Source organism: Chaetodon trifascialis, chromosome 1 (assembly GCF_039877785.1).
Source record: "Chaetodon trifascialis isolate fChaTrf1 chromosome 1, fChaTrf1.hap1, whole genome shotgun sequence".
Lineage (NCBI taxonomy): Eukaryota > Metazoa > Chordata > Actinopteri > Chaetodontiformes > Chaetodontidae > Chaetodon > Chaetodon trifascialis.
Genome location: NC_092056.1, coordinates 29,982,356 through 30,242,491, shown reverse-complemented (window position 1 = coordinate 30,242,491; position 260,136 = coordinate 29,982,356). Strand labels below are relative to the sequence as shown.

Genomic DNA, 260,136 nt, shown 5'->3' with positions numbered 1-260,136 from the left:
GTCTGCCCCAAATGCTAATTATAGCACCAAATACAGATTTACTCACCACTGAAAATAGGAACTATTTGTCACTCAAATGGGGGTAAATATTACCCCCATTTGAGTGACATTTGCTGAAAACTACAGATGTCTTAGGAAATTACTGAGTCTTCAAAAAATAACTGCATATTTGAGCTGTTTTTAAAATTTAACACCATCAGTCAAAACCAAAGGGCTTGGGACTGAGAGCAACAGACATGGCTGGGGAGAAAGTCACAAAGTCCTGAGAGGCACACTAACTTGGTTTTTGAACTTTTTCTAGAATTTGTTGACTTTTTGGAAAGACAGTGAATACCTGCCTTAAGACCAAAAGTTCGGGTTACTAGAGCAGTGTTTGTCAGCCTCTGTCTGCTGAAACAGAAGAGGATCGTAAAAACCATGAATTGAATAAGCATTCAAATTGGATTCTTACAAAAGAAAAACAACACAATCCACTATGTCTTCACTGAATTAAACTATGCTGGATGTTATTTACGACTCTGTCATTCACACATTTCTTGAGACAGATATCAAACGCAGCACGGTGATTCTATGAAAAAATCAGAGGGTGTCACTGACAGCTGTCTTAGGGCTTTGCCATGCTGAAATATTAAACATCCTTAGTTGAGCTTAAACAACTTTATTTTTACTTTACTTTGACTACTTGTAATACCATGAAACAGGAGTAGGTCCCCAGTTTCAGTCTTCATGTGCTTCATGCCAATGGTTTACACACTATTTCACTGATGGCTAAAAAAATGTGCCAACGCAGTAGTGAAGGAGACAACTGCTAGCCAGTAAATATGGACGTTAACAATGCAAGTTTCAAACTTTTAAGAAAAATCTGCTTTGTAGATGTTTAATAGGAAAGAAATGCATTCACCATGTTCGATAGACCTCAGGAATACACATAATGTCAACAGTAACGATGTCTGTGTACAGCACAGCTCCACAGGGCACCTGCAAACTATCACCATCTGTCACACACTGAACCAGAGGGCCCTGGGGATCTGGGACCCCGGTGCAGTTCCACACTTTGCGAGGTTGGTAATGGTGCCCTGGTGTGTATTGTGACTGACAGGTCTTGTTTAGATGTTGTTGTAAATTTGGGGAAATCGTGTTCAAGTAAAGAGGAGTAGAAAGCCACACCCAGCATGTTGCATCTTCAAACATTTTTCAGGTGCTTGCAATTCCCAGTTGGACAAACACATACTCCCAGTGACCAGGTCTTTATTGCATAAAAATGTGTGTATAGACATACCCTCCTTACATTCTGACAGATCAAAATTGTTTGCAACTATATAATCAGAGTATACCATTTCCAGTAATTGACCACACGTCCACCAGCTACAGCTGCTGTAGTAATGTCGACTCTAAAGCTATGGTGGTACACACTGATGAACATGAAAGAACATATCAGGAAAAAAAACAACACACTGACTGTGAATTCATCGGCCAAATCTACTGGTTATGTACCATTTACAGAAATGGCTTCATTACAAGCTTCCAATGCCAAAACATATTTAGCCCCTAACAGAATGACTCATGATAACCACATTATCTTTGATGCTTAACTGGGCAGCAGCACAGAGCGATTAAAGAGTGAATAGTGGAGAAAATCAAACAGGATAGCAGGTATATACTATTAATGACGCTAACACCCATTTGAAATACAGTGCAAGTTAAAAAACAAAACTGTAATGAAGAATGGCCTTGGTGACATTGTCAGCTTGGTTCAGTCAGTCAGTGTGCACATCAGAATGTCAGAGGTCAAAGGTCATCAGACCAATGTCTCTAACGTTTTTTAACCTCATCCACCAGATGACGGCCCTCTCCTGCCGGGTCTCCAGGAGCAGGAGCCCCCTCCCTGTCCAGTCAGGGGATTGTAGTCTGAAACACACACACAGAGTTGCTCTTCTATCAAAACCTCCTCACTGATCCAACTGGCAGAAGAATTACACAGAAGGAATGTATATGTGCCCCGTGGAAATTAGGCTAAGGGTAAAAGAGTTAGAAATGCAGAGAGGCTAACAAAGATTAGCTTTAATCTAACTGTGGTAGAACACATCATGGGGTGATATTTATGACTGATCCCGTACAGGATCCGTTCCAATTAAAATAAAATACAAATTCCAGGTACATTGTGTAGATGAAAGGACATGTCACTTTATTAAAAATGAGAAAAAAGAACTCAGAAACTGAACCTCCTGCTCTGCTGAGCTGTGTCAGTGTGTGCAGGCTGGTTCAGCTCCTGTGAAGTACACACCTGCACTGCGGAGAGGCTTCTTGTCCGTCTTTGGCTTCAGCACTGTCGTTGATGAGCTGGCCTCTTCAGTCGTCTGCAGTGATACACATTAATCAGATACGACAGGGACTATGACCATACCAATGTGTGTGAATGTGGTTAGCCTTGTTAACAGACCTTACAATCAAATCATTACTTTATTTTCAAGTATTTCTCTGATAGCAGAAACAGAGACGTATGTCAGAGACAACAGTGATCAACTGAACAATGCCACATTCAAGTGATCACAGAGAGTCGGGAGACCAACCAGCTGACAGCAAACAGAGCAATGTTAGGGCCACATCAGTCGAGTTTACATTAAAGGCACTGAATTAGCAAAGCATGGGCTGCTTTTACTGTTCCAGCAGATCATTTTTAAATATTTTAAGAGTACTGGAAAAGTCAGCAGCAGCCACAGGAGCAGCTGAAGAGCTGCAGGCAACCAGCTGCACATCTCCAACTGTTCAGCAGGCTAACCAGGTCTGTTCACTGTGTCCCGCTGTGTGGAAAACTACCAGTGCTGTGTGCAGCAAGAATCCACATCAGGAATATAACTATTCACAACTGACTTCTTCATTAAAATGTGGCTTTGTTTTACCACCTGTAAACAGATGCACCAGCTGCTCCTCTGCACTTGCAGTTACCACCAGTAACCACAGGTGTCACCAAATCATCCATCCATCCATCCATTATCTATACCGCCTATCCCTTTCGGGGTTGCGGGGGGCTGGAGCCTATCCCAGCTACAATGGGCGAGAGGCGGGGTACACCCTGAACCGGTCGCCAGCCGATTGCAGGGCCACATGCAAAGACAGACAAACATTCACACTCACACTCACACCTACGGACAATTTTTTAGAGTCATCAATTAACCTAATGAGCATGTTTTTGGTCTGTGGGAGGAAGCCGGAGTACCCGGAGAGAACCCACGCATGCACGGGAAGAACATGCAAACTTCACACAGAAAGGCCCCGCCTGACCCGGGGATCGAACCGGCAACCTTCTTGCTGTGAGGCACGCGCACTACCTGCTGCGCCACCGTGCAGCCCGTCACCAAATCAACAGGAGTGAAATCTTAAGGATGATGACATTAAGATTTCATTTTACATTAAACGCTATGGATAGAGACACTGAAAACACAGTCACTGTACATCTTATCTCAGGAACAAGTCAGGAATTTGAGTGACATGAGTGTCTTGTTAAAAGTATTATGAATGTACTGAACTATCATCGCTGAGATACAGTAAGTGTATCACTGCATCAGTGTAAGTGACGTACAGTTTTGCTGTTTGCCAACTGACAGACTGGCAAACAGAAGGAATGGGTCTGATTATTAAAGTAACCGTGAGAAAAGACAAACTTCCCGATGACATAACTTGAAACTCACTTGAGAAAGTTTTGCAGCTCCTTTGAAACTCTTTCCTTGTTGCATACTCTCCCACATTTCTACTTTCAGCCTCCTCTTCTCTTCTTCTTGCTGTTCACAAAAACACATGACAGATTCAGTTCAGGTTTCACATCCTGGACAGTCCATCACCAAACCGTTTCCACCAAACCGTTGCACTTGTGCACCTGTGTCTGTTTCTCTCTGAACAGGACTGCTTTGGCATCAAGCTCCTCCTGCATCCTTCTCCGAGCTGCTTCCATGGCCTCTTGTTTTTTCACCAGGAGTGCAACATCTTAATAAAGAAAAACAAAGACATTTAGCCTTCACTAATAAGCACCAAATTGCAATGAGCGAACTCTGAGCTTGTAGCTAATCACCAGAAATGTAATTGACATTTTGATTGCTGTGAGATCACAGGAGGGACATATTGGAATTAATGCACCACATAAAAAAAGAGTGCTGCATGTCGTGTAAAGGCAAGTATCAGCTGGACTGATGTGAGCAGACAGACAGAATGACAGAATGGACACTGAGTCAATCAGCCCCACACTGTGGTTACAATGGGCCTCCACAGTCCTGAACTGTTGGATTCCACATTTCATTGTTTCATTGTCATTTGTTTGTCTTGTCTCAGGTATATAAACAGGCACAGGTGAGCGCTGGTGCTGACCTTCCGGTGTTGGTGGGGGCGAGCTGTGGTGGCTCTGACTGGATCTCCTCTTGCTTAGATACTGGATGAGCAGATAGACCAGCACAGTCACAACCAGCAGGTGCCACCCATACTGGGCCAGAAGCTCTCCTGCTGTGGGAGCAAACAAGTTTCTCCTTTTAAAGCCATCCTTGTTTAACATATGCAAGGCAGAAATAGGTTTACAATTAAGGGGTTAATATCACAAATCACAATAGTTATGAGAAACTGGGATGACAGAAACATTTTGGTTAGAAGCGCAGATAAAATAAGATTTCCAGCTCTTCAGACACTTAGCAGAAGTGACGCCGACGGCCCGGAAACTCACGTTAACGAGCGACTACGTGAAGTGCGATGATATCTGGAGGCAAACAGTGCTACATATCCGACAAGCATACCATGGTTTAAAGACACAAAGACAAGCCGTGTTTGGTCAGAAGTAATCCAACATTAAATAAGTTGATCTTGTTATCACGCCAAGTTACCAGTCAGGCTCAGTGAACTTAGATCCCGGTTTTTGAGGGGCGCCTTCTCCGCCTGATAAGGCAAGTCACCGTCATCGACATCTGTAATCTCCACATCATCCATTTCAGGCAAAAATAAACTCCGTCTATTTAGGACCGAAAACCTATATCTGCTCCGCGAGTATCAAACGTTATCGCCGAATAAATTACTCGTCGTGGTATAGACTTCTCTCTCTGTCACCCATCTTTGCTACAGATGGCTAACGTTAGCTAAACACGCAGAGCGACGTTTAGTATGACGTGTTCGTCTTGTGCTGCGTTTCCGTACGGTGGGAAAACACAAACTCTTAAAGCGACAGCCTGAGACCCATTTTAGAGGGATGTTGATTTAAATTTATGATCGTTTTGGAGAATGTGGTTTGTGGTGCTGTTGAACTGCATCATACAGAGAGATGTTCTATTATTCAACCTACCCTCACTGATAGAAATGGGGTGGATAAAGTAATAGAAACGATCTGTATTAGTGATACATTTCCACAGCACCACGAGCTGCAGCCTCCAAAACAACCCTAAAGTTGAATGAATAACTCTCTCACACAGTTTCAACAAAAACTGAACATTCAGATACAGGTGCAGACTGTGGGTAGTCCCACATCCATCAATTTAGCAGCTCGTCTGGTGGAGATTATAGTATTGAAGACTGAAGTCCATATGTATATCATATCATATATTATATCTATGTTCCATTAAATGTGTCCAAGCATTCCTTGGTTCTTGGTTCCAACAGAAACATCGAGACTGTTTCCCTCCAAAATCTGCACAAAGTCTAACTTAAGTGTGAGAAATCCTATTTCTGTAATGAATCGCATAATTTCATACACTGGAATATTTTGTGCATGTTGATATCACTGAGGTTTGGTATTTAATGAAACTCTGAAACATATTACAGCTTATTACTTCCACTCTGCCAGACATGTCACGTCTGATGTCATTTAACAGCATAAATATTTGAGTTTGGGCAAACTACTCTCATATGTATATTCGGAACAACGTACAGGACATTTCCATATTTGCGTATGGGAGCATCTGTCAGAGTGGCAGCTGACTCAGTCAGTGATTTTCAGCACTCCTGATTCTTCGTGTATTTAGATCTTTTTCTCCCCTTCAGTATGTGCTACAGCAATGACTGGAATACACTCCTAAATATCAGCTGCTTCCTCTCAAGCTTTGTTGAGCCCATCCAAGGATGTCCATGACTGCACTCCCTGTGAGAGGCTGGAGAACCTGCCATCCCAGCTCCCTCATCCTCTGACCACCCAGGCACGAGCACCCAGCTCACCCCTGCCTTTTGATGACTATGTTTTGTCTTCATACTTTTCATGTTTCAATGTCAGACCTCATTGGACTTAAGTGAAGTAATCACTGAACATTCTAAGACAACCACACGAGACAAATATTGTTATCAATGGAAATTCTAAACACTTGCTGTTTGTAATGAGAAATAATTATAAGTGATACTGTATGATCTCTAGATACGTTGGGCAGTTATGATGGACATGGTATTAGATCGTATGTGGTCATTCATGAAATGACGGTAACTCCTGTGGTAACAAAGTGTGAATGTCTTGTCGGGCCTGCACATTTGGTATACTGTAGTTTATAATTTAAATAACCAGTTTGCCTGAACATTGTCATCATATTCTCAGTGAGAGCTACTCGAAACGAGTTACATTTCTTGTGTAAATACACTTGGCCAGTGAAGCTGATTCCTAAGTATTTCTTAGGGTTTCTAAGGAGGGACCTCAATCAAATTGAAGTTACAATCATACCTATTATGGACTCAGTTTATTAGTCATGGTTTGACATGTAACACAGTATGTCAGCACCAGACAAGGATGACAATTTCCTGTGACAAAACACAGATTTTACACATCACATTGTGGTTATTAATATTTAGCTTGCCAAAATCAAAGTACACCATCTACTGTTGCTCTGTTACTTTGAAAATAACCCTGATGATGTTGTTGCCAGCACGATCTTCTCAGGCCCGGCTTAGCAGGTGCATTCCAGTGTTCTATGGACCCATACGAGTGACTTAAAGTCAGGATATCCTGGCCTTGATTGTGCTGATTTCAACCATTCATTTCAAAACAAAAGGCATTTACAGGTGAACCGCATTCAGCTGGAAATGTCAGCTGGCTGACTCAAGAAACTTATGCCATACATAGCAACATAAGAAATCAGTTTTTATTGTGTCATTTTACAAAACAAAGCAAAACCACCCTGGAAAATGTATGTCCAAAACAAATGTACATGAAAAAAACAAAACAGAACAAAAAAATCTTTCAGGGTACTCAGGAGCCATTCACATGTGGCTCCACATCCATGTCTTCATCATCCTCCTCTTGATCTCCCTCATTCATCTCCTCTCCAGTACCTCCATCAGCATGTGCCTCCATCTGTGCACCCACTTCTTCTTCTTCCTCCTCCTCCTCCTCCTCCTCCACCATCCCAGCTGGACCTGATTTTACAAACATATACATTCATGCATCCAGGCATCTATCAAAATACAATGAGGTTATAATAGAACAAACAAATTGAGGAGAATTGAACAGGGTAGGGCTGGCGTCATCCTCTGTTTGACTGTGTTTCTTCCCACCCTGTCTGTGGCTCTCTGCCTCCAGCTCACTGGCCCCTACTGGAGACATTAAGTCTTTAAAACAGCTCACAAATACTGCTGGATTTTTCCAAACCAGCTGTACTCTAGTTCTTCATTTGTTTGGGACATTTTCAGCAGCCAACAGTGTATGTGGGACTGACACAGAATAAACAGTGTGTTCTTGGTCACGAAGGAACATGTCACAGAGTGCAACTGTGGCTCACTGATGTGTTTGTTAAGGAAATGGAATATAATATTCAGAGGTATGTTTCCATTCGCGTACAGTCACCTGAAAATAAGAATCATTTGTTCATTATGTCAGAATGAGATCTTACTACCTACAGAGGGAGCGGGTCCTCTTGCACAGTGTCTGCCATGTTTCTACAGCAGCCCAGACAGACAAATCAAACACTGACTCTTACGGAGGGCCTGTCACATTTTTTGAGATTTGAGAGGCCACCATAGGTTCTTTGTCACGCTTGGAAAGAGAAAGTTGCTTTCAATATGCAACCTGAACACCAGACGCCACTAAATCCTACACAGCGGGCCTTGAATAGTTTGTGGACAACAACTGGATCTCTATGGCACAAAGGACTGAGATACTGGGCTTTGAATTCAAAGTAGGATCAATTTATTGTATGTTTGGTCCCTTTATTATAAAGAGATGGTTAAAAATTTGACAACTGTTACCATTCTGAACCTACTACTGTGACTGGATGGCAAGACTGTTAGGTATTTTTGTCACAACTCCAGAATAACACAATGTGAGGAACTCTGGCCAAATGTGCTTAAAGAAAACAAAAGGCCACATCAGCCTCAGGTTACACAGTCATGCTCTGGAACAGACTTTGATTAGCTCTCACCTTGTCTGAGATCTCTGCCAGGGATCTGACCAGCCTGCAGCATTCCCTTCAACCTCTCCACCTCTGCCAGCGATGAAGCATTAGCGATGGCATTCTGAAACACAAACACACTCATGTAAAACTCAGCGAATATGGTCTGACAAATTCTATTGTCAGAGATTACTTCAGAGATCTAGAGAGCTGAATCTCCATCCAGGGTAGTTTCGTACATCAGTGGTGCCTCATCACCACACTGATTGTATGACCATTATTCAATTAATCTGATTATATCACATGTTGGTCGGAACATGTTCAAAGCTACATTGTTTTTTATTGTTTTCAAGTCAATAAGTGAACCTTGATTGCTTCCACGTCAGCTTGAGACGGCCCTGTCTTCTTCTTCTCAAGCTGTGCTGCCACTCCAGGAGTGAATCTGAAAGGAACACGCATCATTTAAACAACATGGACACACATGAGCTTCTCTGACCTCTCAACCAGTGTAGTCAATCTCATGTGTAGTATCTTTTCTTGAGTCAAATAAACTGATACATCGTCCACAGACAGCAGTCCTGAGCAACACTTTGGTGGGCGTTTCTGGCCAATGAATCATTTGAAATATGTTTTGTCAAACATGTCAAAAAGCTATAAGAATTACATCTGACAGATATATCACTTTGTGTATTCTGAAGTACACAGATATACTGCATATGACTGATGAGGACAGTGTTTATTTTGGCCATTATTAAACCCCTTCCATCAGCCAGGATCCAGTGATTCTGAGGAGCTGCTGTCTAACGTGGACTTTCATCTTACGTTTTCGTTCGCCTGGCAATATCCTTTGCAAGCTGAGCACCTCGTTTGCCCTTGAACATTTTCTCCGCCTCCTGCCGTTCCTATGACAATATCACACAGTTAAAGTGAAAACCCTCATTAATTACATAATGAGCTGTCAATTGGGGCAAAGCCAGAGAGGAAAATGCACAATTCACCCGAGCTCCTTTGGATGCTGAGGTGAACCTTAACTCCTGGATGAAAGCGTTGAACACATCCTTAATCACCACTGCAATGCTTAAAGGTAAACCCACCACTACAAAGTCCACACCACTGCTTTAGCTTCCATCTCCAAAACACATGACAGGCCTGAAATACTATCCAGGTTCACTGAATACTGGTCAGCAGCCATGTATCTGGCATGATTCATATTTAAAAAACTGCCCCAGTATACCTGCGTTTGCACTTACCTTGAGCTTCACTTTCTGGAAGTCAAGCACACGGATCTGTGGGATTTTGTTGATGACATAGAGCCTGTAATGCTTCTTGTTTGTCACTGGATTCCTTAACAGGCTGGAAAGTCAGTGATAACAAACACGTATAATCAGATTTCAGTGATGAACAAGACCGCCCAATACCCGATTTATCTATGAGTACTGATGATTCATACCTGAGAAGGGTCAGTGTCTTCACTGTGGCCAGTGGATCCAAGTCACCCTACACACGAAGAGAACAATGGTTCAGAAAAACACACAATGGTGAACACAGAGGTAAAGCTTCGCAGGAGTCTGACGGCATATTAACACCTAGCAAGTAGTGAGTAGATGAGTGAAATTAACATGACAAAGTAACCCAGTGAAATACCAGAGAAATAGACACCTGAGATCTAATCCAATACTACATCCCTAAAATAAATGCCATTATGTAGCTGATCCTATTCATTTTTTAGTGTGCAGTCAACTCTACAGTCCGTTTGGAGGTTGCAGTTTGTTGTGCTCTAAAGGTGTTAAGAAAATTTCATCCAGCATGGACAAAAGAAAGAGAAAAATCATAACAATCTCCACAGAGGTAAGAATTATGGAGCATATCAAGATGTAACAATCTGTGAGCCAGACGGTTCTGTTGCACTGACTGTTGCTGGAGTGCACTCACCAGCTCCTGAATGTTGTTGCTTGTCAGAACCAGTTCTGTCAAACTCGGCAGAGACTGCTCCAGATTCTCACCTATGCGACTAGAGAGACATTTCATAAGGTCACAAGCATGCAGCCATGTATTTGTCCATATATAACAACAACAATCATCATCATCGTTATCTAGCAAGTTAGGCTACATCACACCAGATGATGGCAATGTGTCTTTATGAAGTTATGTGTGTTATCTGTCACAGCTGTATGCATTTGTCAGATCCCTGCAGTGTTTCTCATACACATCAGTGCATCACCACCACACACATACGGCAAAGTTGGGAAACAGCCGATGTGGTTGATGGAAGAGAAGTTTGACAAGACAGAAAGATAAAGTTTCCCATGAGTTCAATGGTACATTAGCACCTATGGAGCCACATTAACCCCACTTTGATGGGATTCACTAATAAAGGAAATTAATCCCAGATGACTGATATTAAAAATGAAAACAAAAAATATACTTCATTTATTTAATCCAGTGCAAAGTCACACCAGGAGGTTTGTTATGGTCAACACATTCTGAAGCCTATTATACATCAAATCAGGTATATGAAGGCAGACAACTGTGTGGACTGAAGTCTTTACTTACAGCAATCCACCAACACATAGAGCAGGTTTCCAAATAGGACAATGTGTGTGTCACAAGATTAGCAAGAAAACCTTTATTTTTACAGTCCAAAGGCAACAGCACATAGCTGACAAAATTCAATAAGAGCTAATTATGTTAAATAATTATTTTAAAATTGAACTCAATATTCAGACGTGGTGTCTGTGAGGGACTTCAAACTGGAGTGCAATATCAAAGCCCATAAGCAACAGTGCTGAGTTGCTCCTTGGTCAATTTGAGTATACAACATCATCAATGTGACTTTCTTTCTTCACTGGAACATCATTTTGTATTTTTTTACACACAGGGCATTGGAGGGTGTTGCAGCTATAACTTACCAAATCCTGTTGTTGTTCATTAGTAATGTTTTCAGTCTTTTGAGCAGAGGGAAGCCATCCAGTTTCCTGACTTCATTATCAGAGAAGTCAATAGTATCAAACTGGTCCAGAGTAGCTCCAAGGTTTTCAAGGACTGGGATTTTATAACCTGTGAGATGAAATGCAAGAATGTTGTGAAGGAACTTTTTTCTTTCTCTTGCTCCTAAAAATCACTGCATTTTGCCTCCAGAAATCAGTATGACATGGATGGAAAGATTTAGTGACTGACATCTGCACAGTGATGGGTACAGCTGTGGGTCAAAAAACCTGCTTTGTTTTTCAGCTGTTATGGACAATACCTTGAATTTTGTCATTTTTTTCCCCACTGTGCACTCAAAACCGGGTTAGAGTCATACCATAATAACTCTAACAATGAGTGAGTCAGGTTTTCAGAGTGCTAGGAGTTTCAGGACAACATTAACACAAACATACTGCAATTGAAAAACTGTTGGAAGCAATAGTGAGTAAACAAATCTGGCATTAGATGTAGGATCATAACTTACTCGTGTTTGTCAACATGTAGAAGAGGACATTCTACTGGCAAGGCTATGGCTCTTGTGGATACGACTGACCAGCGGCTGGGACAGATGGACCAGGGTAATATAGCTGGAGTTTTTTTCACTGAATCTATTGCCACATTTGATCTGTCTGATTATGATATATTGGCAGACAGAGTTTTGATTTCTAAGAAAGTGCACTAAACTTGGGGAAATCTTACCTAACATTCATTAACGGGTCATTTTTCTTTTCACATCTTGTGAAGTGTAGTGCATCACCAGGCAGCCTCCTCATACTCATCACTTAATTTATACAAATGACTCTCCAGCACTACAGTTTCTGCTGATCACACTACTGTTTATACAGCTTCAGCGGTACAAATAGGAGGTGGTCCAAATGGACTTACTCAATATTCATCACTGAGTCTGTAGCAACAAACTTGTCCTAAATACCAGTAAAACCAAAATGATGGCACTTGGATTAGAAAAGGGGGCTTGAACAGATTCAGTTTTCTGAGGGAGAACACACTGAACAGGTTTCACTTCATAACCTTTTAGGTATTTATTTAGACATTCGTTTATTATGGGCTACAGTCACTAGCACAGTGTGTATGATTAGATGGACAACTGCTCATATCATACCTGTCAAAACCAGGATTTGAGAATAAGGAAAATTTTCCACCACCCTTACCACTGTCCACACCCCCCTTACATTAAGACAAGGGGACACAGTCAATCCTAAAATCACCACCAGGCAACCACTTGATTTAAAACATCAGAGCAACAAGGATTTTGTTAACTAGTTCCTACATTAAGTGACTACAGTCAGGTGGTCAGAATCAGATACCTGGATGAGAGTCAGATGCTGTGAACAATCCTGCATTACGTCAATGAAACACTAAAGGACATAAATTCAGCTCTTAGTTTAAATGAATTACCTGAAGGATATGTACACATCCCTTACATGTTATGCCTCAGTTGTGATTTTAAGAGATGCCACTGGCAAGAGACCATTGGTAGGAGAGGGTGATTATGAAAATGGATGTAGAGACAGTATCAATACAGTCAAGCTTAGCAGGTTTGTCGCTTTTCTGTGCATATGATCCACTAAAACCCATGTGGCATATTTTACAAAAAGCAAGACTTTTACTGAGGTCACTCTGTACCTTAAGTACAGGTAAGGCTCCTCCCTTTTGATGAGATACTTGCACTTTCAAACTTTCAGCAGAAACTGCATTTTTCTTTTTCTTCTATTGGCGGGTGCCATTTGAGTGAATGACTTCTCATCACTGGATGTTACAGCCAACGTTCTGCATACTGACACCTGCTGTACCAGAGGAGAATGTAGTAAAAACATGATATAGGCAGTCATGCCTCCTGACCACTTTTAAAAACACAGGAGGAAAAACGTGAGAGTTGACAGGTCTCAGTTATTTACCTATGGCAGTATTGAAACGGTCAATTAAAGCCTTAACTGGCAGTTAGATCAGTGATTACTTATTACATGTGTCAGCTACAATTGTCTTGAGGTGTGTGTATTGGACATTAGGCAGATTAGTCACAGGGCACAAGACAACTGGCAGAAAAGGCCAGGTGTCCATTTTATCACAGCAGAGACTGCTTCATTCATAATGACAATGCATTATTTTCTGATGATCACATTCATAGATTAAGTTTATGATGTCTTATGATGTACTTATAGCCTGCCAATGGAAAAATAATAATCAGAGGAGATTTGGGAAGATTTCATTTGAGTAAGTGATATTCCAATAAAATTAGCTATTTCAGCCACATGAATCATCATAAAGCTGCCACGAGATCAAAATAAAAAGGAGAGAAGGAATGAAGGAGGACAGACTTGGTAACGGTATATGTTTATTCTAAACTCAATATTTTCAACGGACACATGCAACCTTTGTTTCCTTCGAGCCATGGTGAGCATTTTCATTGACTCACCATGAGCCCTGTAAAATTTGTCTATCGTCTGTGCATCAGTCCGTATTCTCTGGAGCGTGTTCTTTCAGAAACTAGAGGCATTTCTTCATTAAAGGTCACACAACATACACTCGTTGGGATTTAGTGTGCTTCTGCATGCATCTCCCATAGGCTTCAATAGAAGTGGGCCAAGCAGAGCATCCGAACTGTGGTATTATGATGTACTGATACTTCCTTCTTTTATAGTTGCCTTGGTTTTAGCATTCATTCGTTTGGGAGGATTCTGTTTGAACGACCGCCGCAGAGACGCGTCGCACAAACCGGATGTGACATCTACTGTCTGTACCTATTCCATATCTATATGACTTTTAAAGACGTTTAACGCATGCATAACTACCACCCTATATCACCCTTACATAATGTCGAGTTTTCCTTGTGCTCCACAACAAAAGCTTGTTCACACACTATGGTCAGTTTGAATTCACTTACGTTGAAGGAGTTTCCTTTCATTCCCTCCATTTCTCCAGAAGCCATGTTGGCAAGCTAACGTTACGCTAATGCTGGCTAGCACTCTGCTCTCATGTAGCTAGCTGGGAGAAACCTCACACTGACTCCTTCATACTAAACTACCGGTGTTTCCCCTAAATTCACTAAAATGGGTAATCCACAGCAGCACTCACCTGTGGATGCGTTTGTCTTTCTATTACTTTTATCATGAGTAGCAAAGCTGCTGAGTGTACTAACGTTATTTAAACACTGACTTAAGCAGTTGGGGCACTTCCATACGTTATGTTGTCGCTAACAGCCCGCTATATAGGTGGAAAACACATGCAACTACATGAGACCTTTTACTGTTTACATTAGTACAAACACCAATTTGTCACGTTTTCGGCTTTCGGCCTCAGTAGAGCCTGAGCAAGCTAACTTTACATTTCCAATATGCGGTCGAGAAGGAAGTTGAACTAACCTCGTAAATCCAACTCTCTGTCTCTCACGGGGTTGGTATACTGAGCAGCCTGCTCAATCAGTTCCGCAGATAACTTCACCATATCGATGCCAATAACAGACGTTACCAAGTTATTGTTTTTGCAACAAAACGTGCCGGGGAGTCCAACTTAGCCAACACGCCGTTGCCCGGAACAAAAGCGTCGATCATGTTGTGTCGATAAAACCAGTATTATACTAGCGCCCACTAGCGGAGGGAGGACGCCAATTTCTCTGTCGTTGGCTGCAAAAGCTGACACAAAAGTCTTCTTCTCCTGCCACCATGTGAGGAAGTAAAGAGCCAGTTGAATTTCATGGAAATGTCCCCACAGCAACAGCTTGGTAACTCTTAGATTAACATCATATGAGTGCGTTCATTGTTTTAGTTTGGCCTGTTTTCAGGAGCCAGTACAAAACAAGAGTTGCTTCTAAACTGAAACTCATTGGATCAATACTTCAAAGTTTGAATGTTTTTGCCATTTTTATGTTGCTTTACATAACAATGTTGCATTATAGTAGCAGTAGTAGTAGTTTAGATGTGGGGAAACAGGTTTTTTCACGTGGTTTTTCACGTTTGGAAGTGCAATATATCTTACTTTTGCAATAATGTGATATAATACTATCACCCTACAAAACTTCAGCCAAAAAAATATACCATCATATAAATTTTAGGTCATATTGCTCACTCCTACTGAGTACTAAAGGTACTGGCTTGTGGTGGTGAAGCTGCACTGACTTAGGTATTATCAACCCTTTGTACTCCCTGCAAATGACCTAGGTTGTTCATTATGATACCCTAAATTGGTACTCTCAGCCCCTGCACTTGCAGACTCACTTGCCTCTGATACTCCTCTGTCCTTCCCTGCCTCTCCCACCTTGGGGACTTTGCAGATCCCTGGTCCCCCAAAGCTGTGGAGCAGCAGTGGCTGGGGTTTTGGACAATGGACTAAGTGGAGGCTTATTGGGGCCTTGGCCTGGTGCTGTCCAGCAGGGGACAGGTGATGTGGCTGCCTTTGCACTTTCAAGATTTGGTAATGTTTTGAGCTTCCTGGTGTGTTTTTTCTCATGGAGAGGACTCTTTGTTTTGTGTTGTGTGGGTGTGGAACATCAGTAATGTTTTGGTGCTAACTAAACTGTATCCAGCATCCAAACATGTCACGTATCACATGTCTGATCAGATGTATTCTCTAGTTTTCTTATTCTCTGGTCAGATAATTCCTGATTTGAAAATTAAAAATATATAAATCAGCTGTTCATTTCAGCTTGTTGTTTTTTGCATTTTGCTAACCCTCTGCCATACAGAAGCTACATATCACGTAGCACTTTCTGAAACAATGTACACACCCAACACACCAACACTCATGGTCTCAGCCATGCACACTGTGCAAACAGGGTCAGCTGAAGTTGGATTCAGTTTTCATATTACAGTTTTTCATTTGTATTTCATTTCTTCTTATTTTTAACTATATAAATGAATTAATTTAAACTAAATAGTAACTGATGCTGCCATATAAATGAAGTGAAGTACAAAGTACACTGATGTGCCATTGTACTTTGATGCATTGGTGACTGCATAGTATGTGTCATGTTAACTGTCTATCCACTTCCTATGAAAGATTGCTAGGAGGGTATTTTCAAATTAATAATTCAAGTAAATTGAGGTGACCTATCTTCTAATAATGAATACACAGTGTAAAAGTAATGGAGGAAGTGGGCCTTAACTTGACCCGTTTTCTACTTAATTTGGCTTGTAGTAAAGATTGTGTAATGAGGGTGCCAACTATCTTGGCTCAGCACAACTTACACTAAAAGTGAGACCTAGGTGAGGCCCATATGAGTGAGTGGACATAGACTTAAAGTCTTATGTCCTGTGTGAGTGCAAATGAGGGATGAGTCCAACAGCGATAGCTTAGACCACCATGCCTATATTCCTAGAATCTGGTGTTGAAGTAGGTAACCAAGGCTCATGCTGGTTCCTCGCTTTGCTGTGGTCCAGCCAAAAAGTGACTTTAGGATTTGGTCCATCTGATTTGGGAAGTTACTTTTGTACATAACAAATCAATGACATAATAAATCAATAACCTACTTCCGTAGCAGATAAGCTACTGTCACACACAAAATACAGCACCGATGTTGAATGATTCTATGCTCAATGATAACATTTTTCAGCATTCTCAACCAATGTTTTTCAACTGATTACTCTTGCAAAACCAGGGTGTACTGTATACTGCACTATGGTGATGGTCAACTTTTGGTAACTAGAACAATTTTAGGTAGAATTGTTGCCATGACTAGATATTACAGAGAGCCACGTTAACTGTTAATATGACACTGGAAGCCAACTGCTAGCCTCTGTTAAAAATGGATTCCACTGTATTATAAGAGTGCTACACCATTTCAGGTAAGATTTCCTTTTGGCTTCTTATTCCTCTGGTTTCTCCATGTCCAGCACCACTCCTGCTAGACAAACAACAGCACCCAGCATCACCCAGAGCTATCAGTCTAACCTGATGCACACTGATAGCAGCTCTGTCGCATGCCAAATTCAACCAAGCCTGTCGCTTCTGCGTGCTGTGGACAGATAATCCTCAGTTTGGGTTTCATCAGTTTCAAAAAGTTGGGCTGGTGGGATGAATTACAGACTGGTTTTCTTTTTATGGTTTATGTGTTTCAGAACAAGCATTCTGCCTTGTAGTGAAAGATAAAATGCAATTTTATCTGACGCAAACCAGTAATTGATTTGAAACTGTTCAGCACATAGTTGTGTTGCAGCAACATGTCACACCTCTTTGGCAACTAAATTTATGTGTCCTGTATTTTATCTCAGATGGAATCTGTTACTCATACAGCAACTGCATCATGGAGCAAAGGGACAACTCCCACCTGTGTGGTAGAACCAAATGGTTATATCCAGTGGTGGAAAGTAACGAAGTACATTTACTCAAGTATTGTACTTCACTTGACTGTTACCATGACATGTCATTTTGTACTTCTTGTGTCAATTGAGACAAACACCATTTACTTTTTGATGCATGGAATCTGTTGCCTATTTAATTCCAGTATTATCAAGGCCAGTTCGACTGCCTAGCGTAACTTAAACTCCTTAATTGTTGTTTGGGGGCATTAGATACAAAAGTTTAGATTTTCTCATGTTTGATTTAGGCTGAACACGAACTGTCAACAAGAACTGGTGAGTGAAGTGTAACTAAACATATGCAGCAAGTAGTTAGCATCTCTGCTTACACCAAAATGCTCACATTAACCTATGTGAGGCTCTGCTAATGTAGCATGATGCTAGCTGTTAGACATTTATTAGTTTCAACAGTCCTGTAACTAAAGCAAGGAGATGTAAAGCAGTTCTGGAATGAAGCTTTATTCCTGCAGGCCTTGGGGAACACTTGGGTGTTTGCTAAAGTCTGTTTGTGTCTGAATAATGTCTGTGTTTCTTAGTCCATCTCTCCTGGTGTGGTTTGACTATACTGGTGTGCCCACCAACACCCATGATAAATCTAGTAAGAGAATTTTGTTATTGGCAAAGGCGAAATCCAATGTAACAAACGTCTGCCCTAAGTGGCTAATTCAGTTAGTCAGGAGCTACTGATTAAAGAAATGTTGATAAAACAAAAAATGGAGATGTTTATGAACTTATCATTATGTAATGATTCACTAATATAGTATCTCCAGTCAATCTATTCTTTATGAGCTCATCATTACCTATGGTATAATTCTCAACTCAGAGTTATTTATAAGATTCATTAATTGTCAGATCGTTCCTCATTCGTTCCTTAGAAACTACACACAAGGCATGCAGCACAGGTTTGAACCCAGGCCACTGCAGTAAGGACACAGCCTTAGTACATGGGGCACATACCTTACCAGGTGAGTTTTCGGGTTGCCCCAAAACACTATTTTCATATGGAACAGTAACCAAAAGCTCCCGTTACTTGGTGTTATTGATAAGTGTGGTGATGTACTAATATTCAGATTATCCTTCTATTCTTTGAGTTAAAGCGGAACATTAGCTTCTCACAGCTCACATTTACATTTACATCTTTTTTTGTAGTCTGATACACTGAACTGCATACACAAAGATACACAAAATCCATCTGTGAGAAACAAAATATGTATCTGGTCTAAGACCGAATTTCGCTTGGGTAAAAAAATTAAAAATAATTAATCGCTGTGCATTTCCCAATGGTAAGTCAGTGTGTCAGGCAGTTATCATTCATTAATCACTGACTTATTGTGCACAGCCACGATACTTAAGACGTCACTGCTGCTGTAACTTTGCCAATGTTGACAAGTTACCATGTGTTGCCAACACACAGCTGCCAGCACTGAACAATAGGGGAATCAGGTTTACTGCAATTAAAGCTACTTTCACATCGGAGGCAGAATGGGCACTTTCAGGAGTGTCTGACCCTGAGTTCTACTAAGAGGGGGAGGAGCAGGGCCCGTTAACTTTCTGATGGGAAGGAGAAACAGGCTGGAGGTGGTTATGAGGGGTTTAATAATATTGACCTTCTGCAGTGGGGCGGGCATGGTGGGGCAGCAGGTAGTGCATGTGCCCCACAGCAAGAGGTCGCCGGTTCAATCCCCGGGCGGGGCCTTTCTGTTTGAAGTTTGCACGTTCTTCCCGTGCATGCCTGGGTCCCCCCCCCCCCCTTTTTTTTTACCCCTTTTCTCCGGGTACTCCGGCTTCCTCCCACAGACCGAAAACATGCTCATTAGGTTAATTGGTGACTCTAAAAGTGCCCCTAGGTGTGAGTGTGAGCATGAATGGTTGTCTCTCTCTGTATGTTGCCCTGCAATCGACTGGCGACCGGTCCAGGGTCGCCAGCCAGGCCTCTCACCCATTGTCAGCTGGGATAGGCTCCAGCCCCCCGCAACCCCGAAAGGGATAGTCGGTATAGAAAATGGATGGATGGATGCACCTTCTGCAGCAGATGCCATTGTGACAGGCGAAAGATAAACCGCTTTCAATCCTGCTGGCATAAAGATGTATTACACTAATACTGACTGCTGTATAAGTTAGTTTCATTACATAACTTTTCTATTAACCCATATATGTAATGTGTAAAGAATAGAAGAGGTACCAGTCCCAAAGTTAAATTTCATTCTTTTATAAACATCCCTGGAATTCATGGGTGTAACAAATCAGTGGACCCCACTTGGAGCTCACTGAGTTCACAGGACTTAGCACTGATCACTCAGCAATTTCAGCCTTTGGATTTATGAAAGAAAGGATTATACAATGTGTCAGGAAACAGCAGTTATTCATAAAGCTGCTGAATGAAATCAGTTATAATCAGTTAAGCTTTATTGCACACAAGATGGTCAGTAACGTTAACCAATTGCTGTCAGAGCCTGAACAGAACAGTTTGGTAAAAAAATAAATTAATTGATGCTTTAGTTACATATGATACATATAAAAATATGGTAAAATATGTCAGAGTACATTTTAGTAAAACTACCTCATCAGATATGTTAATTGAACTCCAGACAACAGAGTCACTGCACATCTTCACAGCTTTCAACTCTAAAAACATCAGTTACTTGGACTCCACAGCTTAGCCACCCTTTCCAGACCAATACAGAGTGATAAATTTTGTTGTTGTTGTTGTTGTTTCAGGTCAACATGTACATGTTACCTTCCCTGGCTTCATGACTCTGCCCCCTGACCAGGACTGGATGTGGGTCTGAGACTGCTCTGCTTCAATATGAAACGATGAGCATGTTCATTTATAATCACACACGATCAAAATCTGTTAGCAGAGATGCTGGTATTGTCTTGTGTGAGCTTGGTGACTTGATTCAGTATTACTGCTGTTCAGAGGACACGTTCATATTTTAAATGGTCATTTTCTGTGTGATCTTAGTGTTCCATAAGTTATCATGTCTCACATCAGAATTTAATTCAGACAAATCAGTTGGATTATATTCTGTTACTTCACATTGTGTTTGGTAAATGGTTCGATCTCTTCACAGTCCATAATAATGGAAAATATCTGTCAAGAATATGTGTCATGAGCTACTGTAGCTCATGGCACATTTGCAATGAGCTTCTAAAACATTGTGTGCTCCTCATAAATGAAAATTCTAGCCTACATGTTTGGCAACTATTCTTACATTGTCCAAGACTAAACCAAGACTAGTGATATTCAATTTACTCTGGATGACATACCTGTAAATGGGAGTTTCCACTGAACTTTTTATATATGTGCACATGATTTAGGAACGCCAGCTTTATTTTAATCTTATGAAATATTTGCTGTGTAAACTTGCTTTGATTAAAAAAAAAATACATTCAGATTTTTCTGGAATAGTCCAGGTCAAACCTCATGTGCAGATTTATTGTGATCAGGCCTAAACCACCAATGCCTCAGCCAAGTTATCACTGTTGGTTAAAGGAGGTGAACCCTATCCAAACACACTTTGACCCAATGCTGTTACATTTCAAGCTGACTCAGAAATTATCAATATTGTGCAACATTTTCATATTCAAGTCAGAGCCAAAGCTACCACAGAAGACACTAAGGTTATGTTCTCTTGACTTTTTTCAGTTTTTTCTATCTACACAGTATATAGTATACATAGTAAAAACAAAATAAATATGTCAATAGGCTAGGCTAAAAAGATAGATCAACAGTGAAAATGTCTTAAAACTACATTATGTGTCTTCTCAATACTCACAATTAACTCTGTTTTTAAATATCTTATTCTCATTCTCCTCTCCTTTCAGACCGTGGCATTTCTCTCCAGGCCAGCAGCAGTCCTCACTCATTCCTGCCATTCTCCAGTCACCTGTCCACATACCTGCACCTCATCGTGTAACCAGCTCCCTAGAATACATATCCACTTACTCATCCTCATACAATGTATAGATAATCATGTTAAAACAGGATTGGAATTTCAGTCATCGAAAACCTGAAATTTGGGGGCAAACTGAAAGATAAGGGTAAAAATCCTTCTCTTGGATCAAACGTTCATGTAGGAGACCATCACAGACCAGCAAATGATGCTTTTGTATTAACCATAATCACATTTTTCCAAACCTTCCTTCCTTTCTTTATCCCTTAAACAATGTTTAAAACTTTTATCTTTCCCCAACCATAACCGCAGCATGTGGTCATGCATAGATATTGTTGAAAGAGATGATTCTTAAATCACTGGCATAGAGGGGGGCTCCAATGAACAAGCAATGGAATAAGTAGGGTGCAGTGGGGCTTCATAAAACTTTCGATCACAAATAACATGTGAGAGACAATAAGATCATGGATACAAGCAACCAGTTTCCCTGTGTGTCTGAGCTCACTGTAAGGGACAGAGTGGAGAGCTTGGACATTTGTAAGGACCTCTGAATACAACCACTGCCCCTCCTCCTGCAACAAAAGGAGCCACCAGGATGCCTGAAGGTAGACAGACACACTCAACTGAGACGAGTTCCCACACACACCCACAGCTTTGGTTTCCACTGCAGTGATTTCCAACCACTCTCTCTTCAGGGTCCACATTTCTCCTTAGTCATTGGGTCACTGAAATTAATTAAAATCATTGAATGTCAAAGCAAAATGTCATTCTCCAGTGAATCTCATGTGATGATTTTTGAGTTTTCAGATATGCAGTGTTACCAGACTGGTTGACTTTCTGATCAAATGAGCAACTTTTATTTAATTGTGTAGGTTGTGATAATTTAGGCTATTTTGTGCTAATGTACATATTAATCTCACTGTATAGGCACTAAAGCTATAGTACGTGAACTAGTGCTTCCATTTGTGTTATATTTCTGTTCTAGCAGGTATGGTTGCTAACTCTAACACCACCTTTTCACTGTTGTCACTGCCAGCTTTGAATGTACTATTGTGAAGCTACAGAGCTACAGTCTGTAGCCATTAGACATTATATTTCACATACTGTACTTCAAATTAAAGTTGGCCTTTGTAAAACATTTTTATTTCAGAAAGAATTGATAAATCAGCTGTCACCGTGAAACACGCACATATGTTTACCTGAAAACAACATTTCCTCCCATTCCTTTTAACAGTATTTTTATGGTTGTGGCACTATTGTTACCCACTGTTGTAGCTGTGATTGACAGAACTTCCTAAGAAAAGAAGAGGATTCAAACTGCATGACTGAAAACAATTGCTGATTAGTGCTGCTACGTAGGCAGCTACACCCATGGCTCTGCAGCATACAGTAGACCCACTTCTGCTAGCCATATGATCTCATTTGGGTGGAGGGTGAAACAATACTAATGGGTCTCTAATAAACCGAGGTGAATTTAAGTAAACTCTGCTTTCCATTCATGTTGAGTCACTATTGAGTCTTGCTATTGTTGAAGATGATTGCTGGTGATAAGAAAACAAAAGACAAAAGTGTTAATCACTCATAGATCTGAACACACCTTGAACTGAAGTTTAAGCTTTTATCGCGTGAGACAAAACATGATAAAACAAAGTAAATAAATACATTCTGGAGAATGTTTAATGAAGACTTTATTTATCTAAAGCCTTATATCAACACATAATTGGTCATAATGGTGGTCTATTATTCCCACATGTATAACTCCGATTTGGCTTTTGTGGGTGGTTCCTCCTTGAACCTTGAATAATGACAAAGCTGTATCCTGAAGCTCTGAGCCTGAGAGACATAGGCTTTGCTGTCTTTGTCCCTGGTCATTGCCACAGGTAGAAACTAACGTAATACATCTCCTCAATTACAGGATATAAGTTTGGATGGACTTGCAGTTTTAAACAACCATTATCCCCAATCTCACAAGTTTTCCAGAGCTTCCAACTACATCTCATGGTCTTGTTGGTTGGTTGGTTCAGTTGTCAAGTTAGGTCATGTGACCCAAGTGTGAAACTTCAGTCACATAACAACAGGTGGTTGTATATGGGGTGAGAGGGTAGCCTATTTCCCTGTCCTTGATCTCTCTCCAGTAGTTCACTGGCTCCTGTTGATGAGCTTCATCATCAGTCTTCATCATTGGTCTAGGGGTGTCCAGTTAGTTCTGCTAAAGATGTTGAGGTGTTGAATGATTTGTGGTAAGTGCTGACCCCTTGTAATATGCAGATTCTGGTTAGATGATTTGATAGTTGAGCCATCTAACCCACAAGGATGATTCTGATAGTCCCTGTTTAGTCAGCAGTATCCATTCCAGGCTGAAGTTGTGGGATTTTCATCATCCACTTCTTGTAGCTGTCAGTCCTGAGTGATCCCAGGCCTGCTGCAACTCCCCTCTATGTCCTCCTCCTCCTCACTGACGAGATGTGCTCTCTGTAGAATGGTCCTCTCCACTTGTCTTTTATGTTGCTAAGCATTATTGAGAATTCAAATTAAGTTATTGGTCTGTGTGAGTGGGTTTCCTGTACACTGTGGTAATTATGGAGGAGTTATTCTTTTCTCTTTTTTTTTTCAATTTGGTGCAACTTAATTAAAGGAAACTAATGTAAATATAGAAAACATATAACAAAATTAAATGGTAGCACTTTCAGGTCCACTGTGATATCTGAAAAGAACTCATAACAGAATACAATACAGCAATCAGAAATGCTAGACGATCGTATTTCTTTGAACATATAAATAAAAATGGTAACAATCCAAGAATTATTTTTTCAACTGTTGATAGTCTCATGAATTCAGCCCATAACTACTATTCAGGTCACTTGAGCACTACAAAATGCAATGAATTTTCTGCCCATTTAGATATAAGATCATGGCCAAAATTCAAATGCACTATGACACAGTTCTCGAATGGTTCAGGTCTTATCTAACGGGTTGATAGTTCTATGAGGCCATGAATGATCACTCCTGACATGTGGCATTCCACTGGGCTCTATCGTAGGTCCAGTTCTTTTCTGTCTCTATGTGTTACCATTTAGCAATATTATGAGAAATTGTAACATCCTCCATAATTATGCAGACAATACCAGCTATGTATGTCTGAAAGCTCAAATGACTACAGTTCTATCAACAGATTAACTGCATGTATCTCAGACATCAGCTTGTGGATGAACTTTGTATACCTAAATCAAGACAAAACTGAGATCCATTGACTCAGACCTAAACAGGCGGAGGAGGTGGGGAGAGGAGGATGACAGGCAAGCTGTCCTCCATGACAGACAATGACTCCCACCCCCTCCAACACACACTCACTGCACTGAGGAGCTCCATCAGTGATAAGATGCTACATCCAAAGTGTGTGAAGGAGCGGTATCGCAGGTCATTCCTTCCTGCAACCGTCAGACTGCACAACAAAAACTGCTCAAAGTAATCTGATAATTAAATGGAAATCATCTGTAAATTACCATGCAATAATCTGGGAAATAATTGGTCCAATAATCTATGTAATCCATCCTGTACATAACAGTCTGCAAATACAATTTATAATTTAAGATAATGTTTATTTTTATTACACTTTTGTACATACTTGTTGTTTTTTTAACTAATCTATCTTTCACTGGTGCTGTTGTAAAGTGGAATTTCCCCTTGTGGGACTAATAAAGGTATACTGAATTGAATTGAATACATTTTGAACCCTGTCTTATCTGTCTGACATGGTTAAGACATAGGTGCCTGCAAGGTCGCTTCGATCCCTCACAGTATAAGCTTCAGTGTGCTCTACAAAAAAAAGCCTCTTGGACCATAAAAGTCCGCACTAAGATACACATTCCTATTATAGATGAACTTCTTGCAAACTAAAAACATTTGCAAGGCCCGGGGTATAGCAGGAGAACTTATTAACAATTTGTCCAATGGAATTTGTCCATCCTAAACCTTCAAGTCATGACTGGGAATATGTACCTAAAAACCCAGTGAAATGAATTTCACCAATTAAAGTGTACATACCTTAGAGATTGACCATATCTGAAGTGCCTGATGATTGGTGCAAATGGACGTGTGTTATCACATATTTGCTCACCATTGTGAAGCATGAAAGCTGCTTGCTGCTGCTGTGCTGCTAATTTTGGCCCATTGTGCTACTTCCTTATTTTGAGCCGCAAAGGTCTTGAACCCAGAATTGCCACTATATGTTTATTTTCAGTTTTATTATGTAGTGAAGTCAAAATAAGTGGTAATGTTTTAGATTATGTCCTGCAACATACAGCGTAATTCTTCCAAATTTGCAGTGTCATTTTTTTGTACTGATGGTGTACTGCTACAGTAAACAAGATATGAAATGAAGGAATAAAGGAATAACAATGTGAAAACTTACAGGGAATTAACATTGTTGGTGTTTTTTTTACAGTATAACCCACTGAGCAACAACCTGGCAAACTGAGACCATCTTCCATGGAGAAAATCAGAGATTAGAGAATTGTACTGCTGAATTATTCTACTGCATTAAAGTATGTTATATAGATATAGACTATTCTCAATTTTTCTCTAATCCAAGAACATATCAGATGAACCAAGCAAGCACACCAACACTATGTTGGGTTGGCCATCACTGTGGACATGGATTCCACATCTGTGTAGGCCAGGCATGTCCAAACTATTCCACAAAGGGCCGTGTGGCTGCAGGTTTTTCCTCCAACCAATCAAGAGCATGCAGTCTGACCAATCAGCTGTCTGAAGACTGAGATCAGCTGATGAAATGAGTCAAGTCTGATGTGCTGCTGCTTCGTCAGAAAGAAAGCCTTCAGCCACTCTGCCCTTTGTTTCCCTCACAGATGTAAGGTGAACATCTGTTTGCATGCTCTGTAACCTCGCCCTTCATATCAGGTATGTGAAGGGGATCAGGAAATAAATGGGCCGGGCAGGAGCAGCAGTCATGAATCACTATGAAGCTATGAGAATGCCACTCCTCACCTGCCACAGTAAGACCTTGGCCCCTGGTATAAAGAGCTGAGTCTCCCTCCCATCTTCCACAGAGTTCCAGTGGAGAAACAAATGGCTATGGCTAATGAGTGGCTGCTATGTCTCACTCTGTCTGCCATTGTAGCTGCCTGGCACAGCGGTACATACATTATACATTATATTATATTTACCCATGTGCTACAGCAAAGCTCAGCCTTATTATTTTGTAATGTTTTTTGAGATTTGATTATTGATACTTAAATAACTCTTCTTTCAACAGAGGCAAAATCTGCTTTGGACACGTTCTCCTCCATTTCCCAGATTCCTGAAAAAATAACAGGTGAGCTTGTAGGTTGTTGGTAGCAATTATAAATTGTTTGCCTTATATGCCTTATATGAACGAATGCTCTCAGCATTCGTTCATATAGGTAAAGACCTGTGTAAAATATGGCTGTTGTTGTGGTATCACATCCTGATCTGTCTGCCTGTAGGTGTGAGTCCAATCCACAATGGCCAGATTTGCAGTACATGGGGCAACTTCCACTTCAAGACCTTTGATGGAGATATTTTCCAGTTGCACTCCACCTGCAACTATGTGCTGACCTCTTCATGCAGGGGCAGTTACACGGATTTCAACATCCAGATAAGAAGACAGGATGCTGGCGGCCAACCCACCATCAAAAACATCATCATGAAACTGGAGGGTTCAGTGGTGGAGCTCTCCAAGGGCTCAGTGATCATTGATGGCAAATTGTAAGTTTACACTAAAAACCCTAAACCCTTTTCAATATGCCTGCATAATTTAGTTAGGTGAATTTCTGTTGGAAACATTTTTTTAGAAGACAACCTGGTTAAATTTGATGGCTCCGTTTACAATCTCCCCTCGACTCCAAGAACAAAAGTTAGAAAAAACATTATGGCCAAAATAACCTGACTTTTTTTTTCATTTTTGCAGAGCCATCCTACCACTCAATCAAGCAGGAGTGCTCATTGAGAAAACTCCCACATACATCAAAATCAAAGCAAAGATGGGATTATTTGCTATCTGGAATGAGGAGGACTCTTTTCTGGTAGGATTATGGCTGAACAGAAAAGCCTGTTATTACCATTATTGCTTAATGTTCAAAACTTTAGATTAAAGTATACAGTAAGGTTAAACTGCATACTAAACACATGATATATGATATCCATATTTTGTAATGTAACAAGTCCAGTAGTGAGTCGGAGTGAGGGTTGATGGTTTTGTTGTCACAGGTGGAGCTAGACCTGAAATACAAGAACCAAACCTGTGGCCTTTGTGGAGACTTTAATGGGGTCCAGCTCTACGATGAGTTCTACAGCCACGGTATACTTTGACCAATGTTAACAAGTCAGTCAGTGTACACATGGCCACCCAACTGAGCTGTGTTTCTTTGATATTATGCAAACAGGTGTGAAATTATCCACCAAGGATTTTGCTAACTTCTGGAAAATGGACGGTCCAACTGAAAGCTGCTCTGACTACACACCAGAATTAACACAAAGCTGCAACGACATGGTGAGACTTTACCCAGTTTAATGAAAATCAAAATGGAAAAAAATCATTCTTCTCAATAATATACCATGACTAGTATCCAGGGATGGAAAGGGTACTAGAATATTGAATTTAAGTAAAAGTTAGGAGCTTGGCTCCCCTTAATGAAACATAAGCTCCCCTGAAAACATGATTTGTGATTTTTTTTTTTTTTTTTTTGAGGGGGACGGGCTCTAAAATATTGGCAATATGCTATTTTTGCCATGCATTTCTATCTTTCTGTATCGTCATTGGTCATGTGTGAGGTTGATTCACTCTAATAAAGATAATTGCATGCATGCTGGGGCTGCACGGTGGCGCAGCAGGTAGTGCGCCTGCCTCACAGCAAGAAGGTCGCAGGTTCGATTCCCAGGTCGGGCCTTTCTGTGTGAAGTTTGCATGAAAATTGCATGCATGCTGGGGCTGCATGGTGGCGCAGCAGGTAGTGCGCCTGCCTCACAGCAAGAAGGTCGCAGGTTCAATTCCCAGGTCGGGCCTTTCTGTGTGAAGTTTGCATGTTCTTCCCGTGCATGCGTGGGTTCTCTCCGGGCACTCCGGCTTCCTCCCACAGACCAAAAACATGCTCATTAGGCTGATTGGTGACTCTAAATTGCCCCTAGGTGTGAGTGTGAGTGTGAGTGTGAGTGTGAGTGTGAATGGTTGTGTGTATGTGCCCTGCGATTGGCTGGCGACCGGTCCAGGGTGTACCCTGCCTCTCGCCCGTTGACAGCCGAGATAGGCTCCGGCCCCCCCGCGACCCCCCAAAGGGATAAGTGGCATAGAAAATGGATGGATGCATGCATGCATGCTATTCTTGCAATCACCATCGAAGTGTGGTGGCGCAATAGCAAATTTCATTTGCATTCTGCTGGACAGACTTGAGCACTGCATTTGCATTGAAAGATGTTGATAAGTGACCCTCGCATCGATGTATTTGTACAGAGAAATGATTGTGCTCATCTGTGGTAACTTAAACTGCTGTTGACGAGGACTTGATGCCTTGTAGGAGGTTTGATGCGGTTATTAACTAATTATATATTAGATGCAGAATCGCAGTAAGTCCTCTTACAGCAGCGCAGTCTGGGGTCTGTTGGTCAGGAACTCTAGGTTACAGTTGCAGAGAGAGGTGCTTATGCCGAGGTCACTAAGTTTGTTGACCAGCTTGGAGGGGATGACTGTGTTGAATGCTGATCTGATGTCTGAACAGCATCCTCGCATAGGTGTTGTTGTTGTTGTCCAGGTGTGTCAGGGTGGAGTGCAGTGGTGTGGAGATGGCATCCTCTGTTGACCTGTTTGGTCGGTAGGCAAACTGATGGGTCCAGTGTGGGGAGAAGACATCGTTTGAGGTGCGCCAAGACCAGCCTCTCGAAGCACTTGGTGATGATGGGGGTCAGTGTGACGGGGCGGAAGTCATTATATTGTGGAGTTCCTCCTATGGCCGCCTGAGGCTGGCTCCAAAAGTACGTCAGTCCCCATAGACCCCCACATTTAAAATACCAACTTAACAGCAGAAATAAACACATTTACTAGCCTTGTCCAAAAAATGGTTTTGGTCTCAATGCATCAAATGCACTTTTGTAATGTCAGCTACAGAGGCAATAATTTTTTTTTTTTTTTGGCTTCCTGTAGAATGTCCATGTCTGTTACAGAAGACATCCTGTAATTTTGTGACAGTTAAAATGTCATCTGCATCGATGAAATGAACTGCCAAGGACCACAGCGCATATTTTATTCCCTAATTTCCATTGTAATGTTAATCCCATCTGAATGGTCAGCGTCAAAAGAATGGGGAAATGTAGAAGTGTAGGTGTAGCGTAAGTTCTGCAGCTGCAGGTCCAAGCCACAGAGTTGAAACATGCAAACGAAGTGTGTATACCATTGAGCAGGCAGCCATTTTGATGGCTTTAGAGTGGATTGAACAAATCAAAGCAAGAAATCTGTCAAATATACTGCATTACTTTACACTGAAACTGCAGTGGAGGTTAGTCTGAGAGTACATGGCATCATTAGTTCCTGCCTCTTAAACATTACTGGCAAACTGACTACATGTCGTCCTTGCAGGCATTAGACTTGCGGTACACGAATTAACTATTGGTTGTTGTATTTGTCTGGTGATCAGTAACCAGTTTCTGGCATCAGAAATGAATTAAGGTAGAAGTGGCACACTGTATATGTAATTGTGTTGCCTTCAACGAATGTACACTGTAAAAGATTTTAGACTTTAAATATAATTATACTCCTTATACTGAAGTTAATAATAAACCTATGTTAAACCATTTCTGCAGCAGGTTTCATTTAAACCTAAGATACAGTGAGATGAGATACCTGAGTTTAGGTGATTTCTAAAGGACACAGCAAGTGAGCTCAGATGAAACTAGTGATGCAGTTTAAACAGCAGTTTCTAAGGACTCAGCAGAGTAGTTTAAGTAATCATGTGACTGATCCAGACAGCACAGGTTTGAACCCGTTCTAAATCTTAAACCACAGGTAGGGTAGTGACAGAGCAACAGCTCCCTATAGAGTCAAAGTTTAGCGCACCAAACCAGGTGACAGCATTGCTAGTGTGTCAGCAGAAGGTCTCAGTGCCTGTGGCCACACAAAGTGAAAAAAGCCATCGCCAATGGGTCATACATTAGTTTTCAGCAGTGGTGGAAAAGTATTCAGATACACTGTTGAAATACTTCACTACAAATAAAAGTCCTGCATTCAAAACCTGACTAAAGTAAAAGTATGTAAGTAACATCAGCAACAAAACATGTGATGTTTTAAGATTAATATTACTGCTGCATTAATGTGTATTAATGCTGTATTGCAAAGTCTATTAATTGTAACTAATCTATGTACTGTTAAATAGTTTAATCTACAGCAATGCATTATATTATATTATATCTATATATAAGACAATCATATGTTTGTAGCTGTCCTGTGAGAATCACATATCAGTCAGCTTTTCATGAGGTCAAAACAGCTCTCTTTTCAGCTTTGTGACAATGCATTTTACAGCCAGTCCAAGAGGCTTTTAACTAGTTTGTCTGAAGAAGGAGAAATTCAAATTCACCAATTTGGAGTGGACAGGAAGAGCATGGAAAATTGGTGTTGGAAAAGTAACTAGTAAGTAAAGCTGTAACACCAGTGTGGTGGGAAAAAAAGGACAATATTTGCCTGTCAGATGTAGTGACATCTATATGAATATGCATGAAATGGAAATACTCAAGTAAAACACCTCAAATTTGCATTTAACTACAGTGCTTGAGTAAATGTACTTTGTTAGATTCCACTATTGGTTTTCAGTAACACATATCCCAGTGTTTAATATATGTTTAATATGTTGCATTTCCTCTGTCTGTCTGTCTGTCTGTCTGTCTGTCTGTCTGTCTGTCTGTCTGTCTGTCTGTCTGTCTGTCTGTCTGTCTGTCCATCCATCCTGTAGAAACCTCTGTGTGAGCAGATTCTTACAGGGCCGGTTTTCAGCAGCTGTCACAGCCTGCTGGATGTTGCCTCCTTTACTTCTGCCTGTGTTGCAGACCTCTGCCACTGTGGAAAAGGCATAGATGAACAGGCAGATCCCTTCTGCCTCTGCAACACTGTGTCTGAGTTCTCTAGGCAGTGTGTCCATGCTGGTGGCAAGCCCCTCAACTGGCGAACCAAAGAGCTCTGCTGTGAGTACACTCATTAGACACTGCTAATTAAATATTCCCTGGGCAGGAGGGGGCTTTTGCCCACTGACTGAAAACATGCAGACACACTATAATTGAAAGAAGAGTGTGTGTACACTAAGCAAAGCAAGCTAATCATCAATGTTGATTAGTATAAAGAGGAGAGAGAATGTTGCACCCCTGAAAAATGTGGGGTCTTGGGTTTGAATATTTCAGTCGCACAAGTGTTTCAACAAGCAGATGCAGAATATTAGATTAGATTAGATTCACCTTTAATGTCAGTGCACAGAGTACAAGTACTGTGACAATGAAATGCAGTGTAGTATCTAACCTGAAGTGCAAAAAGTATAAAGCAGATTGAATAAACAGTCCTAACCTTATGAACAGTGTGAAATGAATACTCTAAATTATCTACAGCATGAACATGTGAAACAGTTAGGCAACATATATAATGCAATAATGCCAAAAGTGAGATATATAAACGCACATTATATATTACACAAAACATTTCAAGACTCCTAACTTGCTGAGTTAGAAGCGAACTAATAGCCGTGTCTGCTGTAACTTTAAGACTGCAATAGGACTACAGGAAAAATCTATTGAATTATTCTTGCTCTCTTGTATATTCATATATTTTATTTCATATTCACTAACACAGACCAGTCCCTCACTAACCAAACACTGTGATCGCAGTGAGTAAGCCGATTTCATAAAACGAGATGTATCCATAGCACAAGGCCACCTCTTCTTAAAGGTTAGGAGTTCTAGGGGAGGAGAGGACACGTTTGAACTGTGAGCAGGTCATTCAGGGGCTGGAACCAAGCTACAACGGTAACGTTTGTGTAAATTAATGTTAGAGAGGAAGTTCAAAACATCTGATGTATTCACAGGGAAGTCATGTCCCCACAAAATGGAGTACAATGAGTGTGGGAGTCCCTGTGCTGATACCTGCTCCAACCCAGAGGCCAGCCACACCTGTGACAATCACTGTATCGATGGATGCTTCTGCCCTGCAGGTACAGCAGAGTGACAAACAACAAACATACATACATATAATTGTGCGCACGCGCACACACACACACACACACACACACACACACACACACACACACACACACACACACACACACACACACACACACACACACACAAAATGCGTTCAGATACAGTATATTTTGATCATTTTCAGGCATGGTGCTGGATGATCTAAATGGCAATGGATGTGTCGCACTGAGCGAGTGCTCCTGCAGCTACAATGGCAAGATCTATGGACCAGGAGAGTCCTACTCCAGCAACTGCAAAAAATGGTATGATCTATAATATGTCAGAGCATGTCAAAGGAACATCCATACTGGAAAATGGGTTTATTTGCGAGAAAAACTGAGACTACAGTCAAATGAAGCAATCAGTCTCTGATTTGTCAGTATGTATCCAGTCCAGAGAAATAGTAAATCCCAGAATATTGTTTATTCTAGCTTGTCAATCAAACAGATAACTAATAACTAAGATTCAACTGTGTGCACTGACAGTGTGTGTGAGAGTGGCCAGTGGAGGTGTACAGAGGAGAACTGTCCAGGAACCTGCTCTGTAGAGGGAGGAGCTCACATCAACACCTTCGATGGAAAAATCTACACCTTCCATGGAGACTGCTCATATGTTCTGGCTAAGGTAGCACACATCATCATCTCTGCTGTTATACACATACACACACCTCGGCTATGGTGATGGGACATGCACAACACTGCGACACAAGTCTAAAGACCTCAAACTCAAATCTGTTAAAGCTCGTACTGATAAAAGGTTGCAATAAATTTTGGAGATGAAACAAAGTAGAGGTATGCACATCATCTCTGTACCATTCCATGTAATAAAGGCACCCATATAGTAATGCATGCAATGTGTCCACACACACACACACACACACACACACACACATACACACACACACACACACACACACACACAAAATTACAATACATACAAAACAATACTACTACTATTACTACTACTACTACTACTACTACTACTAATAATAATAATAATAATAATAATAATAATAATAATAATAATAATACATTATCCTTACATAGAGCTTTTCAGGGTACTTCACAAATGTTTCACAAAAATACAAAACAATACAGAGTAAATCACCATTACAACAGATTACAATGCATATAAACAAATAGCGGTACAATATGGTCTCGATGTTCTCTCAGACTGAACACAGACTGAATTCCCTCTTGGTTGTTGCAAACAGTGAATATGTGAATATATAATACAAAGTAGTGTATTAAAAAAAGAAGTTAATGTTTTCTGATGCTGTCAGTGTCTTATTAGCAATAGTCAATTAGTTAAGATAATTATGGATTGAGAGCTGCATGGTGGCGCAGCAGGTAGTGCGCGTGCCTCACAGCAAGAAGGTTGCCGGTTCGATCCCCGGGTCAGGCGAGGCCTTTCTGTGTGAAGTTTGCATGTTCTTCCCGTGCATGCGTGGGTTCTCTCCGGGTACTCCGGCTTCCTCCCACAGACCAAAAACATGCTCATTAGATTGATTGGTGACTCTAAATTGTCCGTAGGTGTGAGTGTGAGTGTGAATGTTTGTTTGTCCTTGCATGTGGCCCTGCAATCGGCTGGCGACCGGTTCAGGGTGTACCCCGCCTCTCGCCCATTGTAGCTGGGATAGGCTCCAGCCCCCCGCAACCCCAAAAGGGATAGGGGTTGCGGGGGATGGATGGATGGATGGATGGAATTATGGATTGAACCTTTAGTTTCCACTATTTTTGAAAATATTGTTCTCATTGAGGAATACAGAGGCAGCACACAATCTTGATACTTCATAGTTTCTACCATCTCTGCTGCTCTTGCTAAAACTGCTACTACTACTTCAACCATTGATACAACTGTTGGTAGTAGAACTATTAGTGCTGCTTGTATAAATACAGCTGATACATCCATTGTGATTTTTTCTACTGATATTTTGTACCATGTACACTGTTATCAGCAGGTCTGCCGCTTCAGTTCAGCAGTAGTTGAATAGTTATGTGTTTGCATGTTTAGGACTGCAGTGGAGCCCAGTTTGTGATACAGGGAGAACTGGTGCAGTGTGGAATGACAGAGAGTGAAACCTGCCTCAAGTCCATTACCTTTGGTTTGTCTGGCGGAGCTAATGTGAGTATGATATGCACACAGAGACACTCTCACACACTACACTATTGATTTTACTATTTTACCAGAAAAAAATCTGAATTTATATCATCATAAATTTCCTAAGATATCCCATTAACAGCTAATGTTTTATGGATGATTTTGGATCTAAATACAATATAAAATGTTTCCCTTCCTAATCTGCTCAGCATTATGTGTATTACTATAGGAAGGAAAGGAGCAAAGCATTACAATAGGACTTTGAATTTGCTTATTTTCACATACCAAACCTGGTACCCATGTAGAGTTTGAGATTGTTCGGCATGTTCTTTTTGCATTTTAGCCCACTGTTAGTTTTTATGTTTCTTCCAGTGCAGTGAAAATAATCTTGGAACTAGACCAAGTTAAGTCCATCATAGTAAATATTATGTCCACTTTTACGCTGTATTGAAGTTGCTTGCATCTTTGTATGATTAGTGCAGTACAAGCAGGATTTTTTTTAACACACATCCAACATGTAATGATTTCAAAAATAACATCCTGTCTCCTCTCATATAAAGGTGATCACCATCCAGCCCAATGGCAAGGTTTTTGTGAATGGCCTTCACGCTCAGTTACCCTTTTCTGCTGGTAGGAGACTCCTCTGTACAGTGTTCACCTCTGACTTTCTGACATGCAGGAAAAGATACACTACATGGCCACATTACAGTACATTTTTTAATGTAACATATATCACAAACAGTTGAGCTGAATGACTGAGGAGTGAACAAACACTTCATTACAGTTGCTGCAAGGCTTCTCAGTTCACAGGAAATGTGTGGTTCAGTTCCTGGCAGCAGTACCTCAGACTTTGATCATAAATTCCAGTGAACATAATTACTGCTGTGGGTGGGAAGCAAGTGAGAATCAATGTCCCTGTCAGTGCAACATCTACTGGTCAGCTGAGGCAGCTGCATAGAGATGACTGGATGTGGGGAGATATTGTTACTGTCTGTCCTGTTTATTAAACTCGTCTGCTGAATGTCATTGCTGGCAAATGAAAATGAGTGACTGGCAACAGCATGTCCATGTGGGGTCACTATCTCACCTCCACAGCTCAACAGTAAAGTCCACAGTGACAAGGGATGCCGTATATCTGGAAAACAATAAAAAAAATAAATAAAATAAAATCAATTAAAAATGAAAAGCATAAATGACTGAATGAATGAACATGTTAATATTTTCACACAAATCAAGCTGATTTCAGTAAACATCCAGTGGCCATTGCTTACTGTAGCATCAGGAGGGAAGTTAAGAAAAAAAAGCAAAAAAGCAGAACATGTTAGTTAATAGTATTCTTATGCTAAAAAAAAATGTCATAATTATTGAATAGTGAACACACAATTAAAAGAGGTTTGATTTCTTTGTTCTGTTCTTGTCTGTCAACAGTTTGTTGAAAAGTTCATTATTCAGTGGGAATTTAATACAGTGTTGAAAACATGTTCGTTAATGTTCTTATGCTAAACAAATGTAATAATTATTGAATAGTGAATAAAAGTAAGAAAATCATTCTAAAAGTTGATGTTTCTTTACATATTTTGTAACATTGTCGGTGGGTTTGCAAAGGGGGTCCCCGGCTAGAAGCTAATGCTGTTTGGGGGGCCATGGCATGGAAAAGTTTGGGAACCCCTGCTATATAGTATTTCATTCTGTCTCCTCCCTTTCCCCTTTTAACAACTAACTTCCTTTCTCCTAACCACCAGCTGGGATCTCTGCCTTCAGAGCATCCTCTTTCTACCTGCTAGTCCAGACGTCTGTTGGTGTTCTATTGGAGGTGCAGCTCCAGCCAGTCATGCAGCTCTACATCACAGTGACCACTGACTACCAGGCCAAGACCTGTGGTATGTACACTGTATGTACAATGATCTGCATGTGCTCTCAGACTGAAAAGACTCACCTCAAATGATGACATGGTTATTAATCCCCATTTGTTGCTGCAAACAGTGAATATGTGAACAGAAAGTGACAAAGTAGGGGTAAAATAGTACCAAACATATTCATTAGAGTGAGAAAGTAGAAATACTGAGACTGAAAAAGTCAAATATTTTGATCTACGGAAGTACTGGAATTTTGATCAAATTTAAACAGGCTATACAAAATGTTGATGGGTTTTATGGTTTTTAAAGATCTTATTGATGGACTTCATGTTTTGTACTATGCTGTGATGAATAAAAGAATGTCCTTACCGTGCTAAAGCCTAGCATGTGCAGCTAGTTTCTTTTATTGAGACAATAGTTGCTGTAGTTTGGAACCAGATTAGATTGCTAATTTTCATGTATGATTTTTTTATTAGTCAATTTTAGCATGAAAGAAGAAGACTGACATATAGAAAGACAGAAACATGATAAAGCCATAGTGACTTCAAAAAAGATTTGTGTAGACGTGATTCTTCGACCCTGTGGGGAAAGAGTACCCACACAATCGATCCATTTTGCCTCTACAATAAAGTCTTAGGCATTGTCATTAACATGATGGTGTCTGCCTGCAGGTCTGTGTGGGAACTTCAACAATAACCAAGCTGACGACTTTCTAAAGCTCAGTGGTGTTCCAGATGCCACCGCAGCTGGTTTTGTCAACAGCTGGAAGACACATGCCGGTTGTCCCAATGTTAAAAGCACCTTTGAGAACCCTTGCAGTCTTAGTCTGGATAACGGTATGCCTGATTTGTTTAGATTCTTTGTTATCATTGTGTGTTCTTCAGAATGAGTGACGTTGGTAATTTTGTGTTGATGACAGAGAAGTACGCCCAGCACTGGTGCTCCATGCTGAGTGACCCTCAGGGTGTGTTCGCCTCCTGTCACTCAGAGATCAGCCCTGACTCTTACAAAGAGGTAAGTCTCATATCTACAGCATTCAGATATTTCAGTGGGCTGTTCCTGGACCAGTCTCCAGACCTCTCATTTAACTCAAGTATTTTTCATTTTGTCTTGTCACAGAACTGCATGTATGACAGCTGTAACTGTGAAAAAAGTGAGGACTGCATGTGTGCTGCAGTCTCCTCCTATGTCCATGCATGTGCAGCTGCAGGAATCCAGATCAGCGGCTGGAGGAAGACTATCTGTGGTGAGTAGTGAAGAGCTGTGAAACAGCACATGACTTGGAGGACTTGACATCATTACGTTGTCCAAATCCTAAAAACCCATATATTTCCATGTCCTCACATCAGATGTCAGTTTCATCAAGCATTAGATAAATCCTTCACAGAGAAAGCTTTGTGTGAAACCACATCAACCTGTGTTTTTTCTAGGACCCCCTAGTACTGACCTAGTGATGGGGATACACAGCTTTTTAAAGCACTGACTCACTATGAAACAGTTATTTTGAAAATGGTTCACTGTTTCAATGTATTTGATAAAAGTATTTGAAAAATTATGTTTACTGGCCAAACCCTTGATGTTGCATTTGTATGGATGGATTAAATCTGAGACCACGATGAAACAGACAGAATGTAACAGATTTCATTTTTTTCATTATAATTTGTTCAAAAAAAGCTTGTACTATAAAAACACAACTCGGTTTTTAAATGCTTAGGCTGGCTGACAAGAACTTCATGTAGGCCTATTCAAAACACCTCTGTGAGACAAGTGTGATGAAGTGAGGCCTTGTATGGGGTGGTTACGTAATTTGTGACGTGGTCTCCGTCAAAGCATCACATTGGCATACATCTGCTTTGAAAGGTCAATGCTGTGCTGGGTCGTCCAAGTGTAACGTCACTATTTTAGAGTTGCTGACAGGGAAACTCAGTATTGCTCTAATATTGATACAAATGGGCTAAATGCTGCAAAAACATTGGTGCATTAGTCCTGTAAACATATTCATGTAGCGTGAATACAGTGCAACAGTCTTACAGCTTTTCACTGATTCTGTGATCTGGCCTCCTCAGGGAAATATGCCAACTCCTGCCCCAGCAACATGGTCTACACCTACAACATCACATCCAGCAGTCGCACCTGCCACTGCATCGGCACCACGGATCTCATCTGTCACTTCTCCTTCCCGCCCGTTGACGGCTGTATCTGTGCAGAGGGAACCTACCTGGATGACTCCGGGAAGTGTGTCCCACCCGAAGCTTGTCCCTGTTTTTACAAAGGCTCAGCAGTGTCTCCTGGACAGGTCGTAAACAAGGAAGGGGTCATGTGGTATGAAAATCACTCACACACATGTTCAGACACACACACACACACATGTATAAATGTATATTAATGTGTGTGTGTGTTTTTTTTTCCCCACTAGCACCTGTATGGAGGGTAAACTCAGCTGCTTTGGAGAGTTTGTTATACAGCCATGTAAGTTGTGTATTGCAGAACCACCTGATAAGTCTCAGCCTTAAAGTTATTGTTACAATACTTCCTGACCATGCAGTTCAAATGACAATGAATGCTTTTAGGGTGTTCACTAGCTCTACTGTAAAATAGTCAGATGGAGTAGGCCTTAATAGATCTGAGCTGCATGCCAGCTGTCACAGACTTACAATGATCTCTACTTGTCTGTCAGATTCAGAGATTTGCACCATTGTTGGCTGCCTGCATAGCTAAAATACTGTAGTTGACTTCATTATTTATTTACTGATTTTAGATTTGAAAAATACTATAATCTTGGATTTTGTCTGCGTTCTTTAGTATTTTTGGAAGGACATTTGTTCATTTTGTTTCTCTGAGAGTAACATGTTTAGATTGATGCCAATCTAATGCATGTGTGTTAAGTCAGGACATTCTTAAAGACTGGAAGCCAGGGGAGAAGCTAGCTTGGCTCTGTTCAAAAATATACCTGTCAACACCTCTAAAGCTCATTACTTAAATTTGTACAAGCTAAGTAAAAACAACATTTGTGGTTTTAGATGGAGTTATTCTGTAACTAAGTTAACTAAGTTACGTAATGTTTGTTCTGCATGTGTAACTATAACTCTTGAGAAAGTCTTAATAATATAAAGAAATCTGTTTTCTGGGATCCATTGCAGCATGAAATGCACAGTCTCGAATGCTGCATTACATCAGGACAACTGGTGTAGAATAAGTGACCAAGATTCATTTTAGAAATACAGTAAAGTAATTTTACACATCTTTTCTCAGCATCCTGTGCTCCCCCCATGGTTTTCTTCAACTGCTCTGCTAATGGTCCAGCTGCAAAAGGAACTGAGTGTGAGAAGAGCTGCAACACATTAGACATGGCCTGTGTGAGTCACCTCTTCTCCAGTCTAAAGGAAAATTTACATGCAAATACAGATTATTAATTTAAAATGGCAGAAAAAGCTGAGAGAGACAAACTGTCTGAACACTTAAATCTACTAGCACTTAACACCAAGGAACAGGTCAGGAACTTTGGTGTTATCATTGACTCCAACCTAAATTTTGAACATCACATTAGAAACATGACTTAAGTGTCATTCTATCATTTATATATTATGTATTGCCAGAGTCAGACCATTTCTATCCCAGGCAGAAAAGTTCAGACATGCTTTTATCTCTAAATTGCAAATTTTCATCTTTTCTCCAGATGACCACAGGGTGTGTCTCCGGATGTGTATGTCCATCTGGGATGATATCTGACGGTAACGGAGGCTGTATTGAGCCAGCGGCCTGTTCCTGTGTTCACAACGGCGTCTCCTACCAGCCTGGAGAGACAACCAAGGTGGACTGCAACACCTGGTAGGTGACTCATAAGTGGAATTAATTGTTGTAAAGAATATGCTAGTTACTAGGTAAGCCTGATGCAATCTAGTATGTACCTGTTTTCAGCACTTGTAAAGACAGGAAGTGGCAGTGCACCACCAACCAGTGTGATGGAATGTGCTCTGTCTATGGGGATGGACACTACATGACTTTTGATCAGAAGCGCTTCACCTTTAATGGCGACTGTGAATATATTCTCACTCAGGTATGAATGCTCACAAAAACAATTGGTGAACAGAGTAATGGAACTGATGTGTATTGTCAGATTTTGAACAGAGAAGTGCACGTGTTAATAACTCAACATGCATTGTGACACTCTCAGGAATGAGCCATCACTGACAATATCCATGGCAGACCCAAAACAATAAAACTTAAATTTCCACCTCTAATCCTGTCCTACAGGTTTTGGCATGATGCACAAAATCAAGCAGACCCACTAATATTGATTATTTTCTTGTGTGTATGTGTGGGTGTGCATGTGTGTGTATCCTTCCTCAGGACTACTGTGGCAGCGCTCAGACTAATGGAACCTTCAGAGTGATCACTGAGAATGTTCCATGTGGAACCACAGGAACTACCTGCTCCAAGACCATCAAGATCTTCCTCGGGGTAGACAGTCAATATAAAACCTTTTCAAAAACCAACTCAATGTGAACTGCTGACAAAAAGCTGGAAAGCAAGACTGAGTCACTCAAACTGAAGTGCTCTAGAAGTGCTTAGACAAAGTCAATTGGGCTTGTTTTAGATTCTTGGCAAAAAAAAATGTCAATATATACACTCAAATCACTTGATTTTAAATGTTGCCGTTGATGGAATACAACAGACATGGAGGAGCTTCTCACAGCTACAACAAAGTTGAGCAATTGAGGACAATTGTAACAGCTTCAGTGACATTTTCTGGGATGTTGAGAAAAGTGAAATTGGCAGTACAAGTTGTAGATATTAAAAGCTGACCAACAATTAATTTTGGACCAACATTCAGTTCCTGTCTTTTTGTTTAGACTGCAGAACTAATTCTAACAGAGGGAAACTACCAGCTGCTGTCAGGTGGAAATGAAGATACAGTTCCATTCAATTACAGCACTATGGGCATCTACCTGGTAATTCAAGCCAACAATGGACTCATTCTCATGTGGGACAGGAAGACCAGCTTGTACATTATGCTTAGCCCAAAATATAAGGTAACCCTGTAAAATGTGAATGAAAGCTTTTTGTTTTACTGTGACAATGGATTTATTACAGCAAGTTTTATTTTAATATTTAAGTTGAACTGCATGATTTATGGGGCTCTACTTTTTCAGGGTCATGTGTGTGGGCTGTGTGGCAACTATGACGACAATGCAAATAATGACTTCACAACAAGATGCCACGCTGTAGTGGTCAACCCACTGTTGTTTGGGAACAGCTGGAAGGATTTGCCAAGCTGCCCAGATGCTCAGGCTATCACCAGTCCCTGCACAGCCAACCCCTACAGACAGTCATGGGCCCAGAAACAGTGCAGCATTATACAGAGTGATGTCTTCTCTGCCTGCCACTCCACTGTAGGTTGTTGTTGAAGTCAAATTTGTTGTTGAACCTTTTCTTTATGTTTTTACTCTTCAAGCAGCAGGGCCTAATGACGATGATGTTGGTCAGGTTTTGCCTGTCCCTTCAATACATATTGAAGCAAATGAATCCCAGTATTTTAGTGAACTCCTGAATGTTCCTGGAGTGACACCAGTTCATGTTTCTCACTTTTAGAAAAGATGCATCAAAATCTTTTTGGGAGTATCATCTCCTTTCAAATTCAGATCCTTTAATTAAGTAAATGTAACAATGTCACACTATATAATACTATCTGAAAAAAAAAAGTTCTGCATTCAAAACCTCACTTGTGTAAAAATGCAGAGGAATTATCTACAAAATATAATATGAAGAAAGTATAGTATAGTAGTCATTATGCAGCAGATTTGTCCCCTTTCATAGTGTTGAATTATGATACATCAGGGTGTATTATTTGATCATTATTGCCAATGCTTTTAACAATTATGCAGCATTTTAATGTTGTAGATATTTGAGGTGTTGAAGGTTTTTAAACTTTTTTATATACTTCATATTTATATGTTCTGTACTAAAATCTTATTTTTAAAAAAGTAATTTGTAACTGTAGCTGTCAGATAATTGCAGTGGAGTAAAAAGTACAATATTTGCCTATTAGATATAGAGAACTAGAAGCACAGCAGTATTTATACCTCAAACAGCATTTTGTAACTCATTAGTGTATCATCATACATTTGTCTGTAGGTGGATCCCTCTCCATACTATGAAGCATGCGTATTTGACTCATGTGCTTGTGACACTGGTGGAGACTGCACGTGTTTCTGCAGTGCTGTGGCCGCTTATGCTGAATCCTGTAACCAAGCTGGCATTTGTATACGATGGAGAACCCCGAAGATCTGCCGTGAGTAACCAGGATAAACTAGTCATTTTTGGCTTTCACAAATGTGTTAAGTATATAAAATATTTCAAATTTAAAAGTACATAATAAATGCACAACTGAAATGATGATGCTTAAACCCAGCACAAACATATTTTTACATAATTCTAATAGTTTTGGAAATATATCAGACATATATAGTGGTTTCGCTTGCAGATTGGCTATCAGAAGAGTGGACTATTGGCCTTGGCAGTGGTCTGCGCTCTCTGAATGCCCATCGAGTTCTCTATGCTTCCTGCTGCCCAAACTTGCCTCTGTCTGGACTGACTATCTGTCTCAGGCCTTGGTCATGTCATGCCATATGGTAGAGATACTGACCTAATGCTGGATGATCTATCGCTACTATCCTCATCGAAGTCCTGTACCTCACCTTAGATTCAACAACTTTTGGTGCCTCTTGGGCTCTCCAAATCCTCTCCATTCAAACGTCCATTCTGGGGTTGATGGAGTCCCACAGACATCCAGCAACCTGTGCAGCTGGTGATGTTCCTCTCCATCAATTTCACAATTGTTTAGGGTACCTTGTTAACCAGCAGAGGCATAGGACACAATAGAGGGTGCCATGTTGGTATATCCAAGCTCTGAATTCACCAGGGAAGTCTGACTTCTCCAGACCAGCAAGCAGGGTGCTGAGGTCCTGGATGGTTGATTGAACAGCTGTATCTCAAAGACTGAGATTGAAGATCTTGTCAAGGCTCTTGGTTGTTTTCTCCAAGATGGATACCAGAGACCTAGTATTTCACTGTCTTGAAGCTCATCTTGGTGATGCATTTTCTTAAGCCCATCTACCACCCGGAACTGATGTTTTTGTTATCATACTGTCATCCATCAAAGCCCAGATGGGGGCTGTTATGCTCTTGCACTGCTATTGGAAATAGGTTTTTCCTACTCTTGCTGCCTTGAGAAACATGTTCACCACAAGGAAAACTATGGCTACAGAGTTTGTTCAACCAGTTATTATCTCCCTCTAAGGGCAATGTCGGTCTGAAAGCACTTTCTCGGAAGTGATTATCAGGCTAAAGTTATTACAGTAGTTTATGATTAGATCTTTCCATCTTTCCAGATCACTCCATTATCTATCATAACATCCTGTGGCAATGCTGCAATGTGCAATGCAATACAATGCAATGTCTGCTCAGTATAATGGTGAAAATAAGGCTATGTACAACCACATCATCAAAGTCATGAGTATGCTGTCCTGAATAGTCTTGAATCTTGAACATGCCCATCCTGAATAAGCATTATTATCTTTTCCAGCTCTCTTCTGTGATTACTACAATCCCCCTGGTGAATGTGAATGGCACTACATGCCATGTGGATCTCCTTGTATGAAAACCTGCAGGAGCCCCTTAGGCAACTGCTCTTCGCAGTTACCACCTCTAGAAGGTACAAGATAAACTTTAAGATAAACATATCATTTATCTTTTTAACACTGGATATATTTTGTATACTATAACAATTGCTTATCACTCCTTCAATCACAATGCCATGAGAAAAAAATAAAAATATACCACTTTCAACTGATGGTACTAATTGTTTTGATAATGAAAATAAATATTGAAGAATCAATTTCCTACACTTTAAGAACAACTGTTTGTTTTTTTAATTAGGTTGCTATCCAAACTGTCCTCCTGCTCAGCCGTACTTTGATGAGGATACAATGACATGTGTTTTAAAAGAACAATGTGGCTGCTATGATAAAGAGGGGAGACACTATAATAATGGTGATGAAGTGCCAACAACCGAAAACTGTCAAGCATGGTAGGTCTCATATACATTACACATGCCAGTCAATGTTATATAACTTTGTGGCAAGTTCAGATTGACTGACAACAAATCAAAACTGTAATAATATATTGCATTTTCTTTCTCTTGAAGTACTTGCAGTTCAATGACTATTCAATGCCATTATGATGCCCAAGGTATGCAAAGATTTGGAGAGATTGTGGGTTGAAAAAATACATACTTATTTTAGGCTAATTGTAAATAATACCTTCTCTATCTTTACAGCCTGTACTTGTACATATCAGGGAAACAAATATCCCCTTGGAAAAACCATATATAATACAACAGATGGACATGGTAACTGCATCACAGCAGTGTGTGAGAAGAATGGTACCATTGACAAGAGGTCATACCCATGTTCAGCACCTACATCAACACACGTGCCCACTGCAGACACTACTACACCCAGCCAGTCTCCAACCACCTTTGTTTTTACATCAACCACGCCAGGTAGGAGAAGCTATTCATTTTGCAAACTGAATATTTTCTGTGGATTTACAATATAACCAACACCTATATGATGTGTGTCCACAGAGCCAGTCACAGTCACGTGTAATCCTTGTACATGGTCACCATGGTATGATACCAACTTCCCCACTCTGGGAACGCCAGGAGGAGACAATGAAACTTATGGAAAGATTAGAGAAGCAGGACACGTGATTTGTGACAAACCAAGCCAGATCCAGTGTAGAGCTGAGAAATTCCCAAATGTCAACATTGCCAATGTGGGACAAGTGGTGCAATGTAATCTGACTAAGGGGCTGACATGCAGAAATGAAGACCAGACAGGACCACTGGCCTTATGCTTTAACTACCAAGTCAGAGTTCTGTGTTGTGACTATAGCGCATGCCCAACAAAGTCAACACCTTCTACCATTCCTTCAAGATCAACGACAAAATCCCCAATAACACCCAAAACACAACATGTTACTGAAACACCTTGTGTGGAAACATTATGCTACTGGTCACAGTGGATAAGTTCAGACTACCCTGAATATGGTCCTGAAGGTGGGGACAATGAAACCATCAAACACATCATCCAGAAAGGATATAACATTTGTGTGAATCCAGTGGCAGTGGAGTGCCAGGCTGTGTACTACCCAGGGGTGCCCCTAAATCAACTGGGACAAGATGTAACATGCAATAACCAAGGACTCCTGTGTGAGAACAGCTTACAGTATCCCCCCATATGTTTAGATTATGAAATAAAGGTAAAGTGTTGCAAGGCAGTGCAATGCAGCACAACACCAAAATTTACAACCATTACTTTCACAAACACGCCAACTACACCACCTCCTTCTTCAACCTCAACACACTCTACCATAATTAAAATAACCACACCTGAGCCACCAACAACAACAGCTGAATCTTCAACTAAAATTCCAGGCACAACACCTTTAATCACTACAACCACAACACCTACCGCAACTGAAACAATTACAACTCAGCCACCAACAACTAGTACTACAAACACTGCACCTTCAACCACAACTGAAAGGACGACAATGCTGCCACCTACAAGTACTAGAACAACCATTATGCCTTCTACCTCAAGTGCTACTACAATGGCAACTCAACCACCAAGTACTTCTACTTTGACAACCACAACAGCTTCTACCACAACTGAAATAGTTACAACTCATTCAACAACACCAACCACTACAAAAACAATTACACCTTCGACAACAACTGGAACAACTACAATTCAGCCACAAAGAACTACTACTACAACAACCACAATTGAAACAGCTACAACTCAACCATCAACTGCTATGACAAAAACCACTACATCTTCGACCACATCTGAAACAACAACTACAACACAACTACCAATGTCTACTACGACTACGAGAACCACCACACCATTGACCACTCCTTCAAGCTCAATTACAACCCTCTCAATAACACCTACATCAGAACATGTTACTGAAACACCTTGTGTGGAAACACTGTGCTACTGGTCACAGTGGATAAGTTCAGACTTCCCTGAATATGATCCTGAAGGTGGGGACAATGAAACCATCAAACACATCATCCAGAAAGGATATAACATCTGTGTGAATCCAGTGGCAGTGGAGTGCCAGGCTGTGTACTACCCAGGGGTGCCCCTAAATCAACTGGGACAAGATGTAACATGCAATAACCAAGGACTCCTGTGTGAGAACAGCTTACAGTATCCCCCCATATGTTTAGATTATGAAATAAAGGTAAAGTGTTGCAAAGCAGTGCAATGCAGCACAACACCAAAATTTACAACCATCACTTTCACAAACACGCCAACTACACCACCTCCTTCTTCAACCTCAACACACTCTACCATAATTAAAACAACCACACCAGAGCCACCAACAACAATAGCTGAATCTTCAACTAAAATTCCGAGTACAACACCTTCAATCACTGTAACCACAACACCTTCAACCACAACTAAAAGAACTACAACTCAGCCACCAACAACTAGTACTACAAACACCACACCTTCAATCACAACTGAAAGGACGACAATGCTGCCACCTACAAGTACGAGAACAACAACCATGCCATCTACCACAACTGCTACGACAACGGCAACTCAACCACCAAGTACTTCTGCTTCGACAGCCACAACAGCTTCGTCTACAATTGAACTACCAACAATTCATTCAACAACACCAACCACTACAAAAGCCATGACCCCTTTGACCAAACCTGACACAACTACAAATCACCCACCGGCAACTACCAGTACTACAACTACTACACACACAACTACCATAACTGAAACAAGAACTAAGTCTCAGCCACCTACAAACACTAAACCTTTTACCAGAACTGAAAAAACAACTCTGCGACCAACAACCACTGCATCTTCTACCACAGCTGAAATAACTACAACTCAGTCATCAACAACGACGACCACCAAAACAACCACTATATCATCTACCACAACTGAAAGAACCACTGCAACTTTGACGACAACTGAAATTACTACAACACAACCAACAAGAACAACTACAACAACCACAACACCTTTGACCACACCTGAAACAACTATGTCTCAACAACCTGCAACTGCAACTTATACCACAGTTGAAACAACTACAACTCAGTCACCAACAGCCACTACTATGACAACCACTACACCTTCAACCACAATTGAAGCAACTACAGTTCAGCCACCAACAACAACACTTTGCCCTGGTGGACATGATGTGACATGTGGTTGGTCAGAATGGATCAATCTGGGACAACCCACACCAGGACCTGATGGTGGAGAAGATGAATCCATTCAGAGGATAATCTCTGCTGGTTATCCTGTTTGCTCAGCTCCAGAAGAAGTCCAGTGTCGAGCCGCCCTCTACCCAGGTCTGTCCATGTCACAGGTGGGACAAGTCGTGACTTGCAGTAAAGATTTCGGTCTCGTATGCATCAACAAGCAGCAAGGGTTTCAGCAAGAGTGTTTTGATTATGAGATTAAATTCAAATGCTGTGGGTGTCCAACGCCTTCAACTGCAATTCCAATGACAACACCTTCAACTACTGCAAGCACAGCGTTTCCTACCACAACAGAAACAACTTCAACCCAGCACCCAACAACAAGCACAACTGCAACTTCAACTACAACTGAGATTACAACAACACATCCAACAACAACAACTACTACAACCACTGCACCTTCGATCACTACTGAAAAAACATCTCAGACACTGTCATCCACTGCAACTTCTACGACAAATGAAACAACACATCCAACAACTACGACTGAAACCACTGCACTTCCGACCACAACAGAAACAACAACTGCAACGCAGCCTCCAACAGCTACTACTTCTGGAATCACAACTTCACCTTCTTCCACAACTGAAATTAGAACAAAACATCCAACAATAGCTAGTACAACAACCACTACACCTTTGACCACCACTGAAAAAACAACTACATATCAGCAACCTACAACCACTGCAACTTCTACGACAACTGAATTAACAACAATACATCCAACAACAACTACTACTACAACCACTGCACCTTCAACCACTACTGAAACAACATCTCAGCCACTATCATCAACTGCAACTTCTACGACAACTGAAATAATAACAACACATTTAACAACTACGACTGAAACCACAGCACTTCCTACCACAACAGAAACAACAACTGCAACTCAGCCTCCAACAACTACTACTTCTGGAACCACAACTTCAACTTCTTCTACAACTGCAATTACAACAAAACATCCAACAACAAGTCGTACATCAACCACTACACCTTTGACCACCACTGAAAAAACAACTACATATCAGCAACCTACAACCACTGCAACTTCTACCACAACTGGATTAACAATAATACATCCAACAACAACGACTACTACAACCAGTGCACCTTCAACCATAACTGAAACAACTACATTTCAGCCACCGTCAACAACTTCGTCTACCACAATTGAAACAACTACAGTTCAGCCACAAACAACTGCACTTTGCCCTGGTGGAAATTATTTGACATGTGGTTGGTCAGAATGGATCAATGTGGGACAACCCACACCAGGACCTGATGGTGGCGACGATGAATCCATTCAGAGGATAATCTCTGCTGGTTATCCGGTTTGCTCAGCTCCAGAAGAAGTCCAGTGTCGAGCTGCCCTCTACCCAGGTCTGTCCATGTCACAGGTGGGACAAGCTGTGACTTGCAATAAAGATTTCGGTCTCATATGCAATAACAAGGAGCAAGGGTTTCAGCAAGAGTGTTTTGATTATGAAATTAAATTCAATTGCTGTGTGTGCCCAATGTCATCAACTGCAATTACGACAACACCCTCAACTACTGCAAGCACAGCACTTCTGACCACAACAGAAACAACAACTTCAACGCAGCCACCAACAACTGGTACTGCTGCAACCACTGCAACTTCAACCACAATTGAGATTACAACACATCCAACAACAACTACTACTACAACCACTGCACCTTCGACCACTACTGAAACAACAATATCTCAGCCACCAACAACTTCTACTTCTACCACAACGGAAATAACAACAACACATCCAACAACAACAACTACTACAACCACTGGACCTTCGACCACTACTGAAACTACAACATCTGAGCCACCGTCATCAACTGCAACTTCTACGTCAACTGAAATAACAACACATCCAACAACTACGACTGAAACCACAGGACTTCCTAGCACAACAGAAACAACAACTTCAACACAGCCACCAACAACTAGTACTACTGCAACCACTGCAACTTCAACCACAAGTGAAATTACAACAACACATCCAACAACAACTAGGACAACAACCACTACACCTTTGACCACCACTGAAAAAACAATGACATATCAGCAACCTACAACCAAAGCAACTTCTACCATAACTGAAACAACTACAGTTCAGCCACAAACAACTGCACTTTGCCCTGGTGGAAATTATTTGACATGTGGTTGGTCAGAATGGATCAATGTGGGACAACCCACACCAGGACCTGATGGTGGCGACGATGAATCCATTCAGAGGATAATCTCTGCTGGTTATCCGGTTTGCTCAGCTCCAGAAGAAGTCCAGTGTCGAGCTGCCCTCTACCCAGGTCTGTCCATGTCACAGGTGGGACAAGCTGTGACTTGCAATAAAGATTTCGGTCTCATATGCAATAACAAGGAGCAAGGGTTTCAGCAAGAGTGTTTTGATTATGAAATTAAATTCAATTGCTGTGTGTGCCCAATGTCATCAACTGCAATTACGACAACACCCTCAACTACTGCAAGCACAGCACTTCTGACCACAACAGAAACAACAACTTCAACGCAGCCACCAACAACTGGTACTGCTGCAACCACTGCAACTTCAACCACAATTGAGATTACAACACATCCAACAACAACTACTACTACAACCACTGCACCTTCGACCACTACTGAAACAACAATATCTCAGCCACCAACAACTTCTACTTCTACCACAACGGAAATAACAACAACACATCCAACAACAACAACTACTACAACCACTGGACCTTCGACCACTACTGAAACTACAACATCTGAGCCACCGTCATCAACTGCAACTTCTACGTCAACTGAAATAACAACACATCCAACAACTACGACTGAAACCACAGGACTTCCTAGCACAACAGAAACAACAACTTCAACACAGCCACCAACAACTAGTACTACTGCAACCACTGCAACTTCAACCACAAGTGAAATTACAACAACACATCCAACAACAACTAGGACAACAACCACTACACCTTTGACCACCACTGAAAAAACAATGACATATCAGCAACCTACAACCAAAGCAACTTCTACCATAACTGAAACAACTACAGTTCAGCCACAAACAACTGCACTTTGCCCTGGTGGAAATTATTTGACATGTGGTTGGTCAGAATGGATCAATGTGGGACAACCCACACCAGGACCTGATGGTGGCGACGATGAATCCATTCAGAGGATAATCTCTGCTGGTTATCCGGTTTGCTCAGCTCCAGAAGAAGTCCAGTGTCGAGCTGCCCTATACCCAGGTCTGTCCATGTCACAGGTGGGACAAGCTGTGACTTGCAATAAAGATTTTGGTCTCATATGCAATAACAAGGAGCAAGGGTTTCAGCAAGAGTGTTTTGATTATGAAATTAAATTCAATTGCTGTGTGTGCCCAATGTCATCAACTGCAATTACGACAACACCCTCAACTACTGCAAGCACAGCACTTCTGACCACAACAGAAACAACAATTTCAACACAGCCACCAACAACTGGTACTGCTGCAACCACTGCAACTTCAACCACAATTGAGATTACAACACATCCAACAACAACTACTACTACAACCACTGCACCTTCGACCACTACTGAAACAACAATATCTCAGCCACCAACAACTTCTACTTCTACCACAACGGAAATAACAACAACACATCCAACAACAACAACTACTACAACCACTGGACCTTCGACCACTACTGAAACTACAACATCTGAGCCACCATCATCAACTGCAACTTCTACGTCAACTGAAATAACAACACATCCAACAACTACGACTGAAACCACAGGACTTCCTAGCACAACAGAAACAACAACTTCAACACAGCCACCAACAACTAGTACTATTGCAACCACTGCAACTTCAGCCACAAGTGCAATTGCAACAACACATCCAACAACAACTAGTACATCAACCACTACACCTTTGACCACCACTGAAAAAACAACTACATATCAGCAACCTACAACCACTGCAACTTCTACCAAAACTGAAACAACTACAGTTCAGCCACCAACAACAACACTTTGCCCTGGAGGACATGATGTGACATGCGGTTGGTCAGAATGGATCAATCTGGGAAAGCCCACACCAGGACCTGATGGTGGAGAAGATGAATCCATTCAGAGGATAATCTCTGCTGGTTATCCTGTTTGCTCAGCTCCAGAAGAAGTCCAGTGTCGAGCTGCCCTCTACCCAGGTCTGTCCATGTCACAGGTAGGACAAGTCGTGACTTGCAGTAAAGATTTTGGTCTCGTATGCATCAACAAGCAGCAAGGGTTTCAGCAAGAGTGTTTTGATTATGAGATTAAATTCAAATGCTGTGGGTGTCCAACACCTTCAACTACTGCAAGCAAAGCGCTTCTGACCACAACAGAAACAACATCTTCTACACAGCCACCCACAACTAGTACTACTGCAACCACTGCAACTTCAACCATAATTGAGATTACAACAACACATCCAACAACAACTACTACTACAACCACTGCACCTTCGACCACTACTGGAACAACAACATCTCAGCCACCGTCATCAACTGCAATTTCTACGTCAACTGAAATAAAAACACATCCAACAACTACAACTGAAACCACAGGACTTCCAAGCACAACAGAAACAACAACTTCAACACAGCCACCAACAATTAGTACTACTGCAACCACTGCAACTTCAACCACAATTGAGATTATAACAACAACTACTACTACAACCACTGCACCTTCGACCACCACTGAAACAACATCTCAGCCACCAACAACTTCTACTTCTACCACAACGGAAATAACAACAACACATCCAACAACAACAACAACTACTACAACCACTGGACCTTCGACCACTACTGAAACAACAACATCTGAGCCACCGTCATCAACTGCAACTTCTACGTCAACTGAAATAACAACACATCCAACAACTACGACTGAAACCACAGGACTTCCTAGCACAACAGAAACAACAACTTCAACACAGCCACCAACAACTAGTAGTACTGCAACCACTGCAACTTCAACCACAAGTGAAATTACAACAACACATCCAACAACAACTAGGACAACAACCACTACACCTTTGACCACGACTGGAACAACAACATCTCAGCCACCAATAACTTCTACTTCTACCACAACGGAAATAACAACAACACATCCAACAACAACAACAACAACTACTACTACAACCACTGGACCTTCGACCACTACTGAAACAACAACATCTGAGCCACTGTCATCAACTGCAACTTCTACGTCAACTGAAATAACAACACATCCGACAACTACGACTGAAACCACAGGACTTCCAACCACAACAGAAACAACAACTTCAACACAGCCACCAACAACCAGTACTACTGCAACCACTGCAACTTCAACCACAGGTGAAATTACAACAACACATCCAACAACAACTACTACTACAACCACTGGACCTTCGACCACTACTGAAACAACAACATCTGAGCCACCGTCATCAACTGCAACTTCTACGTCAACTGAAATAACAACACATCCAACAACTACGACTGAAACCACAGGACTTCCTAGCACAACAGAAACAACAACTTCAACACAGCCACCAACAACTAGTACTATTGCAACCACTGCAACTTCAACCACAAGTGAAATTACAACAACACATCCAACAACAACAACTAGGACAACAACCACTACACCTTTGACCACCACTGAAAAAACAACTACATATCAGCAACCTACAACCACTGCAACTTCTACCATAACTGAAACAACTACAGTTCAGCCACAAACAACTGCACTTTGTCCTGGTGGAAATTATTTGACATGTGGTTGGTCAGAATGGATCAATGTGGGACAACCCACACCAGGACCTGATGGTGGCGACGATGAATCCATTCAGAGGATAATCTCTGCTGGTTATCCTGTTTGCTCAGCTCCAGAAGAAGTCCAGTGTCGAGCTGCCCTCTACCCAGGTCTGTCCATGTCACAGGTGGGACAAGCTGTGACTTGCAATAAAGATTTTGGTCTCATATGCAACAACAAGGAGCAAGGGTTTCAGCAAGAGTGTTTTGATTATGAAATTAAATTCAATTGCTGTGTGTGCCCAATGTCATCAACTGCAATTACGACAACACCTTCAACTACTGCAAGCACAGTTCTTCTGACCACAACAGAAACAACAACTTCAACGCAGCCACCAACAACTAGTACTGCTGCTACCACTGCAACTTCAGCCACAAATGAAATTGCAACAACACATACAACAACAACTAGTACATCAACCACTACACCTTTGACCACCACTGAAAAAACAACAACATATCAGCAATTTACAACCACTGCACCTTCCCCCATAACTGAAACAACTACATCTCAGCCACTGTCAGCAACTTCAATTTCTACCACAACTGAAACAACTACAGTTCAGCCACCAACAACAACACTTTGTCCTGGTGGACATGATGTGACATGTGGTTGGTCAGAATGGATCAATCTGGGAAAGCCCACACCAGGACCTGATGGTGGAGAAGATGAATCCATTCAGAGGATAATCTCTGCTGGTTATCCTGTTTGCTCAGCTCCAGAAGAAGTCCAGTGTCGAGCTGCCCTCTACCCAGGTCTGTCCATGTCACAGGTGGGACAAGTCGTGTCTTGTAGTAAAGAATTCGGTCTCGTATGCATCAACAAGCAGCAAGGGTTTCAGCAAGAGTGTTTTGATTATGAGATTAAATTCAAATGCTGTGGGTGTCCAACACCTTCAACTGCAATTACAACAACAACACCTTCAACTACGGCAAGCACAGCTCTTCCAACCACAACAGAAACAACAACTTCCACACAGCCACCAACACCCAGTACTACTGCAACCACTGCAACTTCAACCACAAGTGAAATTACAACAACACATCCAACAACAATTAGGACAACAACCACTACACCTTTGACCACCACTGAAAAAACAACTACATATCAGCAACCTACAACCACTGCAACTTCTACCACAACTGAAACAACTACAGTTCAGCCACCAACAACAACACTTTGCCCTGGTGGACATGATGTGACATGTGGTTGGTCAGAATGGATCAATCTGGGAAAGCCCACACCAGGACCTGATGGTGGAGAAGATGAATCCATTCAGAGGACAATCTCTGCTGGTTATCCTGTTTGCTCAGCTCCAGAAGAAGTCCAGTGTCGAGCTGCCCTCTACCCAGGTCTGTCCATGTCACAGGTGGGACAAGTCGTGACTTGTAGTAAAGAATTCGGTCTCGTATGCATCAACAAGCAGCAAGGGTTTCAGCAAGAGTGTTTTGATTATGAGATTAAATTCAAATGCTGTGGGTGTCCAACGCCTTCAACTGCAATTACAACGACAACACCTTCAACTACTGCAAGCACAGCGCTTCCAACCACAACAGAAACAACAACTTCAACGCAGCCACCAACACCTAGTACTACTGCAACCACTGCAACTTCAACCACAAGTGAAATTACAACAACACATCCAACAATAACAACTAGGACAACAACCACTACACCTTTGACCATCACTGAAAAAACAACGACATATCAGCAACCTACAACCACTGCAACTTCTACCATAACTGAAACAACTACATCTCAGCCACTGTCAACAACTTCGATTTCTACCACAACTGAAACAACTACAGTTCAGCCACCAACAACAACACTTTGCCCTGGTGGACATGATGTGACATGCGGTTGGTCAGAATGGATCAATCTGGGAAAGCCCACACCAGGACCTGATGGTGGAGAAGATGAATCCATTCAGAGGATAATCTCTGCTGGTTATCCTGTTTGCTCAGCTCCAGAAGAAGTCCAGTGTCGAGCTGCCCTCTACCCAGGTCTGTCCATGTCACAGGTGGGACAAGTTGTGACTTGCAATAAAGATTTCGGTCTCGTATGCATCAACAAGCAACAAGGGTTTCAGCAAGAGTGTTTTGATTATGAGATTAAATTCAAATGCTGTGGGTGTCCAACGCCTTCAACTGCAATTACAACGACAACACCTTCAACTACTGCAAGCACAGCGCTTCCAACCACAACAGAAACAACAACTTCAACGCAGCCACCAACACCTAGTACTACTGCAACCACTGCAACTTCAACCACAAGTGAAATTACAACAACACATCCAACAATAACAACTAGGACAACAACCACTACACCTTTGACCACCACTGAAAAAACAACGACATATCAGCAACCTACAACCACTGCAACTTCTACCATAACTGAAACAACTACATCTCAGCCACTGTCAACAACTTCGATTTCTACCACAACTGAAACAACTACAGTTCAGCCACCAACAACAACACTTTGCCCTGGTGGACATGATGTGACATGCGGTTGGTCAGAATGGATCAATCTGGGAAAGCCCACACCAGGACCTGATGGTGGAGAAGATGAATCCATTCAGAGGATAATCTCTGCTGGTTATCCTGTTTGCTCAGCTCCAGAAGAAGTCCAGTGTCGAGCTGCCCTCTACCCAGGTCTGTCCATGTCACAGGTGGGACAAGTTGTGACTTGCAATAAAGATTTCGGTCTCGTATGCATCAACAAGCAACAAGGGTTTCAGCAAGAGTGTTTTGATTATGAGATTAAATTCAAATGCTGTGGGTGTCCAACGCCTTCAACTGCAATTACAACGATAACACCTTCAACTACTGCAAGCACAGCACTTCCGACCACAACAGAAACAACAACTTCAACGCAGCCACCAACAACTAGTACTACTGCAACCACTGCAACTTCAACCACAAGTGAAATTACAACAACACATCCAACAACCACAACTAGGACAACAACCACTACACCTTTGACCACCACTGAAAAAACAACGACATATCAGCAACCTACAGCTACTGCAACTTCTACCATAACTGAAACAACTACAGTTCAGCCACAAACAACTGCACTTTGCCCTGGTGGAAATTATTTGACATGTGGTTGGTCAGAATGGATCAATGTGGGACAACCCACACCAGGACCTGATGGTGGCGACGATGAATCCATTCAGAGGATAATCTCTGCTGGTTATCCTGTTTGCTCAGCTCCAGAAGAAGTCCAGTGTCGAGCTGCCCTCTACCCAGGTCTGTCCATGTCACAGGTGGGACAAGCTGTGACTTGCAATAAAGATTTTGGTCTCATATGCAACAACAAGGAGCAAGGGTTTCAGCAAGAGTGTTTTGATTATGAAATTAAATTCAATTGCTGTGTGTGCCCAATGTCATCAACTGCAATTACGACAACACCTTCAACTACTGCAAGCACAGTTCTTCTGACCACAACAGAAACAACAACTTCAACGCAGCCACCAACAACTAGTACTGCTGCTACCACTGCAACTTCAGCCACAAATGAAATTGCAACAACACATACAACAACAACTAGTACATCAACCACTACACCTTTGACCACCACTGAAAAAACAACAACATATCAGCAATTTACAACCACTGCACCTTCCCCCATAACTGAAACAACTACATCTCAGCCACTGTCAACAACTTCAATTTCTACCACAACTGAAACAACTACAGTTCAGCCACCAACAACAACACTTTGTCCTGGTGGACATGATGTGACATGTGGTTGGTCAGAATGGATCAATCTGGGAAAGCCCACACCAGGACCTGATGGTGGAGAAGATGAATCCATTCAGAGGATAATCTCTGCTGGTTATCCTGTTTGCTCAGCTCCAGAAGAAGTCCAGTGTCGAGCTGCCCTCTACCCAGGTCTGTCCATGTCACAGGTGGGACAAGTTGTGACTTGTAGTAAAGAATTCGGTCTCGTATGCATCAACAAGCAGCAAGGGTTTCAGCAAGAGTGTTTTGATTATGAGATTAAATTCAAATGCTGTGGGTGTCCAACACCTTCAACTGCAATTACAACAACAACACCTTCAACTACGGCAAGCACAGCGCTTCCAACCACAACAGAAACAACAACTTCAACACAGCCACCAACACCCAGTACTACTGCAACCACTGAAACTTCAACCACAAGTGAAATTACAACAACACATCCAACAACAATTAGCACAACAACCACTACACCTTTGACCACCACTGAAAAAACAACTACATATCAGCAACCTACAACCACTGCAACTTCTACCACAACTGAAACAACTACAGTTCAGCCACCAACAACAACACTTTGCCCTGGTGGACATGATGTGACATGTGGTTGGTCAGAATGGATCAATCTGGGAAAGCCCACACCAGGACCTGATGGTGGAGAAGATGAATCCATTCAGAGGATAATCTCTGCTGGTTACCCTGTTTGCTCAGCTCCAGAAGAAGTCCAGTGTCGAGCTGCCCTCTACCCAGGTCTGTCCATGTCACAGGTGGGACAAGTCGTGACTTGTAGTAAAGAATTCGGTCTTGTATGCATCAACAAGCAGCAAGGGTTTCAGCAAGAGTGTTTTGATTATGAGATTAAATTCAAATGCTGTGGGTGTCCAACGCCTTCAACTGCAATTACAATGACAACACCTTCAACTACTGCAAGCACAGCGCTTCCAACCACAACAGAAACAACAACTTCAACGCAGCCACCAACACCTAGTACTACTGCAACCACTGCAACTTCAACCACAAGTGAAATTACAACAACACATCCAACAATAACAACTAGGACAACAACCACTACACCTTTGACCACCACTGAAAAAACAACTACATATCAGCAACCTACAACCACTGCAACTTCTACCATAACTGAAACAACTACATCTCAGCCACTGTCAACAACTTCGATTTCTACCACAACTGAAACAACTACAGTTCAGCCACCAACAACAACACTTTGCCCTGGTGGACATGATGTGACATGCGGTTGGTCAGAATGGATCAGTCTGGGAAAGCCCACACCAGGACCTGATGGTGGAGAAGATGAATCCATTCAGAGGATAATCTCTGCTGGTTATTCTGTTTGCTCAGCTCCAGAAGAAGTCCAGTGTCGAGCTGCCCTCTACCCAGGTCTGTCCATGTCACAGGTGGGACAAGTTGTGACTTGCAATAAAGATTTCGGTCTCGTATGCATCAACAAGCAGCAAGGGTTTCAGCAAGAGTGTTTTGATTATGAGATTAAATTCAAATGCTGTGGGTGTCCAACGTCTTCAACTGCAATTACAACGACAACACCTTCAACTACTGCAAGCACAGCGCTTCCGACCACAACAGAAACAACAACTTCAACCCAGCCACCAACAACTAGTACTACTGCAACCACTGAAACTTCAACCACAAGTGAAATTACAACAACACGTCCAATAACAACAACTAGGACAACAACCACTACAACTTTGACCACCACTGAAAAAACAACTACATATCAGCAACCTACAACCACTGCATCTTCTACCACAACTGAAACAACTACAGTTCAGCCACCAACAACAACACTTTGTCCTGGTGGACATGATGTGACATGTGGTTGGTCAGAATGGATCAATCTGGGAAAGCCCACACCAGGACCTGATGGTGGAGAAGATGAATCCATTCAGAGGATAATCTCTGCTGGTTATCCTGTTTGCTCAGCTCCAGAAGAAGTCCAGTGTCGAGCTGCCCTCTACCCAGGTCTGTCCATGTCACAGGTGGGACAAGTCGTGACTTGTAGTAAAGAATTCGGTCTCGTATGCATCAACAAGCAGCAAGGGTTTCAGCAAGAGTGTTTTGATTATGAGATTAAATTCAAATGCTGTGGGTGTCCAACGCCTTCAACTGCAATTACAACGACAACACCTTCAACTACTGCAAGCACAGCGCTTCCGACCACAACAGAAACAATAACTTCAACGCAGCCACCACCACCTAGTACTACTGCAACCACTGCAACTTCAACCACAAGTGAAATTACAACAACACATCCAACAACAACAACTAGGACAACAACCACTACACCTTTGACCACCACTGAAAAAACAACTACATATCAGCAACCTACAACCACTGCATCTTCTACCACAACTGAAACAACTACAGTTCAGCCACCAACAACAACACTTTGCCCTGGTGGACATGATGTGACATGTGGTTGGTCAGAATGGATCAATCTGGGAAAGCCCACACCAGGACCTGATGGTGGAGAAGATGAATCCATTCAGAGGATAATCTCTGCTGGTTATCCTGTTTGCTCATCTCCAGAAGAAGTCCAGTGTCGAGCTGCCCTCTACCCAGGTCTGTCCATGTCACAGGTGGGACAAGTCATGACTTGTAGTAAAGAATTCGGTCTCGTATGCATCAACAAGCAGCAAGGGTTTCAGCAAGAGTGTTTTGATTATGAGATTAAATTCAAATGCTGTGGGTGTCCAACACCTTCAACTGCAATTACAACAACAACACCTTCAACTACGGCAAGCACAGCGCTTCCATCCACAACAGAAACAACAACTTCAACACAGCCACCAACACCCAGTACTACTGCAACCACTGAAACTTCAACCACAAGTGAAATTACAACAACACATCCAACAACAATTAGCACAACAACCACTACACCTTTGACCACCACTGAAAAAACAACTACATATCAGCAACCTACAACCACTGCAACTTCTACCACAACTGAAACAACTACAGTTCAGCCACCAACAACAACACTTTGCCCTGGTGGACAAGATGTGACATGTGGTTGGTCAGAATGGATCAATCTGGGAAAGCCCACACCAGGACCTGATGGTGGAGAAGATGAATCCATTCAGAGGATAATCTCTGCTGGTTATCCTGTTTGCTCAGCTCCAGAAGAAGTCCAGTGTCGAGCTGCCCTCTACCCAGGTCTGTCCATGTCACAGGTGGGACAAGTCGTGACTTGTAGTAAAGAATTCGGTCTCGTATGCATCAATAAGCAGCAAGGGTTTCAGCAAGAGTGTTTTGATTATGAGATTAAATTCAAATGCTGTGGGTGTCCAACACCTTCAACTGCAATTACAACGACAACACCTTCAACTACTGCAAGCGCAGTGCTTCCAACCACAACAGAAACAACAACTTCAACACAGCCACCAACACCTAGTACTACTGCAACCACTGCAACTTCAACCACAAGTGAAATTACAACAACACATCCAACAACAACAACTAGGACAACAACCACTACACCTTTGACCACCACTGAAAAAACAACGACATATCAGCAACCTACAACCACTGCATCTTCTACCACAACTGAAACAACTACAGCTCAGCCACCAACAACAACACTTTGCCCTGGTGGACATGATGTGACATGCGGTTGGTCAGAATGGATCAATCTGGGAAAGCCCACACCAGGACCTGATGGTGGAGAAGATGAATCCATTCAGAGGATAATCTCTGCTGGTTATCCTGTTTGCTCATCTCCAGAAGAAGTCCAGTGTCGAGCTGCCCTCTACCCAGGTCTGTCCATGTCACAGGTGGGACAAGTCGTGACTTGTAGTAAAGATTTTGGTCTCGTATGCATCAACAAGCAGCAAGGACTTCAGCAAGAGTGTTTTGATTATGAGATTAAATTCAAATGCTGTGGGTGTCCAACGCCTTCAACTGCAATTACAATGACAACACCTTCAACTACTGCAAGCACAGCGCTTCCGACCACAACAGAAACAACAACTTCAACGCAGCCACCAACAACTACTACTACTACTACTACTACAACCACTGCACCTTCAACCATAACTGAAACAACTACATCTCAGCCACTGCCAACAACTTCAACTTCTACTAGAATTGAAACAACTACAGTTCAGCCACCACCAACAACACTTTGTCCTGGTGGACATGATGTGACATGTGGTTGGTCAGAATGGATCAATCTGGGAAAGCCCACACCAGGACCTGACGGTGGCGAAGATGAATCCATTCAGGGGATAATCTCTGCTGGTTATCCGGTTTGCTCAGCTCCAGAAGAAGTCCAGTGTCGAGCTGCCCTCTACCCAGGTCTGTCCATGTCACAGTTGGGACAAGCTGTGACTTGCAATAAAGATTTTGGTCTCGTATGCATCAACAAGCAGCAGGGGCTTCAACAAGAGTGTTTTGATTATGAGATTAAGCTCAAATGCTGTGGGTGTCCAACGCCTTCAACTGCAATTACAACAACAACACCTTCAACAACTACTCTAAGAACCACTACTCCTTCTGCAACAACCAAAACAACTCATCTCCCTACTGCTATTTACAAAACTACTGCACCTACAACTGAGTTCATTGTAGTGACCGGGGTGACCACTCAACCAGCTTCTCAGCCACAGATTTGCCATTGCCTTCATAATGGTACCCGTTTCCCTCCTGGTAAGTTCTCATTAATAAAGACAAACTTTACCCTGCAGCAAGTCCCATTTATGGAACACCATTGTAATTGTCAATTTCAAAATTTTGTTTTCTCCTTCTCAGCAATGACAGCTAAGTAGGTACAGTTGCAAGGAATTTGTCGCTTAACTAACGTAAACCTGTACCAAGTTTGTGCTCCGATGTAGTAACAAGTATCCGTACTTGTAAAATAAATAATGGAATGTCACAGCACAAAATATACACTCTGCCTGCATATGCAAAAAACTTCTCTGCACTTTCATTCGGAAATATTAGTCTAACAAAATTTTGTTGAGCACATAAATAAGTATAAATAGTGCATAAATAAATAAGTTGGCCAGATACTTACTTTCAAATGAGACCAACAGAATTTTATTGAGAAATTCATGTCATCAATGAAGGAAACGTGTTTATAGTTTTGAGGTTTATTGATATTGCTCTTATGAGGCCCATTGACATTGGTACAAGAAATTCAAGGCAGGAAACACGTGCAGTCAGACAATTACAAAGGGTGGATGGACACCTCAGCTTTGCTATACTTGTACAGAAATATAGCTAGCTTGGTCACAAACAGGACAAAATGTTTACACAGGTTTTTAAGACATATTTGTACCACCAAATCCTGTCGATGCATGTAATATCTGCAGACCATATCCTGTATCTTTTGTGAGGTATATACACCAACAGGTGGGGGTTAAATAAATATAGGTTATGAAGCACAGTTAAGAGACTATGACAGCTTCCTCAGTTTTGGACTCTTAGACTGGTTCTCCCTGGCTCCCACAAAAGTCATTGTTGTCAATCTGCTCAAAGGCACAGATCAATATGTTACTGTCACATTTCGTCACAGCTGGTCATTTACAAGCTGAGTGGCAGAAGAATCAGCATCTTCATAATAATAATAATAGTAACAACAACAACAACAACAATAAAAATAATAATAATAATAATGATATTCTTGCAAAGAGAGTGAACAGCTGCTCGTTCATCTGTCAAAGAAAAACTTAGTAGGTGACAACTAAACTAAATGTATAAAACAACTTGCCAATATTAATTTTTGTAAAGCAATATGTAAGAGTACACAGGTCTACATATATCTGTGGCATATGCAGTGTATAATGCATGCATCTTTGTGATATCTAATACTCTCTCTAATATATGATATCACATTTTTGATTTGTGACTAACTTTTTTTTTTCAACTATCTTCTTGTACCTCATCTTCAGGCTCAATAGTCTACAATGAGACAGACCATGATGGCTACTGTTACATAGGCTACTGCAATGACAGCTGTCAAGTGGTACCCAAACACTACCAGTGTCCAACACATGGAAAAGAGTGTGTTAATGTAAATCCTCCAAGACAGGTACTTCTTTATTTCTGATTATATCAGCTGTTATTAAATTTGCTGTGGATTTTGCATGACAAATTCCTATGATATTCTATGACAATCCTAACTCTTTTTTTTTTTTTTCTTTAATTCCAATTTATGATTCTCTCCACAGGATGGTGAAAGTTGGAAAGTAAATAACTGTATCACAGGAACCTGTAATAATGGCAACGTGACCTATAACCAGACACACTGTCCAACTCAGAAGCCTGTGGTCTGTGCAAATAACTTCCCTGCTATTGAAGTGCCTGATGATGATGGATGCTGCACTCACTATGAATGCCAATGTAAGTCTGACCCACTGAAATGATGCTTAATTGCAAAATCCTGAGGTTAAACATGCAAAAGCTCAACAGTAGCAATGTTTTTGTGTGTTTTTACTTTTGTTTTACTTATATTATCTGGGCTTAACAAAGGATGGACCAGATGACTTGAAATGTAATTTTAAAAATGTAATGTCTGCATTGTATGAAGGTATCTGCTATGGTTGGGGAGACCCCCATTATGTCACCTTCGATGGAACCTACTATGGTTTTCAAGGCAACTGTTCCTACTGGCTGGTGAAAGAGATAGTGCCCATACACAACTTCAGTGTTATAATTGATAACTTCTACTGTGGTGCACCTGATGGCCTGTCCTGTCCACAGTCCATCACTGTCTTCTACAAAAACTACAAGATCTTTATTACGCAGAAGGATATCAATGGCACTTTCACAAACCAGGTAATTAAATGGTACTATTTACTTTCTCCAACACAAGTTGAATTTAGCTCAAGTCATTAACCTAGCAGCAACTCCCCCTTTTTGCCTTCAGTACAAATGCAAACACTGGTTTTGACTTATATACATTTTAGTGATATACATGTAAAACTCTCATTCCTACAAATAATATTTACAGGGTTGTTTGTGACATTTATATCTAAATGCTTTTTGTTTTAGATTTCTGTGAATGACAAGCCTGTAAGTCCTGCATACCAGAATGGTGACTTCCGCATCACTACCACTGGTATTGATACAGTGCTCATCATCCCAGCAATCCAGGCCAAGATTACCTTCTCCGGGCTCATATTCAGTATCTACCTTCCCTACAGTGAATTTGCCAACAACACAGAGGGACAGTGTGGTGAGTTCTGCAGTAGAAATGAATAGCACCTTATTATATGCTTGAGTTTGGAGATCATTTAATAAATGGAATGCCTATCTACAGTCAACCGTTTAGAGTAAAATGACTTCTACATAATTGTAGTGATTCAGTAGGAAACCATCAGTGCAGTTCTGACTTCCGTTGTGTCATGGTTTTACTAATGATGAAGGTTTCTTCTCTAGGCACATGCAACAACAACCGGACAGAAGACTGCAGGCTGCCCAGTGGCACAATTGATCCTTCATGTTCTAACATGGCACACCAGTGGAATACTAACAACAGCCACTGTGAATATCCAATTCAACCCTTACCAACACCTGCGCCTAATAACTGCAGTGTAACCATCTGTGATATCATCAAAAGCAGGTACTGTATGAGGAAACAGGAAAAACAAGTCAGATATGTTACCAGCCATCTCTAACATTGGCTTCAAATATTGGTCTTAGTCATGAATTTTGAGAATTTACAAATTCTTAAATTCACATTTTGTTATTTATTTTGTTAATATTTATTTTACCAGTAGTCTTTATAGATTATGGGGACACTGGACATTAGCTTGACCATTTTTCAACTGCAAGCTCTTTTCAGAATAATACAGGGTCCACCCTGCAGGTTCCCTATTCACTCACAGTTCATTATTCAGTAAAGCCACTTTCAGATATGCTTCTGTTTAAACTTCCAATATAGCTCAAGCGTGAGCGCAAAGAGCTGAGATTAAATACAGATCTTGTTTTACCTTCTTTAGGTCAGTGTAATACATTTGTCATTATCTAAAAACAAAGTTAGTTTAATAACAAGGAAACATTGTGAATTAGCCCGGCTGTGCGGGGCAAAAGAGATAAAAAAAAAAAAAAAGATCATTTATCCCTATTTAGACAGACATTCCTATACACAGCAGAATTCTGTAGTAAATAGTGTAACATTATTATTACTATAATACAATAATAATAATATTATTATACAATTATAATAATTATATATTATAATTGTAATTGTAATAATTAGTATAACACAATAATAATAATAATTATTATTATATATTAATATATCATGTATTATATAATTATGCTATAATACAACAACAACAACAACAACAACAACAACAATAATAATAATAATGAATTTGAATAAGATTAAGATTTAATCTTAATCTTATTCAAATACACAGCAGAATTCTGTAGTAAATGATGAAACAAGTGAGAAAATGTCCTACCATTAGTCACACTTATGGTCATTAATCAACTGCAAAATAAGTTTTAAAATCAGGGAAGCAGTCTGTAATAGACTGGAAAACACCCTTCCTTGATATCTGTGTTTTCTACCTCACTTCCAAATATCATGTCATGTCCAAATAAAGTCATAACAAACATTTAAATAGATGAAGCTAGCACTGGTACAGATTCCACCTCTGCAACGGCCTGGTTAGATAAATTACATTCTAGTTTTAAAACGCACCTGGCAAGCAACACGTTAGTGGTTTATTCACTTGTCTCATCTTGATAATGTGTGATGATGCATTTAGTTTGTGTTCAGTGTCCATAGTGACTATAAACTCCATCTTCCACAGCGTGTTTGAAGATTGCCACAACATCATTGACTACGATCAATTTGTTGTGGCATGTCAGTTTGATGTTTGCCACTTGGACATTCATCATATTGGCTGCACCAGCATAGAAGCCTACGCTGATGCCTGTGCTGAGGCTGGAGTGTGTATTGACTGGAGGAATGCCAGCAACGGAATCTGTGGTATGTGATCAAAATGTATAATGTCAATGTCAAGTCTTATTCCACACTCAAAATTTCACAACTCATCAACAACATCACAGTAATGACCTATGCTAAAAACATGTTTATTCTCTCTTCATCTCTTAATAGAATATGAATGTAAAAGTCCCAAAGTCTATCAGTCCTGTGGCCCTCTGGTGGAACCTACCTGTGATTCCTGGTACAGCGATTCACCAAGCCATTGTTGTTGTTCATCGCAATCAGTTTTTCCATTGATTTATGCTTTGACTCACATACAGCAACAAGCTTCTTTCTATGCTGCTATATCTGCAGGTACAATGAAAAATTCATCTATTCCGTCAATGAGTTCAGTGCCATGACAAATGGGGAGCTGGAGGGTTGCTATTGCCCATCTGGCACCGTCCTCCTCTCTTCCAGCTCAAGTGAATGTGTGCCCACCTGTGGTAAGAGCAGATAGCACAACTGTATGGTAACAATTCTATTGCATTTAAGAATATCCTGCCTGCACTTTTTGATGGTCTTTTGTGACCAGGTCAAAATCAGTGACTGTGAAGATTCTCATTCATCCAGGTCATGGTACTTCTAAGTGCTTCCAAAGGCAGCTGGACTTGCTTGTGGTTCTAGAAGATGGTTTTCTTCTCATCTAAAAGTCTTTTATCCTCTTTCGGGATCATAGCGTACTCCCATCATGTGACTCATCAGGGTCTCACCAGGACTCATGTGACACTCAGGTGGGTCAACGACCCACCCATTCTCACCCATTGACACCCAATGACCCATCAACACCATGACTCATGAGACCCTAATGACTCACATGATGACTGGGCGGCACTATTATCCTGAAAGACAATAAATGCCTGGGACTTTCCACCAGACAGTTAAAACTGATGAATGATGGGTGAGAGGCAAAACATCTTCTAGAACCTCAAGCAAGTCCAGTTGCCTTTGGGAGCACTTAGAAGTTTGGAAACTGAAATGAATTGGTGTGTAACACATTCAACTTTCATGCCATTAACTCAGGCCTAGACCAATAACTGATGTTAAATTTTTTTACCATTGCGACAATCTATTCCTAACAAAGCTTACCACAACTTTGCCATACTGTAGCTGGCATGTGGGAATATCACTGAAATAATTAAAGAAACATTCAAAAGTGTCATTATTTTATCAAGTGTTTTGCAGAACTGCCACCATCCATTGCTATGATTCACAGCCTGCACGCATATACAGGATTCTGCCTCAGCTTTTAGGCTATTTTAGTCTATTTATGTACACAGAACATATTTAACTTTAAATTGAGTTAGACTAGCAGTAATTTAGGAAAGCTGAGACTCAAACCATCAAATATGCAGCAGGAGAATGAGTCTGTTGGCAGACTGAGGCAATTAACATGCCTATGCCTACATGCCCATAAGAGGGAACATGCAAACAATCTCCAGCTGAGCAGCTACAGTGGCCATACACAATGATATGCATAATTAATGGGTTAAGAATTATTAATGTTGTTTCAATGGCAAACCAATGTGTTAGAACATAAAGTGGGGAATATAAAGCAATTCTTTAAAAAAAAAAAATGATATAAATCATTTTGATTTCAGAGAGAGATACAGTCAGCATTTATAAAACTCTGCTCCTGAGTCAGCCAAACCAAAGCCCTCCTTACTGTATAAAAATGACTCAATGCTTTATTATTTTTCCTTATAGAAATTTGTCGGCTGCCAAATGGAAAATGGACAAAGGTAAATTATTTATCCATAACACGAGTCCCTTTCTGCATAACCTTTTGACAGGCCAGTAATAGCTGACATTGCCTGATATGCCTGCTGCTGTATTTCTATGATAAATATTGTTTCCTTAGGCCAACACAACATGGACAGAAGGCTGTGAGGAGTGTATATGTGAGGAGGACACACTGCAGGTCACCTGCCATCACGTGTCCTGTCCAACACAGCCACCCCTCAGCTGTGACCAAGAAGGTCAGGTCAAGATCACTGACACTGTTGGCTGCTGTCAACAAGAGAAGTGTGGTAAGTGAGCAACTCCTGGAGTCAATACACTTTATTTATAAGTATATACTGTATTTAGATATTGTATTGTATTCTAATGCCTTTGATGTAATATTAAGAGGACAATTGCAGTTTTTAATCAGATTACTACATAGCTCACCAGTTGTGATTTGCTGGTGTGAGCATTCCCTCCTTCATTCATCAACCTGTCTTTGAACAGAGTGTGATGTGAAGCAGTGCTCTGGTTTGGTGCCGTCCTGTCCTGTTGGTTTTACTCTGAACACCACTATGGGAGTCTGCTGTTTGAAATATGGCTGTGGTGAGTGTGCTCATGTGTACGTTAATGTACCTGCATAGCCAGGTTTCATTTTTGTCACTGTGATTGTTGTTGCACATTTAAAATGCATTCATTGATTTGTCCTTCACAGTGCCTAAAAGTGATGTGTGCGTTTTCAACAACCATGAATATCAGGTGAGATCTCACATCTTCCTGTTTAAAGAAGCATACAAACAAACCAAAACAAAACCAAAAAAAATTGTTAATATGTCCATGTGGTGTTTTGCTATGCTGCTAGACATTTCAAGAGTGAAATAAGCAGTCAACAACATGGCTGAGCATTTCTACTATGGAACTGCAGTGGACCAATGACAGCCTCACAAACACACATTCAGACAGCCAGAGCTTCATACATCACATAATTAAGGAACCAATCCTGTCAACTTACAGGGTGGGTCTTTGTCATAATAATGTAGTCAAGCTGAAGACTAATGCTATCATTTACCAATATCCTTCTACTGTTGTGGAGAGCAATGAATAAATTACATTACCATTCAGATATATGGACCTGTTGGCAACTCTGTAAAATTTGCTCTCTTTTTTTCTTCTTCTTCTTTGGAATCAATTTCCAGTATCACTTGCCACTGTGAAGCATAGAGTTGCTATCAAAACAGAAAACAAACAGAGAATTGTATGTTTGATGAGAAGAGTTGAAGATGAGCAGGTATACTCGAGCTGCAGTTATAGCATGATTTTTAGAGATTAGCTAAAGCTTGTTTAGGAATAATATGCTTTGTTCAGGAAGACTATTTGGCCGCAGCTCATTAGCACTCAGTTATGACCATTTCATTTTGATATTTTGCCACCTATAGCCCAAATGCCATAAGATGTTGCAGGATTCCTTAATACTAATAGGACTTGATAAGTGTTACTTACATTTGTAAATAACAATATAATCAATAATTTCTACACTTGCTATACAACAGTCCTCACATTTGGTAGCTACTTCCATGAAATGACCATATGTAACAGCAAATGAGTCACGGCTGTGAATGTTATGGACCACACTTAAAGACTGTATGGGATTTGTAGATCGTGGAAAAAGTCAAAATTATAAAATAATAACAACAACAACAGTAATATTAACCTCCTAAGACTCAAACTCTTACAAACAAAGAGTTATCTTTTTACATGACGTAGTTCCTGAGAAAAATTAAATTGTCCTATGAGGACATTCGTTTTAAATTTATCGAGCAAAATTTAGTATTGTGGTCTAGACAACCCAACATGTGATGTCCACATATGTGGACCCCAGGTCCTAGAAGGATAATAATAAACGCATTAAAAATGGTGACATATCTAGGTGGAAAAGGGTGTGTTCTATAATGGTAGATCTATCAGTAAGTCCACTAAAAAAAAAATATTAAGATATAAGCAATTTTACTATATTGTGAGCAATTCTGCTTTCAGTTAAAGTGAGATGATGTAACTTCTGACAGAATAACGCAGTATCCCTTTTACAAAAGGAAAGGTAATTCAAAAGTCATAAAAAATTCCAGGCGGAGCTGATTTGTATTTAAGTCCCCTTTTTGACCTTACATAGGTTTATTACGAACATACACTTCGTGACCACTTTGCTAGTTTCACCTGTAATCCAATGCAGAAGTCAGCCATAAATCCCCCCTTTACAAAGATGACAATGTCCAGTTTCTGACTAACACTGTCAGAGGTATTATTGTGACAAGTTTATTATTGAGGTTTTAGTTTACAGTGGTGTTGTACCAGATTGCATTCCATTGAGAGGTGTTTCTAATGTTTTGCTAATGTTAATAACTCTACTGACCCTCTCACCCTATCCAGGTTGGAGACCTTGTACCCATGAAATCATGTGCCAAGTGCAGTTGTAGTAACCAGACAGATACTGGCAGCCATCTGCACACAGTAGAATGTCACCCTATACCATGCGACATTCACTGCCCTCTGGTAAGACTAGTCTCTCTCTTTCCCTTTATCTCTCACTTACTTACTTGTGCACATTCATTCCCTCCCAAACATGAAAGGCCAATCACTGCCATAATTTTCATTTTTCTAGCTGCCATTAATGCCTATAGAACCCACCTCGAACAGAATTGCCATGCTCTTTCTCCTTCCTATTTTTTTTGCCTGTTCAATAACAAGTTTCCCAACCTTGTTTGGTATTTGCTGTCAGAATTAAGTAAAATACATGGACAACACAACACTAGAGTTTTCCATTTCACATGTATGAAACACATCAATTGAGCAAAACTATTGGGTTCAAAAGAGCACGAAACAAATTTAAACAGGGTCAGTGTGTCTGTGGAGTGGTTATGTCATCAGATCTGGGTTAGCAGCATTGTCACCTTTTTAATCATTCTTGCTTTTATAAGTCATGTGTAAATATAACATCAAAAAGAGAGCAGACCAAAGTTCTCAAAGCATCATCCTATAAGGTGCCACATTCTACATAATATTAAGATACTCTAACTGTGAAAAAGTTGTGACTTTCAGTAGCAGGTAAGGCAGTGTGCTGCTGCAGCCTGTTGGCCAGCACCTTCTCACATTCTCCAGAGCTGAGCCTCTGACACCTATAGGAAAAAGTGAGGGCAGGTTCAAGTTGAACATGTACCATCAGACCCTCAAATCCTTACCTGCAGAATGTTTAAAGCTTGAATCTGGATTGTGCTCACCCAGTATTATGCAGACAGTTTTTTGAGCATTAGTGTTTGGATACAAATTTGTCTTTCAACCACACACAGTATTAATCAATGAAACATTTTATGTTCTGTATTTGTCTCAGCTTTATTTTTGCCTATTTACTGCCACTGGAAATAACTAACAGAAGTAATGAAGACATGTGAATACACCCTTCTCATTTATAGTTACCAATTTGATTAAGCCATACTTAAAACACACTAGAATATTTACGTCAACCCTAAATGGAAATCCAGACATTAAATAGCTTCCACCACACCTGATCTTGTGCTGGTTTTCTTATTTGTTCATACCATATGCTGGGTTTTTGTTTGTGTTTCTGTTCAGGGTTACGAGTACCAGAATATTTCTAACCAATGCTGTGGGAAGTGTGTCCAAACAAGCTGCATTGTCACACTGTCAAACAACTCCACATACACCTTAAAGGTTGGTATATGTGTGTGTGCATGCAGTGTGTGTGTGTTTGCAGAGAGAGAATGAGAAGTATATATCTATGATATGACTAAGGTCATTAATGTGTCTGTCTTTTAAACACAATAATGATGCTACCGGATCAATTTGTACAGGTCATCTATTTTTGTGCTGTTTCAGCATTATGTAACATATGTCACACAAATGATGGCATATCAAAATAACTGTTATAATAAATAATTATTTGTTATGTGTCGAAAATTGACTAAAATATACAAAACCTATATATCGGTATATATGTCCCTTTAAGTTTCTTCATGTTTAACTTGCCATGTCACTAGAATCAGCACAAATCAAGGGAGTGAAGTGCATGTTTATTTCCTATCTGACAAGGAAATATGCAAAAATGGCTCACAGTCAAAGGATTTAAAAGCCAGCACAAGAAATCCACATATGTTGTTATGGAGATGACAGTGACTCTGATGCAGCCCTGTCTGGGAAACTGTGTTCCAAAATCCTGTTATCCTATTCTTTAGCCTGGTGCCATTTGGACTCCTGCTGGGAACACCTGTGTGAAGTTTGAGTGTGTGCAGGTTGAGAATCAGTTCATCACCATTGAGGCCAAGACCATCTGTCCTCCCTACGACCCTAATCAATGCATACCGGTACACACGCACACACACACACACACACACACACACTTACCAAAAATTATTGCAGCTTCTTATTCTTGGATATGAGTCCTTCGTGATAGATTATAAAACACACACAGTCGATGATGACATGATGCTCATGTTTCAGGAAAAGAGGTAGCGAGACACGGTGGCAGTGATCATGTGATCACACTGCTACCAAGAGTCCAATGTGAATTGCTACTGAATGAAACGCGACCTAACAAAATATTGACGTGAATGTGTGTGTCTCCTGCAGGGAACAGAGACCATCGCTCCAGACGGATGCTGCAATGTCTGTACGTACTGCTCGATGAGTTTTTCATACCTGTATATTACTTATGCTCCACACTTTCCTCTCTGGTTATATGAAGCCCCTTGATGTCATCAGAGCTTCTAACCTTTCATGCAGAACAAGCAGAACCACAGTGATCAGTTCTGATCTGATATGGCCTTATTTTTTAGATAGATAGATAGATAGATAGATAGATAGATAGATAGATAGATAGATAGATAGATAGATAGATAGATAGATAGATAGATAGATAGATAGATAGATAGATAGAACATATCATGATGCCTTATGAGTGCTCATATAAGACACAGTAATGCATTATTATTATTAAGGTTTCTAACAGTTGTTGTAATCCATTATGAAGGTGTCATACATTAGTTTATATTATGGTTCACTAAATGAGACAAACCCTGCATTCAAGGCATCATTGACATAGTTGGGCCCCTTCATATACAGGGTTCATTCATTTGTTCATGTGTTCTCAGCCACTTTATCTGTATTTGTACTTGTTAACTGAGAGCAAAGAGCTGAGTTACTGTTTGATTAAATTGTGGTTGGATTTGTTTTACTTCTCAAAACAAACAAACATATGCAAAAAGGACAACCTTTCCATCATGGTTTGCACATAAGACAACCAAGTGTAGTTGTGCTTGCACCATTGTCTTTATTTTTTGAAGAGTCCACAGATGCTATCACCAGTAAATCAGGTCAAATGAGATGTTTGTCCCTCTCAACATGCTTCTCCTGCCTGCCTCAGGTATTCTGAAGGGTCAACCATGCAATGTGTCCACCACTACTATGTACCTGGAGAGCCAGGGCTGCCAATCCAAAGACAAGATCAATGTCACATCCTGTAGTGGAGCATGTGGTACCTTCACCTAGTAAGTCCCTCTCATGTCATTTTTCATCATCAGTGTCAGGAAAAATGTGGGATGTAGATATAAGTCTGGGGATTATAAGAGGCAGTTTTAGAATGTAATGGTCAAAAATCTGCGGCTGCACGGTGGTACAGCAGGTAGTGCGCGTGCCTCACAGCAAGAAGGTCGCCGGTTCGATTCCCGGGTCGGGCCTTTCTGTGTGAAGTTTGCATGTTCTTCCCGTGCATGCGTGGGTTCTCCCCGGGTACTCCGGCTTCCTCCCACAGACCAAAAACATGCTCATTAGGTTGTTTGGTGACTCTAAATTGCCCCTGGGTGTGAGTGTGGTGTGAGTGTGAGTGTGGATGGTTGTGTGCTTGTGCCCTGCGATCTGCTGGCGACCGGTCCAGGGTGTACCCCGCCTCCCACCCGTTGACAGCTGAGATAGGCTCCGGCCCCCCAGCCCCCCGCCCACCCCAAAATGGATAAGCGGCATAGAAAATGGATGGTCAAAATCTGTGCTGCAAAGGCCTCAAATATTTTCACTTTTAGTTATAATACTGTCCAAATTTGAGAAATAACAGATCCTAGACTGCCTATACCTAAAATGCAACTCCATACAGTCTATTTATTACAACCCTAATGATGTCATCATAAATTGATGACATCACTCTAGTATCATCAGGGTTATTGTCTCAGACTTTACAAAGCTCCCCCAGAACCACAGATGCTGGGTTGCAACATGTCCCTTATAATACATGATCATAATGTATTTTCATACGTACACCACAAAAATGCAAACACAAACAAGTGACATGGAGTGACATGAGAAAAAATAAAACCAAAGGACTTTCACGAAACATAGCAGAGAAGTATTAAATCAGAATTTGCAAAGACAATGACACAGTGGCAGGCAAGTTGTATATCACTCAGTGTCATCGTTGCCCTGGTCACGGAGACAATGAGATGCACGTTTTCAAAAAAGTTTGGCTTAAGTCTGCCCCTAAAAAGAAAGAAGCTGTCAGAAAGTCAGACGATGGGGGGCATCAGCCCTGTCAGTGGGGAATGAGTATTTTCAGTGCGCATGGTGGACAGTGGATTCTGACAGATCAAACATTTTATCCATGTCTATGATCAGACTAATCTTTTATATAATTGATGCAACTGAGCTTTACTCTAATCGACTTTTTATTTCCTTTACATCCATGTTGAGAGTAGCAGAATTGATGCACAAAAAGCACAAATGGAGGCATAAATTCCCCATAATGCAGAAAATGAAGTATCTGATACTCAAAATCTAATGGGGGAGGACTATGACCATGACTTCGATTTATTTTTCCACATTGAGGGTGGCAACCCTAGCCACAGACGACATTATACAACTGTTTTCACAGGCTCAGGAGTACTAATCATGAGTATGAGTATGAGAATATTTAAACCTTACCTCTGTAGCCTTAAAATTTTAATTTTGATTTCTTTCCTTGTTGCCTTCTTTCTTCCCCACCTCACTCTTTCCTCTTTCTTCATGCTATCCTCTCTCTCTCCTCTCAGCTATTCTAACAAAATGAGATCCCTGCAGCACACCTGCTCTTGCTGCCAGGAGTTGGCCACATCTGAGCGGCAGATCCAGCTCTCCTGCCCTGACAACACTGAGATCACCTACACCTACACCCACATTGATGATTGCGGATGTCTCAAGACAGAGTGCTCTGCACTTGGTCACAGTGAAATGGTGACCACTCCCTCCAGGGTCAAGTCACGTCGACGCAGGAGATTAGGCAAAGACCTGGACTCATATATGCATTGGCCACTTGAGTAATGAGCATGAATTTGTAAGACCATAACTGAACAGTCATAACTGAATCAGTGTCAACTTCATCTGCATACATAATTCCTCTATTTATGTCTAATGTATTAGTGTACTTAGTTTAAGCTTAAAAAATTTGTAAACACATAAAGATGTCATTAATAAAGATCATACTGTAGCTGCAGGCTGAGCATGTCTGTTTATGTCCTGTTCTTACCGCATGCACAGGATGTGTGAGTGTGTGCGTCCGAGTGTGTGCAACTAATCATCACTCTTTTCTTCTAATAACAATCTACTTTACAGCCAATTAAAATCAAACCTCTAAATGTTTAAGAGGTCAGTTTTATTACATTCAGAATACATTAATGACTGAAGGACTCTATGTCAGTTAGTGAGGTAGAGATTACTCCCAAACTGTGTGACACACTGGGTCCATCTTAAATGACCAATGTAATTTTGCACTAATTACATGGAAAGTATAGACACAGAGACACTGAAAGTCATTTGAGTTAGTTAGTGATGTTGAGTTCAAAAGCATTTTATCATAAATTTATGACCAGAACCTACTTCTTAATGTATGTTGAATTATGTTTCATGTTATGTCATTATATCGTAATATTATTATTAACTGACTTGATGTGTACTGACTGAAAGACCACTTTGGTTAAACAGTAAAACAGAATGCAGTATCGTTTTTTTACAGGCAGTTGTTCAACTCTGTGCTTACGTTGGAGCCATTTGTGATGTTGTGAAGTATATTGTCTCAGTGCTCTGTAGGGATGTTGTAGGGAAACTATGAACACAATAGATGGAAGACGTTTCTGGACAAAGTGACTGTAGCAGGAACATTGTGGTAGTTATTCAAAACCCACATCCACCTTGACCTGTGGTAACACTCCACATTCAGCTGTAGCCCATCAATCAAGCAGCTGCGTGAAAAGCCTATTACCTTCATCCATACAAGCTGTGGCCACATCCTGCTTCCAGTTTACTTCCCAACCCTGAGTATTTGCCCAGCACATGTGAGATAAAAGTCTCACAGAGAGATCACGCAAAGCTGGGATGACAGAGCAGAGGAACAGAGAGTTACACACACAGTCACAAAAACTCCCAGTGTGACATAGTGCCTTTGGACAAGGCAGTTCCCCACAGCACACGTAGGTTGCAGGCTAATGGGTGGAGAGAACAGGTATTCATAGGAGTCTTGGTAAACAAGGATGTTTATCGTATTCACCACTTATCTAACTCGATACGTCAGTGAAAGCAAATTATTATGACTTGTCTCAACACCACAATGATTTGAAGACACAAGCAATTACAATGCAGAAGTAACAGTGAAAGACATAAAAAGGTACACATATCAAAATGTTATGTTAAAAAAAAAAGCTATGTTAACTGTACAGGTGTCAGATATGCAATTTATGATAGGGAAATTATTATACATTAAAGACCTGTTGACTTAGAGATACACAGTTAAGCATGTGAATGTCAAGGAGGAACAACTCTGATAAATCACAAAGTTATTAGTATAGTTAGTTAGTATCTTTAGTATCTTTTATCTGTTGTGTATGTATGTATGTATGTATGTATGTTTTTGTGGTGCAGAGTATAACGCACTGTGCGACAAACAAATTCCACTCATTCCACTTGGTCATGTGGCTAATAAACAGTCTCTCTGTTTATCTACTACATTTTGGGTCACCCAGGAACAGCAATGATAAGCAATGATAAATGTCTTGGGTCACCACCTGCCAAATCCTGGTCCTCCAACACTTCCACTCTGGTCTGCTCTTTCTTTGAGGCCTAATTGAAGTCATGTCACATCTGAATCAACATGCACAGGTGTGGAAACAACTTGACCTGTTTGACGGAAAACATTGTTTCCTGACACAAATCTCAATAGCAAGGCCTTGCCCACACATGTATGGATATTTTCTAATGAGATTTTTCCCTCTCTTTTTTAAAAAAACATTTGTCCACTGCAAAATGCAAAAACTATTTTCAAAGCTGTTTTTCAAAAAACAAAATGTGTCTGTGTATGTGTGTGGACATCTAAAATGCAACATTTGGTGAATAAATGATAGCATAAACTCCATCTGGGCATACCCTTTCTTTCTTTCTTTTTTTTTTTTTTGAATAAGCATGCACCTGAAACAACAACAACAAAGCGTATTGGTTTATTTGCATTTGGTTAGTGCTGCTAGTTGTTTCCAAGTTTACTACTTAACTTAGTGGTGTTCTATGGTTTTGGATTATTCCATTTAAATAGAATAAATGGAATTTATTGCATGGTCAGAATGTTCTTCGCTAGTTTTTTAATGTTTTTTAACGTATCATTGATATTGACTTTATTGACACTTACTGGCCTGGTATGTTTGAGCATTTGTGTGGACTGAATTTTTTCTTTCAAAGGGGGGAAATGCCAGTTTAGATAAACATCCATACGCATGTGTACAAAGAGAGAGCAGAAACACAGGAACTCCTTCACATATTGTGCCAGTCATCTTCCACATGGTACAGTATCATGGCAAGTAAAACACTGCCCTGTCCCTCCCCAGCACAGAGAAAAGTGGAGGAAGTGAAGGGAGTGGTAATACTAGCTAGTGCTAAAACTAGATTACTAGAGGCTAGCAAAGGCCTGCTGCAGGCCGCGCTAGCTGACAACCTAATGATGCAGCCTGAACGACACTAGCAAACCTAGCAGTTGGTGGAAATGTGCACAGTAAGTCACTGAAGAGGCAGTGGGAAAGCAGGAACTTCTTCACAGATGAGGTCATCTTCCCGTTTGTAGCCAGAGCCGCGTCGCCTCCCAGTGCCAGGTAGAGTGGAGGGAGCAGGCAGGCTGAAATGGGTAAAATGAGAAGACTTCACAGTGCCAAGTCACAAAGAGGATCCTCTCAGGAGGAGACCAAATGGTGACCAAGTTAATGTTTTGCTGAGTGCAGAGTCTTCTTTTAAGGTGTCTGAGTGAAAAAGGGAGATGAGCAATGCATGCAATGGGGTTTTATAGTGAGAGGGTGCTACCTTCTGATTGGGCAGTAAGTGCAAAATTCTTTCTCAGGTGCTAAGGTGGAGCCTCATACTGATAGACCAATAACGAAGTCCATTACAGGGCAGAGCAAGATAGAACAAGATAGATAGAACATGGCCCAGCATCCTGTGGTCTGTTATCCACTGACTGCTCATAGCTCAGTGTTGGGTTCTATTCATGTACATTCATAAAAATAGGAAAGGAGTCTTTATTGACACAACACAAACACTCTAGTTAGTAAAACAGAACAGTTTTTATTAAAGATGCACCACAGGATGCATATCCTGGATGGAAGGAGTTGAGTCACTGAGGATTATTTACGTAGGCCTCCAATATTAACACAAGCCCAACAATCCATCACCTCCTTAGAGCAACACACGATATGTTTACACCTGAACAATGTAGCATATTGTGTTTCCATAGCTGACTAAGTGATGGGTGGGGACTACTGCATCTTGAGAAGTCCTACCCACTGAATAAGCCATTGATTATAAATTAAAGTTAAACATTTTTGGATTTGTTATACATTTTTTCTTCAAGATGTTTTTATTCAGATTGCTTGGTAGCTCTAAGGTATAATAGTGATTTAAAGCACAGCAGAGTCAATTATGTGATGTGTGAATAAATATTGTATCTTTATAGTCTCTCATGGTCACATATACAGTGCATATGGAAATTTTCAGACCCACATTTTGTCATCTTAAAATGGATTCAATTTATATTTTTTCTCATTTATCTACAAAGCACCTTTGGCAGCAATTAGAGTCTCAAATCTTGATGATCCTGATCCTGTAAGCTTGACACACCTTTTGAAAGTTTCTTCCATTCTTCTTGGCAGAATCATTCAAGCTCAACCAGGGGGGTGGGGAGTGTCGGTGCACAGCCATTTTCAGAGGTTAAAGGGTGCAAAGATGCAGAGTCTCTTTCAATATGGGCAGACTCTGAGGATGGGCCCTTGGAGACAAAGGCCCCCTTTCCAACCCAGTACATCCATCAACTCACATGCAACTCGTGTAGGTGTTATGATAGCTTCTTTTCTATACATCACTGAACATGGTTTTGTGCCCTTTGATTCACCAACAAGGAAATGTTGAATCACAAAGGCTCTGGCTGACCCCATGCCCAGTCAGACAGTTTGGAATCCATCCATGTTGTCCAGCTGCAGTGATTTTCTTTGAAACTTAAATAGAAAGATAAATGTTAATAAAAAAGAGTGCGAACCTCTGCCACACTATCCTACAGATTATCTTAATGATAGAAAGTGGTTAGAGAGCATCAAAACACACCATGGTCAACACGACATCATGATGTCAGGCTGTTGGCGATGGATCTGAAACCGACTCCAGATCAGGATGTCAGTCAGTAGTGATGCTGTACCTGACACTAGTGCATGAAGCAGTGGTGTTCAAGTCACTGCATCTCAGCTTCAAAATGGGAAAATGCCATTTAGCTGGTGACATTTCAAACAGTTTGGTCTGGAAGTTGTTGTCTATCAACCAAACTGCATCAGGCCTAAAGCTCCAAGTGTACTGTCTAACTCTGGTACATGCACGATTCTGGCAAGATCCAAAGACCCCCAGGGGGTGTTCACAGCATTTTTTCATGTAAGGGCTACAGTTTTTGATGTCGAAGGGAGCAAGTATGAACAGGACCTGGTATCAGCGGCAGTGAACACATATTGTAAGGCCAGAGGAGGAGACTCAGTCACCACCAGTATTGCTTAAAGCAAGCTAAACGTTGTCACACAGTGCTCACTGTGTCACTCTGTAACATTATTTGAGGTTGCAATGCTTCCATATTGGCAACATAAAAGCCCAGAAGGTGAGAGGCATTGTGTTGTCAGACTTGAGTGTGAGCACATTTCTGTTTCCTGGAATCATTTGTCTGTTATCTGTTGTACATGTGTTTTACAAGGAGATGTTAATGTGCACTAACTCTCAGTTGAAGGTTTTAGTTATGAACCTATTCCTGACGCTGTGAGTCAGGAATCCTGAATGCTTCAGAAAGTTTAATATTGACATCACTATGAGCCAGCAGCTCTGAAAGGCTTGAGGCACCAATAAGAACATAAACACCAAAACTTGGCCCAAACTAGTTTTGGTTGTTTTTTCTACAATTATTTTCAATTTTAATATGCATAGTATAACAGAACTGACATACTGACACAAAGGACAAGTAAGACCTAATGGCTGAAACAATAAATTACCGACTGTACAATGACTTGACAACATAATATTCTTATTAGGGCTCAAAAGAAAGCAAATTTTAAATACAATCCCATTGCTTCATCCCTCCCTCCGACAGTCCAGATTGCCAGCACCTGATGGAGGATGGGTCACTCGTGTTTTCATGTTCATGAGACCATCCTCAACCAGGAAGTGGGTCTGAGAGAAAACCGTGATTAGAAAACACAGTAAACAAGAAACCAAAGAATCATGCACTTGAATGAAAACTAGACTGCCAGATTGGCAGTGGTGGACAGACAGTATAGACTGTCAGACAACTGGAGGTCATCACACATGTAAGCATGCAAGGAGAGACAGTAGGGTCAGAGCAGTAGGTTGTGTGCAAACGTAAGAAAACCTGGAAACCACAAGGCAAGCTAAAGCACAAAAAGTGAGGAGGAAATGTGGCAAATGTGGAAAAAAAACACAGGAAAGACCTGCAGGGGTCAGTGTGTAATGCAAACAGGACCAGTGAACAGTGGACTGAGCATCATCAGCATCAGCATCATCTCAGAGGATACATTCCACACTAAGCCCAGAGAGAACATTGGAAACTGCAAGGAGCAAAGAACACTAAAAACTGAACCTGTCAAAATACTGTTGAAGAACAATGCTCACTCATATTCTGTGCACACTCCCATTCTGCAGAAAGTCAAGGAGGAACTACAGAGAACGGAGAACAACAGTGTTTTTGAGCAGGTGTCACAGCCTGATGAATGGTGTGCACCAATGGTGCCTATTCTGAAGAAGGACACCAGCAAAGCCAAGATGTGGACCTGAAAAACCTGAATGAATCAGTGAAAAGAGAGACTTAAATCCTCCCTACTTCAGACAAGGTAACTGCGAAGCTAAGAGGAAGATGATGAAAATGTTGCAGGGGTTGAAAAGTGTGGAGGCATTTATGGACAACATTCTTGTCTATGGAGATTTAAGGGAGGTACATGATGCCTGGCTGAAGAAGGTACTTCAGGAATCAGCTGATGTTAAACTCAACAAGGAGAAATGCTCCCTCAGACGGAAGCAGCTCTTGTTCCTGGGTCAGCCTCAGGGACCCTTAATCTAATTAACAAATACCAGTTCTTACAGTTTCACTCAGGACCCCATTCATGAGCTCCCTGAGACTGGGGATGATATGCAGATGAAACTGCGTGTCACACATAACATCTTGAAAAACTCCTTGCAGAAATTTGGTTCCCTGGTCATGCTGTACTTGCTTTGGCAACCCAAACGGAGAAAAGAAACCTACTAGTGACTCTCTGATGGCTCTAGCCTTAATGTTTCTTTCAGGCATAACCTACGGTGGCCGACAAGGGCAAACGCACCACAAATGGCAAAACGCTACTTCTTTGCGCCTGCCAAACAGCACTGAGTGGAGCGGGTGACCGGTCCAAGATGACGGCCCCACAGCTCGTCAGCACCTTTATATCTCTATGGACTGGTCCTACAGGACCAGTCCATCCCTCTGGTCGAGTCCCCCTATGGCCTGTTGCACTTCCATTTTGTGAATTTGCAGCGTTTGTCTCTTGCAGTTGTTTTGGGGTTGTGTGTGTCTTCATATTTGCAGAATTTTTCTTTCGCATTTGTTTTGTGTGTTTGTAAGTTTTTGCTTCTGCTTTGTTTCTGTGATTGCAGCATTTTTCTCTTGCAGCGTTTTTCTGTTGCATTTGTTTTATGTGTTGTGTGTTTTTGGCTTTGCATCATTCCTGTGTTTGCAGCATTTTGCCATTTGCAGCATGTTTGCCCTTGTCGGCCACCATAATAACCTCAGTGAAATGAGACGTAACATCCATTGTGGTCAACAAAACACATCACCTATCTCAGTTTTAGGCAAAGGGCAAACACAATCTATGACCACTTAGGAAAGGGCTCTTCCACCACGGACACAGGCCTCAATGGAGCTACCGGGTTTGATTAGGTTACCCTACCAACTGACAAGAGTGACAGGAATAAGGATACAGGATAGGACAGGATAAAAAGCTACTACATCTTGACAGGCAGTAGAAGTTTCTCATGACCTTAGAGTCTTCCAAATGCCTACATGACCAAGTAACAGACCAAAATGACAATATTCCAGTCAATGACAAACTGCTCAGCACAGTGATGGAAGTGATGGCAAATAATTACTGCTCTCTCTCTCTCTCTCTCTCTCTCTCTCTCTCTCTCTCTCTCTCTCTCTCTCTCTCTCTTACCTGAAAGAAGTGTTGTGGCTCCACCTTGACTGGTAGGTTATAAAGGGATTTGTCCTCCAGGTGATTCCTCTCATAGTGGGTCAGTCCTGAGGAGCAACATGGGGACCACAGGACTCCAATCAACATTATGGGTCATCTGTCTGATGCTGCTGGTTGGCTCACTCACTCAGACTGGTGAGTGATGACCTGAAAACTGCTTACAGCTTCACACTCACTGGATACACTCATATGATTGGCTCAGGTTGTAGAGTGGACCACTGGATGTTGTTCTTTAAGCAGAGGTTAATTTTGGTGTATTGTGTTGGAAAGAAAACACTCTCAAATAATTTGAATTTAGATGTTTTATCGTGTCTTGATAATCTCTTTGACCTCTAAACTTTAATTCGAAGCTTGAGAAGTATAGCTGATTAAAAAAGGTCAATCATCTTTGCCATTACAGTCTACACAAAGTCATATGATTCTGCCAAGTATTGTTTGAACATTTGGAGGACATTTTCAAAGATGCTGAATATGTATGAGTTTTGATTTTTTTGTATGAGCTTACAATATTTACAATAGTTCCATATTATCAAATAGTATATAGCATCTTAGGTTTAATGTCATTCAGTGTGTGACTGTTGGAACAAGCTAATACAGAATATCTGACATACTGGACATACTGTGAAAACAATTTTTCCAAAATAAAAAAATATATATATTTCTTCTCTGTACAATTAACTGAGGTTTTATTCTGAAACACTGATGTTTTAATATGTTAATGTTGTAGCTAATGCATCTCACATCAGCCGAGTGTGCATGACTTGGGGAAACAGTCACTGGAAGACCTTTGATGGAGATTTATTCCAGCTGCCTTCCACCTGTAACCATGTCATGGTCAAGAACTGTAAGAACTCCTTGGATACTTTCAACATAAACGTGAGGCGGAAGATGGTCAACAACACCACCACCATCAGCAACATCATCATAGTTGTGCAAGGTTTTCAGGTGGAGCTCTCTGACACTTCAGTAACTGTCAATGGCAAAGCGTAAGTTCAGTCCAGACCAGTCAACTGCATGTATCCCTGAGACACTGTGTCTAATGTGCTCTGTAAAGACTGAGACTGCGCTTTTGATGTTGTTTTAATCAATTATTTCCATGCAGTGCAGCAGTATTGCAGGATGAGTTGAGTTTGACAGTTTGTTCGGGACGCTTTGTAGGGGATGCTCAACAGTCATGAAGATAGCTATCTCTATCTCCTACCCACATCCGTCGACTCCATTTGCTGAGGAAGAGTGAGACATACAGCTAAAAGCTTAAAAATCTAGTAGGACGACAATGAGCTCAGATTCTTTAGCCTCTTCATTACAACCAACCATTCGTGAAGGCATTCTTCAGCTTTTAGATTCTTGAATTTTTTAGCGAGCAGACAGTGTTTTAGATCCTTTAACTACAATTTAAACTCTTAGAGCCAAATTTACTTAAGATGAATGTGTAGACTTTTTTGTAGAAAAATGTTAAAATCCCAGTGGAAAGCACCAGTTACATTTTTGATAGCACTGGGAGTCACCAAACACAGACGTTCCAACTGACATTCAGCTTCAGTCTTTTTTTTTTTTCTCCAATCTCATCCTGTTGTTTTTTGTTTGTTTGTTTTACTTATTGATTAAAGCTTTAGTTTCTTACATAAAAGTTAAAATAGTTAGATTAGTGATTCCCAGCTAAGCGTGTCTCTGCACTTTGCCACAGGGTCCAGATGTAAAGATTGTGGAATAGTCAAGGTAATATTAAGAAAAAGAAACAACTTGGTAAAAAAGACAAAAAAGATCTACATGTTAGTGTATAAGAGGAAAATACACACAGAAATAATATTGCAAATTGGAAGTATGTAAGTAGTAAACTACAGTATGTGGTGTTTACAGTATGATATGCCTCAGTTTTCCACTAACCAAAATCGGTGCTTCAACTGAGAGTGAATGAAATCTTATTGGTTATAAATCACTGAAATACTTAGTATTTCATCAAAACAAGGGATGATGTTTTGTTAGAGTTTCATCTCTCTTTGAAAGATGCTTTACTCTGATGCAGACTGTTTCTCTGCTGGACATTCCTTTCTTTGTCTTTGGTGTTTGCTACAACAGAAGAGCAGATATTGCAGCAGACAGAAAGGTTCAATTTAAATGCAATAACACACAAATGACACAGAAAGCCATCTTTTATAATGACGAAGCCTCATCAATATTTTAGAGGAGATTAGAATTAGCTGCCACTTGCTTATTTATTTGTCAATTAAATCATTCAATCTTAAATCAATTAAATCAACCTTAAATCAATTTAAAAAATCCTCCTGCCGATAAAAGTACTATTACCAATACTCGTATGAGAAACACTAATAATGTCGTATGTTGTATTGCACTTTAACATCATAGGAGAGGAGACGGAAATCTAACTTCCCCTTGATGGTCTTAAATGAGACTCAGAAAAACCAAAATATGCCGAAATATGATAATATTTAATGCCTGAAGGACTGTCAAAGCTTAAAATGCAGAGTAAGAAGGAATATTACAGTTATTTCATGCAGCTCATTAATGAGACTGTCAGTGCTACATTTCAAAGTGTGACTCATCTTGTCTATATTCAGCTTCACCTCAAAGGTCTAAACATTAAAACTTATTGATAAGGTTTGGAAATGGATGATTTTAGTGCCCCCAGTGGCAGCACCAAAAAATGGACACAATGGCAGACTGGAAGTTTCAAGCTGCAAGTTCATCTTTAGACTGTGGTGAGGTGAAATGCAAACAAAGGCTGTGTGGATGATGGGAAAGTAAAGTCAGACTGTGTACTTTGAGAAGTTGTCTTACTGTAAACAAACTGCTCAGAACCTCAGTCGTTCTTTGTGTATTGTCATAATCCATCCATCCATTTTCTATGCCGCTTATCCCTTTCGGGGTCGCGGGGGGGGGCGGCTGGAGCCTATCTCAGCTGTCACTGGGCGAGAGGCGGGGTACACCCTGAACCGGTCGGCAGCCGATCGCAGGGCTGTATTGTCATAATTTAAACCAGAATTCAAAATCAAAATGTTCGATGTCTATGAACACTGACTAAACATCAGTCATAGCACTGAGGTCATAAATGCCCACCTCTGCCAAGCTTTTTAGCTGTTTTTTGTTGTTTGTTCATTTTACATTAACTAATTACCATCATTACCACCTTGAGGCACTTTCTGCAACAGCAAGTGGCAAATGACAAAGTTATCTAGAGTTTCTACATTTCTGTCTGACCTCCAGTATCATTGAGGAAAGGCTGGGGGCTAACATGATTACAGCCTTTAGCCACTTCCCTCAGCTGCTCTCTTCCCATTTTCCAGGTGAAGCTGAATTCCTTACAAACGTGCCTTATGACTTACTGTTATTTTATCATTTTTGACTGTCATTCAAAGAGGATATAGTTATTACCCACATTGGAAGAATCATGTGTAAGCTGTTGCTTTCTGTCTCATTTTCACAATAACTGCAGGGAGTCTCTGCCATACATCACATTCGAGATGACTATCAAGGGGACCAACTATAGTATCACTGTCGAAGCTAAACTGGGATTTAGGGCTACCTGGAACCTAGATGACGCCCTGGATGTATGAAGCACACCCTCACATATACACACACATCTATCCTCAGTTTTGTGTTCAGGTGTACTTTCACACAGTCAGTGTAGTTTAGTCAGCTCATAAAGTAGTAACCTCATAATTGTTTGTATACGGAATAGGTTAGATTAAGATTGGTGGTGAGCAGGAGTCTATGCTTTTTTAATACATTTTTTTAATAGAACAGTATGACAAAGGCAGGAATAATTACCACTGATAACTACCACCTTTAAAGTAAAGAGCTGGAGCTGTGTTTAGGGCGGATGTATCCACTCCCCCTGGTGCAGTGCAGTCAAACATTCCTCTTCACTTCATTTTATTTTCAATTAATGCAGTAAATTTGCTTTTAGTTAATAAGTTAGAACCTTCAGTAGTTAGCAGCACTGTGGCACTGTAATACGCTGTCTGTCTGATGGATAACTTTAATGAGATGCTATGAACTGTGAGCTATGAGTATTTAAATTTTTATATTTGTGTTTAAATGTTTAATATTTGTTTATGTTGCTGTACTGCATGTTGTCTAAATTTGTGTCCTCCAGATTTATGGCAATTCACATAAAAAAACAGACTTACAGGATTAAAAGAAACGTTTGTACACGTCACAGTCTTAAAACATATCAATCAATATCAATATTAATGGCACTATTAACTCCAAAATCAGTTTTTCCTTGGCGCCTGGCCCAACTTCAAATGTCCCTGAGATCTGATTTGAGGCAGTAAAACCAGGCTAAAAAGAAATAAGCTCTGCAGCTGACAAATATTGATCAAAGCTCTCTCCACAACAGCAGTGAGTCACTGGATGAGTTTGTAGGATATGTCCTGGAAAGATAAGCAAACAATATAAATAAGGCAGGCCTGAAAAACACAATGCAAATGTTGCTTCTGTAAATACGTGGCTGAGTGCATTACTCTCTGAGGATGTTGAGGGATTTCCTCATGAGAGTCATAGAATTAGAATTACAATTAGAATTTCAAGATTTTAAAAATATGCAAATAGATTTACATTTGTTGATGTTTCGTGGGAGCCATTTTCCATAGCTTAATAGCTCCTAATATTACACTGGGCTGGCTACCATAAGGCAGTAGTCACAGTATTGGATCTTAGAGTTGATACTTGACATTACAAATATCTTTGCTTTTTGCTGACTAAACTTTACTGACTCTCCTGCAATGACTACTCAAACCAAACACAGCTAAAGCCAAAAGATTACCCATTTCAGAGCTCCCACACAGCACGTTGCACACTGAGGTTCTCCACAGGATTTAACTCTTTCTGGAAAATGAGCCTTTGTTCAGCTTTTGAAATTCTAGTCACTGCAGAAAGAGCACAGACTGATGTGAATCTGAGTAGGATCTGCTCAAATTCCCAAATGGATTACATACAAAGAAATGACAAATGTCAAACTTTTATTAATAATGTGCTGAAATCTTAAAAACCTGCTTTATTAAATAATTACTAAGTAATTACTAAGTTATGATTTTGCTAGTAACTACCATATGTTTGGGGTGTGTTTACAGGTTGAAATATCAGACAAATATCAGAACCACTTATGTGGACTCTGTGGAAACTTCGATGGTGTATCTGAGTTCATAAAAGACGGTAAGAACCTTTTCAGCATCAGAAATTAAAAATGTACTGTAGATTGTAGTTGTGTTTCTATTTGACACTGAAAGGAAACTGGTATACAGCCTACAAGGACTGATTTTACATTGACACCATTCAGTGAGGAGCAGAAGGCTACTGTGTGTCTCCATGATATTAGCCATGCTGTGACTAATGGCAGTGACCCAAATATGTCCTCTGTCTCCTTGAATTTTTCACGAATTGCAGTGGATTTAATTGGATCTTTTTAAACACTGATTAATAAAATCAATACTTTTGATATCAAAGTAAAAATGTACCTAGTTTATTGGGTTAAATTATTAATTGACGTATGAATCCCAAAATAATTGCATGTATAAGCACTCATGTCATGTCAGTCAGGTCTGGATTTACTCTATAAGCGTGACCTTTGGCAGCAGCTCCAGCCTGGTGTCAGTGTGGATTCATCTGTGTCTTTTTCCTTTGATACTGCCTCAATGTCACATGAGTGTTTTTTGTGTATTCAAAGTGTCAGACATGAAAATCTTCAGTGTCAACGGGCTTGTTGCTGGCCTGCCTCACTTCTTAGTAGACATGTTAAAAATGATCCAACCTCTGCATTACTGGAGAGAGTTTACAACCAAATATACTGTAGGTTCACTCTGCATACTCAGCAAACCCCTTCTAACTGTTTCCTGAACTGAACCACCCTGGCCTAATATATATAATTGTCCCTTTGATGTATGCAGCTTGGTGGGAGCTCTACAATTAGAGAAAAACTGCCTGAGTTTAGACCTTGGGCAAAAAAAAAAACCAAACAAGATTCGAAGTTCCTGGTGCTAGTGGCTATTGCAAGAAGTTTTGGTTGCAATATTACTCAAAAAGGATGCATTACAAGTTTTTACTGAACTGCAAGACACTTGGATTAATAATCACACCATTACCATTGCTGTGTGATTGACTGTACTGTTCCATAGGAGTGGCGCAGTCTGTGAGAGACTACGCTGAGACCTACAAGGCAAACAGGCCGACAGAGAGCTGCGAGGACCCTGTGTTCAAACCAGTCCTTGACTGTGGGAATGAGGTAACGCTTCACTCTTTATCATACCCCAAACACATTTCCATTTTGAGGTGATGTGTGTGACTGATCAGATGCCTTATTTTATGTGTACCAAGGCTGAAAAATGTGAGTTTAGAAGTACTAATACCATGTTGTAAAAGTACTCTGCTACAAGTAGACTACATGAAAAATATATTATTTATAACTGAGCATTAGCTATCAAAGACGTTAACAAGAATTTCTTTCCAAAAACGGAATAATTTCTAAAATCACTAGAATATTTTGGAATATTCAAGTAGTAACTCTAATAAGTAATACAGTTTCTTTATCACTCAATATTGTTTAGTAGCTAGCTAATTTTCCTGGCTTTTAATTATCCAGAGGCTTGAGTGCTGAACACTGTAGGTGGAATATTTGTTACATTCAGTGCAGCGGTGGGGGCTGGCATAAAAATGAGAGTCCATTCAGATCAGAGTGAGAACATAATCAGGAATAATAGTGCAACATTAAGTAAGGGATAATGCCCGAAGGTGTCCATTATCAGAAATGAATGACACATGATAATGGACACCTCGAAGGGCATTATCCCACTTATATCATGGTCACTTACGAAAGAAATAAATGTTAAATCAATTATTAATTCTTTAATGTTGTTTGTTTTTTTGTTTGTTTTTTTTCGTTAAAATCGTAAGTTTTTCACAAGAAGCGGCTGAGTGGACTATTTAATATCTCTCGTTGTGACGCGTTGCCAAGGTAACCGGCTCTGGCCACAGAACCTGCAGCTCGGTCGGCCGCAGCTGTTATATTAGGCCTAATCAGTGGAGGGAAGTGAGATGATTGCTTGATGTTATGTTACGTGATACAAAGTATCATTTCAGAGGGCAAGTGCACCTCTTACCGCTTCTGTGTGTCCTCTACTGTCTTGCCGTTGTGATAAATAAACTGGGAAACAACGTATGTTCTGAGTTTCTGTTGCCTCGGTTACCAACTAGCGTTTGAGCCAGCGCAAATGTTCTCGTCGTTCACTTTGGAATATTTCCACACAGCAGACATAGTAGCAGCATGGACGCGCCACAGCTTCCAAACAAACTGCTGCGTGCTGCCGCGTTCCGCGCATGCGCTGTTCACTGGCGTCGGTCACAGACACAGACCCGGCCTGTAAACGTTGGTAGTTAATAAATACTATTTTACTCTCATTTATTTTTAATGACTAGCCAATATATTGTAAATGTGATTAAAAATAACAATAAATATACATATGTATATATATTATTTATCCGATAGCTGATCGGGACATAACGTCCGATCCGATCGAGTCTGCAGTCACGTGATGGGTCCCGATTTCCGATCACGTGATCGGATCGGGACAGCCCTAGTGTAAACAACTTAGCAAAATCCTTTGTTGAAATTTCAGCTCGGACTTTGGATATTTGCACAGAAACATCTAATTTTGCTCAGGAGTAAGCAGATAATTGTTTTGGATTAGGGTGATGTTGTTGGCAATAGACACACATCCACCTCCACTCTTGTTATCTTTTATTACTCTGCACAAAGATGAATTACTGGTGACAGTTATTCGACTCATTGCATCTTGTATGAAGGTTGGGTGGGCATCTCTAACAGTAAGACGTGACAGGCATTGGTTTCTGTTTATTTATAAAGCCCTTAATGGCAAGATGCCATCATACATCACTTCCAAAGTGGCCCCATAGTCAGTGATTTTTTTAACATTTTAAAATAAAGGTTGAATTTCCCACCAAGCTCACACTTTCCTGCACTTAACTATGTTGTTAGAAATAGTGTGTGAGCAAAAGAAATCATGTATTCATCTGGAGATTGTTACGACTACAAACTGGATTTGTTTGTTGTTTTTTTTTGTTTTTCAGCAAGTCTGTGACCAGATCTTCACCAGCGCTCAATTCAGCAGTTGCCAAACAGTTCTGGATGTAGAACCATTCAGGAAAGCCTGTATTTATGATATGTGCAACTCTAAGAACAACAATGACTCCATCCTCTGCCAGACCATCTCAGCATTCTCCAGACAGTGTGTCCAAGCAGGTCGCACACTTCCACAATGGAGGAATGCAACTTTTTGCTGTAAGGGTTCACTTGAATGTTATGGCCCTGAATCACAGGCATAAGCTGCAGTATTGTCTGCCTCATGTTTTGCAGAATCGTTTGACTGTAACTGGTACAGCGCCATTAAGATGTTTGTCTCCACAGACAAGAAATGTCCACACAACATGGAATACTCAGAGTGTAGCAGTGCGTGTCCTAACAGCTGCTCCAACCTTTATGCCAGCCAGACATGTGACAGCCCCTGCCATGATGGCTGCAGCTGCCCCAACGGTATCCACACACATTTTACACTGCAGTCATGAGACTGCGAGCACACACAATCTCATTCACTTCCAGTGGCGTTGCTCGAGTCTCTTGGGGCTCCATGCAAGAAATCCCTGGGGCCCCCAACCCACCTGTGCATGCTGCAAAAATTTGGTTTTTGCACGCATAAATGCACAATTTCCGGGACATTTGAGATGAATACTGAAAAAAGTAGTGGTTCTCAAAATGAGGTCCAGGGACCAACAGAGGTCCCTGAAAGCCCGGGATTATCAGTAATCGTTGTTGTAAATAAGTCGCCGGGGGGCCCCCTCGTGGCCGGGGGCTCCAAGCCACTGCCTAGCTTGCCTGTCCGCACGCCCCACCCCTGTTCACGTCTCATGTACAGACATGGAGTATGACAGTAATAATTATGATCTCTCCTTCCTTTCTGCCTCAGGACTGGTCTTTGATGATATTAGTGGAACTGGCTGTATTACAATGGATCAGTGTCCTTGTCAGCACAACAAGACATTCTACAAATCAGGAGACTCCTACTCTTCCAACTGTGGATCCTGGTAAGATGAGAACTTCATCTTAATAAATAAAAGTAACCGCTGATATTCATCAATAAGCATTCTTTTTATCTGATGTTTTTTACTTTAATGTGTTATTCATTCATTTTATTTGGTCAAATTCTCTAATTAGCGTTCATATCTTTCCAGTTTATATCATCTTTTATGATGTGTGAAAAAACGTCATAGTTTTACCTACTTTCACAAGTAAAGTGAATGTTTATTGGGGAGATAAACTTGTCTTAATTTAATTACAGCAAACTAAATGTGAATCCATCCTTGATATTAGTCACTTTAATAGCGAAAAGGGAAAACTGTTATGTTTGGTAGTTCAAAAGCAGCCAAATTCAAAACAGGTTGAAGAAACAAAAGATGAGCTTTAATAATTAAAGCTGATTCCAGTAAATGAAACAGGCAGGTAGCAAAAACTGGGGGAGCAGGCCTGGGCAAAATCCAAGAATAAGGGAAAATACAATTAAGCAATCTAATAACAATGTGGTATGGCACAAGGAGCACAGGCAGAAATACAGACAAGGAACACTAGTAACAAACGGAGGACAAGGGACCAAATGTAGATGACCTGACAACTGAAAGAGGGAAAACACCCTGATTATACACGAGAGCAAAGACTAATGAGAGACAGGTGAAGCTAATCTACAATAACAGGGGTGAGACAGAGACAACGGCAGGAAGTAAATCGAAACACACACATTGAAACTCCAAAACAGGGGTGGGCAAACTGTTCCACAAAGGGCCGCTGTGGCTGCAGGTTTTCTTTCCAACCAATCAAGAGCTCACAGTTTGATCAATCAGCTGTCTGAAGAGTGAGATCAGTTGATTGAATGAATCAAGTCTGGTGTGCTGCTGCTTGGTTGGAAAGAAGACCTGCAGCCACAGCAGCCCTTTGTGGAACAGTTTGCCCACCCCTGCTCCAAAACATAAAACAGGAGAAAACTCAACTCAAATCCAGAACCATAACAGGAACATATGCTAACATAATGCTTTAGAACATTTAGAGTTAGGATGTTTCTTCAAACCATTTAGTATATTGCAGTTAAATGTGTTTCTCTTGAATTCACAGAATTAGAATAATCAGTTGTGGCTGAAGTGAAGTCTGCTGTCGTTTGGTCTAGGTCTGGACCTGACTGAAACCACTACTTAAAGACCAGTACTGCTAAAATAAGTTATACAGTACACCAGGATTCCTGTCTCCTCTGGTGTGCAGCAGTGTCGGCGGAAGTGTTCAGATCGTGAAGTAAAAGTACCAGTACTACTCTATAAAAACTACTAAGTAAAAGTACAAAAGTATTAGCATCAAAATATATTTAAAGTACCAAAAGTAAAAGTGCTGATTTTACCCATTTCAGAATAATACTTATTACAGAACTATAATTACTTCTTGTTACTAAAGTTATCACATAAATGTAGTGCAGTAAAAACTACATTTCCCTCCAAGATGTAGTGGAGTAGAAGTATAAAGTGGCAGAAAATGGAAATACTCAAGTACTAGCACCTTTAAATTATACTTACATACAGTACTTGAGTAAATACACTGAGACATATGTCAGCATCTTCATTCCCCATGTTTTGTTACCATTGAAAAACTGATATTAGCTTGTACGGCAGGGAGTGAAATAGTCTGACCAGTGTTCTTCTGCCATTAGTTTGAAGTCTGAATGAAACATACTTCAGTCATTCAATCAACCAAATCTGCCTATTTCACTCCAGTGTACACATGTTCTGGCAGCGAACGATGTAATGAGCAAAGGCAAAATCTCTTTCCTTTGTTCAGGCACAGCCTTTAAATGTTTTACTGGACTCAATAATGCAGACTGATAGGCAGAAATAAAAGAACAAAGAAATATATTTTAACAAGAAACAAAAAATATTTTCAGAAAACAAACTCTAACAGAGCAGAAAATGTAGCAAAACTGAATAGCTGAGGCAGAGCGAGACTTTGGACGTGGCTGGATGGCACTGAAAAAGAGAACACATTTAAGTGGAAGTCCAAAAGCACAGAAAACAAAAATCCAACACAAGCACAGTCTTACAGTAGCAATGACTGGGAGAGAATTCTGAGTTGAAAGTTTCTTTCAACGATATTCACACGGAGAATTAATGAACGACTGAGGAGAGATCAGAACGAACTGGCAACCAGTGATGCAGAGAGCCAACCTTATGTGCTGCCGGTCTGATGAGCCTGTTGTGCAGCAGGTGCGCAGGTGATTAGGTGGGAGCCAGCAGAGAGTGGAGGTCTCAGACAGACAGGGGAGCAGACAGAAAGACAAATAACAGTAAGGGAAAAGGGGAAAAGGAAAACACTAGGGCCGACAGAATAGCAGATTCTAACACCCTTTACAGATTTTGCAAGTTAAATTCAAAGCATTATAGCATAATTCATGTAGTATTTTATTTTCACTAGATCAATTATCATGAAAAAGTGACATACTTTGAACACTGGTTACAGAGCTGCAAAAAATTGTGTGTGTGTGTGTGTGTGTGTGTGTGTGTGTGTGTGTGTGTGTGTGTGTGTGTGTGTGTGTGCTGACAGTGTGTGTGAGAGTGGTCAGTGGAGGTGTACAGAGGAGAACTGTCCAGGAACCTGCTCTGTGGAGGGAGGAGCTCACATCACCACCTTCGATGGAAAAATCTACACCTTCCATGGAGACTGCTCCTACTTTCTGGCTAAGGTAGCACACATCATAATCTGCAACACCGCTGGTATATCACCATGTAGGAACCAGGGTTACACCATTACAAACTAGGAACATGGATTGATAAATCATCTGCATGAAGAATTAATTATGCATGATATGATATGATTTGATGAGGCTTGCAGCACGGTGGCGCAGCAGGTAGTGCGCGTGCCTCACAGCAAGAAGGTTGCCGGTTCAATCCCCGGGTCGGGCAGGGCCTTTCTGTGCGAAGTTTGCATGTTCTTCCTGTGCATGCGTGGGTTCTCTCCGGGTACTCCGGCTTCCTCACACAGACCAAAAACATGCTCATTAGGTTAATTGGTGACTCTAAATTGTCCTTAGGTGTTGTGGTTGTTTGTCATGTGTGTTGCCCTGCGATTGACTGGCAACCGGTCCAGGGTGTACCCCGCCTCTCGCCTGTTGACAGCTGGGATAGGCTCCAGCCCCCCTGCAATCCCCCAGGGATAGGCGGTATAGAAAATGGATGGATGGATGATTTGATGAATGTGCTTCATGATGAAAAGAAGCGCAGAGATATTTTAAGTGTTTCCTAAACAGGTCAGTTTGTGGCGTGGTGACATGAGTGTAATGTCTCTATTTCTTTCTACTGTGAACAGTTTTTGATCTTTCATACATTCAGTTCATGTGTTGTCCCAATGTCTGTTGCAGGATAGTAATAACTCCTTATACTATGTACTGGTGGACCTGGTCACCAGTAGTCAGGATGACATGAGGACCTATCTCAAAGGTGTAACTCTGTCCTTATACAACAGATCTGTGGTAAGCTCCAGACACAGACAAACACGCAAAACACACACGCACGCACGCACGCACGCACGCACGCACGCACGCACGCACGCACGCACGCACGCACGCACGCACACAGAGTTGTGCAATCCTCACACCACACCTCACAATGCATGTTTAAAAGTTTAACAAAATCAAAGAGTTCTGTTGTACTACTGTTTCATATAATCTTAAAAGCATTTTTCCACAAACTGACAGGTTGTTGAAATTATGGATTCTGGGGAAGTCTTTGTGCAAAACATCAAACGTGATCTTCCACTGTTAACATGTGAGTTACTTGAAATTACATTATAGAAGACATGCAGAATGTTAAAAAAAACAGCTGAAAAATGCTGACCCTGAGTCAGTTCTGTCATTAGTTAAAAAATAAACATGTTTAAATAATTTTGAATTTATATTGATGACGTAGATGCACATAAATGAACAAGATCCACATAAAGGGGATTAGATGAACATGAGAATGGCCATAATCTGACAGTAATGTGTATATTTCCATGACTGAACAAGTTGCTACACACTGTGTTTTTTAATCTCTTCTGACACTGCAGCGGACCTGAGTGTCTTCAGCCCATCATCCTTCTACATCCTCATAAGCACTAAGGTGGGCATAACAGTGATGGTCCAGCTGTCGCCTGTGATGCAGGTCTTCATCTCAGCTGACACTACACTCAAAGGAACCACCTCTGGTATGCCTCCTTATTGTTACAGTGTCTGGAAAATGCATCCTGCACATTTTTATATGTAGCTTAATCTTGCATTTGACAGTATTTACAAATTAACCAGTTATATTTAGAAGTGCTGGAAAAGTGTTTTGGCTTGTAATACTTGACAGTGTTAAATGTAGCTGTGCAAATACGTATCACCTTATCCAACAGGTTTGTGTGGGAACTTCAACCAAAGAATGTGTGATGACTTCAAGGTGATTAGTGGGCTGGTGGAGGGAACGGCTGCAGCATTCGGCAACACATGGAAAACCAGAGCCAACTGCCCTGACATCAAGGCATCCTATGGAGACCCCTGTAGCCAGGACATCAGCAAGGGTACAACAATCATTTGAAAGCATACCATATGAATGAAACTATACAATACTATACCACATTTTAGAGTTACCCATGCCATTTTCAGGTCATGTGAGGTTTTGTAACCATTTCATTTCTTTGTGTTACTGTGTCTCAGAGACATATGCCCAGTTCTGGTGCTCCAAACTATCCGATCCCAACGGAGTGTTTGCTTCTTGCCACTCTGTCATTGACCCCCACATATACAAAGCTGTAAGTCCATACACACAAACCTCTAATGACAAATTAACCTACTGAGTGTACTTGCTTAATGTGTCCATGTCAACTGTATCTCTTCACAGAACTGCATGTATGACAGCTGTAGCTGTGAGAAAAGTGAGGACTGCATGTGTGCTGCAGTCTCCTCATATGTCTATGCCTGTTCGGCAGCAGGAGTCCAACTCAGTGGCTGGAGGGACACAATCTGTGGTGGGTAAAACACCAAAGACCATTTTGTTTTCAATAATAAGCCTGGTTATTAATGTGAAACAAAATACCTAAAATAGCAATATTATAACAGTTGCATCAGCACCACGGACACTAAGTTACACAATAAACTTGCAAGACTGTACATGTAGCTCAAGGGTCATTTTAGTCTCTCTCACATATCTATGACTCACACTGGCAAACATATTCTGAAACTGACCCAATATTTTTAACCACCTGAAAGCTCGCAGGCAATTCAAGAAAACAACTCACACCAAAAGCATGAGAGTTATATGATTGTGGGCTTCTTGCTATACTTCAGTGGCTCAGGCTGAGCCTATAAGCTGTAGCCAGTGTTGCACAGATAAATGGACTCTCCTCTATAAACTATTCACTCTGTCTTGCATTACTTGGTCAGGTCCCTCTCAAAATGAGGTTGGAACAACAAATTTTCCTTTTACTTTAGACATTAAATCAGACTTTGTTGACAGTGGGGCCCAAAGTAGCTTGCTGACTTATACAGGCATAAAGTGTGTGCACATGCACACTCACACATATCAGAATAGCATTTCTCACATCTACTTTAATTCCTAACATTACGGTTACCTTCAGTTTCTACAATTTCTTACATTCCAGTTTTTCAATTATTTTATGTAAAAGATAAATAGTCCCACACACTGCCTTCATACAACTATAAAGCTGCTGTGCATAATTTTATGATATGATATAGATATGACTTTAATATAAATGTGATTAATATACATTTTAATATACTGAAAATGTAAATTGAAAAAATATTATCTCTAAAGCTAGTCAGATGCTGGCTGAAAAGAAGATCAGAGTGACCACTGACAAAAACACACAAAACTCTTAGGTTGATATCACTCACATTGTGCAATATAGGAAACTATTCACTATCAGTACTCCAGTCAGGAGTACACCAAAGACCATTTCATTCAATGTGAAATGTCAGTACTGATGGTTCATATTCATATCAATGTGCAATATCAGTATTGTTTGTTCATATTTCATTATTCCTTGTTTATCAAATCAAATCAAATCAAACTTTATTTATATGGCACTTTTCATACTTAAAAGCAACACAAAGTGCCTCACAGAGGCTAAAAACAGCAAAAAAGAAAAAGAAAACCCAGCCCTCCCACCCCAATAAATACATAGAGACATATATAGACATATAGAGAGTCACAGACACGCACGTACGCACCCACACACACACCCACGCACCCATATGGACAAGGCAAGGAATAAGCCACCTTAGGGGGCCATCGACACTGAGAGGGCCCCCAGCCCATTTCATAGTGGACTGTTAGTTTTGATTTTCTCCATTTCCTCTCAGCACTCCTGCAGTTTCTTTTCAGTTGCTTAATTTCTTCATTTCTCCACAGAGGTGTAGGTTTTTTCTTAAATGTTTTTGTTAAAAGAGGAGCCACTGAGTCCAGTGTTGACTTCAGATTACTATTAAAATTGTCAACGATAAATTCACAGGGGGCTGGTAAAATCTCTGCAGGAGTGCTCTGTAAAATCTGGATAAAATTTGCAGCCTCTTCAGGAGTTAGGTAGCGCTTCCTCACTGTTCTCACTGGTGCCTCCCGCTGATTAAAACTGGCAATGTTAAAAAACACACAGAAGTGATCGGACACAGCCAGATCCACGACAGAGGACACACCCACGGACAGGCCATAAGTTATGATCAGGTCCAGGGTGTGCCCCCTGCTGTGGGTCGGCTGCGTAACGTGCTGTTTAAAATCCAGACAGTTTAAGAGGTTTAAAAATTCTCTGGATACTGGGTCCGAGTTGTTGTCAATGTGTAGATTAAAATCACCAACTATTAAAATCCTATTGTAGGTGGTATGAATGATTGATAAGAATTCAGAGAATTCGCTGATAAAAGAGGGTGAATATTGGGGTGGTCTGTAGACCGTTATGCAAAGAATAGGAAGACTGCTAAGAACAATGCTAAATTATTGTCTTTTACTGGTGTCTGTTTTTAATTTTCCTTTAATTGTATTTTATTTTAATTTTTTTGTTTTCTTCTAATCAAAATGTATGATTTTTATGCTTCTGTAAAGCACTTTGAATTGCCTAGTGTGTGTTGCACACAACTCAAAATCAATCTAGTCGATCACCAGCAATCTGTTGTTTGACCATATTATCAGACACAGCCACCTCTTTCACATTTTCATCCCACATTAAGAGCATGCTAGTTAATATACCAATGTTGCAATATAGTGAATACAAAAGAAACATTTGCATAAAACACATATATATCCACTAACAACAATAATAATGCTAATAAGTCACAAAAAAAAGAACTATAATAATGCTTCTGGTAACTACTAATCAAATGCCTGGTCTGGCTATCTGAAACAACAAACAATTAACCTACATAAAAAAAATCTGATTCTACAGATAACGTCTCATTCTACCATTCAACTTTTATCTCTCCCACTAGGCACATTCAGTGCATGTTCACCAGGCCTGGTGTATGACTACAACATGACCTGCTGCGGCCGTACCTGCCGCTCCCTCAGCCAGGCTGACTTCTCTTGTCAGACCAGGTTCACCACAGTGGATGGCTGTGGCTGTGCCGAAGGAACCTACATGAACGAGGAGAAGCAGTGTGTGCCCAGTGAGAGCTGTCCCTGCTATATTAGAGACACCATTGTTCCTGCTGGAGGGCGTCTGAACAAAGATGGCACCACATGGTAAATAGAGAGTGCAGTACAGTGACATCATCAGTTAGTTTACTTTATAGTGAGCTATAAATTGAGATTATGGATAAGACATTGTTGTTCCACTTTAGTGTATTACAGAGCATACATTTTACACTTTGAATTCAGACACTAAACAAGATGGGGAAACGGTGAATGTTAGGTATACAGTTATCTCTGGAAGAGCCATTGTAATGGAGACACGCCTCTACAGCCCCACTAGTAGCTCTGTGCAAGCATTTTGAGATGAGGAGATAATGTTCGCATGGCAGCAAAACCAATCAGTCAATCACTTGCAGTTATCTAAATATATTGTATCCTAGCACTTGTCCAGTTTAGCTGATTAAAAAGGTGCTATATGCAGTTTGCTTGTGTCTGTTGTCACTTGTCACAAATGTGTAATATGATAAAAAAAAAACTAAAAAAAAACTCAGCATATATTTTCATTTATCTGGTATGACTACAAAGAGAGCATTGAGAGTAACCAGATTTTAATGTGTGAACACTCCCAAGTTGGAAAAAATTTACTTTTTTTTTTTTCGTTCTACTAATTCTGCCATGATGTGAAAGCACCAGTACAACTAGCATTTTGTCACAAAGGAAAAATTGGTCAAAAAACAACAAGGAGACAGTCCAAAGGCAAGCTAGAACACTTTGTAGCCAGTCTACAACATCACAGTATGTTATTAAGAGGGATGATGGAAAAAGAATGATGTCAGGATGCCAGCTGATCACATCCCCTCGTATCTGTTCTTACAGCTCCTGCAATAATGGAGTTCTCAGCTGTGCAGGGGGGATGCAAATACAATGTAGGTATTAACATATGGACATACTTAAATCCCCATAATTCTGTAATGTAAACCATATGTGGTTTGAATACTATCATGCTGAACTTCTGAATTTATAGTCATTCATTGTTAAACCCATTAAAGTGTGATAATTGTGGAAGGAATTATGCATATGACTTTGGGAAATTTGACATGATCATAACATGATTTGTCATGAATTTGTTATTTATAATTCAGCCTCAACACAATGCGTTCCCCCCATGGTTTTCCACAACTGCCTCAGTTTGCTGTCTGAGACCAATGGGATTGAGTGTCAGAGGAGCTGCAGTAATCTGAAGGAAAATTGTGTAAGTACAGCATAGCATTCACACACTCACACTCCCATCACACAAGACATACACATGACAAGTAAGCACAGTCCGTGTTTTGTTGACATCCTCTTTTCACCCTCTACTTTGTCTGGATACAGATAAGTAACGGCTGTGTATCAGGCTGCATGTGCCCTGATGGCATGGTGTTAGATGAAGCAGGAGGCTGTATCAACGAGACCAAATGTCCTTGTGTGCACAATGGAGAGACCTACCAGTCTGGACAGACGCTGACTGTAGACTGCAACACTTGGTTTGTACAGTGCTTAAGATACACACTAGTACAGTATGTACCTACATGGATATGCACACGCTAAACATTTCTCTCACAGAGGTTGCCCTACAAACAAACTGCCCTCAGAAATCCTTTAATATATGGCGAAACTAAAACATATTACTAAGAGGAATGTTTTTTTTTTATCACATCCTCTCCAATAACTTCACAATTCACTAATAAATTATATTCAGCTTGAACAATCTGTGATAAAATAGCACATCTGGATTTTCCATGCATATTCCCTGCTGAAAATGTATGCTGTAGTTGTGTGTTTGGAAATGGCATACATTGGTATTAAAAAAAATCCTTTTTAATGATTTTTCCTATTTAATGATTTTTTTTACACAGATTCGCATGAATACAAGTTTGTGTCTGGTCTGTCTCTCCACAGCTACTGCAGTGCAGGGAAGTTCACATGCACTGAATATGAGTGCGATGCAACTTGTCAGCTCTATGGCGATGGTCACTACACCACATTTGATGATAGGAGGTTTGTCTTCAATGGACAGTGTGAATACACACTCTTAGAGGTAAAGTGACAGGTGGACAGATGTACAGTGATTAAACCAAAAAAATATTATCTGATTTCATGCTACACACACTGAGAGTAGTTTTGCACACAAGATGATAAATGGACTGTATTGATGACCACTCAGAGCGCTTTTACAACACAAGTCTGCATTCACCCTGTCACACACATTCATACATTGACTAGGCCACCTGCTTATTGCAACCTTTTAACTTTTCACACACACTCACACACCGATGGCAGGGAGTTGACAGATCGAGTCGATGACATCTTGAGCCACAGTCGCCCACAAAGCAAGACATAGTAAAATTGGTTTCCTCGCTGAGGAGTTAGCAGTGAGCAGCATGCAGCCTGTTGTCTGCAGATCTTATATACTATATATGTTGAAAAAAAAATCCCCCTCTCACCCCCCTCCAGGGGTGGTGTGTGTCTTTTTCCTGAAGCTCAGGTCCTCTGTTAGAGGCCTGGCAGTTTGTGGGTCCTGCGTAGTATCTTAGCTGTTCCAAGGACTGCGCTTCTGCACAGAGACCTCAAATGCTGTTCCTGGAATCTGCTGAAGCCACTGTTTCGGTTTGTGGGTCACAGCCGCAGTGCTCTGATTACCACTGGTATCACTGTTGCCTTTGATCCCCACTTCTTCTTGGCTCGGTCATTCTCCACCACTTTAGGAGGTGTCTCCCATTTTAACCTTGGGGCTCCCAACGGATACTCAGTACAGATGTTTCTGTACACTATGCCTGCCACTTGGTGATGGGGTTCCATGTGCGCTTTTCCTGCCAGCATCTTACACCCTGCTTCTATGTGCTGAACTGTCTCAGGGGCACCTTTGCACAGCCTGCACCTGGGGACTTGTCTGGTGTGGTAGACCTGTGCTTCGCTTCGCTTCAATTCAATTCAATTCAGTTCAATTCAGTTCAATTCAATTCAATTCAATTCAATTCAATTCAATTCAATTCAATTCAATTCAATTTTCCTTTATTAGTCCCACGAGGGGAAATTCCAATATACAGCAGCATCAATAAAGTGGATAGAGTATTGAACAAGTGCAATGCAAATTCAAAACAACAAGTATATATACAAAAGAGTGGGATAAAAGAATAACGTCATCCTAAGAAGTTGTAAATAGTATTTACAGATTGTTATGCACTGTTGCGTTCACTTAGCAGCTCATCTTTGGGGGCCATCTCTGATGCTCATCAGTCCACGGCCTCCCTCAGTGCGCCTAGCATACACTCTCAATGTAAATCCAGCATGTGAATAAACTGAATGACTATTGCAGAAAACATTATTTTATAAATAACTTGAACAATGGTGTCCAGTAATTGCATAATATGTCTGTGCCTTATTCAGGACTACTGTGGCACTGGTCAGAACAGTGGCAGCTTCAGAGTTATCACTGAGAATGTTCCTTGCGGAAACAAGGGATTCACTTGTTCCAGGAGCATCAAGATCTTCCTGGGGGTAAATACTACAAATTTACACTGTCCCCATGTTCTGCCACAAACACTAATCAGAATATCAAATTTGATGTTAAAACATTAAAGTGTTAGGCTAAGATTCTAACTCAAAATGAGAATCTCTGAGACTTATTATTGATATATGATTGATAAGCCTTATGATGCCTTTGAGAAGTTACCACAATAAAATGATTTGGAACAAGCAATATATAGTACAAATAGTATACAGATTTATGTCACCACATAGAATAGAATAGAATAGAATAGAATAGAATAGAATAGAATAGAATAGAATAGAATAGAATAGAATATATAATACTAATGGAATAATAGAATTTCATCCCCTGGTCATGCAATGATGCCAGTGACAATATAGAAAATATTTTCAGGTTATGTGCAGCCTGTGTGAACACTTACACTAAATTGCAGTGCTAGTAAAATGAGAACTTGATATTGCCATGCAGTAAATTTGTATCTGTTCCTTTGTGAGGAAAAAGGCCATTTATTTCCAGGAAACAAAAGTTCCTCCTCACAATATTGCATAAATAAATACCATGTAGCTAACATTTCAGGTGAAAAAGTTAAAAAAAAGTAGAAATTATTTATTGAGCAACTGGTTACTTGTTCATCATCACTTAAATTGTGCACTAATAAAATGCATATTTAATGTTGACATCCACAGGATAGCGAATTCCAATTAAAAGATGAGACCTTCAGTATAATAAAGGGTGGCAGCCAGGGTGTTCAGGAACAGAAGATGGGTATTTTCTTGATGATAAATTTCAAGCCAGGGATATTGCTCATGTGGGACCAGAAGACCAGTATCTCCATTAAACTCAGCGCAAAGTTCCAGGTAAAAAATCAAGTCTGCATGTTTTGATTCAGTCTGGCTTATTGTTACAACATGAGAATCTTCACATAAAGACATTTTGCTCCACAAACGACATCAATATTTTTGATTAATATGTTAACATTTATCATGACTATACACAATGTAAAAGGGGTTGCTCATAGTGCTGAAATCACCCAACTCAGCAACTCTACTGAGCTTTGCACGCACATTTACATTATAGTATGGTTAGTGATTAGCATGTGAACACTGCATCTATCTTAAGAACAGAATATTTTCCCCAGGGTTGGCATTCTTATGCTGCCCGCTTACACACTGGCCATAACTGTCACAACTATGATGGTGGTTGTTTTGATGTTTTCCTGGCCCCTCGAGAAAATTGATCAATTCAGCTTTAAATTGGTTCAAGTTACATGTCTCATAATTTTGGTTTAAAACTTTTTTTATGCTATGCTACGATACTCAGGTATTTTGTAGTCAGCAAATCATGTGCCACTTTCAAAGAGAAGACCAAGTTAAATTTGACATAGTACACAAATGGCATGGGTTTGGTAAATATTACAACAGTGTCAGTACTTTATTTACTGTACAGTAAAGGCATTAAATGAACATGCCAAATTTATGCCTGCGGGGTTAAGGATTATTCACTGATAACAATCACTGGGTTCTTTCTTCTCAGGGTCAAGTGTGTGGTCTGTGTGGAAACTATGATGGCAACAGTAAAAATGACTTCACCACACGCTCCCAGGAGATTGTGGCAGACGTTCAAGAATTTGGCAACAGCTGGAAGATGTCAAATTGCCCATTTCCCCAGGAAACCACTGATCCCTGTAAATCCAACCCCTTCCGGGCAGCATGGGCCCAGGCACAGTGTAATGTCATCTACAGTGACACCTTCAAGAGCTGTCATTTGCAGGTAACAATGGTGATAGCAAACATACTTGCATGGATACACACGTAAACAAATACACTAAAATATCACTTTAACAGCCATGGTATTCAGGAAATTACAGAAATGCTACTGTCTCTCCATCTTTGGCACTAAGTGCTCGTTACTACATCTGTTGGGTGGTCTGTCTATACATCTGTTCGATCAAAATATTGTCCCACCATGACTGTACGGACTGTTTTGCTATCGGTATTGCTATCAAAGCCACTCCTGTTACTACTACTACTACTACTACTACCAACAGAGGACATTTTTGTTACCGTTGACCATTATTATTCTGCTAAACTGTACATATTTTTTGTTCAAGGTTGATCCTGTTCCATACTTTGACTCTTGTAAAAAAGATTCTTGTGCTTGTGACTTTGGTGGGGATTGTGAGTGTCTCTGCACTGCACTGGCTGCCTATGCCAAAGCCTGTAATGAAGTTGGGTCCTGCATTAGATGGAGAACTCCAAAGCTGTGCCGTAAGTTTGGCTACAGGATTTTGGGCACTCTTGGATGCTAAAACAAAAGCAATCAACTGTATCTTTCGCAAATTTAAATATATTTTGTCATATTAAGGAACACCCTGACTTTTTAACGAGCAAAGAAGAACTTGTTTTGTCCCTTGCAGCTATTTTCTGTGACTACTATAACTACCCTGGTGGCTGTGAGTGGCACTACAAGCCTTGTGGAGCTGGCTGCATGAAGACGTGTAAGAACCCATCAGCAAACTGTTCCAACATCATCACTACCCTGGAAGGTATGTTAGACAGATCTTTTGCAATGTAACTTCTTGACTACTGGAATCTGTGTTTTAAGGCCAGGCTTTGAGTGCAAATTAGGCAACTAACTGGGTGATCTTTCCTCTGTTCAAATATACTGTAAAAGTGAATGTCTACCAGATGTGCTTTTAATTCAGTATTTAGACATGTGTTTTAGAGCCACCATACTCAGTATTGCTGTTTTCACCACTGGGCATGGAGAGAAAGCTAATGGCATTTTCTGGTGGTCTCTTCTGTTTCACGTATTTCTGATATGAATATGCTTGCAAGCCTTTTTCTGATTCAAATCAACAATTTGAAGGAGAGATCATGACTGAAGCAAAACTCCCAATCTCCCAGTCTGCATACAAATGTGCTTGGTTTTGGAATCCAACAAATGGGTACATTATATTTAATGGGGTGGCGGTGGGTTAGGAGGTAAATAGGGTTGTCCACAGGGCACAGGGTTGGTGGGTTAATACCCAGCAATTCCTGTCCACATATCAAAATGTCTTTGGGCTAAACCCCAAATCTCAAGGGTAAGACCTGCACCTCACATGGTACCTCGCTGCCATCAGTGTGTGTCAATCTGTGTGTAAATGGATGATGGATCAGCAAATTGTACCCATATAGCACTTTGGAAAGAAGCACAGTTTGAGCGCAACAGTTTAACATTTTGCCATACTTGTATTTCTACTGAGGTTAATCAGAATGTTTTAATGTTGCAGGCTGCTATCCACAGTGTCCCCCAGCCCAGCCCTTCTTTAATGAAGACACTATGAAATGTGTCTCCTGGGACCAATGTGGCTGCTATGATGACAATGGCTCCCATCACAGCATAGGAAACACGGTTCCATCGAACAACTGTTTCACTTGGTATGTCTCATACAGAGGATTTATCTTCATTCCAAGGGCGTAGCACACAGTAGGCATTGATGCACATACCACATTTGGACATGCACACTATTGATGTAATATATTGTAACTGAGTAGAAACTATACCATTTTTAGAGTAATTATATCCCCACTTTGACCAATCAGTGTAGGGTGTCAGTGTTGACAGACCAATAAAATATCCACTGACCACTGAATCATTGACAGTATGCAATGTATGGATGGATACCTTAATACATGATCCACAAGTACAATGGTCAGAGAATTCTAATCTCCTGTCCTACCCCCTTTGAAGTATTATGACAATGGAAGCAGGCCCTTTCGTTAAAACAATGTCAAAGTTATATCTTAATAGACTGCATACAATCACCCTTAGAAGGTCTCGTCTCTCACCTGGTAGAAATTAATAATACTTAAATGATGTTTTACCATTGTGGATTTGGACTGTCTAATATCTTTGGAAAAGTTACACTTAGTTGTTACAAACACAAAAAAGTTAAAGCCCTCTATTGTAAACCATTTGAATTGTTGCTGTACATCTGGGTTATTCATATTGTCTGCAGTAGAAAAAGAATAGTTACATAGCACTAGAAAATATTTCTTTAATTTTGCTATTGTTCAGAAAAGGTAATGATCTCATAGTCACCCAATTTCTTTAATTTATGCAGACATTAAGTTATATTTCAAGGTCCTAGCCAAATGGTGTTTGGCTGGATTGAATAGGAGTTTTTATGGTTAGTTTTAGAACAATTTTGTTTGAGGAGAAATGTAGCTGTTTTTGAATCTATCTATCTATCTATCTATCTATCTATCTATCTATCTATCTATCTATCTATCTATCTATCTATCTATCTATCTATCTCAAAGAGCAATGAACTGACCAAAACTTCTTTCTATTTCAAAGCTCCTGTACAGTCTCTGGAATAAAATGCATCTACAATGTGAACAGTAAGTCACTGACACTGACAGTGTATTTATTTATCTATTTATCAATGTAAGTAGTACACACACTCACACACACACACACACATTAAAACAGTTAACAAAAACATAAATGCAATAATTTTGTTTTATGCTGGCTTAAAAGATCTTAGACTTTTTTGGGCACACAAAAGCATTTTTTCTGAGATATGTTCACAAATTTTATTAAATCCATTATATCAAGAATTTGTCCATTGCCAATTTAATCAGTTCAGCTGACATGATTGGCCAATCAAGATGCTGTTTAAACAGCATGATTTTTACACAGGTAGGCCTTGGAGTGGTCACAATAACAGGAAACTCAAAAATGTGCAGTTTTATGTTGGAAAAGAAATTTACAGTGGGGCAAAAAAGTATTTAGTCAGCCACCAATTGTGCAAGTTCTCCCACTTAAAAAGATGAGAGGCCTGTAATTTTCATCATAGGTATACCTCAACTATGAGAGACAAAATGAGAAAAAAAAAATCCAGAACATTGTCTGATTTTTAAATAATTTATTTGCAAATTATGGTGGAAAATAAGTATTTGGTCAATAACAAAAGTTCATCTCAATACTTTGTTATATACCCTTTGTTGGCAATGACAGAGGTCAAACATTTTCTGTAAGTCACAAGGTTTTCACACACTGTTGCTCATATTTTGGCCCATTCCTCCATGCAGATCTCCTCTAGATGTGATGCAGTGATGTTTTGGGGCTGTCAATGGGCAACACGGACTTTCAACTCCCTCCAAAGATTTTCTATGGGGTTGAGAACTGGAGACTGGCTAGGCCACTCCAGGACCTTGAAATGCTTCTTACGAAGCCACTCCTTTGTTGCCCAGGCGGTGTGTTTGGGATCATTGTCATGCTGAAAGACCCAGCCATGTTTCATCTTCAATGCCCTTGCTGATGGAAGGAGATTTTCACTCAAAATCTCACGATACATGACCCCATTCATTCTTTCCTTTACACGGATCAGTCGTCCTGGTCCCTTTGCAGAAAAACAGCCCCAAAGCATGATGTTTCCACCCCCATGCTTCACAGTAGGTATGGTGTTCTTTGGATGCAACTCAGCATTCTTTCTCCTCCAAACACGACAAGTTGAGTTTTTTGGTTTCATCTGACCATATGACATTCTCCCAATCCTCTTCTGGATCATCCAAATGCTCTCTAGCAAACTTCAGACGGGCCTGGACATGTACTGGTTTAAGCAGGGGGACACGTCTGGCACTGCAGGATTTGAGTCCCTGGCGGCGTAGCCTTTGTTACTTTGGTCCCAGCTCTCTGCAGGTCATTCACTAGGTCCCCCCGTGTGGTTCTGGGATTTTTGCTCACCGTTCTTGTGATCATTTTGACCCCACGGGGTGAGATCTTGCGTGGAGCCCCAGATTGAGGGAGATTATCAGTGGTCTTGTATGTCTTCCATTTTCTAATAATTGCTCCCACAGTTGATTTCTTCACACCAAGCTGTTTACCTATTGCAGATTCAGTCTTCCCAGCCTGGTGCAGGTCTACAATTTTGTTTCTGTTGTCCTTTGACAGCTCTTTGGTCTTAGTGGAGTTTGGAGTGTGACTGTTTGAGGTTGTGGACAGGTGTCTTTTATACTGATAACGAGTTCAAACAGGTGCCATTAATACAGGTAATGAGTGGAGGACAGAGGAGCCTCTTAAAGAAGAAGTTACAGGTCTGTGAGAGCCAGAAATCTTGCTTGTTTGTAGGTGACCAAATACTTATTTTACCAAGGAATTTACCAATTAATTCATTAAAAATCCTACAATGTGATTTCCTGGATTCTTTCCCCCCATTCTGTCTCTGATAGTTGAAGTGTACCTATGATGAAAATTACAGGCCTCTCATCTTTTTAAGTGGGAGAACTTGCACAATTGATGGCTGACTAAATACTTTTTTGCCTCACTGTAACTAAAAGGCACTAAACTATGGATTTCATAGTTCATGACTTGTACTGCTGATATGCATTTTTAGGAGGTTGCAGAAAACCAGTCAGTATCTGGTTACCCTTTGCCTCATGTAGTGCAACACACCTCTTTTGCACAGAGTTCATCAGGTTGTTGATTGTGGCCTGTTGAATGTTGGTCTAGTCCTTTTTGATGGTGGAGTTTTGTTGTGACCAGGCCAAGGCATTCATGTTGAATAAGAATGATGTTTAATCAGCATTTTGAAAAACCATACCTGAAAGGGGAGGGATTATCTTAGCAGAAAAAAGAATATGGATGATGGATATTCAAAAGATGATACTCTCAATCGACAGATTGCTCATGCGTCATTAATGGAGTGACCTACAAATATGGGGAAACCATCTACAACACTACAGATGTCTTTGACAACTGCATCACAGCTGTCTGTGGGGCCAATGGAACCATAACCAGAAACATCAAGCCATGCTTAACGACTGCCACTGCAGGTCCTACAACAAGGCCGTTTACATTCAGCACAGTTGGAAAAATTACATCAGGTAAGAAAATCAGAACAATACATATTTCAACACTTTCTTTATAATACACAGTTGACACAATTTCTGATATTAACACAGTTCTTACGACATCACCATCAACAACTACAAATGGAACCACATCTAAACCTGGAGGGCCAACTACAACAAAAGAAACAACAGTAACTGCAGTAACTACAGTTACAACCTCGACCACCGCTGTCATTGAAAATACAACCTCTGTACCAGCTGTCACAACAACAAGTTCAGAAACAACAGTTGTAACATCAAAACCATCTGTTACTACTTCCACTACTCAGTTACAAACAACCACAACCAGAGGAACTGAAACAACATCAGAGGCAACAACTGTCAGGGTTGGAACAACAACATCACCTGAAGTCACCACTGGCCCAGTTACAACGTCGACCACCTCTGTCATTGAAACTACAACCTCTGTACCAGCTGTCACAACAACAAGTTCAGAAACAACAGTTGTAACATCAAAACCAACTGTTACGACATCAACTACTAAATTACAAACAACCACAACGAGCGGAACTGAAACAACATCAGAGGCAACAAGTGTCAGGGTTGGAACAACAACACCACCTGAAGTCACCACTGGCCCAGTTACAACCTCGACCACCACTGTCGTTGAAACTACAACCCCTGTACCAGCTGTTACAACAACAAGTTCAGAAACAACAGTTGTATCGCAACCATCTGCTACGACATCAACTACTAAATTACAAACAACCACAACCAGAGGAACTGAAACAACATCAAAAGCAACAACAGTCAGGGTTGAAACAACAACGTCACCTGAAGTCACCACTGGCCCAGTTACAACCTCGACCACCCCTATTGTTGAAACTACAACCTCTGTACCAGCTGTCACAACAACAAGTTCAGAAACAACAGTTGTAACATCAAAACCATCTGTTACGACATCAACTACTAAATTACAAACAACCACGACCAGAGGAACTGAAACAACATCAGAAGCAACAACTGTCAGGGTTGGAACAACAACACCACCTGAAGTCACCACTGGCCCAGTGACAACGTCGACCACCTCTGTCATTGAAACTACAACCTCTTTACCAGCTGTCACAACAACAAGTTCAGAAACAACAGTTGTAACATCAAAACCAACTGTTACGACATCAACTACTAAATTACAAACAACCACAACCAGAGGAACTGAAACAACATCAGAAGCAACAACAGTCAGGGTTGAAACAACAACAACACCTGAAGTCACCACTGGCCCAGTTACAACCTCGACCACCCCTATTGTTGAAACTACAACCTCTGTACCAGCTGTCACAACAACAAGTTCAGAAACAACAGTTGTAACATCAAAACCAACTGTTACGACATCAACTACTAAATTACAAACAACCACAACCAGAGGAACTGAAACAACATCAGAAGCAACAACTGTCAGGGTTGGAACAACAACATCACCTGAAGTCACCACTGGCCCAGTTACAACCTCCACCACCCCTGTTGTTGAAACTACAACCTCTTTACCAGCTGTCACAACAACAAGTTCAGAAACAACAGTTGTAACATCAAAACCAACTGTTACGACATCAACTACTAAATTACAAACAACCACAACAAGAGGAACCACAGCTAAACCCACTGAAACAACATCAGAAGCCACAACTGTCATAGTTGAGAAAACAACATCACTTAAAGTCAGCACTGGCCCAGTTACTGCTACTACCACAGCTTCTTCTGGAACTACAACCTCAATAAAAGGCTTCACAACAAGCCCTGAAACAACAGTCGGTGTTGTTACAGGAGTGCGACAATCAACGACTGTCGTTACACAACCTTCTGTTTTGAACACGACATCTCATGCAAGTTCAACTACAACAGGAACAACATCAGAAGCAACAACTATCACAGTTGGAACAACAACACCACCTCAAGTCACCACTGGCCCAGTTACAACCTCGACCACCCCTGTTGTTGAAACTACAACCTCTGTACCAGCTGTCACAACAACAAGTTCAGAAACAACAGTTGTAACATCAAAACCATCTGTTACGACATCAACTACTAAATTACAAACAACCACAACCAGAGGAACTGAAACAACATCAGAGGCAACAAGTGTCAGGGTTGGAACAACAACACCACCTGAAGTCACCACTGGCCCAGTTACAACCTCCACCACCACTGTCGTTGAAACTACAACCCCTGTACCAGCTGTTACAACAACAAGTTCAGAAACAACAGTTGTATCGCAACCATCTGCTACGACATCAACTACTAAATTACAAACAACCACAACCAGAGGAACTGAAACAACATCAGAAGCAACAACAGTCAGGGTTGAAACAACAACGTCACCTGAAGTCACCACTGGCCCAGTTACAACGTCGACCACCTTTGTCGTTGAAACTACAACCTCTTTACCAGCTGTCACAACAACAAGTTCAGAAACAACAGTTGTAACATCAAAACCATCTGTTACGACATCAACTACTAAATTACAAACAACCACAACCAGAGGAACTGAAACAACATCAGAGGCAACAACTGTCAGGGTTGGAACAACAACACCACCTGAAGTCACCACTGGCCCAGTTACAACTGCAACCACCACTATCATTGAAACTACAACCTCTGGACCAGCTGTCACAACAACAAGTTCAGAAACAACAGTTGTAACATCAAAACCATCTGTTACGACATCAACTACTAAATTACAAACAACCACAACCAGAGGAACCACAACTACACCCACTGAAACAACATCAGAAGCAACAACTGTCAGGGTTGGAACAACAACACCACCTGAAGTCACCACTGGCCCAGTTACAACCTCCACCACCCCTGTTGTTGAAATTACAACCTCTGTACCAGCTGTCACAACAACAAGTTCAGAAACAACAGTTGTAACATCAAAACCATCTGTTACGACATCAAATACTAAATTACAAACAACCACAACCAGAGGAACCACAACTACACCCACTGAAACAACATCAGAAGCAACAACTGTCAGGGTTGGAACAACAACATCACCTGAAGTCACCACTGGCCCAGTTACAACTGCAACCACCACTATCGTTGAAACTACAACCTCTGGACCAGCTGTCACAACAACAAGTTCAGAAACAACAGTTGTAACATCAAAACCATCTGTTACGACATCAACTACTAAATTACAAACAACCACAACCAGAGGAACCACAACTACACCCACTGAAACAACATCAGAAGCAACAACTGTCAGGGTTGGAACAACAACAACACCTGAAGTCACCACTGGCCCAGTTACAACCTCCACCACCCCTGTTGTTGAAATTACAACCTCTGTACCAGCTGTCACAACAACAAGTTCAGAAACAACAGTTGTAACATCAAAACCATCTGTTACAACATCAACTACTAAATTACAAACAACCACAACGAGAGGAACCACAGCTAAACCCACTGAAACAACATCAGAAGCAACAACTGTCAGGGTTGGAACAACAACACCACCTGAAGTCACCACTGGCCCAGTTACAACTGCGATCACCACTATCGTTGAAACTACAACCTCTGGACCAGCTGTCACAACAACAAGTTCAGAAACAACAGTTGTAACATCAAAACCATCTGTTACGACATCAACTACTAAATTACAAACAACCACAACGAGAGGAACCACAACTACACCCACTGAAACAACATCAGAAGCAACAACTGTCAGGGTTGGAACAACAACATCACCTGAAGTCACCACTGGCCCAGTTACAACCTCCACCACCCCTGTTGTTGAAACTACAACCTCTGTACCAGCTGTCACAACAACAAGTTCAGAAACAACAGTTGTAACATCAAAACCATCTGTTACAACATCAACTACTAAATTACAAACAACCACAACCAGAGGAACCACAACTAAACCCACTGAAACAACATCAGAAGCAACAACTGTCAGGGTTGGAACAACAACACCACCTGAAGTCACCACTGGTCCAGTTACAACTGCGACCACCACTATCGTTGAAACTACAACCTCTGGACCAGCTGTCACAACAACAAGTTCAGAAACAACAGTTGTAACATCAAAACCATCTGTTACGACATCAACTACTAAATTACAAACAACCACAACGAAAGGAACCACAGCTAAACCCACTGAAACAACATCAGAAGCAACAACTGTCAGGGTTGGAACAACACCACCTGAAGTCACCACTGGCCCAGTTACAACCTCCACCACCCCTGTTGTTGAAATTACAACCTCTGTACCAGCTGTCACAACAACAAGTTCAGAAACAACAGTTGTAACATCAAAACCATCTGTTACAACATCAACTACTAAATTACAAACAACCACAACGAGAGGAACCACAGCTAAACCCACTGAAACAACATCAGAAGCAACAACTGTCAGGGTTGGAACAACAACAACACCTGAAGTCACCACTGGCCCAGTTACAACCTCCACCACCCCTGTTGTTGAAATTACAACCTCTGTACCAGCTGTCACAACAACAAGTTCAGAAACAACAGTTGTAACATCAAAACCATCTGTTACAACATCAACTACTAAATTACAAACAACCACAACGAGAGGAACCACAGCTAAACCCACTGAAACAACATCAGAAGCAACAACTGTCAGGGTTGGAACAACAACACCACCTGAAGTCACCACTGGCCCAGTTACAACTGCGATCACCACTATCGTTGAAACTACAACCTCTGGACCAGCTGTCACAACAACAAGTTCAGAAACAACAGTTGTAACATCAAAACCATCTGTTACGACATCAACTACTAAATTACAAACAACCACAACCAGAGGAACCACAACTACACCCACTGAAACAACATCAGAAGCAACAACTGTCAGGGTTGGAACAACAACATCACCTGAAGTCACCACTGGCCCAGTTACAACCTCCACCACCCCTGTTGTTGAAACTACAACCTCTGTACCAGCTGTCACAACAACAAGTTCAGAAACAACAGTTGTAACATCAAAACCATCTGTTACGACATCAACTACTAAATTACAAACAACCACGACCAGAGGAACTGAAACAACATCAGAAGCAACAACTGTCAGGGTTGGAACAACAACACCACCTGAAGTCACCACTGGTCCAGTTACAACTGCGACCACCACTATCGTTGAAACTACAACCTCTGGACCAGCTGTCACAACAACAAGTTCAGAAACAACAGTTGTAACATCAAAACCATCTGTTACGACATCAACTACTAAATTACAAACAACCACAACCAGAGGAACCACAACTAAACCCACTGAAACAACATCAGAAGCAACAACTGTCAGGGTTGGAACAACAACACCACCTGAAGTCACCACTGGCCCAGTTACAACTGCGACCACCCCTGTTGTTGAAACTACAACCTCTGTACCAGCTGTCACAACAACAAGTTCAGAAACAACAGTTGTAACATCAAAACCATCTGTTACGACATCAACTACTAAATTACAAACAACCACGACCAGAGGAACTGAAACAACATCAGAAGCAACAACTGTCAGGGTTGGAACAACAACACCACCTGAAGTCACCACTGGTCCAGTTACAACTGCGACCACCACTATCGTTGAAACTACAACCTCTGGACCAGCTGTCACAACAACAAGTTCAGAAACAACAGTTGTAACATCAAAACCATCTGTTACGACATCAACTACTAAATTACAAACAACCACGACCAGAGGAACTGAAACAACATCAGAAGCAACAACTGTCAGGGTTGGAACAACAACACCACCTGAAGTCACCACTGGCCCAGTGACAACGTCGACCACCTCTGTCATTGAAACTACAACCTCTTTACCAGCTGTCACAACAACAAGTTCAGAAACAACAGTTGTAACATCAAAACCATCTGTTACGACATCAACTACTAAATTACAAACAACCACGACCAGAGGAACTGAAACAACATCAGAAGCAACAAGTGTCAGGGTTGGAACAACAACACCACCTGAAGTCACCACTGGTCCAGTGACAACGTCGACCACCTCTGTCGTTGAAACTACAACCTCTTTACCAGCTGTCACAACAACAAGTTCAGAAACAACAGTTGTAACATCAAAACCATCTGTTACGACATCAACTACTAAATTACAAACAACCACAACCAGAGGAACCACAACAAAACCCACTGAAACAACATCAGAAGCAACAACTGTCAGGGTTGGAACAACAACACCACCTGAAGTCACCACTGGCCCAGTTACAACTGCGACCACCCCTGTTGTTGAAACTACAACTTCTGTATCAGCTGTCACAACAACAAGTTCAGGAACAACAGTTGTAACATCAAAACCATCTGTTACAACATCAACTACTAAATTACAAACAACCACAACAAGAGGAACCACAGCTAAACCCACTGAAACAACATCAGAAGCAACAACTGTCAGGGTTGGAACAACAACACCACCTGAAGTCACCACTGGCCCAGTTACAACTGCGATCACCACTATCGTTGAAACTACAACCTCTGGACCAGCTGTCACAACAACAAGTTCAGAAACAACAGTTGTAACATCAAAACCATCTGTTACGACATCAACTACTAAATTACAAACAACCACAACCAGAGGAACCACAACTACACCCACTGAAACAACATCAGAAGCAACAACTGTCAGGGTTGGAACAACAACATCACCTGAAGTCACCACTGGCCCAGTTACAACCTCCACCACCCCTGTTGTTGAAACTACAACCTCTGTACCAGCTGTCACAACAACAAGTTCAGAAACAACAGTTGTAACATCAAAACCATCTGTTACGACATCAACTACTAAATTACAAACAACCACGACCAGAGGAACTGAAACAACATCAGAAGCAACAACTGTCAGGGTTGGAACAACAACACCACCTGAAGTCACCACTGGTCCAGTTACAACTGCGACCACCACTATCGTTGAAACTACAACCTCTGGACCAGCTGTCACAACAACAAGTTCAGAAACAACAGTTGTAACATCAAAACCATCTGTTACGACATCAACTACTAAATTACAAACAACCACAACCAGAGGAACCACAACTAAACCCACTGAAACAACATCAGAAGCAACAACTGTCAGGGTTGGAACAACAACACCACCTGAAGTTACCACTGGCCCAGTTACAACCTCGACCACCCCTGTTGTTGAAACTACAACCTCTGTACCAGCTGTCACAACAACAAGTTCAGAAACAACAATTGTAACATCAAAACCATCTGTTACGACATCAACTACTAAATTACAAACAACCACAACGAAAGGAACCACAGCTAAACCCACTGAAACAACATCAGAAGCAACAACTGTCAGGGTTGGAACAACAACACCACCTGAAGTCACCACTGGCCCAGTTACAACTGCGACCACCCCTGTTGTTGAAACTACAACTTCTGTATCAGCTGTCACAACAACAAGTTCAGAAACAACAGTTGTAACATCAAAACCATCTGTTACGACATCAACTACTAAATTACAAACAACCACAACCAGAGGAACCACAATTACACCCACTGAAACAACATCAGAAGCAACAACTGTCAGGGTTGGAACAACAACATCACCTGAAGTCACCACTGGCCCAGTTACAACCTCCACCACCCCTGTTGTTGAAACTACAACCTCTCTACCAGCTGTCACAACAACAAGTTCAGAAACAACAGTTGTAACATCAAAACCATCTGTTACAACATCAACTACTAAATTACAAACAACCACAACCAGAGGAACCACAGCTAAACCCACTGAAACAACATCAGAAGCAACAACTGTCAGGGTTGGAACAACAACACCACCTGAAGTCACCACTGGCCCAGTTACAACTGCGACCACCACTATCGTTGAAACTACAACCTCTGGACCAGCTGTCACAACAACAAGTTCAGAAACAACAGTTGTAACATCAAAACCATCTGTTACGACATCAACTACTAAATTACAAACAACCACAACCAGAGGAACCACAACTACACCCACTGAAACAACATCAGAAGCAACAACTGTCAGGGTTGGAACAACAACATCACCTGAAGTCACCACTGGCCCAGTTACAACCTCCACTACCCCTTTTGTTGAAATTACAACCTCTGTACCAGCTGTCACAACAACAAGTTCAGAAACAACAGTTGTAACATCAAAACCATCTGTTACAACATCAACTACTAAATTACAAACAACCACAACGAGAGGAACCACAGCTAAACCAACTGAAACAACATCAGAAGCAACAACTGTCAGGGTTGGAACAACAACACCACCTGAAGTCACCACTGGCCCAGTTACAACTGCGACCACCCCTGTTGTTGAAACTACAACCTCTGTACCAGCTGTCACAACAACAAGTTCAGAAACAACAATTGTAACATCAAAACCATCTGTTACGACATCAACTACTAAATTACAAACAACCACAACGAAAGGAACCACAGCTAAACCCACTGAAACAACATCAGAAGCAACAACTGTCAGGGTTGGAACAACAACACCACCTGAAGTCACCACTGGCCCAGTTACAACTGCGACCACCCCTGTTGTTGAAACTACAACTTCTGTATCAGCTGTCACAACAACAAGTTCAGAAACAACAGTTGTAACATCAAAACCATCTGTTACGACATCAACTACTAAATTACAAACAACCACAACCAGAGGAACCACAATTACACCCACTGAAACAACATCAGAAGCAACAACTGTCAGGGTTGGAACAACAACATCACCTGAAGTCACCACTGGCCCAGTTACAACCTCCACCACCCCTGTTGTTGAAACTACAACCTCTCTACCAGCTGTCACAACAACAAGTTCAGAAACAACAGTTGTAACATCAAAACCATCTGTTACAACATCAACTACTAAATTACAAACAACCACAACCAGAGGAACCACAGCTAAACCCACTGAAACAACATCAGAAGCAACAACTGTCAGGGTTGGAACAACAACACCACCTGAAGTCACCACTGGCCCAGTTACAACTGCGACCACCACTATCGTTGAAACTACAACCTCTGGACCAGCTGTCACAACAACAAGTTCAGAAACAACAGTTGTAACATCAAAACCATCTGTTACGACATCAACTACTAAATTACAAACAACCACAACCAGAGGAACCACAACTACACCCACTGAAACAACATCAGAAGCAACAACTGTCAGGGTTGGAACAACAACATCACCTGAAGTCACCACTGGCCCAGTTACAACCTCCACTACCCCTTTTGTTGAAATTACAACCTCTGTACCAGCTGTCACAACAACAAGTTCAGAAACAACAGTTGTAACATCAAAACCATCTGTTACAACATCAACTACTAAATTACAAACAACCACAACGAGAGGAACCACAGCTAAACCAACTGAAACAACATCAGAAGCAACAACTGTCAGGGTTGGAACAACAACACCACCTGAAGTCACCACTGGCCCAGTTACAACTGCGACCACCACTATCGTTGAAACTACAACCTCTGGACCAGCTGTCACAACAACAAGTTCAGAAACAACAGTTGTAACATCAAAACCATCTGTTACGACATCAACTACTAAATTACAAACAACCACAACCAGAGGAACCACAACTAAACCCACTGAAACAACATCAGAAGCAACAACTGTCAGGGTTGGAACAACAACATCACCTGAAGTCACCACTGGCCCAGTTACAACCTCCACCACCCCTGTTGTTGAAACTACAACCTCTGTACCAGCTGTCACAACAACAAGTTCAGAAACAACAGTTGTAACATCAAAACCATCTGTTACGACATCAACTACTAAATTACAAACAACCACGACCAGAGGAACTGAAACAACATCAGAAGCAACAACTGTCAGGGTTGGAACAACAACACCACCTGAAGTCACCACTGGTCCAGTTACAACGTCGACCACCTCTGTCGTTGAAACTACAACCTCTTTACCAGCTGTCACAACAACAAGTTCAGAAACAACAGTTGTAACATCAAAACCATCTGTTACGACATCAACTACTAAATTACAAACAACCACAACCAGAGGAACCACAACTACACCCACTGAAACAACATCAGAAGCAACAACTGTCAGGGTTGGAACAACAACAACACCTGAAGTCACCACTGGCCCAGTTACAACCTCCACCACCCCTGTTGTTGAAACTACAACCTCTGTACCAGCTGTCACAACAACAAGTTCAGAAACAACAGTTGTAACATCAAAACCATCTGTTACAACATCAACTACTAAATTACAAACAACCACAACCAGAGGAACCACAACTAAACCCACTGAAACAACATCAGAAGCAACAACTGTCAGGGTTGGAACAACAACACCACCTGAAGTCACCACTGGCCCAGTTACAACTGCGACCACCACTATCGTTGAAACTACAACCTCTGGACCAGCTGTCACAACAACAAGTTCAGAAACAACAGTTGTAACATCAAAACCATCTGTTACGACATCAACTACTAAATTACAAACAACCACAACCAGAGGAACCACAACTAAACCCACTGAAACAACATCAGAAGCAACAACTGTCAGGGTTGGAACAACAACATCACCTGAAGTCACCACTGGCCCAGTTACAACCTCGACCACCCCTGTTGTTGAAACTACAACCTCTGTACCAGCTGTCACAACAACAAGTTCAGAAACAACAGTTGTAACATCAAAACCATCTGTTACGACATCAACTACTAAATTACAAACAACCACAAGCAGAGGAACCACAACTACACCCACTGAAACAACATCAGAAGCAACAACTGTCAGGGTTGGAACAACAACACCACCTGAAGTCACCACAGGCCCAGTTACAACTGCGACCACCACTATCGTTGAAACTACAACCTCTGGACCAGCTGTCACAACAACAAGTTCAGAAACAACAGTTGTAACATCAAAACCATCTGTTACGACATCAACTACTAAATTACAAACAACCACAACCAGAGGAACTGAAACAACATCAGAAGCAACAACTGTCAGGGTTGGAACAACAACACCACCTGAAGTCACCACTGGCCCAGTTACAACCTCGACCACCCCTGTTGTTGAAACTACAACCTCTGTGCCAGCTGTCACAACAACAAGTTCAGAAACAACAGTTGTAACATCAAAACCATCTGTTACGACATCAACTACTAAATTACAAACAACCACAACGAGAGGAACCACAGCTAAACCCACTGAAACAACATCAGAAGCAACAACTGTCAGGGTTGGAACAACAACACCACCTGAAGTCACCACTGGCCCAGTTACAACTGCGACCACCACTATCGTTGAAACTACAACCTCTGGACCAGCTGTCACAACAACAAGTTCAGAAACAACAGTTGTAACATCAAAACCATCTGTTACGACATCAACTACTAAATTACAAACAACCACGACCAGAGGAACTGAAACAACATCAGAAGCAACAACTGTCAGGGTTGGAACAACAACACCACCTGAAGTCACCACTGGTCCAGTTACAACGTCGACCACCTCTATCGTTGAAACTACAACCTCTGGACCAGCTGTCACAACATCAAGTTCAGAAACAACAGTTGTAACATCAAAACCATCTGTTACGACATCAACTACTAAATTACAAACAACCACAACCAGGGGAACTACAACTACACCCACTGAAACAACATCAGAAGCAACAACTGTCAGGGTTGGAACAACAACATCACCTGAAGTCACCACTGGCCCAGTTACAACCTCCACCACCCCTGTTGTTGAAACTACAACCTCTGTACCAGCTGTCACAACAACAAGTTCAGAAACAACAGTTGTAACATCAAAACCATCTGTTACGACATCAATTACTAAATTACAAACAACCACAACCAGAGGAACCACAACTAAACCCACTGAAACAACATCAGAAGCAACAACTGTCAGGGTTGGAACAACAACATCACCTGAAGTCACCACTGGCCCAGTTACAACTGCGACCACCACTATCGTTGAAACTACAACCTCTGGACCAGCTGTCACAACAACAAGTTCAGAAACAACAGTTGTAACATCAAAACCATCTGTTACAACATCAACTACTAAATTACAAACAACCACAACCAGAGGAACCACAGCTAAACCCACTGAAACAACATCAGAAGCAACAACTGTCAGGGTTGGAACAACAACACCACCTGAAGTCACCACTGGCCCAGTTACAACTGCAACCACCACTATCGTTGAAACTACAACCTCTGGACCATCTGTCACAACAACAAGTTCAGAAACAACAGTTGTAACATCAAAACCATCTGTTACGACATCAACTACTAAATTACAAACAACCACAACAAGAGGAACCACAGCTAAACCCACTGAAACAACATCAGAAGCAACAACTGTCAGGGTTGGAACAACAACACCACCTGAAGTCACCACTGGCCCAGTTACAACTGCAACCACCACTATCGTTGAAACTACAACCTCTGGACCAGCTGTCACAACAACAAGTTCAGAAACAACAGTTGTAACATCAAAACCATCTGTTACGACATCAACTACTAAATTACAAACAACCACAACCAGAGGAACCACAACTAAACCCACTGAAACAACATCAGAAGCAACAACTGTCAGGGTTGGAACAACAACACCACCTGAAGTCACCACTGGCCCAGTTACAACTGCGACCACCCCTGTTGTTGAAACTACAACCTCTGTGCCAGCTGTCACAACAACAAGTTCAGAAACAACAATTGTAACATCAAAACCATCTGTTACGACATCAACTACTAAATTACAAACAACCACAACCAGAGGAACCACAACTAAACCCACTGAAACAACATCAGAAGCAACAACTGTCAGGGTTGGAACAACAACACCACCTGAAGTCACCACTGGCCCAGTTACAACTGCGACCACCCCTGTTGTTGAAACTACAACCTCTGTACCAGCTGTCACAACAACAAGTTCAGAAACAACAGTTGTAACATCAAAACCATCTGTTACGACATCAACTACTAAATTACAAACAACCACGACCAGAGGAACTGAAATAACATCAGAAGCAACAACTGTCAGGGTTGGAACAACAACACCACCTGAAGTCACCACTGGTCCAGTTACAACGTCGACCACCTCTGTCGTTGAAACTACAACCTCTGGACCAGCTGTCACAACAACAAGTTCAGAAACAACAGTTGTAACATCAAAACCATCTGTTACAACATCAACTACTAAATTACAAACAACCACAACCAGAGGAACCACAACTACACCCACTGAAACAACATCAGAAGCAACAACTGTCAGGGTTGGAACAACAACAACACCTGAAGTCACCACTGGCCCAGTTACAACCTCCACCACCCCTGTTGTTGAAACTACAACCTCTGTACCAGCTGTCACAACAACAAGTTCAGAAACAACAGTTGTAACATCAAAACCATCTGTTACAACATCAACTACTAAATTACAAACAACCACAACCAGAGGAACCACAACTAAACCCACTGAAACAACATCAGAAGCAACAACTGTCAGGGTTGGAACAACAACACCACCTGAAGTCACCACTGGCCCAGTTACAACCTCCACCACCCCTGTTGTTGAAACTACAACCTCTGTACCAGCTGTCACAACAACAAGTTCAGAAACAACAGTTGTAACATCAAAACCATCTGTTACGACATCAACTACTAAATTACAAACAACCACAAGCAGAGGAACCACAACTACACCCACTGAAACAACATCAGAAGCAACAACTGTCAGGGTTGGAACAACAACACCACCTGAAGTCACCACAGGCCCAGTTACAACTGCGACCACCACTATCGTTGAAACTACAACCTCTGGACCAGCTGTCACAACAACAAGTTCAGAAACAACAGTTGTAACATCAAAACCATCTGTTACGACATCAACTACTAAATTACAAACAACCACAACCAGAGGAACTGAAACAACATCAGAAGCAACAACTGTCAGGGTTGGAACAACAACACCACCTGAAGTCACCACTGGCCCAGTTACAACCTCCACCACCCCTGTTGTTGAAACTACAACCTCTGTGCCAGCTGTCACAACAACAAGTTCAGAAACAACAGTTGTAACATCAAAACCATCTGTTACGACATCAACTACTAAATTACAAACAACCACAACGAGAGGAACCACAGCTAAACCCACTGAAACAACATCAGAAGCAACAACTGTCAGGGTTGGAACAACAACACCACCTGAAGTCACCACTGGCCCAGTTACAACTGCGACCACCACTATCGTTGAAACTACAACCTCTGGACCAGCTGTCACAACAACAAGTTCAGAAACAACAGTTGTAACATCAAAACCATCTGTTACGACATCAACTACTAAATTACAAACAACCACGACCAGAGGAACTGAAACAACATCAGAAGCAACAACTGTCAGGGTTGGAACAACAACACCACCTGAAGTCACCACTGGTCCAGTTACAACGTCGACCACCTCTGTCGTTGAAACTACAACCTCTGGACCAGCTGTCACAACATCAAGTTCAGAAACAACAGTTGTAACATCAAAACCATCTGTTATGACATCAACTACTAAATTACAAACAACCACAACCAGGGGAACTACAACTACACCCACTGAAACAACATCAGAAGCAACAACTGTCAGGGTTGGAACAACAACATCACCTGAAGTCACCACTGGCCCAGTTACAACCTCGACCACCCCTGTTGTTGAAACTACAACCTCTGTACCAGCTGTCACAACAACAAGTTCAGAAACAACAGTTGTAACATCAAAACCATCTGTTACGACATCAACTACTAAATTACAAACAACCACAACCAGAGGAACCACAACTAAACCCACTGAAACAACATCAGAAGCAACAACTGTCAGGGTTGGAACAACAACACCACCTGAAGTCACCACTGGCCCAGTTACAACCTCCACCACCCCTGTTGTTGAAACTACAACCTCTGTACCAGCTGTCACAACAACAAGTTCAGAAACAACAGTTGTAACATCAAAACCATCTGTTACGACATCAACTACTAAATTACAAACAACCACAACCAGAGGAACCACAGCTAAACCCACTGAAACAACATCAGAAGCAACAACTGTCAGGGTTGGAACAACAACACCACCTGAAGTCACCACTGGCCCAGTTACAACTGCGACCTCCACTATCGTTGAAACTATAACCTCTGGACCAGCTGTCACAACAACAAGTTCAGAAACAACAGTTGTAACATCAAAACCATCTGTTACGACATCAACTACTAAATTACAAACAACCACAACCAGAGGAACTGAAACAACATCAGAAGCAACAACTGTCAGGGTTGGAACAACAACACCACCTGAAGTCACCACTGGCCCAGTTACAACCTCGACCACCCCTGTTGTTGAAACTACAACCTCTGTACCAGCTGTCACAACAACAAGTTCAGAAACAACAGTTGTAACATCAAAACCATCTGTTACGACATCAATTACTAAATTACAAACAACCACAACCAGAGGAACCACAACTAAACCCACTGAAACAACATCAGAAGCAACAACTGTCAGGGTTGGAACAACAACATCACCTGAAGTCACCACTGGCCCAGTTACAACTGCGACCACCACTATCGTTGAAACTACAACCTCTGGACCAGCTGTCACAACAACAAGTTCAGAAACAACAGTTGTAACATCAAAACCATCTGTTACAACATCAACTACTAAATTACAAACAACCACAACCAGAGGAACCACAGCTAAACCCACTGAAACAACATCAGAAGCAACAACTGTCAGGGTTGGAACAACAACACCACCTGAAGTCACCACTGGCCCAGTTACAACTGCAACCACCACTATCGTTGAAACTACAACCTCTGGACCATCTGTCACAACAACAAGTTCAGAAACAACAGTTGTAACATCAAAACCATCTGTTATGACATCAACTACTAAATTACAAACAACCACAACAAGAGGAACCACAGCTAAACCCACTGAAACAACATCAGAAGCAACAACTGTCAGGGTTGGAACAACAACACCACCTGAAGTCACCACTGGCCCAGTTACAACTGCAACCACCACTATCGTTGAAACTACAACCTCTGGACCAGCTGTCACAACAACAAGTTCAGAAACAACAGTTGTAACATCAAAACCATCTGTTACGACATCAACTACTAAATTACAAACAACCACAACCAGAGGAACCACAACTAAACCCACTGAAACACCATCAGAAGCAACAACTGTCAGGGTTGGAACAACAACACCACCTGAAGTCACCACTGGCCCAGTTACAACCTCGACCACCCCTGTTGTTGAAACTACAACCTCTGTACCAGCTGTCACAACAACAAGTTCAGAAACAACAGTTGTAACATCAAAGCCATCTGTTACTACGTCTATTACTCCACTACAAACAACCACAACCAGAGGAACTGAAACAACATCAGAGGCAACAACTGTCAGGGTTGGAACAACAACATCACCTGAAGTCACCACTGGCCCAGTTACAACCTCGACCACCGCTGTCATTGAAACTACAACCTCTGTACCAGCTGTCACAACAACAAGTTCAGAAACAACAGTTGTAACATCAAAACCATCTGTAACGACATCAACTACTAAATTACAAACAACCACAACGAGAGGAACTGAAACAACATCAGAAGCAACAACTGTCAGGGTTGGAACAACAACATCACCTGAAGTCACCACTGGCCCAGTTACAACCTTGACCACCCCTGTTGTTGAAACTACAACTTCTGTACCAGCTGTCACAACTACAAGTTCAGAAACAACAGTTGTAACATCAAAACCATCTGTTACTACCAGACCAGCCAGAACCACAGTTGTTTCAACAGTGTCACTGTTCATCCCAACTACAACAATATGTGTCTGCACTGTTAATGGAACATCACATCGTCCTGGTAAGTCTTTGCCCATTTTCCATTTTCACATTTATCTTGCTTCTTTGATTTTGTGTTCAGTTTAGTTTTTTTAATGATTCAGTAGTATGCCTTACTGTATATTATATTCCAGTATAATCCAAGATATAACAACAATATGTTATGCTTTTAAAATCCATGGCCTACCATAAATCATTGCACATGATTTAATCTAAATTATTCCTAATTACTGTTTTTCCATGTTTTTATTTTCATCCAACTCTCTCTTTGGCCAAATATTTTCTCCCCACTGATGGTACCCTGTGTTCCATTAATTTTCATGAACATATATACTAGTATAGGACAAGTAAAATAGCCCACCCATGCATGAGACATTTTCAAATATCAAGATACCACATCTGCATTAAATGATTTTCCACAAATAAACTTCAGTCAGTAACACTTTGCAACACTCTACACAAATTCTGAGTCATTCATAAGGAAACACATAAGGGATATCAGGAAGAACCTGCTAATTAATGAATCATCAACAAGTGGTTTAAAAATAACTGAATCTGAATCAAGGACCATATAGTAGATGATGAAATAAGATAACTCTTTATTAATCTCCCATTGGGGAAATTTGGGTGTTACACGCAGCTCCAGGCGTATCAGATGTATGAAGAAAGGAATAAAATACAAAATTAAAAAATCAAAATTCTGTATATATACATTCTATGTAAAAGAGTACAGTGTTTTCAGTATTGCACATTGGATAAAAAAAGTATGTAGCAGTATATAAAATATTATTTTGTAATGGAAAAAATGTAACAATTGTACAGGGAATGAAGAATTGCACAGGGGTTTAGACTTGCACATGGTTCAAATACAGTGTTTTTCACTAATGCACATTGGTTTAAAAAAAAAAAATGTCACAGTACATAAAATATAAAAAATATGCATATGCATAGACTTGATCCAAGAAGGTAGGAATGTAATACTGAAAAAATGTAATATTGCAGTAGATATTGCATGAGATGCAATGGCATGATGATGAAAACATTGAATGACACAGTAGTTCAAAACAGTGCAGAGCAGTAAGCATGTAAACACAGTGCTGCATTTAACAAAACCAGAGTTGAACAGTCAGATGGCAGTTGGAATGAAGGACCTGCGGTCGCTTTCCTTCTGGAGTGGATGCAGCAGTCTGCTGCTGAAGGTGCTGCTTTGGGCCCCCACTGTCTCATGCAGGTGGTGGAATGGGTTGTCTGTGATTGATGTCAGCTCAGCTAACATCCTCCTCTCACCCACCTCACCCACGTTTCTGATACCCAAAGTCCATTCCCTTGCTTACAGATGGCTGTCTAATAAGTGTTGTTGTTTGGGGCTTGGAGTGAGTAATTTTAGTACTTAGTAAAAGGGTTCATTAGCACAACCTTAGTTACAAAAAAAGTAAAAAACATATTGTGATAACTTGCTAATGCTTTTTGACATACACTCATTTGAAAACAGTACAAAACAATATATTTTGCCTGGTGAGAAAGTTTACCCATCTCTACAGCATATCTATGGAGGTTTGCAGCAGCTTGACCAAATCTTGCATTATTTTGACACATCATCTCAACCTTGCCAGTGCACATTGTGCAGTGAAGTACAGATGCTTGTCCAAGTGTTTATCTTAAGGGGATAAAGACCCGGTATGCTGGCAATGGTAAATGCGCACCCAGGGAATTGGGATATGCTCATTTCCCCTTTTGTTTTCATTGGTCCAGGACCCATTTCAGGTGCTTGTCTTTCTAAATTGTTCTGAGTGATTCTTTACAATAATAAATGTGCATCTTGGGTAGCTTCATATGGTATTAATTTCTTCAGCTTAAGTGTTGAAGAGCTAACGCCACTTTAAAATGAAGTCGATAAAATCAAAAAGGAAGATCTGAATGACCAATAGCCCTATGGTATCACTGATGGAGTATAAGATTTATTTATTTATTTATTTATTTATTTATTTGTCCTTAATTGCTCATAAAAAAAGAAATCTGTGCATTACAATATACCATCATTTCAGGTAAGTCCTGATTTGTTACTCAGTAGGTCTTAAGTAACTACAGACAACTTATTTACTTATTAACTTTTTGCCCTTTACACTACAAAAACAGTGTCCCTCTGTTTTTTTTTAACTCAAGACCATTTTTGGTCAGAATACCCATCAAATGTCTCCATTATTAAATACATTTGTTTATGAATCAGTAGACCTAATCTTTTAATTTTGTGCACTAAACTTCTCTCTCCACTCTGATTTTTACAGGGGCATTGATGTACAATGTCAGTGATGGCTTAGGGTGGTGCTATGTTGCATATTGCAATGCATCTTGCAAAGTTGAGACACATTCCTCTCCATGTCCCACAACACCAATACCCAGCACAGCCAGCACCACTACCAAGGCCACAATTTCAAGCTCAGTTCCTCCTACCACAACTATTCCTACATCGACTTCCACTCCCACTCTATCAACAACCCTGTCTACAACTACCCTGGACTGCAATGATGTGTATCCACCCAGAAAGGTGTGATCAAAAATGTCAAATGTTTTTATTTATGTTTTTGTTTCCAAAAGATTCTGTTTTTTGTTCAAGGACACACCTGTAGAGATTCCATGGGCCCTCTGTTGTTGGCATGGAATGTAGTTCTACAGCCGTGCATTGGTATATTCCTGAGGCACACTGAGGCACACTCTCCTTAACTGTGTCAGTTTGGTTTCTTCATGACTCGCTGTGCATTCCAGTGGGAGGAGAGGTGCAGTAGAGGGTGTGGCAATGCCAGCCATGTATTGCAGTCTTGGTTAATATCAAACTCGTCAGTTGAGACGAATTATTCCATACTGTTTTTAAGTCAAAACCATCTGCTGTATTTCTAATTACAATAGAGACAGATGAGAGGTGATGAGCAATGTTATAGGTTGTTTAGGGTAAATTTTGTTGGTGGTGTTCCCAGAAACAAAACAAAGTTATTTTTAAAATCCTACTTTATATGTGGAACATTAGCAGGGTTATACTTCTGTCATAATATGAAAATTAAAGTGGTAACTATTTTGTTCCCAAATTGTCAGCAATTATTTTGCATGTGTAACAGTCAAATCTAACAGAATTAAACTTGAAAAATCATTTCAGAAATGAAAATGGCACACAAATTGTTGGATCACATATTGAATTTTTCTTTTATTTGATAAATGGCACTATGGTGATAGTTAGCTGCAGATGGTTATTGTATGGATTGTTGTGATGACAAATAAAATGCCGACAATTTTCATTTTTTAGTTCCCAAAATGCCAGTGCAACATGTCAAGGAAGCCTGTTTTTAAAGGATTGAAAGTAAAGAATTTGACTGGTCATGATTGTCACAGCCTCTGAAATGGCAACTTGTAACTGCATGATAATGTATTCTTTCTGGTCCAACCCTGGACCCAAAATATGCCACAACCTGGCAACAAAATTACCAAAGGTGCATTTGGCATGGCCCTGACACATTGGGCATGGTGCAGAAGACTCAGCCCTGCATCTAAAAAAATCTGTTGAACTTTAATGTTTCATGCACTCATGGTTTCCAGTATGACTTATTGTTTCTCAATCCCCTCCCAGAATGGAGAGTCCTGGAAGGTGAGCAACTGCACCACTGCTACTTGTATCAATGGCAAGGTCACAGAGACACCAACTCCCTGCCCCACAGCACAAACCATCTGTGTCAATGGACGCCAAGCGATCAAGGTCAATGATGACAACGGATGCTGCTCTGGCAATGCATGTCAATGTAAGCTGAGAATGTAACTTTTCAACACATTTTACTATATTGATTTTTATGTGCAACAGAGGATCATGTCAGTGTGCAAAATGTGCGCTGTGGTTTTCATTGAATTTACTGCTGCAGTTTGAGTGTACTCAGTGCAGGATTTACTCAGTCAGTAGCCCATTACACAGTCAGCTCCTGGATTGGTTCAGCCCAGTCTCAACAGCCAAACATGTAATAGTCCCGCTGATCCACTGGAGGGTAGCATGTCAGTTTTGCCTTGCATAGGCACAAAAAGTACCTTCACATATGAGGGTGCAGTTCCAGCAGGGGGTGATAATGACAGGAGCAAAGGACAAAGGCAGTACAGAGAATGCTTTAAAGAAGTAGCTATTTAAAGCCAAACCAGGATCTTTTCCAAAACCTAACCATGTAGTTTTGGTATTAATCTCATCTGTAGTCCACCCCTCTTCTAACATCAGTTTCCAAAATGTTTACTAACATAAGAAAGGTTTTTGAAGTGAAGCAAAGTCTGTATCTAAATATTTAAATGTATATTTCTGCTCCAGTTCCCTCAGCTGGATCCCAGTTTCATCCTGTGTATTCAAACAGATCCACATTATATTATACATGTTATATTATTAGAATATTAATATTAATTCATCTTTAGCCTACATCTGATTATTAGGGGTCAATAAACATATGAATGGAATTTTATTTTTATTTTATTGATTTTTTTTATTGATTAATGGTCATCTTCAAATTCAAGTTTGATGAACATGTGATCAGTAATCAGTAATTGTGCTCATTATAGCTTAAATAGCTCAAAAAATGCAGGAAGAGTGGTTTAAAAAATAGTTGTCTTGTTTAAGCAGTTATGAGCAAATGGTCACATGGTGGCATTATTTCTTGGGCCATTGCCTGACCTTCTAGTAAATTACAGCAAAATTGCTGACTAAAGACTAAAACTGCTCTGCAGTAGATACTATGTGCTCATGAACAAACATAGCCCTCTTGATGGACGTAATTCTGTTTTCTGCTTGTTCCAGTTCTTACTTATTTCCAATACATGGGTTTTCTTATCCAACAGGTGTATGCAGTGTCTGGAGTGGATCCTACCAGATGACATTTGATGGAAAATACTTCAGTTTCAATGGGAAATGCTCTTACTACCTGGTCAAAGAGATATTACCTAAATATAACCTTGCTATTGTAGCAAATAAAGCTGACTGTGACAGCACATTTTGCACACCAGCTCTCACTGTTACTTACCAATCCTACAAGGTACTTTTGTCTCAGTCAAAGACTCCAGGAACAGCAGCTTTTGAGGTAAGTAATGATTCAAATCGTCAAAGACATTTGCTGTTTAAGTGTCAGCATACATTATTTTAAGAGCACTGACTTAATGGTTAATCTGTCAGTCAAGTGATATGATGCCCCACTGGTACAGCTGAAGTCTGAAATGATGCTGTGCTTGGTTGATAGTCTTCTCTAATGTGTTTTGTGGCCTTATGTTACAGGTGTATGTGAATGAAAAACAGATCTATCCTGCCTACAGCAATACTTACCTGCGGATTACTAGCACAGACATGCTGATCACATTGGAGATACCAGAGATCAACACAACAGTGGTCTATGGGAACTTTGTACTCACCATTGACATTCCTTATGTCCTCTTCCATGGGAACACTGAGGGACAGTGTGGTGAGTTACCAGGCCACGTAACCCCGATCCTTACACTGACTCTATGCAGTGACCCTAAGAAGGCCAAATCATGGGGTGCCACTAATCAGAGGACACCTGAGACAGCTGCCTTTTGCACCTACTGACACTGCCAGCTTGCAGTTAGGATAGGCCTAATGATTACACGCAGTGTTTGTTGAACTCTTTGTATGTCTTCTTTAAGAACAAATCTGTTCATACAGCTGCTCCTTGCATGAGATCCAGTGCTCTGCTTCATCATGCTGCCTCTACTTTTCCAGGGACTTGTGACAACTCCCAGAGCAACGACTGCCGTTTTCCAAATGGCCAGGAGGAAAGCTGCTCAGCTTCTGCAATCGAGTGGCTAGTCCCAGGTACACCCTGTGTCACCCCCACAACCCCACCAACTACTACAGCATCCAGGACCACCTCAAAACCACCATACTCAACAACAGTTTGCAAATCTACCATCTGTGATGTACTAAGCAGCAGGTCAGTTACAGTAGATATATAAACAGCTTATATAAACCTACATGACTCAAAAGTAACTAGACAGAAACCTCAGATAAGATGAAAAATCAATCATCTGGTCTGACCATACTTACCAAGTTCATCTTTTTTGGTGATGGTAATGTCTTGCCATAAATTACAGCATATTGATACATTTTCCAAAAATTAAATGCACAGTTTTAGATGTGAAAAACATTGAATTATTGATTATTAATGATATATTGGTGAATAGAGAGCCTTTGGGCCTGAGGCAGCACAATATCTCAACCTGTAACAATGTGCATCTCTGCACTGTGAGTTTACCTTGGAAACAACAAGTACTCTTGTTTTGATATCAGATCCTGTTGTTGTATTTCACCCTTTAGAGACATCCAAACTTGGGCCTATTTTCCTCAGATTTATCAAAATGAAAAATATATTGCATACAGATACTGCTATAAAATTGTTGAAATTCGAATGGAAAGGGGTATTTTTATTTACACTGTGTTACCAGAGAAATAGAAACTTCTACACATTGTGATGGAATACAACACCACTACTAAGTACGGCTTAAAAATACATAATTGAAGTGAAACACACAACTAGAACACAACACAATTAAAGTTGGGGTCTCAACAAAAACTGGACAATTTATGAAAGTTATTACAGGTCTGTTCTATTGCTTACCATTAAATCTTCAATGATGTTTCCATTTTTATGTTCACTCAGTGTATGCAAAGCCCTTCTGATCACTTTTCCTGACACATTGTCCTGGCTTGTATGTCTTTTCTAGTGTATTTGAGCCATGCCACAACATTGTGCCTCCACATTATTATCTGGAAACCTGTGCGGACAATTGCTCTAATGGCAATAACACCTGCTCCTTCCTGGAGGCTTATGCCACTGAGTGCTCTAATGCAGGCGTCTGTATTGACTGGAGGAATGCTACCAATGGGCAGTGTGGTGAGATAAATAAATAATAGTGTATAGTACTCCATTTGCTGCCTCGTCCTAAAACGTGTATATAAACCTACCTCCTTCTTACAGAGCACAAGTGTCCAAACAACAAAGTGTACCTGCCCTGTGGCGTCGCTGTAGAGCCTACATGCATTGACAGGTGAAATATGGCAACAGTATGATGTTTTTTGTTGTGTGATTCATATGCTTATGTCTGCAGTCATTTAAGCACTGAAGGTTGTTCTGTCTCTTGTCAGTGCGTGAGGAGGATATCTCAAAAGCTGTTGAATGGATTTGGGGGTCAAACTGATTTTGTAATTTAATGCAAAATGATAACTAATATTATTATTATTATCATTAAGACAAACCGAACAATGGAAACTTGGTTGCAATCACAAAGATATGTTATGAAACAATATTTCTGTATGTGGGTGTAATTTTCCATTTTCAGTTCAGTTCCGTTGTGTGACAGTCCTTCAAGTCTTCACACCTCTGTAATAACCAGTATTCCATTTCATCAGATACAACAAAAAGTTCCAGGCAGGTAGCAAGGCATCCACTAAGGAGGGTTGCTTCTGTCCTCAAGGCACCATCTTATTCAACTCAGTCTCTAACGTGTGTGTTCCTTCTTGCGGTAAGAGAAGATCCTATAGAAAACTTTATTTGACCAGCTCATGGAATACTTTTCATAACAGCATTAGCTTACACACCTACAAATCTCCCAACACTTTTTTCTGTTTGAAATTCAGATTGTGTTGGACCTGATGGCAAACCCAAACAGGTGAGAACTCTGCCTGACACATACATTCATGTACACTAGCAAAGCATGAGCTGTGTGTCTGAACTGGTACTTTTCTCTTAACCAGTATGGTGACACGTGGACGAGTGACTGCAACACCTGTGTGTGTGACAAGGATTCCATGAGCATCCAGTGTCAGCCTGTTCAGTGCCCATTGTCTCAGATCTCCAGCTGCAGCGAGCCTTGCCAGCAGCTGGTCAACAAGACAGACGGCTGCTGCACAACACAGTCATGTGGTCAGTTTTAATGTCACAGAAGTAGATGTGCAGTTGATGGCAGTAAAATCTGCAAATTACAAAAGCAATTTTAACAAAAAATTAAGCAGATATAATGTTCACAGTGATGTAATACTGAGCAAGTTTCAAGGCTCTACAGGACAATGTTCACAGGTAAGCAAGGGACAAAAAATACCTGCACAGCCTAAAACAATATGCTTTAAAAATGCTAAGCATTAACAACAGGGCATTGGCTGAAGAAACTGCTAACTGCTTCAAGCCTCAGACAGGCAGAATTAATCTGGGAGTCCATGAGCAAGGCCTTTATACTCCATCTGCTTCACTGAAGCTGCTCTGTGTTCAGCAGATCAGACTGCCTGTACTGTGTGGAACTGTGTAAGAGCAGCACCTGTCCATAAAACAGAGCCTGGCTCTCAGCAAAGTCTCCCACTAACTTGCATTGAATCATTTAAACATGCAGAATTGCTGTTATGGTTCTTTAAGTTATTGTTGTCAAATGAAACTTGAGGCAAGTCTGCACCTTCATGTACTGATAATCATCCCATCCTTTTGTCCCCAACAGAATGCACTGTAAACCAGTGTCCCACTCCAATCACCTGCCCCCTGGGCTTCAGAGTCAACATCACCAACGGCACCTGCTGCCCATCCTACAAGTGTGGTATGTTACTCTGGTCCATCAACATAGCGTTATCTGCAAGTGTACGAGATGTAAATGCAGAACTGTATTTGCTGAAGAAACATACCATGACATACAATGAGCTTGTACAATTAAGAAGTTTGTTGTTAAAGAACCGCACAGCAGCTGAAAAATATTAGAGAAATTACCGGTTGTTACTGTTGTTGCATATGCAAACGTGTAAAATAAAGCTGCAAGCAGCAATAAGACAGAACACACTGTAGGGTGTACATGTCTCATCAAGGTCTTGCAGATGCAGGTCGATATGTTTGAGAATACTGCAGAGCTGTAGTGCGTAAGGTTGGTTGGTAACATTTTTCAATTGGTAAAAAATAAAATTTAAAAAGTTAACTTTTCACATTCTGATGATGTTTGATGTTGTCAAGCGAATGTTTTTTTAAATTACAAGGACATTTTTGATAAAAGACAAATACTAAAAGAGACTCTTTTCTTGATGTGCATCTAGTGCAAAGATTGATTAGCCTCACTTCTTCACATCTACATTACTAATCTAACAAACTAGTGTCATGGTTGACCTAACTCATGTCTCTTTTTCTATACGCAGTTCCTAAAGATGTATGTGTCTACGGCATGAGTGAGTACAAGGTAAGAACGCAGTCCAAACTCAACATATCGATATATCTGTTGGTTCAGGTACAACAGGGAGGAGGATCCAAATATGGACAAAAGCAAAGTAATTACTTAACTAAAGCAAAAGTCAGTGAACAGACTTACATGTCAGCTATCAGGGCAGACGCAGGAGGCCAGTTAACAACACAGGTAGAATTACAGGACAGGTACGCAGACAGTAACAGCTGAAAGCTCTCACATAGACTAAGAACGGTGTGTGTGCATGGTAAATCTTAAAACTAATCCTTGAAAGCCAGTGACCGAGTGCCTTTCCCTGTGTGTTGTATTAGATGTGAAAATGTGGCCTAAACTTCCCTAGCTGAAAAGAAACTTTCCTATCTGGAGGGAAGTGTGTGGTAAACTCACCACTAGGTCACAGTTCATGCTTTCCTCGGCCAGCTTTCTCAGACCAGGCGATCTCTCTCAACTTCCCTCAGGAGCCGCTCTGACTGTCCAGTCAGCAAGCTCACTCTTTCACTGCAGTTGTCCAGGTGTACTGTGTACACGTTTTGAGGTGGCGGGTGACGCACTGTTTTCACAGTCTCTTTTGTCTCCAAAATGTCTCTGCCATACTCCTGTCGGCTAAATGAGCCAGAGCCACCACCATCTGCTGCTGTAACACAGCTAGCAAAATTTCCATCTTCCTCTTAGAAGGGAAACCTGTCTTGTAATGTAATAGGAATCCCAGCTACCCCTTACTCAACTGCAGTCACCCCCTTGGACAGGAAACCATCAAAAATTTCAAATCTGCTGCTCTTCCAGCATTTTCCACCTGTGCTTGGAATGGATTCAAACCAATGATTATAAGCAACAGTACGAACACTGGATTTGTCATGCCATGAAATTTTATGACAGAGGAAATATCAGCCGCCTCAGTAGCCATAAACATGGTTTGACATCTGGGTCATTCAGTTATGTCTGCATGAGCTCTGCTTAAACAGCTTCAAATCAATCAACTCATGCAGCTTCTTCAAATCATGCACCTCAGTGGCTCTCAGCCATTTATCAAATACTGCTTTTTGTTGTCATCCAAAGTCCAAATAAGTCTGTCCCAGCTGTATTCTCTCTGTCTGGTACTGTACACGTCTGGAACTAACTCATGCTTTTAGCACTGCCTGTTGAACTGCATCACAGTTATCAATCTGACTCAAGCTGATCCTTCTCAGGATCAAATTGGCAGTGAAAGAAAAACATTATAATACACAAAAGCAAGTTTACCTTCTCAAAATCAAGTATTGTTTTCTTATTCTCCCTGTCTTTCTCATTTTCCTGTCACTTATGCTCCCGCTCTTGACCCTCACACTCCCTCTCTTTCTCTTCAGGGTTATAGCGAACCAATATATTCCGCATGAGTTCTGACTTCTGAGCATCCTCAGGGGCATCTAACTCCAGATACCCCATCAGTATCCATAGTTTAGGTATATCAAGCTGAACTAAACGTATACACATTACAGCAGTTTAAAAAAACTTCTCTGATTCAAACCATTTTCAGTTTTACTAATACTTAGAACACAAGAAGGAGAGATAATACAATGGTTGTGGTAATGGTATTTCTTTGTTCTCTCTCTCACTTTTACCTGTGGGCCTTTGTTTAAGCTTTTGGTTTGACATGCAGGTCTGTCTTTGTTCATTCATGTGATGAGGTCCCAACATTTAACGGTTGCAATGATTAGTAGATTGATCACTTACATGTCACAGACCCTCTATATCACAGTGCTGTGTTTGCTGCACTTTGCGCTCACACCACAAACAGACAAAACCAGAGTTTACTTAGAAAACTGCGCGTTCTTCATGGCCACAGGCCGCCGTGTCGCCCGACGTCCGTGCCCCCCCGTCGCCCAGGCCCCCCACGTTCCCCCGCCGCCCAGCAGGTCGGATTTCGCCGGCTTTATCTATTTTACTTGGAAATGGTTCTCTATTGTTTCATCAACACCAAATGAAAGCTTTCACGCTATATTTAACCTGGACTACATGAACAGCTTGGATGTGAAAGCACCCTAGAGAGGAAAGACAGCCCCCAGGGCAACTTAACGCTTAAACTGCTCAGATTCAAACTAACTCTGTAAATACATTATTTCAAAATCAAAAGTTAAATTGCCACTAAAATTTCACAATCCATGCACCAACTGTGAAGGAAGCAAGCTCCTTGTGTCTATATGAATGATCTGTCCAGAACAAATAAAGTACAGGTGTGAAAGTTTCCTTAGAATACTGAAGTGATGTTTGTGACTGAACCATTGGTCAATGTGTACTCCATAGCCTGGTGACAAGATACCAACACCAGAGCCACCATCAGACCTACCATCAGACCTACCATCAGACCTACCATCAGAGCCACCATTAAAAGCACCACCAAATGCAGGAAGAGCATCAAGAACAGCAGTATCAGGAGTAGGAGGAGCAGCATTGGGAGGAATGTTAGAGGAGTCTTTTGTACCGGGGCCCTGCCGGGAGTGTTACTGTAGCGACCACATGGATCCCACCACCCTGCTGAAACAAATTACCTGCAAACCTATTGTATGCAACAAAAACTGCTCCAAGGTAAGCTCATTCACAGAACATACCAACACACATACACACGTTCACTACTCTTACATAAACGCACTTGCATTGAAAACTGAAATGATGTACACAATAATGAGCTAAACACAGAGGACAACCAAGTGCTAACTCTCTCTCTCACCGTCTCCAGGGTTATGACTATGAGACTGTACCTGGCAAGTGCTGTGGGATGTGTGTTCAGAGGAGCTGTATCTTCACTACACCTGACAACACTACACGTATCATTGAGGTCAGTACCGCAGCTATCAGTTTCCACACATTTTTAATAGCCAAGAATGTGAGGAAAGGGATGCAAGCTGTGGCAAGAGCTCTTTACCAATTTTTACCAGACTTGATGAAAGTAATACAAACAGAAGCTGATTTTTTTTTATTCAGTTCAAATCTAAAATTTGAAAAACTAACCTTATTTCAAAATGTGAAAGTTAAAAAAAATAATATAATAATTAAAAAACATATATCAGAACACGGGCTGCACGGTGGTGCAGCAGGTAGTGCGCGTGCCTCACAGCAAGAAGGTTGCCGGTTCGATCACCGGGTCAGGCGGGGCCTTTCTGTGTGAAGTTTGCATGTTCTTCCCGTGCATGCGTGGGTTCTCTCCAGGTACTCCAGCTTCCTCCCACAGACCAAAAACATGCTCATTAGGTTAATTGATGACTCTAAATTGTCCATAGGTGTGAGTGTGAGTGTGAATGTTTGTTTGTCCTTGAATGTGGCCCTGCAATCAGCTGGCGACCGGTTCAGGGTGTACCCCGCCTCTCGCCCATTGTAGCTGGGATAGGCTCCAGCCCCCCACAACCCCGAAAGGGATAGGCGGTATAGATAATGGATGGATGGATGGATATCAGAACACTGATTCTTGGGAATTTGGATAAAACAGTTTTTAATTTTAAAAATAAAACATTACTTAAATTACAAAATCTAAAGGTACATCATTATAGACCAGGGTCTTGGTTGTTGTTGGCATGCAATGTATTGGTGCAACCTCCTCATTTTGTATTTTTTTCATAAAACACAAAATGAGGGGAGGCACACCTCATCCCCTAGGGTTGGACGCTATGGAAGAAATATAAGGGGAATTACATAAATAAAAATATAAAAGAGGTTAATGAAACATCACAGGTCATATTGGTATTTATTGTGATCAACAATTATATTCTAGCCTCTGTTGAGGACCATTTGGAGGTTTTTGTCACCACCGTCTGACTGTACGTCACCACTGACATCTGACAGTGTTGACAAAAACCTACTCTTTCATATGATAGATAGCCATCTTGTTTCCCCTCTGGCTACTTCAGACCTCCTCTTAAAAAGTATGCATTCATGTCATAATCTGATCTAATTTTTTTTTTTTTTTTTTACAAAAGAGACAGTGTTGACATGTTATGGTTGTGACAGTAGCAGTGTCCAAAAATATGAACAAGTTTAAAGAAAATAGCAAACTTACAGGAGCTTGAGGGATCTGGAAGCATGCAGTAGAGCTGAAGGTTTGAAAATAGGGTCCACAGGAATATAGTTGACCTTGTAGTTGCCTGATTTAATTGCTTTTTATAAATATCTGATGGTGGTGACAAATATGTGGGACACATTTTGAGCAACCACAAAATAATAGTAAATATTGCTCAAAACTCACTGTTTGTAGTTTTTAATACATATTACAATGTACTCTTTCATGTGGTAAAGATATTGTTCAAATCAATTATTACTTTTTGTTTTTTTTAATCATGTTGAAAGATTATCTCTCATCTGAGGACAACTGATTTTGTAGGCAATGGGCCAGCATATAATCATTAAATAAAAAAAATGTAAATAAGCCTCTAAAAGAACCTTACATGTGTGCAAAGGACGCCCTGATTATAAACTTACTTCTTTTTATGCATGAAAATGTTATTAATTTCCAACAGAACTAGCACTTTTCTTAGTGGAATATATTTTTCCCAAAGTTTCAAGAATCAGTGAGAAGATTAGTATTAATAGAGAGAGATTAATATGACCTTTATCACAGTTCAGGGTCAGTTCATGGTAGGCTTTGTCTACTCCAGAAATGTAGTGGTATTTAGGCCACGTTGTGTTTGTTCATGAGCCAAAAAGGATAAAAGATTACATCTTTGCTGAATATCTGATTTAGCTTCTGCTTTTCCTGTTGGTACAGGTCAACAACACTTTTGTACCCACAAATGACAAGTGTGTGCAGTATACTTGTGAGAGGATCAGCGGAGTGCCTATCACCAAGAAGATTCAAACGACTTGTCCTCACTTTAACTCCTTGAACTGTAAACCAGTGAGTATATCAAACATCTATAACTGATCCCCCTCCCCCATCTCCTGCCTCACCACATGCTGTCCATGTCTAACACACAACGCATCTGTGACACATCTTCCTCCTCCAGGGCACCGAGACAACTGATGCAAATGGATGCTGCAAAACCTGTAAGTTTGCACAGTATCTAAAATAATAACTCCTAAATCCTCTGTGTCATGTGCCATTGTATGAGCCTTCAGTTGCTGTGTATTCCAGGCAAGCTGCGGAACATCTGTGAGGTCCAGAGTAAACAGACTGTAATCGAGGTGAACGGCTGCAAAAGCATGCAGCCGGTCAACATGACATCCTGCGCTGGACACTGTGGAAGCTCGTCCATGTGAGTTCATTTTAAGTTTTCATTGTAATTTGAAGTTCAGTTTTCTCATCTGGAATTCAGTTTTCTAAGTAGAGTGAGTGAGTGAGTGAGTGAGTGAGTTTTCTCAGTTTGTGTGAAAGGTGGCTGTCAGCATTTGCTGCCTCACTGCGCTCAGTTTGCTACAGTTCATGTGGTACTGTGCACTCTTTCACACAGCAGCTCATTTACACAGTGCAAGTGATGTCTGTCAGTGGGTCTAGTAGATTTATGGCAGCAAAGCCTATACCCATCACAGAGCCTAACGATGGGTCAAAACATCATTTAACATGATGTATGGGCTTGCAACTTTTGGCACATTTTTCTGTTTTTTCATAAGTCGTCTTGATCTGAACGCTGTGCCACTTTTTGCTAGATTAACCTGTTTTTTGCACAGGGGAGGTCACTGAGCAAACAAGAAAAACAAGCTGCTGGGGGACTGTACTTAGCAAGCACTGTGAGCTTAAAACTGGATGAGACAGGGCGACAGGGTTAGACAATAATGCAGAACCCTTTATGGTCAAACCACTGTTGAATAGTATGTTGGAATCAATGAGGAAGATACAAGCTGTTGTCTGCTGGTGTGTGTGTGTGTGTCCAGATATTCTGCAGCAGATAACATGACGATGCACCAGTGTGAGTGTTGCCAAGAGGCCACCACCAGTAAGAAGCAGGTGGAGCTCCTCTGCAGCAACGGCTCCAAGATCCAGCACAGCTACACAGTGGCGGAGACATGCCACTGCAGCAAAGCAGAATGTGGGGCGACGTCCAACCCAAACCGTGATTGATTACTTACTGCTTTACACTGGACTGAAAGCTCACAAACACTATGCAAGACTTAACCTTAGAGCATCTTACTCTTATCAGGTTTTATTATTTATAACCCAACGTGCTGTTTTTCAGTGTCACAACATTCTACTGTGCTGTAAACTCTCTTCAACTCAGGATTACTTGGATGACAATGATTAAAATGATATTTCTGCAGTATGAACACTTGTATCGACATTTGTATTGGTCCAAGGGGAATGGTGAATATTAACAAAAAAGCACAAAGTTGAACTCTTTGAGAACATCTGTATATTGTAAGCAACGCTTGAGATGACAATGGACACTTCTGATGAAGGGTGATGGTTATTGGTGGCATTATCATCACCTTAAGTCCAAAACCTCAGAGACAGGCTTTCATTTTCCCAGCTAACTGCCTGATACTAGCTGGGTTCACACTGTTCTTAAAACTATTTCAGTCATGTATAAAATTAAACACCTATACTACATGTTCTTCTTTTGTGGCTCAACACTTTGCAGTTTGCAGCAGGATCTTAATAAATTAACATTTTATAAACTGCAAATAAAATTTAAGATCAAAGTGTCTGGACTTCCAGATGCTGTGCAGCAGTGAATTGAAAATAACAGTCACATCAAACACAATAAAATGACTGTCATTTTAAGAATCTCAATAGCGGTGGTTTTGGAATCACAAGTGAAACTAGTCATAACTATCAGACATCTCTTAAATGGAACCTTTGGCAGACAGCACATTAACAACACGGCCCTGAAAACTACAAGTGTCAGTGGAAAGCTTTAGGGACTGCAAATACTGTGGCTGAATGAAGACTAAACATGTAAAGCTCTGCTTGTGGTCTGAGAAGCTGCTGTTCATCACACCAACTACGATGCATGAACAAGCTCCCCGAATCGGCTTTTATCATGTACATGTTTTAACCTGATGGTGGCGCTATAGTAAAGCTCAGAAGTCAGCTTCTGGGAACCATGAACATCCAGAGCACATTTCATGGAAGTCTGCCACTGTCATCTTCGACCTCACTGCCAAACTATTTGTCTGAAAGCAGCTGTGGCTCATTAAAGGTGGAGTGATTTGCTGTGTCCAAGTTTCCACTTCTGCTGATTCACTGTGTAGACAACTTGGATGGAAATGTTTTGATCTCAAAAGCTCTACAGACATCATCCTGCGGAGCTTCAAGACATCCTGACTGAAGTGACATCTTCATTCTCCCACTGCATCTTTATCAAAACTTTATCAAAAAAGTACTCCACAGGATATCAATAACATCAGCCTTCACATCCTCACTTCACTGACTGAACATGGCTTACAACAAAACTTTACAAAGAAATTTCTCATCACTCTGAAAAATAACTTGGCATTCGGTGGGCATATATCTTCTTCACCTCAATCTCTTAAATCATTTATCATTCTCAGTTCTCTCATCAGCACGTAGAATTCTATATAATTTAATACATCCACAATAATTTATCAGATTTTGAGTGCACTAAACATTTTACAGGTACATATGAAACAGAAGCAGTTCATTGCAGGTTACTATAGACAGATTCTCCACACACTATTCACAATATCACCAGAAACAGAAGATGGAATGATCACGACTCACTACAGCTCAAACAGTGCAAATCAAACCCTGGGATCAGGAATACAGATGGGTTACCGTGGACAGAAAGAAAGATTGTGATGCTGAAACATCTAAGAAACAAAGATTTGGGCTAAAAGATTTACAGTAAGTCACACCACTGCCAATTCAATGCTCAGTTTGAATCTCTACTGTGAAGAAAACCTTGATGATCCTGCCATGACTTAAAGAATTACCCAAAATATCTGCCACCGATATCATCTTAAACCAGTAACTTCTAAAAACCAAAAGTGAAGACAATTGTTGCAATGCTTTGCAGGTATAGTGTCACTTGTGACAGACAGCTGTGTGTTAGCAGACAGCCCCGGCTTCATGTACTGTTAGGCCGACAAGGAGTCAATAAAGGGAGAGGAAACAAATCTCTGTGGCTACCAGCTGAGCTGAGCTGGTGGGAGCTCAGATATGGCTGCTGTGTGGGAGGACTCAGTGTATGTGTATGCAATGGGTGGGCAGTCTCTCCATGAGTAAATGCATGCATCTGTGTGTGTGTGTGTGTGTGTGTGTGTGTGTGTGTGTGTGTGTGTGTAGGCGTGTCCACTGTGAGCTTCTGTTCTGCAATTAGAGCTCCTCAGCCATCTGCAGCAGAGAGTTGATGGCAGCATCCTTGTTGCCCTGCTGTGCATCCAGCACAGTGCGAACCACCTCCTTATCCAGGTTGGGGAACATGTCCTGCAGAGCCTTCAGGTCCTCCTCACTGCACATTGGCCCCTGGCCCCCAACAGCTGGCATAGCTGCTGGCATTGCCATGGGTACCATGCCCTGATTATAGACTGCAGGCACTCCTGCAGACACAGATCACAGACAGCTTTAATGTAGCAGATACAAGGTCTGGAAATAAACGTGAAAAATACATCAGTTTACCTAACCCTAACTAATGTAACTCAGGCTTTCTTTTAGAAATTTGTTGTTTACAAACTGAAGCAGTAATAAACACAATGACATCACGATGACATTAGCATTTTCTCAGACTTGACAAGGCTCCTCCAGGGCCACAGAAGACATTATACACCTCGTCACAGGATGAGTGGCGAACAAAAGAACATAAATTTACTGTGTGTGTGTGTGTGTGTGTGTGTGTGTGTGTGTGTGTGTGTGTGTGTGTGTGTGTGTGTGTGTGTGTGTGTGTGTGTGTGTGTGTGTGTGTGTGTGTGTGTGGGAGGGAGAGAGAGAGAGAGAGAGAGACCTGCAATGGGCACGTATCCTACTCCTTGCTGATACACTGAGGGCATCAGCACAACAGGCTGAGTCATCATCCCTGCTGGTAAGGACTGGGACAGAAGACAGAAACACAGAGACAAGATTAAGAACTTCACTGCTTGGGCTGAATTGCTGTTTTTACCACATGATATCTAAGCCCTACAGTATCACATCCTCGCAACCTCTCCACTCTATGACCTGAAGAAGACTTTGGAGTTAAGAACCAGCAGAGGGCAGCAAACAGAAAACCAGAAGCTGTGCAGTGGAGGCTCTGACATAATGAAAGCTGAAGACTGCTGCACACAGTCTGAGCTGTTCCACAGAAAACACAACAGCTGTGAGAGCAAATGGGTGAAATCATGCACCAAAAATAACACAAAATAATAATAATCCCAAAATGTTTCTTACTTCATATATACAGTCATGGAAAAAATGATTAGACCACCCTTGTTTTCTTCAATTTCTTGTTCATTTTAATGCCTAATACCACTTAAGGTACATTACCTGAAGAATACAATGAACCCGACAAAAAATGCAGCTGATTCCATAAAACTTTATGTCCTATTTGACACGCTTAAGCTTAATTGTATTCCCAGGGTATATAAGAGGCCATTTCATGTCATAAGCAGCACTGCACATGCAAAGGCCTCGAGTGGTTTCCTGCTTACATTCAAGTCGTAGCACAACTCAGAAGCTGTCAGCTCTCACATGATGCCTAAAACAAAAGAATCATGTGAAGTCACAAAGGCCGCCATCTTGGCACTGCTGGAAATTGGCATGAGTAGCAAAAAAACTGAAGATATCCAAGACAGCCGTTCATTACACCAAGAAAAAGCAATTCGAACATGGTACTACCAAATTGCTAGCTGGTCGAGGCAGGAAACGTCTTTCCACCCCATGAGAGGACCGTGCACTCATCCGTCCCTGTGTCAGGAATCATCGTCGGACCTCCAGGGACCTTAAAAATTAGTGGGCGCTGTCGAGAAATGTGACTTGTTCAGCAAGGAACCGACTTCTTGAAGCTAGTCTGAAGTCACACAGGGCACAGAAGAAGCCCTTCATCAACGAAAGGCAGAGGAAGACCCGGTCACTCTTTGCTAGGAATCACAAGGATTGGACTGTTGATGATTGGGCTGAGGTTCTCTTCAGTGATGAATCCAGTTTTGAGTTGATGCCCACTCCAGCCAACTTACTGGTTAGGAGGAAGCCTGGAGAAGCCTACAGACCAGACTGTCTTGCCCCTACAGTAAAACATGGGGTGATGATCTGGGGTTGTTTCAGTATGGGTGGAACAGGGCAAATGCAATTGTGTGAAGGGTGAATGAACCAGGTCACGTACAGGGCTACTCCTGAAAACAGTCTTCTTCCATCAGCTGATAAACTCTTTCCTGCCTCGAATGACTGGATTTTCCAACAAGACAATGCCCCTCGCCACACGGTAAGGTCAGTTAAAGCCTGGATGGAGAAGCAGAACATTGGAACCATGCCTTGGCCTGCTCAATCACCAGATCTAAAACCAACTGAAAACCTGTGGAACATCATCAAACTCAAAATGGAGAATCACAAGCCCCAAAACAATTTGTCAAACAATTTGTTTGAATTTTTGCAACAGGAATGGGCTGGTGGAGAGCATGCCAAGACGCATGGCTGCAGCCATCAAAAACAATGGTTATGCAATCAAGTACTGACTCCTGTGTGTATCATGTGACTAACAGACAGAAAAGAAAAGATGGAATGCCTAAAAGCACTGTTTTTGGCAGTACAATGACATAGCTATTGATGTAAGGACTTAAGTGATTTTGGTTATTATCAAGAAAACCATGGAAAATCAGCTCTTAAATGAAACTCTTTGTTGTTATTATATTTGTCCAAACAAATATACCTTTAGTTGTATCAGGCATTAAAATTAACAAGAAACTGTAGAGAACAAGGATGGTCTAATAATTTTTTCCATGACTAATTTTTCCATATAGATACACACTTCTAAGTAAGTAAAAAGTGATCAATAAATACAACATCATAATAATGCCATTGTGTGAATATCCCAGACTCATCAACTTATTGACATAATGCTGAAATACACCTGCAACACACTTTAAAGGTGATCTGATGGAGGAAACCTGAAACCGCCTCAGTGTAGAGGTCTAACAGGTCCACTCAGTTCCTTGTAACCATACCCTGACATGGGACCTGAGTCAGGTTCAAATTCGACTCAGTCTGGGGGACTGATCATTTCAAAACATTAATGTATGCATTTTGGGTTTGGGTTGCTTTTACTTTGTCTGTTTCAGCTCAAGTGCCGCAAGATTTGGTGAGATTTATGATCCAGAGCCAAGAATCGCACATACATACTGAGACACTAACAGAGAGTCTACAGCTTTCACTTAGTCTCACAGTAATACGAGGTCAAGAGGAGGATGAACACTTTTCAGTCTGTTTGACGGGGTGTCTGCAAATGTACTCACAGCAAAAGACATCACCAGGTTGATCATGCCCTCCTTGTCATCGCCCTGTCTGCCACTGAGACTGAACCACTCATCCACCACACTGCCCTCCCTCAGGCCTTCAGGGATGGTGACATGAGTCCATGCTATCCTGTCATCCATGGAGAACGCTCTCTGGGATGGCATATCAACAAAAACAGCTTCAATAGCTTGAACTTGCATTTTGAAGGAGAACATGCACAGAAAGAGACATGGAGGAAACCATGATCATCCATCAAGAACTTTGCTTTGACAATTCTGTGGCGTCTTTTTATTTGCCCATATATGCAATGGCCAAGTAATATGTGCCAAAAAATAATAAGGGTGCACTATATTTAAGGGGATGGTGAATCATAAAATAAAATCCAAAACTCTGCTGTTTGTCTGTCCACTTCAGCACAGAATTGCTGTGATGTGATGTTGTTTTGCAGTCCCGAAATGCAACATACATCGTCTTGGTTGATATCACATCAAAGCATGAAGGCATTGACGCGTTGATGTTTTCCAGGAGAAATGGACAAAAGATCATTTTTCTGTTAAAGTTTAAGTTGAGCCAGGGTGCTTAAGTTACTTTGTGGGGATATGGTCACAGTGATGAAAAAGTCCTCTCTCGACCATCATTACAGTTCGAAATATGCTAAACTGGATGAGCTGCAAAGACAAGCAGCTTTCACGAGAGCACATTCTGACAGAGACAGTATTATGCAGGCAGTGCTGAGTGAGCTCATAGCCAAGAAGCTGAAACCTCATTCAGAGGGAGATTTTGTGAAGGAGTGCCTTGTTGCTACTGCAGAGCTGCTACAACCAGGCAAAGTAAAATTGTGCCAAAGTGTCAGTTTGTCTGGAATAATTCATAGAAATGGAGGAAAACCTGATGTGGAAACTCAGTGATAGCAAATCAGTGATTTGACCTCTCAGAGCTGAACCTCAAGCTCCAGCAGCTTCTCAGCTCTCTGCTTTCAAATGTGAAATCATCTGAAGTGACATTAAAGCTGTGGTGAGAGCAGCTGGGAAGAGGAAACACTGAACATTGTCTGCTGTGACATCTGAATATGCTGCTGAGTGAGAAAACTCCTTCAGGCATTTGGTGAGAGTTTCAGGACATGGAAAGAAAACAAAAGTGACATACATTTAATGTGGAACCAGCTGATGTGCCTGAAGCACCCTAATTCAATTGTTGGCCCCTCCCAACAGCAGTTTTATTGAAGTCAATACTGTAAGTCTTTATGGATTATTGATATTGGACACTGTTAGACACACTTTCAATTCCATTTACTGCCTGTATAAAATGCAAACAATGTATACATTTTTAATGAATACATTAATCAAAAGCTCAAGTGGCCTATAACTGTTAGAGTAGATCTACTGCAAAAGATTTTCTAACTTTCCTCAGCAATTAGCTGAATACTAGATTGGAATAATAATTTGAGAAACTGAAACCAATCTGCATGTGTCATTTGCAGCAGGAAATGAGAAAACTAACCTTACAAACATCTAATTTTCTGTGTATTTAAAGTTTAGCTGCAGTGCAGCTGAACCTGACAGAGCAACAGTCCCCACATGCATACTGTACATATTCAGCAGCTGAGATGATGCACGGCCCTGTGAGCTCAGTGACCTCTTCCACATCCTCACCTCATCAAAGATCTCCAGGTAGAAGGAGTCCACCCCAGGAGGCACCGTGCACTGGATCACCTTGTTCCAGCGTGGGTTTTTGGCTCCATTGTGAGCAGTCGGTGTCTCGTAGACTGCATAGCCCAGTCGGATCCGACAGTACGGATCCATTCGGGTCATACCGTAGTTTTTAGCCAGCTTGGCCTATACAGCAAAACAAACATGGTGGCTTCAGTTAGGTGATACATGCAAGTTGGCTACTGTCACAGTTCAGCTGGCCCACGGCTTCAGATGTATTTGGTCGATGGTGGAACACAGTTTGATGATTTCAAACGTGCAAAGACGTGTTGCTGTTGTTTTTACTGAAAATAACAATTAAACACTGAGTTTGATTTTGTTGAAATACCAGTAACTAGCATGATCATCTAAAAAATAAGGTACTGTCAGTCAGAATATGTTTTCATGTCTTAGAGGTGCAGGTTATTGATACAAATAGCATATCATCTATATTGGTGGAAATTTTGAGATGAGAGCTGTGTCTACCTGGACAACAGTAATGCTGAGTCTCCCCACGGTGCCTATTGAGCCTCCATACTGCAGCTGTCTGGCTGCCTGGGCATCCAGCTGGACCTGCTGCTGCTGTTGTGTGGGAGTGATCCGCAGGAAGTCCTGGGGAAGCTCCCCAATGTACACCTGAATACACATACACATACATACAGGAATTCAGAATGACTGGAGACAGATGGACAGTAAAAAAAACAACTTGATATTAAAATTTCCAAATGTATAAACAGCTTCAACTAAAGTTTAATTGTTTGCTGATTTTAAGTTTTTTTTAATTGGATTTTAGGCACAAGCTGTCTTCATTACTTTCATTTTGTAGATATATTAATTAGTTGGATGGGGTGGTAGGGGGCTATCGTAGAAGTAAGGAATTAGAAACACTGGATGTACTTAGCATGTGTTTTTGGTTTTTGAGAGAAAATTTATTTCTCTTATCTGTGTTCTTGTGAGCTTATGGTATCTATTTCCTATGTGTATGTTTGTCTTTGTGTGCGTTATCTTTTTTAACTAAAACTAACCATAAAATGACAATACAAGGAACCCGACTGAAAAATTGGTTGTCAAAAAAAACAGTGAACATTGAAACCTCGTGAAGATCATGTGAGTCTAAAATTACTCATCCTCATGATATGGCCAATAGCTGCCTTCTTGTGCAAGTCATGCACATGTGATCAACAGCAATAGGCTGGCACAGTGCAGTAACATGTCTGGAACAGGAGACTGATGTAATCATGACAGACTTTCACACAATCACTCGATGTTGTCAGAAGCCTGTTCGCTCCCTCTCTCACAGGCAGGTTCACTCAGAACCAAAAGCATTCTCATATTTTTACAACTGTCATGTCTTGTCACCCTAAAGTCTGCAAGTCACAAGGAGTCAGCCCACCTCAAACCATTCAGCACCTTAAGATCTGCTGGTACAAACTGAGGTCAGGACATGTGACATCAGTGGAGAACACAAGATCAGCGGCACAGCATAGACTTAAACAAGACACTGAATTAACTCCAACAGCTGTCAGTGAAGACCAGACCACAACCACTCACAGTACAAAGGGAAGAGTCATCGACCAGGAGACAGTGGACAGCCAGAGAAAGATCAATCCAACAGCAGGGATTATCTCTGAATACAGACAGGAGTTACCATCTGCTCCACATGCAATTATGTACTATCATGCAATTCAAGTTCCACATCGAGGCTGCATGATGACAAGTACTGAGCCAAGTCCATGTTTTGTTTTTGTCTCCCAGCTTAGATGTATGCATGGGGGGCTATAGTGTTGACCTATGACCTCTTGAGGTACAAATTGGTACACTGAGACAGGACAAGCCTGAGCAAGCTGATTAGGATGCTAACTTCAGTAAATCTCTCTTCCACAGAGTCTGCCATGTTGCACCGCCATGTTTCTACAGTAGCCCAAAACAGACAAACCAAACACTGGTTATAGAGAGCACTTTTCATGTAGCCACCTCACTGGGTGAGGGGAGGGGCATTCAGGTGGTTGCAATCTGCAACCTCACAGTTAGATGTCACTAAATCCTCCACACTGGACCTTTAAGCTAAAGCAGGGTATTCACATGAAAGCACCCTTAGCCTCACTTTTTCTTGTGATAATATGAATAAGTTTAATACTATGTACACACAGCAACTCGCGATTCAAAACTAATGCTCCTGATTTCTGTCACAGTGTAAATATTTGAGCTAACGGTGTGCAGCTTGGTGATTGTATTGACTAGATATGGATATTTATATAGAAAAGTAGAGAGCAAATTATAGTAATGGTAGACCAATTAATCAGACTGATTACCAGGCTGATAAAACAAACAAAAAAATGTCTGCAGACACGTCAGAGACCCTGCATATATTTCATTTTCAAATATTTTTCTATGTTCAAGTGAATGACAGATTAGTGTTAAATAAATGTTCACTGGGACCAAAAACAAAGAAATGCTGCTTGGTGCCCTTAAAAGCTGTTGTTAAATGGATTAAAACAATTTTTTAACTCAGAAATTCTTTTCTTCTTTTTTTTCAAAGTTTAGCTTTGATTACCTGTGGACATTTATTTAGCTGGATGTTTTTTTTGTTTTTTTTGTTTTTTAATAAATAAATAAGTTTACAGCATTCGGAATGCAGATCTGCTTATGCAGAGACAATGCAGATAATAACAAGTGTGTCACTTGTTCTTGAACAACATGTTATCAGTAGCATATATCAGCCATCAGCTGGACCCTAAATATCAGCCATTGAAAAATACTGCTCACAACTAAAGTATGAAGTACAGTGTACTTTTATTTTATGTGGACATGTCGATTAGGTGTCACCCACAGGTGGTCTTCCTCAGGTAACACACCTGTATTTACCAGGCAATTCATTATGAAATGTCACATCATTTCCTTCCAATCAGCCTCAATGATGGGCCATTTTCAGTCAGACTTAATGGACTCGTCTACTCGTGAACACTTCATGTCCTAGTGAACACACAGCAGATAGCTTGATCAGGGGGGACATTTCCTCACAGGCTGACCGTAAATACAGGTGAATGTTTCTTCTCGACATTTACCCGAGGATGATCATCTGTCTCATATCCACACAGAGTAATATAACTAAGCATATAAACAAGTATTTGCAGCAAAAATTGTGCCGTTTTAGATGATAAATAAATGTAAACCGTAGACCGTGTGTGCAATATTGCAGTAGTTCAGATAGTATGTAAAATATTGGGGTTTGTGAGGTTTGTGGAATAACTGTTTAAGTTGCTATTGAACGGTGTGAGCAGCAGCAGTACTTTTACCTGAGTACAGTCTGGGCCATCTAACTAACGGTACGGTCTCTCCAAAATGCGCAGACAGGAAACGGCCTCAGTCGTTTGCTAACTTTAATAACAAGCTTATTCGTCTTTGTTGAATTTCCTGCCAGCAGTCTGCGTCAGAGGCAGCTCAGTCCGTGTTCTCTGACGTTAAACGCTGACAGACCCGCGGACACTGGCTATGATAAGCTACCATTAGCTCCCTACGTACCGTGACTGGATATATGTCGCGAGCGGCAGGTGATAGTGTCGCTGTTGTAGACCGCTGTGTATAACTGTGTGCTGCTATTTAATAACTAAACTCAGTTATCGCAGATGTTGACAAACTACAGTCCAGCTAGTTCCGCCTAGCTGTACGATTGTAATTCTCAAACAAACTGAATGAAAGCAGAGCCCACTGTGTACCTGTCCCCGCTGAGTGCTGATGGTGGTCGCCATGTTGTCTCTTCGGTGACTGGGGGATTAGATTCTCTTCTTCTTCTCGAATCACAGACGCTTTTAGCAAATTAAGTAACAGCCTTAGACTTCTCGTACTTCGTGCGCTGTTATGGATCCCACTGTTTTTCTTGGCAAGGCCCGCCTCACTCTGCGTTTGATTGGTTGTCTGGGTTGATAGGTAACCCGGAAGTGTTCTTTTTTTATGAGAAATCCTTATTTTCACGGAAGTTTACATTTTGCATTTTAGTTTTTATAGAGAACATTGAGCAGAACAAGAAAAATATATGTTAAAAAAAGATTCCAAAAACTGAAACTTATTTTAAGTGTAATAATAATAATAATAATAATAATAATAATAATAATAATAATAATAATAATAATGTAGAAAGTTCACTTTCCCAAATTTCCTAATATGTATAAAATAACGAAATACATTAGGATAAACTTCTCATTGGGGCTGGGTGCAAAACTTTTCTGAAACTATTTCTTAAGAGATTATTAGAAAATTATATATTTTGCTCCAAAAAAATAAAAAAGTACTTATATCAAGTAAACCCCCTAAAACGGCTGTAAAAAGTTGACAGTCTGTATTTCAGAGAGTGGTGGCTCTTCCTCTGTCATCTCCTTTGCAGTTGAGTCTGCCAGCATAAACACCTATGAAAGTTATTTAAACAGGACTTTGTGGATGATATATGGTCTTCTTCTTCTTCCTTCGGTACATGGAGCAACATGTCTGCATCATTGCAGACCTTTGAGTGTTTCACTTAGTGCTGCTTTCAGTCTGAGCACAGCATTACTCGTTGCACGCCCTGTGCAGACCAACCCTTCTGATGAATCCTTCTGAGCTATCTGGCATACAGAAAAATGGCTACTGTAAGGAAATGTAATCTGTGACCCTTAAGATGACTACATCTATATTTTCAATTCGCATCTTTTGGTGAGTTGCTTGACATGTTTATTTGCACATATTATTTAACTCATTTTAGACTTTAGATTCAAATGTCAGTTATTTATTTTCGCAATTAGTGGACTCTACCCTTCTTTAGTAATTTTAACAGTATGACAAAGTAGTGGGACTAACAGGTGGAGAGACAGCAGACTGGGATAAAAAAGAAAATGGGATAAAAAGAACTGTCAACTCTGATTTCTAAAAAAGTGTTGACAACACAGTCAATGAGCAGTAGAGAGCAGCCTGAGCTGTCATTGCTCAACTCCTCCAAAGCACGTCAACCAGCTCCTTTCAAGGCTCACCGTGAAGGTTAATGGTTAATCATATGAGTCACAGACTCCCTGCATGGTGATCAGTATGATTGGCTTACAAACTATGACATATTGTTACAGATTAAACCAAGCAACAATATACGAAGAAGTTCAGACCTGCTGCAACATGAAATGGTGCAGACACATGAAGGCATCAATAATAATAAAGCGATAATGTCCCAGTATGAAAGGGGACATTCCCCATAACAAGGAATTTTACTCTTGTTTCTGCAAGTTAATTTTGCTGATGATACTTTTATTTTCAGTAGGTCGTTACATTGTCGTGTTGATACTTTGAGTGAAATACTTATTGCACCACTGCCTGATTTAGTCAAAATGAGAGTGACACAGTGAAATATGAAGACAGCGACGTTGTCTCTGCAGGGCTGTATGAGAGGTGTCAGTTAAAGGCTGAGCATGATGAACACCGAGCCTGCCAGCCAGGAGAGTGATGACTGCATCATGGTGGACAAGCACTGGGACATCTGCATTGACAGCAAGAGGTGATCAAGATGTGGTATGAGAAACATACCATTGTTACAGAGAACATCTTGTTTTGTACTCTGGCATACAAAAACATCTTGTCACTGTGATAGAAGGCCTGACTCTTAGCCCTGAGTCATAAATATCATGTCCCCAGAGACAATCAGTAGTGGCAAACAACTTGTCCCTCACACCTCTCCAGGTAAGAAATCAACTGAGGAGGTTAAAGACCAGGAAGTCTGCAGGACCGGACGGCCTCAGTCCCAGACTCCTCAGATCCTGAACATCCAGGGAAGGGACATTGAGATGGTGACATTTTATAAGTACCTGGGTGTTCATCTGAACAACAAACTGGACTGGACTCATAACACCACTGCACTTTATAAAAAAGGACAGAGCAGACTCTACCTGCTCAGGAGGCTGAGGTCTTTTGGGGTGCGGGGGGCACTCCTGAAGACCTTCTATGACTCTGTTGTGGCCTCTGCCTTGTTCTATGGTGTAGTCTGCTGGGGGAGCAGCATCACAACAGCTGACAGGAAGAGGCTGGACAAACTCATCAGGAAGGCCAGCTCTGTCCTGAGATGCCCTCTGGAACAGGTGGAGGAGGTGGGGGAGAGGAGGATGACAGCCAAGCTGTCCTCCATGACAGACAATCACTCCCACCCCCTCCAACACACACTCACTGCACTGAGGAGCTCCCTCAGTGACAGGATGCTACATCCGCAGTGTGTGAAGGAGCGATATCGCAGGTCATTCCTTCCTGCAGCCGTCAGACTGTACAACAGAAACTGCTCCAAGTAATCGATACAACAATATGTATAACAATCTGTGCAATAACTGAACTGAACATGTGAAACAATCTGTGCAATAACTTTGCTATAATCTGTGCAATATTTCAGTACATAAAAGTCTGTCGGTACATAAGAGCCTGTAAATACTATTTTACTACAATTTTTTTAGGATGACGTTTCTCTTTCTATCCCATCCTTTTGTATATACTTGCTGTGTTAACTGCATGCACTTGTTGTCTTTTAACATTCTATCCATTTTTGATGCTGCTGTGAAATTGGAATTTCCCCTGGCGGGACGAATAAAGGCATATTGAATTGAATTGAACACACATGATGTGTATTGAGGGAGCAGAAGGTACATGAACCTGGCTTGCACTGTGTGTGTGTGTGTGTGTGTGTGTGTGTGTGTGTGTGTGTGTGTGTGTGTGTGTGTGTGTGTGTGTCTGTGTGTGTGTGTGTGTGCGCGCGCGCGCGTGTGTGTGTGTGCGTGTGCGTGCGTGTGTGTGCGTGTGCGTGCGTGTGCGTGTGTGTGTGTCAAAGATGCTTTAAATTTTTAATTTCTCACCTGAAACACCCAGTTTTGTTTGTTTGTGTCCCTGTGTGTTTCTCCACACAATTTTTTGAGGTAGTTCACACACAAACACACAAGTAAACTTTGCGCATCAAGTTATAAAACAAATAAATATACACACAGAGTTTGAGATGTTTGATAGCAATAGAAATGAATTGTTGACTATTTGATAATGCAGGTTTGGTATGAGTGAAATATTTACCCTGCCTGCTGACTCATTCATTTAAAAATCAAAGTCAAAAATCTTGTTCATGCAGTTTAGTAAAAGAAAACAGAAAAATGTGACTTCATATTAGAAGAAAAGTTTGGAATAAGTTTCTATTAACATGCAAAGTGTTTTGTAATCTGAAACCAAATATACTGTAACCATGAACTACAAAGCTTTCTGGTCGCAAACTCATGTCCATGATACATTTAATAGTACTCTATTGTATCTTTGTTTAAGTTATTCAATCAGAATGATGTTTTAGTCATTTCAGGGATGCTTCTCTTCCTCCACTGCTATCCCTCTTAATGAGCAAAAACCAGCTCTAAACATGATAGAAGTTGATCTCTTGACTGCAGCCTTTGACCAGAGGGTGTCTCTAGACTCTGGACTCTGCTTTGCAGCACACCACATGATTCATGGCCTAAAAGTGTTGTGCCTCCACACAGAGGAGCTGCTTCTTCATACTGCATATTATATGACTCAAGATTACTTGTGAAATGTATTTCTTCATCTTTAAACTGTTTAATGCCTCTGTTATATGTAAAATATTGGATTCATCAGGTACTTACAAATGACCTCAGGTTGTCAGGTGAGGCTTTAGAATGGACTCAGAGAATCAGAATCAGAATACAAGACAGAACACGTGACATCATAATATCCATTCTAAACCAAGTGTATATACAGAGAGAGTCGCTTCATTTCACCTGAAGATTTCACCGTTTTCACATCGACAACACAGAAATCATTGTATGAAGACAAGTTCAGAGAACCAAACCAAGCGATCCTTGAGCATCAAACCTTTTCAGTAAGTACTTCAACAGCACTGACTGTCACACTTTCACACGCAGGAACAGATCCAGTTAAATCTCTAACAGTGCTTTAGATTTTAGAAATTAATTATTCCTTTTTCATGTTAAATCTTAATCTGCCAAGTAACTTGAAACTACAGCTGTTACATAAATGTAGTATAGAAAGTAGAATTTATGCCTCTGAAATGTGGTGGAATGAAAATATAAAGAAGCAGAAAATGAAGCAGCACCTCAAAACTGTACTGACTGTAAAAACATCGCTGATTCAGATCTTCTACTGAAGTAAAATTGCTACTACCATAATGTGAAAATACTTCATTATAAGAGTAAATGTTCTAGCTGCCTCAAATCTTACTGAGCTAAAAATAGAGAAATGTGAAATTAATGTTAAAATTAAAAGTTCTCATCATGCAGACTCACATTATGACATAATTATAATTTTGGAGTATTATTATTGATGCATGAATGTGGAAGCAGCATTTTAATGTTGGAGCTGGTCCACTTGAAGCTAACTGTAACAACTTTATATGTTACTGAGGAGTTAAATTCATGTAAAATCCATATCTGTAAATTATATCTGCTGCATAAATGTTTTGAACTAAATAATTAGAAAATGCTCTATACTATATGATGTTACTCCCCATAACAGTGTCAAGAGTCTAAAAAGCAGCTTTCTATCAGTATGTGTGACAGCAGTCCAGTAACCACACAGCCGGACAGTTTCTTCTGGAATAGATCAGGGACAGCAAACAGCGGGACAATCGTCTCTGCTCCTGAAATGGATGTCAGAGCAGAGGTCGACCGTGCTGTCGACGAGATGGAGCGGGGGGAGGTGGTTTCCACCCTCGAGGCGGCCATCTATGACCTGTTGGCCAACCCTCCACCTACTCCATCGACACCTCCTCTTCCTGTTCCCGTTGGGCTGGAACTCAACATGTCTCCTTAACCAGTAGAGGATCAGGGTCGAGGATATGGTGGGTGTTTCCCCCCAGGAGCAGTTCCTCAGGTGGTTGAGCTCTGACCTCTGTGACCCTCAGCAGAGACATTCAGACCTCCACGTGGCAGATTCTCCACTGTGTTTTTCCTCCACAGAAGTCACAGCTCATTCAAACGGTTCTTAGAGTTTATAGGGAGGGGAAATCCTGACACCTGCTGGACAGATGACACCATTGCAGCTTGTCTAGTCACCTGTTCTGTGTGTGTTGTTTGTGTCTCCAGAATAACGATGTACCAGTGGCTGACAGATTCACCCAAGCTTTAAGTAACACACACATCAATGCAAAGACACACACAAGCTTCAGTTTGCATCGTCACACACTCTTTAAACCATCTGATGTGTCTGTCTGTCTCTCTCCATCTGTGTAGGAATGTAGAGCGGCCGTATGAGCTCCCACAGGTTTTCCCTCCACCTGCCTTTGCTGCTGCTCCACCCATCACCTCCAACTCAAAGTAAGTTTGCTTTGGACAGTTTTTTCAAAATGGATGTTTCTCTTTTTTTCTGACTGGCTCTTGATCTGTGGCTGTGGTCACCATCAATAAACCAGACTCTTTATCAAATCGCAGTCTTCTTATATATAACTTCTATCAGCTGTTGTTTGATTTCAGGTGTCTGTTCTTTGTCTAAGAACACAACAAAAAACTGCCATAAAATGCTGAGAATACCATTGCACTTGGGAAATACTGGGTATGATGTACATGCACAATATATACAGTTTATAAGAATACAGTTGCCAATACGGATAAACAAGTAAACAGTGTTATTGCACAGCTGAGAGAAATTTAGAGATTGCTCCAGGTGAAATGGATAAATGTGAGCAGATATTAGCAATAGAGCATATATTAGCCTTGAACAGTACTGCAAAATCAGAAACAGGTTTATGATGTAGAGATTAAGAAAGAAGGACAGCATAAAATGAGAACCATCCTATGAGAGCAGGGACTACAGTTGATGGATGCATGGTCTCCATGGACACTTTACATAATAATAATAAAAATAATAATAATAAAAGGTATGCTGGAGAACACTGGGACCACTGTATTTATTATCCATATTAACAACAGTATTTTTTATATAAACTGTTCATATTGTACATATACATAGACTCATGAAATTCAATGTTCTTTCCATGAAACAGTATTTCTCAAGTGCAGGACAATACACAGCATTGGTAGTTTTTATCATAAGAATATTGGCAATAGTATTTTTATGGACAATAGTATTTTGAGGTCATTGAGTGTTTTTAGAATCTGTGCATAATGTACATACACAGTACCAGTCAAAAGTTTGGACACACCTTCTCATTCAATGGTTTTTCTTTAGACATCCAGACTATGAAGGAACACATAGTCACCTTCTTAAAATAATTATTTTAAGAAGGTGACGACATATGGAATGATGTAGTAAACAAAAAAGTGTTAAACAAACCAGAATATGTTTTATATTTTAGTTTATTCAAAAAAGCCACCATTTACTTTGATGACAGCTTTGCACACTCTTGGCATTCTGTCAGCTTCATGAGGTAGTTACCTGGAATGGTTTTCAATTAACATGCGTGTCTTGTCAATTTCTGGAATTTCTTGCCTTCTTAATGTGTTCGAGACCATCAGTTGTGTTGTGCAGAGGTAATGTTGGTTCAAAGGTCTATACAGCGAGTAGCGCTATTTCACTACTGTTCTAATCCATATTATGATGAGAACCACCCAACTAAGTAAAGTGAAACGACAACCCTTCAGTGCTTTATGACATGAAGGTCAGTCAATCCAGAAAACTTCAAGAACTTTGAACATATCCTCAAGTGCAGTCGCAAAGACCATCAAACGCTATTATGAAACTGGCTCTCATGAGAACCGCCACAGGAAAGGAAGACCAAGAGTTACCTCTGCTGCAGAGGATCAGTTCATCAGTCACCAGCCTCAGAAACCTCAAATTAACAGCACCTCAGATTAGAGCCCACATAGATGCTTCACAGAGTTCAAGTAGCAGACACATCTGAACATCAACTGTTCAGAGAGACTGCGTGAATCAGGCCTTCATGCAAAGAAGCCACTTCTGAGGAAGAACAAGAGGAAGAGAATCACTTCAAGAAAACACAAGGAATGGACATTAGACCAGTGGAAATCTGTCCTTTGGTTTGATGAGTCCAACTTTGAGATTTTTGGCTCCACCCGTCATGTCTTTGTGAGACACAGAAAAGGTGAGTGGATAGTTTCTACATGTGTGGATCCCACCGTGAAGCATGGAGGAGGAGGTGTGATGGTGTGGGGGTGCTTTGCTGGTGACACTGTTGGTGATTTATTCACAATTCAAGGCACACTGAACCAGCATGGCTACCACAGGACATGCCATCCCATCTGGTTTGCGCTTAGTGGGACCATCATTTGTTTTCCAACAGGACAGTGACCCCAAACACACATCCAGGCTATGTGAGGGCTATTTTACCGAGAAAGAGAGTGATGGAGTGCTGCTTCAGATGACCCGGCCTCCACAATCACCTTACATAAACCCAATTGAGATGGCTTGGGAAGAGTTGGCCCGCAGAGTGAAACCAAGCAGCCAACAAGTGCTCAGCACCTCTGGGAACTCCTTCAAGACTGTTTGAAAGCCATTCCAGACGACTACCTCATGAAGCTGATAGAGAGAAGAAAGAAAAAAGAAGGAAAATCCATTGAATGAGAAGGTGTGTCCAAACTTTTGACTGGTACTGTACATAGTTGATTTTTTTATTCTATTTCCTGTACACTTTTATATTAACCTCTCTGTGTCACTGTTTTTGTTGTTTTCGCTTTTTGGAATATTAGCTGGCTGTAATGATTTAATTTTTCCAGTGTGAGTGTGGTCATTTTTGCAGAAAAGAGGTCAGGAGATATTCTGTCTTCAGTTAAAGGAATTTACTGACACACTGATAAAACAGAGAACATGTACATGGATCTCAGTCTTTTGGGAAATCGCAGTCTGCAAGCAGTTAGCTGCAACCACCCGCCAGAATGAGAATGCCTGACTTATGATTATACAGAGTTTTAAAAAGAAATGTGCAGCTGTCTGATTGGTCAAAATAGGTGGGGAGTCACCGTGGTTTAGACTTTAGCGCTCCCTTCTTGGTCCACAGGCTGGTCCCAGCTTCTTGGCACACAACCCATCCAATCCATAGGAGACAGCACCCTGAAAGAGAAGATGGCTAGACCCCCCCTCTATATGTAAATTATGTGTGGCTATGTGTGTGTAGCTTAAGGTTACTGGAGGGCATGTTGGTTGTGTGACCATGTGTATGTAGCTTATAAGGAGATGAGAGTAAAGTATGTAACACCAGCATGGGATCAATAAATAAGTAGTCCACAATATTACAGAGCAGCTGTTACGGTCATGTTATTGCTCTTTGAATAAAAGTTTCATGTAAATTGTGACGTGTATCATGTGATTAGAAACTTGGTCTGTCCTCCTGAGAGTAGACATTATTGTCTCAACTAGTGTACACAGCAAGCAGACAAAATCAGGCACGAGAACTGTCCACTGTCAAATGTCTGTGGGGGCCAGTGCCATCAGGGCTCCCCCAGGCACAATCCAAGCTCCAGTCCCCTTGTATTTATCATCTATTACACAGTTTGGGTGATGTAGGTTATTCACTGTTGGACAGAAAACGAAGGAATATGTGTATTTCTCAAACATTTTATTTGTACAGAAATCAAACAACCAACCAAGCAATAAGGATCACATAGTGGGCTCACAGAAATGACAGCTGGACTGCACTGCATTTCATGTGGTGCACAAAGCAAAGATCCAAAGCTTAAAAACAATCCAAGACGCAGGTCCCACCCCAAAGAAAACACAGGGGGTTAGTTCAAGCAAGTCAGTGAGGTTTCACATCAAAATCACAACACTGTAAAAAACAAAAATGCATTTGTTTCAATGCAATGGAGCAAAAGGCAACTTCACAGAAATACTTCAAAGGGTTTCATCAGTTCATTTTCCATCCATACGAGCAAGCTTTTTACCTTTCAACAGTTTCAGTTCTCAGTGTGCAGGAGGAAATATGTTAACCCTGAAGGTAACACTGTCACCCTGATCGCACCAGGATAAATACTGTACCCAGTCATGGCACATTACATCATTACATGGAGAGGAAACTCCACTGAAATGAAGCGGCTGTAGAGTGTCTGAGTGGTGGGAGCTCCACAGCAGAGAACACAAACTGTACTCCAGTTAGTCATGTAATCACAAAAACCCAGCACTTGTTTAGCCTTGTGGACAAGCCTTCAGATTCTGATATGTGAAAGCAGAGTGCCTTACCTTGTATTAGTAGTGTGTCTTTAATTACTAAATTAAAGGGCCATATCAGCCTGATTTACCTCCTTTATAACAAATCAAGTGCACTTTATTAGTTATCATTTTCCAAAGAGACTTTTAAACTTCTGAATCCTCTCACAAGAGTTTACACAAACACCTATCTAGGAAACCTAGGAAACAGCAATGGAGTGTTTCATATGATAATCAATATGCATTCTGCCTGCAACAAGAAAACCTTGGATATTTCTTGGGCCTTCAAAATAAAAAATAAATAAAAATTTGCAGATGTTTAACAGTCTAACAATTGCAATGTGGTATTTCAACTTCATACAAAATGAAAGAATAAATCTTTAACTGTTGTCAGAAAAATAACAAAAATACTATAATATGTATCATTCAAAGTGTGGAGGCCACATGGAACAGGCTGACTGGAGCATAATCCAATAAGACCCTCTGCTGAGACAGGAAATAAACAGTTATACCATCAATTACAAATTAAATGTACATTTTGGGCTAAATGTTATCATTACAATGTATGGCTGATATGGAGGGTCTGTCCATCTTTTTAACACAAGCTCAAATATCAGTGTGAGGATAAAGTGCGGGTCAGAGAGAGTATCTGGTAACGTCATCATTAAAAACAGGTGTTTTACAGTGGACAGAGTGTCAGTCATGTACAGGAGAGTTACAGTTCAGGGTCTGTAGCTTTTTTCATCCTACATGTTTGTGTCTGGAGGTTTTTAATGTACAGTTTGTCTGACCAGAATTCTTGCAGCTGGAGGAACACTACCAAAATATCCCCGAATCATTTGTAACATTTATGTATATGTTCCTTCCAGGCCTCTGTAGTCGCCGGTAAAGTCAACTTGTTGAGCCAGATATGCCTCAGTTATGCAATCAACTAACGAAGATCTTGTCTGCTTCTGCTGTCACTGATGTGGTCTTACCACTATAATGGAATGCAGTGTTTGCTCTGCTTTTAGCAACATAACTCACAGAACTATTAAAACAGACACGATGGATAAGCTAAGTCAACGAAGTTCCAAGTATCTCCATTTTGGCTTTTACAGCCTATGGAAACAGACTGGTGGTCCACAGCTTGCTGTAAAATGGACAAAACTAGAGCTGAGTATGAAACTTTTCTCTTTTTATGGTGTCGGCTTAAATGCTTCCATGGCACTGCTGAAAACTACTTAAAACTGCATTAAGTGTCTGCTCAATCACGTTGAAGTTATTTCTACTTTTTGCTATTTGGATCATCTTTTCTGTAAGCTAGTGTCTTTCGCTGTTCTTCTGTTTTGTACTTTTCTGGGCTGTTCTTGCGTCTTCTTTTTCCCTAGATAAGCTGTACGACCATCTATGTCATCATAGTGTGTCTGCTGCAGTACACAGTTAGACACAAGTTACAAACAGAAAGCGAAGCCAGTTAGGTGTCTTGTAGAGATATCTCCAGATCAAAACTGCTCAGCAATCAGCTAACAGAACCTGAATTTGTCTGATTCCTACATATTAAAAATCTGCATTTCATTGCTGTCATCTGTGAAAAATCAGAGTAACTTTTAGCTACTAATAATGTGAATTTTTGATAACAGTAGCATCACCAGTTCGACCAGTTCCATCTAGCATGGCAGCCTCAGCTCGTAACAGGTTCAACCAACATAGAAATCTGTTCTCAGCTGAATGTCATTCATAATGTCTTCTGTAAAATCATCAACTGACATTTCAGAACTTAAGACGGAGCAATAGACATGATCTTTTCAGCTTTTTAACCTCAGTCAGAGCACTGAGGCGATGCGGTAAACAAGCACAAACTGGTTGGTCCTCCTGTGTCAATTTGGGCCACTGACGGGTGCTTTACAGGTAGAGCCATGCTGCTGGAGACTGGTTAAAATATTACTAACCTCTCAAAGAAGAGTTTATTTGACAAAAAAGTCAGCCAGAATGGTGTAACTCTCAGGACACGATCTGTTATTGGGAGTGGTGTTCTGCATGTATGTTGAATGGTTCTGTTGCCTGGATATAACTTTCAGATTTTTGCATGCTGTGCACTGACTAAAAGACTCCATGCTATCAATGAACAGTAATTAACTGATTCAAAGTGTCTCAGTTCTCTCCAAGAACTGTCAGATGAATTTTTGCAGTTACATTACAGTTTGTGTCGAGGACACTGAGATCATGTCACAGCGGTGATACACTGGTCAGGGAAACAGACTGCAGCCTAAATGAGTGTGGGTCTGCAAAGTTTCTGGATTAAATTCAATGAATACACACAAAGAGTACACACACCACTGCTTATAAGCAGACCATTTGTATTTCATATTGCTCTGTGAGCACTTAAGGTCCATGCAGTTCCACACAAAATGAATTTCATGTTGCAGCCAGTCAACTTTACATCAAGCCTGAGTCAGTTCTTCAGTAAAACGTGCTGTACATGATACCACCTGCCACACCAAGCAACCCCTGCTCCTACAGCCAATCTGACCAGTGAAGCATGTCCAATAAAAAGGGAAAATACTGATTGTGCAAAACATTTGGCACCAGTTTATTTATCAGTTTAACTTAACACAAACTAGATCACATTTTGCAAAGAATTTCAGTGCAGATATTAAAAAAAACATCCATACTTAATATACTGTGACAAAAGTCTTCTGAATCTGATTCTCCACACAAAAAAAGAGCAGAACAGCATCATGTGCTTGCGGTGGTGAGCCAACAGGCTTAAAGTAAAAACTGATTTTTACACTGACAATAAATGTTACCTCTTCATTACACCACTCACATGGGAACTCTCAAGGGTGAACCCTTAACTAACCTAGCATTAAATTACAAATGTCCAACAACACATGATCACTAACTTGCTTGAAAAGTTTTTCTACCTTAGGCGACACACACCCACAACACTCACACACAACATCGCCTAAAGACAGGTTAGCTGCTTTCACACCAAAAACACACAAAACCAGAGGATGGGGGCACTGGGAGGACTGCTCCAAAACACAGGAAATAAAAAGAAAAGGTAAAGGTCAGACTCGTGTCAGGCTGATTTTGCAAAAATCTAGTGGTCATGTTAGTTAGTTCTAGAAAAATAGAGTCTCTTTTCACTTGTAATAATTCTGATGGAACTTTTGAACATGTTCAGTGGCAGTCTTTCTAGTGCCCCTGTTGGCAGCACAGAGGACATATGGGAAACAGCAAAACAAAACCTCCTAGTAATAAATGTCAAACACAAGGTCAAAGGTGAATTTGGAAGCATCAGAGAAGCGCAGAAGACAAGGACTGGACGATGAACTGTGACGCCACATCAACATGCTAGGGCAAACAGGAAGAGATCTAGAAAAAACAAAAAGAAAAACACAACAGGGAGACAAACCTAGGTTAAACAGCAATGGAACACAGACAGGAGAGAGAAAGAAACCAAGAATGATCATCTGTGTGGGGCTGATTACAGTCTAAACACTCAAGAGTCAGTGTCAGGGACAAAGTGAGGATGAGCCACATGCGACCTTGAACTGAGGTGGATGACGACAACAGCGACACACACATATGACAGCCTAAATAAAACGACAGCACAGAATCAGTGACAGGACACATCAGGCCTCCAGAACTCTGGAACAGCATCTTCAGTCCAGCACACCATCTAAACACAGCTAATCTCATATGAAGGCTGGAGAGTGCCACTGCAATAATGACGTTTTTATCCTGATCTGTTGTCAACACTTATTAGAAACGGTTGACTGGCAATTAAATTATGCAATTGAAAAAGAATAAGTAAAAAAGTTCCATACTACACGCTACTTCAAATGACTGAATCTTCAGTGGATTTGGCAACTGATTCTCAATAAGGTGTTACAGTACCATAACAGAAGTTGTGCATGTTTTCTCCCATTTACTACAAATTAGACAACATTTAATGTCACAGCTAACCATTGTGCAAATCATGCTGTTGTGCTTTAGATTTCTGGATGTGGAGGATTTTACTACCGCTCCAGGCAGTCACTGGTTTCCACTCATTTCTGTGAAGGACAGATATGAAAATCTTTCAACAGACTCTTGAAACTGTGCGGGTTGTGCAGTGTGTCACTGTGAACGTCAACTGATTTTTGTCAGTTACATTATCGAAACCTGGAAATGCAGATTTGAAAAATCTGCATTCCTTCACTGCACAGTGAAATCCACTCTTGATGGATTAGACCATTCAGTTTGCTATTTGTTTTTCATGCCATAGAGAAATGAACAGAAATCAATGGCTGCCTTGAACAGAAGGAAAAACACACCTGAAACTACACAGCATGCATCTGAAAATGAAGAGTAAAAGAATAAAGTATCAGTGATTTGTAGTTCAGATTTTTGTCTTTCCATTTACACAGGGTTGTTTTGATATTTCATCTGACAATTCATATGCCTCCTGCTTATTTCTGACCTTTAACCCACAATCTAAAAGGATAAATCCCAAACAAACAATGACTAATCCTGCTGATAAGTAGTGTGTATGTATTCAAAGCCTGAGGTATATTATTCCCCTGTGCCATAGGGCACGCTGTTGCAAAAACAAACCAAAAAATGCTCGTAGGGAAGCGAGAAAGTGTTGAGAGCTGAACAAACAGTCGTCTTTTCATTGACTTTTTTGACTTGGGTCTTTAAAATCTGTCTCATTCTGTTGAAGACATGCATCCAGTGTGCCCCAGTACAACTGAAACGAGGTCAAGCCCACAGAGAAGTAACAGAATCTGCTGTGAGCAAAAGAAGCATCCTATGAAGAGTTAACGTCCTCTGAAGATGAAATGCTCTAACCACAAAGGGACAAAAACTCAAAGCGAACTTAAGCGATCCTCATTAAGTTAGAAAATGTACCTCAAATGGCTGACAAAGTGTAACTAGCAGTTGTAAACTCATCCAAGTTCCTAGATGGGCTCACAGTACCTGTCATAGTATTTCACTTCAACACATAACAGACCTACAAAGTACCAGCTTCATAGTAAATGTATCAGTGTGGAACAGCAATTTACTGCTTATCCTGACTGCTAATAACAACAGACAATAGAGTTCACTGGCTTCCATTATTCAGTAGTTCTTCCAGTTCATGTGAAGACCTTTCCACTATAAACAACACTTGACAAACAGAGCTCTTAAATCACAACACAGCTGGATCAGCAACAACTACAAAGTCCCTGATACAACACTCATGATCTCTGTGCAATAGCAAGAACACTTTGGGATACAATATACCAAGAAACCTCCAGTGCTGACATAATACTAAGTAAATGGGACAGCTTTTCATGGCGACCTTCATCTGCTTTTACATGAAGGACCCTGCAGCAGTGAGACTCTCTGAGCACACTCACGTCACTCATCGCTCGACTCAATCTTTGGACTTGGCCCTGGAATCAGTTTCAAAACTAGTTTTACTACAAGAAATACACCTCGGACTTCGCCTGGCGTAATGTTATTGACAACACACGACCACAGAGAGACAAGACCAACAGGCACATGTTGAAAGTGACTTTTAGAATAAACTATGCTCCCTGTGTTTTTGGAAAATGAGTGATTTATTGAAGGCATGTATAACAGAGGGATTCTATGAAGTCCGTAGCAGCACTGATGGATCCTACAGACAGTCAATGCCACATGACACATAGTACACATCACCAAAAGGAAACAACGCTCAACAGGCGAGGAGAGGACACACACCAGGAGATCAAATGGAGTTATTGGACTTTACATTTGTTTTTCAAAATAATTTCAATTCAGATAAATAATTTAGGCAATAAATAGTTCCCCAACACACAGGGGAAGTATAAAACCTATATAAAAATAGAAAAGGCATAATAGTTTAAATATACATCAACAATTGTCTTGCTTCCTAGTTCTATAAAAAACACATTCTTGCAAGTCTAAGCAACTAACAGGTTCGTCTCGAGCAATTTGACATTTATATGAGTATTTCCAATCACAGAAGATATTCAGTGAGAGACACAGCGGTGTAGCCCTCTATAGATTAGCTAGCCGCGAGCTAGCAGGACAGTAGCTGAGGGATGTTGATGATTTCTTTACAAAACACCTGGATTCAAGGTAGAAACTAACTAAAACCATAAAATGTGTTTATACAAAGCATTACATCTGTGGCAAACAGACTTTTGGATGTTCAGTTGAGTGGGACAAGCCTATGATGTTTGTTTTTATTGCCAAATTTCACAGTATTGCTAGCCACATCTGACAGTTCTGACGACACTTCAGTCTTCACAGCCACATCAGGCCAACCTGTCACTCAGTGCAGAAGCACACGAGGAGCACCACCAAAACATCTGGAAAAGTCTACACTTCACAATGACTTCACTACATGCAATTTCAGCTGCGTTAGAACTGTGTCTCACTAACCTCCAGATAAAGAAAATACATTAAATGCAAAGATCTGCATGCAATAATTAATGTCATACAGAAATGAATTCCAGCCAATGCTTGTATACAAAATGACCCATGTGCAAAAGTGTAGCCACCCACCTGAGGCCACTGGATAAGTGTAAGCCATTCAACTGCCGCTACACCCAGACAAGTCAAGCATCATTGTGTCATCTTAGATGTAACTCAGACAGGTGGCAGTCCAGTTAACAAGCATCTGAATGCAGCAGCTCCTCGCCGCCTCCTGCAGAATGAGGACGAATATGTCTAAATGCCATCTACATGTTTTGGTGGAGCTCCTCCTTCTGTGCCTTACCATAATCCTTACAACTAATTTATGTGGATATCACATACATTGTCTCCATCTCAAGAGATATTACAAATGCCTAATGCATAATTAGGGGAAACCCACACATTTTGGTTTTTGAAAATGTAAAGAAAACCTAGTAATGATTTGTTTTCTAATCAAATGTAGTGCTGTCTTTTCTGCTGGGTCTGGGTGGTGCAGGGGAAGGTAAACACGAAGTTAAAACAGATGGATTTGGCACCTGACTGTCAATAAGCAACACATCCTAACAATCAACTCATATGTGTATTATATACCACAGCAAACTGATAACATTTCAACTTAAAAGAAAATACACCTGTTTTTCTTATTTGTTAAAAGGAAAACAAAGTGCATAAACCACAACATAACACAGGAAGAATCCAGTCTAGCCTGAAAAATCTTGCATGTAGCTTCATGTGTCTTTTTTCCTCCTGGACATGTTATCATGACCAGGAGACGCAGCACAGCAGACACCACCCTGTAATGCACAGACAAGTTTCTGAGTGGACCAGTCTTAGTTGCTTATTCATACTCCACTTACCATAACACCACCCTGCCTAACTAAGTCTGCAGTGCCTCAGCACCTTCAATAGGGCTTGCTGTCGTTCTTTGAGCGCTTCAGCTGCACCTTCAGCCTCTTCATGCCGATCTGGAAGCCATTCATTGACTGGATGGCTGCCTGTGATGACACGGGGTTGTCATAGCTCACAAAGCCTGAAAGAGAAATGCAAACACTCAGAATGATGAAAGAGGACATCTTCAAATAGTTACTCAAGGAATTTTCAATCTGGCAATGACAAGAATTATTAGAAACTAAACCAATCATTATATTATTACAAGTGTCTTTCTGTCTGCATTGTGACCATGGGAACTTCTCTCTCCGGCTCTCTCTCTGTCTCTCTTTCTCCCCCTCTCTCTCGCCTCCCACATCCCTACTGACGAGGACCACCTACTGAACCTGTCCACCTGCTGTCCGTCAGCTCAGCAGCCTGGCAGTACTTCCATACCAGCTCCCACTCATCACCAGGTCATTGTTGCAACCCCAGTGGTGACTATCTTCAGGCTGGTTTTGCTGATCCTAATGATTTCTTATTGTGTTAGTGTCTTTTTCTCCATGTGTCTCAGGATTGCTTCTCATCTGCCTGCCTGTTGTTCCAGCCAGCCACACTCCACTTTCCACATTCCCCAGAAACAGAAATAAATAGCTCTACTTCACCCCTACCTCCATGTCTGTGTCCTGCATTTGGGTCCACTTCGCAAAACTGTGACAAAATACTGTCAAACACTGGATGATACCAACTTAATTTGTGCCTCTCACACTGTTGAAGCCTCACATTAGCTTCAGATCAACTTTGGAAAATACTGTTGAGCTAGGACTGTGGATTATGTCCCATCACATAAGCTGAAAGCCTATTCAATTTGGTGTTAGCTTGTTCTGTGGCTAATGTGGCTAGTTGCACCTTTTGTAGGCTCACATGCTGCAGTAATGTTGGAGTGTGTGATATTGAGGGATCATCAGGAGAAACTGTGTGAACATTAGACTTCACTTGAGGCCAACTAAAGTAGCATCTTGGATGTGGGAAACAAAAAATCTCACACAGTGCACCTTTAAACACACACTTTTTTTAAAAGACAATATCAACACATCTACAGTGTTTCATTGAAATACTTTACTTAATTTTGAAATATTAGTCCACTGTTACTGTGTAGCAGATTAACAATGTGCCAAAAACAGATGTTGATTGGAGACAGCTATTCCCGATCAAATGTCTAACCGTGGATTTGCACTGGGCATGAAGTTACTTATGCAACACATATGTCCTCCATCCTGCAGTGTCTCCAGTCCCCATCAGTTGCATTTCAGAAGCAGAGCGGTTTGCCCTCTGAGCTTTGTTGATTTGCTCAGATGGTGTTTATTTGGTCTTTTTTACTTGGTTTTTGGGCTTCATCCATGGGCAAGTAGGCTTCACTGTTAAATGCACGTTGTGGACTTTAAGCGCCCAGTGGAAATTGGGCCTTCACCACCAAAATACAGATAACTTGCTCTGTCCTGCTTCACCTGAATGAACCTGTGCACCAAAAGGTGAAACAGCTGAAGCCAATTTCAAGAAAATACCAAACAATCGGAGTGCTGCTTGCTCTGCTATGACAATAGGGCCTTAAAACTTTTGAGTCAATTACAATAATTTTGACACAGTATTACAACATCCTGGGGGACTGATTCAAATATTTCATTGATCACAAGAAGGCTCATATACAGTAGTTTCCATGAACTCACCAAAACACTTGCTGAGGTTTGTCTGTTTGTCAATGAAGACTTTAGCAGAGATGACATTTCCAAAGGGCATAAACATCTGGAGCAGGTCCTGGTCTCCAAACTCCTGGGGCAGGTGGTAGATGAACAAGTTGGCACCTTCTGGACCTGCCAATCAATAAGTCCCTTTTTACCAAACATTAAACAAAGTATTTTAACAATTTATAACTCAAGAAATTTATCTAATTATTCAAAACATTTTCATGATCAAATTGCAAATTCAACAAATGCAATAACCCCCTCTCCCAACCACCCAGGGATCATGTGGTATAAAATAAATACTGATGTGGAAATGCATGCCAACAGATTAATAAAGTGAGGGAACAAACTGTTTAATATCCATGCATGCAGACTGCTGAACTGCTGAGTGCATGGATTGCTGAAGGCACCTCTTCTTCAGCAGTTGTGCTGTTTTAAACACTCATCTGCAGCTCATTTAAAGCAGTGATAGCAGATGCTTTGATACAGTTTGTTGCTTCTACCTTCCACTGGCTACACAGATATTTAAAAGGGAGAGATTAATGTCACAGTACGGCCACTATCATTAGCCTGTGTTTTTGCTGATTGTCTTGACGATGTCACGATCAGAAAAAAATGATTTTATTTGCAGTTCAGCAGCTTGGCAAAATCTGCTGGTCAACATAGTATTTATATTATAATACATATTAGAAACAGAATATTTATGAAAATATGTACATGAAAACAACTATTTTATGAATTCAGTTGCATTAAAACTCAGAATACAGTAGGTGGTCCCAGAGCAGGAGGGGTGGTTATGGTTTTTATTATTTCACAATTGAGATTTAACATATTTTTTGCCTCTCTACAAGTTGTTATGTTGAATCCATGCACATGGTCGCCAAATGAGAATTCCCACGCTCATATTTCTTCAAACCACATGACCCCTGGGGGGCTTTTCAGTATTGTTTAAGACATTAATAAAAAATAAAAATGCAGTCAAACAATTGCTAACATTAACACAAAACAAGGACAAGCCTTCTGTTATGGACTTGAGCTTGCTTTAAAGTGGTGCTGTTGACATGATTTTAGGAGGCCATGTCTGAGAGAAGGTGGTGACGTCTTACCGGTGCTGCGACTGTCGCTGGCTGATGCAGCAAATTTAAAACAAGACAGAATCCTTAGCAGAAGGTGAGATCAACACACAGCACACACATCTCTACCAACGTGACCGCAACAGTACTTTAAACAAAGTATCACAAAATACTGTAGAACAACTGTCAGAGGTGAAACACTGAGTGAGCTTCCACCCTGCTGTTACTGTTAGCTTTGTTTCTTTTATCTACAAAGGGATTCTATGGCAGCCTACTGAACAGGTCAGATTGTATGAAAAAAGGTACATTAGGAAAAGCAGTCAGTCATCCAACTTACACTTAAGCCTGCAGCTCTTGAAGTTTTTGTTTGGTTATTCTGAGTCCAAATTGGACTGAACTGGACTGAAGAAAGAAATACTTTGACGCATGCTCATACAGTAGTTATATACAGGGGCGCACAGAACTGATATGCAGGTACACATGCATGACAAAATTCAGAAACACATAATGTCCAATTGTTTCAAAACACACCTTTGTGTACCAGGCAGCACCTGTCATTGGTCATCAATACACACTTCTCATCTACATGTGTTTTTCATCAACACATTTGACCCAGTGAAGTAACCTACAGTGAGAGACGTCCAAAAGCAACATTAACACATTAACCGGCTACTTTGGTGTTGTATCACCTACATAAAAACGTCAAATGGAACCTGAAAGTATAACCTGATCATGGAAGTGATCGTGGCTTGAAGCTAACAATGAGTGCACTGACAAGTGGGGCAAGATATGCTGTTAGCATTCACATCCAGGAGACACAACAGGTTTGTTTTTTACAGTCTCAACGAATTTCAATTATCCATTATTTGATAAACACCAAAAGTAAGGAGTACACAAAAGTGGCACAAGCTTTTGTGAACAAACAAGCTAGTGAAGCTGAAAAGTCCAGTTGCCCACTTGCTAAATGCTCTGTGTAATGCTTGTCTGCTAACATTTCGTAAGGCTGAACCTGCACGTCCCGTCTTGCTTTATAGAAGCAGCTAGGAGTGAATGTCGAAGGTGCATACTGATGTGAAGGCAGAGCATGCATGAGCAAACTGTCAGGGAGGAGTTAAGAGCAAAGCTGCTGTCCACTGAATTTTAGGGGGTGATCTTTGATGGATCAGAGCATGATAAAAACCGACCAGGAAATAGTTTACACTGTGTCTGCGTCCAACAACGAGAGTTTACTTGGGACTACCTTGGACTGGGAGGTGCATCTTCATCATCTGCCATGCTGAAGCTGAAGTGGAGGACAATAAGGGAGACACCATTGTGTTTATTAAGACCACGCTATGTATGTGGTGTGTACCAAACACCATCTCCTGGTACTCGCCTGCGTACCTGACTTAAAAAGTTATGTGCACCCCTGGTTACAGACAGCCCCCAGCTCCTCCTGCTCTCTTTACAGCCCTTTATTCTCTCCAGTCACTTCAGCTGTACAATCCATCACTATCTATGTCATCTTCTTTTTTATACTCCCAGCCCACAAAACCCACCTTCCTTTTGGCTGCCTGCTGCTGAGACGCTCTGCTGGGACAGCAGGCTCTGGTTGTACAGGCTGGGGAGGGCAGCAGCAGCGTACTGCTGGATGCCTGAGTAGGCCTGGCTCAGTGCCTCCATGGTGTTTCCTGAGCCATTAGACAGACCTCCAGAGCTAAGGCTGCCATTCAGTGCTGCCATACCTGAAGAAAAAAGACATGTGAAAAGGTAAGCTCTTATTACTCAAAGTGATGATGAGTTCGATACAATAATAGCCAGGAAACACAGTATTTCTGTGAGTAATAAATCATGATCAGTGTCACTCTGTATTCATTTAAAGATAGGGTCAATTAAAGCCTCTAGTAACAGTAATAAACTTTACTTAGAAAGCATTTTTAAAGATGCTTTACATGACAAATGAAATAAAAGAAAACTGTAACGAAATACGGTGGCAGGTATACCTTCTGAATAAAATAGTCTTGAGTCTACGCATTATAAAGGTATTACACAACCAGGATTTAATTACAGGACACCAAGTGCTCTCTCAGCGTATTCATTAATAAACGACCCCCTACTGAGCAGTACACTGTGTGAAATCGAGTCAAATTCAGTAGAAGCTGGCCATCTCTTACAACAACTGTCATGTTACAACGACACAATTCTAAACACCTGGAGGAAGTCTGACTGAGGTATTGCTTTGATTTCTTGCTGTGGTACTCGCAGTATACAACTATGAGAAAGCAAAAGCATCAATGCAGGCAGGTATGCCTGATGGCAGTTACAGGCCGCTCACATCGACACACTGTCAAGACAACCTTGTCTGCCCTACAAACCTTTACGGCAATGACAATGCGTTCTGCCAAACAGTAATCTAATTAGTCCATCTTAGGGTTGTTACCTGCCAGGGAGCCCATGTTGAGACCAGCTCCAGAACCAGCAGCCAGAGACTGCAGGGCCCCCAGAGAAGCCATGGGGTTCACTGATGAGTTGCTGCTGGAGGTAGGGGAGGAGCCTGCTCAGGGAATATTTACTGTTAATGTTCAAATAACCACAGATGCAAAATATTAGACAAAGCTGTGTTACAGTGCCACAGTCTTTGTGTTAGAACTCAGCAATGTCGACATTTTCACACAGGCTGCAATTCATGCTAAAAATAATTAAATATAGGCAATCACAGAAAAAACGTAATTGCAATAGCAATTGCTGTCTATTCCTGGAGGCTATTAGCTATATATTTTTTTTTATAAATTATATTGTTAATACATATATATATCTATAGTATTATAACGTTGTACAAATGTTTAACAATGACAGTAGAATCTCTGAGACTATGCCAACTCTAACTATGAAACAGCACTGCTGGGACTGTTTTTACCTGAGCTTGTTAGTGCACTTAGTGGGCTACTAGACGTTGTCATGGCGCTGGAGCCTGTGGCCGTGGCCTGTGTGGCAGTTGCTGCTGCTGCTAAAGCAGCCAGGTTCTGCATGGCATTAAGACCTGACAGATACACACACAGTAAGGTCAAGACTCCACCCACCTCCTCCTCTGACTATTACTGTATATAAAAACAATATGTAGTAGAGATTGCTGGCCAAAAGGGTGTGAGGCTGGACACTGGGAACTTCATCAGCATCCAGGAGGATGATTAAGCTATTTTGACTGAGATCATTATTCAGCCAAGTACTTTCTCATAGTAAAATCTTAATCCTACATACTGGCATGATATTTCATGGTGAAATGAGTGGACGCATGTCAGTGTACCTGAAACAGGATGCAGGTTGTTGAGCGCATTCCCTGTCGAGGCTGACTGCTGCAATAACTGTAAGTAGAGCTAAAGCCAGGAGGAGATATGAGAAACAATATGCTTAAGTGGGAGTGACAGCAAATTTGAAACTGGTGAAAGTGCGTTGTCAATAGGCTAATTATTAATTTTGTATAAACAGACACAGAAGCCCTGTGAACACACACTCACTGCTAGGTACTGTGGCCCAAGGCTGTTGAGCCCAGTTAGATTTCCCCACATGGAAGCAGCACTGAGTTGCTGCATCTGCTGCTGCAGCTGCTGGGCCATGCGCTTCTGCTCCTTGTCCTTCTGAGTGTCTGCAAACTTCACCACGATGGGTGATGAACAACCCTACACACAGACGCAGGAAATCTTTTGAGCTCTGACATTTTAATGCGCTGATATAAATATATATATAAAATAACTTGCAACTTAAGTGTAAATCAAATAACTGACATTGTTTTAAAAAGCTCTGCTGATTTGAACGATGCTAAACTTTTTCTTTCAATACAAGAAACGATATAATCCACCAATTTTGAAATCACAATATTACATAACATTGATTTTAGCATGAAGTTGAAGTTCACCTCCATGGTCTGGGACTGGTGCATGGACTTGATGGCTGACTGGGCCATTTGTCTTGCTGTGAATGTCACAAATGCACAACCTGAAAGTGAGAAACACAATGTATCATGATTCACATTGATTAACTTCTCTAAAAAAAAAGTCAATTTTGTCAACACATCAGAGTCTTTATCCAGGTATGCGTCTATCTGGATAGCTAGATAGCTAGCTAGATAGACAGATAGATATCTCTAGCTAAATAGATATCTATCTATACACTTATAGACAGGTGAAAGTGGAACAAAGCAGTAAAGTTGTGGGTCTGACAGCTAAACAATGTGCTGTTCAGCAACATGAGGAACCCTTTTCACATTGTCACATTAGGGTTGCAATGATATGAATATCAGAGTTTCACAGTATAACACTATTATTATCTTATTATTATTTTTATTGTTATCAGTTACAATGACCCTTAAATGAAAAAATGCTTCTTTTTTTATTGAACAAATGCTTTATTACAGTTTCAGTAGACATGGTATGATAAGTGTCATTGTTCATACCATCTGTAACAATGTGTCACATTGTATTCACACTGTCATTTGAAACATGGTGATTCTAAAAATGTGAATTACATCTGCTTTAAATAATGAACTTTCATCTCAAGTAAAAAAAAAGCCAGCCAGAAAAGAATCAAGCCACCAATTAAATACAAATCAATTTATTAGAATCTGTGCAAAGGCATGTTCCTGATTATCAACTAGCCTGTTGTGTGTATGCCTTACCACGACTGAGTCCGTCAGGGCCTCGAAGTATCCGGCACTCCTCTATCTGTCCATATGGTGAGAACATCAGTCGGATGTCATTCTCGTTACATTTCTTGGAGATCATTCCAATAAACAGCTTCCTGTCCTCCACTGCTGTATTCAACACAACACAACATCAAACACACCTGCTCTGTGTCAAGACAAATTGTACAATAAAACATTCAACAGGCACATATGTTTTTTGTGGCTCTACTGCAACTTATGTTAATAAAGGTTTATTCAGTTTATTTTCTGAGCAGAATAATATGTCCGCACTTGTGGATACATTTGACAGACCAGGCTTATGTTGCACAGTGAATAAGAAAAAAATCGAACAAAGATCCAATTAAGTAGAACAATCTAATGTCTAATGCCAGGATCAGACTACACTTTTGGTTTGTCTTTGGCACCATGTCAGATCTAACGAGCACAGTGCCACGCGTAGCAAGACTACACGCACGACCCAAACTAATCACAGCACATTTTATCACGCATGAGTTCAGGCAGGTCAAGCAACTGTCAATCAAAGTGACATAGGTGCATGTGATGCTGTGGTCTTGTGTACCAAAAAATATAGAAAATAAAGAAAAAAAAAAGTCATGTTTGTCCTGACTGTACTCTAGAGAGACAGCCTGATGAACGCTCAGAAACATGTCATGGAAGACATGCATGTCACAATACATGGGTATGGAGGTCCAATTGTCGTTCACGATCGGCCACGGCACTGGTAATTGGTCATCCACGACAAAACTGTCTCATAATCAGGCTATTCGTGTAGTTTGATCCAGGCATAATGAACACCCACAACCTCTGTCCCATTCATTACCACTTATGCCTGAATGACTGAACCCTGAGTTGAACCAGTAAATTATCTCAATGTAATGAAACAGTGGCTGATGAGAGCAACCTTTGGTGTGTCACAAACAAAGGTGGGAGTCACTGAAGCATGGCAGTGTGTTAATCTACCTCCCAACTGAGTCACAGCTCTTCCTCAAATCTACCATCATTAAGTCACAAGATGGCATCAGTGTAGCTCACAAATTTGCCATTTCAACAGTGTTGTAATTAAGGATGTCACTCAACAGTTTCACTAAGTCTAATTACATGAACTACTTATCTAATTATGACCTTATTAGGGTTATCATTGTGATTAGAAAGGGAAAGCGCAGAGATGTTTATTAGCATCAAAGGACAGAGAAGACAGACAGAAATGCTTGTAAATTCTTACCATTGTTTTTCTCACTGTCTGCTGGCTTCATCTGGATTGGGTGGTGCATCTGAACAAAGCAACAAATAACAAAACAGCATTCAAAACGCTGACAAAATGCACATCTGAGTTGTATGATACATTTCAGTAATATTGGCAGAGATGCCATGTCCATATTTCTAGTTTCTGAAGGTGGGATCATGGTTGGGGTATAGCAGAAAGAGTCACAGTATGAAGTCGGCCATTTTGAAAGATGGTCTTTACACTAGATGCATATACACACATATACACAATCTACACATGTTTAGATGTTCCTTTGCAAACGTCTTAAACTGAATTTTGTCGAGTGCTGCTGCGCAGTAGTACAGTGCACCACCACCCCAGTATCTGCTAAATTTTCACGAAGGTCTTTTACAGTCAAATGGGGGGTTTGATTCACCTTTCTAACAATCCTTCAAGCAGATTTCTGAAAGCTTTGTTTCCTCAGCTTGACCTGCACTAGGCAGCTGCTCAGTGGAGCCAATGGTTGCTGGTTGTTGGGACAAGGTTTGAGGAGTCATAGTATCTATAAAGCCTTGAGAACTGCATCACTTGGCCTTTTTGTAACAATGATTTTGAACAAGCCATAGCAACATCAAGCTAATTAAGGTCAGAGACCTTGGAAAATGAGAGCTCAAATCTCTCGGGATGTCCAAACGTTTGTATGGTGCGCTTTTCTTTTTCACACTCTGCAGTTGTACAAAACAAAAATAATTCACTAATTTTGTTTCAAATGTTGAAAATAATGTTTCATCTTTAACTTTATGACTTTATGACTGGAGGTCAGTCCATCTTCTACTCACTTAGTTATCCACAGTAACAGAAATTCTGGCCAGGGGTGCCAAACACCATTAACACATTATCATATGTCAGTCCGTAGAAAATAATCTGGACGCAGACATTACCCACAATCACTTGACAATAAAATAAAAGAGCTTCAGTCAAGCCTTGAATTCACCCACAACTACATCAAAAATCTAGAACAGAACACTCTGTTGGACTCTGTCATAAAAGAGAGCAGATTCAGGGTAAATGGAACTGAAAGCTAATAAATATGGACTGAATGTGCAATTCCCCATAAAATACACAGAAAAAACAACATGTGCTGACTTGATTGTGCACAAATTTCACATTAAAAGACAGCTCTACCACAGGCACAGACAAGACATTTTTGTCTGTAAAGATGGTCACTGTGTCAAATTAGGCGATTAAAGTCACACATCCTTGTTGTGAGTACACGTTGGTCTCTGCATTCTATTGGCTGTGTTCATCAGAACAATGCAAACTAGAACTAAATGTCTCAATCCTGCCATTTAATTCTGTTGAACTCATAAAGGTTCCATAACTGCAGTAAATTCCGATTCGTTACAGGGAAAAATATGTCCAAATAGGGAATATTGTTCCCCCTTCGTGTTTTGGGGGGCGCAGGTGTATTACAGGTGAAAGGTACGTTTGGCAGATTTTTAACGACAGTAATTTTCTTGTAAAATCGTATTCACACTGTTTATAAGACACCTGTAATTTAAAAGTGCAGCATTTCATCCACAATAGATCTGATCAGGCACTGGCAGCAGAAACAGCCTTTCCTTTCACTGTATTTCCTTATTGCAGTAGTTTATTCTTCCTGAGACCAAATTAGCTAATTTGAGTGAGCCTCAGAAAAGACAGAACGACTTGACAGACACACCAACAGATCACAAACACAGCTCTAACTACACCAACATCACATATTGTAATCCATGGACTGACCTGGGCCTGAAGTAGGGCTGCACCATTTTGGTAAAACACAACTGTCTCTCATGAGCTTCATGGACAACTGCAATCCTTATTGTGTCCATGCTGATAGAACAAACAATCTGAGTATTACTCATAAAATACAACAAACTCTGGTCTGCTGTTAAGGGCAATAATGAACAAATGTTTTCCTGTTTGTACGGAGTTAAAAGAAGACAAAAAATTCCAACTAATACCCTAATACAAAACACAGAAACCTTTTTTTTCGCCTCCTAACTCTAGCAGATAAGAGTCTAGTTCAGCCCTGTGTGATCCTCTAAGAAAGCACAGTATGTACGCACACACATTTTGTGTTCATTACTGATGAAAAATTAACTGTCTGGCTCACAAGTTGTGATATCACGTCACACTCATACATACATATCTTCAAACTCAGATTTAAGGTGAGCACAGAGAAACTTTCCCCTTTCAGTAGATGACTGAAAACAGCCTTCTAGAGTTTAAGTTTGTCCATACGTCACTCTGCACAAACATCTAAGTGAAGAAACAATAAGCAAAACACATTTTTGTTTGGGAGGGCTTTCAGTGTTTTTCTATTCATCAAATCAAGCATTGACAGAGAAAACAGCTTTTACTGTTAAAATGCTGAACAACTCAGTATGGGATTAAAATTGTTGAACCAGTAACCATGGAGATAAAGACCAAAACCTCACTAGAGGACACTGTTGTACAGATCAAACAACAGAATAGAGAGGGGTGAAAAACCAAGCAAAGGCGAGCTAACAATCCCCACAGAGGCAGAGAGATAACAACAGTGTGAGAAAGCCAGAAGTCTTAGAGTCCTCTATGAAGCAGCACGTCACCACAGTGAGGCCATGAGACGGATCATCCTTCCTGTCTAAGGAATGGTTTCAATTTAAATCAAATGTTCAGCTTAACTGGAGTCAGGCTCAACTGAGCATAGCACACTTCAGCTCCTAGCTCTCAATAGAATGTGCAAATCCAGACAAGGGCCAGCCTCTTTAGACTCTGAGCCAACCCTCAGTACAAATGTCAAGTCGTTTTGATCTGACAAGAAACACAGATCTGTAAACCCTCCACCAGAACTGAACCAGAATCAGACCACAACTGATATTTTGGGGCACGTGTTCCTATACCAGGAGGAGTTCTTCATCATTAACAACAAAAATTACCACAGCGCCATCACTTGACCAATTTACAATTTACTGCACTGCTCAAAGGCAGTGGAAGAGACAATTTAGTGACCTTATTAAAGTTACAGTAACAATTTGGATTGCTTGTATTTACTACCAAGTCCTACAGGACAATGTCATGTGTTTTCCTGCTGGTTTAAGCTCATCCATTCTCTCATTGGAGTGTCCGTCAAGTTGCAGTGTTTTTGTGACCTCAAAATTCAGTGGACTGCAACTTAACTCCCCACATGATACACCTCTGACATTCGCCAGTAGCTGCTTCAATAAAGCCAAATCCTCAGCACAGATGTCACAGGATCAGCTTCACTAGCTTGTCTGTTAGCAATAGCTTGCACCACATTTATGAGCTCCTGACTCATCTGGTGTTCATCAAATGATAGATGATTGAACTTCTCTCAGTCTGTATAAAACACACTTGTGTCTGCTGCATTTTGAACATTCAGAGAAATGCCTTTTCTTCTGCTCTGGTTTGGTTTGATGTTTCTTTGTAGCTGCTTCATGTCTGTTGTTTTGGGACATTTCTCACAGTACGTTATTTCACTGGGTCTGAAGTGTTGATGAGAAACACACATTGACAACAAATGACAGTCACTGCCTTCTTCTGTTGAGTTTTATAGTGGTGGGCACCCATAAGTCTTGCATTAATGCCACCTGCTGGACCATAACAGCGACACAGTGCAAACTATTTACAGCGTCCAACCAAAGTTATCCCACTGTCTATTCTATAACTGCACTGCATTTCGTTGCCTCTGTGTTGCACTCTGACGACGACTATAAGGTTAAATCTAATCTAATCTAATCTAATCTAATAACCCAGAACCAGCTCAGTAGCTGCCTTGTATGTAAAGGCATGTTTTGAAACAACTGAATAACTGTTAGACACTTCTAATTTTTGTCACACATGCATTAGTTTTGTGACCCCTGACAAGAACAAGAAAAAGGAGAAGACGAAGAAGACAAACAGGAAGAAGACAGAGAAGGGGTAGAAGAGGAAGAAGAAGATGGAGAAGATGAAGATGAGGAAGAAGAAGACAAAAAAGAAGAAGTAGATACCAAAACCATTGGTGCTTTGATCACGAACATCAGACCTGCTTGATGAATAAGCCCTCACAATTTACAGAAGACACATAACCCTGTATTTTGATGGTCTGGTCTAGTTCACACTCCAGAATTGAACCTAGCTCTACGATAAAGCTGCAGAGGGCCAAAGTTTCCAAAATAATCCAGCATGAACTGAAAGGGCACTTAGAGACTGTCACCTACCCCTGGAAGAATCTTCATGTTGTGCAGAGCATTCTGTGCTTCCAAGGCTGATTTGCGAGTATAGTAAGTTATAAAACAGCAGCCTGGCAGGGAATGAAAACGACACATGTCACACACCATATTCAACTACTAGATTATACATATGCTACAGGGAAAGTATGTTGTGGTGAGTCTCTCTGTGACTACAAAATCATTCTTTTTTATAACAAACAACAAAAAAAGTGCGACACCATCAAATTTTATACTGAACTGTTAAATTTAAGTGTGACAAATTAGACAACAAAATACTATTGTGGGTGTATTGTGTGTGTGTGTGTGTGTGTGTGTGTGTGTGTGTGTGTGTGTGTGTGTGTGTGTGTGTGTGTGTGTGTGTGTGTTACTATGTTACTCCAGGCTGACCTTTGCTCTGGGGTGGATTCTGGCTGCGGTCTCTGAGAACATTAATTTCATAGACTGCTCCATAAGGCTCAAATAGCTCACGAAGCTGCTCCTCAGACCAGGACCGTGGAATCTGTCCCACAAACATCTTAATGGCATCAACATCTGGTTGGTCGGGGTGGTCCAAAGACCCATTCATCTTCTTCCCACTGCAAAGACAAACACCAGTGCTTTAGACGGAGGCTGCAAACAAACACGTCGATTTCCTATAATTAGAACTGCAACAGTTCAACAATAGCATGCAGAGTTAATTTGTCAAATAGCTGGTTTATCAGTGAAAAATTGTGCAGGGGAAACAAATATAGATATGAAGGAGTGATGGTATGACAGTGTTTCATGTTCCTTATTTATGATGCTGATCCACAAAAAATGAAAGTAAAATATGTAACTCATTGGCTTGTTTTTCAGATTGAAACGACAGACACTTGTTTGTTTCATGAGATATGAATGGAAAATACTGTTCTTGCAACTGCATTCATCACATTTTCTGACTCAGCTTAACCATGTCATGTGATCTGCTACTTAATAATAATAATAATAATAATAATACATTTTATTTGAAAGCGCCTTTCAGGACACCCAAGGTCGCTGTACAGAAAATATACAAACACTGATATAAAATACAAGATAAAAAACAAGATACAATAAATAGGGAGGGGGGACCGTGTGAAGCAGTTTATAGAGAGTAAGCAAGTCTGAATAGATGTACACCTTACACCTTAAGAACTGTTTAACATGGAAATACAGTGTGCGGCCCTAAAGTGACAGTATGGTCATTATTTAAGATAAACCTGGTGTAATTTTATTTATTTATCATTATCAAACAAAAAATGCCTTTCAGTCAATCTCACTAACTAAGTACTGGTGAAGTTTTTCAGGCCCTTTACTTAAGTAAAAATACAAGTCCTGCATTAAAAATGTTACTGAAGTGTATTTAAATTGTATTTGTCAAAAGAGAAATGGCAGGAGGAGGAGGAGTTAATGTGAAAAAATGTCCCCTATGACTGTTACACTACTCTTTATTATATTGTAGATTATTATTACTCACGCATTCATGTAAAAGCAGGATTTCACATGTTGTAGCTGGTTTGGGTGGAGTAGGTTTAGGTGCATCTTGAACTATTTTATGTAGGACTGCAACTATGATTATTTTCATTATGGATTCATCTGTTGGAGATTCAGTGGAGGTTATTCTTTTCCAATCGATTGCTTGATAAGTAAAAATTCTGAACAAGAATTCATTTTTTATTTGTTTGTTTGTTTTTTGTCTAACCAACAGTCCAAACCTCAAAACTATTAAAAACAGCAGTTGTTGAAGACTTGCAGTCCCCTCCAGCGTGAGGTGAGGGAGGAGTAAGCAGTATACAGCAATATAAAGAAGAGCTGTCAATAAAATGGCTTTTTCAGAAATTGTGAATCACTGCAACATGAGAGGTCCTTCAGCATACAGTCACAAATGTGCACATAAAACATCGGTCTTATGGGTCCATAGGATGCCAGATGTTCTCTGTCAAGTAAATTACAAGCACCTTGAATTTTTACTGAAGTGCCGCACTTGAGTAAATTCCACCCCTGCTATCAAGCGGTGCACAGTCTGATGTAGATTAGCCGAGGTAGCCTGCTCTCATCAGATTACTCTGGATGATTTGTACTACCTAACCACGTCCGTTCAGCTTCAGCTACAAGCTTGTTGAAAAGTCACTGCCAAGTTCTCCAGACGTAAACATTTCAAACTTTTAAACTGAAACATTAACATTTCAGCTTTTTGATTTCTTTTATACCTCAATTAGACGTTCTTATTCTTCAGCTTCAGCTGCTTAACTTCAAATGACACCATCTTCTTTCAGCACTTCTACCAATATCTGAAACCCTTTCAGCATTTGGCCTTAAATGTATTTCAGTGTTTAGGAATGGACAGCCCACTTCCTAAAAATGCCTAACAGGACTGGTTCAGTTCATGGTACTATTTATCTGACTGAAAGTAAGTCTTCCACCATCCCTAGAATAAAGAAGACCTTTGTAGTCATTGTAAATCTGTTTGTAATAACCCTACTTTATTTTTTTGTTGACAAAACAAATGACTAATTTAACGTACTGTTGGATTAACTGATGTTTGCCTAAAGCCCTCAGACCACTGATGAGAAAGGCTGCACGCCTTTTACAATAGCTGTGTCATCATTCATCCTTTTCTCTGCTGCTGATGGATAGAAAATCACAGCTGGGCAGCTATAACCTACATAAGCCTGACAGCAGTCATGTCAACCATGCCTGTATCATGTTTTGTCCTCAACAGCACAGGAAATGAGTGGCAGATAGCCTGCTGAATAACTGGGTTTTACATGTATTATGTGTAAGTCAGCAAGATGATTTAAGCAAGTAAATGATCAATGGTCCTATCATTTTCTCCCTAGTCAGTATAATACTGACAGCCTCTATAAAACACAAGCTTGCAGTTCATCTGTTGCTCAATTAGTTTGCTAGTTTTCCATGACGTTAGCTAGTGCCGTGGCTTGTCAGTATGGTGGAAGATTGCTGAAGAGTTGTTCATATATTGTGTTAAACTCATTGTGCATAAGCAACACAATGGAAACGAAGTTGTGACTCACATTTCAGTACATGTTGGTGCAGTTACAGTAAGTGGATTGGAACCATGACATGATTGTTTCTCTCAGAGGTTTTAAGCTATACATGCACTGAAGCACATTCAGTAACCAACTGAAATATATGGAGGAAATGGAAGATAACTATGACATTTCTCTGGACAGAAATTGTTGCTAAATTGGGCCCAACACACTCAAATAAATGTTGGAGAAAGTGTGGTACACAAATTCGCAACCAGAGCCACATATTATCATCTCCTAAATTAAGAATATTCTGGGAAGAGGTGTTTGAGGCACTCAAAGAAGTATTTAAGTGAAATATCATAAATCATATCCAAAGATAGCATTACTGGGTCTACCACTGGAGGGCACTGATGGGAGAGCCAAAAATATCTTTTAAAATATTGCTAACCGCAGCGATTAAATGCATCACAATTAAGTGGTTAAAACATGAACCCTTTATATACAACATATGGACTGTGTCGGTATGGAAAATCTATCAGATGGAGGAAATAACGTACTCCGTGAGAGTCCAGAAAGATCTATTTATTCAAAGGGGGGGGGGCCCTGCCATGGCTATGCTAATACAGTGAGTGACCTGAATCTCTCTACACATTCTGAGTCATCCATGCATCAGTGTCTTCTCATCCCTCCTCTCCATGTAAATTCACACTATTCTATTCAGTTTAAAGTTTAACGTTGAGGCAGGCCTGTTTTTGGAATTACTAACTGCCTCATCGAATGTCTGATCGTCACATTCATAAACATCTGGCTAGATGTGGTCATATTAGAAGGTAAGGGTGGGTTCTTCATCATGGTATATGTAATTGTATATCATGCTTAAAACTTATATCATGGTTTACACTTCACATTCTTTTAAAATGGAAGCTTTAGGGCTCCAAATGAGAACAAAGATGCAACAGAGGTGCATCATCACTCTCACATCATGTGAGAGGGTGGTTAGCAGGCCCAAATCACGTGACCTTGCGAGGCAGCTGGATTGCTACATCACGCTGCCTGCCCTGAAAATATATGCAGAGACACTAAAGCTGTAATTTCCTCATATGAACTCTGGACAGAAAGAGTGGAAAGCAATATACAAGCAAGCAGAAAAGAGTATGAAGCAGCTGCACTGTGTAATGTCAGTTACACACCCGCTCAGCATGGTAGCACTGCTATACTGAGAACGACTGTGTTTAAATGCAAATGGCTGCCATGGTGGAAAAGGTTTTGCCAAATCTCTGCTCTATTTCTACTGTAACACGGTATATACACATCGCCCAACCCTATTTGACGAAACGAGCAGAAAACCACTAGATATGAACATTTTCGGCTTTTTGAAAATAATGTAAATAAACCAGTTGTCAGACGTCTTTTTTAAACATTTTTAAACGTATACTTTAACTCTTACAGTTCAGCTTTTTAGACATTTCATACTCTAATAAAGTACAAAAAACATGTTATCGTTCTTCTTTAAGTTCTTATTCTTCAGCTGTTGCTTTCACTCATGTATTGCTTAAATTTCAACTAAAAGTTCAAATGACACCAACTTCTTCCAGCACCTCTATAGACATTTGAAACACCTTTAGCATTTACACTTCAGCTTATTTCAGCACTTATGCTGTGACCAACACTTTCAGCTGTGACATTTCTACCATACCTCCCATCCATATTAGAGGGAATATTATGCCAGCAGAAATAAACATGTGCACAAAGAGACAAGTAATCGAGGATGAAAGCTGATTCAGACACCATCTCCCTGCACAGACTGCTGTGAAATAAAGAGGCTAACTGTTTTGATGACCTGGCATCCAAGCAAATGACATCAGGTCCTTGTCTTTCTCAAACAACTACACTGTAGTGAAGTAACAGCTTAGCTGTTATGTAATCAATTCAAATGATCACAGTTACACTGATAACACACACATATATGCATGTATGGGGATGTAATGCTATTCAAGGCTCCCAATGGATCGTCAGTATGGCGAAAACAGTGATAATGTGGTTATGATGACTGAAGTGGGAGACACATTCATTGTTTATTTTAGGTTGTTAGAACAGTCAATTAAGCACAGATTTCTGTGTCATTTCTTGGGAAAAAATATGTAAAGAATCCAAAACAGGTCTGCATAAGAAAAGCAAATGATTACAAGAATCTAAATTGGGATCAGAATCTGTAAAGTACAATATTCAACCTTGAAGGAAGACATATGAGAAGAGAACACAACTCCTCTTGGATACAAATTCCAACTACAAGATCTGACGATATTGTTGGGAGAGCTCTTGCTGACACTTGGACAGAGCTGAAATCCAAATTGTTGGAAGGAGTAACCAGTGCTTATTTTACAGAAAAATGGTTCTGATGTCAACACACTAAATGTTCTATTGAATAGTGGGGTGCAACGCAAAGTGTAACAGTATGTCAGAATTCTTTACCAAAGCCTTTCACTAAAGACTAAACTAATTCTGAGAATCAAATTCACTTCATACCGAATGTAAACAGCACATGTGAACGACACAGATACACATCAGGAACTTTTGAGCATCACTTAAATACAAAGAGAAAACAAATAACCAACCAGACACACTACAACACAGCTGCTCATGACTATTACAAATTATTAAAGGACAACAGACCAACCCTTTAGAGCGGATTTCCAGGGACACAGGACAACTCAAGAAAGAAAGAAAGAAAGAAAGAAAGCACACTACTCATAAAGCTGGCCAGAAGGTTACTTACACAGGACTAGAATTCAAAGAGCAATGGTCCACCATCATCTCAGGGAGAAAATCCAGTTTAAAAGAAGCCATGACAGCAAAATCTGTTTCTTTTTCTTTCTTCTTCTTCTTTAAGACGATGAAATTAAATTGACACAGTGATCAGACGGTGGTGGTAAACTCCAGATCGGGCAATTGTTAAGTTCCTGGTGAAGAGTATAACAAGGCAGCCAACGGTGCACAAAAGGCAGAGAAAAACAGTGTGCCACAACAAACCAGTCCACATGGAGATCCCGTCCACTAGAACACAAATACGGCGAACAAAATTTGGCAATTTGGAACCACCTTTGTTTAAGATGGAAGAGGAGCACAAATGACAAACACAAAGTTACAGGCCTTCAGGTTGGCGTTCCAGGTTCTGGGACTGGGACTAACCACTGCATGGAGATCATGGAGACAGAGGGCTGCTGGGATCACTGGGGCCAGAGAGAGTAATGGCAATTTGGGGTCCCACAATCAAAGTGCTGATGATCCACGGCCTTTGTGAACATTTCTCCTAGGCCAGCAGATCTGGCTGCAGTGTCAGATAAACAGGGTGTCAGATTGATGGTGATAAGGCCCAGTGGGCAGAGGGAATGAAAGAGGGAGTGAATAGTGCTCCCCAGCCAGTAGCTAATCCCTGGACTAGCCACACCAGGGGCTAACAATTAGGTTCCGGCCTGAGGGGGGCTGTGTTTACCCTGTTGTCCTACAGGCTGCACTCGTTTGTGTGCGATTTGTGTGTGTAAAAACAGAAAAGAGCCAATGTCAAATGACACTGGCTTTGGTCTTTGTGCACCCCGCAAATGCACACACAAACTCACATGCACATACACACCCACACCAATGAAATGAGCTAAACTTCGGGGACGTATGTGACATAACACTGGACTACAGAATCTGTCAACCTGCCTGCAGGTAGCTGTTGGCTGGACTTACAACCTTAATGCTCCATAGTGTTTCTGATTTCAATTTTAATATATTTCTTTTTTTCTCACACAGATTGGTAACTATTTATTGTGCAACATGCACTCAAACAATCTCTGTGCACTTAAATAATCTCAGTAAAGCATAAACCTCACACAAGTCTGCAAAATAACAAAGCGAACAAAATAACAAGCATGAAAGCTAGAAATCAAGGGGCAGACCAAACAACTGGACTGAGATCATTTGAAAAGGAGGGTCTTCAATAAGAAAAATAAGTGCAATGACCGGTAAAAGGTTGTTTTAAAAAGTATAACAGCAAAAATCTAAGTTTGTGCATGCAATGGGAGTAATTTCAGAAGAAAGATGAAAAGCACGCACTTTCAAGGAAAACCCTTACATCACCTGGTGATTTCCTGTCTTCTTTTAAGTTATGAAAGATTTTCAAAACATCATGCTTCAATATAGAATAGAATAGAATAGAATAGAATAGAATAGAATAGAATAGAATAGAATTAAAAATAAGAATATTAAAAAACTGCATCATCAGTCAAGCTTTTGTTGTTTTTTGTTTGTTTGTTTACATTTCAGCAAATTTGCACTGTGTGAACAGTTCTTGTTTACATGTATCCATGGATGTACACGACGTGAAGTTGTAAGGAGTGCCTTTTTCTGGTGATTTCAAAGTGGGTTTACAGATATTTTTCTGGTTATTCCAGCTGTGTGTGAATGAAGTCTTTGCGTTCTGATCTTACTAAGTTATGACTATGACACTGTAACAATAATACCGTTAATGCATATACATTTTTCCTTACTACCTAAAACTGTGGGTATACACTGTTTTGATTATAGTTTTTTACAACCACAATTACACAAAAGTTGGGACACTTTGTAAAAGTCTGTCAAAGTGATAATCCGTTTTGACATATACTCAATTGAAAATAGCAAAAACATATTTATTGTCTGATCTCATCAGCTTCACTGATGTTTGTACCGTAATTTCCAGACTATTGAGCGCACCTGAAAATAAGCCGCACCAACTAAATTTAGAAAGAAAAAAAGATGTGTACATATATAGGCTGTACTTGTCTATAAGCCGCAGGTGCCCACGTTGTAACATGAGATATTTACACAGAAAGATTTTTTACATTTTTACCGTAAATAAATGTTTTTTTCCAAACAGTGTCTGTAACACAGCAGTAGCAGTGTGAAAAAAGTAGCAGCTTATAGTCCGGAAATTACGGTAAATATCTGCTTATTCTGAATTTGATGCAGCAACACGGTTCAAACAAGTTGGGACAGGACCAACAAAAGACTGGGAAGGTTGTGGAATGCTTCAAAAACACCTGTTTGGACTACGAATGTCAACGGTTAAGCATGTTTCAAAGATTCTAATTGTGGGCAGACCTCCTGCCTTGATAGATTTCTATGCATTAATAGGTGGAGCTTTTTTTATTTTTTTTTTACTAACATGGCGGCCTTTCCCTAGAAATTGGGGGAATTGTTGTTTGATGTATGGACTCTACACGGCCAGGAGCATGATATTTTTTTTTAAGCACATGCTAGACTACAACTATCAAGTATATATAGTATTCACCTCACACTCTCTCTCACACACACACATGCACACACACACTACAAAGCTGTATTGCACTGGTATAAATGCAGATTTTTTTTTCTTAGCACCTACAACATATATGTCTCATGAACGAAAGCTACGTCACAACTACCTGTCCCTTCATCTATGCTGACTGGGACATTCAGTCCAGTGTGCTCCATATCAGAAACAAAATTCACTGAAGCTGACATCCACAGTGTTGAACATCTCACAGGTGGACAGGATAACTGGTGTCAAATTATTACAACAGAGACCATTGACTGTCAAGCAACTGACGTTGTATATCAAGCAAGAGTGGGAAAGAGTTTCACTTTCAAAACTTCCACAATCAGTGTCTTCAGTTCCCAAAAGCTTCCTGTGTGTAGTTCAAAGAAAACATGATGGAACACTGTGGTAAAACTGACCCTGTCCCAAATTTTTTTAGAATGTGTTGCAGGCACAAAATTCTGAATAACAATAAAGTTTACCAGTTTGAACGTTAAATATCTTGTCTTTGATTGTATTCACTTATATAAATGGAAAAGGACTTGGCATTCTGTTTTTATTTACATTTTAGACCTCATCCAAACTTTTTTGGGATCAGGGTTTTAGGTATGGACTGACTGATTGTGTAAGACAGATGTATGGCTGCATGGCTGCTGAGTGGTGACAGCTTTTCTATAACCCTGTTGTTGCCCAAGCATCAGAGAACAGAAGGGAGTTGGCTCCTTACCCCCCTAGTGCCAAGTTGGAGACTTCTGAGTTAGGGAGGGGGAGTGTGGGCTGTCCAGTCTGCTCCGGGGACACATACAGGGTTTCAGGGTCCAGGCTATCCATCCAGGGCCTTGCACTACTACCACTGACAGACACAAACACAGGACCAAGAACACACGAGACAAAACACACAAAACACAATTACAATTAAACACAAAACAATATAGACACAAAAATACACATTTAACAGAGACCCTGAAAACATGAATCAGTAACCCAAGTGAAGCGGCACAGAAGCAGGTGGTAGTAAGACAGGCACATGCAGTGGCATCCAAGACTGATGAAGAAGAGTTATTGAGATCATCCAGCCATCCGTGGTGCCACAGAGACTATGAATAAGAGCAAGAGCATCAGCTCAAACTCATTCAAATGTACAAGTGTAGTGAGAAAACTGCTCTTAGTAATAGCCTCAAAATCAAAGTAAGATACACAGCTGACCATGACAGACAACCAAATGGAGACAATGGGCACAAAGGTAAAAGCTGCAATGAATGAGAGGAGCCTGCTCAAGTGGCAATTGCTCTAAACGCTACAAACTCTATAAAGTAATCTCATACACTATCCACCGAGTCTCTGCACAAGTGATCCCAAATGGCAAATGTCTGTGGGGGTGGAACGAACCAAAAAAACTGATTTTGTTCCCAGATGTGAAACCAATCCTTTATACGACAACTATTGTAATTCTTAATATTCTGATACTGTGATTATCAGGGAAAGGATATGGCTGAGAAAAGCTGGCCAATTTCAACACACTGAAATCACAACCACTACTAATTTCTACTTTTGCTTGAGTGGCGTGGGATCAAAGAGAAACTGCAGTTGACTGAGTAGCAACATACATACACACGCTCCACACCCCCTACACCACCCAAACAGGACATGGCTACCAGAGATCACATCTATAAAATGCTGTGGGATGGGTCCATGGCCCTCAAGACCATGCAGTGGTTCCCCTATGGGCCTGGCCCATGGAGTATCTACTGCAGAAATGACAATTCAATATATGGGTGTTTCTGAAGAAAAGACCAGAATAACAGCCACTGGCCCTTTCTAGCAACTCCATGTTGTCCTACTGGGAGGAAAACAAATTAATATTTGATTTTAAAAAGCCAGTCACAAATTGAACAGTATCAGGACAATGTTGAGGGCAATCACTGGGCCGTAGGCCAGAAACTGATTTTATCTGACAAACAGGTACTAGAGTTGCAAGTATGTCTATTCATTTCAAACATTCAGTACAGGATGTCCAGTTCGGTATGCTGTTTCCTTCCTTATGCTGTGTGACCCAAAGAATTACTGCTGAAATAGTGAGAAATAGCACAAGATTTACCCGCAGAGTTTTGGCAGTGCACCAGTTGTTATCAGCTAAAGCATGCTGGTCTGCTTAGCCAGGTTAGTCAAGCTCAGGCCATGTCAGTATTTGAGTGCCTTAACTGTTACAGAAAGAATTATGGACAATAAGCCACTGCTGAATGTTTACATTTTTAAAAAGAAATGACAAAATAAATGAATATTATTTCCAAAATGTTTTGGTCTTACACCACTATCAGGTATACACTGGTCCACTAAACAAATGACAATTATGGACTAGATGTATCCCTCCAGCAACACTTACTTTTGGTATACCTCTGGCCAGAGAATTTTAAATGATTTTAAAAAGAGTCTAACACGACAAAAACACTGGTGTGAGCATTTTGCAACAGCTACCTACAAGAAAATGAAATTCAGGAAGAACAGTTTTAAAGCCAGAGCAATAATTTGTGAGACAGACAGAATTTCCACAATGCTACAAGTTATTCAAGGTTGCACCTGAATACCCTGCTTGGTCTGCAGAGCATTATCAAATAATGTGGCAGAAGCTGACCCAGCAGCAACCCTGCTGTTCTGATACTGTGGTCACATTAAAATGATTCAAGAGTGTGTATTTTCTAACACAATGCCCTGGTTTTTAACAGACACATTTTTTAGACTTACACTTGTTGCCTGAAACTTAAACTTTAACTTCATTAACTGAAGTTTATTTTTGTGAGATACTCAAAGATTCAGGCCTTTCAGATTCAGCAGCAGCAACGGTAAGGATTCCACAATCACCGTAAACCCTTATGTCCTGCAAAATTCTGAAAAGCTTCTTTTTCTCTCCATTAAGCCTATCGACCCAACTAAAGCAAAAACCTCGTGAGGGTCCAGGGCTGTGAGTCAGTAAAGTAAGAAGACAGTCTTTGGTCACCTAACTGTCTCTGATTGTTCATTGTAAATGTCAACAACATAGTCGAACATACAACAGAGTTGTTGTTATAAACCTGTTGATTTTGACAGACAATGTTTTGCTTATAAAATAATGATTTTATTTCCACAGCATCTGCTGATGAACAGGTAACAGTTACAGGCCGTAATTACATACCTATTTCTTTTTCAGTTGTCTGAAAAGAGATAATTGTGTAAATTAGAGTTAATATACTATGAATTGGCAGTATTGAACTTTGCATAGTTGACCACAGAGCAGAAAGAGACTGACACTGGGCTGGCAGAGTGAGTGGCTGCATCTGGACTCAGCAAAGTTCAGAAGATAATTCTGTCGTCTAACTTTTTCAGCGATCATCAATTTTTAAACATCAATTCAACAGCATTAATCTGTATTTCTTCTTTGTCAGACACCATCGTAACCATAAAATTGTGCAGAACAACAATGCTTCAAATATGGATGTTGCTGCAAAGAAGCTACAAACTGTAAAACGTGGATGCTTCACACATATCTTCAACCCAGCAGCACAGAAGATCTAAACAATCAGCACAGTTTCAAGGTAGACACCCAAGATTACCCCCATCAACAAGCATATGACCAAATGTGAAATATGGTCACAATCTGCCCTTCTGTTCCTGAGTTATGGAGCTGAATAGCGGCCTAAAAAGTGTTTTTGTGGAACATTATGATGTCACAGTGAAGTTGACCTTTGAGATAAAAAATGTCATCACCATTTTATGCTATGAGACATTTGTGTGAAATTTTGTAATGATTTGCAAACAAATTCAAATTTGAAATTGAACAAAATTGAATTATGATCAAAACTTAGTTTGATGTTGTTTGAACTGAGTGTGTGGTCACAGTGACCTTTGACCGCCAAAATCTCATCAGCTCATCCTTGAGTCCAGGAGACTGTTTGTGCCAAATTTGAGGAAACTCTCTCGCGGTGTTCCTGAGATTTTGCATTCACAGGAATGGGACAGAGAGGTGTACATACTTATGTACAGGCAAGCAGATGGACAACCCAGAAACATCATGCCGCTGGCACTGGTGCCAAACACATGCAAACAGACAAAACAGAAGAAGACTTCATTAGACAACACATGCACAGCATTTCAGAAACGCACTGCAAATACACAAACTCACTGCAAGTGCTGAACACAGCTTGGACATACTTGTTGCCACAGTTTATGACTCACAAAAGTATCTGAGGTTGGGTCCATGTCTCATGTTTATGTTTATGATGTAGATTTCTGACTTCTGCTCCTGTTCTACCCTGCGCATATTGTGCTTGAAGTGGCCACTGCTCTCTTTGTTTTTGGTCCCAATGAACATTGAGTCAACACTACTGCAGTTTCACTTCAACACAGACAAATATTTGAAAAATATTCATCATCTCTGACATGACAAACATTTTTTGTCCAGCCTCATGAGTGCAAGTACTCTTTGTACCATTGCTCATCATTTCCATTCAGTTGCATCTGAGCTAGTGTGATTACATAACTTCAATTCCCCTAAAATATTTAGACTAATAAATGATTTCCAGGGTTCAAAAGCCACCATAATCATATTTTGGATTATTAAATACATACTTCACATTAAGAATACCAAGAAATACAGATGGAAACAATGAATAAACAACATAAACACATTCAGCCCATGGAAATGTTTTTTTTCCCTCTAAGCAGGACACAGTTGACAGTATAAACCCAGAATGGAGCTTGTTCTTCATGTGCAGGTGTTTGTTAAACAGGTAACAGGCTACACAGAGACAACACTGCTGCTCTGGCACTGATAACTGTGTGCCTTTACTACTATTAGTACAGTGCACATATGTGCAGATGCAAATCCATCAAAAGTTTCTACAGCTGTTAAAACCCACTGACAGCTGAACCAGCTGCAGCTGCCATCAGAAACTGACTTCGCTTCACGTAATGCTTCAGAGGAAAGGATGTCTCATTTCTCTAAAACCATATTTCCTGGTTTCTTCTCTCGTGTCATGGTTTCTTCATGCATCCTAAGTGGGAGGGACGCAAGAAAAATACATAACTGATGGAAACGTGGTTGCAATTTAAGAGACTTGGTACGTAACGTTATCCTACGATGACCCATCCTGACTATGGAAGGAGTAACAGTGGCGACTTCCGCGTTCGGTGACATCACGTGCAGTGCCTTTCGGATATATATAGCGTTAACTACAAACATTTCAAAAGCATATCAAAGCTTCACGCAGTGAACGGTTTACTGCACCCGCATTACACATCATAGCTTACCTATGCAAAGTAACCCTATCATGACGTAGCGTCAACACATTAAGTTACTGTCAACATATATGTCATATTGTCATAAGTGCCTTCCAGCCCATAAAAGTAGAGTCTACATCACGCCTTGACAACCACGAGTGCCAGTTACATGGTCAAGCCAACAAGTACTGCAAAGCTACAGCACCGTGGGTATGTTATGGTAACGTTAGCTAGCTTAAATAGCGTTTGATAACTTAAAATGACCAACTTACCCGTGTATCTAAAGCCACTGTTAATTTGACCTGTGCTTAAAACAAAATGCCGTTGTGGATGTTTGGTCACAATCTAACGGAATTTATACTGTACTTTTGTAAACAAGCCAAGGACTACATAGGTGAATTAGTTGTGATCTGTCACTTTAGAGATTTAGCTAGCAGTCACTGTGTAAAATGGCAGTCCCTTCTGCTGAACCGTTACCATTCGACAGCTGCAAGGAGTCGGGGGTGGCGGACGCTGGTAAGAGTCAGCATTATAAGTGAAATTTGCTTCAGGATGGATTTAAAGGGCTGCATACAGAATTTTAACGTCTAGTGGAAAACTTTTCTTATTAGCGATCTTTGGTATGTAGTGTTCTTAGAGACGGTAGTGAAAGTGCACTTCTTCGTTACCTGTGTTAGAGAGTAATGTGGTACGGTCCAGAGAAAGGAAGCCCTCTAATGTCCAACAAGCTCGCGATGTGGTTATGCTCTCTCATTATGAATGCACGCAGTTGAACAAGTAACAGGTACAAACGATGCATCAGTTGAATAAATACAATACAAAATTTTATATCTTCCGAGCAACTAGATAACCTAAAAAACTGCAGGTGAGGTATAAAGTACGTCAAAGGTAAAAGGCTACCTCGTATCTTCTTATTTAAGATTTATTAAAAACAGAACACTAACAGCAGTAATTGAAACTAAAACCCTCATTGGAAATTAAAAAGGGTAAAATCAGTAATAACAAAAAAACATTTGCTGAACTTTAATGAAGAAAAATATAATTCAAGACTCGAATATATAAAAACGCTGTCTATAAAATCTATGATAAACTATACATTATACTACAATAAACAATGAATGCAGTAGTGAATGGTATGACCAAGCCTGTATTCTAAATATCTAATTATTTTTTTATAGAAACAGCCTGCCACCAAAGCCTAATCAATCTTTATGTATTAATGTGTATTTTATTTCCCTATACTCTTCTTGTGATGCAACATTGCATTGCACACACACACACACACACACACACACACACACACACACACACACACACACACACACACACACACACACACACGCCCCTTTCATACCCAATCATTATACTAGCACCTGTTCCCAATGAACCTGTTTACCTGTGGAAAGTTCCAAACAGGTGTTTTTGGAGCATTCCACATTTTTCCGTCTTTTGTTGCACCTGCCCAACTTGTTGCTGGCACGCTTACCTAAATAATGAAACACTTTTCACATACTAGAGATTCTCTTATGCCAATTCAGGCATCATTACTTCCATGAATGTGTGTCATCAGACTAAAAAGGAGAGTCCCAGAATGTTTCCAATGTCTGTCTATTTTAGTCTAAATGAATACCCCCCCCCCCCCCCCAAAAAAAAAAAAATTGTGGCTATTTTTGTAAAAGTAAGTATGTGACACAACAAAAAAGCAAAGCAGCAATGCAGAAAATGAAAGCCAAACAGTAGTTAGGCTATTGATATTGATGGTAAATATTATACTATAATATATAATCATGATTTTAGTTTTTTTGGTCTGATGGTAGATGCTGGTAAGAATAATCATAATCAAAACCACAATAAATTACAACATTTTTCAAAAATAAGTGCTTCACAAAAGACATAAAATCAACAGATCTAAAGAGCAATAAAATACAAATAATTAAAACGAGGAGCAGTTTAATATGTGAAATGAAAATAATGAAGTAAAGTTAAGCACAAAGTAAAATCATTTTAAGACAATGCAACTCTAAAATAATGTGTTTTCAGGAGTGATTTAAATAAAGATACAACTTGAGACCGCCAGGACTGCTCTAGAGAATTGCAACGCAAGTGGGGTCTCTCTGGAGGCCATCAGGACATCAGGACAAGAGTCTGGCTGCTGGTGTGCAGGACCAGAGGTGGAGTAAGGCAGGAAGCTCGCTAACTCAGGAACAGGAACCAGCTGGAGGCTACCGGGCTGGTGGCTCGCTCACTCAGGAGCTGGCAGAAGGCTTTCCTTCCTGTTGAGGCAATGTTTACTGTGTGATGTTGTTGGAGAGCTGTTGAGAGAGCAGAGGAGGGACCCCATTTCTTGAACTGCTCAAAGTCGTTCAGGTGGAAATCCCAGAGACGTGATGATATGCTGTGTATCAGGTCTGTCAGCACCACAAACAAGTTTGACAGTAGGAGAACAAGTGACAGTGACACATTTCTACCTGAAGAATGCATCCATCCTCCTCCAGTCCTCAATCTACTTCAAACAATCTTTAAACCATGGCTCCTTCCACCATCAGGATTAGGGCAAAGTTTAGGTTATGGCGAAGCGTCGTAGAGATACAGTAACTACATGGGGTTGTGGTAAGGTTGGGTTAAAATGGCTGGTTGCTGGTGGGTTACATTGGCCTCAGGCTGAGGTGAAACAGATTTAGACACAACACTAGCCTCAGGACCGAGTCACATGGTGTGACACCACCATGCTCCTGCTCAGACAGATGAGATCCAACTTGTGTGTCACCGTGTTCATTAATCAAATCTTCAATGGGTCTTAGCCCCTATTTTATGACAGACAGGCAGATGATCCTGAAAAGGATGTGGCTCTGTTGACCAGCCAGTCAAAGCAGCTAGCTTTGTTAGCCCCAAGCCAGCTAAAAACAGCAACTGGTTAACTAGTGAAGCCCAGGACTGATCCTTCATTACAGCTAGCTACGAGCGGAATTCACGTATCATGGAGGTACTGTAATGATGTGAGCTGGGTAAAATGACATTCTAAAAATAAAAGTGGCCTGATAAAAGGTTAAACATAGCTAGAAATTAGACTTGTGGAGCCTTTAGACACAGGATCAGTGCCAGGGTGATGTCATAAGCAGATATTTGTGTTACTGTGTTTTCACCTGCAATGACTCTCTTCACAATCTCATTTGTTTTGTTTTTGTTTTTTGACAGTTTTGGCAAGTGTGTATCTGATAAGTTTATATTTATTCTGGGACATTCAACGCAAAGGTCTGTTGACAGACTTTTTATCTAAAAAAAAAAAAAGTTAACATCTCTGCAATTTATTCAGAGATGATATGAGGAAAGTCCCCCTCAACATATGGTTTGATTTTACCTTTTATTAGTTCAGTAGTCACGACTGTCATTTTTTGTCATTGCTTTATTTGCATGTGTAACATATTTTACCTTTAAGGATATTAAATAATTATAGCTGATTTACATTCAATGTTGGCTATCAGAAATAATATTCATATTAAATAACAGAATTTAACTAAGCATTAAATTTACCTCCGGTCACCATCCTTTGAAAGGGAGAAGGTTCATTTAGACTCAGTCTCAAGGTTGCTGTGGAGTTCTTGACTCGCTTTACTGCTATTAACTACACACAACAACTACTCAATGAATACCACGCACACAATAACTACTACCTACACACACAGGCCTACAAATAAATGAACAAATGAATGTGACCATTAATAGACTGAATACTACAATGAATAAATATAAAAAATGCACTGATGAACAAACAAATGATTGAATGACTGAAATCGTAAATATCTTAATCCGATGCATCGGTAAGTGGAAGCACAAAAGAAGAAGTGGATGAAACCTTGAAGACTAAATATTAAAATTGGCACCACTCAGCAGCTGAGAGGGATGAGAAGCCAAAAGAAATGATCTCTTCCTTAATCCTATTGATCCATAGCACCAAACCAATATCAGAGGAGAAGTATTGTTCCATGTGTTGCTTGATGACCAGAGGAAGAAAAGAAGCAACGCGGCCTCTCCTGGAGGCCACTCTCAGGTATTCTCAGGGGTGTCCAGTCTCACAGAGCAGCTTGACCAGCAGACACATCTCTTTCTCTCCTCTGGAGCTCTTTCACATATTCATCATTCACACCTGTTCGCTGTCTCATTTTACATTTTACATTTTACTGTGCTAACATTTGCTAATTTGTACTAAACACAAAGTGCAGTACAATAGTTGTTGAGATGTTCCAGTCTGGAACAAAGTGGTAGAGAGACCAACAGACGGAGTGATGGGTTCAGCATCCACACATTGCCATCTCTAGAGCCATGCCACCAGCCTTCAGAAAAGTCCAAACCTGTAACTTTGCCCCTCTAGCAGTCATAGACCATAACGCAGGGATTCTGATCTGGTTATAGGTTCTCTACATTTAACATATGATTTCACTTCTGCTCAGTGGGTAAATAAACTCTACTTTGCATAACTTTGCAGTGATGTGTGTATAACTTGGCTCCTTGGCCTCTAGTATGATAACTATCAGTGAAAATACAGTATGTTACCACAAGTCAATACTTACTCTTATGATAGGCCTTTTTAAAATTGAACACTTTTAAACAATGGAATTACATTGACGACAAATCAAATCTCACATCATGACCAAATGTCCCATGTCAGCGAAAGGAAATCAGTAAAAAAAATAAACAGTTTTCATGACTGTTCCTGGTATCAGTCACCAGTACATTTATTTATTGCAAGTATACAGTACAAATACACCAGCCTACAGTACACGTACTGTACATGCAGATGTCTTAAAACAGACAAGAGTAAAGGATTAACTACAGTAAACTCCATTCAGTGATGTCATGTCTGCAGTGTTCACATCAAGGAAGAAAACGACTGTTGCATCACAATATAGAGTTCTTTCTTATGTGATGTTCTTCAGTTCCTCCTTTTTTACTGACGAACAGTCTTTCAGCTGTCTGATGCAGGTAGCCATTATAGAAATCAGCTGCTGTCAGCCTTTTTTTCAGGAGCACTGCCTTGAATCCCACCCAGCCATCCTGAAACAGGGAACAAGACAATGCAGATCAATACATATTTGTTTGAGCCACAAAGAAATATCCTAAATCATAACTCTACAGGAAAAGGGGGAAGTGAATGCTGTATTCTTGTGTGTGTAAGTTTGTTTTACATACATAGCAGAAATACACAAAATGAGGAAATTCAAAATTAAGTAATAAATCCTTAAATATAGAGGCATCCAAATTTTAACCCGACATCTTAATCTTATGGCCCCCACATTCTTTTAAAATTTCAACTGTAGTTGACTTGCTGGCAATACAGTTCCCATTATGAACACTAGGTGTCACTGTTACCACACTGGCACTTTGGCTGTGCTTTTCCAATGGCTTTGCCCCTTACAGTCACAAGACATGGTGACAGTACCAGGAATACAGAATGTGGACAGTGAATGCAGAAGATTCTTGTTGAAGTGAGAACAGGCTCTCAGACCCTTGAAAGCACTTGTCAAATTCTGTTGAATTTCAGTCACGTAGTGAGGCCCAGCATCACTGCTCCCCCAGTGACATTCACTGGGGAGCGAAATCGTCTCACTGTACAATCAAGTGTAGAGTGCTTAAAAACTCACTCATTAAGGCAAGTCTCTTAAGTCTCTTATATTAAAATCCTGGCCCTGGACCACATGCTTTTTTTCCTCTATGTGGTACCAGCATGAAAGGTTTGGACACCCCTGCTTTAACATGACATGAAGCTATGCTGGCCAGGCTTTACTGTCAATATCTGAGTGATATAATAACACATGTGCACAAGTTATTCCATCTGCACTCTGCTGTTCAGGACATTTTTCAGGGCACTACCAAACCACTAATTCAAACAAATTAATATAATTGTATGCATCAGCTTTTAAAGAGAAATGTTTTGATGTGGTGGTGACAGGGATGCAGGTTTAAGCCATTTTCAGGACTAAACAAAATAACTCAGAGTTTAACAGAGTGGGACAGACCTTACAGCAGACAGCCAGAGTATTGGACTCCTTCTGATAGCTCACTGAACCAGGCACTGGTTTCCTGCTTTGATCTGTCAGTGACATGTGACAGCTCAGGGTCAGGTTACACATTACAGCAGCAACATAAGGGAACATACAGGCCTCATACAGTGCAAGGGAAGAAAAATACATCTGCTACTTAAGGAACCCAGACCCCCCAAACATACAGTAACCCCACCAACATTGTACTGTGTGGACATCTTCAAATGCACCTCCAGCACTGATTCCACCAGCGTGGACAGACACAGGCCACACATTTCATACATTTTCATGCACAGCAGAATGCTGGTTATAGTCTCATCCTGGTCACATGCAGATATGACTGTTTAATTCATTTCCTTGTGTACACGACTCTATTACCAAAGTTTCGGTTTGTCTGTCAAAACTCCTCAACATCACTAATTCCAGTATAAACTCTAGATTTTAGCTGTCTGCACATACAGCTTCTCTATCTGTTGGCACCAAGGCACACTGTGTCCTCTCTGTAATACGTGTCATCAGTGTGCTTGTATATTCGTATTTCTTATTTTCCTGACTGATTACAGTGTTGTTTGATTTAGAGACACACCTGCACACATAGAAGAACAGTGATCAGCTGGTGTTAACATGTCACACTGTCCCAGTTTCTAACCCAGCTAGCATTTGCAAGTTTTCCAGAAGCAGGATTGAGGTTTCTCATTTTCTTTAACCAGACTGATTATTCCATTCTCAAACAAACTCCAAAAACCTGATACATAGATAAAGAGGCAGTTTTAACAAACTTACCTGATAATGAAATGTGATATTTTCCTACAAAATCCAGAAGTTTTATTGTCCTGCCCATCCATATGGTCCTCAAAGGTATCTGATGGCAGACATGAGGATCTTTATGGAGACATTCAGCAGTCCTCCATTGCTCAAACTGAACAGTCCAGATCAATCAGTATTACCTGGGATGCGATGGCACGATACAGACGACCGATTTGGTCACAGGTCTGTTCCTCCCACACCATCCAGCTCATGGACGTACTGATTTTTGGGGCTGTTGGAGGAAATAAATGTGTAAGTTGGAAGAATTCATCTGATTTAATATTTTGCATAACTGTGTCTCTATAGTTCAGATCTGCGTACCAAAAGTTTCCCCTGTCCGTCTTTGCTCCTGTTTATGTGCCAGTCTCTCAGACAGTGTCGCCAACGTATCAATCAGCTGCAGTCCAGAATACAAACAGCACAGAGCAGCTATGTTACCAACCTAGAAGAAAGGCAATAAGGGAACCATCTTCTGCCAGGCGTGTTCCAACAACTCACCAGATGTGCTCCCTTGGTGGCTAGTGTAGCTCCAAGCTCATCAGCAGTACAGTTCTCCGGGACTTGATGGAGCTCCTGATTGAGAATGGGGCCCACATCAAACCTGGGATGTGAAGAAATGTTTAATCTGTTTGTAAGAAGGAAAAAAAGGAAGAACTCTGGAGGGTTTTGGCTCTGCATACCTGTGAGGACGGATCTGCATAATGGTGACTCCTGTCACAGTGTCACCATGCATGATGGTGTGGAAGATGGGTGCTGGACCTCGCCACCTCGGCAGCAGGCTGGGGTGAACATTCAAAATCCCACTATACAGACACACACAGAGTTTATAACTTCATGCTTTCTGTGTGGAGGAGACTCTGTTTAAGGACATGTTGTGGACAGGGCTCCAGGCTGACAGCATCCTGTTGTTGCTGTTATCATCTATATACATTGAACTTGTTTAAAGATGAAATTTCAGGTAGTTGTCCTCTCTCAGGCAAAGGATTTAATCAAAAGTTGTGTACCTATGTTGTTGCTTCTACGTAGCAATTGAGGTTAATTTGCAGTTTTATAAATATACAATATTCTTATACGTCATACAGCCTGCAGTATGAGTTAGAGGATGAGACAGACTGTGAAAAAGGTGACAGGTGTGCAGGAAAACTGCATGCACAACTACGACCAACAAGCAAAGTAGGTCAAAGTGGAAGCAGGAAGTGAGCCTGTAAAGTGTGATGGATGTTTACAACAGACCTCTGGATGATCATTTTACTGTTCAGTTTTCTTTTCTCTTCCAAATAAGCGGACACCTGACTGCCCATGTTTCCTGAGCGACCTGATCTATTTTCAGTGATGTGGCCACACTGAGATCTCTGCCATGACTTTGGTAAGTAAAGTGTAATCATAACTTTTTCCTTTTAAGCATGGGTACGTGACTCCAGTGGCAGCTGTGACGTTTCTATCAAACAAACACTGGGTTTAGGTTCAGCGGGTTCTGAACTACCTTCACAGTAAGAGACAACATGATTGTTCCGGGTCATGTGGCGTCCTCAGCCAGACCAGGGCAGAGCAACAGTCCACAGGCTGAACACTGACAGACAAAAAATGCTCACTATGGAAACTTGTTGATCAGTCTCTCAGGCAGTAAACAGCCAAAAGACACCACCACCCCGACATCAAACTGTCCGTCCACATTGTCGGGGGGCCAGCTGTGGAGCGGAAGGTGATTCTGTCGAGCAAACCTCTTCACTGGAACATCAGCGGACAAAGAAACAACTTCAAGGGACTCCACCACCCCTTCACCGGAGTTCCTACAAACACAACATGGAGGTTATTGTCATGCACTCACATGTCTTATTCCAAGATGATGAAGACCATATACAAGAGTCCTTTCATGAGCTGCAAAACAAAGACGCCCAACAAAGCGTCACCAGTCTTCAAGCCATCTGTGAGTCAGTAGTCCCAGGAGAACTGAAGTGTTGATCAAAGCCCACCTTTATACATCAGCATCACAATCAGGGTTTATTGAATATTAGGCTAATGGCAATCTTATTGGGATCATCAGGAAACAAAAGAAATCAAACTTCTAAAATGTTAAATGTTGTCTGAACACAAGCACATTTAAACAGCTGTTTTGTCAAAATAGAATGAGTCAAAATTGGATTCAGAAGTGGAAATATCAGATCAAAGAATAAATAAATTTGCCAACCTCAATTCCAAAAATGTTGGGACACTGTGTAATATGGAAATAAAAACAGATTGCAATGATTTGCAAATCCTTTTTAAACTGTATTCATCTGAATACAGACGAAAGACAAGATATGAAATGTTCAAATGGATAAACTTGCTTTAGAAATATACAAATGTTGGCACAGAGACATGATAACCACTGTGTTCCATCACCTTTTCTTTTAACAACACTCAGTAAGAGTTTGGACGCTGATTGTTGAAGTTTTGAATGTGAACTTCTTTCACATTCTTGCTGGATGTAGGACTCAGTTGCTCAACAGTCCATGGTCCCCATTGTCATATTTTGAGAGACAGGTCAGGTGCCTGTACTCCTTTACTATGCAGCACATGCAGAATGTAGCTCAGCACCACCCTGCTGAATAAGCAGGGACGTCCCTGAAAAAGATGCTGTCTGTATGGCAGCATCCAGAAATGTTGGTCCAAAACCTGTGTGTACTTTTCAGCATGAATGGTGCCTTCACAGACGTGCACATTATCCATGCCATGGGCACTAACACACCCCCATACAGTTACAGATGCTGGCCTTTGGCTTTGGAACTTACTGCTAGTGAAAGTGGACTCATCAGACCACAGCACACTTTTACACTTTGCGTCAGTCCTTCTCAGATGACCTTTGGCCTGAATCCTTAAAAAGCAGATGTCGTGCACAGTCATCGTGTTTTTTAATTGTTCTAGGATTTTTCATGGAACTGTGTGAACTGCCTTCAATGACATCTTCTCAACACACCTGCTGGTTTACAATTCAGTAAAAACTGTGCTGAATTGTTATTGTGAGAATGACTGACAGCTTTGATGTGCACATAAGAAGAAAGACTTCTCCTACAGACATTACAGGAATCATAAAAGAAGACTTCATAGAAGAACAGTTGTATTGGATTGCATTAGACTGGACTGATGTACCTAATAAAGTGGACATGAGTGTATATGTTAACTGACAATATGACATAATGTACCTGTGATCAGCTAAAATGAGATATTATCTGTGTAGCTCTAACAGAAATAGAATATGTACAGATTCTACTTCTCACTTTTTACTTCACAATAAGAGCCCAACTGATATATTGGCTGATATTAACTCATTGCTGATAGTGTCTGTTCTGGAGTAAAAACTAAACAGGGATAGTCTGGTGGGTTGCAGCAGCATCCCCTCCTGTGTGTGGTCAGGATACACTAATGAGGAGACCAGAGATACTGATTTCCTTCCAAATGTTTACTCGTGTATTTCAACATATGGTCAGGGAAAACATAAAGCCAAGTACAGGAAATCTCAAAGTACAGCAGCAACTTAAACTCACAGATGACATCCCCACATGTCCACATGTCCTGCCCAGTGCACTACCTAGTTACAATAGTTTAAAAAAAAAAAAAAAAAAAAAAAAAAAAAAAAAGGGTACCTTATCAAAAACTCCCACGTCAATTCGTGCATAATATTTGTACTATTCAAACCACTACCGAGGCTTGTTGTGTCGGAATCGCACCTGCTGGATGTGAGGAGTTTTAGAGATTCCACAGCGAACTGATCAGAGCCAAAGAACAAGAGTCTCCACGGGGGTCCCAATGATGACATCCGTCTACAGAAGCGCCGCTGCCCGTCAGGCACCCTCCTCCACACGGTCCGGACACAGCAGTGCTGGAGGTGATGGAGGACTCTCAGAGAGGCTCCTGCTGTCTTCACGTTCGTCCACATGCTAAACACGAGCTGTGGCTTCAGCTCAAAGTACCATGTGTCCAAAGAGTCGGTGCTGACACTAGCTCTAGCTGTGTAACTTCCAGTGTTCTGCCCTGAATGTGTCAACAGTAGGCGCCACCATGTTTTCCTTCACACTTCCGCCTCCGTCTTCTTCGTGGATGGTTGTTGGCGCCTGAAACAAGCTTACTGCCACCAACTGGTATGGAGTATGGAGTATACAGTGGGGTATGGAGGAGGTGGGTTTGTCCGAGGGATAAAAACTGGCTCAAAAGGTTTCTCATATGAGGGTATAGTCTAAAAATCCATCCATCCATCCATTATCTATACCGCCTATCCCTTTCGGGGTTGCGGGGGGCTGGAGCCTATCCCAGCTACAATGGGCGAGAGGCGGGGTACACCCTGAACCGGTCGCCAGCCGATTGCAGGGCCACATGCAAGGACAAACAAACATTCACACTCACACTCACACCTACGGACAATTTTAGAGTCATCAATTAACCTAATGAGCATGTTTTTGGTCTGTGGGAGGAAGCCGGAGTACCCGGAGAGAACCCACGCATGCACGGGAAGAACATGCAAACTTCACACAGAAAGGCCCCGCCTGACCCGGGGATCGAACCGGCAACCTTCTTGCTGTGAGGCACGCGCACTACCTGCTGCACCACCGTGCAGCCCAGTCTAAAAATCATTTTCTTTAATTCCTCTCAATAACAAGAACAAATAGCTTTGCAAAGGGCTGAACTTGGTCTCAGGACCAAGCTTGGCTTTCATTGATTTCCTATGTTACTCACACATTGTTTCTTTTTCATTATTATCACTGCGTATGTTTCCTTTTTCTTTTGTTATCATGTGAAAGACATCAGTAGTACTGTGATGTAAAGGGTAAGAGTTAGAAGGTGTACTGTGGAAAGGGTAGGCCATGAACAGACTGGCACACTGCAAGAACAGAAATAAATGTTAAGATATGAAAAGTCTGCTTTAGTTTAAGCCATGATTTCACCTATTCAGAGCCAATCAGGTTGAGAAATGTTGTCCCTTTAACAAAAATGATATATTTATTATGAAAAAAAGGTATTTATATGAACATACATAGTGTAAGTACTTGAACCTAAAGTGAAACTTTCTGCTGGATTGTGATGTAGACTCTGGGCCACTGCTTATGCTGAAAGGATGTTTGAAACCACTTGGTTGGTTTGCTAGCATAAACCCCTTGGGCTTTGTAGAGGAACTTTGGGATCTGATAACGTTTTCCATCAAAAACAATTTCAGTTAATTAATATACAATAAAATGTTTCTATTAAGATAATCATGTCTTTTAGGAATACAATATATGTGTATCATGTTGTTGTGAGTCAGCTACTGTACACATTAGAAAGATGTCATCATTTCAGGCAGGTCCTATCTAAAAACCATTTTGTGCTATGTGCAGATACGTTTAGATTTTCAAGGAATGTCATTGTAATCTCACACTGAATATCAATGAGTGTAATTTGTTAAGATTTGTTGGAACTTCTTAGAAAAAAATAAATGAAAGGGCATCTGGTTTTCCTAAAGTCATCATGTTTTTCCTTCAAGGTGAACTAAATCTTTGGAGCTGGACAGAACCAGACAAATCATTTAACCAGTGCTGTACTGAAGGGGTTCCAGATGGTTTCCAATTCTGAAGAACCTTCTTCACTGCTATAAGGCCATAGGCAATAAGTTGTCCTTGAGGAGTGAGCAGTGGTGGAGGAAGTACCTTGATCCTTTAATTAAGGAAAAGTACTAATACCACACATAAAAATACTCTTATTACTTATTGTAAGGACAGTACTTGAGTGAATGTACTTAATTCCAGGCTAATGATAAAGGGAAAAAAAGTGAGGTGTTTAGGCATTGATTCTTCAAGTGTCTGGAACTCTGCTGGAGGGATGATCACCATTCTTTCAAAAGACATTCCCTCATTTATTGTTTTGATGGTGCTAGTGAAGAGTGCTGTCTAACATGTCGGTCCAAGATCTGCCACAGGCATTCTGTTGGGTAGAGGTCTGCTGAGCTATGGATGGAGGCATTGTCATCCAGGAATAGACCACTCCCATCATTTCATCATAGGATAAAGGTGATCACTCACAACAGCTTTGTATTGATTTGCACTGGACTCACACTATGCCAGCCCCCACAACATAACGGAGCCACCGGACTCCCTAACTGTAGGGGTCAAGCCTTTAGGCCTGCACCGTTCTCTTGGTGTACGCCACATCTCTGTAGACCAGTGATTATGGTTTGTGCACCACTGACCTCTCAGATGTGAATTCATCTTAGTAATGACAGGTTTCTGCACTGCAGCCCTACTTTAATATTCCTCTCTGTGTAATTGTTGACAGACTGTTCTTGTTGACACAGTCTGATCACATCCTGCACTGACATTTTCACCTGAGGAAGAGTTGCTCTTCTGGTTTTCCTTACATGTAGCACTAATGCATGAACATCATGGTCATCTAAAGTTCATAATCACACTTTCCAACCCGACTTCCTGATGTCTGTCCCATAGATTTCAATGCTGTTGTCACTTTAGTCTTTGTTCCTATTGGGACACAAGTCCCATTGAGTTGAGCAGGCTTTGGGACTGAACCTCCTGTCATCCATGCCCCAACAATGAACCGAGAGCTCAGAACTTTTCTATGGTGGCCCTGAGGGTCTGATCACAACAACATCAACAAAACACGACATTTCACAAAACACCTTTCATATATTTAGAGTTTTGCCTCACTTTGCTCTTCAATTTTACATTGTGACAAGTGGAAATGTTCATAAAAAATATATCTTTTGTGATTTAGATGATTTAGGTTATATTTGTTAGGCTCACCAATAATGTGACCATACAACCCCCCCGGAGGTGAGCAGTATGAATCTGTCTCAGCAGTACAGGTGTTTGGTTGAGTGAGGACAACCTGCTCATGTAAAGCTTGGTCATCCTTCCAGCTGTTGTAAATTGCAGATGAGAAATCACAGATACAGATGCCAAACCCCAAACAGGTATATACAAAGACTAGTATGTCCAGGTGACCTCTACATTTCAAGTCCAAGTCCAGCTTGTGAAAGCAAATAAAACTGGAAGTGGTTTATATGCAGTTGAAAGTAAGACTGCAGTCACTGATGATTTGTCACACATAAAGTTTCTGTTTTATTCCAACTGGAAATACTCCTCATAACACTCGCAAGACCTAAAGCCTCTCACGCCATCATTTTGACTGACTGACTGACTGACTGACTTTGACTTGACTCCGAATTTGACAGCTCAGATTCATCATCTTTGCACCTGAAACCCAAATTTGACAATGATTGTAGTATATCTGTTTTGTAATAAAAGTGTATTTTGTACAGGTGTGGCAGGAAAGCAATGCCACAAAGTCAGAACCATGTAATAACATAGTCGATACAATGTAATGATGAGCACTGATTATTCTACTTTGAGCTCCAGAGGAAGATATTCAAATTACAGTATATAAATTCATGCAGGTCAATGTCATTACACACACACTGTGTAGAAAAATGGTTGCAATTCCTCCTCCTTTCCTATTATGTCTGACTGACTATTGAAAAGTATAACTTGAAGGACAAGCCTCTATCACTGTTGCCACACCAGTAGTGCTGGTTAGCCAGGACTCAACCAACCAGGACTCAACTAAAAAGATCAAATGCAAATTTTCTTCACTTATCAGATCATTAAACGAAAAAAGATTTCTTAGGGACTCGGGCCTACCGGCATGGGGTCTGTCTCATTTCTGATAGAGTGATGATGTCTGTGCCTACTGTTGTTTAATAGTTCACCAATTTGATTGAGCTTCAGTGGCAGCTTTAACTCCTTGATTGGTGATTGTTATGGAGGTTGGGTAACTGGAGAATGTAATGAAGAGGGAGATGAGCAGCATTGGATCCCTGACTGGGACAGACAGCCTCTGAGCACCTTGGATGATGCAAAAGCAGAGGGTCTGGTGAGGCTTTCAGCCTGTGCAGGTTGAGCTTGGTGCTATCTGTGCATTCTTGTTTTGGTACAGCATGTCAAGAGCATGTCGCAGGTTGAGGCTGAGCAGTCTGCAGCCAGTGATGTTTGGATGTACTGGTGGTCTTTACAGTTCCAAAAGATATTGAAATTGTCAATAGACTATATCCCACGGTTGAGGCATTCTGACACCAGCCATATATTTAGGTTAAAATAGAGTTGATATGCAAAAACCTGATCTGTTTGTCAGATAATCCATAACCCTCTATTTGGCCTTTAAAATGAACTGAGGCAGGTGCGACACCTTCAGTGTAATTACACACATTTGGTTGACACTTTTGTTTAAGTATACAATCATATCTGGTCGGAAATGTTAACTTAGAAATGAGTAAACTGATCAAGGCAGTAGAAATCTACACTGTGGCTTTATACCCCAATTAAGCCTGCAGTTATATTTTTGGCCACTCGGGGGCAGTAGAAACAAGCTGTAAACACAACACTGACACATGATTTATTCATATGCTGCCTATTTACACATTCAGCCAACACAGAGCAACAAAGTGTTCATTTGAAGTCGTTTCTCTGCTCACCTGACAAATGATTCATAAAAAGCACTTCGATGGGTAGTATCTATACATTTTCTGAAAACAAACGGTGCCAATACAAATTGAACGCAGCGGTTCAGGGTCAGGTGTCATAGTTTACTTCACAGTGAGCTGCTGTTTCCAAATTCACAGAGGTTACATTAGCCAGCCACACTGCCTGATCTAAAGCACTTTCACCATGTTTTTCAAACTGTCTCACCATGTTTGTTCCAACAGAAAGTACGATATTTCTGACACGTTCAAGTTTTGAACAGAGTTCAGAGCGAGATTTTGGTGGTGGAAGGAAGCCGCCACCAAAAAATAGTGCCACAACTTGGTGGCTGTTATCCTGGTAGTTTCATGACAAATACAAGGTGTGGCGTGTGAGTGTGTCAACGGGTTGAAATGCGTGTGTCTCACGCCCAGTGTGTGACACTTGAGAGCTTTGGTTTCAGAGAGCTGTTGATTCAACTGTATTGCAAGATACAGAGAAGTGTTTGTGTTATTTATCTTAGTGTTGTCAGAGTTGAATCGCACAGAGACTTGTGCATACTCACTTAAATTGATATAACCAAGAGGCTAATTATACAGAGGAATAAACTGTTCAACAATCATTGTGGGAATCCAAAGGACAAAGAGAATTTATTGTAGCGCACACACAGTTTTATACATATGCATCATATGTCCATATCAACACATATGATTGGCAATCACCTACTCAAGATATCTTCCATAAAATAAAAGTTCCTCCTGTACAATTGAGGGCATACCTATCCCATACATGTTAACATCCCCACTTGTACTCACATCAGTGTCGTGTATACCCGAGCTCAGTTATTCCCCAAACATAAATCTGTCAAACTTTTTCAACTTAAACTTAGTTGTAGTCTTCATCATCACATCTGCAAACATCTCATCAGTTGGGCAATACTCCAAAATGATCTTCCCATCATTAACAGATGACCCCACAAAATGGTATTCTTTGTCTGCTCACTGGGTTTTTGGCTAAAGCTATTGCGCCCTGATTATCTTCATATACTTTCGGTGGTGCACATTTGCATCCATCAATCTCTTCAAGCAGTTGCACCAGATATATACACTCCTGTACAGTTGCGGCTAATGCCATGTATTCTGCTTCACAAGTGGACAGTGAGACTGTCGGCTGCTTCTTAACTCTCCATGAAATCAGAGGTCCGTTCAATTAACACTCACACAATAACCAGTAGTGCTTTTTCTATCAGTTTTGTCAGCTGCCCAAACTGCATCACTGTATGCTTGTATCTGCAGTTCAATGTCATTGTCACTTCTTCTGAAACTTAACTCTTTGTCACTGGTACTCTTAAGGTATCTTAACACGTTTCACAGTTACCCATTGCTCTTCTGTAGGCTCACTAAAGTCCTGTGAAAGTTTACTCACTATAAAACTCACATCTGGTCCTGTGCATGTAGTCAGATAGATTAAACTACCAACAATTTCTCTGTATTTCCTTGCGTCACATGTTCTCTCTGCAGTGTAACTCAACTTTTGTTCATAGGGTGTGGCTCTGGGTTTACAATCTTGCATGTTAAACCTCTTCAACATTTTCTCAACATATCCCTTCTGTGACATTTTTACACATCCATCACTCTGGTTAAAGTCAATACCTAGGAAATGTTTTAATTGACCCAAATCTTTCATTTTAAACTTCACTGCAAGCACCTTTTTCGCCATTTCCAGTGCATTTTCATCACTGGCAGCAATAGTCACATCATCAACCCATATTATCATGATCACCTTCTCATTTTCCTTCTCTCTTGTGTAAACACAATGATCAGCTGGGTTTTGACTGAACTCATTATCAACCAGGTATTCATGTAACATCTTTTCCCAATTTCTGCCTGACTGTTTCAATCAGTAAAGTGACTTTTTCAGCTTGCACGCCATTTTTTTATTTGCATTGGACTTCACTTCATAACCTTCAGGCTATTCCATGTCTCACAATCTATTGGTGCATGTAGGTATGCTGTTTTGACATCCATCTGATATAAGATCAGATTTTCTTGTGCTGCTTTTTGCATCAACACTCTTAAACTCATCAGATTAGCGGCAGGTTAGAATGTCTCCTCATAATCAACATAATAACATGCCTTGTACTTGTCAGATCCATCAACATCACTCTTAACTGTACACCAATCACTTAATTTCCCATATGGGGCTGTGTCAGCTAGAAATTTCTCAGTTGCTTTTACTATGTACAACTGTATAACTCCCGGGTGAAAGTTTGTTAGACAGTAAACGATACCCCTATCCAACCGTGGTAACACAGACAACGAGCTACAACCTTTTTTATTCAAAGAGCCAGCCCTCATACAGCATGAGTTACATTGATCTCTACGAGCAGCTGGCAGCGAGGCCAGAGCGCAGGGACCGTCTACAAATGTGTATACCAAAAAGAAACAATAAACGATAATTCAATAACTTCACTTGTGTGAAGTGTAGTGTAGTGCCCCTCTTGTGAAATGTAGTTCCCCCAAAATCCCCACACATATCAATGACCTCCTGCTAGTTATACTACAACACTTAGTTTGGGAAAAGGTATTTTTACATAATTTTTGGAATTTTTAAAGGGAACAATATTCAATAACTTCATGTTAATATTGTGTAGTGCCACCAAAATCCTGTCACACATCAATGACCTCCTCCTGTTTATACTACAGCACTTAGTTTGGAGAAATGTACTTTTACATAATTTTAGAGACTTTTTATTGGGAATAATATTCAATAAATTCACCTTCAGAAGGTGTTGCACTGTCATAGTCAATTCAGCCACTAGATGTCTCCTGCTGACTGTACTACAGCACTTAAGTTGGAGAAATGTATTTTTACATAATTTTAGGGAATTTGTATTTGAAATAACATTCAATAACTCTACTTCTGTAGTGTAGTCCCACCAAAATCACCTCACACATCAAACAAATGAAGACACCAATCAGATGAAGGGCCTTGATAAGGTGACTACTCATTAGCCAATCAGGAGCAGCTTTCAATAAAGCTTTAATTGCAGTGATGGTGCAGCTGCATTTCAGTCTGCAAAGCCACTCCACAATAGGAAAAAAAAAACCTTAGGATGCTTAACTCATTTGGAATGAATCCAGTAATATTTAGTTTTTTCTTTTCTGTTCTTTTCTCTTTGCTGTTCCTTTTCTTTTCGTTCTTTAAGAACTGTTCAGACTCTGAAATACGCATGCTTTTTGACCTACTATCTTCTTTGTATATCATTAAAGAAATGTTAAGAAATTGAAGTGCTAAACAACATTATTATTTTTCTAGGTATTTATCAAAAGTAAATACTGTAGCTTACAAAGCCAAAGACACAATACATGTTGAACATGTTTGTTTGTAGTATTGATGTTATGCCTATTTATCATTAATTGGAATTATGTTTTTCTTATTGCTAATTGTGTTTATAACATAAAAGGTTCTAGCCTTCCCTGTCCCTCTTACACTAGATAGAAGACAATGGGAAGATTTAAAAAAGGAAACAGAGCTCAGAGGAAAGATTTGTGGGCAGTGTCTGGTGGACTAGAAGCTTTAGTGAAAGCAATGAGGAGTGTTGATATTTCAAACAGAGATACAAGCTATTCTTTAGCAATGTGGTCTGAACTTGCCCTAAAGGTATTTAGTGAAGATCTCAACAAAACCCGTCATTGGCTGTGGGTCATTTGAACCAAAAATAGAAATGGAGTGAGAGATTTAATCAGTACACAACACGAAAGGTCAGAGAGGAGTGAAGCTGGTGAAACGAACAAACTATCTGCGACTAACACAGAAAGGACTGCGATATCAGATGAGGACATAGAATGCAATGATGCGGAAGACAAGCAAGAGGTATCACTGCAGACTGAGGGACAAACTAAAGACCAGGGGCCCGTTGCACAAAACTAGGATTAAGATATCCAGGATAAGTAACTGAGCTGGGTTCAACCAATCCAAAACATGAGTGTCCAGGCTTAATCGGTTGCACAAAGACCAAGCCAGGATGAGCAGACACGGATTCAACAAGCCAGGTGAAACCTGTCCTGGATAAGTGCATGCATGCGGCTTCCTCAAATAGACCCCACCATCAATCACAGATTCACTGATTCACTATGGCAAACAGAGCGGCGTACTTTTCCCCGTCGGAGGCAGAAATCCTCATGGAGGCTTATGGGGAGGTGAAAGACCAAATTAAAAAAAAGGCAACACCGCCACAGTTATAAAACAACGAGAGAAAGCGTGGCAAAGTATTGCAGACCGCCTGAATCCGTAAGTAACGCACAAATACCCACTCACTGCTCCGCTGAAACCATCACAATTACAATCCGAATAATTAATCAACATCTCCAAAAATGTAGTTGTACTCTGATTATGAATCAGTTGAAATTGTAAGTGAAATTGTGTAAATGTAACTCCATCAGACTGTATAACTCCTTGATAATTTCCCTTTGGGATAAATAAAGTTGATCTTATCTCATGTATGCAGTTTGATTAGCATACACACACACACACACACACACACACACACACATATATATATATATATATATAAAGTGTGTGTATGTGTGTATAGATTAAACATGACTGGGCCAAAACGGACATGACAGCAAGTCAAGATTAAATACAAGAACATCTTGCAGAATGGTAAGTGCCCTGACTGATCCTTAAGAATGCACATGCATATATTGTACCCTGCTCACACATTGTCTGTACTGTTTTAGCGGTCAAAAAGAAGACCCAAATGCAAGGCACGGGTGGTGGGTCACCAACAGCAGACCTCACCCCAGCAGAGGACAAAGCCTTGGCACACAACAAAGGCAGGCCTGTGTTGGAGGGGATTCCTGGGGGGACAGACACAAACATATGTCCCTCCCATGATGCCACCCGCTTCATACAAGGTACATTCTTCCATTTCTACATGGGACATAACCACATTCATATCGAATCCATTTGGACTGTCTGACTTTGGTTTGCCTTGCAGTTTCTGGCAACATTGTCACACTGTTGGAGCCACCGACACCAGAGTCACCAACACCAGAAGATGCAGATCCAGTGAGTACTCTGTAGGCTTGGCATGTCAGTCTACAGTGGTGAGGAGTCCTCATTTGGTGCCCACACAAAATTTCATTTCTGTTACAGGATCCAGATGCTGTACTGGGAGAAAGCCAGCCTGGCAACATAGTGAGTATTATTGGAAGGACATTCCCATTATGCAAAATTCCCGCTAATTGTCATGCGTTTACAGAACTCACAAGCTATCAGACAGCTGTATGCCACCCATCTACGGTGGCAAATACAACTGGCAGATGTGGAGATGGCCTACAAAAAAAAAAAAAAAAAAAGCTAGAAGACCTCGCAATGGAGTCCGAAATTAAAAGGAGGACAATAAGAAAATTGGACCTCGAAATTAAAAAAAACTTGAGTGGGAGGTGAGTTATGCCTTCAATGCACACTGTATGCTGACTGTAACACAAATAATGTATTAATCATTATTCTCTTTTCCTCCCCCAGCTCCAAGAAGATGACACATCTTAAAAGAATAAAAGGTGAAATGGAATTTTGGTGGTGTCTGTCTGTTTAATGTGTGCATACTTAGGGTTACCGTACAGATGACATGAGGCACACGGACTGTGGACTTTTCATCTATCATCCCACTTGTACCCCAAGTGCTATGATTGGTGGAGGTTGAAACACTGGCTGTATTAAGGTTAGAAGAAAGGCACATAATGTACCCAGAAATGCAATTTCCCAGATATATCAAAACACCTTGGGCTCTATTTTTGACTTGGCGCAAAGTCAGGTCCGCTGCGCCGATGGGGCGTGGCAGCGCAGACTTTGGTATTTTCGTGAGCTGCGCCACCGGCGCATCTCCACCTCCATCTCATCTCAGTCCCACCCAGCGGCGCAACTCGGAAAGAGGGAGGGGAGAAGGCGTGGAGTGGGTTTGGCACAGCCGAGTCAAATCTCCACCAATCACAGCAGCTCCTCGCCTCACCTGGCGTGGTGCATGGCAAGTTTCCAGGAGACTGACGTCACTCATGTCTCATGACATCCGTTTGTTTTACTTTGCACACCCGTTTGTATATACTGTTTATTTTTTCTCAGTATATATATATTGTTTTATATGATGTTCTATATTTTGTGGTATATTTTGTTTTATATATATATATATTTCTTTCTTTTATCATTTTTTTCTAATTCTATTCTTGTAAGGAGCACTGCAACAAAAACTATTTCCCCTCGGGGATAAATAAAGGATTTCTGATTCTGATTCTGATGTCTAAATATGAGGTCCTTAGATGGTAAATCCTTGGCCTCCTCTTCATTCTCCTCAAAGCAATGATGTACTCCATCTTTGTAGATAACGTTAAGCATTACAATGATAACATTTGTATTTGGAATGAAATGACGTGGGTAATAGCGGACAACGATCATCACTTACGTTTTTTTCCATGTGTTTGTCTCTGCCCTGCTGAAAAAAGTCAGAGAAACCATTATATAAACCAATAGAATAATATTATATTCTATTGGTTTATGATGGTTCCTGGTGGTTCTGTAATGGTGTCTAATGGTTTCTAATGGCTACTTATGTTTGCCTAATGGTTCGGTTTGTTTTCCTAATGGGATTCTATTATCCCCTACACAAATCTACAGGACTTTAACTGGTCCCTACTAATGGTTCCTACAGGAGTCTAATGGTTCCTACGGAAGTCTTATGGTTCCTAGAGGCGTTTCTATACAAGTCTAATGGTCACTATACAGTGGTCTAGTGGTCACTACAGGGTGTAGTGATTTCTAATGGTTCCTAATGTGATGGAGGAACACAGATGTTATAGCCTTCTTTGGCAATCACATCTGTGATTTCTAGTGGGTCCTTGTGTAGGCTATACAGTATGTTTTTTGATTGCAGTGTTCAGTGATTACATTTAATACATTCAAAGATCACCTTTGGCCTTTTGCAATTAAATTTGTGATGAAATCATATTTGGCCTTTTGTGATTAAATCACTGTTCATGACTCATCCATCCATGAGGAGGGAAAAGAACACTGAACACCTGATGGAGGTGCTAACTATGGTAAGAGAAAGATACTAGCACACTCCCAACCTCTTTAAAATGCAAGTCTTTTATTGACAAACATACACACAATACAATCAAATGAAAGTATTGGGGGTTTTTTGTCATTCAAATATTTATTTGTTTTAACATATTATCTTTACAGACATCTTCAAATGACACAAATGTGGCATAAACAAATTAATAGTCTGTTTAAGAAAATAAACAGAGAAACAGATAGATAGGATATCTTAAGCATTGATGTATTTTTAGGATAACTCCAGTCATCCTGCCAACCAGTAAAGCCAATTGGATCTTTGGCTGTACACAATACTTTTCTCCTTTAATTTTGGTTTCATACTCTTTACTTTCATGACTTTCGAAAGTCATGTGTTATTGTTTCTTAGCAGTACTAATATTATATTAACACCTGTATTTACAGCTGCTGGAAGCAAGAAGGAGTGTCCTAGCTCTCCAAACTCTGCCAGACACTGCAAGAGCAGCTGGAGAGCGACCCAAAGTATGTGGCGACACACCGCAAGAGGCTTCGCATCGAGTCCCCTTCAAAGCCACAGGCGCCAACTCAGTATGACCCAGAGGCAGCAAAGAAGCATTTCCAGAGGCCTTAGACTCTTTTTCATGGACCATGGACCAGCGGCATGGCCCAACCCAGAGACTCTTATCAGTGAACCCCTCTGCACATTTCCTTGCTTTTTCCCCCAGTAGTCACTGATTTTACTTGGTTGATCCTTGTTAATGTGTGTGTCACGATTTCATTAAAGACTTTTTTTCAAAATGTTTCTGTCAACTGTGTTCTTTGTGTTCTACTGTGTGGTAGTGTAGAAGGTGGATTGCCAAATAAATCAATGAATCAAATAAAATATATATATCATTTATATTTTATATATACATAAATATAACAATATAATAATTAGTTTTAATATATTCATTTATTATATAGTATTTAATTTCTATTTTAATTTGTAATATGTATTTATTATTATTATTATTATTTGTGGCGCACAGATGACCAATAGCAGCAGAGTTGTCATCCAATCACATGATCGCTCACAGCGACGTTAACCGATTAGTTTGCATCCCTGTTTCACCTGTGTACATTTGGTCAGGGTGAGTGACCATTACGCCTGCCGAACGCGCTTGCGATGTTGTCAGATGAGATGCTGATCAAAATATAGGTCTGACTGTATGTGCTGACTCAGATAGTTGCATTGAAGCGTGGCTGTTGCTAATAATTGAACACAGTGTGCGTTTGATGACTGACCGAGCACATCCCTGTCTCACCTGTGTACATTCAGTCAGGTTGAATGACCATTATGATACGGATCAAAATATATAAATTTAGGTCTGACTGTATGTGCTGACTCAGATAGTTGCATTGAATCGTGGCTGTTGCTAATAATTGATCGCAGTGAAATGCCAGACACTGTGGAAACCTGACTGTGAGGTGTTGGTGACGTGAGCGCACAACTCCGCCGGTTTACGAAAATCCACTTGCGCCGCTGGCGCACAGAGTTGACCAGGTCTGAGCTGACGAGCTTTCAGCGCACTTTTACGCCGCCGGCACAGACCAGAGTGGTTGAAAATTCCAATGCGCCGGCTCATTTTGCCGACACCTCCCCCCTACTGCGCTGCAACGCCCATCCTGGCGCACCTCTGTACACCTCGGTCTACCAAAATACCAAATGCGCCGTGCGCCTGCCTGTGCCGCTCGAAAATACCACTGCGCCACTGCTAACTATTTAAAAAAAAAAAAAAAAAAAAATTCATGATGACTAAATATTTGCAGTTTGTGAGGTGTGAGGGTGCAAAGGTGTTCCTCGTTAAGTCAAGTGGGCCACTAGCCTATATGAAGGCCCAAAATGGTGTGTTCCTTTCTGCTCTAACAATGGCATGCCCATTCTTGGAAGATGTGGTGGACGAAGAAGCACTCAGGAGTGCCTTCAGGCGAGAGAGGGTCTTCAGGGACCGGTTGGACCCACTGGCCTTCCCTGATGACCACCTGTATGAGAGATACAGGTTTTCTGCAGATGGCATCAGGTATCTGTGCAGACTGCTGGGTCCCAGGATCAAACAGTGCACAGCATGGAGCCACGTACTGAGTGTGGAGCAGATGGTTCGTGTGGCTTTTTTGCTAGTGGAGGCTTCCTGTATTCAGTGGGGGATGCAGAACATCTGAACAAGGCCACAATTTGCCGCACAGTACGGAGTGTGTGTCTGGCCATTACAACACTGTCAGATGTCTTCATCTCCTTCCCTGGCCACAGAAGCCTCCGAGACATCAAGGAGCAGTTTTATAGGATTGCAGGTGAGAAAAACTACAAATTACAGGACAACTGTTAACAGTCATAGTAGGATACTCATTGCTTTGTGTTACAGGTTTCCCCAATGTCATTGGTGCATTGGACTGCACTCATATCAAGATAAAATCCCCCTCAGGTGCCCATGAGGCGGATTTTGTGAATAGGAAATCCTTTCACAGCATTAATGTTCAGGTGAACATGACTTTTTGACATTGTCAATTAATGAACACTGTGCTTGTGATGTGTGTTGACAGGTTTAATAGTGTTCATCTTATAATTTTCATATGGTCTGCAATGCTGACTGTCTGATCAGCAGTGCTGTGGCAAAGTGGCCTGGCTCAGTCCATGACTCCCGAATCTTTCGGACCTCTGGAATCTATCAGCGCTTATCAGAGGGTGAGCCACACAACCTCGATTAATAATCACTTTGTACATCATAGCTGTGTGAATGTTACTCTATTTATGAGGTTGTGATGATGAGATTTTGTATTGACAGGTGAATTCTCTGGTGTCTTGCTGGGGGTCAGGGGGTATGCCTGCCAGCCTTTTCTCCTGACACCATACACAGACCCCCAGGAAGCACAGCAGGCCTACAAGCATGCCCATGATTGAAATGACCTTTGACTTCTTGAAGGCATGCTTTCAATGTCTTCATGACTTACGGGTCAGCCCTTTGAGGGCATGTGACATCACTGTGGCCTGTGCTGTCCTCCACAATGTGGCCTGCCTGAGGAAGGAGAGGACCCCCAGAGTGCCATCACACATGGACTGGGACAATCCTGCCATCTTTCCTGATGACGACAGTGGTCGGCTGGTCAGGGACCAATATGTGTTAAATTATTTTAGTTAACATGCATGCTTTAAATTTCAGTTAAATATGTCCTGCATTGGCAGAGGAATTTGTGTGGTGTTTGTTATTTTTTTTCCACTTTAGATTAACTTGGCCTCTTATGTTTGTGCTGTATACTGTGTGTATACAAGCTTGCAGGGAGGCTACTGCATCCATTCATTTGTCTGTTCACTTGTGTACGGATTTGTCCTGCATTTATTTCAGTGTGCAGACATGTGGGGTGTATTATATACAGACCGTTGGATGTGTATTTATTCTTGTGTTGTATAATATGCTTTGATTCTGTGCTTTCTATCTTGTAGAGTCACTGTGTGACGTCAGTTTGGAAAGGAACTGATGCTTTGATTTATCCTTATTCAATAAAGGAACATCATGTAACTCTTGTCTCTGTGTATTTATATTTAAATTGGATGTGTATTTTATATACAGCCTATGGGAAACTGTCTATCTGATGATTGCAACATCATGTAAAATCATTTATCTACAATGATTGAAATTAATTAAAATTGAAATTAATGATGTTTATGTTTTGTGTTAATGTTTAAATAATGACAATGGATCTAGTTGAATGTGATAACAATGTGTAGTGGGCCGTGGAATAACTACTGGTTTCCGTTTGTGATGACTGCTGACTGAGATAAGGGATGAGATTAAATAGATCCTGGAATTTAGCCTGGTCTGGAGCAGGCTAGCTCCACAATCTCCTTGGTAACTTATCCCATAACATATCCCACTTTCAGCTATCCTGCTTTTGTGCAACCGGATCACGGATAAGTTGAGCCAGGATAACCAACATATCCCAGCTTAATCCCTTATCCTAGTTTGTGCAACGGGCCCCAGGTATCAGATGAAGACATAGAACAAAATGAGGCAGAAGACAAACAATAAAAGGTGTTGTTAAAGAAAGGAACTAAACGTAAACACGGGAAAACACGGAACAAAAAAATATGGAGGAAGTTGCAGTTATATCAAAGAAGTTTACCACTACAGTGGATAGGGAAACAAAATACTCCCACTTCTTGGTTCAACAAAACTGAGGCAACCATGGACTAATGTGTTGTACAAGAGTTTCGGAGAAAAAAAAAAAACCTGTTGTACCCTAGCCTTCAAGAGTCAGCGTATCTGTCACAAAGTGGGTTTTCGGGCCCAATTGTGAATTTCCCTTGGGGATGATCAATCAATCAATCAATCAATCAATCAATCAATCAATCAATCAATCTATCTATCTATCTATCTATCTATCTATCTATCTATCTATCTATCTATCTATCTATCTATCTATCTATCTATCTATCTATCTATCTATCTATCTATCTATCGAGGGTTTAGAAGGAGGTTAAAGACATAGTGGTGAGCCATAGAAGTGGTTCATTACATATCATACTATATTTAGTTAAAGGACATTTCTCTCCTCAGTGCAAGTGACTGGCCATATTGTTGTCTTTAGGCCATTACACAGGTGTTTGTGCCAGTCATAAAACTCTTCGATGAAGGGATTGAGGTAATTTTGCTAGAGAAAGACAACTGCCTCCAGTAAAGTGTTGTTTGCATGTGTCTTCATCACAGTTTTTGTGCTCCTGTTGCCGTGGTGTCACAGAGGAGTGTTCCTGAAAATCTCAACCTCCACAACCACAGACTGTTCCACAACGTTGACAAACGCTGTGCCAAGAATCTCAGCGGTAAACGTGTTGTTTCTGTGACGTATGGCAGTGTGCCATTGTCATCAAGCTGTGAGCTGAGCGTGAGTGCAACACAGCACAGTACTTTTACTTGATGTAAATTACAGTTAACACTACAACTGTCAGTGGTACAATATGTTAACTTCTGTCTGTGTAGTATTCACTGTGGGGTTCAGTATCGGCTGTTTGTTATGTGGGATTAGTGACAGTGTACAAGGGAGATTTCAGACAGTCGTTATTTTTTTCTTTGCTATGGCTCATGTGTTTCAGTTTCTCGTGTTGCCATGGATATTTTGTTTGTCTTGTGTACGTTTGCTACCAGGAAACACCAGCCCAATCGCTGTTTTACAGAAATAAACAATGCACAGGTTTACTAACACACATAATGTATTAGAAACCACACACATACACAAAGGTTGGTTTTTGAATTTTATTTATGTTTGTTTAACTGATTGATTATATTTTTGGAAATGTTATCATCACAGCCCAGCCGCCAGAATAAAATGTTGGTACTGTACGTTTCTGCAAACCACAGGTACATTAAATCTATATGCCTCACACACATCACATTGATACTTCTATAATAGGTGTCAGAGTGTCGTGGTTCAGATTACTGCTACATGTATCAAGCTGAGTTTTTCTCCTCACGAGGGGGAGGGGATCACTGTACAAAACCAGTTACTTTAATTGGGACATTTTCCAGCCATGTTTGTGGTGACAAACATGGGTCATTTTAGCCAAAGCATCATCTTTTCCAAATCCTAACCAAGAGGTTTCTATGCCTGAACCTAAGCAGACCTTAACCACAGCGATGCCTCAACATAACAATGAACCATACAGAAATGTATCTGTGGCAAAGAAACGTACGATACGACACTTTAAAAACTGTTTCAAAGGCTTCTCCACGCTGCCAGGATATGTTTCTGACAGCACAAACCAACAAAAAGTGTTTTGTGGCTGCACTGTTACAGAGGCATTTATAGAGACATACACCTCCTCATAAGCCGAAGAGGTGTGCAACCAGCTGATGTGTGAAATCCTTGGCCAAGCATGAAAGGAGTATGTGTGGAAGGAAACGAGCAGATGGTTGAATGAGTGTTTCTTAGTGGAAGTTCACCACTAAGCCACAGAGAAGTGAGCAATGACAGCATGGAGGAACTACTTAGAGGAGAGTACACCGTGTACTTCTTATGTTGCTATTCTGTCGTTTCTCTTACAGGACTGTGGGCCACGTGGACAGGTAGAGGATCCTTTGCCTCCTTAAATATCATCCGAGTGTAAGGCACACATTTCTGTAACACAAGTCCTTAAATACAAGAGTAAAATCAAAGCAATATTAACAGTACACTGTATGCTGTCAGATGAAACAGCACATTCTGAACAAGTGTGTGTGCATCAGTCTGGATGCTTTGGCATTTCTCTGTGCTGCTCTTGGGGGCTTCTGGTGATCTGAGGTTCCTGTTGTGAATATTCCTCGAGGAATCGAAGGTGGAACTCCTTCAGCTTCTCCAGGAGGACTTGAAGCTTCTCTGGGCTCGGCAGGATGGTCATTCTAACAAACATACATGTATACAGTGAATACAAACACACAGTATGTCTACATTTACCATGGCGTCATTCTCCTTACTAACGTGCAGATGTATGTATTATGAAGATGTACATATGAATTTTGCTTTGCCACTTTGTCCTCAGGGTGGTGCTACAGTACAGGCCGTGAGGCTGTTTGAATCAAACAGGTTTATTCCTCTGGAAGCCTAACTGTGCTCAAAACAATTCAGGGTAATCTGCACATTGAATATTGAGATGTTTTGTGTGCAATGTTGAAATCGGGGTCTGAGTACGACACATCACATGCAGCAAAGTTTGTAATCCAGACAGATCTAAATTTTGTCATCTAACATCTTATTAAACATATGAAATGAACAGCCCTGATGTTCACGTCTAACCTGAAGTGATAAGTTCCCTCCTTCTGGCCGAATCCGCTTCCTGGAACCACACAGATACCAGTTTCCTCCAGCAGTTTGAGGCAGTACAGCATGTCAGGAGCCATAGACAGGGACTGCAGACGCACACACAGGAATAATACACTGAGGTGACCTGCTGCAACTTCAGTGCTCAAATGATGCTTCTGTTCTATTCAGCCACTTTCCATCCGGCCACAGGCTGGAGACATGTTCAGGGAAACTGGATAGACTCTCAGGATTCATTCTGAAGTGTTTGTGTGACATTAAGAGAGAGCTTGGTTTCTGACACAAGCTGGCAGAGACATGCACAGACATTCTGACCATTGTCATCTCTCACATGCTACTCTGTGTGTTTTTAACATGGACCTGAATGAAAAACTGAATTAACAGAACAGAATCTTCTATTTAACTGAACAGAAATATGAACTGAACATGCAGTGTTGCAGATCCTTTTTTTCTCTTCACCTGCAGCTACAGTGAGCAGGGTAGTGCATGCACAAACAGACCTGTGCTTCCTGAACTGCTCGTGGTGGGATGAAGATCTGAGGAAAGGCGTACATTGCTCCTTGGACTGGGTTGCACGTGATCCCAGGCACAGAGTTTAGGATTTGCTCTGTCAGCCTGGCTTTGTGAGCAAGGGCATCCAGGACTGAGCTCTTCTCCTGGGAACCAACATAGCACATAATACACAAGGGTTAGGAAATAATCAAGGCAACTATACACGGGTCAGGTACCCTCGAGGATGGCAAATGATTTGACTGTGTCTTCTGAGTGCACACAACATGTGCATTTACTTGATTTCAAAACAGGGAGAAGCCACAGACACACACCTTGATAAACCGAGCGTACGAGGGCTCATGCTCTTTGGGTGGATTCACGATGACGTCCATCGCTGCCTGTCCAGAGACGGGAGGGCAGAGGCGAACAGACAGCAGCTTGACCAGTTGGGCCTTCACCTGTGGATCCATGTTCAACACCTCCATGTAGCCTCCACGGAAACCACACCTGAGTGGAGACGATATGAATAGTCCCGGGTTGACAAGAATGCTCTACACGAGTAGTGTACTGATACATGTGAGTTTGTGCTATGTCTCTAAACTGTGCATCTGTTCCAGGCAAAACTGACTGAGAGGAGAGCAGAGAAAGTATAGTATATTAGTATATAGGGCTGGGCGATATGGCTGAAAACTCTATTGCGATATAAGTGTTTTATATTGGTCGATATCGATAATTATTGATATTTTTTATGACCTATTTAAAATAAGGACCAGGAGAAAAATACATTCAATTTACACATTTTTATTTTAAATTTAACCTTCCTCTGATTATAATCCCCTCAGCTATCAAGGCAGAAAGGAAATGTCAACACAACCATGGAAAACACTCAAATAATAAATGTATAAAAAGTGTAAAAATGTAAACAGAGAGAAACCTGAGAACTTTTTTCTGTAGGTTTAGTGCAGGGAGTTCACAAGCTGATTCACCTTCTGCTGAATAAAATGTTTTCAGATATGTGCAGTGTTTTAGAAACATAGCAGAAACTTGACATCTGTAACATACAAACAAACAAACAAACAAACATGATAGACAGCACAGTAACACTGACTGAACTATAAAACCAGCCTAGACATATGAACAACTTAAGTCACTCTTCTTACTCTAAACATACATGAACTATTCGATTATATTTTTATTGTGAGTGTGTTTAAGAAAAAAAAAGCACGTGTAAGAGATGTTTATAACCTGGCTTCTCCTCAGTGCTCAGTGAAGCATGTCTTTAGCTATATGATATGCCGCTGCCTCCGTTATGTCTTCGTGCCTTTTTGATGATTTGTCATCAGGCACTGAAGCAGATTCCTCTGCATGGTGGTCAGCTGCTTGTGCGGTGGTGCTGCGGTTGGCGGACGTTGGCGAATACGGCTGCGCTCCAAAGAGTGAGCGCGGCTAAGGTGGTTAAATAAGTTTGTGGTATTACGGGTCTTGGTGGGGACGACAGTCTTGCATAAGTCACAGACCACATTGGTCTGACTACGGTCCGACTTATAAAATCCAAAAAACTCCATACTGGCGAGCTGACTTTCCCTGTTTTATCGACAGTTTCTTCGCTCACTGCAGCGCTCACTTTCTATTTCTCATCTCACTCCTCGCGGAGCAACAAACACGTGACAACGACATGGCGCAACCGAACTTGATACTCTTACATGATTGGCGTGTTAGCGTATCTCTCTCACTGATTAGCGATCACTCCCTTCGTTGCTCAGTTACCTGAGAGCGAGTGCCTTTGTTCATGCAACCAACCTCGCTTCGCAACTTCAGGTTTCTTCCGACGAAGAAAAAAAAAATATCGAATGCTTTATCGAACGCATTTTACATTGATATTGATGAAGTGTCTATCGCGAGACATATCGCTATCGTTCTATCGGCCCAGCCCTATTAGTATATCCTAACTTCCTCAAAAAGTCTGAAGAAGCTGCCGCAGAAATGAAGGTTGAACAGAGCTGAGAACATCAGAAGACTGGAAGTTTTAAAATACTGAAATATACTATAAAAACTGGTCAATATGTAAATAACTTTATATTAATATAACTCAAATTCTCTTTTCAGTGAACATAAATAAAGACCTCATACACTTTTGGAAAATTTACTAGTGTAAAAAGAAAAAGTAAAAGCATAGTTTTACACACATATATATGATCAGTCCTTTCCTGTGGAATGAGATAAGAGCTCTGTGTGTGTGTGTGTGTGTGTGTGTGTGTGTGTGTGTGTGTGTGTGTGTGTGTGTGTGTGTGTGTGTGTGTGTGTGTGTGTGTGTGTTCAGTACAGACGATACTCACTCCCCAGTGTAACCTTTGGAGGTGGAGTGGAAGGAGGCCAGCTCCACATTGTTGAAGTACTCAGGACCCATCTCATAGAGGACCTTCTTGAAGGAGTGGAACTGGCAGTCTGGCGAGTACACGTTGTCCTGGTAAACCTGTTAAACAAAGCCAGGCCGATCACACACTGGTCCAAAAAAACTCTGCTCTCCAATCAGAAACACGTTCAGTCTGTTGCAGCTGCGGCCACAAAAAGCTGCAATTCAGCAATAACAACCATAGTGTTATTAGATGCTGGAAAACAAATCTGAGATTTGGAGAAAAACAGAATAATGTCTGAATAATCTGAGAATGTTTTTCTGAGAATAAATGTAATGTCTCTGGACATTACATTTAACAACTACATTAACAACAATGTATTCTTGTCATGACAGGGTTTTCTCTGAAAACACCAGATTTTGTTCTCCTCACTGTAGCTTTCTCACAGAGGGAAGTGACAGTTATTTTCATTTTTATATAAATTACTCACCACCCATCACAAGTACTTATCAGTACCTGAAGGTATGCTGTGTGGATTCTTGTAAACAAACAGGTTTATTTTCCAAGAAACTGTGTTCTTGTTTATTTCCTTGCTCTGATCTTGTGATGTCCTGTCTTCTTGTATCATTATCTCAGCACACTGCATTGTTTCACTCACACAGGTTTATAGTAAAGTAATGTTGCGTAGAAAAGATCATATAAATAAGGCTATTATTTCCCTGCTCGGAGACAGACAGATTGTCTTAATGTCCTTTAAATATCATAAAAAGTGTATTTCTAAGGACATGTGGTACTGCAGGCTACGTGCTGGTAGTGGAAGTTACCTCATCAGCCATGACAAACAGATTCTCCTCATAGGCGAAGTGGAGCACCTCCTCTATACACTTCTTACTCTGCACCTGACCTGGAGGACAGAGTCGGGGGTCCAGGGTGTTTGACAGACACACAGAATTGTTATTAAGACTGGAAGTAAATATCAAGCTGGATGTCCATATGCTGGACATATCAGAGGAGGTGGTGGGAATGTTTGTCAGTTAAAAGACAAAAATAAATGCTGATACATTTCAGCAAGTGACCCCAATCCAGCCCAAAACACTACAATACCAGAATACTATGAGAGCTACTGGGAGCTTCTTGTGGATAGGGGAAGTGTGTGCATGTGTGGAAGCGGTGGTGAGTGCTGGGAAACAAAACTCTATGAAGGGTGGCACAATTGAAGGTCTGCAAACCACTGAAGCAGAAAAACAGCTCAAGTATACAGATGAACCGTGTTTACTGACAAAGTGTTCCTGAGCTCATGAAGTAATCTCCTTTATCCAATCATGTGTTCACAAAGTGGTGAACCTCTCTCCATCCTTGCTTGTGAATGTCTGAGCCTTTCCAGGATGCCCCTTTCATACTGATCATGATACTATCACCTGTTACCAATCAACTTGATTACCTGTGGAATGTTCCAAACAGGTGTTTTGAGGTCAAATATTAAATATATTGTCCTTGTACTGTTCTGTTTAACACACACACACACACACACACACACACACACACACACACACACACACACACACACACACACACACACACACACACACACACACACACACACACACACACACACACACACACACACACACACACACACACACACACACACACACACACTCACTCACTCACTCACTCTCTCTCTCTCTGTTGGCCCTATATTTGAAAGCTTCTGACTTTGGCATATTCTAGCAGCTACCAGTTTTCCAAAATACTGAATGTGATCCAGGTTTAGACCACAAGACCTGATTAGTCTGCACCACAACTTCTCTACTCTCTGTCTTCAACACCTGCCCACCAGTGCAGCTCAGGATCACATGAGGTGACATCTGAATATGACGTAGACCTGAAAGGAAGTATAATGGGTCCAAAACTCCAGTCAGTTTGGACCTGAAGGTTCACTGGAGCAGCACTTGGTCTTGGAACACCCCCATAGTTCAACTTTTATCTATTATTTTGTGTGCAGTGTGTGCAGTCTCTACCACAAACACCTGTGGGTTACACAATTCATTTCACGAAATAGATTTTCCAGCTTGCAAATCCAAAAAAGTTTAGTGACAAGATGAGACTTTGGAATCATTAGAAGGGCCTTGTATACATACAGACAACCATTCACGCTCACACTCAAAGGACAAGGACAATTTTAGAGTCACCAATTAATCTAATGAGCATGTTTTTGGTCTGTGTGCCCGGAGAGAACCCAAGCTTCACAAAGAGGGGCCCTGCCCAACCCGGGGATCAAACCGGTGACCTTCTTGCTGCGCACTACCTGCTGCATCACCATGCTGCCCCACTAAGGAGCAGTAACATCTTAAATCAATTCTACAACAGGTGACCAGTGAAGGGCAGCAGGGCTTGCTGTGATGTGGTCGCTTCTCTTGGAGCGAGTTAAAAGCCTGGCTCATTTTAACTAGATAGTGAATGAGACGGACAGACTGGAACGATTGTTGGGTTAAGTGAGAGGTGATCAAACAAGACAATTGGGAAGCTGGAAATCCCACCCCCCCCTAAAATAAGGCAACCAGGCAGCACAGAATTTTGTGCTACCTTAACTTTCTTAACAAGTTTAAACAGATCAAGTGTGGCCAAGCTGCTCACTGTCTCAACCAATGAATATCAATAACATCCCACCGGTGGGGTTTCCAGGGTTGATGATGCAGAGGACTCTGGGCTGGCAGTGCTGCTTGGCTGTCAGGTACGCTCGCTGCAGCTCTTCAATATCCAGTGCCCAGCAATTGGCCTCATCCAGGTAGTAGTTAATGTGCACTGCCTCTAACTCGGAGATGGTTGCAGAGTACAGAGGGTACTGCGGGATGGGAATCATCACTCCTGTCCTGGAGCTGCCCTGACCAGACACCAGCAGCTTCAGGATGCTCTAGAAACAGAAGATATGACTCTGTGATTCATTTGTTTTGCAAAGTTCCTGCCTCCTCCCTCCCATCAACCCCAAAGCACTGTCCATACCATGATGCCATCACTGGCCCCTGTGGTGAGGTAGATGTTGTTCCAGTCAGAAGGTACACCCTGGTCTCTTTGTGTGATGTAGTCAGCAATGTCCTGCCGGACACACTCCACCCCCTGACTGGCACTGTACGAGCCTGAATCAAAAACACACAACATACACCTTTTAGTTTTAATAAGAAACAACAATAAAGACAACTAGACAATTTCCCCTGGGGAAATTTTGAAAGTGCCACGAGGGCTACTGCCAGAGTGTGTACATTATGACAATGCTAACAGCGGCTAATGCTAGAGGCCCCCCAGGCAGACAGACAGGGGCAGACAGAAACGTGAAAAAGAACCATTTGCTGCCTCTGCACTGCTCTCACATTTGGCCTTATGCTGAGAGAACGGAAGCTCCTATCAGAAAAAAAACACAGACCGTCATTGCTGTCAGGACCTCCTGAACAATTGGTGTGATTTCGGTGTTTCTACAGAAAATATTTTGGAGACACTTGCGAGTTTAAAACAGGGGTCCATTCTGCTTCTCTCAGAAAACCTTTGCATTTGAGTCAATGAGGAGCAGAGACAGACGTGTCTGTCTAAAGGCTGCTAATTCAAATTCTGTAAGTCTCTCTGATTTTTTTTAGCACATTGTGAGAGACAGAACAAATTTGTCTACAAATGTGGAAAAAATCATGTATGTAGAACGTAAATTGTGGCTGGGAGGAGTGTGGAAAGAGAGAAAAGTTTTTTTTCGTCTCTCTCCCACTCTGACCGATGACATCACCCACTCTGACATGAACATCGGTGCAATACACACTCATTATAATCTCAAAATTTCTCCCAAAATGATCATGGTCATTGAACAGTGATTGATCAAAAACTATACGACCTATCAAAATGTGGAATAACACACCAAAAAAAGACTTGCATCTATAGTTTAAAGTTTAAACGGAGTCTCTAGGTGAAAGTATGCTGGAGCAGTAGGCAGTTCAACAAGACAAATGATTGCTTGCTATGCTTAAACTGATCCCGATCAAGATGCGCCTTTTGATATATTTGCCTGGGTGCTCTCAAAGCTGTAAGACAAGTAGTGAATTGAAATTTGACACGGAAGAGGAAAAAGAAAAAACACGCAGTATAACAATAGAGCTTGAGGCTTCACCTCATGGCCCTAATAATACTGTTTACGTCAATGTAGATATCATCAGCATCATATTTAACATCTGACCGCATCTTTCCCATCACTGGTTTCCTCTACAGATTAGTGTCAAATGTTCAGTGTCTGTATACTGCCAAAATATGACATGATGAAATAAAAATGCTAAATGAAATATGACAAACACAATAACTTCTATCTTAGCCACCTCACTGACAGAACTATTATGCACAGATCCTAGTGATTTCAAAGAATGGTCTGACTGCTCTTACCTGGCCATTACGATGCTCAGCAGTGCTCTTAACCCCTACTCCATATCACTGTTCTGTACCTAAGCCACTATCTATTCCACCTTCTGTATTACCGACCATCTCATCTAGGAAATCATGTGCCTAAGGCCATTTCCACCTGGCACCAACATGTGATCTGTACGAGGATACGCTATCTGATTATCTGATCCTGTGACCTTTGCCAATGACAGGCCAAATCTAAACTTGGGCCTTGTTGGCTTTATGTGCCTGCTCTCAGCCAAAGATCATCTGTGAGGGAAGAAACTTCATTCAATCCAACTTCGACAATCCCAAATGCTGTTTATACAGTCCAACAACTCATGACCGGTGGAGGTGTTGGTGATGAGTCTTGTTTAGTAAAACTATTCAGCCGGGCACATCACATCTATTTCACTGCATGTCTTTAATGCCTTTTAATAAATGCGTCTGTATGCAACGGTCACTCTACCTCAATGCATCAGAGTAACTACAGATCAAGTGAAAGCTGTACAGTTAACCCAAGTAATCAACACGTTAACTACAGGAAGTAGCAATTTGGGTGAATTTTGTGCAGATTATTTCCTGTGAGATATAATCTCAGAGGACACTCTCATGAGTGTTGCTGATAGTGAGTGAGTCTCTCAGTCTGTAGAAAGCACATGTGTTGTGTTGGCTTGATGTGGATGCAAATAACATCTTGGACCACATTTTGATGAGCTCATCAGTAGTTTCAAGCCACGGTACATTTTTGAGCCACTTTTCAAAGAAAAGCCTTTTCTTCTGCTGCATTTCTTAGAATGTGGTGGAACACTCGTGTGTTGACCACAGCTCATGTTGAATTTTGGACTTCTCTCACAGTAGGCGTCTTCATTGGGTCAAATGTGTTGATGAGAGACGCACCGTAACAGTTTCACAGTGCAAAGTATTCACTGTGTCCACCCAGAGTGATCCATGCACAACACTGTCCATTCTATAACAAAGGCCCAGTTCAGTTGCTGCCTGACACACAAAGGTGCATTTTGAAATAACTGGACATTACATGTTTCTTTTTAGCTGTGTATCAGCTGGGTGCATTTTCAAACACAACGCATACGAAGCAGAATGAGTACAGATATCAATAAAGACTAAGAAATGCAGTATAAGCCAAGCATAATGATCAGAAATCATATGAAATAACTCCCATAAAACAACCGACAGTAACTCCTAAATAAGGAAAAACAAAATGACCATAAACATGCAAGACCAAAAAATAAACAAAAGGTACCAAAACAGCTATAATACCAGTAACATCGCTGATAGATTACTACATCTATGTTTGAGTGACTTCTTGAAGGAAATGGTTGGCTGAAAGAGGAAAGAAATCTTTCACTTCAATCCACACACATTTCCATCAAGGAAAAATGATCACAATAAATGTCCCCTGAGATAAGCATCCTCTTTCACTATCAACCTCCTGACTGAGGACAGGGCTGAGGCTTTCTGCTTTTAAAGCATGATGAGATTTTCCTCTGCATCGTGATCTGGAGGTATCAGATTGAAGTCAGTTTTGTGCTAATTAGAATTTGTGAAAGTGATGTTAAAAACCATCAGCGTTTAAAAAAGGGATTGATGCTCTACTAACCACTTAAGCAACACATAGTTAAGCTGCAACCTACACCTGCTCCAGCACTACTGCACTAGAGGGAGTGCTGGGTGTGGGTGCATAGGCACTTCATCCTTTTGAAAGAAACTGTAGGAAAGTCCAGGACTTCCTCTCTCGCTCTCGCTTCTGTCTGTCTGTTTGTCTGTCTCTCTCTCTCGTGCACTCCGGCAGGTGAAGAGGACGACTGAAACCACCACAAATGGACAGTTGCTTTTCTGTTTTCCTATTTTGGACTTCTTCAGGTTATGTGTGTAGCCTATAACATAAGCCCTAATCAGTAGCTGTTATGTGTCTTATTGCCTTATTATCTGTAGACGGCTCATTGTTGATTGGCCTTTGTGATGGTATTGTGCACAGAAACGTCTGGACTGCAGAACAATGTACCATTTGCTTGATTGACAGAGACTTGTTTCCAGTTGTTTTTAGCCCATCGCTGATGAATGTGTGAATAATATATACACTAGTTTAGGTTGTGCAACTCCATGTCATATTTGGCTTCTATCATAGTACTTTCTAGCAATGGCCGTGCTTTAGAGACAGACTGGCGTTATGAGATTTAGCTATTAAAGATGCAGATGACTGTTTTTTTTTTGGTGTAGCTAATTCTCAGTTGTGTTAATGCATATTTTGTTGCTAGGTTGTTGGTATCGATCCCACCTCAGCTTTTATTAGTCAGGATTTAATGCAACCCTTTTTATATTGATCTATATGTTTGTGGCTACATCATACAGTTTGTAAATAAGGTTGTGGTAACGCTGACAGTTGCATGCCTGTCTTCGCATATATAATAAAGTAAACTCTCTGTGCATAGGTATACTATAGGCTGTGAAACTGTAAGTATACTGATGCCTAGAACCACATACTTCTTGATATTCAGCTTTTCATGCTGCTGGTATCACAATAAGCATTCGTGGATCATAAAGTCAGACATCTCAAGCTCTAATCAGATATCCTTTCCAGCTAAACAGTCTTCTATAAGTTTTTACACCAATACCAAGAGAAAAGGAGGTGACTTTTTGAGGTATGATCTATGATATCATTTAAAGAACACATTGAATAGAAGAATAAAACTTCCTAAAAATACTTGGAATACAATAAGATAGAAAATAAAATTTAAAAAAATCTAAAAAAATAACCCCAGCTATCAAAACTCTGGATTGAATGGGCACGACTCATCTGTTTGGGACCCTTGGTGGTCTCGCTCACAGTGATAAGAACAGCACACCAACCTAGGCTCTGCCCTCCACAGTCCTGGAGGATGCGCTTGGCTCGCTGTTTGGCATCATCAGGGAAAGCCGGGCTGTCGAGCAGTTCAGGGAAACAACACAGAGCCACCACCTGCACGACGAGAAAGATTCCACTCAAACAACAGGAAATGATGGCGGAGGCACACATTCAAATGTTTGCTGATACTGTTTAATCTATTGGATCAATCACTTCATATAAAGACAAGCGCACGCCAATGCTTTTCATACTGAAAACTTAATGTGAAATTAATTTCACATTTTCTAGGCAGGAAAATGAATAAATTCTCTTCCTGTTTGATAAGCACTTTTAGCAGGATAAGAACAAACTACCTTTGGCCCTCAAGACAAAAGACACATTTTAAGATTATGAATGGTGAATATCTCCTCCTTGAACTGCCACCTTATCGTGGTGGAGGAGTTTGAGTACCCGAATGATCCTAGAGGCTATGTTGTCCGGGGCTTAATGCCCCTGGTAGGGTCTCCCAAGGCAAACAGGTTCTAGGTGACGGGTCAGACTAAGAGCAGTTCAAGAAGCCCCTATGAAAGAAATTAAAGCAAGGAAGCGTACGTCGCCCGGATTGGCGTCACCGGGGCCCCGCCCTGGAGCCAGGCCTGGGGTTGGGGCTCGCAGGCGAGCGCCTGGTGGCCGGGTCTTTGCCCACGGGACCCGGCCGGGCACAGCCCGAAGGAGCGACGTGGGCCCGCCTTCCCGTAGGCCCACCACCCGCAGGAAGGATCAGAAGGGGCCGGTGCTATGTGGAATGGGTAGCAGTCGTGGGCGGGGGCCCCGACGACCCAAATCCTGGACAACGACTCTGGCTATGGGGACATGGAATGTCACCTCACTGTGGGGGAAAGAGCCTGAGCTAGTGCGGGAGGTTGAGCGGTACCGGCTAGAGATAGTCGGGCTCACCTCCACGCACAGTCTGGGCTCGGGAACCCAACTCCTTGAGAGAGGCTGGACTCTCTTCTACTCTGGAGTTGCCCGCGGTGAGAGGCGGCGAGCTGGTGTGGGCTTGCTTATAGCCCCCCAGCTCAGCCGCCATGTGTTGGAGTTCTCCCCGCTGAGCGAGAGGGTCGCTTCCCTGCGCCTTCGGGTTGGGGATAGGTCTCTCACTATTGTTTCGGCCTACGGGCCGAACAGTAGCGTAGAGTACCCGGCCTTCTTGGAGTCCCTGGGAGGGGTACTGGAAAGTGCTCCAACCGGGGACTCCATTGTTCTGCTGGGAGACTTCAATGCTCACGTGGGCAGCGACAGTGACACCTGGAGGGGAGTGATTGGGAGGAACGGCCTCCCCGATCTGAACCCGAGTGGTGTTCTGTTATTGGATTTCTGTGCTAGTCACAGTTTGTCCATAACGAACACCATGTTCAAGCATAAGGGTGTCCATCAGTGCACGTGGCACCAGGACACCCTAGGCCAGAGGTCAATGATCGACTTTGTAGTCGTATCATCTGACCTTCGGCGGTATGTCTTGGACACTCGGGTAAAGAGAGGGGCTGAGCTGTCAACTGATCACCACCTGGTGGTGAGTTGGATTCGCTGGCAGGGGAAGAAGCGGGACAGACTTGGCAGACCCAAACGTACCGTGAGGGTCTGTTGGGAACGTCTGGTGGAACCCGCTGTCAGGGAAGTTTTCAACTCCCACCTCCGGGAGAGCTTCAACCAGATCCCGAGGGAGGTTGGAGACATTGAGTCCGAATGGACCATGTTCTCCACTTCCATTGTTGATGCAGCCGTCCATAGCTGTGGCCGTAAAGTCGGTGGTGCCTGTCGTGGCGGCAACCCCCGAACCCGGTGGTGGACACCGGAAGTAAGGGATGCCGTCAAGCTGAAGAAGGAGTCCTATCGGGCCTGGTTGGCTCATAGGACTCCTGAGGCAGCTGATGGGTACCGGCAGACCAAGCGTGCGGCAGCTCGGGCGGTTGTAGAAGCAAAAACTCGGGTCTGGGAGGAGTTCGGGGAGGCCATGGAGGAGGACTACTGGTCGGCCTCGAGGAAATTCTGGCAAACCGTTCGGCGCCTCAGGAGGGGGAAGCAGCTTTCTGTCAACACTGTTTACAGTGGAGGTGGGGAGCTGTTGACCTCGACTGGGGATATTGTCGGGCGGTGGAAGGAATACTTCGAGGATCTCCTCAATCCCTCTGTCATGTCTTCCGTAGAGGAAGCAGAGACTGGGGACTTGGAGGTCGATTCATTCATCACCGGGGCTGAAGTCACTGAGGCAGTTCGCAAGCTCCTCGGTGGCAAAGCGCCGGGGGTGGATGAGATCCGCCCTGAGTACCTCAAGTCTCTGGATGTTGTAGGACTGTCTTGGTTGACACGCCTCTGCAGCATCGCGTGGCAGACGGGGACAGTGCCTCTGGACTGGCAGACTGGGGTGGTGGTCCCTCTTTTTAAAAAGGGGGACCGGAGGGTGTGTTCCAACTATCGGGGGATCACACTCCTCAGCCTCCCTGGTAAAGTCTATTCCAGGGTACTGGAGAGGAGAATCCGGCCGATAGTCGAACCCCGGATTCAAGAGGAACAATGCGGTTTTCGTCCTGGCCGTGGAACACTGGACCAGCTCTATACCCTCCACAGGGTGCTTGAGGGTTCATGGGAGTTTGCCCAAACAGTCCACATGTGCTTCGTGGACTTGGAGAAGGCATTCGACCGTGTCCCTCGCGTCATTCTGTGGGAGGTGCTCCAGGAGTATGGGGTTGGAGGCCCTCTGTTGAGGGCTGTACAGTCCCTGTACAACCGGAGCAGGAGCTTGGTCCGCATTGCCGGCAGTAAGTCGGACCTGTTCCCAGTGCATGTTGGACTCCGGCAGGGCTGCCCTATGTCACCGGTTCTGTTCATCATTTTTATGGACAGGATTTCTAGGCGCAGCCAGGGGCCGGAGGGGGTTCAGTTCGGGGGCCGGCAGATTTCGTCTCTGCTTTTCGCGGATGATGTTGTCTTGTTGGCTTCCTCGAGCCAGGACCTTCAGCATGCGCTGGGGCGGTTCGCAGCCGAGTGTGAAGCAGCTGGGATGAGAGTTAGCACCTCCAAGTCCGAGGCCATGGTTCTCGACCGGAAAAAGGTGGCTTGCTCCCTTCAGGTTGGAGGAGAGTTCCTGCCTCAAGTGGAGGAGTTTAAGTATCTTGGAATCCTGTTCACGAGTGAGGGAAGGATGGAACGTGAAATTGACAGGCGGATCGGTGCAGCGGCTGCAGTAATGCGGTCGCTGTATCGGTCTGTCGTGGTAAAGAAGGAGCTGAGCCGAAAGGCGAAGCTCTCAATTTACCGGTCAATCTACGTTCCTACCCTCACCTATGGTCATGAACTTTGGGTCATGACCGAAAGAACGAGGTCCCGGATACAAGCGGCTGAAATGAGTTTCCTCCGCAGGGTGGCGGAGCGCTCCCTTAGAGATAGGGTGAGGAGCTCTGTCACCCGGGAGGAGCTCAGAGTGGAGTCGCTGCTCCTCCGCATCGAGAGGAGTCAGCTGAGGTGGCTCGGGCATCTCTATCGGATGCCCCCTGGACGCCTCCCTAGGGAGGTGTTCCAGGCATGTCCCACCGGGAGGAGGCCCCGGGGAAGACCCAGGACACGCTGGGGTGACTACGTCACTCGGCTGGCCTGGGAACGCCTCGGGATCCCCCCGGAAGAGTTGGAGGAAGTGTCCGGGGAGAGGGAAGTCTGGGCGTCCCTGCTCAGACTGCTCCCCCCGCAATCCGGCCCCGGATAAGCGGAAGATCATGGATGGATGGATGGATGAATGGTGAATATTCATCTACATGCAGTGGAGGCATCTTCCACTGCATGCACAAGAAGGCCTGTCCTGTACTGTTTAGTCCCTCTTGAGATGAGGCCTGTATATTCTGTAGTAATGAGAGTGAAAGCTCTGAGCATATCTTCTTTTCATTCAACAGCTTACACTGGCTTACGGTATTGTTGTAAGAGTATTACGAAAGCAAATCTTAAATGTAATTCTTTTTTTTTTTTTTTTTTGTTTGGAGGCAGGGCCTTCAGTGAGGGCTCTTTCACACTGTGGATGAACATCCTATTCCTCCGCCTGAAGGCTAAGCTTACTGCAAATACCCGTTAGCACACAGCCGGCCTGCTAGCAGCTACAAAGGTAGCTGACACAATTTTTGTGGGAACTTCAGGCTACTAGCCAGCATGCTAACGCTTATTACCTGTTAATTCTATCAACATAACAATCTGTACTTGCCAACTGCACAATAGTTAGCAAAGTGCAGCTAAGGATCTCCAAGTACCATTCAGTTTACATCAGCTCTCTATGTAGTGACAATCCAATTTAAAACCAGTCCAACTACTCTGTCAGACAACAGACCTTAGAACAGCTTATACGCATTATGAAAAAACAAATTCTCCATAGCTCTGGTATGATGGTGTGTCCATCTTGTTGCAAATAAAAAAGCAATACCAGAATAACCAGGCTGTAAAGTTTAAGATACTGAAGTAAGTATCACTACTTTGAATTTGCTACAAAGAAGATAAAAGAATAAGATTTTTTCAAACACTAGCATAAGCAGTTTTCTCCTGAAAGTTTCATTAAATGTGGCTGTGGTGACCAAAGGAACAGCTCAGACACCTCGACTGTGGTGATCAGGCTCAGTCAATGTGAAAGCAAGAAATTCAGTCAGCTGCAGTAAAGTAATGCCTGATGTAATGTGTATAGAACACTAATAAGAAAGAAGTACTTCAGGCTGAAAGCTATCAGCTACTTCTCACATGAGGAGAAGAGGTGGTATATAAAACCACCTCTCCTCCTCCTCCTGATGTAGAAGACCTACATTTGATTGCACAATTGAAAGTATCAATTAATTGTGCCCACTAACAAAAATCTAATGCCGCAGGACACCAAGCATGCAGAAGATATTTGTCATTTATTTCTGAAAGATTCAACAGTGGCTCATTAGCTATAATTCTTACTGTTAAGGCACTCAAACACTGGCATAGTGTCAATAAGAAAAAACAAAATAACATAAATGTCGGTAATGCTCACCTGTAAGAATTGGTAATTCATGAATAACTGCAGCTTGCCCGTGTTTCTACAGGGAGGGTGCAGTGGACTGGCTAAAATGTACACTGTAGTGAGGCTATATCACATTGACCCTATGCTTAAATCTGTGTTTTCTAACAATGACGCATGGTCACACATCCGCAGCGATAACACTCCCATAGCATTAGTTATTGCTTTGGCACGGTCTGAATCTGCAGTGTGTGCCTGCTTCAATAATAACAATTAAACCATCTTAATGACTTTATGAGACAACAATCAAAGGCCAATCTGAGCTGGGCAGACAGAGATCTAATAAAGCAAGACACATGACTGTGCCAATCCACACACATGGACACATACTGGTGGTGTGCCAGCATCATTAGATCTGACCATGGCGCATCAAATGATGAGCACACTGCAACATGATGGAAGGTCAACACCTGTGGAAGTACACGTGTAGTTCCAGTTAAGGTATGAACCAATAATTAGCAACATTACTGGCAAAAAATTTAGGAAACTTTCCTGAATAACTTTAAGGTAAGTTTCCTTCCAGTGAATGTTCCCCTACCCTTCAGGCAACGTCCACAGCAGAAAATTGCTGGGAATGATCTCACATGAGCTCATACTGTGAATGACTCAATGTACAGGTCAGTGATGGCAGGAGGTGTACTGCTTCCAATTCACTGCCTGTCCAAACCTCACCTGACGGACAAAAGTGATTGGCTGCTGGCCCATGGCATGGGCGTCACCAATGTTGGCTTTGATGACCTCAGTGAAAGGTTGTTTGACTCCCTGGAGAGACAAGAAAAAAAGATCATCAGATCACATCATCAAGTGAGTCTGAGGCTTTATCATGATGAATACAAAATGAAAAAAATACTCTGATAAGTGCACAGTGTGTTAAAGAGGACAGGGCTGTCTAAATTTCTCTGTTTTTAACTATGTGAACAGAACCCAGGAGGAATTTGGAGTGAGCTGCTGCTTCCTGACCAGGCTGCAGTGAATGATGGGAATTACGGCTCTTAGAAGGAGTCTGATCTTATGGCTCTGTTCTTTTCTGAGGCTCAGTTGTCCTTTGTTTTGTTTTGTTTTTTTAACTAGGATTATCTGCAATATAAAACGACAACGTGCGATTTGGATAAGATTCAATAATCAATCATTTCATGTTTCGTTTACCCGTATTGCCAGACATATGCCAATATCTGTACTGTAAAATATACACAGCAGATCCCTCTGCTTTGTCTGCGAAGTTACAACTTTGAGTTTACCCTATGTATGAAAATGTAGTGTGTAAATAAAGTTCCCTTGAATGCAATTCATGCAACACCTCATATGAGAAACATGGCACAAAACTAGAGAAATAATGGACTTTTGTGAACAATAGATGCAAATCAGATCAACAATTCTACGAAAAACATTACAAACAAGAAAAAATGGAAGAATAAATAGTAAAACAGCTCTAAGGGTGATCACTGTGCAGAAGGTCCACACTGCTGCCAAGCGGAGAGCAGACACCGGCGACGGTCAGACACGGAGGATGATGCAACCCACCTGCGGCTCCGCAGGAGAGGCTGGGGGGAGGCTGCACTGAGTGTACCTCCGTCATATGGACACACTTAATATAGCCTTGTAGTAATGTTTCATTGGACATGTCATGTGGCGTTAAATAAAATATAAACTTTCACCGTGACTCGTTTGTTATTCCCACGAACTCCCTCCATCACCTGTCAGAGCAGCGCCGTATAGGAGCTCAGGCTGTTAGCTATTTAAGCTAGTTCACTGTTAGCTATCTAAGCTAGTTCACGGTTAGCTAAAACTCATCATACTCTCTGTTTGTGTGTTAGCAGCCGCTCACACTGACCTGCTGCAGCCTCCTCTCGATGTCTCCCGCCTTGATAACGATGGGTCCTCTCACAGCATACTCCACCGCTTTCACCTGCGGGTTTAAGGTCGCCATGGTCAGGGTTTTCTCTCGCATCCTGGCTGGGTCTCCTGCCTCCACAGTGGCCTCGGCCGTGCTGAACCGCTTTAGTCCATACTGCTCTGAAGGCCCCTGCGTTTGAAAGCGAGCATGCTGCCACAAATCCGAGGGAAGCGACCTCGACCGGAGCGGAACATGCGGACATCGATGTACCGTTGCTAAGTGTCTGAGACGATGCATGTTTCCTCCGCTTCAACTCGATGGTTCATCAATGGAGACAGCTGCTCAGTATTTGCAGTATTTCCTCTGAACAGGCGGTACCGCTCCGCTGAGTGAGCCCCACATGAAGCGCGATGTCTGACGCTAACTCACCGGCGTCCGTCCTCCACGACACTCGACGACAAATTACACTCACCCGTATCACTTAACATTGTACTGCCATTTTTTTTTTAATTTCAAGAAAACTTTATTGATCAAAGTATAAGTGTCCCCGTAAAGCCACCTTTCTCTTTACAGGGAATTTTCGAGGTAAAGTTGCTGAATCAATCCAGAAAAAAGCGGGGTAAAACTGAAATATAAATCTCTTAGTTTTATTGTCACATTTTATGTCTTCAGTTGGTCATTATGTACAGTTAGTCCAAATCAGTCTTGTCACCTTTTATAACTGCGTATAGTATTTTTCCTCAAAACCTTTGTAAATGTAACTAAGACTAAATCAGCATATAAACTATGTTTTATATCTAAAATAGTTCATTTCCATTGCAGATCTTCTGCCTTTGAGCTTACCTGTTAAAAGCCCTCATGAAAAAAACTGAATCTTGCTCGTGTTTTGCACAGATTTAATTTCCTGTATGCGAGTTCTAAAGTTGGATTTTGTCACACTCAGAATTTGAAGTTTTCTCTTTAACTTTGTAAAACGGTGCTCTACATGTGGATTTTGCATTCAGAGCTGACAAATGATGCTTCCAGTGTTCAAGCACAAAAGGAACAGAATCCAACATGCATGTGAATTAGGAATTTGCATTTTGTGTGCTTTTACTCAGTTTTGTGTACATAATACACTTTGCATATATATCTATATATATATAGATATATTCAATGAGAAATTCTCTGACAACTGTTCATTTCTTTGTTTTGTTGTTCATATAATTAAGTACATTGAATACATTTGCATTATCAATGTGGTTTCTTCCACATCGTGACCATCGTACGCCGCCTGAGCAGCTGTCTGTCCCAGCCACGTGCATGCACACAACCATCCGGCCTCGAATGCATCATGATGACACAAGAACAGACAACAGCTGCCAGCGTGTGGTGTTTGTAGAGATGACAGAGTGTGAAGGAAGTTGAATCCCTCAACCAGCTTTGTGCTCTTCTCTCTCTGCTGTGACACCAAGTGAAGTCGCTTGGCCTTAAACTCTTAAACCACCTTCATATCTCAAACAAAGATTTGAACATTACACCAACATTTCACAATTAAAAATTCGTCAACTGACCTACAAACAAACAAACAAACAATTATTTCTGATTATTTTGATTTGATTTTTCTTCTTTTATTTTCTTGAATGCAATTTTTGATAGTTTTGTTGTATTTTTTGGTTATTTGTATCTTTTTTAGCCTGATTCAGTTTAGTAATTATGAGTGCAGCTGATTGTGTTGCTGCGCAAAGTGAAGACATTTGAGTCTCAGTCCTTCTGAGCTTCTGGAGCCAGCTGTTTGAAGATTCTCTACCACCACTTCTTCTTCTTCTTGGTGACCTGGCTCTCCAGCTTTTCCACTCGTGACCTCATGGAGCTCTCCATCAACTCCCACTGCTGCTCCTTGTCTTGCATGGTCTGCTTGAGGCCAGTGATGGTCTGAAGGAGGAATTCCTTCTCCTTCTTCCACCCCTGTTGCACAGTCTGCAGAGCAGCCATGAGCCTGTCATTCTCATGTTTCTGCGCGTCCACTTGAGCCAGACAGGAAGTATTCTGCTGCTCTAAGCGGTGGCGTTCAGCCTTCAGCAGACTCTTTGTGTTTTCCAGAGCTGCTCTGATCTTTTTGACCTCCGTCCTGTGTTTGTCCAGCTGTGCTTGATGGGAAGCCTGGCATCTTACCATGCTCTCTGTTGCCTTTTCGGTCTCTTTTTGTAGAGCTTTCTCCATGTTGCTCACTTTCCTCTGGAGCTTGTGAGCTTCAGCACTCTCAAATATCAGGTCTTTCTGCAGCTGTTCTACTCTTAAGAGAGCCTCAAGCTGTGCAGCATCTTTGTCTGAAAGCTGCGCCCTCAGACTCCGAGCGCTCGTCTCGAGTTTGTCTTCAGCTGCTGCATGGGACTGCTTTTCTTTAAGGAGCTCCGCCTTCAAGGCCTTGATCTGCTTTTCAAGGCTGGCGTTTGCTTCCCTCGTGCGCTTTTCAGCAAGGAGCTCCGCCTTCAAGGCCTTGATCTGCTTTTCAAGGCTGGCGTTTGCTTCCCTCGTGCGCTTTTCAGCAAGGAGCTCCGCCTTCAAGGCCTTGATCTGCTTTTCAAGGATGGCGTTTGCTTCACTCGTGCGCTTTTCAGCAAGGAGCTCCGCCTTCAAGGCCTTGATCTGCTTTTCAAGGCTGGCGTTTGCTTCCCTCGTGCGCTTTTCAGCAAGGAGCTCCGCCTTCAAGGCCTTGATCTGCTTTTCAAGGCTGGCGTTTGCTTCCCTCGTGCGCTTTTCAGCAAGGAGCTCCGCCTTCAAGGCCTTGATCTGCTTTTCAAGGCTGGCGTTTGCTTCACTCGTGCGCTTTTCAGCAAGGAGCTCCGCCTTCGCTGCCTTAAGCTCGTTTTCAAGGCTGTCCTTCACTTCCCTCATGTGCTCCAGTTTGACTGAGATGGCCTTGGTCACCTGATGGAGATCATCAGCCTCAAGCTGTGCAGTGTCTTTCTCTGAAAGCTGCGCCTTCAGACTCCGAGCGCTCGTCTCAAGTTTGTCTTCAGCCGCTGCATGGGACTGCTTTTCGGCAAGGAGCTCCACCTTCAAGGCCTTGATCTGCTTTCCAAGGCTGGCGTTGGCTTCCATCATGTTCTGCAGTTTGAATGAAGGGTCCCTGGCGTCGCCACTCAGCCGATCGATATTTTCTTGACTTTTCATTCCGATGCCTCTCAGCCCCTCCATTTCCTTCTGTGCAGCGTGGCCACGTGGAGCCGTGGCCTCGGCAAGCTGGACTTTCAGGCTGCTGATCTCCCACTGCATGAGCTCTCTCTCCTGTGTCCAGTTGCCCGCTCCGTTTCCTGGGAGGTCATGGAGGAGGGTATCCAGCAAGTCCTCCCGAACGTCTATCAGGACTCTGTTTTCTTCAGGACTTGCAATGAGGGTCGCCTTGCTGTCCTTCAGGTGGACCCTCACCTGTTCTTCCAGGTAGTTGAGATAGAAATCAAGTGCTTGTTCAGGCTTCATTGCCCAGAATTCTTCGTCTTCCACGTGTGAAGTAGTTGCCAGCAGTTGTGTTTCCTCTGAACGCTGTTTTCTCTGAACAGTGTTTTCTCCGAACAGTATTCTCTCACAGGTGTTTTCTCCGAACAGTATTCTCTCACAGGTGTTTTCTCCGAACAGTATTCTCTCACAGGTGTTTTCTCCGAACAGTGTTTGAACAGTATTCTCTCACAAGTGTTTTCTCTGCAGTCCTCTCTGAGTGGTCTGTGTCTTCAGTGGTCACTTGTGGTCTTAAGGCAACCTCTGTTGTCTTTGATGATGATGTCATCACAAATTCCTTTGATCTTTGCTCAAAGGGATCAAAGGAATCAATCTTGATTCGTTCTCCTCCACTCACACTGCACTTGATCTTGTTGCTGTGGATACCATTTGTTTACGTTTGAACATAGGAAAGTGTAAGTGGCAGCTGAACTGTCAGTTCGGCTCAGTCATTTTCATTAAAGGGTTAAGCTGTGTTCCCCTTAACCTGTGCGAGAGGTAGAGGGAGTAGCGGGAGCATAGAAACCGGAAGTAACACCCCCGCGTGTTTTTCTCTCACACCTCGCTCGCATCTGCACGGATCGACATGGTATGTTGATGTTTCGTTTTGGTCGCTAATTTCCTAGTTTATACAAAATACGATGTTAATACGCACTGTTTTGTGAACGTGTGTTTTATTTTGCTCAGTGCATCGGTGTGACGTTATGTCGGTGAAGAGGTGTCCATTCACGTTTAATGTTGATGTTGCGAGAGAAGTTAGCCAAGTCTGAGGAGTTTTGCATCCTTGGTGAGCGGAGCGAGGTATGTACGCTTGAACTGTGAATTGTAGGCACATTGTTGTTGTTGTAAAATGCCCCCTACTCACTACTATTTGTAGTGCTCGGTGTTATTCTCTGGTGTCATGGAGGATTTGTGTCATGAAGTATTTGTATGTCAATTAGAATATTTTTCTTACCTTGTGTATCTGTATATGTCTGTATAAATATTTTTGAGTTGACTGAACAGCTTAATACACTCCGTAGGTATGTGTATGCATAAATATTGCACTGTAAAATTTAATAATTTGTTTACACTGGTGCTTTGTTACATTTATGTTTACACATTTGTTTTTATTTTACTTATAGTTTCACGGTGCTTGACTAGATGACATTAAAACAACTGCACCTGTTATGGAGACTCTCTGCCTTCATTCTTGACGCCAAGGGCTGCTACAGAATGGGATGAATGGGACACCAGTAGATGTTATGCATATGTAGGCCTAGCCTACAATTAGCAAATATAGGCAAATAAAGTTTCAAACCAGTGACAATGTGTTGTTTTGTTTCAGCAGATGATAATGTAAATAACCCTGGAAGTCATGCCAGTGGTGCAGCTGTGCTGTGAAGATGAGATATAGTTGAAGCCACTAAAATGTCAATAATGTTTCTTGTTGTCTGGAAATGAACTTGATGCATGACAGTTTTCTTTTCTTACAGTATGTTGGTCTTACTGTAGTTACCCACCAAAAGAATGAAATTCATCTGAATGGCAGTAAGAGAATACAAAGTTCAAAACCAAAATTTCCACAACACATCAAGTGCATGTAATTGAAAACTTTTATTGGCCTTTGATTATTGATCACACTTGCAGATAAAGTAGCCTAGTAGGGCCAACTAGGTCTTATTCATATTTAGAGAGCACCACTGTCCAAGCTTAGTAACTGCTGAAAACAAAAGCGCTGCCTGGTAATACATCTCCTTCTTTACACCCTTATGTTGCTCCATGGGAACTCACACTTGTTTCCTTCCCATTAGCTTGTAATGTGAAGCCTAGCTATCTGCTGGACTGAACCATCTGCGTCAGGATGACCAGCTGGAGATCAGAAGGATACTGATTGGTTTGAAATATTAAAATCATGAGAGTGAAAGGATTTGCTATAGAGTTTGAGCATACCAAAACTTATTTACACCTGGCTGAGGGCAGAGTGTGTCTTGTGTGTAACTTGTATGCAAAGAGAGAGATTAAATTAAAGATTTTATAAGAATATTCCAAAATGTATTGTTTTGCACTGGTAGTGAAACTCAGCTTTTACTCTGATTCCCAGGTCCAGGTGCGAGCAGTTGTATGATACAGTAATATTGCTATTTGTCCAGTGTGGTAACATATTACACATTGGTCACCAAAATCTCATCTGAGAAGGAACATTGGGGCTCAGCGCTCCTTTGATATTATAACTTTATCCTCCTTTCCATTTGCCAAGTTGAATTCATTATGAGCTGAAAACATTCAAGCCAAATCCTCAAGACTGCAGCCAAGGCAGGACCAGGCAGGAAGGTTGGAACACCGTGTTGTGAACACAGGTCACCTGGAGCTCCAGCTGGAGAAATAAAAATACTTACCACTAGGTGGACGACCTCTCTACCTCCTGAGCCACAGCCACCGATAACATTTCAGTCCTGCTTCCCACACTTATGGAGACTTTGCTGTTGCATATTTGCACCTTCACATGTATTTTGATTTTTGGTTTTACAAGTTTCAGCGCAATATGCAATATTTTTGCATTTTGATAACTCTATTTGAAACTCCTTGAACCATGTATCAAGTATGTACTATATTTATAAATGCGAAATAGGTAAAGTAACCCCTCTGAACTTTATCTTTAATTCTAGTGTGCATCCCCAAGTTCCCTAAGATACCTAAAATCAATTTTGGGGAAACAATGTAAAGCGTATAAAATTTGGCACAAGCCATCAAGAATATTTCCAGTAAAAAGTGTAGTGGTGCAGCACTACATCACGTGTTGTAGAGATTGAGTATTTGATTTGACATAAGCATCACATAATGAAGGCTTTGAATGAGCAGATGCAGAATATTTATATGATCCTGTGGAAAGTTGTTTCCAACTTTGACGAGAAGGCAGGTGAGAAGATCAGTGTCACTCTGAGGTCTGTGAGGTCTGTTGGAGAAGAAGCTGAAGGACCTGGAGGCCGATCAGGAGGCGCTGAGGACGGAGAATATGGAGCCTAAGGAAATGGTCCTGATGTTGGATGAGGAGCAGAGCGGAGCCGGCTCCCGGAGCTCCATCGACAGCCAGTCCAGCCTGAGCAACCCGAACTGCCCGCTGCCGGTTCGGGATGTCGTGGATGGGAGTAGCACATGCAGCACTGGAAGCGCCGGTAGTCCCGACCATCAACACCACCACCTTCACAAACAGATGAGGGAAAGACAGCATCTCTGAGGAGGTCTATGGATGACCTGTCCACCGCTCACTTCCACAGACGGACTGGACTGAGCGGTGAGTGATGCTCAGTAATGTTTCTTCTCCGACCAGTTCGCTACAGATATCAATTATTGTTTTAACATCTCATGACAATGATCAAAATGCAACACTTCAGCCAACAGCTGTTATTTAGCAAGTTTATTCTTGAGAAATACAGCAGGAGAGACAGTCCTCGAGCTGATGTGGCTCTTTATCACAGTCTTCATCAGCATGTGGAGTTTGCTCAGTTGTCACGGAGATGGATCTGTAGAGATGTGAGTGCAGTATCTGATCTGACTTCGCTCACAGCTCTCAAGGTTTATATTGTTATTTAATGAATGAAGTGCCAAACTACAGGTCAGACTTCATCCTTCTTTGAGACATGAAGACATGGTGATTAACTGAGTTAGTCTCACTATATGTCACTCGTTGCAGTTAGAGTCACAGTAAAATTATTCAGGGTTAATATTTCCTGATATTTACTGAGCACAACTGTGGTCAGTGTTAAAATATGAAAACATGAATGACACAGCACACATCCATCGGCCTTTACGAGCATGACACACCTGACAAGTTTTAACATGGGAGAAGAATGTGAATACAAAAGAGGATATGTAGTTATGTTGGATCAAGTTGGGTCCTTTTAAATTTTTTTTTTTTTTAATGGCATGCAGTATGTCTCTGTCCAGTGTAAAGCACGTGTCTTGATTATTTAAATTTTTTCACATAAACTGAAGTATTGATCCTTTTTGGGATGAGAAATTTCAATGATGTCTTACACACATAATGTAAGCCATTTAGAAACCCACTGATGACCAAAGGGCCTCGGCAGAAACATTGATGTAATTAATCCCACTCCAAACCTCAGTCTGGACCACAATTTATAGTTTTGTCTACCAAAAAACACATATTTCCTCATCACAGAATGAGGCGATATCGTCACCTTGCTGTTGGCACACACTGTCACTGAGGGACATTGTCTGGCCCAGCTCAGCCTGGCACTGATAGCCCCAGCCTAATTACCTCAAATCATTAAGGATGAATTCAGCTCCAATGAAGGTTTAACCCCTCGGCATGCTAACTCCTGTCTTTGACACATTTCAAGAAGTCTCAGCCTGTTTTATAATAAGAGGAATGAGATAAAAAGCTGAGATGGGGATCAAGGCTGCATTTCACAGCTTGGTAAGGATCTAGTAGACATACTTGTTTAGCTGGTCGTTAGCTGGCTATCGACAGCTGAAGCCTGCTGACTGCCTCATCAGCAGTATGAAAAAGTCAAAGTGTCACAATGGAACATGTATTATTCAATAGCTTCACTTCTGTTAAATGTAGTGCCACCAAACTCACCTCACACATTAATTGCATCCTGCTGGTTATACTACATCATTTTCTTTGGAGAAACATGCTTTTACATAATTTGGGGGAATTTTTAGAGGGAATAATATTCAATAACTTCACATTAATAACGTGTTGTGCAACCAAAATCCCCTCACATATCAATGGCCTCCTCCTGGTTTTCCTACAACACTTAGTTTGGAGAAATGTGCTTTTACATAATTTTGGGGAATTTTTTGGGGGAATAACATTCAATAATTTCACTTCTATGAAGTGCAGTGCCACCAAAATCCCCCCACGCATCAATAGCCCTCTCCTGTTGATACTACAACACTTAGTTTGGGAAAAGGTGCTTTTACAGAATTTTTGGGAATTTTTGAAGGGAATAATATTCAATAACTTCATGTTAATTATGTGTAGTGCCACCAAAATCCCCTCACATATCAATGACCTCCTCCTGTTTATACTACAACACTTAGTTTGGGACAAGTTGCTTTAACATATTTTTTGGGAATTTTTCAATGGAATAATATTCAATAACTACACTTCTATGAAGTGTAGTGTCACCAAAATCCCCCCACACATCAATGACCTCTGCCTGGTTATACTACAGCACATAGTTTGGGAAAAGGTGCTTTTACAGATTTTTTGGGAATTTTTATTGGGAATAATATTCAATAACTTCACTATGAAGTGTAGTGTCACCAAAATCCCCTCACACATCAATGGCCTCCTCCTGGTTATACTACAACACATAGTTTGGGAAAAGGTGCTTTTACAGAATTTTGGGGAATTTTTCAAGAGAACAATACTCAATAACTTATTATTATTAATAATAATAATAATAATAATAATAATAATATTCAGTAACGCTACTTCTGTAGTTTAGTCCTGTAACGATTTGTTCATTTCAAGTCATTTTATGTGTTCTCATCCTGTGATATTTTACTGCATTTGTCTAACCCAATGAATGTCCTTGTACCATTCAGCGTTGTAAGATAACATGACTGGTTGAAGCCAGTTTGGATAACAGGAGGCAGATGACACTTTTCTCTTCTCTACTGTCAGCGATGTCTGTTGCATTAGATCCATGCCCAAACAACACTCATGCACAGGTTGCTTATCACATTCCAAGGACAAGATGTGGACAATAGTTGTGCTGTCCATGTCCTGGTAACACATCTATAAAAACTTGAATTCTGTGCGGTGGTTGCAGGATTACTATTACATGCTTCTGCACTGGCACACCCGTTAAAGCATGAGGACCAGAGATGAGAGCTGTTCAACAGTTTATTGTCTTCATTTACCACAGGCAGTTAACTGATCGATGATTGAATGACTAGAAACAAAACAAACAGTATAAAGTTTCTGAATAGATCCAATCAAACACAACTGAGCAAATCAATAAAGTAACAGTAAAGTAACAATAACTATGACAAATCACAACTTACTCAGATAATGCATCGACTATTCAGTCAGCTGGAGAGGAGATGAGAGGCAGCACCATGTGGTGGCCCTGCTGCAGCAAACAAAGGAAGAGGCTGAGCTGAGGCCTGTACCATAAAGCTGGATTACGGCTTAGCAAGATAACTTCAGGCTTAACCCTGGCTTTTCGGTACCATAAAGGTGGCTTACTTTCTATCGGGCTACGTTGCCGTGGTAACCTATGCTGAACACCTAACCTGCTCCGGAGCAGGATAATTTCAGGATAAGAGCTCAGCAGGTATAAAAGCCCCACCTACTGACCAATCAGTTCTCTTGGAAAATGGCCTGTCCGTTTTATGAGAACCCGGTGGATCTTGGTGCACAGCTTGTGTGAAGAGCACTCAGGCGCGAGAGAATATTTAGAGATCGCTGTAATCCGTTCGAATTGTCTGAACAATCACTGTACGAAAGGTACAGGTTTTCGGGAGAGGGGTTACAATACATCTGTCAGCTGCTGGAGCCTTACATCAGTAATGTAACGCACCGCAACCACGCGCTGACAGTCCTGCAGACAGTGTGCATTGCACTGAGGTTTTTTGCCACAGGTAATATATTTCTTAGTGATGTTTGGAATTATTATGATGTCTTTAAATCCCTCGTTGGATGGGTTACAAGCAAGCCACAGATAAAATGCCATTAATCAATTATTTGTTTAAGTAAATCATGGATTGATTGATTGATTCATTCATAGGTACTTTTATGTATTCTGTTGGCGATGCCGAAAACCTCGGGAAAAACACAGTATGTAGAGCTATTCATAAAGTCGCGGGGGCCCTGACTGAGCTTGTCGATGCATTCGTGGTGTTTCCCGGCCACCTGCCCACGCAATGCATCAAAGAGGGCTTTTATGACATCGCAGGTAAGCAAGGTTTATGTGTAATTTGCATAATGTAGACTAAGCCCTGGGATGTTTGCCGTTGTATATTGTATTGTATATAGCCTCCAACATGTAGGCCTACATGCTACATGTATAAGATATAGTAAGCGTACTGACCACTTTGAAGTATATTTTTATACTTATGTTTGATTTGCTCCCATGTTCTCTTTGCTCCACTCGGGTTGCATCTGAAATAATAAGGCTACAATCCCATGCCATAACGAAAAATTTCATACATACATACATTTCTCCAAACTAAGCATTGTAGTACAACCAAGAAGAGGCCATTGATGTGTGGGGCGATTTTGGTGGCAATACATACTATTAACATGAAGTTATTGAATATTATTCTCAATAAAAATTCCCAAAAATTATATAAAAGCACCTTTCCCCAAACTAAGTGTTGTAGTATAAACAGGAGGAGGTCAGTGATGTGTGAGGGGACTTTGGTGGCACTACAGGTCATAGAAGTGAAATTATTGAATATTATTCCCTTGAAAAATTCCCCAAAATTATGCAAAAGCACAATTCTCCAAACTAAATGTTGTAGTATCAACAGGAGGAGGCTATTGATGCGTGGGGGGATTTTGGTGGCACTGCACTTCATAGAAGTGAAATTACTGAATGTTATTCCCAATAAAAATTCCCCAAAATTATGTAAAAGCACATTTCTCCAAACTAAGTGTTGTAGGAAAACCAGGAGGAGGCCGTGGATGTATGAGGGGATTTTGGTTGCACAACACGTTATTAATGTGAAGTTACTGAATATTATTCCCTCTAAAAATTCCCCCAAATTATGTAAAAGCATGTTTCTCCAAAGAAAATGATGTAGTATAACCAGTAGGATGCAATTAATGTGTGAAGTGAGTTTGGTGGCACTACATTTAACAGAAGTGAAGCTATTGAATAATCTTTCATTGTTTTTTATCGGTATAGACATTTGTAGTCGGTCCCTGCGCTCCAGTCTCGCTGCTCGTAGAGACCAAGTAAATTCATACTGCACGGAGGACGGCTTATTTTGATTAAAAAAAAAAAAAAAGTAGGTTGTAGATCGTTGTCTGTGTTACCACGGTTGGAAAGAGGTATCGTTTGCTGTCTAACAAATTTTCGCGTGTGACTTATTGATCCCGGAAGTTCGAATCTGTGAATGTATCTATTTTTAGACTAATATTAGCAGGTCATGTAAATACACAATTAGACTGCAGGGGGCATGCACGCCAGTAAAGAGCTGATGAAGAAAGCAGGAGAAGAAGGAAGAAGAAGAAGAATAAGAGCTCATGCAGGATTTGTTTTGTTTACCCGCTTAGAAGCACGTCGGCGGTGACTCTTGTTATTCTCTCTCAAAGAAAGTCTCAGTGTCTTTTAAACTCCTTCTCTGATTTACTGCATGAGCTCTTCTTCTTCTTCTTCTTCTTCTTCTTCTCTCATTTCAGTATGAATCGCCTTGAAAGCTTATATTTTGGTCAAAATGTAGAAAACTGTTAAACATGTCTGGCGTCTGCGTCTTCTGTTAACTTTAATTCTGATAACTGACAGCTCGTCGGGCATGCTCCTTTACATCCACAGTCACATTGGGTGCATATCTCATTCAGTACACTTAAAATTAATTAATTAATTAATTAATTCCATCAGTATACCTGCACGCAGCGGTATTCATAATAGTTTTAGAAGGGGCTGAGTGACCTGAATCCTGTTAGCCTAAATAAAGTTAGCAACAACAGCCGGTCAGATAAACTGCTGGCGAGGGTAGAAACCGTTAACGTGCCCGTGACTGAATTAAATTTAGCAGATACGACGTTAATGAATCAGTTAAACTTATAAACAAAATCAAAAGCTAACTTTAACTAACTCAAATCCACCTCAGACGATGCTAGTTTACATTTGGCTATTACGGTTGCGCTATCGCCAATTTAAAGTATCACAAACACGAACACTAAATACACCATGGGATTAAGAACTTTGCAATTTTACTTGTAAATGACTGAAATCTCCAGGATGTGAGGGGTCTGCAGCTTCCTGCCTGTTGTGTAAGTCTTGAATGGAGAGCAGGCTGGCACCAATGCTTTTCTCAGCAGTCCTAATAATCCGCTGCAGTGTGTTCTTGTCCTGTTTGCTGTCAGACCCAAACCAGATGATGATGGTGTGCGTAGAACAGGCTGGATTATTCCTGTTCCTGGGGTACAGTGACAATGATTATCAACAGACTAACAGAAAGACAATGGGGTGTATGTGACCAGCTTCAAAATGTCTAACTTTATTTAGAAGACACACTCCATGTGGTAAGGGTGCAGTTCTAACATGGAGATTCAGAAAAGTTACAATCTTTTTTTCCCCCACAGAAGCTGCTTAAAAAGAGAGGATTAAAGTGGTTTTGTTTGCACAGCAGGCCCCAGACAGACCAGAGGCACAACACTCAGGCTTCTGACCTGTGTGAAATATGTAGGGCTTATATGTGGACATGTTTCCTGCTGCAGAGGCTGTACACCACTGAGGATAAAGCCTTCTTTTGTCATCGTAAGTTGATGAAACTATGAGACATGCAGCTATGTCTTTATTCATTCTCCCAGCTAGCTAAGTGTTGTTTACCTGGACTAAACTGTTGACTTGAACTCCTTTGAAAGGATTAGCCGTATGCTTAGCTTTTGTTCACATGCAGTTGGCTGGAGGCCTTGTACATTGGTGTGGTGTGTTTGCGGGTCTGGACATCAGCATTCTGTCTGGGTAACACTGTACTGGTTGTCATGATTGCGGTGTTCCCAAAATATTTGATGTTTATTTGTATTTTTAAATCATTTTATCAGTCATATCAGGCTCCTTCTTAGCTGAGAGATTTGAAAATCCAAAATGCATCCAAAGCTTGCTTTCATTGAAGGCGGGCCTGTTCTATCACCTTTTCCTCCTCCGCAGCATTACAGTTCCACGTCCTGAGCTGGATTTCATCCACAGAGGTGCACAGTATGTGGTACTTGTCTTGGATTGTAAGGAGCTGAAGTTAAGCCTTAAAGCTTGCCTGAATGCAGATTTCATTGTAATGTAGCTCAAGTATATTTAAAACAGCTTTGTACAATGAAATTTTCTGAGCTAGCTTTACAGCAGTCGTTGGGTATCTCTCGACAAATATGTAAACTACAAACCTGTCAGGTCTCTTCAGGCTCACTTAAATAGGTTTGTTTGAGATGAGCCACACGTAGGCTGAAGTACATCAGCAGTTACAGCTCTTGCAGTCTTCTTGTAAAGAGCTGATTGGATCAGAGGTTTGATCAGCGTTATGTTCTACAAACCATAACAAGGAAAGGTTTGGTTTACAACTTTTTTTCAACCTGGAGAGTATTAAGAGTTTGGGTAAAGTGTTCAATAACAGAGCCTTACTGAACTGCTTTTTATTATTGTGAGGCAACAGAAACCCTCTGATGACAAGTGGCATGTGATCATTTTTCTTATCCAGAAGAATGTTTCACTCCTCACAGTCAGCCATATTCTGGCTGGATAGTGTCTTTACATAAAATCTCTATGTAAAATAATAAAGATGAATAAATGCTGTAATAATATATATATATATGTATTATCACAATATACAATGATACATTGGATTCTGCTAAGCCCATCAAACAGAACATCAATTAACCAACAATTGCTGACTGAATAAAATGGACAGATTGGTAAAATACGATTTTAAAAGAACACTTATTTGCTACATCAGCCGTACCTCACAATGCCAGAAAAATCTTTGTCTGCTTCCTGTGTGACTCTGGGAAAGCTTGAACAAGGATGCTCTACGTGTTCAGCATTACTAGATCGCTTAAAACTGGTGGTCAAAAAATACATTTTATTCCATTTTAGGCTGTTCGTTTTTGATAGGCCCTGGTCTCAATAACAAAGGCAACATCTTCAGTGGTCCCTTCTATGAGGATCTGAGGATCTGCGCTTCATAACTCAGTTGATGTATTTCAAAGGAGTATTTCTTTAGTTTCTCATGGCATGGTGTGGATGGGTCTGGATTTATACACAGAAGCATGTATCTACAGAATAGGTGGGAAATGTCATCAATATCTCTTTTCCCTGGTTCCATCAACAACAATGTACGTCCTTAAAACACTCAAAGCATACCCAGACTTTTAGTTCAGAAACACGTTTGCATCTGAGTGATGGGTGCATAATTCAAGCTGCTGAAAAGCTGTCATTTGCTTCAGTGACAACGCCCTCGACGTCAGCCTGAAGCTTCAGCAGTTCTCAGAATCTCGCCCCATCACCCAGGTCAAAGTTCAGCTCCAGCCAGATCTGCCCTCTTTGGTCATCGTCTCGCTGTCTGATTCAAGTTTTTCATGATGCTTGTGCTTGTTATTCAGGCTTTAACCTATAAGATGAGTCTCTGACCCAGGATCTTGCGGTTGATCTCAGCCAAGGCCACAGAAAATACAAAGGCCTTCTCATCAGAAAGACTTGCATAAATATCCACTTCCTTCTCTTGCTTCTCTGTGAACACAGTAAAACACAATCACACACAGAAAAGACCCAGAGGAAAGGAAAATTCAGAATAAGATCTCTTCTTTGTCCGGCCTCTTTCTTCTTAACATCAATATGAGATTTTGACCATCCTCTCATACCTCTGCGTGCTAATTTAAGACCTTCAAATGTTCTTCATTTCTCTCACTGCACTGATCTTTACTTGGCTGAAGTAGCTCTTGAGGTAAGAGTAAGATCCAAAAGAAAACTTGATTGGCTTATAAATGATCCTGAAACAGTATCAGAAATTTGTCTCTGTGATCAAATTCAAGTCTCCATATCAGTCAATTAGCTTGTTGAGAAAATGGCTCCATGCACTACTCCAACAGAACCGCACCATTTAGTAAAATATTAATTGCTTTAATTTTCATAATCAGATATTCACTGACATGAGAGTCAAATGAACAAGACAGAGAGAAACTACTACATTTGAATCAATGGACTGGTGTCAAAGAAACACACACAAGAGACCTGTAACATAAAACTGTAAATAGTCACTTCTGTTACCTTTTTCCTCTTCCTGTTTCTTCAGCCCCACTGTTTTTGGTCTGCCCCGTCCCCTCCTGATGGGATCTGATTGGCTGTTGGCTCGGGATCTTCTCCTGTTTTCCATGTCACTGGTTAAAGAAGAGTCAATCCTCTCTCTGCGGATGCGCTCTGTCCTCCTCCGCTTAAAGTCCAGCTTGTCTGGAGAAGAAAACATGGATAATGAAAAACATAGCACCATCATTTGTGTGTTAGATTGGTTCCAGGCCGATGTCTCTGATTTGTTCAGTGAATCAAATGAATGAAGTCATCTTCCAGGGTCAGAGCCACAGAACTGGTGACCAGTGTGGATGAGATGGATGCATCTGTGCAGGTTCTTGTAAGTTTACTTAGGCAAATAAAAAGTTTGAAATTAACAGGTTTCGTTGAGTAACATAAAATCAAACTGCCACCTGCTCCAAGCAACTGCTACAACAGTTTCTGTGTGTACTGAAAATAAGGCGTTTGGGCTGATGATCACGACTGACAGGTGAGGACAAAATAATCCTTGAGCACAGAGGCTTTAACTGTGATACACGACACTAACATCCGCAAATAAACAGTGTGACTTAAAGAGAGAATGAACATTGACCATTTACAAAATCAACACCACATGAACATGAAGATGTTTTTAACTTGAGGACGAAACAGAAAAAAATTCTAAATGGGTAAACATACAAACAGTCAAAGACTAAAAATAACACAGGAATGAGCGTTTCATAATAAATAATATTAGAGAGACACTGTTTGTTGGGTCAAGGGTGATATTACTTTGCTCGACACACATTTAGAAGAATAATTCAAGCATTCAGCACAAGTTCGGCCCACAGCTTCAGGCAGAATTCATTCGCTTTATGCAAGCTGAACCTTACCTGCTATGGCTGGAGAAGACCGCTCATTTAATTTGGCATTTAGGAGTTTTCTACTAATAAACACATAACCACATGGGCAGGACTTGCACGCAACAGGAATCTAGAGAGAAACAAACAGGAAGCAGACAGAAGATTTGATTACTGTTAAAGCTTTGCCACTTGGGGGAGGGGAGGGTGAAAAGGTTAACTCTGAACCCTGGCTGGCTCATAGAATCAGCTCAGAGAAAAGCATTCTTCCTCTTGGATCATTAATGTGTTTTCTGAAATATCTCTCATACAAATAGAGCTGGTGTCATGTGATATTCAAAGAAAGGGCTCATGCCACTGTAGTCCAGGTGACTCTCACACTGTGTGATCATGTCTTAAAGAAACTCCTGTGTTTAGACTGAAAAGGTATTTTGGAAAACATCCTGCATCAGTTTTTGGAAATCATGTTCGCTTGAGATACACATCATGTTAGCACGACATAGCATTTCCTGTATTCAGTTCATACAGCGAAATGTGGCTAACACAAAGTGTTGCTTATGTTTGGCTTTAATTAACATAAAGAGCATGCAAATAAGTAAACAGCAGAATCATGTACTTACCTTGCCATCCTTAAACTGTCTAATTATTTTGTCTGATATATATTTGGTGATTTTAAGAAACCATACAGGTCCACTTCTGCAGCCATCCTGGGCTCCAGAAGCTGCAGCTAGCGGAGCAGTGTATGAACTCAATAACAGAAATGCTATGTTGTGCTAACATGATACATATCTTGAGCGCATGAGTTACGCATCTCGAGCTAACATATTAAGTTTATGGAGCGCATGTGATCTGTCATCATGGTGACCAAAAACTTTATTTTCCTGCTTGTTTTCCTTTTTTTTTTCTTCTTCTTGTCACTTTAGGGGCTCCGTAGTTAGCTATCTGACAAAGCAAGATTTATTTACAGTTCAAATTTACAGTAATGCAGTGAATTCATTGTTCGATTCCTTGCACTTAAAATGTGTGGATAATTTCAAATATAGAAAATCTCATTTATATTGTATTTGTAATTTTTGGGAGTGGGTGACTATGGCTGTTTTTCTAGTAACTGCACCATTTCACTTGTCTTCTGAAACTCTCGTGAGAATAGAGTTATAGGTAGTAATCTTGGGGCAGTTAGGCAAGTTGTGTTAGAAGTAGATCAAGACAAAAGGGAATCACACTCGAC

At 41.1% G+C, this 260,136-nt stretch overlaps 11 protein-coding genes, 1 long non-coding RNA gene and 1 pseudogene across 17 annotated transcripts in view; 6 read left to right on the top strand and 7 right to left on the bottom strand.

Annotated features, from left to right (window-relative positions):
* Positions 1-1,231: 1,231 nt before the first annotated feature.
* selenos (selenoprotein S) lies at positions 1,232-5,147 on the bottom strand. The gene is made up of 6 exons (XM_070966700.1): positions 4,863-5,147; positions 4,360-4,491; positions 3,875-3,981; positions 3,690-3,779; positions 2,285-2,357; positions 1,232-1,908 (listed from the first exon to the last, which is right to left on the bottom strand). The coding sequence occupies exons 1-6, from the start codon at positions 4,963-4,965 to the stop codon at positions 1,829-1,831; spliced, it is 585 nt and encodes a 194-aa protein (XP_070822801.1). The 5' UTR covers positions 4,966-5,147; the 3' UTR covers positions 1,232-1,828.
* Positions 5,148-7,066: 1,919 nt separating this feature from the next.
* snrpa1 (small nuclear ribonucleoprotein polypeptide A') lies at positions 7,067-14,877 on the bottom strand. The gene is made up of 9 exons (XM_070966664.1): positions 14,681-14,877; positions 11,243-11,390; positions 10,266-10,344; positions 9,784-9,830; positions 9,584-9,686; positions 9,156-9,235; positions 8,700-8,775; positions 8,364-8,457; positions 7,067-7,362 (listed from the first exon to the last, which is right to left on the bottom strand). Exons 1-9 carry the CDS (start codon positions 14,760-14,762, stop codon positions 7,196-7,198), a joined length of 876 nt encoding a protein of 291 aa, XP_070822765.1. The 5' UTR covers positions 14,763-14,877; the 3' UTR covers positions 7,067-7,195.
* Positions 14,878-26,601: 11,724 nt separating this feature from the next.
* On the top strand, positions 26,602-47,449 carry LOC139331989 (mucin-5B-like). The gene is made up of 34 exons (XM_070963636.1): positions 26,602-26,662; positions 26,783-26,842; positions 26,994-27,255; positions 27,458-27,572; positions 27,757-27,847; positions 27,933-28,039; positions 31,485-31,713; positions 32,601-32,726; positions 32,900-33,017; positions 33,240-33,378; positions 34,768-34,878; positions 35,415-35,484; positions 36,597-36,734; positions 37,382-37,546; positions 37,630-37,724; positions 37,830-37,956; positions 38,777-39,032; positions 39,127-39,179; positions 39,963-40,066; positions 40,387-40,538; positions 40,629-40,767; positions 41,061-41,171; positions 41,564-41,743; positions 41,864-42,103; positions 42,846-43,002; positions 44,296-44,424; positions 44,649-44,799; positions 44,917-44,960; positions 45,217-45,273; positions 45,358-45,548; positions 45,668-45,749; positions 45,832-45,956; positions 46,791-46,952; positions 47,321-47,449. The coding sequence occupies exons 1-34, from the start codon at positions 26,602-26,604 to the stop codon at positions 47,447-47,449; spliced, it is 4,476 nt and encodes a 1,491-aa protein (XP_070819737.1).
* A 43-nt stretch (positions 47,450-47,492) lies between these two features.
* Positions 47,493-49,090, top strand: LOC139331978 (uncharacterized). Its single transcript, XM_070963608.1, has 2 exons — positions 47,493-48,247; positions 48,937-49,090. Exons 1-2 carry the CDS (start codon positions 47,493-47,495, stop codon positions 49,088-49,090), a joined length of 909 nt encoding a protein of 302 aa, XP_070819709.1.
* Positions 49,091-51,479: 2,389 nt separating this feature from the next.
* Positions 51,480-81,754, top strand: LOC139331973 (mucin-5AC-like). The gene is made up of 24 exons (XM_070963595.1): positions 51,480-52,945; positions 53,042-53,469; positions 53,905-54,039; positions 54,223-54,339; positions 54,550-62,013; positions 63,609-63,748; positions 63,888-64,059; positions 64,247-64,494; positions 64,711-64,894; positions 65,098-65,281; positions 66,483-66,661; positions 66,791-66,860; positions 66,974-67,104; positions 67,364-67,392; positions 68,520-68,688; positions 68,888-68,986; positions 69,096-69,139; positions 70,805-70,927; positions 72,005-72,103; positions 72,625-72,753; positions 73,019-73,058; positions 73,812-73,935; positions 75,463-75,661; positions 81,623-81,754. The coding sequence occupies exons 1-24, from the start codon at positions 51,480-51,482 to the stop codon at positions 81,752-81,754; spliced, it is 12,105 nt and encodes a 4,034-aa protein (XP_070819696.1).
* Positions 81,755-83,255: 1,501 nt separating this feature from the next.
* On the top strand, positions 83,256-142,648 carry LOC139331967 (mucin-2-like). The gene is made up of 48 exons (XM_070963583.1): positions 83,256-83,337; positions 83,930-84,188; positions 86,657-86,771; positions 88,299-88,380; positions 89,340-89,446; positions 91,309-91,519; positions 91,646-91,771; positions 92,202-92,319; positions 94,868-95,006; positions 95,682-95,792; positions 96,018-96,087; positions 96,368-96,505; positions 96,695-96,859; positions 96,996-97,090; positions 97,180-97,306; positions 99,777-100,029; positions 100,795-100,844; positions 101,061-101,170; positions 101,293-101,444; positions 101,860-101,998; positions 103,348-103,458; positions 104,137-104,307; positions 104,984-105,220; positions 105,561-105,717; positions 105,867-105,995; positions 106,725-106,872; positions 113,792-114,023; positions 120,378-121,211; positions 123,561-124,152; positions 126,961-127,221; positions 129,485-129,744; positions 130,816-130,984; positions 132,051-132,289; positions 132,481-132,664; positions 132,943-133,153; positions 133,944-134,113; positions 134,198-134,267; positions 134,629-134,741; positions 134,857-134,888; positions 134,974-135,142; positions 135,705-135,800; positions 136,384-136,424; positions 138,708-138,989; positions 139,141-139,239; positions 141,160-141,288; positions 141,398-141,437; positions 141,526-141,646; positions 142,263-142,648. Exons 1-48 carry the CDS (start codon positions 83,262-83,264, stop codon positions 142,447-142,449), a joined length of 8,127 nt encoding a protein of 2,708 aa, XP_070819684.1. The 5' UTR covers positions 83,256-83,261; the 3' UTR covers positions 142,450-142,648.
* Positions 142,497-153,373, bottom strand: tollip (toll interacting protein). Its single transcript, XM_070966677.1, has 6 exons — positions 153,173-153,373; positions 149,943-150,092; positions 149,421-149,603; positions 147,768-147,920; positions 145,289-145,373; positions 142,497-144,887 (listed from the first exon to the last, which is right to left on the bottom strand). Exons 1-6 carry the CDS (start codon positions 153,203-153,205, stop codon positions 144,664-144,666), a joined length of 828 nt encoding a protein of 275 aa, XP_070822778.1. The 5' UTR covers positions 153,206-153,373; the 3' UTR covers positions 142,497-144,663.
* A 12,425-nt stretch (positions 153,374-165,798) lies between these two features.
* On the bottom strand, positions 165,799-196,874 carry celf1 (cugbp, Elav-like family member 1). 6 transcript variants are annotated; one of them, XM_070978735.1, is made up of 16 exons: positions 196,675-196,843; positions 191,877-192,002; positions 183,227-183,414; positions 182,828-182,910; positions 178,599-178,647; positions 177,350-177,484; positions 176,591-176,670; positions 176,193-176,354; positions 175,982-176,051; positions 175,595-175,717; positions 175,118-175,231; positions 174,237-174,422; positions 172,732-172,752; positions 171,611-171,754; positions 169,874-170,046; positions 165,799-165,938 (listed from the first exon to the last, which is right to left on the bottom strand). In XM_070978735.1, the coding sequence occupies exons 2-15, from the start codon at positions 191,978-191,980 to the stop codon at positions 169,919-169,921; spliced, it is 1,587 nt and encodes a 528-aa protein (XP_070834836.1). In that variant the 5' UTR covers positions 191,981-192,002; positions 196,675-196,843; the 3' UTR covers positions 165,799-165,938; positions 169,874-169,918. The 6 variants fall into 6 exon arrangements, with proteins under 6 accessions (XP_070834836.1, XP_070834748.1, XP_070834921.1 ...); XM_070978647.1 differs by lacking the exon at positions 165,799-165,938 and having other exon boundaries at positions 168,520-170,046; positions 196,675-196,874; XM_070978820.1 differs by lacking the exon at positions 165,799-165,938 and having other exon boundaries at positions 168,520-170,046; positions 177,350-177,481.
* Positions 196,875-199,758: 2,884 nt separating this feature from the next.
* mtfmt (mitochondrial methionyl-tRNA formyltransferase) lies at positions 199,759-207,317 on the bottom strand. Its single transcript, XM_070963287.1, has 9 exons — positions 206,955-207,317; positions 204,840-205,037; positions 203,928-204,050; positions 203,746-203,848; positions 203,569-203,644; positions 203,388-203,479; positions 203,224-203,302; positions 202,417-202,490; positions 199,759-201,454 (listed from the first exon to the last, which is right to left on the bottom strand). The coding sequence occupies exons 1-9, from the start codon at positions 207,161-207,163 to the stop codon at positions 201,299-201,301; spliced, it is 1,110 nt and encodes a 369-aa protein (XP_070819388.1). The 5' UTR covers positions 207,164-207,317; the 3' UTR covers positions 199,759-201,298.
* Positions 207,318-215,886: 8,569 nt separating this feature from the next.
* On the top strand, positions 215,887-216,773 carry LOC139334725 (uncharacterized). Its single transcript, XR_011602395.1, has 3 exons — positions 215,887-216,017; positions 216,322-216,392; positions 216,470-216,773. It is a non-coding gene; the product is annotated as an uncharacterized lncRNA (long non-coding RNA).
* Positions 216,774-220,709: 3,936 nt separating this feature from the next.
* Positions 220,710-222,019, top strand: LOC139334716 (putative nuclease HARBI1; annotated as a pseudogene).
* A 2,080-nt stretch (positions 222,020-224,099) lies between these two features.
* Positions 224,100-243,093, bottom strand: gpt2 (glutamic pyruvate transaminase (alanine aminotransferase) 2). Its single transcript, XM_070964572.1, has 11 exons — positions 242,627-243,093; positions 241,468-241,557; positions 235,751-235,859; positions 231,473-231,606; positions 231,140-231,383; positions 229,294-229,373; positions 228,452-228,588; positions 226,448-226,622; positions 226,124-226,279; positions 225,600-225,712; positions 224,100-225,205 (listed from the first exon to the last, which is right to left on the bottom strand). Exons 1-11 carry the CDS (start codon positions 242,924-242,926, stop codon positions 225,049-225,051), a joined length of 1,695 nt encoding a protein of 564 aa, XP_070820673.1. The 5' UTR covers positions 242,927-243,093; the 3' UTR covers positions 224,100-225,048.
* A 13,313-nt stretch (positions 243,094-256,406) lies between these two features.
* c1h16orf87 (chromosome 1 C16orf87 homolog) overlaps positions 256,407-260,136 on the bottom strand; it is a 5,743-nt gene continuing 2,013 nt past the window's right edge. The window contains exons 3-5 of the mRNA XM_070964607.1: positions 258,942-259,041; positions 258,052-258,231; positions 256,407-257,514 (exon numbers count right to left, since the gene is read on the bottom strand). Of these exons, the coding sequence (XP_070820708.1) occupies positions 257,396-257,514; positions 258,052-258,231; positions 258,942-259,041 (399 nt within the window). The 3' untranslated portion in view covers positions 256,407-257,395. The remainder of the gene's footprint in view (positions 257,515-258,051; positions 258,232-258,941; positions 259,042-260,136) is intronic.

Bases quoted from the DNA above. Each gene is read 5' to 3' on its own strand.
- LOC139331973 (XM_070963595.1), top strand. From the start codon at position 51,480: ATGTCATCAACTGCAATTACGACAACACCCTCAACTACTGCAAGCACA. The intron at 64,495-64,710 runs GTAATTAAATGG...TTTTTGTTTTAG, and splicing joins ATGGCACTTTCACAAACCAG to ATTTCTGTGAATGACAAGCC. The intron at 73,059-73,811 runs GTACGTACTGCT...TGCCTGCCTCAG, and splicing joins AGACGGATGCTGCAATGTCT to GTATTCTGAAGGGTCAACCA.
- LOC139331967 (XM_070963583.1), top strand. From the start codon at position 83,262: ATGGGGACCACAGGACTCCAATCAACATTATGGGTCATCTGTCTGATG. The intron at 97,091-97,179 runs GTAAGTCCATAC...ATCTCTTCACAG, and splicing joins ACCCCCACATATACAAAGCT to AACTGCATGTATGACAGCTG. The intron at 138,990-139,140 runs GTAAGCTCATTC...CACCGTCTCCAG, and splicing joins GCAACAAAAACTGCTCCAAG to GGTTATGACTATGAGACTGT.
- LOC139331978 (XM_070963608.1), top strand. From the start codon at position 47,493: ATGACCCCTTTGACCAAACCTGACACAACTACAAATCACCCACCGGCA. The intron at 48,248-48,936 runs GTTTCAGCAAGA...CTGAAACCACAG, and splicing joins TGCATCAACAAGCAGCAAGG to CACTTCCTACCACAACAGAA.
- tollip (XM_070966677.1), bottom strand. From the start codon at position 153,205: ATGGCGACCACCATCAGCACTCAGCGGGGACAG. The intron at 149,604-149,942 runs GTAGACACAGCT...TTTGCTGTATAG, and splicing joins TCAGCATTACTGTTGTCCAG to GCCAAGCTGGCTAAAAACTA. The intron at 144,888-145,288 runs GTCTCTCTCTCT...CTGTGTCTGCAG, and splicing joins AGGATACGTGCCCATTGCAG to GAGTGCCTGCAGTCTATAAT.
- mtfmt (XM_070963287.1), bottom strand. From the start codon at position 207,163: ATGTGGACGAACGTGAAGACAGCAGGAGCCTCTCTGAGAGTCCTCCAT. The intron at 203,480-203,568 runs GTACGCAGATCT...TTCCTCCAACAG, and splicing joins ACGGACAGGGGAAACTTTTG to CCCCAAAAATCAGTACGTCC. The intron at 201,455-202,416 runs GTCTGTCCCACT...TCCCTGTTTCAG, and splicing joins CTCTGGCTGTCTGCTGTAAG to GATGGCTGGGTGGGATTCAA.
- celf1 (XM_070978647.1), bottom strand. From the start codon at position 191,980: ATGGATAGCCTGGACCCTGAAACCCTGTATGTGTCCCCGGAGCAGACT. The intron at 178,648-182,827 runs GTAGGTGACAGT...TGCTTTGTTCAG, and splicing joins ACATGAAGATTCTTCCAGGG to ATGCACCACCCAATCCAGAT. The intron at 176,052-176,192 runs GTGAGTGTGTGT...TCCTGGCTTTAG, and splicing joins TTGGGCCACAGTACCTAGCA to CTCTACTTACAGTTATTGCA.
- LOC139331989 (XM_070963636.1), top strand. From the start codon at position 26,602: ATGGCTAATGAGTGGCTGCTATGTCTCACTCTGTCTGCCATTGTAGCT. The intron at 27,573-27,756 runs GTAGGATTATGG...TTGTTGTCACAG, and splicing joins ATGAGGAGGACTCTTTTCTG to GTGGAGCTAGACCTGAAATA. The intron at 42,104-42,845 runs GTAGGTTGTTGT...ATTTGTCTGTAG, and splicing joins TCTCTGCCTGCCACTCCACT to GTGGATCCCTCTCCATACTA.
- snrpa1 (XM_070966664.1), bottom strand. From the start codon at position 14,762: ATGGTGAAGTTATCTGCGGAACTGATTGAGCAGGCTGCTCAGTATACC. The intron at 10,345-11,242 runs GTAAGTTATAGC...ATGTCTCTCTAG, and splicing joins ATGAACAACAACAGGATTTG to TCGCATAGGTGAGAATCTGG. The intron at 8,458-8,699 runs GTTCACTTATTG...TTTGTGTTTCAG, and splicing joins CTGACGTGGAAGCAATCAAG to AATGCCATCGCTAATGCTTC.
- selenos (XM_070966700.1), bottom strand. From the start codon at position 4,965: ATGGATGATGTGGAGATTACAGATGTCGATGACGGTGACTTGCCTTAT. The intron at 4,492-4,862 runs GTAACTTGGCGT...TTGCTCCCACAG, and splicing joins AAGTTCACTGAGCCTGACTG to CAGGAGAGCTTCTGGCCCAG. The intron at 3,780-3,874 runs GTGCACAAGTGC...TTTTGTGAACAG, and splicing joins TCAGAGAGAAACAGACACAG to CAAGAAGAAGAGAAGAGGAG.
- gpt2 (XM_070964572.1), bottom strand. From the start codon at position 242,926: ATGCATCGTCTCAGACACTTAGCAACGGTACATCGATGTCCGCATGTT. The intron at 235,860-241,467 runs GTGAGGTTTGGA...CTCGTCGTGCAG, and splicing joins CAATCACTTTTGTCCGTCAG to GTGGTGGCTCTGTGTTGTTT. The intron at 231,607-235,750 runs GTTGGTGTGCTG...TTTTTGATTCAG, and splicing joins CTGTGGAGGGCAGAGCCTAG to GCTCGTACAGTGCCAGTCAG.